Source organism: Zalophus californianus, chromosome 7 (assembly GCF_009762305.2).
Source record: "Zalophus californianus isolate mZalCal1 chromosome 7, mZalCal1.pri.v2, whole genome shotgun sequence".
Taxonomy (NCBI): domain Eukaryota; kingdom Metazoa; phylum Chordata; class Mammalia; order Carnivora; family Otariidae; genus Zalophus; species Zalophus californianus.
In genome coordinates this window covers 72933791-73222148 of record NC_045601.1, presented here as the reverse complement: position 1 = coordinate 73222148, position 288358 = coordinate 72933791, and the positions used below count along the sequence as shown (strand labels likewise).

General features: G+C 40.6%; 2 protein-coding genes across 6 annotated transcripts; one reads left to right on the top strand and one right to left on the bottom strand.

The window, feature by feature from the left end:
- The first annotated feature begins 141353 nt into the window (after positions 1-141353).
- On the top strand, positions 141354-188702 carry NT5E (5'-nucleotidase ecto). The gene is made up of 9 exons (XM_027603437.2): positions 141354-141746; positions 159610-159832; positions 164524-164712; positions 179464-179661; positions 180984-181138; positions 182553-182658; positions 183498-183647; positions 185266-185466; positions 188251-188702. The coding sequence occupies exons 1-9, from the start codon at positions 141408-141410 to the stop codon at positions 188412-188414; spliced, it is 1725 nt and encodes a 574-aa protein (XP_027459238.2). The 5' UTR covers positions 141354-141407; the 3' UTR covers positions 188415-188702.
- A 4927-nt stretch (positions 188703-193629) lies between these two features.
- On the bottom strand, positions 193630-285075 carry SNX14 (sorting nexin 14). 5 transcript variants are annotated; one of them, XM_027601413.2, is made up of 29 exons: positions 283084-285073; positions 266464-266584; positions 265876-265952; positions 265714-265792; positions 262353-262396; positions 261493-261580; positions 256832-256916; positions 248476-248632; positions 247178-247253; positions 245976-246020; positions 245805-245885; positions 245591-245705; positions 225871-226026; positions 225158-225282; positions 224747-224805; positions 222718-222744; positions 220250-220382; positions 214289-214490; positions 211278-211361; positions 208479-208579; positions 206100-206211; positions 203536-203576; positions 203273-203392; positions 200650-200773; positions 200209-200373; positions 199966-200061; positions 197424-197515; positions 196630-196686; positions 193630-196022 (listed from the first exon to the last, which is right to left on the bottom strand). In XM_027601413.2, exons 1-29 carry the CDS (start codon positions 283275-283277, stop codon positions 195984-195986), a joined length of 2895 nt encoding a protein of 964 aa, XP_027457214.1. In that variant the 5' UTR covers positions 283278-285073; the 3' UTR covers positions 193630-195983. The 5 variants fall into 5 exon arrangements, with proteins under 5 accessions (XP_027457214.1, XP_027457216.1, XP_027457215.1 ...); XM_027601415.2 differs by having other exon boundaries at positions 195811-196022; positions 248476-248629; positions 283084-285075; XM_027601414.2 differs by having other exon boundaries at positions 195811-196022; positions 265876-265949; positions 283084-285074.
- Positions 285076-288358: the final 3283 nt, after the last annotated feature.

The following is a 288358-nucleotide window of genomic DNA, read 5'->3' as shown; positions in this document are numbered from 1 at the left end:
AAATCATCTTGTTAAGAATTTAGAAGAGGGATGGAGATGACAAGGGCCATGGAGGGAAGGATAGAGCATCTGCTCTAGACCAACCTAGAGGCCCCATCGGACCTCTCAGCTGGGAGGACAGTCTCCCTTTCTCCAAGACAACTCTGGGGCTGGGCTGCAATGAAAAGTGGAGAGGCCAGTGACCCTTTGGGGTGGATGGAACCAGCAACATGGCAGGGACAAGTTCCCCCCCTCCAATTACCCTGTGAACAGTGGACACCAATAGAGATTCGGGGGGAGGGAGGGAATATGAAAAGCCTGAGTCCCAGGAACATAGAGAGAAACTCACCTAGAGCCTACTAAAGGGTTCATGGAAGACGTTGAAGTCCCTCATGAGGAGATATAAGAACTAGAAAATACATATTCTGCTGTTCCTTGACCTCAGTACCCTAGAATTAGTGAGGCCTGGGGACATTATTCTGAGTTGTAGTTACCCATTCACCCCAAGATTAAGATGCACTGTCATTATTTCTACCAATCTCTTGAAAAGCAGCATAGAAAGGCCTAGTACACACATTTTTTAAGAAAGGGCCCTAAATGAAGGGCCCTTTGGTGCAAATATACATGTAACATCTCTGTGGATGTTAGGAAAGAAATAGCAGAGCTGTCACGAGAATCTAATGATGTTCCCTCCAAATGGGCCTGTGCCTTTCCAGACATGAACTTGGAAAGAATGTTCCAGACAATGGAAATGCTTTGACTTGTTTGGACTTTTGTGTTAGGGATAACTTTTCCTCTCTATTTACACTAAACCTGTTTTCATTATTGCCCACCCCACCCCCACCCCCGCCACAGAAGGCTTTTTAAAGCCAGCTACCCACCCCAGTAAAATTTTAATGCCACAGATATAGTGTATATCTGTTTGTGTACTGTGTATATATGTGTGCTTCACATATTAAAAAATATTTTATGAGGGCACCTGGGTGGCTCAGTCAGTAAAGCGTCTGCCTTCAGCCCAGGTCATGATCCTGGAGGGCCAGGATTGAGCACTGCATCGGGCTCCCTGCTCAGCAAGGAATCTGCTTCTCCCTCTGCTCTTTCCCCTGGCTCATGTTCTCCCTCTCTTTCTCCGTCTTGCTCTCGCTCTCTCAAAAAACAAATTAATTAATCAAAATCTTAAAAAATAAATAAATAAAAATAAAAAATATTTCATGATATTATGATATTTTGCCCCCAAAGGCCAATATTTGTCCCCTGGAAGTTGATATTGCCCCCATTGGAAATGCAAGATTTAGACCCCTTTTGTTTTCACAGCAGGTGCACCTCAAGATCTAACCCTGCAAGACTTTGGCCCATCCCAGGCTCAGCTCATCTCCCATTGGAGCCAATAGCACATATACCCTCAAAGATCTAGAACCTTCCCTCTCACACACACACACACACACACACACACATACACACACACACACACACAGCTAAGATGGTATCCACATGTATTTCCCAGTGCTGTGGCTTATGTTTATTACATCCCCAAACTGGCCTGCTGCTGCTTTGCATATATCCAAATGATACTGGCTTTTGTTTGGCTGCTAAATCTATGTGCCTGCTCAAATGTAACCCATTACTACTTATTAATGTTGTTAAACATGTCCCAAGCTTCTCCAGAACACGGCAGTGTAAACACTTTGCCCTCCGTGAATTGGAAAATCAAATTTCCCTTTTTATACCAGACAAGTTTTTAAACAACATAGTCTCTCTCCATAAAGTTCTTGGAATTTCCCAGATCCCAAACTTTTTATTTTTCATAATCTATACCAACTGTCAAATCATTGGTGAAGTTGGCAAAAATGGGAGTTCACACCACTTTTTTTCAGCTCCCTGTTCACCACTCAAAGAACATAAAGTCAACATCTACTTTTCTTTGCTGTGGGCTCTAAAAGATCCTCAAAATATGAATTTTTAAATGAGAAGGTGTTTTCCAATTATATTAAGCAGAGGGAATCATTAAACAGGCACGTACCACTCTGGGGGAAAATCCACACATTCAACTCTAGTCATCATAAAATACAAGTATCCTAAACAGAGCCTTTATGCAATGCCATGGCACCTTCAGCCTTCATTTAGCGGTCTTGCCTTCTCTGTAAGTCTACTGCTGATAGCATCCAATTAATCACCCAGGTATTCGACTTTGTGATGCGGAACAATGAAGTGCTAACGAGGACCACGTGTGGTTTGTGAATGGCCTCCATGTGACTGGTCACACTTGCCAAATGGAGAGAAAACACTCAAGATGGAGCTATGAGGGATCTTGGAGGCAACGCCAAGCAGTAACACTGTGTGTGTCTGGGTGTGCCAAGGACTTCAGAAGGATTCCAAATGGTACATTAATGTTTTGTGTCAATTTAATTTCAAAACATGCTATTTTTCAAAATCTTTTGGGGGTTCCTAATTCCCTCATAATGGTAATTGCGGGTCCACTACCCTTCAACACATAACAATCTAATTTAATTCATTAGGAAAAATGAGTGCATCAGAAAAACAAACATACCGGAATTATGCCACACTTTAGCCTTCCTGCCTCAACCAGTCATGCAGAATTGGCAATTTGTTAACATATCTGAAATATGCTTTGAAAGACTTGAGTACAAGGCCAACTTCAACTTTTAATCAACCCTTAAGATTCACACATTTTCACATTTTCTGTTTTCATCAATAATTTACCAGCCTGACACCAACTGCCTGTTGATATTAATGGCTCATGTAGAATGTCTAAATCAATGTTTCTCAGCCAGGGGTGTGCCTCTGAGTAGCCTGGAGAGATTCTGAGCATTGACATGCTGATTCCCACACCTGGAGAGGCTGACCGAGCCTGGTCTGAGGTTGGGCTCTGGAATCCTTATTTTTATATAGCTAACCCAGAGTTGGGCCTGTACCTATATTTAGGAGTAAATGCACTAGTCCTTTAAAACATGATTCAATTAACATTTCTTATTTATATATAAGGTTATATTCATAACTTTAAAGATGCTGTATTTCTTTTCATTTACATACAACTTTAAATCTGTCTGTTCTGTGGAGGTAAACACGCTTAGAAGATGGGGCAGAACCTTCCTGAGGTGGACATTTATGGTTGCCTACAATTCTGGTTAATATTACTCAGTAACAAACCACCCCAAAATCAGTGGGGGTAAAGCAACCATTTGCTTATGACAGGAAATCAAACAGGGCACAGCAGGGATGTTTATCTTTTGGCCTCACTTGAGAAGACTCAGACACTGAAGATGACTCAATCACTGAGGATAGGAACCATCTGGAAGGTCTTTCACTCACATTCCTGGCACTGGGGCTACACTGACTCCAGCAGAACTCGGCTGGGGCTGTCAACAAGAGCACCTCACGTGGCCTCTCTCTGAGGCTTGGGCTTCCTCACAGCATGATGGCCTTGAGACAGCCGAATTTTATATTCACTCCAGTGTGAGTATTCCAGACGACAGTGTAGACACTACACTCCCTTTATGACCACCTTGGCACCACCTCTGTTTCATTGTTCACTGCCCAAATTAAGAAACAAACCTCATGGAAGAATTTCAGGCACTATCCAAAGCCTCAAAGGGAAGAGATTTGGGGATGAGGGGCACAGCTTTTAGGGTTCCTCCATCCCTACCCTGATTTGGCTTGAAGAAGAACCTAGGTATTCCTGATGCAAAGCAAAAAGGAAACATGGGCATACCCATAGAAACTTCTGGAACATCTATCAAATTATGGAGGTCCTGTGACCAGCTATCCCATGAGGGGGGAGGGGGAATGAGAAAGCAAAAAAGGATGCTCCTGTGAGGAGGAAAATGCCCTTTTTAGACCTGCAAACAATTTTCACCAGCCCGCATTGTGGTCTCTCAGCTCAGTGACTGAATGAAGACAGCACATTGCCATAGTGCTTCACCATTTTCAGAGAGCCTTCTCATTCACTCTCCCATGTAGAATTCAGAGGTAGGAATTCCTGCAGCAGGTACAGAGGAAAGGCAGTTTTAATGGCTCCATCTTTCAGATGTGAGAGTAGAGAGAGAGAGTCAAAGGTGTGGAGGAGGTTTTTCTGGCAGTCATACTGCTGCTATGTGGCAAAGCTAAGGCGTGCATGTACCGCCTCACACTTTATTCCATGGGGGTTCGTCCAGTTGTCTTCACTAATGATGCAACAGAAAATCTCACCATGCACACATCTCAACCGTACTCCTGAAAGTGTCTGAGCTAGCCAGTCAAAAAGGTCCATTTACATATCATTAGCTGACAACTATTGAGAGCTTACTATATTCTATGTCTGGGATGGCTGTACGCATGTTTCATGCACACTCTCTCAACTACAAAACCTGTTTGTTATATGTGTATTGATTCATACAAGGTGGATAAAGAGGGGTTACAGTCCCTAAGACACAAAATGGTGGTAGCTATTTAATTTTTCACAAGATGACTATTAATGATATCACCTAGAAACACCAAGTAAATTCAAAAATGCCAAACAGTTGCATGCAGTGACCATGGGGGAAACATAAACATAGCCCCCTCATCTGTTTCCCCACTTGACCTACATGATTTGCCCTACGAACATCTCTAGTTCCTCCCAAATTCGTGTAGTTGTCTTGCCAAAAGGATTTCCTGCAACATCCCAAACACAAATAAGCATCCTGAGTAGAGGAATCCAAGTAGCATGGGCAAAGGGAAAGCCCTGGATCTTGAGGAGCAGCTTAAAATGACAAAGCATAAAAAGAAACCAGAGGCCTTGTGACACCACAAGAGCAAGAGGCTAAGGAAATGGGCCTTGTGCACCACAGGGACGGTGCAGCAAACATCAGAGAAAGCTGTTCAGCAGGGGAAACTGTAGGGGCTGCAGAGTCTCTGGAACAAGCCTGAGAAGGCTGCCAGGAATGGTGCTGGGGCTGCCAGAGCACAGCTGACGATGAGGTCAGGTGGCTGCCCACCAGAGCTGAAAACGCCAAAACTGTTGACCACGGGAACTAGGCTGACAGGCACCTGCCGGGATGGATGGCAAGGTCAGGCAGAGCGGCCACCCATCGCGGCTTCCCGTCCCACTTAACAGGCTTATGAACCACAAATACTGGATTTCTGTTTTAGGTTAATACAGAAGGAAAATGGGGCAAAGCACTTTGGTGTCACAACCTCATGTCCTGTTTCCTTCCTTCCCTCTCTTCCTCCGGAACTCAGACACCCCCACAGTTCACGGTATGCGGCCACCAAGCAAACTTCACGCTTTCTGTAAGGTGAAGTGCTCTGTATACCCTGGTTTAAAAAAAAAATTATTAGGGATTTAAAATGTTTAAAACTTTTATTGGGCTTTTGGAAGGGTATTCCTTACTAGACTATACAGGTGTTGAATGTTCTACCCAATTCTATTTTTCCCATAAGCCCCGTCATTTTTACTGCATGAAATTCTATAATGCCTCGATTTTTAGGAAGACATATATTACACTGTAGCCAAAATAACCATATTATCTCATTTAATCCTCCTTTTATCCCTACTTTACAAGAGAAAACAGCGAACACTGAGTGTGGTTTCCATTTGACATTAAAATCCCACATCTTGAGCATCTTCTCCCAATCTGTATTCCCTTTCTTTTTTCTAATATAAATGTTTGCCAAGTACCTCCACCTTTCAAAAGCCTTTCCTAGGATGTCATACCAAGAAAAATCACAAATAGGGGAGTAGCTCCCAGCCCCACTGAAGGGAGGGAATTCACTCGGCATCCAAGTGCCGAAACTGATTTCTAGAATGCAGGTCAAGAGTTCACCCCTAAAAAAAATTCTCAAAAGAAAGAAACAGAAGGACTTCCAAGAAATGGATCCTAAGGAAAAAAAAAATCCAACCGGAAATCTGAAATAACAGGCAATTTTCCCAAAGTGACTGATAACTATTGCATTACTTTCCCCAAGGTCAGCAGCAGAATAAGAATTAGAAAGACCAACTTGGGACCTTCCCTACTCCTTTTAAATATTGTGTTTCTGTTGCTTGGAACGTTCATATTTCTGCATCAGACTGTTCTCCTTGCTATATTTCACACCATCTCTGGCTTCACATCACAAGAACAAGGTCAGTATTTGTTTATAATGGAATAGGGGTGCGATGGTGAATAATACAGCCGTATATTTTACTTGGAACAAATGCAGTTCACCTTTCTTCTCTGAGTAAATTCAAAGCTTGAGAGAGACTGCAGTGCACAAACCTTCAAAAGGAGGCCCTCCTTAGGTATTCCAAACATTTTATCACACCACAAGATCCTCCTGTTTCAAGCAAAAAGCACCAACAAAGAAAAAGACAGTTTCTGTAAGACACTTGTTGGGAGTTTTGGTTTGTTTGGGATGGTGGTTATTTCTTTTGGGACAAATTGTAAATGTTAACAGAAAAACCAAATTATGTTGATGGAATTGGGAATGAGAGGTTTAAATGAATGATTTCAAATAGGTATATCTGTAATATCCTAGGAGAGTACATTTTCTTAGGCCCGTTGCTTTCGGTTTTTTTAAGAAGGATTTGGAATAAATGTTTCTACATTAAAGCAGAATGCTAAGGTCAAGATGAATAGAATCAATTCTATTGAGCTTTTGAAACAGAGACAGGACAGGATCGATCTTGCAGCATACAATAGATTAGCTTCCGTTTGGAAACAGGGACTAAAGATACAGAACATAAAACTTTCCATTGGATTCCTATTTTATTTCTTTTGTGGCCACATGTGTCTGTCTAATCTTGACCACAGAATCAGAACCTTAAAAAGACTTTGAGGGTTCATCGAATCCACACCCAAGCTTATGGGAAGACCTCCCACTAAACCTCTAGACACATGGGGACTTACCCTGTTTTTAAAGACCTCCACGAAGTCTTTACAAAAAGTGTTCAAACACCCGTTCTCCTGCCAGCAGTCTCCTTGGCTTGTTGAATTTGCATTGGCCCCACCTCCATTAATCAATCCCACCCCGGCAAATAGGCCCAGCCCCCTTGCTTCTAAACATTCCAACATCTGCCAGCGCTTATGTGCACCGTGTCACCCAGATCTGGCCCCCGAGCCAGCAGTCTTGTTCTAATCTCCGTGGGGGCTAAGGCACAGGTGTGGGTCTCAGGCAGCCAGGGCCCCCCACCCTCCCCCACATGGCCACTGGCAGACCTCGGCTTCTGAGAGGCCAGCGTGAGGGGAGGCAAATTCCTAAGCACTCCAGAGCCTTTGAGAGTTTTATTCTTCACAAGGAAAAAAAGATTCATAGATCTTCTATTAAGGAAGCTGCATGTGACAGATGACATGAAATATTCACCCCTCCCCCCCTTTTCAACAGTAGATTGATAATTATTTAGCTTCCCCAAATCAAACTCCCAATCAAGTCTCAAGCTCTGCAACTTCGACCAGAATTCCCACTCTGCTGGCTTGAAGCAGCAGGGAAGTAAACTTTTCTTCCTCATTAATATGAAAGAATTGGAAGTGCTAGAAATAGCCCCGGGACTAAAAAAAATAGGTACTAACAGTGATGCTTCCCAGGAAATGCCAGAACCATGAATGAGGAACACTCAACAAGCTTGAGGGGAATGTCTGCTTTCCTTGCTGCTTCTATCATTCGGCCTCAGAGCGCCTCCTGAAACACCTTTCCTCTATTTCCTCCCTCAGTGAGTTCAGTTCACCCCTCTGTTAGGCCTGAGAGAAACACCTGGGGGTTATCAGCAGCATCCACCAAAGCAACCAGGATCATGGAACGAGAATGGGGCCATGGCCACATCCCACCAGCCCTCAGCAAACAGACCACCCTGGAGACGGGTGAAGGGCCATCCCCCCACTGCCAGAGGCTGATCCTGTTTGATCATCTGCCTCAATTTCAGCAAGAGAAGAGAGGAGGCCTGGAGTTACTGATGCGACCATCCATTCCAGTCTACAATGACATGCCCCTGAGAGAAACCCAAACCCAGCTGGAAATGGAGAGGCTTTCAGGGTCAGTCTCTTCTCAGGTGGCACAGATTTTCAAAAACCCAGGCCCCTCACACCAGGGCCATGTCCCAGGGAGTTAGAGACACCAGTTGCACTTCTGCAGATAAGGCCACTCTAACTTCCCTTTAACTTCTTGCTTGTTGTACTCGCTCTGAAGGCCTCAAGCTCAAATCAGATTCTGATAGTTAGTGTGAGAACTATGAAAAACTCCTCCTGCCTTCATTTATCAAAATCATCTTTCAACCTCCCTTACTTGTTTCCACACTGAGAAATCACATCCAAGTTCCTACGACCCCTTATAACTCAGATGACCTTAAACTGACGTGTGAATTTGGATCATGTTAAATCAATGTTCCCAAAGCTTGGGTCACCCTTTTCTTCACAAGGTGATTTTCTCAGACTAAATGAGGATATTTTTACGTGGCAAACAGATTGCTTACACAAACTCGGTTCATGTGACTTTTAAAGAAAGCATATAAATTACACCACCATAAACCTTTCTCTTTTCAGGTTTGTAACTGGAGTGTCATAAATATCAGACTTGATCATCTTTGGTTCATAATCCAGATGTCACTGTCTTAAAACGCAAGACAAAGGATTCTTAGAAAGGGTAGCAGCGCCCCCTGCTGGTTTCCTTTGCAGGCTGAGTTTTTACGAAGGTAGAAGTCTGGGTATGAAGTCCTTTGATGCTAAAATCCCTTATAGTTAAGAGAGGAAATGAGGTTTTGAATGCGATGTTCTTCATTTCCTCAGCAACGCACAGTGCAGCAAAGAGAGGTTCACATTTCTTCCATTATTATTTCTAGCATTTAATACGGCCAGCCACATTAGACCTGATGACATCTCAGTGGCATTGTTCCCTATTACTAATGGTATATGACAAAATTATGAGGGGGTTCAACCTGTCCCACTCTATGTAATACTCCCACTCCGGGCAACTGACCGGCACCCCTGGCGATCTTTGAGGTGTTCCCTCAGGAATGACAGTAGGACAAGGACAACCCACTTAAGATGACAGAACCTGGTTCCATGACATTCAGCTTGCTACTCTGGAGATCAACTACGAGCTTCAGCAGCAGTAAGAGAGCCCTGATCATCAGACACATTGTAGATGATCAGTCCTGATCTGAAAGCAGCTTCCAAGCCCAAACACCCCAACCACTTACTACCAAAGGAATCCCTATGGATTTAGAAAACCAAGAGACCCTTTTGGGTGGCTGGATATAGCAAGGTATCCATGCAGTCATTCATTACTCAACAAAAATATTGTACTCAACAAATATTTAGTGAGCACTTACATTGTCCTGGCAAAGCTGTAGGCATCAGGGATACCATGGTGAACAAAAAAACCAAACCTGCCCTTCATGGAGCTCGCTGTGTGGGAAAGAAAACAGGCAACATACAAAGAATCCCCAAAATGAACGTGTTACAAACTGTAACAAAGGACATGAAGGAAAGGCACACAGCACCATGGGGTCATATATCATCTAGGGAGGTAGAGAGAGTTTCCTTGTGTAAGTGACATTAAAACTGAGACCAAGAGGACAAATGAATGTTCCTGAGCCTTGGGGCAGAAGGGAAGGGAGGAGCATTTCAGGCAGAGCAATGAGCATGTGAAAAGTAACTAACTACCAGGCAGAGGGTCAAGTCGTTGGATATGAACTTGTCACGGGTATCCGTGTCTTTATGACATTATATCTATAAAATTGATCCCCCCTCCCAAAAAAAGATTATAGAAGCCAATAAACCCTTCTCAGCAATTGACCAAATTCCTACAGCAAACTGAGTCATCAGCTTGTATCTTGGGAAATGAGAGAACAGTGGCCAAGCCTTGTACCCAGCAGGACTTCTTCCAGTTTTAAAGCCTACCTACTGGGAGTTGGGGATCCCACTGAGCTCTTTGCTTTGTCTTTGCACACTTGTAGCTGCTTGCCCCATGTCCCCATGCCAGTTTCCCCTTGTATGGACATCTACTTACCTGGCTCTCTCAGCTTCCCAGACACCAGACATTCTTCCTGTACTTAATAGTGCTTCTATGTTTAAAAGCCCCAGAATTTTACCCTGGTCTTCTTTGACAATGCCTCAAAGGGTGATCTGCAACATTATTTTATTTCTGATATTTTAATACTCATTTAGAATGTCCTATGTGCCAGATGAGTTCTTTGTGCTTCACAATAGGAACTCATTTAATCCTCCCGATAATCCTCGGAGGTAGTTACTAACATTATCTGCATGTTACAAATGGAGAAACTGAGGCACCAAGAAGATGAGAAACTTCCCTGAAGTCACTTAGCTAGTAAGTGGCAGAACCACGATTTGGCTTCCAGAAACAGCTCAGAACCATCACTCCAGGTAGCTTCCTCTTAGCAAAAGTAGAGCCACTCAACCAACGGTGTTGTGTGTGTGTTTTTTTTTTTTAATCTGGTTGTAGAGTCTATGTCTCCGATGGGTGGAACCGCATCAATTCTACCTCCCACCTACATCTCAAATCCTTTTTCTCATCTCCCTCCCGTTGGTTTTTGCACCAAGCCAGTTCCATCATCTCCCACATGACCACTGCAGCCCCCACCCCCCTAACCGCTCTCCAGGCTCCAGGTCCTCCCTTCCCACCTACCCTCCATGTTGTCACCACACTCTAGAAATAAAGATCTGCTCTGTATAGAGCCTTCACTATCCCACCACTGCCTGCAGATTGAAGTTAACCCTCACGCCAGGTCCTCCATGGACTGGTCCCAGTCTACCTTTGCAAGCTCCTTTCCAAATCCACACCTCACTCTCATCCCCAGCTCAAACCTGCTCCTCCAGCAACACTGGCCCATCGCCTTTCTTCCTAGGGGGCAACACTCTATCTATCACACTACTGTGCTGTCCAGTGTGCTCGTCCTCCTACTGGGAATGTCCTCCTCCTTTAAGCTTCAGCTCAGGTAACATCTCCTCTGCCAGGTCCTCCTCTCTCCCCAACAGCATCTTTCTTTCCTTTGTGCTGCCTCTAGACCTCGTGCATCAGGCGCTGGTGCCAGGGTGGGGATTAGGATGATGGGAATGGGGCAAAGGTAAGGGGGTGCCAAAACCTCAGGAAGCAAGATCAATGAGACTTTTATTGTGGGAAAATGTACATAACATAAAATTTGCTATTTTGACCATTTTTAAGTGTACGATTCCATGGCATTAAGTGCATTCACAATGTTGTGCAACAATTACCTCTATTCATTTCCAGAATTTTTTATCTTCCCAAACAGAATCTCTGTACTCACTAAACAATAACTCCGCATTTCTCCTCCTTCCAGCCCTGGTAACCACTATTTTACTTTCTGTCTCTTGGAATTTACCTCGTCTAGATACCTGCCCCCAATGGAATCATACAGTATTTGTCTTTTTGTGACTGGCTTACTTCGCCTAACATAATGAAGTTAAATAATATTTTAATACCATGTTTTTAATAACCAAAATATATACAAAAAATTCACGATGAACAAAAAATCACAATTTTAGACAAAGATAGGATCAGTATTACTGATTTTTCCTTTTGCCTCTGGTTCCGAGGCAGCTTAGCACTGATCCAGTCTGATCATCATGGATTTTTTTGGCATTAATTTTTATTTTCAAAAAATATTGCATTAAGTGAGACAGAAATCCATCACAATCCTTGAGGAGAACACAGGCAGCAACCTCTTCGACCTCAGCCACAGCAACTTCTTCCTAGAAACATCGCCAAAGGCAAGGGAAGCAAGGGCAAAAATGAACTATTGGGACTTCATCAAGATAAAAAGTTTTTGCACAACAAAGCAAACAGTCAACAGAACCAAAAGACAACCGACAGAATGGGAGAAAACATTTCCAAATGACATATCAGATAAAGGGCTAGTATCTAAAATCTGTAAAGAACTTATCAAACTCAACACCCAAAGAACAAATAATCCAAACAAGAAATGGGCAGAAGACATGAACAGACATTTCTCCAAAGACATGCAAATGGCCAACAGAAACATGAAAAAGTGCTCCACATCACTGGGCATCAGGGAAATACAAATCAACACCTCAGTAAGATACCACCTCACACCAGTCAGAATGGCTAAAATTAACAAGTCAGGAAACGACAGATGTTGGCGAGGATGCAGAGAAAGGGGAACCCTCTTACACTGTTAGTGGGAATGCAAGCTGGTGCAGGCACTCTGGAAGACAGTATGGAGGTTCCTCAAAAGGTTGAAAATAGAGTTACCCTACGACCCAGCAATTGCACTACTGGGTATTTACCCCAAAGATACAAATGTAATGATCCAAAGGGGCACGTGCACCCCAATGTTTATAACAGCAATGTCCACAATAAAACTATGGAAAGAGCCCAGAAGTCCATCAGCAGATGAATGGACAAAGAAGATGTGGTGTGTGTGTGTGTGTGTATATATATATACACAATGGAATATTATGCAGCCATCCAAAAAATGAAATCTTGCCATTTGCAAGGACACGGTTGGAGCTTGAGGGTATTATGCTAAGCAAAATAAGCCAACCAGAGTAAGACAATTATCATATGATCTCACTGATATGAGGAATTTGAGAAACAAGACAGAGGATCATAGGGGAAGGGAGGGGGAAAATGAAACAAGATGAAAACAGAGAGGGAGACAAACCATAAAAGACTTAATCTCAGGAAACAAACTGAGGGTTGCTGGAGTGGAGGGGGGTGGGAGGGATGGGGTGGCTGGGTGATGGATATTGGGAAGGGTACGTGCTATGGTGAGAGCTGTGAATTGTGTAAGACTGATGAATCACAGATCTGTACCCCTGAAACAAATAATACATTATGTGTTAATAAAAAAATAATAAAAACTTTTTTAAAATATTACATTAAAATATTATTTAGCTTGATAACTGACTTTTTTTGGTGCAGTCAAGGCAAGGTAATTTCCTCCCAGGTCTTACCGTAGGCCCAGCTCTGGTGGTACCACACCCTATCTTTCTACCACCCCAAACAGTGTACAACCTGAGAAAGATACAACATGCTTGTATGCAAACACAGCTTCAAGACAAGCCTTCCCTTAGCCACCACCACCTCACAATAAGACTGCTGTCCTTCAGCCCCTCTTATACTCTTGAGCCACAACTGCACACGGCTCTAGTTTGCGCATCTAGCTGCACTGTGATTACTGTCTTCTATCTGCCTTTCTGGTCTGTGAGCTCTTTGAAGTGAGAGGATGAATCTCTTTCATCGTGGTAGGCACTTGGCCTTGTACGGTGTTGGGTTTATAGAAGACATTTAATAATTTTTTGTTGAATGAAAGGCCCATTGGCTCTCTTTCCCACAATGAATAGGTATTTCAAAATAGCAAAGTGAGATTTTGCCTTTATCTCGTTTAGTTCCAACAAACCACATAGGATTACTACATATTGCATAATATATGTAAAATATATATTATAGTATATAATTATGACATTAGTTCCATAATCCATATAGGTCCATGTTAAAGGGCAGGTGACCTAGAAAGCCCTAACTGTGGCAAGATTCAGAAAAGAATATTTTGGGGTTCCATGGTCTCCTACTTGTTCACAGTCCTCCAGGCCAAGGACAGCCCACTCTTGCCTCCTCCAGCTGCTTTTGCCCACTCACCATCTCCTTGGACTGCTATGTCACAGATGAGGGACATGCCCTGCGCATTGTTGGAACAGAAACCACTTCTGGTTTCCCAAAGCACTGATTCCACATCTGTTTCTGCTTGACCAAAATCCTGTCCACATGCTGGCCTGGCACTCTTGGTTGTCCCACTCCTGGCTTACAGACCCGACTGCACCTCCAGTAGGAATGCCTGCACCCCTGTTTGGTTTCCTATCTTACCTCCTGTCTTGTGGCCACAGTCCTGACATTGGCTTGAAGTCTCTAACCACAGCCTGTGGCCAGCATCCCTGTGTTCCAAGTCTTGGCATTGTGATTTATAGACTTTTCACATTTGAATTTAGTTTGGACCCCATCATCTCAATTGAGATTTCACTTCTTATTTGATGCCGGTAGAAAATGAGGTTTCCTAATTCTTAAGTGCCTAGAATTGTTCATCTGGCTCTACATCTAGGTCTTTAAAGCAAAACTAAACAACACACCATCCAAAATCTCAGCTTCTGAATTTATCATCCACCCCAGAGTCAAACATCCCCAACCTAATGAAGTTTGTTTCACCAATAACTAGTTTTACTTGGATTGATTTTGCTATAGCTGTTGGATAACTTAACTTTATAACTAGAAATTTTCTTCCTCTTTCAGGATGACCACTATTTCTGAAGTTCCTCCTTCCCTTCTGTCTCCATAGTCTTCAGTCAGTGTGCACAATTAATACCAACTGACCAAAGAGGTGTAATAAGCAAGTGCCCAGGTATGATGAGATAGCAACAACTGTCTCAGAGCTGTTGCATCAACTTTCACAATACTTAAGAGTAAAGTCTGAACTGAAACCAAACCAAATTAATCTTTCCAATTTGATGAATGCCAAAACTAATTTGCAAATACAGACCCAAACTGAAAGAAGAAAATGAAGAGTTCAAGGAAGATGTATCATCCAAATTCATCTTGAGACTCTGGGGGAACAGCCCAACTCATGAATTTTAGTCATGAAATAAATGCCCATAAGCATTCACAAAAGTACACAGGTAAAAATACCATAGGTCCTTCATGGCATAATTCAGGCATTTGAAGGTAAGTGTGTTTCATGACATTGATCCAAATCTCTTTCTTTTTATAGAGACTGATTATAAACAATAAAATTCATTTTCATTTGTACCCTAGAGAGTTAAGTTAGATTTCTTTAGATTACCCATCTTGGATAACTTGGATAAATATGCAATAAAAGAATTATTAGCATGTTATTATTTTTACATACGTATACTGTATTAGTTTGCTAGGGCTACTATAACAAAGTGCCACAGACAGGTGGTTTGAACAACAGAAATTTATTGTCTTGCAGTTCATGAGGCTGTAAGACCAAATTCAAGGTATCGGTAAAGTTGGTTCCTTTTCAAGACTATGAGGGAAGGATCTGTTCCAGGCCCTTCTCCTTGGCTAGTAGATAGTGTCTTCCTCTATGTCTCTTCATGTCATCTTCTCTCTATGCATGCCTATCTCTGTGTCCAAATTTCCCCTTTTTAAAACAACATCAGTCACATTGGATAAGAGCCACCATGATGACGTTGTTTACCTCTATAAAGACCCTGTCTCCAGATAAGGTCACATTCTGGGGTACTTGGGGATAGGACTCCAACATAACCTTTTTGTGGAGGTTGGAGGTCACAATTCAACCTATAACACATACCGTATTCACGTTTTAATACCTTACTTCACTTAAGGAAGGATTTAAGATAAACATGGGCAAATGTTAACAGGAAAAGTAAATTTACAAAATATGTTGGTCAGTTTTTCCCATGCTCATGGGCCTTCCAGAAGAGATGCCTCCCATGGTGACAAGGACCAGCCCCTTGAAGGAGAACAAAGAAACAGTACAATTTCCTTTGTTTCTTCTGGGTCATGATTTTCTGATGACTTTTATGTGATGGAGGACATGGTCGTGATTTTAAGATGACTTTTATGGGATGGAGGGCATGGAAAAGTTTTAACATGGATATTTTACTCTCAAGTTCATTAAGCCTTAGGATTAAATGGTGCATCTTGTCATTTATTGAAAGAGCAACCTACCCCACCTTCATCACAGCCGATACTCACTCCTAATCCCATTCTCATGTCACCAGTCAGAACTTGCCGCATAATTTGTGAGACCCAATGCAAAATGAAAATGTGGAGTGCTTTGGGGGAAAAATGGTTAAGGAGGAGTGAGAGATAACAGGCTTCTGTAATGCAATGAATAAGTCATGGAAATAAAAGGCACAGCATATGGGGAAAAAAAGAAAATGTTGGATCTTTTGTTCAAAAATTATTATGAATTTTAAGACAGCAACATCAGAGTGTGGGGCCCTTCCAAGCACAGAGCCGTGTGCAGTCACAGCTTGTACACACATGAAGCCAGCCCTGAATACAGTGTATTTGAAGCAAGCGTACCAAATACGCATTTTGCAAAGGTAAAAATATTGTTAAATTGTTTACTTTGGTGAAAGTTTTAGTGGAGGGTGCAGGGCACAAGTGACAGACCTCCACGGTGATCTATGAAGGGAAGAAACTATATTATTAGTCAAAGTTTTAGATTGGTGGGGAGGCTAGATCTCAGTGGCTTACCCAAGGTTGACTTCTTGCTCATTGCACTGTCAGAGGCTGGTCAGTCAACAATCCTGTGAGGCTTTCTCCAAGCAGCCCAGGGGCTTTCCATCTTGCAACTACACCATCTTGGAGTTCTTTGCTTCCAGTCACAGGGGATAGAGAGAGAATAGAGAAAGCTCACCCTCTCTTCACTGCTCCAAATCAGAAGTGACATACTATCTTTGCTCATGTTCTCATTGACAAGAACCCAGTCCAATGTTCCCAACCTAGCCTCAAACAGGCTGGGAAATACAGTTTTTTTGTATGCTCAGGAAAAGGCAATGAATTGGTGAACATCTAGCTTAATTCTGCCATGGAAACTATCAGCTTCCATGGAAATAAAATAAATCCATCAACTATATATTAATAAGTGTAAATTAAGTGCACAAGACTGTGCGGGTCTTTGAGAAGAGTTTAGAGAAGATATTTCAGTACTTTCCCTTAAAAGGTTCAGTGCTTTGTTGTGCAGATAAGACCCACAAACACCAGAAAGATCAATATCAAAAGAAGTAACTATATCATTGTGGATTGGGAAAACTTCACGCAGGAACTCGTACTTGAGAAAAAATGGAAATAAATGAAGATTACCCAAATGGGAGCAAGCAAAGGCTTTTTATTCCAAGCTTGCTATAGCTAGGGAGTCTGCCACCATCTCTTGCATTTGTCAGAGACTCAGAAGTGGGCAGAGGAATGGGAAAGCTATCCAATGAAGAAAAGAGAAGGCGCAGGGCCCTGACTAGAAGCAGTTGGCATGGGGAAGCTGTAGGTGAGCTAACTAAAAGTGACACATCCTGGATGATTGGTTAAGACTTTCTCCAATAGTTCCTAAGTTGGAAGTGGGGGCAAAATTAAGGAAATTATTAATCAAGTCTTAGATTTGCGGCCCGCTCTTCACAAGGTATTACTGTTTCGCTTCCTAGACTGGTTGCTGATGACAGTGGTCTGAGCTCTTACAAGTCTGAGTTGTGGGTAGTAGGTTAGCTTCCTGGACTGGCTGCTACAGATTGTGAGTCAGAGTTCTATTTTTATATATGGTCTAGCGATCGTCTGTATTTTTCAGTCTCTCAAGAGCTCTGGAAAGAAAATGGAAGGACAGTCCACAAATGAGAATGGCATGAGCAGAGATTGTTTTTTACAAAGAGGAGGAAAGAGCCAGATCGGCATAGTTAGAGTGGATGTTTCATGTTCACTCATTCACTTACTCATTCATTTAATTAACACTCATTGAATGTTTACTCCCTGCCAGGCATTGTTCTTGGTGCCTGGTAATAAGAGAGGGAGACATAATCCTCAAGCAGTTGATGGTCTATCTTACGTAACCAGGGTCCTGCTGGTGCCCTACAGAAAACAATTTGAGTGGCTATTTTCTCAATTTTCCCAAGACAAGATATAACTAGTACCATAGATGCATAGGAAGGACGTTAATTCATCACATACAATGGGTATCTTAGGGCATTCAGGATAAAATCTCACCTGGAGATTAATAAGGGATGGAAAGAAAAGATGGACATGTAAATAAGCAAGTGTAATAAAACATTGTTAAGGGGCTTTCCCGGGTGCCTGGGTGGCTCAGTCGATTAAGCGTCTGCCTTCGGCTCAGATCATGGTCCCAGGGTCCTGGGATGGAGTCCCGCATCAGGCTCCCTGCTGACAGGGAACCTGCTCCTCCCTCTCCCTCTGCCTGACTCTCTGCCTACTTGTGTTCTCTCTCTACCTCCCTGTCAAATAAATTAATAAAATCTTTTTTTAAAAAAAAAGAGGCTTTCCCTACTTGCTACTCAAGAATTCCATGTTGCCTACCAACCAATACCACCAAGATGCAGCCATAATGTCTAGCCAAAGGCAAAGAAGTCAGAGTCGGTCTCCCTTAACTTTTTGTGAGCCTGATGGTGGATTTGTTCATACTCTTCAATGTCATTGTATTCATATACAGTATTGACCCAGTAGTTTTCAAACTCTGATTCCCACAGCGGGATAACTATCCCTCCTTAAAGTTGCCAGGAGGATGACCGTATGAAATCAATTCCCTGTTCATCCCTCTAAGCTGACCACCCTAAGGAGGGCATTGCACACCAAATGATGGTTCCCAATCATGTCCTATAGATATCATGAAATTCATCTTTTTACCCCTCCAGTCATTTGGAGAACAGTCTAAGTTGGCAGGAATGTCAGAGAAGAATTTGGGATTTATGAAATTGAGCATGTTATTTTAAACATTTCTGTCCATTAAGTATATGGTCTCAGAAGACAGTACCAGCTGCTCCATCCTGTCTTATAGCTGAGCAGTTATGAGGCTCATACTGTGTTCAGTGAGGGACACAAAGAAATGAGGGGTAGATTGAACTGAAGCTTCAAGAATGATTCCCCAAAAGCAATAACCAAAGTAAGAAGAAATGGGAGAGATACATTCACTGGGACAGATCAGGTTGGAAAAGGCCTCCCAGGCAGACCAGCCTGGTAAGCAAACGCCCAGATGGATAAAATAGCATGGAAATTTCCAGAATGACATATGCTTCAGGTTGATCTTCTCCTAAATCTGCAACTCTGGATAAGACCCATCCTCTGGAGGCAAGATAACATGGTGGATAGTCTGCCCAATGTTTCCAGTCAGTTTCATCTGAGGGAAGAATTCATTAAAGGATGTGGCCAGAGAACACAGGAAGTTGCACATTCCCCCACAGCAAATACCCCTGGCCCTGGAAACATTCTCCCTACATCCCCAGCCCTGATGCACAGCCAAGGTCACAGGGGCCCCGCCAAGGATCCAAAATCACATACCATATTGCATGTGGTTTTATGCACTTACCCTTGGTTTCTCAGATTAATAATGAGATTATGACTGCATCTGCCCCCTGGCATCCACTGCTCTTACTCATAAATCTGGTTCCCTAACTTCTTTTGGGACAGAAAGCAGGGATGAGGGGTAAGGAGTTCAGGAGAGACTCTCAGGTAACCACACACATCCTCCCAGATGTTGCTCCATAGTTGCCTGGCTCCCTGCATCTCTGAGGCAGGAGACTTAATTGGAGTCTTCCCCTCTCTATATAATACATTCCTTTCTCTCCTTCTTGCCCACAAAACATGCCTGACAGCTCTGGTGACCAATGAACACATTGTAAAGAGGAAAACAGGTGACCTCCTTCCCCCCACCCCCAATTCAACAGTCCACAGACCCTGAGACCCACATCAGCACATGGCTGTTTTCCCTGTTGGAATCACAGTAGGGCCTCCATGTACAGCTATGCAGATTGTACCTTGCCCAAGGAAGATGTAGAGGGAAGAACAGGTGCTCACTATGTTCATAAGCCCTGATATGAGGCAATATCCACCAAGAGGACATTGAACCCCTTTGTTTTGCAGAAAGACACTGCATGAGTTATTATAGCTCTGAATGTCAAGTTATATGAACATCCAAATACACCCTATTTTGAAGGAGTTCCATGATGATAAGTTCCTACCTCCACCAGTAATGCCAACTTACTTCTACATCAGTCTGAACACCAATTCAGAATCCACCCACCTTGCCTTGTGAAATACACACTGAAGAAAAGGCCTGAAGTCAGCTGGAATGGTTTTGGCCCTTGGATCATTAACTTCATTTATTCATTCAACAACTATTTGTTGAGGATCTCTTCCATTCCAGGAATAGGTGTAAGCACTGTAGGGATACAACAATGAACAAAACAGACAAAAATCCCAACCTTCATGGGGCTTACATGGAGGAAGGGAGGGAGACTAGTGGAGGGAGACAGACAATAAATAAACAAATTTAATAAGTGAAATATATGGTGTGCTAGATGGTCAAAAGTGTTGTGGAAAAAGGAAAGCTGGGAAAGGGGGTAGAGCGGTCAGGGGGAAATGGCAATTATAAGCAAGGGGTCCGGCAGTAAGGGAGCAGGCCATGTAGCTAAATGGGGGAAAGTGTTCAGGCAGAAGGAATAGCAAGGACAAAGCACTAAGGCCGGAGCATCAGACAGGGGCCAGACAGGGGCCAGACAGGGGCCAGACGGGGGCCAGACGGGGGCCAGACAGGGGGTAGATGGGGGCCAGACGGGGGCCAGACGGGGGGCAGACGGGGGGCAGACGGGGGCCAGACGGGGGGCAGACGGGGGGTAGACAGGGGGCCAGACGGGGGGCCAGACAGGGGGTAGACAGGGGCCAGACGGGGGCCAGACAGGGGGCAGACGGCGGCCAGACGGGGGCCAGACGGGGGCCAGACGGGGGCCAGACGGGGGGCAGACAGGGGGCCAGACGGGGGCCAGACAGGGGGCAGACAGGGGGCAGACAGGGGCCAGACGGGGGCCAGACAGGGCCCAGACAGGGGGCCAGACGGGGGCCAGACAGGAGGCCAGTGTGGCTGGAGCGGAGCGAGCAAGGGTCAACAGATATCTAATCACAAGACCTTATATAGCCACTTAGCCCTTTAAAATCCTTAGTTTCCTCTTCTGTAAGAGAGGACCAGTAATACCATTTCATGGATAGCCGATAAAGTGCCAGAATATATTTGGGAGAACGTGGTAAGCAGTAAACATAGTAAGGTATTGCATAACTGAGACTTCTATCATTTCCCCCTCCCTTCCTACTGCCATCTTCATTCTTCTTTCTCTGTGTCCCTACCCAGCCATGGGTACTGCACAAAATGGCAGTGTACCCTCCCAAATTCTCCCAAAATGAGGTGTGAACACCACCCCCATCATATCCTGACTCAGCTCTATGTAGAGATCTTTCACACCCAATGGTGGGCCAGTTTTAGAGAAGGAAGGAAGGAAATGCCCACCAAACACACTTAACCACCCACCAGCTACCACAAGGAATCATCCATCTCTGTACAGGGCCTAGCACAGAGGATATGCTCAACAAATGCCAGGTGAATTGGATGGAAATGAAAAGGAATTTAACAGGGCTCCTGGGTGGCTCAGTTGGTTAAGCAACTGTCTTCGGCTCAGGTCTTGATCCTGGAGTCCCGGGAACGAGTCCCACATCGGGCTCCCTGCTCAGCAGGGAGTCTGCTTCTCCCTCTGATCCTCCCCCCTCTCATGCTCTCTCTCTCTCTCTCTCTCATTCTCTCTCAAATAAATAAATAAAATCTGAAGAGGAATTTAATGCAGAGGCAGGAAGAAGGAAAAACAATGCAAGTGACCACAAAACAGAAGCCAAGAACTAGGGAAGAGCTATACAGACACTCATAATTAAGATGAAATTCACAGGTAAACCTGTAAAATGTTGGTCTCTAAGGCACAACCTGCTTGCCTTTGTCTAGCATTTCAAGCCACACCTTCAGACCAGATGGCTGCCACGGGCATCTGTTCTCCATATGAGGACACAACTCTGCTGAGGTTGAATAGATTCACAAGGGAATTGGGAATAGGTGCAATGGAGAAATTCCCGGAAAAATCAAGGCTTACAGTCACATTGATCTACAGGCCCAATTTATGTTTAATGGCTTAGCCCACAAGCAGGCTGGTTCCAGCATTTGACACTCATACTGCCCAGTTTCCCCCTCACGGTGGGGCAATGGCTTGTCAGCCAAGAGGGCTCTGGCAACGTCCAGGGATAATCCATGCTAAATTCAACTAGAGAGAGTGAAGAGTCAAATCTCAGGGCAACCAAACACAAACACCAAGTTCAGAGGCAGAATCAGAGCAGGAGTGAGGAACCAAGAGCTCAAATCTGGTAGGGAGAAGAAGACCAAAGAAAGAGAAGCTGACTTCAGGTGGAGAGAGGCCTAAGCAGTCACCTCAGAGAGTTCTGGGGCATACCTGTAGTGAAGTCACCCTGGCTTAAAGGGCACAAAGGAGATTCCACAGCAATTTAGGAAACAGACATCCTGCAAGCCTTCCTTGCTGCTCGTTTAGTGATACTGAGTAAGTCTGTCTGAGCTCTCTCCCTTCCTTCCACCCACATTTCCCCCAAGCCCATGCTGTCACTTTTGATACAATAATAACATTATTAATTCCCTAACAAGTCCCTTATATTCACATGGGACTTCATATTTTACACCTATTTGACACACACACAACTATATGTTGTGAAGTGAGCCAGCAAACATCAGTATTCCCATTATACAGATGTGAAAACAGATCCCTGCCACACAAGTCAGAGGTAGAATTGTGACTAGAGACAGGCTCTCCCATACCACATCTAACTCAATGCAGGGCTGGGGCTTAGAAATCCTGGACAACTTCATGCTTAACATATTAACAGCAAAAAAAAAAAAAAAAAAAAAAAAACAGAAAACAAAGCAATGACTTCATTTCTCATGTATCAGCATTCAGACCGTGCTCTGGTAGATGCTGGGTTATGATGACACAAGACAGATTTCTGATGAGGGATCTGAAGTGCCAATATATCTATACAGACTAGTCAGAGTCACATATCTGCCATTCTCTACTCACTCCCATCCTCATCAAATAGACAAAAAAGGTGACATTGTGCTTTAAAGATAAGACGATCCTAATCTTTGTAGTAAGGCCCAAATCAAGCTTTTCTGACTCTTATGAAGGTAGGCTACAAGCGTTCCAATCAAAGGACCAAAACTTTCTCCCCAATGTCATATTAGCTTAGAAAGAAGAACCCTGTTCCTCCTTCCACTAAAGAGAAAAATATAAAAACAAAAACATAAGCAAAAGCACATATTCCATAAAATCCAGCCACCACCAATAAAACATTCTAATTCAAGTCATGCTCATGGTGCTTTTTCTCCATCAAGATTGTTTTATTGCTCGTTAGATTTCATTTCACCTCCACCAAGGTGCTAGGAATTTACAAAAGAAATAGTATGTTTTTCCCCCAGGTCCAACTCCCCCACCCCACCCCCGCCCCAGATGATTCTGGCACGTTCATCTGGCTCAGGAATTTGGGGTAAAATCACCTAAATGCATCTCTGTGGTTTCATCTGAAACATAGGTTCTTCCCACTGGCCTTTTTCCTGGGTCTGTTTTGAAGAAAATCCAAACAGTGTCCTTAAACACTGCAAGGCCCTGAAAAGGACAGCTCTGGTGGATCCAGCAAATTCTCGACTTGGAGAAGGCCAATAGAGAAGGCTGTACCATTTCAAAGAACACAGTCTCTGGACTACCACCAGATCTCTCTCTCTCCAGCAAGTGGTTTTTTACAAGCGCTTTGAATGTATACACTTAACACAAATTATTTGGTTCTTAATAAAGTACTGTCACATTTTGATTTCCACGGCACATTTTTGCCTTTATAAGGATTTTAATAACTTCTTCTCTGATACGAGTCCCCAAATCCTCTGGGTAAGCAGACTTGGCATGGGACTGTTACATGCTAGATGTCCGAAGTTAACAGCTATTGGAAATTTGTATTTACTTTCTTCTTCTGTTTGAGTGTACTTAATGCTATTAAAGTTCTGTCTGGCAGCAGAAAAGGGTATAAAAGTGGCCACTTAAGAAAAGCAATTTGGGCATTTGTGACAACAGCTGCCTGATATTGCATTTTATTTAATTGGAAAAGGATGCAGGAAGTCTGTGGCGCATTAAAGAAACTCGGGGTTTGGAGATCATAGGAATTTTCTCCTCTATTTTCTTCTAATAAAATTACCATTATTAAGTAATTTATTGAGTGTCAACAACATACTAGACACTTTTTAAGTTATTTGAAATGGACTGATTAAGGGAAAATCATTTAAACTCTTTTGGAGGGGCTCTCTGTGGACCTTCCCGAGCATATGTTCAGCTGACGGGGTGACACTGTCATTAAGACCATCCCCCAATAGCTGTAGAGTCAAAGCCAAGACCCCAAGCAGGCGTGTAAGGCCTTCTCTCCACCCTCTGGCCCCAGCTGTCTCCAAACCTTCTTCACCACTTAGTCTGCCAGCCACAGCACACCGTCTGCTGCTCCCCAGGCTCAGTACCCCCTCATTTCCCCAGCCCTGGCACCACTCTTCTCTCTGCCTGGCATACCCTTCCCAACTGGTCTGCTTAGGGACTTCTTATTCCCTCAAACACAAGCATCAGATCTAGCAATTCCACTTCTAGGTATATAACTAAAAGAACTGAAAGAAGGGACTCAAAGAGACATATGCACACCCGTGTCAATTGTGGTATCATTCACCAAAAAACAAAAGGTAGAGGCAACCCAAGTGTCCATCAACAAACAAATACACGAAGAAAATGTGGTATGTGTATACAATGGAATATTATTCAGCCTTAGGAAGGAAGGACATTCTGACACATGCTACAACATGGATAAGGCTTGAGGACGTTATGCTCACTGAAATAAGCCAATCACAAAAAGACAAATACTATATAATTCCACTCACATGAGGTACCTAGAGTCATCAGTATCATAGACACAGAAAGTGCAATGGTGGTAGCCAGGAGCTGGGGGAAGGAGAGAATGGGGAGTTATTGTTTAATGGTAGAGTTTCAGTTTGGCAAGATGAAAAGAGCTCTGTGGATGGATGGTAGTGATGGTAGCAGACTAATGTGAATGAACTTAGCGCCACTTTAAAAATGGTTAAGGTGGCAAATTTTATGTAATGTGTATCTTTACCACAACTTTTTAAATTTGAAGATTGGAAAATTAAAAATAAGAAAAACTTTTAAAATCTCAGCATCTCTATGAAAACTTTCCCCATTTCCCAGCACCAACAGAACTAGTCTTTTCTTCCTCTGAGCTCCTGCTCAGAAATTAATTCAAAATTAATCTAGTCTTTTCAAAAATAGATACGGGTGGCATTAATTTTTCAGATCTCAAAAACAAGGAAAACACTCTATGTCTGCATTTAAAAAGGTGAAAAATATATTAGATCATTCCTTTCTATTCTTCTCCTCATACAACTGATAATGAGTGACTGGCCCAACTTCTCTCTTGATACCGTCATGCTGAGTGCCCAGTATCAGATCAACTCTCTGACCATGAGATGCATAGTAAATTCAGTTGGACCCAGTACCCACTCTCTTCCACTTGCCTCAATTACTTAAACTAGATCGTACTCCCCTTTACTTTGGGTCTCCCAGATGAGGCCCTCAGGCCACTGACGGATAGCCCTCTTCTCTAGTCCCAAGAATATTGCAACTCCGGCTCCCCAAAGACCCACCCATACACATCAAGCATAGTGCAGGGTCCTGATGAAACTACTTTGTTTTTAAAGATGAAGCTTTAAGAAAGATTCCAAACTTTCAGTGGCTAGAAGGAAGGCAGGTAACAAATACATAAGTATTCTCTTAAAATGCTAATGGTCCTGGGTTGTAAGAAAGTCAAGCATTCATCCATTCATATAAATTCGAAGTAATCTGATTAACCAAATCCTACAAAAGATAGAGTGCACGGGGGGGGGGTGAATTTTGTTGGGGGGCTGGGGGGGTTTCTAGTAATAATTTTAGAGCATGTGGTCCTTTTCAGAGTGGGACAGGGTTAGGGAAAGGGTTAAGGCAAACGAGGAAACTATGTGCCAAGAAGACCAAGAAGAGGACAAGAGGGAGGAAGATGTTGAACAAATTTCACCTATTTCAAAAAATCATCATCATCATCATTAGGCCTAGTTTGTTCTATGTCTCAAAAAGGAGAGGAACTTCTTTTCTTTTCCTCCGTCCTGCACCAAAGAACTTGAATCCAGCACTTGGGCTCCTGCTGTGAGTTGTGCTATGTTGTCAGTTAAATATGCCCTTAGGAAAGTATGTCTTGACTCACAAACTTCAGGAATACTATATATGTGTATGTATTTTAAATGAATAAATAAGTGAACAAATACTATCTTAAGAATATAGTCACCATAATTTCATTAGTAATCTGTTGGAAAACATGGGCCAAACAAGGCTGGGAATGTAGTTTTTTCAATAGAAGGTCCCCTGTACCGAATGGAGCCAGTAAATTGCAAACTAAAGAATAATTTGGGAAGAAATACCAAGAATTGTCATCCTCCCCGTTAGGGGAGGGCTGCTCCAACAAATTACCACATACTCGGTGGCTTAAATGACAAAAACGTAAAATTCCCTCACAACTTTAGAGGCTAGAAGTCCGAAGTCCAAGTATCAGCGGGACCACCCTCCCTCTGAAGGCTTTAAGCAAGACCCTTTCTTGTCTCTTTCAGCTTCCGGGGGCCCCGGCTTACAGCTGTATCACTCCATCGTCTCCCCTTGTCTTCACATGGTGGTCTTCGCTGCCTCTGTCCTCTGTCTAAATCTCCCTCTTCTGGGCGCCCGGGTGGCTCAGTTGGTGAAGCGACCGCCTTCGGCTCAGGTCATGATCCTGGAGTCCCGGGATCGAGTCCCGCATCGGGCTCCCTGCTCAGCAGGGAGTCTGCTTCTCCCTCTGACCCTCGTCCCTCTCGTGCTCTCTATCTCTCATTCTCTCTCTCTCTCAGATGAATAAATAAAATCTTTAAAAAAATAAATAAATAAATAAATCTCCCTCTTCTTTCTTCTATGAAGACACTAATTATTGGATTTCGTAGATTAAGTGGATTGAGTGGATTGAGTCCAGGATGATTTCATCTCAAGATCCTTAACTAATTTCATCTGCCAAGACCCTATTTCCAAATAAGGTCGCATTCCGAGTTTCCAGGTGGACGTGAATTTTTGGAAGACACGATTTAACCCACTATACACTCCAAATGGGAAACCAGTAAATGTGAATATAAAAATGAGATGAGTTGTCTACAGGAGTCCCCCATTATTACCATCAAGAATGAGATACATCCCATATCTCATGTAAGGAAAGGAATATCTTCTAAAATCTCAACAAGGAAACCACAATGTAAGCTGCATAATATCAATTATTTATATCATTTAAATTTATGTTAACAGGATGTTGAAGAAGACCAGAGGAGGGGGATTCTGAAAAACCCATGGAATTTTTGGTACCATCCCAGAAAGCAAATGATTTGATTACGATTAACTGTTACTAGTTACCTAAACCAGAATTTTCTCAAACTGATTTTCACAGAAAACTAGTTCTATGGGATGTTCCTAGAAGTAACATTGTACACACACACACACACATACACACACACACAGTTTGGTGCTCAACACTCACAAAACCGCGCTTATGAGGAACAAAGCTAAGGACCTGCCCTCGTCCCATGGTGACCTCCCCACAAAGCAGTGGTTTGCATGGGTTGCCCTAAGCAGCCAGGTGTGCTTTCCCTCCCAACCCACCCTTTTTCTATAGCCTCTACTCCTGCATTTAAAATGTGCACACATTCCACATTTTGACAAACTCTTAACAAGGGATTGGAAATTTCTAAGTATTTATTTTCTCTTCATCAGTGAACTGAAGGAAGCAGTTGTTCTCCTAAGTACAAGAATATTATTCATCTTAAATATAATTAAATTGCAGAATATACTTCAAATCACACAACGACCTTCTTAACTTTAAAATCCTAAAAATGGTGTTTGAAAATGTGGATGTGCTCTGAAGCATCATTCTGGACTTCTACCTCTTTAAAGATTCACTAAAGGAAAAAGAGTTTTCCCTATGTACCTTACTTAAAAGTTGGAACTCTGGGCATCTTGCCCACAGATGCATACATACTCGCACACACACCATGAACTCCCGGCCCGCTTGCCACACTCACCTCTTCACTGCCAGGCCAGAAGACACAAATAGTGCATCAAAAAAGAAATCGGTGAAACCGAATAGTGAGAACAGAGCAATAGAAGTGGGACAGGAGTGAAAGATGACCAGAACACCCCAATACTGAATAAAATTCCATTACACTTGGGTGCACCTCTAAATTTCCAAAGACTGTTCTCAACTATCCTCACAATTCAGATCCATCCTCATCACTGACCCTAAAACAAGCCTCAGCATCTTGAAGTCCCCTTCTGCCAGAGTAACAGCAGAGACAAATTTATCACTGGTAGTTAGTTTGATCAAGCAAGCTGATCCTGGGGTGGGACGTGTTTCACAAAAAAAGATTGTCAGGGAGGGGTGCCTGGGTGGCTCAGATGGTTGAGCATCTGCCTTCGGCTCAGGCCATGATCTCAGGGTCCTGGGATGGAGCCCTGCATCAGGCTCCTGGCTCAGCAGGGAGCCTGCTTCTCTCTCTCCCTCTGCCTCTCCCCTGCTAATGCTCTCTCTCTCTCTCTCTCTCTCTGTATCTCTGTGTCTCAAATGAATAAATAAATTGAAAAAATCTAAAAAAAAGATTGTCAGGGCTGGAGACAGGAGGGAGATAGACATTCTAGGCTCTAAATAAATGTTTGTTGGATAGATGGATGGAGACACTTGTGAAAACAATCCCAGGAAGACAGAAGAAGGGTTGTTTAAATTTTCAATGACATAATAAAGTTGTTAATGAACTCGGCATTGGACCATGACTTGCACATGTCTACTTTTTATAAAATGAGAATAGGCTTAACTGTTAATTACCAAAATCATCAGCTAATTGGAACAATATGTCTTCAGTTTCAACAAGTCATTGTGTGTGTGGACTCAAAACCTGGATCTATTTGTATTTGTTATTCCTTACAACATGATTAAGATCCCAGATACTCCAAAATTTCAGAATATTACCTCTAACTTGATGCCCTCTGAAAAATACTTTGATAATCAAACCCCTTGTTATTAACTAAGCTAAGAATATTTTTTTAAGATTTATTTATTTATTTGAGAGAGAGAAAGAGAGAGCATGGGGAGGGGCAGAGGAAGAGAAGCAGACTCCGGTCTGAGGGTGGAGCCCTATGTGGGGCTTGATCCCAGGACCCTGAGATCCTGACCTCAGCTAAAATCAAGAGTCAGCCGCTTATCCGACTGAGCCAGCCAGGCGTCCCTAAGCTAAGAATATTTTTAATCTCACACTCACATAAATTCCAAAAGACACTGAGCACTACACTTTCTGTGCTTTGGGTAAACAACATAATAGATTTCAAGGTCATAAAGGCTGGCAATCCAGGTCTGTGGGTTCTGACTCTGGATGTGTGATTTGGGGCAGATGACTTTAGTCTATCTAGATTTTAGTCTCCTCACTTGTAGAGTACAATGTGTAGATTAGAATAACTGTTTAAATTATATTAAGGCATATTTCTATAAGTGAAAATAAAAAGTAGGGGCGCCTGGGTGGCTCAGTTGGTTAAGCGACTGCCTTTGGCTCAGGTCATGATCCTGGAGTCCCGGGATCGAGTCCCGCATCGGGCTCCCTGCTCAGCAGGGAGTCTGCTTCTCCCTCTGACCTTCTTCCCTCTCGTGCTCTCTCTCTACCATTCTCTCTCTCTCTCTCAATAAATAAAAATCTTTAAAAAAAAAAGAAAAGAAAAAGTAATATAACTGTCATGTACTTAAAAACCCAAGCTTCACAAATGTATTGATAGACCTTTGAATGAGGTTCATCAAAAAAGACCCAGACAAAAAAGGAGACCCAGGGGTAAAACCAGCCCTGAGGAGCAAAGATACCCATACCTATGGCTGGCAATTACAGATACAAGATTCTAGACAAAGATCTGCCATTTGGAGTTAGGTTTTTCCAGGGGTGCAGACAATTAGCCAGGCTATAAAAGAGAAGGCAAAGAGTCTTTAAGATTGGCAGAGAGGATCCCCTTGGAAAGAGTGGTCAAAGGTCTGAGCTTCCTCCTCCCTCCATGGGTGCTAGTCCTGCCCCCGCGACTCGCTCACTCCAAAAGTGAGCAGTTTCCGCTTCCACAGAAAGCTTGCCGCGAGCTCCTGAACTCCAGAGGACATAAGAGACTGGCGAAGGCAAGAGACTGGTAAAGGCATCAGGTGTCCCTGATGGCCAAGGGAGGAGAGGAAACCTCCATGAGAGCGTTGGGAGCTGACAAGAAGGAGATATGTCTCCTATAGCCGGGCGGGGGGGGGGGGGGGGCTCGTGGAAAACAACAAGCCTTGTGGCATCTGGAAACAACCCCATCCAGGAGGTCTACTTGCCCGGGCGAGATGACCCCAGCAGCAAGGCTCTGTATGGGGTGCACCATCAGAAGCATAAGCAGAAAATGGTGCCAGACAAAGATATGGTGGGTAGTTCTCTCATGGAGAAGTCTCCAAATAGCCCCAGATGTGCCCCATATCATATGGGCATCTGCCATAACCAGAGGGTACCAACCCAAACTGCAAACTGAGCCAGCCAAGTCAGATCCTTCTGCCCTGACCTCTCCTTCCTGCCACTGCTTCCTCTGTGTGTGTGTGTGTGTGTGTGTGTGTGTGTGTGTGTGTGTGTGTGTGTGTGTGGCGCTCTCCGCTGTGGACAGCACAGAGTAAGGAAAAGAAGAGGTTGAGCCTGTAAGTCCAGGCACCAAGCACAGCGAAGGATGCTTGAATGAGAGATGAAAGCTTCTGTTTAGACTGGGGCTTTTTAAAAACTTTTAACACAGACTATGAATTAATACCTAAAACTGACCACAAAAGCTCTGGAATCTGCCCAAAATACCATCCAGGAGTAGGGAAGAGAGATTTCCAGATGCACGTGTAAAAAAAAAAAAAAGTGGTGCGAACACATAAAATCATGTTGTGATATCTACCCCACCAAGTACAGTTGTTAAAAAATATTTTACCATATTGTCCTCAGACCCTTCTTTTTAATAGATAAAACTTTATAGATACAAAGTCCCCCTTCCCAGTTTACCTCCCTCTCTCCCCAGAAGCAACCTCCATCCTGAAATTGGCTTATGTCGTTCCTGCCTGTGTTTTTATAGTCTCACAATGTAACTATATATTTGAAAACAGCATATGGTATTTGAAATCTGGGGCATGCTGTCTAAGTTCCTTTGTAACTATAATTCAGTGGAATAGTTTGGCTTTTTTATTTTAATTGGATTAACAGAAGTGAAGGGACTTTTTAATTTCCCCTCTACACTTGGGCCTCATTGTTCATGAACAAAATACTGCAGCTCATGAAATAATAACGCAGAGAGAGGAGCCTGGACTGAGCAAGTGGCTGTGCGAGAGGAAAGAAATCACAGTGCAGATACAGGACGCGTCCAGAAGAGGGCGATATAATCAAATAAAAAGAATGCGCACGCCGGGGCGGTAATTACTTGGTGGATAATTAGGCACAGACCTCTAACAGAACCTTTAAGGGCTAGAAGGTAAAATTGGGAAACACAAGCCTGATCATGTGAATTATTCGCCCAAAGTCAGAAAGCTAGTTAATATTTACTACTTCTGCCTTCCAGTTCATCACTCTGGGAGGTCTATTGGCAGCCCGGCCAATGATTGATTCCGCAGCCAGGAGAAATCAGACTAGCCTAAATCAAGATGGTATTTGTACTTCTTACTGAATTTGCTATGATCCCTTTTGCTGGCTTTAAGCCCTCAACATGCTCAACGGGGCATCAGACTGTTCTTCATCATCAAGATATTAGTGCTTGAGGAGAGAACCAGAGATGAAGAATTTGGAAATGTAAAAATATAAAATTGTGCTGAAGCGGGGGTATTTTGAACCCCCCCCCAAAAAACATTAAGCTCTAATTCTTTACGTTTATTCTAAGCTATATGTTGATAATGTTTTGTGTGAAGTTTTTAGAATGATATCAAAGGTACATGCTATTGACTACCCAGTTGGGATAGGAGTATTAATCTAATTAGAACAGCTAATGCTGAAGTCACAAAGAATACCCAACATCAAAGTAGCTAACACTTTAAAGTAGGGGTCAGCAAATGGGTCCAGAGCCTAATTTTCAAATAGTTTTATTGGAATAGAGCCGTGCCCATTTGTGTACCCAGCATCTGGGGCTGCTTTTTGAGTAGTTGAATAGCTGCCACAGAAATACGGGATATCTTCAATTTGGCTTCTTGGTCTGCAAAGCCTAAAAATATATACTTCCTAGTCTTTTCCAAGAAAAATGTTTGCCAGCCCCTCTTACAAAACAATGCTGTCCAATCAAGCTCTCTATGATGATGAAAATGCTCTATTATCTACGCTGTGCAACACATTAGTCACTAGCCACATGTGGCGACTGAGCACTTGGAAGAGTGTGGCTGGTGGTTTCCATATTGGACAGCAACGGAAGAACAGAATTACTTTATTTTGTTTTCAATTAATTTAAACTGAAAGAGGCACACGTGGCCAGGAGCTTTGAGGAATTAAACGTCTCCTGGCATCTGTCCACTCTTGGCTTCCCACAGTGCTGAGGTTGTGTTATTTACAAAAACAGGCTGTGGGACAGATTTACCCAAGGGAGGCAGGATTTCACTGACCCCTGGCCTCATAGCGTTAACACACGGAGACGCTGGGCTCCCTTTGTGACCTCGGCACCAGCTCTCCTCTCCTTCCCGTGAAAGACCATCACTCAAAAACTCTCCTGAAGGGGGGGGGGGGGAATAGGGAAAGCACAACCCACTGCATAAAGCTGGATTGAATTTCTTTGTCTTATACTTAGCTTCTTTAATCGGTACCAGTGTATCGTGTTGGAATTTTCTGGCTGCAAGAAACAGGATACCTAACAGCGGCCTGAGCAACCAGGGTTTATTTACTCACACTACAACCTAGAGGCAGCAAGCTCTGGCATTGGCTCCGCCAATCAACAACATCAGAGCCAGTATTCTATAATTCTACAAAAAAACTTCCTCTCTTGGTTGTAAAAAGGCTGCTAAGGCATTTAAGTCAGAAAGAAAGGGGAACGGGTGTTGCACCCAATACATCTGTCCCTTTTATCAGTAAAGTACAGGACTTCCAGAAGATACTTTGGATGTAAACCCTTACCTTATTGGTCCCTGGGAATAACCAACACGGGGTCATAGGCCCTCCAGAGCTCTAAGAGAGGCTGAGAAAGTAGGAAAACAGCATTTCCTGATTGGATTAGCAAGTGATGGTTGTCACCTAGGGATGAGCACACCAGCCCCATGGAGGAGAGGATAGATACTGTATAAACAGCAGTGCCTCCCAATTATAAGAAGGCTTGGGTCCCAAGGGTGTCCTCCATGATAGCTTTCCAAGATTCCATGAACAGGTGTGTGTTCTTTGTACCCATCCCTTGGTTTGAGAACTCTTTACTGACTACCTATGGGACATCAGACATTGGGCCAGATGTCAGGAAGGGGCAGAAGATGGGGCTGGACATGCTGGCCCTGAGTATGTAGTGTCTGTATAAAAGCATGAATGAAAGGTTTTGTAAAATACTATAAAGATCTGGGCCATATAAATAAGCCACAGATTTACATGTCCACTTAAGCGTCTCAGTACATTTAACCTGCAAGTGTTTTCTGAGTGACTTGGCTTACTATGACATTTTACTGCACATTTGTAAACACAGTTCTGCTGCGTGATTATTTTGATTGTTTTAAAACCTCCTAGTAGATACAAATCTCGGTGACTCCATGTGCAAGAAAGGTGCCAGAGCTTTTGTTATTTTTCTATGTAAATCCTCCATTCTACTGGGGTGGGAGAAACTGTATCCATGAATTTGTAGCTCTCCAGGGTTGTGCCTAAGTCCAGGGAGAGGGGAGAAACCTTTTGAAGGAAAGGAACAGTCTGACCAATGATGGCATCCGAACGCCTCAGCAACAGTTAAGATCAGATCCCATCAGCCGCCTGCTTGTGAAAAATGCATCCCTCACTCTCAGCCTCGTGGTCCCTTCAGGGATGATGTGGTGCCTTGCTCTGCTTCTCTATCTAAGGAAGTCATTCTGCAATTATGCTCCACAGTGTGGTGCAGGTGATTCTGTGAGGTTGCTAGGGCCTTTTCAGGCTCAACAATCACTGTGGTCATCTCTACTCTGAAGTCCCACCGCCTCTACAGGCTCTAGTAAGAGAACAAGGTTCTGCCCCCAACCACGTTATTGAATCCTACAGCTCCAAGTAAGGGGCTGTGTGGCCTCCTGGGACTCAGGCGGGAGGGTGGGAAAGAGGGCCCCTCTCTATGAACCCACTTATTTCTGTATTCTCGAGGCTTCCTTGTTTCTTTTTCTCCCCTGGAAACTTCCAGCCAGTTATTCAAGTACTTCTACATATATTTATAGTAATATATTTTGTCCTCAAGTATTTTCCATCATAGGTCATTCACATGTCTCCAAATCAGAGCCATCTCCAAAGAGGCAAAAGAAACTGAGAGTGTGGGGAAATGTATCCAATAGGGAGGAAGACAAGAAGCTCACCTCATCAACCTGGCCCTCTCGTCCCCATGAGACCCACCGCATGGCCAACACAACGCTGTAGTTCTGCCCCTCCCTTCCACATCAGCTCCACCGTCCTGTCTGAGATTTTGCTTCCCCTTGAAATTATCCTTCAAATTCAGAGGCAAATAATTTATGTGAACATACACAATGGGTCGTGGGTGAAGCACACACTAAACAAGGGGACAAATGAATCCATGAATTATGTCTTGCAGGGTGAAAGGGGGCTGGCAGATTGAGGAGCTGGAGGAAAGCTGCCAGACACACAGATGAAAGAGGAGACAGGCACAGACACTAGTTGGAGTATTTAAATGCTTGGAGTATTTAAGGAATTGCAAGTACGGTAGTCCCCCTTATCCATGGGGGATACGTTCCAACACCCCCAGTGCATGCCTGAAACCACAGGTAGTACCGAACCCTGCATATACTTTTTTTTCCTATACATACACACCTGTGATAGAGTTCAATTCATAAATTAGGCACAGTAAGGGATTAACAACTAATAATAAAGTAGAACAAGTCATATGATAGAGTTCAATTCATAAATTAGGCACATAAGGGATTAACAACTAATAATAAAGTAGAACAATTATAACAACATACTATGATAAAAGTTATATGAATGCAGTCTCTCTCTCTCTCTCTCTCTCTAATATGTCATTGCACTCCTCTCATCATCCTTCTCCTTCTAGCGAGGGTGTGAGATGGTAAAATGCCCGCATGCTGAGATGAAGTGAGATGAGTGATGCTGGTGTTGTGACCTAGGTTTAGACCACTGTTGACCTCCTGGTGATACGTCAGGAAAATCACCTGCTTCCACAGCACAGTTAACCGAGGGAAACTGAATCCTTGCACAGCAAAACCGCAAATGGGCAGGGGGAGGGGGGGCCTGCTGTACCTCACCTGTGGCCATGTGTCTCGGTTCCATTCTATTAAGTCCCTGCAAACCCTGACTTAGCAAATACTGAACCATTGCTCCTAGGGGAAAACACAGAGTTAGGTGCCTACAAGCCTCCAGTCACAATACATTCATCAACCAATCAATACTTAACTTTGTTTTATCTGTGTTTCTGTTTAAAGACACATTATTTAAGATATATTGTTGATTCTTGAACACTGAACTCACAACCAACAGCACTATGCCTCATGCCTGGACAGAGCTTACCTAACACATATTTTCTTCATTAGGAACTTCTTGCACTTAGGAACACGAGGCAGCACTTGAACATTATGCTTGGGGACCACTGTAAACAGTGAAACCACCAACAAAAAGTACAAAAATAGAGAAAACGTGGCACCAAATAAACCACGAGAAGGACACCTATTCACAGAATGACAGCCGAAAGAAGAAAGCAGAGCATCATCCTGTTTGACCTCAGCTGGGAACGAGCACTTGGGCGACTCAAGTCTTTTACCACTCCACACCTGTGCACGCCCATGACAACCACCACCATGACAACCACCAAAGTGCCCCAACTACGATCTGGGTCACCAATATTTCATAGAGTAGGCAAATTTGGAAATATGGAATCCATACTCATAAGGAGGATTGACAGGCTGGAGCAAAGGGTAGGCGTTAGTGTGTACAGGTGCTTTGGGATATGAGGCCAGAGAAGCCAAAACAAGAGGTTACCAAGGGCCTGTGTGCCAAGCTGCTGAGCATGCCCCCTTTCAGGATGGGGTGTATGGGAAAAGCAGATTGGGGGCAAGACCGTGATGAAGGGAGTCACTGACCTCCAGGAAAGAATTCCCTGGTATGGGGAACCCAGACACTGCTGGTGCTCCATGGGGGGAATAGTATTTTGAGGTTACCCTAAGCAATGCCATTCAACAATGCTCAGACGTTATCAAGATCCTGAGAGAGAAAGCTAAAAGACGTATCAAGGTATCTTTATATGGAGCCATTAAAAATTGGCAAGTTCAAAAAGCAAAAGCATCAAGTTGGGCATGTATGAAGGAAATGTTGAACACAGCAGCACAATCAAAAGTAGGAGCAACAGACTTCTGGGGTGACACTCTTAAACAGTTCATGTGGGGGCAGTAGAACAGCCTGCTGCCCAGAGTGGGGCCACCATGGACACCTGCGGGAGGACTGGAGATGGACCCTGACCTCTCAGATTCCTGTAGGTTGGGGCTTAAGGAGTTTCTGATACCTTGTGACTATGAGCCCGTCCTTGATGCCCCTTCCTAGACTCAAGCGTGGTGAAGCAAGGGGTTACCCACTGTAAACCATCACACATCATTTAGCAACTTCTGTGACTTCTTTGGGAGTTTCCCTGTGATACCTGATGTCACAGTAAATACATTTTAAAGGCTTTTAATTCCCAAAGTTATCTTTCCTGGAAAATAACTGTTGAATGTGGATATTTTTCAGCAAGACTCATTATGTTTTCATTTTGAGCTAAAAAATAAAATGCTAATGAAAACCGTGCCATTTTTGGGAACTGCTTTCCATTTTCAAATCTTAGCTATGTTATTTTAAGAACTCTGGATTCCAACCCAGCCACCCCATCCCTCCCAAAAGAACTCTAGGTTCCAAATCGTTTAGCTGTAACATATTAAAAACAAAACAAAACAAAACAAAACACTTGGGCGCCTGGGTGGCTCAGTTGGTTAAGCGACTGCCTTCGGCTCAGGTCATGATCCTGGAGTCCCGGGATCGAGTCCCACATCGGGCTCCCTGCTCAGCAGGGAGTCTGCTTCTCCCTCTGACCCTATCCCCTCTCATGTGCTCTCTCTCTCTCAGTCTCTCTCGCAAATAAATAAAATCTTTAAAAAAACAAAACAAAACAAAAAACAAAACAAAACACTTAGGCCCAGTGCTGTTTTAGGTCCCTCCATTTCTGGGACTCTGGGATTCTGGCATTCCTACTCTTCAAGCTTGCAACTTTGGATCAAGTCCATACCACATGTAAACAGACACCCAGATTCTGAGTCTAAAATTGTCATTGACCAATAAGAACAGATTCTCAGATGAAGCTGCATAGAAATTAGCTCCACGTTTTCAAGGGCTAGAGGCTACTGAAAAGTGGATAGCTGAACCTCAGAAGAGGAAGGCGTTGAACAATGCCAAACTGCTTGAGGGGAATCTAACTAGGCAGAAAGTGATGACAGCCTAGGGCAAAACAGGAAAGAAGGAGGGAAACCCCTTCCGAAAGCATCCTCTCAAATAAAACGGGCTTTGGATGCAGAAGACTCAGAACTCCTGACCTGATTCAGTTTGGCTTCTCAAAATCAGAGGCCACCCCATCTCTCTGTCAGGAGAACAGATTCTCCAGGACACAGCAGAGGGGGTACCAAGCCCAGACTTTGCGTTTGGCTAAACTGGAAGACAGACACAGAGGGCTGACTCCTCTGCTATTCATTTAAGTGAAAGTGGTAACTAAGGGTGGTAGGAAAGAAGTCAAGGAAAATAAATTTGACAGAGATTTATGAAGGAATAAACCTCATTTTTTTAATCAGCAAAAGCAGAAGTTATACATGGTAGTTGGAGAACAGTATAAAAGTTTTGAAACTCGTATAGGAGGTTCTTATTACCTATTGTCCCCAAAGAAATGGACCAACAAAATGACCTTTGTGACTGACCACATGGCAGTATCACTGACTTGCCACACCCCAGGGAAGGGTCTAGAGGTGGCCTCTCCTCCATGGAAGGAGCAAGGATCACAGGCGCCTACCCTATGATTAAATGCACCTGACTGAAGCTATGCAAGTGAAGGAGCAGTTACAAATGTTACAGCCACAAAAGAAAAACAAATGACAGAAAGACTATCCAACACAGAATTGAAGACACAGCCTGGTTCAGATAAATGGGTCTTATATTCCTGCAGCTGGATTTACAAAGGATTTTAATGGGAATATTTTAAGTGAAAACCTGGAAATGGCCTGACAGAAATCCTGGTGACATAACCACATCCCTGAGACTATACCATCCTGAAGTGTGGAGGAAATTAGCAAATTGAATCATGTAATAAGGCAATTTCATTCTTTTTTTTATGTGGGCTTAACAAAAAAAAAATTAATTTCATGATCAATTTAAAATGAAGGTTTATAGTAAGTCCCTGAAATTTTATACAAATTATTGTAAGCACATGTATAGGCTTCCCAGCACCGCCCCCCATAGTGAGATTTCATAGTTTTCAACAGAGTCTACCAATATAGTTCATCCAAAAATGAGTGACAATCCCAGGTGGTAGTGGGACAGGAGCTGTTGAGCCACTATGGGCAAAAGATATTATTAAGGGGGTCGGCATTTTTGGCAGTGGAGATAACCAAAGAGAGGTAATCCTATGAATGTGAAGAAACTATGTTGGTGGCTACTCAGTTAATTTTAAATGTTTTTGTTTTTGTTTTAAGTAGACTCCGTGCCGGGCGGGGCTTGAACTCACAACCCTGAGACCAAGACCTGACCTGAGATCAACGTCAGACACTTAACCGACTTAGCCACCCAGGCACCCAATTTGGTTAATTTTATTAACTAGTCACCCAGCATCGAACTACCAGAGGAATGGGAGTTCAGCTAATCCAGAGAGGACTACTGACAGCAAAGAGATTTGGGTGAGGGGCAGGCCAGAAATACAGTTTATGATTCAGGAGGACATGATTTGTACAAATTAAAATGCTGATGAGTAGAATCTAGAAATGTCTCCCCATGGCGGAACAGAATGAAAGCCCTAACATTGATTTAAATCAATCTTTTCCCTGTAGCCACCTAGGATATCAATTAAAATACTTCTTATCCTCAAGACACCTCATAGGCAACCAATCAGTGATGATAATGGTGGAGGTCATGCCACTGATGTCATTCATGTAAAGAGGAGGTGGTCGATTATTTTCACCTATTGCAAGTCTTCCCACCCCAACCAAATCTTATCCATGACAAATACCTCTGTCATAGAGCCTCCTTGGACAGTCACGGAATTAAAGAGCATTAATATGGGAATGAATGTTACAAGTCATTGACTCCAATGTTCCTATTTTAATCAATGTGGAAAGAGATCCAGTGAATTTTCCCAAGGTTAAAGGCAGAGCTGGACTTTCACATCCCTGCTCCCTCTTCTGCCTCTCTCTGACAACCATGGTCTTTACAGTTCAGTTGGAAATCACCCATTCTGCTTTGTGCACCTTTTCCACTAAGCAGGTGTTTCAGTCTTTTGCTTTCATTCACCTTTCATCTCATCCTGCGTTAAGGTTAAGCCTTATTCTCAACTTTTAGATTAAATCGTCTGAGGGCTTTGCTCAGAGCGTTCAGTAACTGCATTAACTTGATTCATTCCCAGCTCCTGAGGGACACTGCCAAATTCACAGAATATCTGTGTTTATCAAGAACAGATTATTCAGACTTTCAGATCTCCAGGTACATTCCTGTTAGTATAAATTACTAAACTGCTTGTTTGCCAATAATGTTGCACTAGAAATGTAGATGTGAAAGCATAGTGTTTGATTCCAATAAGGTCAAACATGGGCAGCATGATTTTTCTCCTTAGCAAACAAACCAAAAAGGCCAAAACCTTTTTTAAAAATCTTCCCGGCACTATTCATAGCTGCTACAGTTACAAACTGTCCATGCCACCTCTGTGGCATACACATCTCTCCCCTTCTTCCAAGCAAAGCTCCTCACCACCCCCACCCCCTCACCAGCCCCCCCCGCCCCGTGTTTAACTAGAAAAAAATTACAAAAGATGCCAAGTGTTACAACCTTTTTTGTTTAAGATTCCTTTTTGTTTCCTTCCACTTTTTTTTAAGATTTTATTTATTTATTTGACAGAGAGAGACCCCTTCCATTATGAATGCAACTGCTATCTCCTAACAGCATGGCTTGCTGGACCAGACACCTAGACAGAGAGTACTCTGGCTCAGATGGGCACCATGTCCAGTGTTCCTAGACACCAAAAGTCTATCACCCAACACCTGGATATTTTTAATGAAAGCTCATGAACATTCATTCATTGTTTTTCAACAAATAATTACCAGGCAGATTATTTTTATTTTCTTTGAAGAGTTTAAAACTAGCATCAGTGGGTAGAAATGACAATTAAAGAGGGCACGTACTGCATGGAGCACTGGGTGTTAAACGCAAACGATGAATCGTGGATCACTACATCAAAAACTAATGATGTAATGTATGGTGATTAACATAATATAATAAAATAAAATAAATTTTTAGCTCAGTATAGGAAGGACTTCTCAGAATTCAGAGCTGTCAAAAAACTAAATAGTCCTGTTCATGCACAACCAAATTGAGGGATGTTCTGCAAAACTCCTGTCTGGTCTCTTTAAAAATGTCAATGTAGGAAAACAAAAAGGAAAATAAGCAGAGAAATTATTCTGGAGCAAAGGAAATTACATCAACTGAATTAACTACAGACTACATTAAAGGAAATATAAGGCAAAATATTTTATCAAATCCTGTTTTGACAAAAAACAGCTACAGAGAACATTGTTGGGAAAATTGGAGAAATCTGAGTGCAGACATACAGTCCACATTATATCTAATGATATAGAAATGAGTCACTGTTACATTTTCTAATGTCAGTAATGACTATTCTGGTTGCCCAAGGTTGTGAGACAAGGGAGGATTAGAACTTCACGGCTTGGCTCCGGAGGCATTTTAAGTTTCCTGTCACTAAAGGTGTTTAAACAAAGACTGAAGAAGACTGTCAATAGCCTGGTAGTGATTATTAGGTCAGTTTCTAGATATGAGTGAGGATGGAGGTAAGGGTCTGGGCTCTTCAAACACGTTAATCTGTGAAAAAAAAAAAAAAACTGGAAATTGTTCCAAGTTTAAGAAAACTAAGAGACCAGATGAGCCCTTAAGCAGGTGAATCAGATGAGCTTATGGCCCCGCAACAGGGGCTGCTCTAGAGGGAAGAGGTCACAAAGCTTTCGAGGGTCTGCTAGCACAAACTCCTACCTGGAGTGATTCAAATCTTTGGGTCTTGAGTCACAAGGCGAAAGAGTTGTTCTAGAAATCAAGAAGAACTGCTGATGCTAGAAATAATTCCCTAAACGTATAAATCCCTTTCCTTGACCAAAATGACTGATGAGTCCTTCATATGACCCCAGATTCTTCTGGTTAATTAAGAGTTACATGGACAGTGTCTGGCACCACTATAAAGCAATTATAGTCTAAGTCATCTCTCACCCCACTTAGGACACCACTCTCCCCCACTTTTTTTAAGAGAGAGAGAGAGCGCAAGTGCACATGAGCAGGAGGAGGACAGAGGCAGAGGGAGAGAAGCAGACATCCCTCTGGGCGCTAAGCGCAGAGCTCACTGATAGGGGGCTGGATCTCATGAAGCTGAGATCATGACCTGAGCCGAAACCAAGAGTCGGACACTTAACTGATTGCGCCACCCAGACGCCCCTAAACATGTTTGAAAATGCAAGTAAGATCCAACATCAAAGGAAAAATTAGAAAAGCAACATCCCCAGTATTTTTACTTGATTTTGAAATACCAGTAAGTAAATTCTTTACATTTAAGCCTCTATTTCTGACTTCACATACTGAGTCAACAGACTTGCTTAAAGATAAGGTTTTGTTTTAAGGTTTTGTTTTAACTGCCTCAAACCTCAACCACAAGCCTGTAGCCTGGAAGCATTCTGGCCTGCTTCCCACAGTGCCTCTGTGACTGGGTCTTAAGTTGACAGGAGTTTACTGATGTTCACCAGTTAGTTATATGCACGCTAGACTCACATGGTTCCCAGCTATTACTTTGCCCTCAACCCCACCACCTCTCCTTTCTGGGTTTCCAAACTCTCTCAGAGAGGTGTCTCCCTCGGCATCAATGTAGCTCACCTCCTGAGGAAAAGCCTTGCTATGGGCTATTGTAGTGACCACTTTTGAAAAAATGTGGCGAAAGAAGGTGTGAGAGATTAATATTTATTAAGGATATTATGTGCCAAGCATTAGGTCATGGACTTTTCTATATTAACTCATTTAATCTCTCAGTAGAGAATTCAAAGGAATGAAAACTACACTTCGCTTGGAAGGGACAATAAACTGAGTACTACACAACCTGGAAAAGAAAATGGTCTCTCATTTCAAGAGGGAAGGACTTCATGACTCCCAGAGAAGGTAATATCCCAAACTCCCTGGGCACACCATCTAAAACACTCAGTTCTGAGCCATGAGCAGCTTTGCTGCTGCTCTTGTTTTGTCTCCCTGTGTTTGTCATCCTAATATGGTATCTCTCCATTTTCCTAATACTGTGGCTTGTCTCCAGACTCCCTTATGACTCTGGGGACTGGAAGGGGGCTCTGTTTTCCCTGTCACTCCCATACACTAAGTAGATGTCATGCTCCCGATAGCTGTTCAATCAACACTTAAACTGCAGTCAGAGAAGGTCAGAGGAGGCTTTGGTGAAGAAGGTGAGAAGAGCAGTCTTGGAGGAGCACCCCTGTGATTACCTCAGCAATAATTGCTTAATTGGAGCACTGTACTTAACTTAATTAGACTATTCAGTATATTCTAGGAGGTGGTTGTAACATCTCTCCTTGCTACAAAGCTAAATAACTTTTCATGACTTAATTTAAAACATGTTCCTTAACTCAGAAGCTGCTTCTGTGCAGTCCTGAGTCTCAATGCAACACATGAATTCCACCAGGGACCTAGGCCTACTTTTAGAAAGGCTTGTGGAGTCCCGTAAGCATATTCTTAGACTTGTTCATGTTTTTACTTTGTGAGCCAGCTCTAGATGAATCCCTTTTCCCCCCTGCACTCCTTTACATTTCCTAGAGGGCACCTGGCTTCAACCTAGAATAGGTTAACCGCTCCTCAATCTCAGGATTGGGGAAACCAGAAGCTGTTAGGTAGGAATCACATGTAATCCTCCTAAGGACTATAATTAAACACACTTATAAAAATACATTGATAACAGTATGTCATGAATATTATATAGTTATTTGACAGTTGTCAAAGATTTCAAAACAAAATTGTAAATATGGGCTTGGATTTACTGACATCATATTTTATTCATTTATCTTAGCCCTTGAGATTTGGAATATTTCTTTTCCTAGGAACTATAAGTGGGGGCAGGAAGAACTATGACAAACTAGAACTGATTTGTTTTCTAATACACATTTTCTTTTTTTTCCTAAGATTTTATTTAAATTCCACTTAGTTAACATATAGTGTAGTATTGGTATCAGGAGTACAATTTAATGATAGACATACAACACCCAGTCCTCAGCACAACATGTGCCCATCACCCAATTACCCCATCCTCCCACCCCCATCCCCTCCAGCAACCCTCAGTGTGTTCTCTATAGTTAAGAGTCTCTTATGGTTTTGCCTCCCTCTCTGTTTTTATCTTATTTTATTTTTCTTCCCTTCCCCTATATTCATGTTTTGTTTAAATTCCACATGAGTGAAATCATATGGTTTATGTCTCTTTCTGACTTATTTTGCTTAGCATAATATCCTTTAGTTCCATCCATGTTGTTGCGAATGGCAAGATTTCATTCTTTTTTATTGTTATGTAAATCACCATACATTACATCATTAGTTTTTGATGTAGTGTTCCATGATTCATTCTTTGTGCATAACACCCAGTGCTCCACACAGAACGTGCCCTCTTTAATACCCATCACCAGGCTAACCCATCCCCCCAACCCTCCTCCCCTCTAGAACCCTCAGTTTGTTTTTCAGAGTCCATCCTCTCTCATGGTTCGTCTCCCCCTCCGATTTACTCCCCTTCATTCTTCCCCTCCCGCTATCTTCTTTTTCTTTTTTCTTAACATATGTTGCATTATTTGTTTCAGAAGTACAGATCTGTGATTCAACAGTCTTGCACAATTCACAGCGCTCACCATAGCACATACCCTCCCCAATGTCTATCACCCAGCCACCCCATCCCTCCCACCCCCCACCACTCCAGCAACCCTCAGTTTGTTTCCTGAGGTTAAAAATTCCTCATATCAGCGAGGTCATAGGATACAGGTCTTTCTCTGATTGACTTACTTCACTCAGCATAACACCCTCCAGTTCCATCCACGTCGTTGCAAATGGCAAGATCTCATTCCTTTTGATGGCTGCATAATATTCCATTGTGTATATATACCACCTCTTCTTTATCCATTCATCTGTCGATGGACATCTTGGCTCTTTCCACAGTTTGGCTATTGTGGACATTGCTGCTATAAACATTGGGGTGCACGTACCCCTTCGGGTCCCTACATTTGTATCTTTGTGGTAAATACCCAGTAGTGCAATTGCTGGATCATATGGTAGCTCTATTTTCAACTGTTTGAGGAACCTCCACACTGTTTTCCAGAGGGGTTGCACCAGCTTGCATTCCCACCAACAGTGTAGGAGGGTTCCCCTTTCTCCACATCCCCGCCAACATCTGTCATTTCCTGACTTGTTAATTTTAGCCATTCTGACTGGTGTGACGTGGTATCTCATTGAGGTTTTGATTTGGATTTCCCTGATGCCGAGCGATGTTGAGCACTTTTTCATGTGTCTGTTGGCCATTTGGATGTCTTCTTTGGAAAAATGTCTGTTCATGTCTTCTGCCCATTTCTTGATTGGATTATTTGTTCTTTGGGTGTTGAGTTTGATAAGTTCTTTATAGATTTTGGATACTAGCCCTTTATCTGATATGTCATTTGCAAATGTTTTCTCCCATTCTGTCGGTTCTCTTTTGGTTTTGTGGACTGTTTCTCTTGCTGTGCAAAAGCTTTTTATCTTGATGAAATCCCAATAGTTCATTTTTGCCCTGGCTTCCCTCGCCTTTGGCGATGTTTCTAGGAAGAAGTTGCTGCGGCTGAGGTCGAAGAGGCTGCTGCCTGAGTTCTCCTTTAGGATTTTGATGGACTCCTGTCTCACGTTTAGGTCTTTCAACCATTTGGAGTCTATTTTTGTGTGTGGTGTAAGGAAGTGGTCCAGTTTCATTCTTCTGCATGTGGCTGTCCAATTTTCCCAACACCATTTGTTGAAGAGACTGTCTTTTTTCCATTGGACAGTCTTTCCTGCTTTGTCAAAGATGAGTTGACCATAGAGTTGAGGGTCCATTTCTGGGCTCTCTATTCTGTTCCATTGCTCTATGTGTCTGTTTTTGTGCCAGTACCATACTGTCTTGATGATGACAGCTTTGTAATAGAGCTGGAGGTCCGGAATTGTGATGCCGCCAGCTTTGCTTTTCTTTTTCAATATTCCTCTGGCTATTCGGGGTCTCTTCTGGTTCCATACAAATTTTAGGATTATTTGTTCCAGTTCTTTGAAAAAAGTGGATGCTATTTTGATGGGGATTGCATTGAATGTGTAGATTGCTCTAGGTAGCATTGACATCCTCACAATGTTTGTTCTTCCAATCCATGAGCATGGAACGTTTTTCCATTTCTTTGTGTCTTCTTCAATTTCGTTCATGAGTATTTTATAGTTTTCTGAGTACAGATCCTTTGCCTCTTTGGTTAAATTTATTCCTAGGTATCTTATGGTTTTGGGTGCAATTGTAAATGGGATCGACTCCTTGATTTGTCTCTCTTCTGTCTTGTTGTTGGTGTATAGGAATGCCACTGATTTCTGTGCATTGATTTTATATCCTGCTACTTTACTGAATTCCTGTATGAGTTCTAGCAGTTTTGGGGTGGAGTCTTTTGGGTTTTCCACATACAGTATCATATCATCTGCAAAGAGTGAGAGTTTGACTTCCTCTTTGCCGATTTGGATGCCTTTGATTTCTTTTTGTTGTCTGATTGCTGTGGCTAGGACTTCTAATACTATGTTGAATAGCAGTGGTGATAGTGGACATCCCTGCCGCGTTCCTGACCTTTGGGGAAAAGCTGAGAGCTTTTCCCCACTGAGAATGATATTCGCTGTAGGTTTTTCATAGATGGCTTCTAGGATATTGAGGTAGGTACCCTCTATCCCTATACTCTGAAGCCTTTTGATCAAGAAAGGATGCTGTACTTTGTCAAATGCTTTTTCTGCATCTATTGAGAGGATCATATGATTCTTGTTCTTTCTTTTGTTAATGTATTGTATCACGCTGACTGATTTGCGGATGTTGAACCAACCTTGCAGCCCAGGGATAAATCCCACTTGGTCGTGGTGAATAATCCTTTTAATGTACTGTTGGATCCTATTGGCTAGTATTTTGGTGAGAATTTTTGCATCCATGTTCATCAAGGATATTGGTCTGTAATTCTCCTTTTTGATGGGGTCTTTGTCTCGTTTGGGGATCAAGGTAATGGTGGCCTCATAAAATGAGTTTGGAAGTTTTCCTTCCATTTCTATTTTTTGGAACAGTTTCAGGAGAATAGGTATTAATTCTTCTTTAAGTGTTTGACAGAATTCCCCTGGGAAGCCATCTGGCCCTGGGCTTTTGTTTGTTGGGAGATTTTTGATGACTGCTTCAATTTCCTTAGTGGTTATAGGTCTGTTCAGGTTTTCTATTTCTTCCTGGTTCAATTTTGGGAGTTGATACATCTCTAGGAATGCACCCATTTCTTCCAGGTTATCTAATTTGCTGGCATAGAGTTGCTCATAATTTGGTCTTACAATTGTTTGTATTTCTTTGGTGTTGGTTGTGATCTCTCCTCTTTCATTCATGATTTTGTTGATTTGGGTCATTTCTCTTTTCTTTTTGATAAGTCTGGCCAGGGGTTTATCAATCTTGTTAATTCTTTCAAAGAACCAGCTCCTAGTTTCGTTGATCTGTTCTACTGTTCTTTTGGTTTCTAGTTCATTGATTTCTGCTCTATGATCTTTATTATTTCTCTTCTCCTGCTGGGTTTAGGCTTTATTGGCCGTTCTTTCTCCAGCTCCTTTAGGTGTAGGGTTAGGGTGTGTATTTGAGACCTTTCTTGTTTCTTGAGAAAGGCTTGTATTGCTATATACTTTCCTCGCAGGACTGCCTTTGCTGTATCCCAAAGACTTTGAACAGTTGTGTTGTCATTTTCATTGGTTTCCATGAATTTTTTAAATTCTTCTTTAATTTCCTGGTTGACCCATTCGTTCTCTAGTAGGATGCTCTTTAGCCTCCATGTATTTGAGTTCTTTCCGACTTTCCTCTTGTGATTGAGTTCTAGTTTCAAAGCATTGTGGTCTGAAAATATGCAGGGAATAATCCCAATCTTTTGGTATTGGTTGAGACCTGATTTGTGACCTAGGATGTGATCAATTCTGGAGAATGTTCCATGGGCACTAGAGAAGAATATGTATTCCGTTGCTTTGGGATGGAATGTTCTGAATATGTCTGTGAAGTCCATTTGGTCCAGTGTGTCATTTAAAGTCTTTATTTCCTTGTTGATCTTTTGCTTAGATGATCTGGCCATTTCAGTCAGGGGGCTGTTAAAGTCCCCCGCTATGATTGTATGGTTGTCAATGTGTTTCTTTGCTTTTCTTCTTAATTGCCTTATATAATTGGATGCTCCCATGTTCGGGGCATAGATATTTACAATTGTTAGACCTTCTTGTTGGATAGACCCTTTAAGTAAGATATGGTGTCCTTCTTCATCTCTTATTACAGTCTGTGTTTTAAAATCTAATTTGTCTGATATAAGGATTGCCACCCCAGCTTTCTTTTGGTGTCCATTAGCATGGTAAATGGTTTTCCACCCCCTCACTTTCAATGTGGGGGTGTCTTTGGGTCTAAAATGAGTCTCTTGCAGACAGCATATTGATGGGTCTTGTTTTTTAATCCAATCTGATAGCCTGTGTCTTTTGATTGGGGCATTTAGCCCGTTTACATTCAGGGTAACTATTGAAAGATATGAATTTAGTGCCATTGTATTGCCTGTAAGGTGACTGTGACTGTATATTGTCTGTGTTCCTTTCTGATCTATGCTGCTTTTAGGCTCTCTCTTTGCTTAGAGGACCCCTTTCAATATTTCTTGGAGGGCTGGTTTCGTGTTTGCCAATTCCTTCAGTTTTTGTTTGTCCTGGAAGCTTTTTACCTCTCCTTCTATTTTCAATGACAGCCTAGCTGGATATAGTATTGTTGGCTGCATATTTTTCTCGTTTAGTGCTCTAAAGATATCATGCCAGTCCTTTCTGGCCTGCCAGGTCTCTGTGGATAGGTCTGTTGCCAATCTAACATTTCTACCATTGTAGGTTACATATCTCTTCTCCCGAGCTGCTTTCAGGATTTTCTCTTTGTCTCTGAGACTCGTAAGGTTTACTATCAGATGTCGGGGTGTTGACCTATTTTTATTGATTTTGAGAGGGGTTCTCTGTGCCTCCTGGATTTTGATGCCTGTTTCCTTCCTCACATTAGGGAAGTTCTCTGCTATAATTTGCTCCAATATACCTTCTGCCCCTCTCTCTCTTTCTTCTTCTTCTGGGATCCCAATTATTCTAATGTTGTTTCGTCTTATCGTATCGCTTATCTCTCGAATTCTGCCCTCGTGATCCTGTAGTTGTTTCTCTCTCTTTTTCTCAGCCTCTTTATTTTCCATCATTTGGTCTTCTATATCGCCGATTCTCTCTTCTGCCTCATTTATCCTAGCAGTTAGTGCCCCCATTTTTGATTGCACCTCATTAATAGCCTTTTTGATTTCGACTTGGTTAGATTTTAGTTCTTTTATTTCTCCACAAAGGGTTTCTCTAATAACTTCCACGCTTTTTTCAAGCCCAGCTAGTATCTTTAAAGTCATGATTCTGAACTCTAGGTCTGACATCGTACTAATGTCCGTTTTGAGTAGGTCCCTGGCAGACGGTACTACCTCTTGTTCTTTTTGCTGAGGTGATTTTTTTCGTCTTGTCATTTTGTCCAGAGGAGAACAGATGAATGAGAGAACAAAATGCTAACAGGTTAACAACGTCCCCAGCAAATATACTCTATACAAATCAGAAAAGACCTGAAACCAGGGGAAAAGAAAGGGAAAGAAAGAAAAAAGAAAGAGAAGAAAAAGAAAAAGAAAAAGATAAAAACAAACAAAAACAGAACAAAACAAAACAAAAAACAGAATATGATCAAATATGATCAGGCTAGTGCATAGATCAGTGCCACACACTAGATTTTGGGTGTATTTTGGTCTGTTAGAAGAAAGTGCCTCCTAAAATTTTAAAGGAAGAAAGACTTACGTATGTACAATATAAGGGTTGATACAATGAAGGGATGGAAGATGACTGTAAAGATGAAAATTATAAAAGGTTTTATAAAAGGAATTGATAAGATAAGAAGTTGTTTGAAAAAAGAAATAAGAAGATTTTAAAAAAAAAGAAAAAAAGGGGAGAGAATGTGATCAGGCAGGAGACTAGAACAAAGCCATACACTAGTGATTTAGGGTATATTTTGATCCGTTAGAAGAAAGTGTATCTCAAAATTTTAAAGAGAGAACAACTTATACATAGATATGCCAAAAATAAGGGTAACTACTATGAAGGGATAAAATATGACTCTAAAAATGAAAAATAAAAAATGTTTTTTTAAAAAAGGGATTGATAAGATGTTGGTTGAAAAAGGGAAAAAGAAAAATTAAAAAAAAAAACAGTAAAAAAAATTAACTTTGAAAAAGTAATGAATCATGGTAAAAAAAAGCCATGAATTTTATGTGCAGTATTCCCCTAGCATTGGAGTTGTGCCGTTCTTGATTGGTAAACTTGGTCTTGGCTTGCTGGCTGTTCGTGCTGATCTTCTGGGGGAGGGGCCTGTTGCCGTGGTTCCCAGATGTCTTTGCGGAGGCGGAATTTCCCCGCCCTTGTTGGTCCGGGCTAAGCAAGCTGCTCGCGTTTGCTCTCAGGAGCTTTTGTTCCCTGCAAGCTCTCAGTGCAGCTTTGGAGGACCAGAGTGAAAATGGTGGCCTCCCAATCTCCACCCAGAGGAGCCGAGAACTCGGGGCCCCGCTCCTCAGTGTGCCCCCAGAGAAAAGTAGTCAGGCCCTCCCGTCTCCCTGGTCTCCGGCCGCACTCCGTGCTCACCCCGCCTGTGACTGAGTGTTTCTTTCTCTGGCACCCGACTCGGTGTGGAGTCTCCAAACCCAGCAGATCCCTGCGGTGCGCTCCCGCACCGCTCCTCCCCGGGGAGGAAGGGGAGTCTTCCCAGCTCTGCCGCTTTTTGGGTCCCTGCTGGAGGAGCAGTGGCCCGACTGGGCCGCAGATCACAGTTTATGGCAACCCCCAGCTGAGAGCCCGCGCCTCGGCTCCGTCTCTGCAGCCGGCTTCCCTGCTCCGATACCTGGGAGCTCTGCCGCACTCAGGCTCCCCCAGTCTTTCTGTGACCCTGAGGGTCCTGAGACCAAACTGTTCCGCGAGGGTTCTACCCCTCGCTTAGCCACTGGAGCGACGTCCCTCAGCGGAACCGACTTCTAAAAGTTCCGATTTTGTGCTCCGCGGCTCTAGCACTTGCCAGAAGCGGCCGACGGAGGCCCCCTCCACCGCCGTCTATCCTCCCGAATATCGCCTCGGATTCACTTCTCCGCACGTCCTACCTTCCAGTAAGTGGTCGCTTCTCTGTTCAGAGAGTTGTTGCTACTCTCTTCTTCGATCTCCTGTTGAGTTCGTAGGTGTTCAGAATGGTTTGATCCCTATTCAGCTGATTTCCTGAGACCAGACGAAATCCAGGTCTCCTACTCCTCTGCCATCTTGCTCGGCCCGCTCCAAGATTTCATTCTTTTTGTTGGCTGAGTAAAATTCCATAGTACATATATAGTACCTCTTCTTTATCCATTTATCAGTTGAAGAACATTTGGGTTCTTTCCATATTTTAGTTATTGTTGATAATGCTGCTATAAACATCGGGGTTCATGTGCCCCTTCGAATCAGTATTTTTTGTATATATATTTTGTATCCTTTGGATAAATACCTATTAGTGCAATTGCTGGGTTGTAAGGTAGTTCTATTTTTAACTTTTTAAGGAACCTCCATACTGTTTTCCAGAGTGGCTACACCAGCTTGCATTCCCACCAACAGTCTAATATGCATTTTCTTCTGGTTACAAAAGTAAAATATTAATTCGTCCATTCATTTATTGAGCACCTACTGCGTGCCAGCCATTGTGTGAGTGGAGGATACTATGGTGAGCAATAATAGACATGTCCCTGATCTATGGAACTTGGAATCAGCTATATTTGAACTGAAATCAGGAGAGGAGGAAGTAACTGGGGGATGGAGAGTGAGTATATGAAAGGAACAAGAAGTACATTTCAGGGAAAGTAAACAATATGAACAAAAGCCTTGCAGCATTTCATCAAGATGGCAGTAGACTAGATGCAGAAATCTCCACTATTATTCAAAATACAACTGAAACATATATATTTTTCCATGTTAAAGACAGAGCTGAACTCAAAAGAAACAGATATCCTCATATGCCAGAAATGAAGAAGGAACATATATAACCATGAAGATATGCAGTTTTTAAAACCATGCAGTCCTTAGGAGAAACTGGACTACTTAAGGGTTGGTATGTTCATACCTTTGTGAGACAGGAATTTAAGCCTTAAGCCCCACATACATCAAGGAGGAGGAATGGGCATTCTATTCACCAGACTGTCCAAAAATGTGCTGAAAAGCTATATACATTGCCTAAAATCTTCTTCAGCATGAACAAGGTTGCAGGAAAAAGTGGACTTTCTCAGGTTCTCAGAAAGATTCTGACAGCCACTCCCACACCCACACTGTGAGGTTTGAATTTTGAGCCTGTACCATCCACCAGTGCAGAATCAACCACCTTTCCATTACCCGTGCAGTGTGGGAATCTGGAGGGGAGAAATTGGTGTCAAAGATGATTTGGAAGTAGTGAACTCAGTAGGACTTGTGCAAGGGAAGTGGTGAGCCTTGTCATCAAGAGACCTCTGTGGGCACCTGGGTGGCTCAGTTGGTTAAGCGACTGCCTTCGGCTCAGGTCATGATCCTGGAGTCCTGGGATCGAGTCCCACATCAGGCTCCCTGCTTGGTGGGGAGTCTGCTTCTCCCTCTGACCCTCTCCCCTCTCGTGCTCTCTATCTCATTTTCTCTCTCAAATAAATAAAATCTTTTTAAAAAAAAAAGAGACCTCTGCAACTCAGGGCATGGACAGGACTTCCTCTAAAGATAACTCCTCCTGGGGCGCCTGGGTAGCTCAGTTGGTTAAGCGTCTGACTCTTGAGTCCGTCGGCTCAGGTCATGATCTCAGGGTCATGAGATCGAGCCCCATGTCAGGCTCTGTACTGGATGTGAAGCCCTGCTTAGGATTCTTTCTTTCCCTCTGCCCCTCCCTGTACTCTTGCTCGTTCTCTTGTTCTCTCTCTTTCTCTCAAAAAATAAGTAAATAAATAAAGATAACTCCTCCTGAAGTTAAACTTGTAGACATAACTTATAAAACACAGGAAGAAATACAGAGCAAAAAGGGAAAGTCCAAAGACCCCAAAGTAGGAGAATTTATGCTTAATAGTGAGTATTGTTAAGTAGATTTTCAAGTGAATATTTTAACTGCACAAAGAGGAAGACGGAAATGTAAATAAAACTTTTCAAAAGGTACAGAATAAATAAGAATAGGCTGATCTGAAAATGAACCAACTAGAAAATTCCAAAAGGTATAGTAGGGGAAATAGAAAGACTCAACAAACAAGCTAAACAATAGACTAGACTCAGGTGAAGAAATCATGCATGAACTGGAACATGATCTGCATAAATCCCCCAGAACACAGCATGGACAGAAAAAGAAGTAGAAAATATGAAAAAGAATTTAGGAATATGATGGCTAGATTGAAAATCTCTAACATATGTTTAATAGATGCTTTAGAATGAAAGAGTTAAATTCCTCATATCAGTGAGATCATATGATAATTGTCTTTCTCTGATTGACTTATTTCCCTTAGCATAATACCCTTTAGTTCCATCCACATCATAGGGGAAGGGAGGGAAAAATGAAACAAGACAAAACCAGAGAGGGACACAAACCATATGAGACTCTTAATCTTGGGAAACAAACTGAGGGTTGCTGGAGTGGAGGCAGGTGGGAGGGATGGGGTGGCTGGGTGATGGACACTGGGGAGGGTATGTGCTATGGTGAGCGCTGTGAATTGTGTAAGACTGACGAATCACAGACCTCTACCTCTGAAACAAATAATACATTATGTGTTAATAAAAAAAAAAGAATGAAAGAGTTAAGAGACTAGGGAAGAGAAAACTTTAAGAATTTTCCAGATTTGAAGAAAGGGAATGTCAGAGGAAAATACATAAAAGTGAACAAAATAAATAAAATAGAAGCTTATCTACTGCCAAACATCACGAATAAACAGAAAATCTTGGAAGCTACAAGAGAGAAAAGATAGGTTTCCGGAAAAGAAGCAACAGTAAGACTGACAGAATACTTCTCTTCACCAACCAGGTGTGCCAGAGACAATGGCTGAATGTCTGAAAAATGATGAAGAAAAATAACTGTCAGTCTAGAATTCTATATCCAGCTTAACCATACTCCAAGAATTTGGAAGAAATGAAAGCATTTTCAGACATACAAAGATAAGAATATAACTTTCCAGAGACCTTCATTGATAAAACCTACTGAAGGATACGCTTCAACAAAAGGAAAATGAGTAGGCTACACAAAGCCCAGGTGAACGAAAAAAATGGCAAAGAAAGGAAGGAAGGAAGGAAGGCAGGCAGGAAGGAAGGAAGGAAGGAAGGAAGGTTAAAGAGTTATTGTCATAAGTTGGTAGGGAAATAAAAATTAAAACAAAATCTCCTCCCAAACTAGAAAACCTCTCCATAAAGATAGAAGGGAAAGAAAAAATTATTGAATAAACATTAAACAGGAATATGATGCTGAAGCTGTGCTGGGGGCGGAGCAAGATGGAGGAGGAGTAGGAGACCTGGATTTCGTCTGGTCTCAGGAAATCAGCTGAATAGGGATCAAACCATTCTGAACACCTACGAACTCAACAGGAGATCGAAGAAGAGAGTAGCAACAACTCTCTGAACAGAGAAGCGACCACTTACTGGAAGGTAGGACGTGCGGAGAAGTGAATCCGAGGCGATATTCGGGAGGATAGACGGCGGTGGAGGGGGCCTCCGTCGGCCGCTTCTGGCAAGTGCTAGAGCCGCGGAGCACAAAATCGGAACTTTTAGAAGTCGGTTCCGCTGAGGGACGTCGCTCCAGTGGCTAAGCGAGGGGTAGAACCCTCGCGGAACAGTTTGGTCTCAGGACCCTCAGGGTCACAGAAAGACTGGGGGAGCCTGAGTGCGGCAGAGCTCCCAGGTATCGGAGCAGGGAAGCCGGCTGCAGAGACGGAGCCGAGGCGCGGGCTCTCAGCTGGGGGTTGCCATAAACTGTGATCTGCGGCCCAGTCGGGCCACTGCTCCTCCAGCAGGGACCCAAAAAGCGGCAGAGCTGGGAAGACTCCCCTTCCTCCCCGGGGAGGAGCGGTGCGGGAGCGCACCGCAGGGATCTGCTGGGTTTGGAGACTCCACACCGAGTCGGGTGCCAGAGAAAGAAACACTCAGTCACAGGCGGGGTGAGCACGGAGTGCGGCCGGAGACCAGGGAGACGGGAGGGCCTGACTACTTTTCTCTGGGGGCACACTGAGGAGCGGGGCCCCGAGTTCTCGGCTCCTCTGGGTGGAGATTGGGAGGCCACCATTTTCACTCTGGTCCTCCAAAGCTGCACTGAGAGCTTGCAGGGAACAAAAGCTCCTGAGAGCAAACGCGAGCAGCTTGCTTAGCCCGGACCAACAAGGGCGGGGAAATTCCGCCTCCGCAAAGACATCTGGGAACCACGGCAACAGGCCCCTCCCCCAGAAGATCAGCACGAACAGCCAGCAAGCCAAGACCAAGTTTACCAATCAAGAACGGCACAACTCCAATGCTAGGGGAATACTGCACATAAAATTCATGGCTTTTTTTTACCATGATTCATTACTTTTTCAAAGTTAATTTTTTTTACTGTTTTTTTTTTTAATTTTTCTTTTTCCCTTTTTCAACCAACATCTTATCAATCCCTTTTTTAAAAAAACATTTTTTATTTTTCATTTTTAGAGTCATATTTTATCCCTTCATAGTAGTTACCCTTATTTTTGGCATATCTATGTATAAGTTGTTCTCTCTTTAAAATTTTGAGATACACTTTCTTCTAACGGATCAAAATATACCCTAAATCACTAGTGTATGGCTTTGTTCTAGTCTCCTGCCTGATCACATTCTCTCCCCTTTTTTTCTTTTTTTTTAAAATCTTCTTATTTCTTTTTTCAAACAACTTCTTATCTTATCAATTCCTTTTATAAAACCTTTTATAATTTTCATCTTTACAGTCATCTTCCATCCCTTCATTGTATCAACCCTTATATTGTACATACGTAAGTCTTTCTTCCTTTAAAATTTTAGGAGGCACTTTCTTCTAACAGACCAAAATACACCCAAAATCTAGTGTGTGGCACTGATCTATGCACTAGCCTGATCATATTTGATCATATTCTGTTTTTTGTTTTGTTTTGTTCTGTTTTTGTTTGTTTTTATCTTTTTCTTTTTCTTTTTCTTCTCTTTCTTTTTTCTTTCTTTCCCTTTCTTTTCCCCTGGTTTCAGGTCTTTTCTGATTTGTATAGAGTATATTTGCTGGGGACGTTGTTAACCTGTTAGCATTTTGTTCTCTCATTCATCTGTTCTCCTCTGGACAAAATGACAAGACGAAAAAAATCACCTCAGCAAAAAGAACAAGAGGTAGTACCGTCTGCCAGGGACCTACTCAAAACGGACATTAGTACGATGTCAGACCTAGAGTTCAGAATCATGACTTTAAAGATACTAGCTGGGCTTGAAAAAAGCGTGGAAGTTATTAGAGAAACCCTTTGTGGAGAAATAAAAGAACTAAAATCTAACCAAGTCGAAATCAAAAAGGCTATTAATGAGGTGCAATCAAAAATGGGGGCACTAACTGCTAGGATAAATGAGGCAGAAGAGAGAATCGGCGATATAGAAGACCAAATGATGGAAAATAAAGAGGCTGAGAAAAAGAGAGAGAAACAACTACAGGATCACGAGGGCAGAATTCGAGAGATAAGCGATACGATAAGACGAAACAACATTAGAATAATTGGGATCCCAGAAGAAGAAGAAAGAGAGAGAGGGGCAGAAGGTATATTGGAGCAAATTATAGCAGAGAACTTCCCTAATGTGAGGAAGGAAACAGGCATCAAAATCCAGGAGGCACAGAGAACCCCTCTCAAAATCAATAAAAATAGGTCAACACCCCGACATCTGATAGTAAACCTTACGAGTCTCAGAGACAAAGAGAAAATCCTGAAAGCAGCTCGGGAGAAGAGATATGTAACCTACAATGGTAGAAATGTTAGATTGGCAACAGACCTATCCACAGAGACCTGGCAGGCCAGAAAGGACTGGCATGATATCTTTAGAGCACTAAACGAGAAAAATATGCAGCCAACAATACTATATCCAGCTAGGCTGTCATTGAAAATAGAAGGAGAGGTAAAAAGCTTCCAGGACAAACAAAAACTGAAGGAATTGGCAAACACGAAACCAGCCCTCCAAGAAATATTGAAAGGGGTCCTCTAAGCAAAGAGAGAGCCTAAAAGCAGCATAGATCAGAAAGGAACACAGACAATATACAGTCACAGTCACCTTACAGGCAATACAATGGCACTAAATTCATATCTTTCAATAGTTACCCTGAATGTAAACGGGCTAAATGCCCCAATCAAAAGACACAGGCTATCAGATTGGATTAAAAAACAAGACCCATCAATATGCTGTCTGCAAGAGACTCATTTTAGACCCAAAGACACCCCCACATTGAAAGTGAGGGGGTGGAAAACCATTTACCATGCTAATGGACACCAAAAGAAAGCTGGGGTGGCAATCCTTATATCAGACAAATTAGATTTTAAAACACAGACTGTAATAAGAGATGAAGAAGGACACCATATCTTACTCAAAGGGTCTATCCAACAAGAAGATCTAACGATTGTAAATATCTATGCCCCGAACATGGGAGCATCCAATTATATAAGGCAATTAAGAAGAAAAGCAAAGAAACACATTGACAACCATACAATCATAGCGGGGGACTTTAACAGCCCCCTGACTGAAATGGCCAGATCATCTAAGCAAAAGATCAACAAGGAAATAAAGACTTTAAATGACACACTGGACCAAATGGACTTCACAGACATATTCAGAACGTTCCATCCCAAAGCAACGGAATACATATTCTTCTCTAGTGCCCATGGAACATTCTCCAGAATTGATCACATCCTAGGTCACAAATCAGGTCTCAACCAATACCAAAAGATTGGGATTATTCCCTGCATATTTTCAGACCACAATGCTTTGAAACTAGAACTCAATCACAAGAGGAAAGTCGGAAAGAACTCAAATACATGGAGGCTAAAGAGCATCCTACTAAAGAATGAATGGGTCAACCAGGAAATTAAAGAAGAATTAAAAAAATTCATGGAAACCAATGAAAATGACAACACAACTGTTCAAAGTCTTTGGGATACAGCAAAGGCAGTCCTGAGAGGAAAGTATATAGCAATACAAGCCTTTCTCAAGAAACAAGAAAGGTCTCAAATACACAGCCTAACCCTACACCTAAAGGAGCTGGAGAAAGAACAGCAAATAAAGCCTAAACCCAGCAGGAGAAGAGAAATAATAAAGATCATAGAGCAGAAATCAATGAACTAGAAACCAAAAGAACAGTAGAACAGATCAACGAAACTAGGAGCTGGTTCTTTGAAAGAATTAACAAGATTGATAAACCCCTGGCCAGACTTATCAAAAAGAAAAGAGAAATGACCCAAATCAACAAAATCATGAATGAAAGAGGAGAGATCACAACCAACACCAAAGAAATACAAACAATTGTAAGACCAAATTATGAGCAACTCTATGCCAGCAAATTAGATAACCTGGAAGAAATGGGTGCATTCCTAGAGATGTATCAACTCCCAAAATTGAACCAGGAAGAAATAGAAAACCTGAACAGACCTATAACCACTAAGGAAATTGAAGCAGTCATCAAAAATCTCCCAACAAACAAAAGCCCAGGGCCAGATGGCTTCCCAGGGGAATTCTGTCAAACACTTAAAGAAGAATTAATACCTATTCTCCTGAAACTGTTCCAAAAAATAGAAATGGAAGGAAAACTTCCAAACTCATTTTATGAGGCCACCATTACCTTGATCCCCAAACGAGACAAAGACCCCATCAAAAAGGAGAATTACAGACCAATATCCTTGATGAACATGGATGCAAAAATTCTCACCAAAATACTAGCCAATAGGATCCAACAGTACATTAAAAGGATTATTCACCACGACCAAGTGGGATATATCCCTGGGCTGCAAGGTTGGTTCAACATCCGCAAATCAATCAACGTGCTACAATACATTAACAAAAGAAAGAACAGGAACCATATGATCCTCTCAATAGATGCAGAAAAGGCATTTGACAAAGTACAGCATCCTTTCTTGATCAAAAGGCTTCAGAGTATAGGGATAGAGGGTACCTACCTCAATATCCTAAAAGCCATCTATGAAAAACCTACAGCGAATATCATTCTCAGTGGGGAAAAGCTCTCAGCTTTTCCCCTAAGGTCTGGAACGCGGCAGGGATGTCCACTATCACCACTGCTATTCAACATAGTATTAGAAGTCCTAGCCACAGCAATCAGACAACAAAAAGAAATCAAAGGCATCCAAATCGGCAAAGAGGAAGTCAAACTCTCACTCTTTGCAGATGATATGATACTGTATGTGGAAAACCCAAAAGACTCCACCCCAAAACTGCTAGAACTCATACAGGAATTCAGTAAAGTAGCAGGATATAAAATCAATGCACAGAAATCAGTGGCATTCCTATACACCAACAACAAGACAGAAGAGAGACAAATCAAGGAGTCGATCCCATTTACAATTGCACCCAAAACCATAAGATACCTAGGAATAAATTTAACCAAAGAGGCAAAGGATCTGTACTCAGAAAACTATAAAATACTCATGAACGAAATTGAAGAAGACACAAAGAAATGGAAAAACGTTCCATGCTCATGGATTGGAAGAACAAACATTGTGAGGATGTCAATGCTACCTAGAGCAATCTACACATTCAATGCAATCCCCATCAAAATAGCATCCACTTTTTTCAAAGAACTGGAACAAATAATCCTAAAATTTGTATGGAACCAGAAGAGACCCCGAATAGCCAGAGGAATATTGAAAAAGAAAAGCAAAGCTGGCGGCATCACAATTCCGGACCTCCAGCTCTATTACAAAGCTGTCATCATCAAGACAGTATGGTACTGGCACAAAAACAGACACATAGAGCAATGGAACAGAATAGAGAGCCCAGAAATGGACCCTCAACTCTATGGTCAACTCATCTTTGACAAAGCAGGAAAGACTGTCCAATGGAAAAAAGACAGTCTCTTCAACAAATGGTGTTGGGAAAATTGGACAGCCACATGCAGAAGAATGAAACTGGACCACTTCCTTACACCACACACAAAAATAGACTCCAAATGGTTGAAAGACCTAAACGTGAGACAGGAGTCCATCAAAATCCTAAAGGAGAACTCAGGCAGCAGCCTCTTCGACCTCAGCCGCAGCAACTTCTTCCTAGAAACATCGCCAAAGGCGAGGGAAGCCAGGGCAAAAATGAACTATTGGGATTTCATCAAGATAAAAAGCTTTTGCACAGCAAGAGAAACAGTCCACAAAACCAAAAGAGAACCGACAGAATGGGAGAAAACATTTGCAAATGACATATCAGATAAAGGGCTAGTATCCAAAATCTATAAAGAACTTATCAAACTCAACACCCAAAGAACAAATAATCCAATCAAGAAATGGGCAGAAGACATGAACAGACATTTTTCCAAAGAAGACATCCAAATGGCCAACAGACACATGAAAAAGTGCTCAACATCGCTCGGCATCAGGGAAATCCAAATCAAAACCTCAATGAGATACCACGTCACACCAGTCAGAATGGCTAAAATTAACAAGTCAGGAAATGACAGATGTTGGCGGGGATGTGGAGAAAGGGGAACCCTCCTACACTGTTGGTGGGAATGCAAGCTGGTGCAACCCCTCTGGAAAACAGTGTGGAGGTTCCTCAAACAGTTGAAAATAGAGCTACCATATGATCCAGCAATTGCACTACTGGGTATTTACCACAAAGATACAAATGTAGGGACCCGAAGGGGTACGTGCACCCCAATGTTTATAGCAGCAATGTCCACAATAGCCAAACTGTGGAAAGAGCCAAGATGTCCATCGACAGATGAATGGATAAAGAAGAGGTGGTATATATACACAATGGAATATTATGCAGCCATCAAAAGGAATGAGATCTTGCCATTTGCAACGACGTGGATGGAACTGGAGGGTGTTATGCTGAGTGAAGTAAGTCAATCAGAGAAAGACCTGTTTCCTATGACCTCGCTGATATGAGGAATTTTTAACCTCAGGAAACAAACTGAGGGTTGCTGGAGTGGTGGGGGGTGGGAGGGATGGGGTGGCTGGGTGATAGACATTGGGGAGGGTATGTGCTATGGTGAGCGCTGTGAATTGTGCAAGACTGTTGAATCACAGATCTGTACTTCTGAAACAAATAATGCAACATATGTTAAGAAAAAAGAAAAAGAAGATAGCGGGAGGGGAAGAATGAAGGGGAGTAAATCGGAGGGGGAGACGAACCATGAGAGAGGATGGACTCTGAAAAACAAACTGAGGGTTCTAGAGGGGAGGAGGGTTGGGGGGATGGGTTAGCCTGGTGATGGGTATTAAAGAGGGCACGTTCTGTGTGGAGCACTGGGTGTTATGCACAAAGAATGAATCATGGAACACTACATCAAAAACTAATGATGTAATGTATGGTGATTTACATAACAATAAAAAATTTTAAAAAAAGAATATGATGCTGATCACAGGCAATAAGCTAGAGGTTTCAAAGAAGAAAATCTTACCTTTTTATGTACCTAAATAGATATAGCCCATTGTATTCCTGTTTGCAAGATAAAATTGCTAAGTTTTTTTTGTCTTTATGATTGTAAATAGGGTTTGCCATTTGGATTCAGGGGATAGCTGAAGTCAGGCCCACCTTCTCCCCAGTTACCGGCACCTGGATTCCAGAGGCACTTTTGTCTTTGAAAGCTTTTCTGGTAATTCCAAAATCATACCTGGAAGTGATTAGCCTCTCCCCTTGCTCAAAAAGCCATTCAAGTTCAAAAGTTCCAATCTGAACTAATGTTCAAAGCAGTTAAGATTAGTAGTCAGGAGATGAGGGCCCTTGTCCTGATTGTGTGGGCTAATGAGCTCTGAGGACTCCAGCAAGTCATTTCATCTTGCTGGTGTGAATGCAAAATGAGGGAGTGAGGCTAAATGAGTTCACAGATCCCTTAACTCTGAGTCTGTGTGCCTCTATTTAGGACAAGCTCGATTTGGCTGTGTGTGATGGACTCCTTTTCCTGTTCTTGAAGAGCTTTGGAGTTAGTTCCGTCCTGGAGAACAGAGCTCCTTTCAGGCTTAATGCAAATAATAACCATGAGAGAGAATAAATGAGCAGCTGCCATCTATTCATCCCACTGGGCGGGGGCCAAGCACTGAGGAGGCAAGGTCACAGACTCTAGCCTGATGCCAGAAGAAGATGCTGAGGTTTGTGGGGAAAAATCACTAGTGCATCAAACCGCAAAAGTCAGTGTCTTAAAACAACAACCATTTTATTTGCCCCCAACCCTGTGGGTTTACGCTGGGCCCAGAGTTAGCTAAAAGGTTCATCTGCTGGTCTGCCTGGTGTCTCATGCAGTTGCAGCCATCGAAGAGCTCCCCTGGGCTGGGTGGCCCAAGACAGCACAAGTAGCATGTCTGAAATTTGGTATTGTCTGCTGGGGTGGTGTGTGTGTCCCCAACCAGCTAATCAAAGCTTTTTTGTTGGAAAGCAGTGTTCCTAGAGGGTAAGAGCACAAACCCCTCACAGGGCCTCTGGAGGCATTACCTTGAATGTTGAACTTCACACATCATCCCCTGCACTCTACCCATCAAGCAAGACACAGGCCTGCCCAGACTCAAGGGGGAGGAGAAACAGACTCCACCAATGGCCAGGAGTGGCAGAGTCACACTGCAAGGGGAAGTGAGTGAGAGCATGGGAAGGGTATTGTAACCATCCTTATAAACTAATATCCACACTAATCACAGGCAGCATCTCTAGCCCAGCATGAAGCAGGCATCCAGTAAACACTTGTTTAAAGGATGTATGTCCTTAGTTGCAAAGGCTATGGGTCCTTCTCTCTCCTAGGAGAAAGTAACAGTGATATAGATTAGATGTCTTCCTGGCGGAGAATCGGTTGAATCACTGCTGAGTACAAACTCTAGTGTATGTGACTGGCGGGAGTCGGTATATTTTTTCTTTGGCTTGCAATGGGATTGTTGTTTCCCTTTGTTCTGTGGATATAACACATACTGACATGGAATGTTGACCCCATAAGAAACCCTGTATAATGATAGTTACACTTCCGTAAGAAAAATACTAGGTCAGGTTTGATTACCAGATTCACCCACAGCAAATAAGATACGTATTGTTCTCTTCACTACCCTCTTAGCTTCATAAGTGAAAAAACTGTCCAATCAACTCAATCAAATTCAACCGATATGTATTTAATGCCTAATTATTGCCAGTAATATAGTCCCTAGAAATAAAGATGACATGGAAAGGTGTGTGCCTCCTCCCCCATGCTTGACTCGTCCCAGCCCAGGTTTCATTAGATCTGGAGGTATAGAATGTTCCTACTGTTCTTACTGTTTCAGCCTCAAGAATGACATCCAAGAGGATGGGCTGTCCCAGCTACCGAAATGAAAAGTTATGAGCATACTTGTAGTATGTTTTCATTTGCATATGCTATTCTTTCTGAATGAAATGCCTTTCTCCTCTTTTCTCTCATCCCAGGGGTTCCTCCTCTGACACAACACTCTACCCGAGCCAGGTGGTTGGTCATCCATCCACCAGGCTCTTCATTAACCTGGATATAGCTCATTTGTACACCCATCATACCTACTGTACTGTTGGTGTATGTGTCCATCTCTTCTAGAACTTTCAGCCTCCCGAGAACACATAGTTTCTTACTTATCTCTATAACTTTATGCAAATACTCAATAAATGTTAGATAAATGATTCCAGAAATGGGCAAAAGAAGGAACAAAGGAATACTAAGTTAAAGAGCAGTAGATAACTTGAGCTAACATTCCGGGGCCCACAGTGCAAGTTGACCTGTAACTCTCATTCAAGACAACAGAACTCATTCCCCTTTGTTTCTGCCTCCTTCATTCTTCTTCCTCTAACATGAAGTAAATTTAAAACTCTGTAGTCAGTTTTTGTATGTTACTCTCAAGGGATTCTAGATAATGACTTTTTATAAGAAGAAAGATCCTAGGGGGCACCTGGGTGGCTCAGTCGGTTAAGTGTCTCAGGTCATGATCTCAGGGTCCTGGGATCAAGTCCTACATCAGGCTCCCTGCTCAGTGGGGAGCCTGCTTCTCCTTCTGCCTTCTGCTCTCCCTGCTTGTGGTCTCTCTTTCTCTCTCTCTCTGTCAAATAAATAAATAAAATCTTTAAAAAAGAAGAAAGATCCCTGTTATTTACTTTCCATGATATTTTAACCAAAAGATTATATTTCATGTTTAAATGCCTAAATTATCTCTTCATATGCCACGTAACAATGTTATTTCTTATTTTGACAGGAGCTGTTGGGTTTACTTAATAAAAATGGGACATAACTGCACTGGAAACATAGTAAGCATTCTGGTGAGGTTGGTTTTAATCAGGTACAAAATAGCTAGGGAAGGTTGTGCTAAGTCATGGTTCTACCATCTTTGCTGTAGCTCTGCTGGATGAAAGGCAGCTGGAGAAATCATGTTTAGTCTCTCAAAGTGGCAGCCACAAGGCACAAAAGTTAAATAACTGACTCTGGTTTAGTCACAGCCTTACCACGAATGTGTGCCACCAGAGCTGGGGTAATCAAAGAATCCAGTCAAACAACCAAAATTATAATAAATCCCCAATGATATGATTATGTTTAAAGTAATAATATGGTAGCATTAGGAGATAATGTCTTTAATAGTCTAACGATGAAAGTCCCTGAAATTCTTGAAGGCAGATTTTACTATATCCCTGTTTATGACATCATCCTCAAACATGACTGATACACACAGAATAAATTAGATGCCTAACTGATACTCAGAGCTGAGATAGGAATGTATGAGTCAGAAACTATTTGGAACCTAAGTCCAACAGTTGTAGCTAATTAAATCATAAAACTTAGACCAGAATCTGTTGAATGCCCTAAGATCTTATATTACTGAGGACGTGCAAGAATGAAATGCAGTGAAAAAGACCCAAAAAAGTGGAACCAAATGAAAGGAAACAGCAAAGTTTCAAAGAATTACTCACCAAAGATAATTCTTCTGTGATTTTCCTAAGCAATTATTCTTCTTCATTCAACTTGATCTCTCCTGGTATGAAAATAAACATGCCAGGAATTAGTTAGAATGATGGTTCTCCAACCTCACTCATTATCTGAGTTACCTAGAGTGTTTTTTAAATATATGTATTCCCATTCCCATTTCAGACTCTCTGAATATGAATCTGGAATCTCCCAGGAGTCTGTATTTTTCAATCTCCCCAGGTAATTCTCTCTTTTTTTAAATTAATTTTTTAATTTAAATTCAATTAGCCAACATATAGTACATCATTAGTTTCAGATATAGATTTCAATAATTCATCAGTTGCATATAACACCCAAATTTTAGTTACTTAACATACAGTGCAATATTGGTTTCAGGAGTAGAATTCAGTGATTCATCACATACATACAACACCCAGTGCTCATCACAAGTGCCCTCTTTAATACCCATCACCCAACTGGCCCATTCCCCACCCACCTCCCTCCATCAACCCTAAGTTTATTCTCTATTGTTAAGAGTCTCTTATGGTTTGCTTCCCTCTCTTGCCCCCCCCATTCCATATGTTCATCTGTTTTCTTTCTTAAATTCCACATACGGGTGAGATCATATGGTATTTGTCTTTCTCTGACTTATTTCACTTAACATAATACATTCAAGTTCCCTGCATGTCATTGCAAAAGGCAAGATTTCATTCTTTTTGATGGTGGAGTAATACTTTATTATATATATATATATATATATGTATGTATATATATATATATATATATATATATATACAGTATTATATAAATACACACACACACACACACACACACACCCTGTATCTTCTTTAGCCATTCATCAGTCGATGGACATTTGGGCTCTTTCCATAGTTTGGCTACAGTTGATAATGCTTCTATAAACATCTGGGTGCATGTACCCTTTCAAATCTGTATTTTTGTATCCTTTGGGTAAATGCCTAGTAGTGCAATTGCTGGGTCATAGAGTAATTCTATTTTTAACTTTTTGAGGAACCTCCATACTGTTGTCCAGAGTGGCTGCACCAGTTTTCATTCCCACCAACAGTGCAAGAGTGTTCCCCTTTCTCTGCATCCTTGCCAAAACCTGTTGTTTCTTGTGTTGTTAATTTAGCCATCCTGACAGGTGTGAAGTGGTATCTCATCATGGTTTTGATTTGTATTTCCCTGATGATGAGTGATGTTGAACAACTTTTTATGTGTCTGTTAGCCATCTGTATGTCTTCTTTGGAAAAGTGTCTATTCATGTCTTCTGCCCATTTCTTAACTGGATTATTGTTTTTTGGGTGTTGAGTTTGAATAAGTTCTTTATAGATTGTGGATACTAACCCTTTATCAGATATGTCATTTGCAAATATCTTCTTCCATTCCACAGGCTGCCTTTTAGTTTTTTGTTGTTGTTGTTGTTTTTGTTTTAGTTTTTTTTTTTTTTTGGTTTGGTTTTTAAAGATTTTATTTATTTATTTAACAGAGACACAGCGAGAGAGGGAACACAAGTGGGGGGGTGGGAGAGGGAGAAGCAGGCTTCCTGCGCAGCAGGAGCCCAATGCGGGGCTCGATCCCAGGACCCTGGGATCATGACCTGAGCCGAAGGCAGACGCTTAACGACTGAGCCACCCAGGCACCCTGCCTTTTAGTTTTGTTGATTGTTTCCTTTGCTGTGCAGAAGCTTTTTATGTTGATGAGGTCCCAACAGTTCATTTTTACTTTTGTTTCCCTTGCCTCTGGCAACATGTCTAGTAAGAATTTGCTACAGCTGAGGTCAAACATGTTGCTGCCTATGTTCTCTTCTAGTATTTTGATGGTTTCCTGTCTCACCTATAGGTCTTTCATCCATGTGAATTTATTTTTGTGTGTGGTGTAAGAGAGTGGTCCAGTTTCTTCTGCATGTTGCTGTCCAGTTTCCCCAACACCATTTGTTGAAGACTGTCTTTTTTCCATTGGATATGCTTTCCTGCTTTGTCAAACATTAGTCAACCATGTAGTTGTGGGTCCATTTCTGGGTTTTCTGTTCTGTTCTACTGATCTATGTGTCTGTTTTTGTGCCAGTACCATACCATCTTGATGACTACAGTTTTGTAATATAGTTTGAAATCTGGAATTGTGATGCCTCCGGGTTTGTTTTTCTTTTTAGGATCACTTTGGCTATTCAGGGTCTTTTGTGGTTCCATCCAAATTTAAGATTGTTTGTTCTAGCTCTATGAAAAATGCTGGCGGTATTTTGATAGGAATTACACTGAGTGTGTAGATTGCTTTGGGTAGTATAGACATTTTAACAATGTCTGTTTTTCTAATTCATGAGCATAGAATGCTTTTCCATTTCTTTGTGCCCTGTCCAATTTCTTTCATAAGTGGTCTATAACTTTCAGAGTACAGGTCTTTTACCTCTTTAGTTAGGTTTATTCCTAGGTATCTTATTGGTTTTGGTGCAATTGCAAATGGGATCGATTCCTTGATTTCTTTTTCTGCTATTTCATTACTGGTGTATAGAAATGCAACAGATTTCTGCACATTGATTTTACATTCTGCAACTTTGCTGAATTCATGTATTAGTTCTAGTAATTATTTAGTGGAGTCTTTTGCGTTTTCCACATAGAGTATTATGTCATCTGCAAATAGTGAAAGTTTGACTTCTTCCTTGCCAATTTGAATGCCTTTTATTTCATTTTGTTGTCTGATTACTGAGGCCAAGATTTCCAGTAATATATTAAATAGTAATGGTGAGAGTAAGACAAGACAACCTTGTCTTATTCCTGACCATAGGGGAAAGGCTCTCAGTTTTTCCCCATTGAGGATGATATTATCTGTGTGTCCTTCATATATGGCCTTTATGATGTTGAGGTATGTTCCGTCTATCCCTTCTTTGTTGGGGGTTTTTATCAAGAATAGATGCTGTATTTTGTTAAATGCTTTTTCCACATCTATTGACATGATCATATGGCTCTTAACCTTTCTTTTAATGATATGGTGTATCACACTGATTGATTTGCAAATATTGAACCACCCCGGCAGCCCAGGAATAAATCCCACTTGATCACAGTGAATAATTCTTTTAATGTACTATTGAATTCAATTTGCTAATATTTTATTGAGAGTTTTTACAACCATGTTCATCGGGGATATTGGCCTGTAATCTTCCTTTTTAGTGGGGTCTTTGTCTGGTTTTGGAATCAAGGTAATGCTGGCCTCATAGAATGAGTTTGGAAGTTTTCCTTCCATTTCTATTTTTTGGAACAGTTTGAGAAGAATAGGTATTAACTCTAACTCCTTTAGATGTAAAGTTAGATTGTGTATTTGAGACTTTTCTTGCTTCTTGAGGTAGGCCTCCCAGGTAATTCTCATGATCAGCCACCCTTAGCAATCTTTGCTTTAAACTAGTAATTAAAAAACCAAAACAAAAAAACTTCACCAAACTTAAAGGCGTATGGTTATGGGCTGAACTGTGTTCTCCCAAAATTCATATGTTGAAGTCCTAACCCCAGTATCTCAGAATGTGACTGTATTTAGAGATGGGGTCTTTAAAGAGGTAATTAAGTTAAAACAAGGTCATTAGGGTGGGTCTTAATCCAATATGACCATTATGTTTGTAAGAAGAAATTAGGACACAGAGAGGTACAGAGGGAAGACCACGTGAAAACAGAGAGAAGACAGCCATCTACAAGCCAAGGAAAGAGGCCTCAGAAGAAACCAACCTTGCCAACACCTTGACCTCAGGATTCTAGCCTCCAGAACTATAAGAAAGTAAATTTCTGTTGGTTAAGCCACCTAGTCTTTAGTACTTTGTTACTGCAACCCTAGAAACTAATATGTGTACTAATATGTGTACTATTAATTTGTCAAGTGACAGACATGAATAAGAAGACATTGTAAAGGATGCCTTGCATAATGAAGAAACATTATATATCAAAGGAAAAATAGTTCCACTGAAATGGCTAATTAATTGTTAAGTTTCAGTTCTATTCAATTTCAATAGGAAGAAAAGTTGCTGAGGGAGAAGGGAAAGGAAAAGGAGAGAAAAGAGTCCAAGAGAGAACGGGAATGACAAAGAGCTAGTAAAATGGGAGAAATGGGGGACATTCAGGAAAATGCAAACAAAACCCTTAAGGGTGGCACTATAATACAATGGCATTATGACATTATTATGAAACACAGGAGAGGAACAGTGAAAATGCATACCCAACAAACACCTGTAAAGATCATAGTGAAATTTGTCTCTGAGTCTTTCCTGGCCAGAGGGAAAAGTTTAATTTCCTTCTTTCATGTAGTCAACAACCATTTATAGTCTACCTACTGCATGTCAGGCACTCAGATACAGTCTGGCTAAACAAAGATGATTAACACAGGAGCTGTGCCATATAAGAACATCAGTCTAGAAAAAAAGAGTTTCAGGCCTTCGCCAAGGTCTAATCCCAAGAAAACATGCTTAAACTTCCTTTAAGAGATCTTAGGTTCTTCAGCTCTTTATCTCTTTGTAGAGCTCCCAGATTCCCAAGAAGGGAAACTACAGCTAATTCTTGTCCCTAGGTACCCAGGGAGTGGGTATGCTTCTGATCCCTACCCCCCTTTGGGCTGTGATCAGGAAGAACTGTATTTCTCTGGCTTCCTGACTCTAGCACAGAGCCAGGCACAGAGTAGGTGCTCAATAAACACTGAATTAATTAATTCATTAATGGTTCAAACAATCAAACATCTCAATTCCAGGAATCCTTCTAGCAAGTCTGATACACACCCACCCTCCCCTGGGCCTTAGATCCTTTCCAGAAGTAGCTTTGCCTTAGCTTTGCAGAGTCTCCTAGAAGTGGCCACCCAGGGAATGTTGAGGAAATATAATTAAAAACAAAATCTCCTCCTGACGTAGAAAATTTCCCCACAAAGAGAAAAAAGAAAGAAAACAATTTCATTATTGAATTAGCATTCAACCAGAACGTGATGCTCATCACAGGCAATTCACTAAAGAGGTTGCAAAGACAGAATAAAATCTTTCATATAGCTAAATGGATACAATCCATTCCATCAGTTTTCAAGATAAAATTGCTAATTCTATCATATCTTTATGACTGAAGGATGGGTTTGCCATTTGAAGTGAGGGGACAGTTGTAATTAGGCCCATCTTGTCCCAGGAAACAAGGACATAAGGTTTTACCTTCTTTGATGATTACATTTCAAAGAGATGGGTTCCAGGGGGCCCATGAGGGAACATTCCTAAGCTAACAAGAGGTTTATTTAGCCTTTGAACTTACAGTAGCAAGGTGGCTCAGTCCCCCTGGAAGCCTGTGCTCATGGAAGTCTCCTTTGGACTGGCCTGCCCACCTAAACAAGCACACAGAGGCAGCCCCAGGGACCGCAAGTGTTCTGTTAACCAAGTCTCCTGGCCATGGTACTGCACTCTCAGCCTAGTTCTTAAAGCAGAAAGGTTAAACCTCTTTCTGAAAACCCATGTGGTAATAACATCTTTTGACCTTGAGCTGAAAGCAGCATCACACTTAAACCCCAGATTTTGAAATTACAAATTTATGCTAAAAGCCATGCTCCATCATCTACATTGTCTGATCTTGAGTTGATTAATTAATTTTTCCAAAACTCAATGTCCTTGTCTATAAAATGGAGATAATGCCTTCCCACAGAGAGCACACAAGAAGGGTTATTAATTACACTTACTACTCATATTGAAGCAAGAGAGTCCAGAGGCTTAGTGAGCAAACTCTGAACCCGATGTCTGGCTTTCATCCCAGATCGACTTTAGGCAAAATGAGGTGTTTCATTCTTTAGTGTCCTCACAGATGAAGTGCTTAGAAGAGTGGCAAGCCCATATAAGAATGTCATAAATGTCAGCCAATAGCTTTTACTTCCCATTAGTGTCACCAAGGTGCTGAAGAAGACCTTGCACCTCACTGCTCTCTGTCTTCTACTTGTCTCTTCACCTTCACCTCCCTCTGCCTTCAGGGAGTGGAGAAAGAGTATTAGTGTGACGCTCCACCACTCTTTCAAGTCATCTTTTACATTTGTAATTAGGCAAAACCCCTTGAATTGCAATGTCTCTAGACAAATTATTACCTAGATTAAACCTGTGTAAATGCAAATGGAAATAATTTGAAAACATCAAGAAAGCACAAAATTTCAAATTCCTATAAGAGAAGGTCTCTGACTTTCATCTTTTCTAACACCTGTTGCCTTCCCTCTTTATCTTTCTTTCCTAGGCAGTTTCTGAATTTAAAAAGAGAAGCTTATGGGATGCCTGGGTGGCTCAGTCAGTTAAGCGGCTGCCTTCGGCCCAGGTCATGATCCCAGGGTCCTGGGATCGAGTCCCACATTGGGCTCCTTGCTCAGCAGGAAGCCTGCTTCTCCCTCTCTCTCCCTCTGCTTGTGTTCTCTCTGTCAAATAAATAAAATCTTTAAAAAAAATAAAAAGAGAAGCTTAGCCTTTTATGCTTATTTGATACCTATTTAACAATTTACATCACTTTCTTTTAAAGATTTTATTTATTTAATTGTCAGAGAGAGAGAGTGCACAAGTTGGGGGGGGCGACAAGAAGAACAAGAAGCGGGCTCCCCACTGAGCAAGGAGCGCAATGCAGGACTTGATCCCAGGACCTTGGGATCATGACCTGAGCCAAAGGCAGAACTTAACCAACTGAGCCACTGAGGTGTCCCAATTTACCTCACTTTTAACAGAGCCAACTATATCCCAGCTGGAGAATTACTACTAATTTCTATCCACATATGTAACATTCTTCTTTCCTATTACTAAGTTGAGATCAGATCTGGGGGCACAGTTCAGGAAAATAAATAACCCTAATCAAATCCACTGATAAACAAGAATACTAGGTGAAGAATTTTTTTAAAAGATTTATTTATTTTAGAAAGAGCAAGAGAGAGCATGGAAGTAGGGGGAGGGACAGAGGGAGAGAATCTCAAGCAGACTCCCTGCTGAGCACAGAGTTCTATGAAGGGCTTGATCTCATGACCCATGAGCCCATGACCCATGAGCCCATGACCTATGAGATCATGAACTGAGCCAAAACCAAGAGTCAGATGCTTGAGTGACTGAGCCCCCCAGCGCCCCAAAGTGAAGAATATTTTTAATCATCTACTTTAACTGACCAGATGCAAGCCATTTATTCTAGTTGAAACTAAATATAAATCAGAGCCCTAAAGCCTTTTGCACTGTCTATTGAGATGGGAATTAACTGTCTCTCCATCTAAAAAATAATTTGGTGTCCTAGAACCAGTAATCTTACCTCCCAGGTCTTAGGCTCTTCATCTGTTGAGTAATGATTAAAACTGTCTGCCAAGTTTGATTTGAGCAAATAATAAGCCAGAACATGGGGGTGGAAGTAAATAATGAACATCATTTTTGGCACAATATTCCAATGGAATACTTTCACTTAATCTTTCACTTTTCAATCAGCTGTGTTTGCATCCACTTTCCAAGACTGGCCCCATGTAGATTTTTATCCTATAAATGCTATCTGTGTCCCCTTGAGCCAACCAATTAAACTCTTTGGACCTCAAATATCTGTATCTATAAACTATAGATAATGATATGGCAATGAACTGAATGTTTGTGTTACCCCAAAATAAATATGTTGAAACCCTAATCCTTGTGTGATGGTATGTATTTGGAGATGGGACCTTTGGGAGATAATTAGGTCATGAAGGTGGGTCCCTCATGAATGGGATTAGTGCCCTTATAAGAAGAGGTCAGAGAACTAGCTCTCTTTCTACCCTGTTAAAATACAGGTAGAAGTCAGCAGTCTGAAATCCAGAAAAGAACCTCACCAGAACGCTACCATGTTAAAACTCTGATCTCTTGCCTTCCAGCTTCCAGAACTGTAAGAATAGATTTCTGTTGTTTATAAGCCACTTGGTCTACAGTCTTTTATAGGAGCCTGAGTTGACCATGATGGGTACCTTCCTCCTATGGTTATTTGGGGGACTGAATGTGACAGTGTGTATAAAATCTGTGTTCCTAATCACCATGCCCCTTAGGCTGTGACCCGTGATCTACACTCCATAAATGTTGCTTCCCCTCCTTTTTCTTTCCCTTCCAGTCAAAAGGTCTATTTGTCAGACCACAGGTTCAATGCCATCTTCTCAAACCCAGAGGGAAATAACTCATGCCAACGCCTTCTTCAAACCCAGCTTTACCCTGCTCCCTCCATGGTTCTGTTCATTCCACATTGAAGCCATCTTCTTTTCTCGGAATCCCTCCATAGCAATTATTTTTGTACCATTCATAGTAGGTAGACACATTCTGCTGGTAATATATTTTTGCTCAGTTTTTTCCCTTCCTCCATTACTAGATCCTTGAGAGTTTATCTGGCCCAACATGATGCTTTAGTCACAATATGTACTTATCTGCCTCTGGGTTCTTCTGAAAGCAAACCCTGAGGCAATCTTGAGCTAGGCAGTTTATTGGAAAGATGATCGCAAGAAATATAAGTGGGGAAAGTGAAGTAGGGGAGGGAGGACTGCTAATAGAGTGTGCATCAGGGAGCTGGTTGTCACTGTCGGCACCTAGGGCTCAGTCCCACTGAGGACCCTCTGAGAAGCCTCCTTCAGAATTATCCCACCAAGGGACAGCAAAGCCAGAGTACAGATTCACTGACTCTCATCCTTTATTGGCTGACCCAGGAGCATTAATTTCCTGCAGTACTGCATGTGAGCTGAACAAAATGGTTGCAGGAAGAGAAGCAAAGAGATAGGGACCCTTAAGGTAAGAAGCTGCCAGTGTGCATAAGAGCTATCTGCTATGACTGCAGGTGAACTTGTGGATGGGGCATCTATACCATCTGCTATAGTGCTCAATAAAAATCTAGTCGGCATTGAATAAATGGAAAAACAAACATTATATAAACACTGTCGATATCTCAGTGCAAAATCACCTACCTAGAAAAGTTACACCTACCTTTTAATCCACTATTCTACCTAACCCACTTTATATATAATATTCTGAGGCCCAATTCCAGAGTGTTCTAGAATAGAGGTCATGGATATTTTGTTCTCTGATTGTGTTTGGGAGACTGTCAAAGTCTCCAGGCATTGTAAAAGACAAAGAGAAATATGGGAGCTAACGGCTTTCAAGAATCTTTCCCAACCATTTCTCAAATATCTTTACAAAATGTACAGTGACTTATCCAGATCCAAACAGTAAGTCAGCTCTTACTGACTAGAAAAACAACTTGGAATTTCCCAAGTTTTCCAAAAGCCCAGTCAAGTGAGACAAGCAATTAACCACTCATACAGCCCACATCCTTGACTCTACACCTAGTTAACCATTCTGTTCTTGCTTCTGTCATATTTTCTTTCCTCCTACAAATACCATGACTTTATGTTTCCACAGAGCCACTGTTCCAGGAAGCCCACAGGATAGTACAAACAACTCTGTGATTCTAAATAGCTTCTCTTTATCCCTCACTACTTTCCTCAAACACTGTGGGTGGTAAAAATAGAAGCCCGTAATTTTAGTGCCAACCTGTAATATTTTTAATCAGGCCACAAAATTTACACAGAAATTTCTTAGGGGAATGGCAACCTTTACATCTTACATTTTTCCACTTATTGATAAGGTTAGTCTAAGATCAACTAATCAATAAATGTAAAAGTGCTAATAAAAAGGTTGCTTATTAATTTTTATCAATTCCAGCCCTCTTGTTTTGTAATATCTCTATTTAACATCTTAAATTAGAGCAAAGATTCTCAGATCAAACTCAGAGTCTTAAAGTTGCATTAAAATTTGACCAGAGTTTAGCACAGTCCTCTGTTCAGAATGAGGCCTTGAATAAATAGGAAACTCTGGGAAAACTGTGTATACTCTCGAAACCTACTTTGAAACCAGAGATAACCATCTTCACTAGCTACTATACTGGGGCAAAATAAAAATGTAAATAGTCTGCTCAGGATTAAACTTAAATTATTCATGTTTGAACGGTTTCTTTGGCTTTGTTATTTTTTAACTTTATTCTGGTGCTAAGCTGAGAGGAGTTCATTTTATTTAGGTAAGCAGTGATTTTCTGCCAGTTTTAGTTACAAATATGAAACTGTCTGATTAATGCCAGAGATTCTCAGTACCCACGTTTTATGACTACCTTCAAAAAACAGAATTTTCAAAGTCGCATGAAAACCAAGAAGACTCTGGCAAAAAGCATACTAACTGCATCTTTTCCTTGGCTATGTTTTTAAGAAAGAGAAGGAAGAGAGAGGAGGATGGAAGAGCACAAAGGGGGAAAAATAAAAACAAACCCTCTGTCTGTACCAGCGGCAGACCCAGGTCACCCTGAGGGCTATTAACACAGGAGTGCAGAGTGGTCCTCGGCAACCAGCAGGATCTTTGGAGGTGCTTGAAACTAGAAGGCACAGCCACCAGCAAGAAATGGGTTTACAGCTGCTGTGGGGAGAAAACAGCAAATACTGCACTGAACATACTCAGACACTTAGACATACGGACTTTTACCTTGTGGAATCTTGGCTTCCTCCCAAACGTACCAACACCCAGGATGGTCCACTTAGAAACCAATAATCCAATCCCCCATTAAGTAAGTATTGACTCTTTTTAAGAGAGGTGTTTGGGGAGGCAAAGAAGTAGAAGTAGAAGTTTCTGTCCCTACTCTCAAAGCAATTACAGCCCAGCTGGGGAAATGACTGATGCATTCAGAAAGAGAAAATGAACACCTCCAAGCAATCCCATCTTGCCAGACTTCCAGACTGAACATGGCCTGGAGCAGAGGGGAGGAGTCCGTTGCTCAGGGAGACATTTTCCAACCTCTGGGGAAAGACTGGCTGCCTGTTTTTTATCCTTTACTTTCTCTGAGCTTCTATTTTCTTACCATGAGTCACCTAGTGTGTCATGCGAGTTTTATTGTATAGAGTTGATGGTACAGTGTAAGTACTAACTAAACAGTTACTTTTATCATGATTATTATTGTTATTATTAAGTAATATCTCCTAGAAGAATTTCCTGGAAGGCAGGGCAATGCTTTGTGAGTCCCATCCTGGAACTGAAAAATGCCTATTCCCTACTATTATCAGTAATACTTAGGGATAATAAATACTTCATGAATTAAACGGATGTTTATTATTTGCCACGGGGCTACAATTGCCATAACTTTCTTTGAGACACCGAAATCAAGTTGCCAAAGGTCAACATTACTCATGGTTGGCAGATGAACAAGCAGACATTTGGAAGCCATCCTGTTTATAACCAGTACCCCCCAGAGGATGACAGAAGCAGATTGATGAAGTAAGCAATGTGTGTTCAGATCAAAGTCAGCCAGTGGAGGCGGTTTGGATTTGCAGGCCCCACACCACTCCCAAAACAACACCCTGGTTCAGTGATTGCAACTTGCAGTCTTAATTTTCTTTGCATGAAGGAGCCTCTGGGAGAGAAGCCCCTTGTCCATGCAGCTATGCTGCTTACAGGAGGAAAGTTCTCTAATTTCTCTGCCCTGAGAAGGCACCTTCTCATAGGCTTCACAAAGAAGAGAAGTTCTTCCACTAGTTGGTCAGTGGTATTCAAGAAAAAAGTAAGAGGAAAGAATTTCAGTGATGAAGGTGCTCATAATTCTGCTAGTAAAATGTCAGTTATTTAGAGTGATAATGCATTTTTAATGTTTGAGGACATTTTAAATATGTGAATTACCTTCATGAAAAAGTTGTAAAAATAACGAAAGATAAATCGCTGCAGAAACCTCAAAAAAAAAATATTCTAATTCCTCTGCCCTGAGAAGGCACCTTCCTTTAATTAGTACAAAAAATATCAGCCAGGGGTGCCTGGGTGGCTCAGTCATTAAGCGTCTGCCTTCGGCTCAGGTCATGATCCCAGGGTCCTGGGATCGAGCCCCACATCAGGCTCCCTGCTCGGCGGGAAGCCTGCTTCTCCCTCTCCCACTCCCCTGCTTGTGTTCCCTCTCTCGCTGTGTCTCTCCCTGTAAAATAAATAAATAAAATCTTTAAAAAAATAAAAATTAATTAATTAATTAAAATATCAGCCATTTTGGTATGATGAAAAAGTACTCTGCGGTTCAGAGGAGGGAGAGATCCCAGAGGGGGCTGAGCCTCCGGGAAGGTGTCATAAAAGGCATAGGGTTTGAACTAAGCCCTGAGATATGGTTTGTACTCAGCAAGATGGAGAAGGGGAGGGGCCCACCCAAGAGAAGGAATGAGCAGAGTGGAAGTTCTGCAGCCTTCACCAAAGCTTTCCCCAAAATGCCTCAATTCTGTTGAGCATAAATTAAGCCATGTACCTTAGTAGTACAGCTCAGTCTTAATTATCTGATATACACTGGGCTGTGTGCGTCTGTCTCCAGCATTCATCCATCTCGAGATATACAGACTGAGAGGTTAGAGAACCTGTGTGACTATCCTTGATGAAAATCCAGAGCTATAAGACACTGGGAGCATATGGATAGTTACTAAAAACTTCTGTCCTCTCAGGGCAGAAAGACACACAACCAATGCGAGCCATTTGACCCAAATCTAAAAATGACTCACATGATCTTATTGTACCTCTCATAATTGAAATAAAAAGGCTCAGGCCTATCAGTTCCCCACTTTGTCTTCCACATCCTCGGCAGGATCTCCAGACCCGGGTTCTTTACACATTGAAGAATGATGGAGTTCTGGCTTCCTAAGTGCTGGAGTAACAAAGCCCTAAACTACCCAATACCCTAAGTTCTCTGTACACACCTCCTCCCACTTCTATTCTACTTCTTCCTCAAAAGCACCACCAGCCGCAAGAGTTGTGTCAATGCCATAACCCTCTCCTGACCCCCACCAAGAGCCCTCAGCAGGTGTCTAAGCCATGCGGGGATTTCCCAAGAGCCACTCCCAACATCTCTCTCCCTTCCTTCCTTTGAGTACAGGGCGTTGGCCACCCACCACCACCTTTAACACAATGGATCCCCCACATGCTTTCACTCAAAAGGTATGGATTCTGCAGCATTCCACCTCATTCCTCTTTACTCCTCCCACTACTAGCTCAATTTTATTTATTCACCTCTCAAACTCATTAAGCAATGACTGTGTGCAAGCTACTCTGCTTGGCATCCTGGGAAACATGAGGCAATCTAAGATTCCAAAACAGCTGCCTTAAGGAGTTAACACTCCAGTGGGATTTGAGAAAACATCTGAAGATGACAAGGGTCTAAAAGACAGAGTAGGGGCAGGTAGGGTAGTTTCACAGGCACAGGGACAGGAGGGCAGAGTGGATACACATGGAATAGCTAGCTACTTCACGAGCCCACTGGTAATGCTGAACTGGGGAGGCATCCCACCAAGTCGTGCTGTCCTTATGTTGAAGGAAAGCTTGAGAATGTCTAACCAGGAGGGTCTTAGGTGTAGATACTGACTGGAGACTAGCTTGAAGCTGCTGTATACACCACTGGACTTAGATTGTAACTTATTTCAGCTCACTTATGGGGGCTGATGGAGAAGTAAGGGACAGGCTGAGACCCTATGACAAGCCATCTTGTGAGGCCTCCACAAAGAAACTCCCCAAACAAAAAAATACCCTTTCACATTGCTGTTTCTCTAACTTTTCTTGGGAAAGAAGCATCAATTCCAAATAATTCTAAGTCCAAATACTTCCCTAATTCTGAGTTGGCAGACAGAATTTAGGTTTGGTAAAATTTGAGGCTTTCTTTAAATTGCAAAATTCAAACTGGCATTGGGGCTGATCTCTAAAGACCCTAAGCGACGATTACAATAGAAAATCATGTGGCCATTAAATACAAAAATTTTATTACATATACAGAAGAATGTTAAGTGAAAATCAACAACAAAACAGAAGGTAAAACAGAATGAACTTACCAACTAGAGTCCTTGAGGAAAAAAACATGCTCTGAGAGGGATCAGGAGCTTGTAATTAGCTGGCACTTTATGTTTATGGATTTTTTTACCCTATGAAGCTGTTAATAATAATATGGAGCTCATAATTCATAAGCCAAACTCTTTCCCCAATACACAGGAATACCAGCTTGAAGGAAAGCAGCCAGAGAACAGTGAGCCACCTTGAGAGAATGAACACCTCTAGAAACGTGGTTCCAAACAACCATACCAGACTTAAACTGAATTGACATTTGGTTAAGTTTTTCCCCACTAACTAGCGGATAGGGGATTGGGTGGAACAGAAGATCACTTACAGTCAAATAAAGAAATTAAGTCTCTGTGCATCCCTAGTTGTATTGTGAGTTGATAATTTCTGACCTCTTAGATCTTAATGGTGAAAAATGGAACCAAAAACTTGTGACATAATTCTGCCCTAAGTCCTGGTGCCAAACATTTTTGAGGACAGGTGTCCATTCATGGTTACAATGAATGCAACCACACCCCCTTGGCCAGACCTATGGTAACCATGGCCCCTTGGCTTCTGATGGTTAATTGCTGCCAAGGATCTCTCTTGCTTCAGGGCCCCAAGCAGCCTTCATGGAGAGCAACTACTGAACTTCTAGTGAAGCGGGTACCCCTCTCACCAGCACATACCCTGATGGTCTTTGCTAGTGGAGTGTCCTCTGGGTCCTCCCACAGAACCTTTATGGGTATTCAGGCCTCATATAATATATCCAGTTCAGCATGCCCACTTCCCTCTTCCCCTACCTTCTGCCATTGCAACTCGGGCATTTCAGCTTCTCTCATCATAGACCATTACTTCCCCAGGCTTCTCAAGGCTACTCTAGAAGTGAGTTTGCACCATCCTCCAGGGGCCTTGCAGGATGTTAAATCACTTGTCTTGAAAGAGTGCCCCCCCATGTAAATGAACCCACGCTTGCTGACCCAGTTTTATGTACCCACTCCTTGATCAAGCGCCCCTGAAATCCAATCCAATTGAGTACCTTCCTGGCACTTATTGGTGAACACTAACTCTTGAAGCTCCTCTAGAGTATAATCTCCTCCCTTGTAAGGACCTGAAATCCCAGCTGAGCTATGCTGGTATTATTCCTACTTATCGGCTTTGGAGCCAGGAGGGAGGCAGGGGGTAGCTCCTGAGGGAACACCTGTGTCTTTGCTGGGGAGAGGCCTCAGCAGTGCCTTCCATGTGGGATAAGTGCTTGGCCTTTATAAGAAGATACCTGGGTGGCTCAGTTGGTTAAGCGTCTGCCTTTGGCTCGGGGCATGATCTCAGGGTCCTAGGATTGAGCCCTGCGTTGGGCTCCCTGCTCAGTGGGGAGTCTGCTTCTCCCTCTCCCTCTGCCCCCTTTAGTGCCCCTCCTACTCATGCTCTCTCTCTCTCTCTCTCAAGTAAATAAAATCTTAAAAAAAAAAAAGTTACAAGTCACAATCTTCAAGGTTACCATTCAAATGTCTTCATCCATGACTCGGGGGTCTCAGGTTTTCCCATCTCAGGCTCTGACCTTAATAACAACCTGCCTTGGCTGAGCATTCAATGGTCTTTCTGAGTTTGCGCCACAACAATGTCAACTCTCTCCCCACAGGAGATAAGGACTTCTTTGTAAGCTACCAAGGAGGCCATCAGGTTCTCACACCTAGTTTTTTAACTACTCTTGGTTTCTTGGTTTCTTATTACCCCATGTAGGGCATCAATGCAACTTAGTAATAACAAGCCAATTTCATTGTCCTGTGTGCCTTGTTTTCCCCCATACCTATCAAATGCTGAATCATGGTATTTTAAGGGCACTTTTCTTTTCCAAGATGTTTTTCTAAGTCAGAACTGATAAAAAAAATGTTTAGCAATTGGGCCACCACCTTGTGCCAGAGATCACCTGTACCCCATAAACCACTTGGGATAGGGTCCTCCTGGTCAGTTGGGTGGTGAATGATTCAGTCCCTAAACTGCCACTTGATTTCTCAGACTGTTACTGGTGCCAAATGGGGAGCGGAGGCAAGACAATTAGAAATACAAGAGATTAATTGGGAGTGATGTCTGGAAACTATGAAGGAGAGCAGGAAGTGGAAAGGCTCAAGACCTTTGCAGGTCTGACACCATGGAAGGAGTAGAAGGCAGGAAGAATCATGTAAACAGAACCTGAGACTGAGGTGCAGCATTGGGAGAGTCTTGGCCAGTCCGATGTGGAGACTGGTTTGGAGCAAAGAGTGCCTGTGGGAGTCCCTGGTGGGCAGAGATTGCCAGGCCCTGGGATTTCCATTGTGTTAGTCATTGGTGGGAGCTGCTCAAGGACAGCATGGCTTCCAACAGTGGTGGACCTCACTTGCACTGCAATTGGAGATTGTCAGCTAAGTTCACTTCTGGCAGGCTCTCTTGAAGAGAGTTCTGAGTGGTGCATCTCTATGGCCACCACAGGGGAAATCCATAAAACTTACCTATGAGCTTCCTGCATGGATTCTCTTTTGACATTGAGTTTCACCACTGGTTTGGGCCTTTCTCCTTAAATTTGCATACATAGCCTTACTGAATTATATCAAAATGCTTTACTTTTGTATTTGTTATTACCTCCATCTGGAACAGCAGTTTCCCTCTCTTTACCACTTTTCAGGTGTCTTAGCAATTTATCTCCCAGTTCAGATGCCACCTTCTCCATGAGCCCTTCTCAGAGACCCATAGAGAGTTAGCTGCTTCTCCTTGGGAGTTACAGTATTTTCATAGCAAATAGTATAGGATATCATGCTTATTTTTTTATGTATCTGTCTGTCCAATTAGAGTTCACCATGGTCTGGAGCTATAACCTGAATAGGACTTATTGTTGAAACTCAGAAGATGCCACTTAAGGATTTCTTTGCCCTCAGAAAAATTAGATAAACCTGGCTCAAGCCTTCTCATTGCACTATCTTGGATGAATCTTGTGTCTTCACCATGACAGCTGTGGCGTCCAGCCCTATTTCCTGGAGACACCTTTGTTTCTGTTCCTGCCTCTGTTTAGCCAGTTCTACCCCTAGGCCAACCAAGAAGCAAAACCAACACTCTCTCTTTTTTCCCAAGAAGAAATTCAGTCACCCTGAGAATATCATGATTATGGTTGTGGGATTGACGATTAGAGGGACTCTGGTGGTCGGGGCACTTATCACAGTGTAACATAGGGCCCAACCCCACCTACTCCTCTTTCTCACAGAGCCAACCCACCCAAAGCCCCAGCTCCAGCCATCACCATGCACCCTGTACACTGAGTCTTTGGGAAGTCCAGTCCAGCCCTGTCCGTTTCTGACTGCTTCTTTCCTGGAGGCCAGTCATTCCTAGTCCCTCCCAAAATTCTAGTGAATAAGTTGTATACACATAAATGAATAACTGAGTGAGTATTTGGCACATAGCTGGTACTTAATAAATATTGGTGGAATATATAAGGGAATGAATGAAAAAGTGAATGAATAGAACCTAGTCACAAATCTCTCTACATCAAGCTGCATTCCAGATTGAGGTGGAATCAAGTGTTCTTACAAAATACACCAAAATGGACAAGTCAGCACAAGGCATCTGGATCCCATAAAACTTTGTGACCAGAGGAAATAAAAGCCTATATGGCAAAGAGGTTATCTGCAGGCTAGAATATTTTCTAAACAAAAGAATATAGACATTGTGCCTAAGAAGGAAAAGCAAAGCCGGAGCCAGGAGCCAGGGAAGATTCTTTGGTAAAGAAGGACTAGAGTGCTGTGCCTGTGACAAAAAGGGAAACAGTGAGAATACTGGATCCCTGTCACCAGAGCAGGCCCACTTCCACTTCACTAGGCCCCCACAGGCAGTCCCGGAGCAAGGCACAGAAATGTGGCATGAGCTGTGAATCTTCACAGGCAGGGAATATGTCCTCAACTCCAAAAAGGCCTGCTTGCTTGTCTTTCAGTGAACAGAAATCCCTCCCCTCGCAGAGCCTCAGGCTGAGCAGCAGCAAGCTGTTTTCATACCCCCATATGCAGCCGCAAGGGCATCATCTCCAACTCTTACCCCAGTGAGAAGTGCCAGAAACATCCACAGCGTATCATAAAAGTCAGGTTTGCCAGAAAGAATAGCGTGTTATCCACCCCTTCTTAAGTGTGCTTTCAAATGTTGTTCTTTCCCCCCTCTCCTGGGTATTATGAATCACATCCTCAGGAAATACAACCAGCTGAGTAAATCAGGACTCTGAAATGTCTTCAGAAATGAAGTCTCATTTGGTTGACTCATTGGATTGATGCAGCTATAACCAAACACTTGAAGCCATGAGACAGATATGTTCTGTTACTGATTCAAGATGGGTTACATTAGTGGCCAAGAGTTGTCCAGGCCAAAGGCTGGCTCAATTTAGAGCCCTTAATCGGGGCGTTCCTCATTTACCTGCATAAATGAAGAAAGCCAAAGCAGTCTGGGAATCCAGCTTTAGGAATAACATGACTAGTGTTATGTTAGAGCAACTTTTATCAGTGTACCAAAAAAAAAAAAAGAGAGAGAGAGATTTAGACTCTGAGTCCAGAGATAACTTTGAAAGAATGAACAATATAATCCTTTTATGTTCACACAATTTGCCCCTGTTGTTCCAGCCTTGATACAATAATTGGGCATTCCTGGGGGAGGTGGGTCAAGTTGGCCACAGTTCAGGAGACTGGGTGAGACCTGTCCATGCTGTGCAAATAAATAATAGGAGGCATTTTCATTTATCTTCCAAAATTGGAAGGAACCTAAAAATGATGAGCAGAGATGTATAGTCACAGGATGATCTGAGGCGGATGACTTAAACCCAGTTACTTCCTCCTGTCTTTTGTTTGTCAAAGAGAACTGATGGCTAACTTGGATGAAGGGGGTCTCAGGTATCAGAACACAAGTGAGCACTCCCTGGTGCCCCCTAGCTGAAAGGGAATCACACGTGTCTGTCCTTACTGTGCACAGAAAACACACTGAGTTGCAAAAGAAAATTCCATTTCTTTCTCTAAACTAAAACAATACATCTCTCCAGACCGCAATCCCTCAAATTGTATTCCAAACCATGTCCTTTTAGCCCAGATCACCCAGTCCATCTGTGGCTAGGAATTGAAAAGAAACAGTGCTGATTCTGAGAGCAGCAAAACTTTGCACAGAAAAAAAGAAAGCCAGTTATTACTGTTAAGGGAAAAACTACACACATCTCTGATTCAAACCAAAAGAAAGGTGGGGCTAAAAGCCAAGTGGCATAAAATGTGAAAACTTCCTCCTTCTAAGGGTGGGTGGATTTGTCTTAATACGTTTAATGCCTGATAAGCCTGTGCAAAGTCCAGGCTGGATGACTACCCCAGCTCTAGCCAGGCCAGCTTTGATTCTGACTTGGGGAAGTCTGTGATCTGGGTGGGCCCCACCCTTTAGAGACAACTCCTAACACTCCTCCTGTTTTCTGGCCTTTCTCCATTTGAGGCACCCACTGTAATGCTCCTTTATCCACCCGTTCTCTCTTCAGTGAGATGCTCCCTTAGAGGGGAACCACCAGCCTACTCAGTCCCTTTGTGTGAGATATGAAAGCATACCTCACAACTTGACTGACCCCTGGCACCGCTGAGGGGGCAGGAGGCAGCACTTGGAAAGCTAGCCAGTGCTCCCCTCTCCCTTGGAGGGGCACAGGCTGGTACAGACAAATGCCCCATGGCCCTATCTTCACTCTCCTCCCCAACTCTAACTCATAACCCCACATGGGAACCACCTTAAGCCACGTCCCAGATCATCTGGAGCTTTCTCACTTCCAAAGAGCCTCAGGTGACAATTTCTTAACTGAAATGCTAATTAAAAGTGGTTAAGAAGAAAGTCTTGGAATGCCTGGGTGGCTCAGTTAGTTAAGCATCTGACTCTTAATTTTGGCTCAGGTCGTGATCTTGGGGTTGTGAGATGAGCCCTGTGTTGGGCTCCATGCTCAGTTGGGAATCTGCTTGGGATTTTCTATCTCCCTCTACCCCTCCCCTCCCTTTTTAAGATAAATAAATAAATCTTTAAGAAAAGAAGAAGAGGATGTCTGGGTGGCTCGTCGGTTAAGCGGCTGCCTTCGGCTCAGGTCATGATCCTAGGGTCCTGGGATGAAGCCCCACGTCCGGCTCCCTGCTCAGCGGAGAGCCTGCTTCTCCCTCTCCCTCTGCCTGCCACTCTGCCTACTTGTGCTCTCTATCTCTCTGTCAAATAAATAAATACAATCTTTTAATTAAAAAATAAATAAATTATAAAAATAAAAAAAGAAGAAGAAGAAAGCCCTAACCTGGGCTCTCCTCTCTTGGTCATTGTCTTTTATGTTGTTTATGATTTTAAAGCAATACTTGTTTATCGTAGAAAGAACAAGAGCCTATTCCCTTTTTCTTTCTTTCTTTTTTTTTTTGGCAAATTATTGAATAGATATTTTGGACTTTTTTGCATCATGGATCATACTTATTTTCCTATGCCATTTAAAACTTTTTTGAAACAATCTAATGATGCATAGTATTCCTTTTCACGGAAGTAACTTTTTCTTTCAGGTTTACTGAGGTCTAAGTGACAAAATTTCAAGCTCTCCATTTTTACTCTCCCACACACATTTTATGTTTTTGGTGTCACGATTTACATCTTTTTACACTGTGCATCCATTAACAAATTATCGTAATTATAGTTACTTTTGTACTTTTGTCTTTTAATCTTCATACTAGAGTTATTTATAAGCAATTTACCCACCACTATTACAGCATTCGAGTATTCTGAATTTAACTATATATTTACTTTTATCAATAAGTTTTATATTTCCACATGTTTTTCTGTTACTAATTAGTATCCTTTCATTTCAGCTTGAAGAACACATTTTAAGGCTTTCTTGAAAGGCCAGCCTAGTGGTGATGAACTCCTTTGGCTTTGTCTGTCTGGAAAACTTATTTCTCCTTCAGTTATGAATGACAACTTTGCCAGGGAATTTTTGGTTGGCAGGTTTTGTTTTGTTTTGTTTTTCCTTTCAGCACTTCGAGTCTCACTTCCCTGGCCTGCAAAGTTTCTACTGAAAATTCTGATGACAGTCTTATGGGGGCTCCTTTGTATATAACAAGCTGTTTTTTTCTTGCTGTTTTTAAAATTCTCTCCTTGTCTTTAGCTCTTAACAGTTTAAATTATAATGTATCTCTGTGTAACTCTCTGTGGTTCCTCTTATTTGGAACTCGCTGGGATTCCTGGTGGATATTTTGTTTCCTTCCCCAGGTTACGGAAGTTTTCAGCCATTATTTCTCTGAATAAGCCTTCTTCCCCTTTCTCTCTCTCTCCCTCCTCCTATAGGTCCCCTATAGGGACCCCTATAATACATAAATTGGTCTGCTTACTAATATCCCATAAGTCTCTTGAGCTATCTTCATATTTTTTCATTAGTTTTTCTTTTGCTCCTCTGATGGGATGAATTCTATTGCCTGCCTTCAAGTTCATTTATCCTTACTTCCACTTGATCTAGTCTTCTATAGAACCCCTATATTAAATTTTTCAGTTCAACTATTATATTCTTCAGCTCTGTGATTTTTATTTGGTACTTTCTTATATTTTCCACCTCTTTGTTGAAATTCTCACTTTGTTCATGCATTGCTCTCCTGACCCTAGTGAGCATCTTTATGACTATTATTTTGAGCTCTCTATCAAGCAAATCATTTTTTCCTGTTTAATTAAGATCTGCTTCTGGAGGTTTATCTTGTTCTTTTGCTTGGAACATATTCCTGTGTTTCTTCATTTTCCTTAACTCTCTCTGTTGGCTTCTGTGCATGAGATCAAATAGTCACCTTTCCCAGTCTTCATAGAGTGCTCTTGTGTAGGAGATGAACCTCATCAATCAGTCCCACTTCAGCTCCTAATTGTCTCTCAAACCTCTGTGATTGTCCAAATCTCCTTCTTTATTCTTAATAACTCCCAGTAGCTGAAAGTGTACCAAGACCCATCAGTGTTCCAAAAAGGAGAATTGCATTCAGCAACTAGATGCAGGCTGATTGGAAGCTGGACCCTCAGGCAGCAGCTGGGACAATATGTAGTTAAGTTCCTTTCAGGGAGAAACTGGAAGGTGGATATTTTTGCCTGCTTCCTCTGTGCCAGACCCTAGTTTATAGCCACAGGGTAGGGTTGGGGTTGCTCTTTTGCCCATTAGAACTGTTTCTTTGTTTGCTACTGCCTTGTAGGACTTGTGAATACAAGCACCATTAGCCATCAGGGCCAGGCAACCCAGGGGACCCAGCCCTCAGGGAGCAATTACAAAAGCTGGGGTGCCAGATACATGCATAAGCTTCTTCCAGCGAGATACTGGAGATTTGGAGCAGGCTAGAGGGAGAAAGCCGAAAAGATGTCTGCCACTTTCCCAAGTTCCCAGGGAAGATTAGAGTCAGCCCTAGATGTGGGCTAAAAGACTGGGAGATGGGCATTTTTGCCTGTTTTCTCTGTGCTGAGTCCTGGAGGGATGGCTACAAGTGAGTGCTCTGTGTGCCCACCAGTGAGCAACTGCTTCTTTTTTTGTTATAACCTTATGGATCTCAGGGATGCAAGCTCTCTTGGCTTTCAGAGCTAGATGTTTTGAAGGTCCATCCCTCTGGTGGAAGTCTTAAAAGTTGGGTCAAACCCTTCACTCCTCAGGAAAAAGCTGGGAGTTGTGAATTTCCTCCCAATTGTCTGGTGCTGTGTTAGTGGTGTGGTTTATGCCAAGACTGTGTCTTGGCCTTTCCTACCTGTTTCAGTGTGGATATTTTCTCATGTATCTGATGTGTAGGAGTCACTCAGCTAGTTTCTAGATTTCTTTCAGAGGTAATTGCTCCACATATAGCTATATATTCAGTGAATCCATGGGAGGATGGGAGTTCAGGAGCCTACTATGTCACCATTTTGGTTGACCCTCTCTGAGTACCTTAGGTGTACCACTGTATTACCCACTATTGTCTATGGTCTGGGCTCTTAGCCATTGTGGGAAAGTCAAGGCATGCATAAACAAATTGGGCTCATCCCTTATCTACCCCTGGTTTACCATGGCTTACCATGGTTTACCATGTGTTTTGGAGATGACAATCTTCCAGGCAGGTTGGGAGAGTGTCACTTGCCCTGACAGGCCAACAAGGAAGACAGTTTGCTGAGAACAGCACCTGTCAGCACCTCTGAAATCCCCTCTCCTTTTCCCCTCTCCATCTCTGCTTTGGAGGCCAGAGATGGGCCACATCAAAGGACCCTCCTGCCCTCCAGCTACTGGTGGGCTTCATGAATGGATGGTAAGAGGTCAGAGAGAGGGGAACAGGAAAGTACAGATATTTATTCCCCTGGCTTCCTTCCTGCAGAGTGGCCTCCACCAAAGAGCAAACCTCCTCAGGTCCCAGGTTTTCTCAAGGCAGCCTCTCCATATGATTCTCTGTCTTGGTTATTCCTCTCCTTCCCCGGTCTCTTCAGGCCTGGGCTATTTCTAGCCCCATTCTGAATTCCCCAGTCATTCCCCCAAACCCTGCCCACACCTTTGTAAAGAGTCCCTTAACTAAAACCTTCTTAAGTTATCCTATTCTGTTTCCTTCTGGGGCTCTGACTGATGCTGCAGGGATGTTCAAGTACCCCTTTCCTTATAGCATGACCTTGTAATACACATCTAAGTGCAGCCAGCCCCAGGTCTCATGGACCATTTTACTTTTTCAGATCCTTTGAGTCACTACCATGAAAGAATAGAGAGCAAAGTGGCAAAACAAGTCATAAAATGTTTCAACCCACAATACGTGCTGTATAGATGGGGCAGACAATGTGCTCTACAAGCACACATGGGAAGGAACCGCTCAGGCCAAGTCCCTGAGGGTGACGAGGACTTTAGTGTGGTGAAACAGCCCTCACTTGGATCGGAGAACATCCTCACCTATCTTAAACTATGCCAGACACTGACAGCAACTTGAAGCTTGTTCTGGCATCAGTACAACCAGTGTAAGGGGAAGATATATAAGACCCAGTGCCTCATTCATTTATTTATTGAGTGTCTCTATGTGCCAGGCCATGTTCTAAGTGATGATCTCATCCCCAAGTAAGATTTTTACCCTTATACTCTCCAGTCATGAAATTAATGACAAGTCACACATCATCAACATCCTCAGCATCACTCTCACCATCTCTTACCAGCCATTAGACTTCGGTTTCTCACCTTCAGAGCCACATCTTCAGCAGTCGATCACCCAGGACTCTTCCTCATCTTAAGGTTTACATAAAGTACCCCAATATTCTACTCTCTAGCAAATCCCTAACTTTCAGCTGTCTTATGTTCTCATTCCCATAATACCTTCCTTTCTACCTCATAGAGATATCTAGGACTTTAATTTTTCATTTATTTCCATTCATCTTTTCCCTTTGGATCCCCTTCCTTCCTTACTATTGCCCAAAGTTCCTCCCCACTTTGAGTGTCTCCACCGTGCAAAACATTCCCCGCCCTGCCGTCAGGGGAATTTTTCTAAAATTACCTCTGCTCATGCCATTCCCCAAATCTTAGGAAGCCTTAACAATCCTGAACTATCTCCTCTTCTTTAAACTTGATATGATCCCTTGGCCTTGGAAACTTTGGCTCATGTTGTGTTGTCCCACCCAGGATATTCTTTCCTCTCCCTGCCTTAGTGAGCTATGTAACCATAGAATTCCAGCCTATCATCACCTCCTCACTCTGGTGCATGAGGCTGAGGAAGAATGTAAAAGAAACAAAATATTTAAAAGAGATTTTATGTCTCTGCGTTAGGGTGATCAATGAAACCCTCTCTTACAGTTCACGACATTGTCTAATACTGCTTTTGGAGGCCTACAGTCTTCTAGAAATAATTGTGATAGATGCAGGTTTCTGCCTCTGAACTGACACAGGGTGACATGGAATGTTCCCAGGATCAAAGGACAAGTGACCTCTGTTGTCTCTATTACATCCCTACTCCCACTGTTCTGGTTCTTAAGCCCACCATCACTTGCCATGTACTCTGGCAGCCCCTCTACCTGAACATGCTTCATGTATTTGTTTGCTTGTTTATTGTCTGCTTTCCCAAATAGAGCAGGGATTTAATCTACCATTTATTTATTTATAACACCTAGAACATTTCCAGGAATCAGTAGTTCAATAAATATTGTCTGAATGAAGTCAGGAAGAAAGTCTCCTAACCCTTCTTATAATCACTAACTCATGTATGCCTCCAGGTTGGAGGGACCAGGGAAATATGGGCTACCTTGCTAAAACTCACATTTGTCCATGTCACTTTGCTTTTCATAAGTTTCATATGCTTCCATCTTCTAACTGGCTATGGTATAAATGCTATAAAATTCAACCTAACATGGCAAGGGAAGTGTCTTTGATCTGGCCCCTCCTTGCATACTATCTCATCTGTCACCATTCCGGGTGTCATATTTTACCTTCCAGAAGCATACAGGAGTTTGTTGCTTCCCCGACACATCATGATGTCTCTCCCTTCATGCCTCTGCTCACATTATCCCCTCTGCACCTTCCCGCATTCTTTTTACCTCTCTCAGACCTACTTACCCTTTGAGGATTTACTCAGCTCTTATGTCTTCTATCAATTCTCCCTCTTATCCCAGCCCCCATCAGGTTAGGGAAATGCTCCAGGCCTTGGGACAAAATTTAGGGGAACTTGAATAACTAGGTGGGTTATAAGGGCAAAGATTCAGGTATGAGAAATAAAGCAGCCTTAATCACTAGGAAGAGGGAATCCCGGAGCAGGGGTCAAAGAGATCCCAGCAGCAGAGCTGGTTTCATTTCATGGTTAACATTCATGGTTAACATGCTATAAATATCTTAATTAATTTAACCTTTATGATGATGCTGTGAGGTGGGGACAATTACTGCTCTCATTTTATAGATGAAAAAGTTGAGCCACAGAGAAGCTTCAGGACCTGAAGTTCATAACCTTCCCTAGGTCCCTCAGTAAGTAAACGGTGAAACCACTGTCTGGTTCCAAAGTCAAGCACTTAGCCAAGCCTGCCCAGCTTGCTGCATATTGGTTCACAGTCATGGAACTGGTCATCTTGGACTTGACAGTGTCTAGACTCATCAGCTCAGCCAAGATAAGAGCTTACTCCTGAAGGGTCTCTATCCCATAAGACTATGAATATTTCTTTGCTCTGAGGTCCAAACTCATCAAGCAAACTTTTAATTAATGCTGATACCAGAAGGCACCAGGATTAGGGAGACGACTGGATCATAGATACACATATTCATGTAGAAGAAAATTATACTCTATTGTAAATAGCCTTTGTGACTTACAGTAATCTCTCTTGTACCTGATCAGGGGGATATAACTCAAGATCAAGTCTGAGTATACTAACTGCTTTTCATAAGTTTCATATGCTTCCATCTTCTAACTGGCTATGGTATAAATGCTATAAAATTCAACCTAACATGGCAAGGGAAGTGTCTTTGATCTGGCCCCTCCTTGCATACTATCTCATCTGTCACCATTCCGGGTGTCATATTTTACCTTCCAGAAGCATACAGGAGTTTGTTGCTTCCCCGACACATCATGATGTCTCTCCCTTCATGCCTCTGCTCACATTATCCCCTCTGCACCTTCCCGCATTCTTTTTACCTCTCTCAGACCTACTTACCCTTTGAGGATTTACTCAGCTCTTATGTCTTCTATCAATTCTCCCTCTTATCCCAGCCCCCATCAGGTTAGGGAAATGCTCCAGGCCTTGGGACAAAATTTAGGGGAACTTGAATAACTAGGTGGGTTATAAGGGCAAAGATTCAGGTATGAGAAATAAAGCAGCCTTAATCACTAGGAAGAGGGAATCCCGGAGCAGGGGTCAAAGAGATCCCAGCAGCAGAGCTGGTTTCATTTCATGGTTAACATTCATGGTTAACATGCTATAAATATCTTAATTAATTTAACCTTTATGATGATGCTGTGAGGTGGGGACAATTACTGCTCTCATTTTATAGATGAAAAAGTTGAGCCACAGAGAAGCTTCAGGACCTGAAGTTCATAACCTTCCCTAGGTCCCTCAGTAAGTAAACGGTGAAACCACTGTCTGGTTCCAAAGTCAAGCACTTAGCCAAGCCTGCCCAGCTTGCTGCATATTGGTTCACAGTCATGGAACTGGTCATCTTGGACTTGACAGTGTCTAGACTCATCAGCTCAGCCAAGATAAGAGCTTACTCCTGAAGGGTCTCTATCCCATAAGACTATGAATATTTCTTTGCTCTGAGGTCCAAACTCATCAAGCAAACTTTTAATTAATGCTGATACCAGAAGGCACCAGGATTAGGGAGACGACTGGATCATAGATACACATATTCATGTAGAAGAAAATTATACTCTATTGTAAATAGCCTTTGTGACTTACAGTAATCTCTCTTGTACCTGATCAGGGGGATATAACTCAAGATCAAGTCTGAGTATACTAACATTCACCAAGATAGACCATATTCTGGCCCATAAAATATAGTTTAACCAATTTAAAAGAATAGAAATCATACAATGTCTGCTCTCAAACCATAATGGTATTAAACTAAAAATCAGTAAAGAAGTCTGGAAACCAACCCCCAAAATATTTGAGTACCAAATAATATAAATAACACATAGGTCAAAGAAAAAAAAATCTCAAAAGAAATTTTAAAATATTTTGAACTATGTTAAAATGGAAACACAACTTACCAAAATTTGTGCAATGCACCCCTGTCTTGTCCTCCAGGGGCTCAGGTAGAACCAGGGCTTTCTCTGGGCAAGGCAGCAGGAATAAAGGCAGATCAAGCATGTTGAGGAAAAGGTGGCTAGGTCACTGAGGCACATGGGAGGCTGTGAGGTGGAGTCAAGCTCACCAGAAGTCTCTGAAGGCCAAGCAGGACATCAGAGGAGTTTGGATATTATTATGAGAGTTATAGAAAATATCCCTCCCCATCTCCCAATGCTCATGTCCTTTTCAGTTAGGGGACCATGTGATAAGAAATGAGTATCCAAAATCTGGAAATAGACAAGAGATTACTAGTGACAAAGACTCTTTCCTTGGCTAAACTTTAGATAGGTTTCTCTGAGTCCTCTTTTCAACTAGGACTCAACCTTAGGCTTCCATGTCCATCCTTACAGAATCTAATTTTAATATTCCTGCTAGGTCAATCTATCTAGAATCCGCCCACCCTTGATATCTGATCATACTTTAAATCTAAGCAGATTTTTCAACCCCCATCAACCTCTAGGTGATCTGATGACTGGCCTGCCTGCAATAGAAATCCTGTTAAGTCAGTATATCTCCTTACCCTTGATGTCTCTCCTCAGTCATCTTCCATCCACTGACCCTCACCCTGCTCCTTGAAAAATAAATCTTCACTTGTATTTGCTATATTTGGAATTGAGCCCAGTTCTGTATGAGTTCTCATATTTCCTATTGCAATAATTCCTGAATAAAATCTATTTTTATTGCTTTTACTGTCCAGCTCTTGTTCTTTTAGATGCTAGGTGTGTCCTTAGAGTGGAGTGCTTAGCATTGTTTAGCAGACCTTTTGGAGATCAACTGATTCCGTGTGTACCTTTGACTGACTTGGCTATTTTACAATTCTGTAGGAGTAGAGGTTAACTTGTAAAAAAACCGATATCAATGTAAGTAGTTTCTATCTGAGAACAAGGCCAGAGATTCCTGTTTAGAGCAATACAAATAAAATTTGTCAAGAGATCAAGAGATCCACCTGACCTCTCTCTGGTTAAAAAACAAAAACTCCAAAGTAGAAACCACATAACAGTTTATTACCTTTAGAATATTAACCTGTCTTCCATCTCTTAGTAACCTCTCTTCAACATTCCTTTGGTTGACTGATCATTTAAAAAATTTCTTCAAAATCTCCTCTGAATTGGTTACAACATCATACAATTCATTAATGAACTGAATAAAATCTTGACATGTGTGCAACATAAAACAAAGCTGTGGGATGCAGTGGAAGCAGTGTTTACAAGGAAATTTATAACATTAAATGCATATATTAGAAAAGAAATCTAAAATCACTTATCTAAACTTCCACCTTAGGAAGCTAGAAAAAGAAGAGCAATTAAATTCAAAGTAAACAACAGGGGCGCCTGGGTGGCCCAGTTGGTTAAGCGACTGCCTTCGGCTCAGGTCATGATCCTGGAGTCCCGGGATCGAGTCCCACATCGGGCTCCCTGCTCAGCGGGGAGTCTGCTTCTCCCTCTGACCCTCTTCCCTCTCGTGCTTTCTATCTCTCATTCTCTCTCTCTCTGAAATAAATAAATAAAATTAAAAAAACAAAGTAAACAACAGAAAATAAATAATAAAAATTATAGCAGAAATCAGTCTAATTGAAAATAGGAAATTAGTAGAAAAAAATTTAAGCTGGTTCTTTAAAAAAATCAGCAAAATCAATAAGCCTCTAGCCAAGCTAACTAAGAAAAAAAGAAAGGACACAAATTACTAACATCAGATCGCTAGAGATCTCATGAATGCTTTAAGAACAGTAAAGAAATACTGTGAACAACTCTATTTCTTGTCTGTTGTCTATTCTCCCTCTGCCTGCTGTTCCTCCTACTTGTGCTCTCTCTCTCTCAAATAAATAAATAAAATATTTTGAAAAAAGAAATAAGTCATACAGAGAAAGACAAATACCACATGATTTCCTTATATGTGGAATATAAAAAACAAAAAAAAATGAACAAAAAGTAAACAAAACAGTCTTGAATATAGAGAACAAACTGGTGGTTGACAGAAGGGAAGTGGAATAAACAGGATTAATAGACACAAATTTCCAGTTAGAAAATAATTTAGGGTAAAAAATAAGTAAGTCGTGGAGATGAAAATCACAGCACAGATCTTGGGGTTAATGTAGATCATGAAATCATCCATAATACTTGTCTTGCTAAAATGTAACACGAGGAGCGCCTGGGTGGCTCAGTTGTTAGGCATCTGCCTTCGGCTCGGGTCGTGGTCCTGGGGTCCTGGGATCAAGTCTCACATCGGGCTCCACATCGGGCTCTGCATCGGGCTCCCTGCTCGACAGAGAGTCTGCTTCTCCCTCTCCCACTCCCCCTGCTTGTGTTCCCTCTCTTGCTGTGTCTCTCTCTGTCAAATAGGTAAATCTTTAAAAAAAATTTTAAAAATTTAAAAAAATTTAAAAATAAAATGTAACACGAAGGCCACTGGGGACAGGGAAGGGTTCAGAGAAGGACGTAGGCCTTTGGAATGCCAAGGCCCGCGTGACCACTCTGACATAGGAATGCCACGGGGGAGTTGCCTTCCCTGAAGCTTTCTTAGCCCAAACAGCCGCCCTGGGATCTAAGAGAACTTGTAGAACATGCAGATTACCATATCATATCTTTCCCGTAAACAGATCCTCCTAGTTCCAGTAAGACCCCTTGTCATACATCACATGCTTGAGAAACAGTAATAAAGATTTATGATTATCCTGAAGGACCAACAAAAGCAGGAGCAAAGAAGAGCAAAGGGTCTTCATCTCTGAGCGTTGACCCCCTTGCCTTCTCCTCTCTTTCACAGCAAAGTTTGGAGTAATCTTCATCCGTCAGTACAGGGATTGCTGGCCATTCCTACACACAGAGAATACAGTCAATAATGACATTGTAAAAACATTGCATGGTGACAGATATTGACTACACTTATCATGGTGAGCACTGAGTAATGTACAGAATTGTTGAATCACTATTCCCACAGAAACTAATATAACAATGTATCTTAATTATACTTAAATTTTTTTAAAAAGTCAATTGCTTTCCAATATACCAACAATGAACAAGTGCAATTTGAAATTAAAAACAGAATATCATTTTCATTAGCACCTCCATAGATGAAATACTCAGGTATAAATCTAAAAAAAATATACAAAATCTATGAGGAAAATGACAAATGTCTTTTAAAAGAAATCAAATGACTAAATAAATGTTCATGGATAAGAAGATTCAGTATTGTCCAGATGTTCTTCCCAACTTGATCTATAGATGCTATGCAATTCCCAATCAAAATCCCAGCAAGTTATACTGTGCATATCAACAAATTAATTCTAGAGTATATAAAGAGAGGCAAAAGACTTTTAACAGCCAACACAATATTGAAGGAGAAGAAAATTAGAGGACTGATGCAAACCATCTTCAAGTCTTACTACAGTAATCAAAGCTAGAGTAATCATAAGAGTGGTATTATTAATGAAGGAATAGACACACAAATCAATGGAATAAAATAGGGAGCTCAGAAATAGATCCAGATATAGCCAACTGATCTTTGAGGAGAAAAACTCAATGATCTAAGGTTTGGTGATGACTTGGTAGATACAAAACCAAAGGCAAGATCCATGAAAATGATAACTTATAAGCCGGACATCATTAAAAATAAAACTTTCTGCTCTGTGTAAGATACTTTCAAGGAGAATAAAAAGAGGAGCCACAGACTGAAAGAAAATATTTGCAAAAAACATATCTGATAAAGCATTGTTATCCAAAATATACAAAGAACTCTTACAACTCAACAACAAGAAAACAACCTATTAAAAAATGAGTCCAAGACTTTAACAAACATCATACCAAAGTAGATATACAGATGGCAAATAAGCTTATGAAAAGATACTCCATATGATATGTCATTAGGGAAATTCAAATCAAAACAAGATACCACTACACACTGATTAGAATGGTCAAAATCCAGAACACTGACAGCAGCAAATTTTGGCGAGGATGTAGAGCAACAGAAATTCTCATCTTACTGGTGGAAGACACTGGTGATTTTTCAAAAAACTGAACATACTCTCATCATATGATCCAGCAATCACATTCTTTGGTATTTACCCAATGACTTGAAAACTTATGTCCACACAAAAACCTGCACATGGATGTTTATAGCAGCTTCATTCAGAATTGCCAAAACTTAAAAGCAACCAAAATGTCCTTTGATAGCTAAGTGGATAAACTGTGACACATCCAGACAAGGGAATATTATTCAGCGCTAAAAAGAAATGAGCTATCAAGTCATGAAAAGGCATGAAGGAAACTTAAATGTATATTACTAAGTGAAGAAGCCAATCTTAAAAGGCTACATGCTGTATGATTATAACTATATGACATTCTGGAAAAGGCAAAACTATAGAGACAGTAAAACAATCAGCGGTTGCCAGGGTTTGAGAGGAGGAAGGGAGCGATGAACAGAGGATTTTTAGGATAGTGAAACTACTCTATACAATGCTATAATGATGGATACATGACATTATACATTTGTCCAAACCCTAAGAATGTATCACATCAGGAGTGAACCCCAATATAAACTATGAATAACAAAGATGTGCTGACGTAGGTTCATCAATTGTAACAAATGAACCACTCTGGTGGGGGAAGGCTATACATGTGTGAGGACAAGGGGTATGTGGGAAATCTTGGCACTTTCTGCTTAATTTTGCTATGAACCTAAAACTGCTCTAAAAAAATAATGTACTTATAAAAATATCTAGGTTCTGGATCTGTTAAGCTGAGGAACATCTCTGAATCCCAGGGACTCTATAACTTTGACTCTCCTTGAGGTCAAACCATATTTTCTTTCCTTCTGATATTTCTATGACTCTTTAACTTTATCAGATTTACTGGGAATGAGTTTTACTTCACCTTAGCTACTGGCATTGAGATTCCTAAAATACCACACTTTATCCCCACCTTTGACCTGTCCATATGCCTGGGATAGAAGCAGCCCCAGCTGAGGAGACCAGAGGGCCACAGGGCAGAGTCCAAGTAGAGGAATTATATCTGCGTCTCTACAACTCTTCAGCCTGTCAGCATTTATCTAACATACTTCTGAGCATTTAATGGAATGTAAGAAGGGGCGCATGGGTGGCTCAATCGGTTAAGTGGCTGCCTTTGGCTTGGGTCATGATCCCAGGGTCCTGGTATCAAGCCCCGCATTGGGGTCCCTGCTCAGCGGAGAGCCTGCTTCTCCCTCTCCCTCTGTCTGCTGCTCTGCCTACTTGTGCTCTGTCTCTCTGTTAAATAAATAAAAATCTTTTAAAAATAAATAAATAAATAAAATAATGGAATGTAAGAAAATGGCAGGAACAGTTTATGTCTCAGTAAACTAATATAATTATCAAGGCAAGTCACTCTCTGGTAGCAATGTAAAAATACGTTTGCAAACCAGTGGCAAATAAACCAAGCAATAAAGCATGTGCAACAAATTTAGAAAGGGTCAGTCCCAGCACATGGAGAATATTGTTGCTTCTGAAGTGAAATTAGGCATATCCAGAATGTTCATGTTAATAAAGGGTGGGATAGATCAAGTTGTTTCCATATCTTGCAATCAGTTATGAAATGCTGAAATAGCAACAGAGAATTAAAAAACAAAAACACGGGCGCCTGGGTGGCTCAGTCGGTTAGGCGACTGCCTTCAGCTCAGGTCATGATCCCGGAGTCCTGGGATCGAGTCCCACATCGGGCTCCCTGCTCGGCGGGGAGTCTGCTTCTCCCTCTGACCCTCTCCCCTCTCATGCGCTCTCTCTATCTCATTCTCTCTCTCAAATAAATAAATAAAATCTTTAAAAACAAAAACAAAAACACTTCTGTCCATATGACTTCAGAGTGGAAAGTCTATTTCTTACATGGTGTTATTGCTTTAATATCTATGCTCCTCTAAAATTTGTATGTTGAAACCCTAATCTGCATGGTGATGATATTTAGAGATGGAGCCTTTGGGAGGTAATTAGGTCATGAGGGTGGAGTCCTCATGACGGAATCAGTACCTTTATAAAAATAGATCTTGCTTCCTCTCCTCCTTATCATATGAGGATAGAGCAATGAGGCACTGGAAACCAGAAAGAGAACTCTCACCAAAACCTGACCATGCTGACACCTAGATCTTGGACTTTCCATCCTCCAAAACCATAAGAAATAAATGTGTTGTTTAACCCATCCAGTCTATGGTATTCTGTTACAGCAGTCTAAACTGACAAAGACATATGGCATTTTTAAAATATCAAAGTTTTACATGCACCAAAATTAAAAAGTAAGAGCAAGACTAAGAACTGACTGCATGGTGTGGCCACATGCCCCACTTCAGTCCTCAGAGTCTGGCAAGCCATGAATGGGCCACAGCAGGGGCCATGACAACTTAAATCCAGGAGCAGTGCAATGAGCTGGAAACTCTGTGGTCCATCTACTCCTACTCCTTTACAGCTTGATTCTACGGTGATCCATCCCCTCTAACAACTAGCCTTCCAAAACATAAATGAACTATCCTGATTCCAAATTCTACTTCAATGGAGAAGATCTTGCTAAGTATTATCAGAAGATCCAAACACTTTCACCATTCTGTAACATGTAAGGCCGGAGAAAATGGCAAACCGCCTGGCAAGTCTCAAGTTTACAAAGAGTAAAGATTTTCCCACATATTAAGCATTATCGCAGAAAATATGAGATTTCTCAGACATTTTTAAATTATTAATGTTACAAGTAGAGGAAAATCTTGATATGATAATGATCTTTGCTTAAGTATTGACTATGCAAGAAAAAGTAAATGAAATAGAACAAATAAAAACTGTAAGAGTTGAAAAAAGAAAGGAAGGAAAACAAAGAAGCCAAAAATCAATTAATCCATTTAAGCTATAAGTGAGAACTTCTTAAGTTGGAAGCCAAAGTCTGGTACAGAACTCTTGAAAATTCAAAAGAAACAGATGATAAAAAAAAAAAAGAACAAGCAGGAAAATTAAATTGGGTGGTGGGGGGCTGCTATTCGAAGCAGATAATAATCTGGACCCAATTCTTGGAGGACAATAGAGACAACATGGAGGTATACGAATTTTTGCTCCAGGAAATGGATGGCTTAAAGCTGAGGATGAAAGGATGATCCAGATTAAGGAGTACACTTGTGATGAGCACCAGGTGTTGTATGGAAGTGTTGAATCTCTATATTGTATACCTGAAACTAATATTACACTGTATGGTAACTAACAGGAATTTAAATAAAACCTTTTCTTTAAAAAAAGGATGATCCAGAGGGGTGCCTGGGTGGCTCAGTCGTTAAGCGTCTGCTTTCTGCTCAGGTCATGATCCCAGGGTCCTGGGATCAAGCCCCACATCGGGCTCCCTGCTCCTCGGGAAGCCTGCTTCTCCCTCTCCCACTCCCCCTGCTTGTGTTCCCTCTCTTGCTGTCTCTCTCTCTCTGTGTCAAATAAATAAATAAAATCTTTAAAAAAAAAAAAAAGATGATCCAGAGACCCAGACAGCAACTTGACTGGTGGGGTCCTCAGGCTCCAGTCCCACCTACAGAGGCTTGAATACTTCAGCATCTGTGACTATGCTAAGACAAATCTGGTTTTCTTTTTGATAGTCCTAAGAAAAAACAATCTTCAGAAAAATATTCTTCTGAGAACTACCATCATTGAATTTAATAAAATTTTAAAAGTTAAAGAAAATGTCATAATAACAGCAATAAAAATAGTCCCCTATCCTTTCTTTCACTATCCCAAATAAGATTCAGGTTACCACCACCTCAACCAGGATACAGGACAATGTTATCATTTTATAGTCACACCCTCCCCCCATCTTTACCCTCTAACAATCACTGATCTATTCTCCATCACTACAGTTTTGTCTTTTCAAAAATGCCATATTAATGGAATCATCTGGCATGTAACCTTTTAAGACTGCCATCGTTAGCTCAGCATAATGCCTTTCAGATCCCTTCAAATTGTTGCATGTATCAATAATATGTTCATTATTTTTTTAAGTTTATTTATTTATTTATTTATTTATTTATTTTCATCATGGTAAGTGTACCCTTTAATCCCCATCACCTATTTCACCCATGCCTCCACCCACCACCCCTCTGGTAACCATCAATTTGTTCTCTATAATTAAGAGCCTCTTTCCCGGTTTGTCTCTCTCTCTCTCTCTTTTTCTCTTTTTTTTCCCTTTGCTCATTTGTTTTGTTTCTTAAATTCCACATATGAGTGAAATCATACAGTGTTTGTCGTTCTCTGACTGACTTCTTTCTCTTAGCATTATACTCTATAGCTCCATCCATATTGTTACAAATGGCAAGATTTTATTCTTTTTTATGGCTGGATAATATTCCATTGTGTGTTTGTGTATATATATACCACATATTCTTTATCCATTCATCTATCAGTGGACAGTTAGGTTATTTTCATAGTTTGGCTATTGTAAATAATGCTACAATAAACATAGGAGTGAATGTATCCCTTTGAATTAGAGATTTTGTGGGGTTTTTGTTTTTTGTTTGTTTGTTTTTGGTAAATACCTAGTAGTGCAATTCCTAGATCATAGGGTAGTTCTATTTTTAATTTTTGGAGGACCCTCCATACTGTTTTCCACAGTGGCTGCACCAATTTGCATTCCCACCAACAGTGCAAGAGAGTTATTTTTTCTCCACATCTTTGCCAACATTTATTTCTTGTGTTTTTTATTTCAGCCATTCTAAAGCTGTGAGGTGATATCTCACTATAGTTTTGATTTGCATTTCCCTGATGATGAGTGATACTGAGCATTTTTTCATGGGTCTTTTGGTCATCTATAGATCTTCTTTGGAAAAATATCTGTTCATGTTTTCTGCCCATTTTTTAATCAGGTTCTTTGTTTTTGGGGTGTTTAATTTTAAAAGTTCTTTATATATCTTGGATACTAACCCTTTATCAGATATGTCATTTGAAAATATCTTCTGCCATTCAGTAGGTTGCCTTTTAGTTTTTTTGTTTCCTTTGCTGTGCAGAAACTTTATTTTTATGTAGTCCCAATAGTTTTTTGCTTTTATTTCCCTTGCCTTAGGAAACATATCTAGAAAAAAAGTTGCTATGGCGAAGTCAGAGAGATTACTGCCTATCCTCTTTTCAAGGATTTTTATGGTTTCATGTCTCACACTTAAGTCTTTAATCCATTTTGAGTTTATTTTTGTGTGTGTTGAAAGAAAGTGGTCCAGTTTCATTTTTTTACAGGTGGCTGTCCAGTTTTCCCAACACCTTTTGTTGAAGGGACTTTTTCTCATTATATATTCATTCCTCCTCTGTCAAAGATTAATTGACCATATAATTGTGGGTTTATTTCTTGGTTTTCTGTTCTATTCCATTGATCTGTCTGTTTTGATGCCAGTATCACACTGTTTTAATTACTTCTGCTTTGTAATATAATTTGAAATCTGGAATTGTGATACCTCTAGTTTTGTTTTTCTTTTTCAAGATTGCTTTGACTACTTGGGATATTTTGTGGTTCCATACAAATTTTAGGATTGTTTATTCTAGTTCTGTGGAAAATGCTGTTGATATAGGGATTTCATTAAATGTGTGTACTACTTTGGGTAGTACAGACATGTGAACAATATTTGTTCTTCCAACCCATAAGTATGGAATGTCTTTCCATTTCTTTGTATCATCTTGAATTTCTTTCATCAGTGTTTTATAGTGTTCAGAGTACAGGTCTTTCACCTCTTTGGGTAAGTTTATTCCTAGATATTTTATTAGTTTTAGTGCAACTGTAAATGGGATTGTTTTCTTAATTTCACTTTCTGCTGCTTCGTTATTAGTGTATAGGAATGCAACAGATATCTGTACATTGATTTTGTATCCTGTGACTTTACTGAATTCATTTGTCAATTCTAATAGCTTTTTGGTGGGGTCTTTAGGGTTTTCTGTATATAGTATCATATCATCTGCATAATGTGAGAGTTTTACTTCTTCCAACAAATTTAAATGCCTCTTGTTTTTTTATGTTATGTAATTGCTGTGGCTAGGACTTCCAGTACCATGTTGAAGAAAAGTTGTGACAGTGGACATCCTTGTCTGGTTCCTGACCTTAGCGGAAAAGCTCTGCTTTTCACCATTAAATATGATGTTGGCTGTGGGTTTTTCATATAAGACCTTTATTATGTTGAGGTATATTTCCTCTATACCTACTTTACAGAGGGTTTTTATCATGAATGGATGTTGTACATTGTCAAATGCTTTTTTCTGCATCTATTGAAATGATCATATATGGTTTTTATCCTTTCTCTTACTGTGACATTTCACATTGATTTTTTTTGCAAATATTGAACCACCCTTGCATCCTGGGAATAAACTCCATGGTGTATGATTTTTTTAATGTATTGTTGGATTTGGTTTGCTACTATTTAGTTGGGGATTTTTGCACCTATATTCATGAGAGATACTGGCCTGTAGTTCTGTTTTTTTGTGGTGTCTTTATCTGTCTTTGGTATCAGGGTGATACTGGCCTCATAAAATGAATTTGGAACTTTTCCTTCCTCTTGTATTTTTTGGAATAGTTTGAGAGGAATAGGTGTTAACTCTTCTTTAAATGCTTGGTAGAGGGGTGCCTGGGTAGCTCAATCAGTTGGGCGGCTGCTTTCAGCTCAGGTCATGATCCCTGGGTCCTGGGATTGAGCCCCACATTGTGCTCCTTGTTCAGTGGGGAGCCTGCTTCTCCCCTGCCTGCCTTTCCCCCTGCTTGTGCTTGCTCTCTCCCTCTCTCTCCCTGTCAAATAAATTTTTAAAAATCTTTTAAAAAATAATAAAAATAAAACAAATGCTTGGTAGAGGGTTGCCTGGCTGGTTCAGTCAATATGGCATGTGACTCTTCCTCTTGCAGTTGTGAGTTCAGGCATAGAGCTTACTTAAAAAAAAAAAAAGTTTGGTATAATTTGTCTGTGGCCAGCAATTGTACTACTAGGTATTTATTCAAAAGATAAAAAAATACTGATTCAAAGGGGCACATGCACCCCAATGTTTATAGCAGCAATATCCACAATAGTCAAACTATGGAAAGAACCCAGATGTCCATCAACAGATGAATGGATAAAGATGTGGTACATATATATACAATGCAATATTACTCAGCCAACACAAAGAATGAAATCTTGCCATTTGCAGTGGTGATGGGAACTAGAGGGTATTATGCTAAGCAAAATAAGTCAGTCAGAGAAAGACAAATACCTTATGATTTCATTCATATGTGGAATTTAAGAAACAAAACAGATGAACGTAGAGAAAAGGAAAGAAAAATAAAAATAAGATAAAAACAGAGAGGGGGGCACACCATAAGAGACTCATCCATAGGAAACAAACTGAGGGTTGCTAGAGGGGAGGTGGGTGGGGAATGGGGTAACTGGGTGATGGGCATCAAGGAAGGCATTTGATATAATGAGCACTGGGTGTTATTTGCAACTGATGAATCACTAAATTCTACCCCTGACACTAACAATACAATATATGTTAACTAGTTTGAATTTAAATAAAATCTAAAAAACAAACAAACAAACAAAAAACCAAATGCTTACTTCTGTGACTGAGTCACATCTGCGGTCTAAATGACAAGAGGACAGAGAGAGGGTTTTAAAAAGGAAAAAAAAAAGGAAAGGAGAGGTATTTGGCCCCACTCTTGAAACTATTATTCCACCAAATGAAAACCCTCAGAATGTTGGCTCCTGCAGTTTTTCACATTGCTTTGCTGCTGCCATCACTGCCCCTACCACAAGATTTTCTGAGGCCTGGAGTGAAAGTGAATGGAGAAAAAGGAGAAGGGGAAAAAATGGGTGATTCCTTCAATCTCTGAGTTTTAAGAGTTCTGTTTTCTGCTCCTCAAACCAGAACAAAAGGGATTTTCTGGGGGGCGGGGAGGAGGGTGCCTATCTGTTCCTTAATGATTACTTTTGGATTTAGACTGTGCTGAGATCAGGCTGGGGATGACATAGGGAAAAAATATGGTAAACTCGCAACTAGTTTGGTGTTCTTCAAATTCGGATATTCTTGGGCGCCTGGGTGGCTCAGTTGGTTAAGCGACTGCCTTCGGCTCAGGTCATGATCCTGGAGTCCCAGGATCAAGTCCCGCATCGGGCTCCCTGCTCGGCAGGGAGTCTGCTTCTCCCTCTGACCCTATCCCCTCTGATGTGCTCTCTCTCTCTCATTCTCTCTCTCTCAAATAAATAAATAAAATCTTTAAAAAAAAAAATTCGGATATTCTTTCCTGATGTGCCTGCTACCGCGGGTGGACATGAGGGGCAGCAGAGCCATCCTTTGAAGAGACTAACCAGACAGTTGTTGGCAAGCTGGCATTATTCAACCTGTTCCACCCGCAAAGGGGCAGCAGGTCATCCCAACTGATAACCTTCCTTTTGTAAGTTCGAGGAACACAGCAGAATTCTGGAGGAGATTTTCCCAGAATATATTATACAGAAAGTGAATACAGAAGATTCAGTAGATGAAATGAAATGTATGCTGTGTTGTCTGCCTAGATCCCCCAACTTAAGGTCTGAAACATCCATTTCCCCAGCTGCTAGGAGTATTGGGTATGATGGACCTCAGCTGAGTCCCTCCCTAGGAGTTGCCCTGGAAAGGCAAGCCAAAAAAAGCCACTTTGCCCAAGGCCACACAATAATCTTGGAGTCGGCTCACATCCTGTGACTAGTCAAGGTGAAAGTATAAAGCTGGGCAGTCTTAATGCCAGGAAGGCCAACTATGAAGGGCAGCCTCAGCTCAAGAGTTCCCCATGGAACTGCTTGAGTTTGTCATTTAACTCCTTGCTTTGTCCAATCCTACTTCCTTCCCTCCTCAACAAGCATTGATTAGAGGGCACTCTTCTATAGACTTCCTGCACATAAACGGTCTCAGAGTCTGCCTCCTAGGGAACCCACCCTAACATACGAGGTCTAAGCATGATGCTCCCCTCATGACATGGATTGGTTCAAAAACAGGCACATGATGCAAATCAGGTCAATATGATACGAGGGCACTTGTTCTGGAATCTTCTGGGAAAATTCCCAGGCACTAGAGAGAACCACAGGAAAATATCTCTCTCTCTAACCAAAGCTGAACAAAGACTCTTAATGACTCCAATTGCTACTGACAAGCGTATTTTGATCCCAAGAACACCCAGCCTCAGAACAAGTTGATACTGTGATTAGCAGGATGGTAAGATGGAAAGAACCTGGGTCCTTAATGACATCGAGTCACAAGATCAACGCACCCTGAAGGCCAACGCATTTTTAGATTTCTTGGTATATGAACTAGTAAATTTTATTATTTAAAGCAGTCTGAAGTTTTATTTTTTGTTTGTTTCTGCTGCTTCAGCCAAAACATCTAACAGATACAGATATGCATCTTACTAACTCTCTCTCCCTTTACTATTTCTGGAGGAGATTTTCATAAACATTGAAAGGAGCTTGAAAAATCCACACCCTAGACAATTGATCGAAAAACCAAACTGTCACTAAGTGCAGGTGACTGATGGTAAGTTTTCTGTTGCCTTCTTTCCTTTCCTTCCTTCCTTTCTGTAAAGAACTGAAAATACATTTTAAATGAAAAAAAAAAAAGGAGACCTAGTTGAACAAATGTATTTTACATACAAAAAAATAAATAAATAAAACCACTGTGATATTTGCAACTTAGTTGAGAAAAATTACCTTAAATTCTATTTTTAAGATCAAAGTACAATCTAGGCCATGATCTGAAACTTGGTATATAATTGGAACTTCTGAAAACCCCCTCTATAATAGACAGGTGAAGACAGACACCTGGTAATTACAAAGGGTATTTATATGCTTGTGGAAGAAGAGGCAAGAGATTTTTGCAAAATTATTTCAGAAGGAAAATGCCTATTAAAAAGATAGTGATTCAGCTTGCAGTTTAAAAGACAAACAATCCATTATGACAACCCAAGAAAAAATTACTTACCCCCACATACACAGTGTCTTGACTCAAACTCTGAAGGTCAAAAAACTATGGTTTTGGCAGACCAGAAAGAAGAAGGAAAGCACTCTGCCCTTTCATAGAGAATGCCATATTTGCCATGTCTCAAGTTTCAAGGTTATGGCAGCAGAACACTGTGCTCTGATTTTTAACTACTTTGAGAGTCTCCTGTGCCTACTGAATTAATCATGTTCTCTTCTTCCCCGGTACTTGCCATTTCAAAACCATATCATCAGGCATCTAAATACAAAATCTAACGACGCCATCATTATGGCTAACAGAAAAGCATAGGACTAGATTTAGGAGACAGGTTTTAATCCCAGATCTGCCCGCAGCAAGCTGGGTGGCTTTGGGCAAATCACTTTGTCTCTCTGGGCCTCCATTTCCTCATCTGCAAAATGACCCCCTCTGTCTCCATGACTGCAGACCCCTGGAGAAAAGAGAGGCTCTGTAGAAATGCTGGAGTGGCTTGTGGTAGTGATAACGTGTTTTTCTGCCACTTCACTCACCTGCCATTTCACAACTCCAAGTCTTAGCCCAATTGACAGCCGACAGGATGTCAGTCTGTTATGGGCAATCTAGAGGGGGAGAAGATTTCTTCACAGATACCCAAGACAGAAACAACAAATCCTCTTCTTCCAAGTCTGCATTTAACCTCCACTTTATTTTGGGACCTTGAGGATGAGCCTACATCATCAACGCAAAGACACAATGAATCAACCCTGTTCCTTTACTGTGTTACACTTTAGAACTGATACCGGAGATCGTGGTGTATCAAGTATGACTGATTTTGTTGCAAACATAAGTTAAGGTGGTGGTGAGTAGGGAGTGAATGAACCTGGAAGACTTCAGATGCATATTAATGAGGTTGGGCCTTTAAATGTGTACAAAGATTTACTCTTAGTTCTCTAAGGGCTTACCCCAAACATCTAGCAAGATCCTCAAGCTACAACATCAAAGCGAACCCCATGACTCATAAGACCAGAACTAGAAAGACTGGCTCAGAAATACAAACCAACAAATAGTGACAGGAACCCATGGAAGGCTTTGCAGGACATATGGCCTAGACACTGGAAAGATTCAATAAGAAAGAGGGAGAAGGGGCTTTCCACAGTTTGGCTATTGTGGACATTGCTGATATAAACATTGGGGTAAACGTACCCCTTTGGATCCCTACATTTGTATCTTTGGGGTAAATACCCAGTAGTGAAATTGCTGGATTGTATGGTAGCTCTATTTTCAACTTTTTGAGGAACCTCCATACTTTTTTCCAGAGTGGTTACACCAGCTTGCATTCCCACCAACAGTGTAGGAGGGTTCCCCTTTCTCCTCATTGACAAATGAATGGATAAAGAAGATGTGGTATATATCCACAATGGAATATTATGCAGCCATCAAAAGGAATGAGATCTTGCCATTTGCAACGACATGGATGGAACTGGAGGGTGTTATGCTGAGTGAAATAAGTCAATCAGAGAAAGACATGTATCATATGACCTCATTGATATGAGGAATTCTTAATCTCAGGAAACAAACTGAGGGTTGCTGGAGTGGTGGGGGGGTGGGAGGGATGGGGTGGCTGGGTGATAGACATTGGGGAGGGTATGTGCTATGGTGAGCGCTGTGAATTGTGCAAGACTGTTGAATCACAGATCTGTACCTCTGAAACAAATAATGCAATATATGTTAAGAAGAAAAAGAAGAAGAAGAAGAAGATAGTAGGAGGGGAAGAATGAAGGGGAGTAAATTGGAGGGGAAGACAAACCATGAGAGACAATGGACTCTGAAAAACAAACTGAGAGTTCTAGAGGGGAGGGGGTGGGGGGATGTTTGCCTGGTGATGGGTATTAAAGAGGGCACATTCTGCGTGGAGCACTGGGTGTTATGCACAAAGAATGAATCATGGAACACTACATCAAAAACTAATGACGCAATGTATGGTGATTAACATAACAATAAAAAAATTTAAAGAAAAAAAAAAAGAAAGAGGGAGAAGGGGAGGCTGCTCCCTACTGAAGTCTACTAAAGAATGCAATGCATTAACCTTAACTCTAATGATATTCTGGAAACAATTTAGAAAACTTGATTTGGCTCTGTGTTGGATATTATTGAATTAAAGTTTCTTTAGCTATGGAATATTGAATAGAAAAGTGATAAGTGTCTTTGTTTATGGGACATGCGTTATTTAGAATCATATAAGAGTAAAGTGCTTGTGTGTGTACTACTTTCAGATGGCTTACAAAAGGAAAGCGTGTGTGTGTGTGTGTGTGTGTGTATGGCAAGATGCCAATAGCCAGTGAATCCAGGAGGGCAATATATGGGTGTTTATTATTCTTTCAATTTTCCTGGGATTTGGTTTTTTTGAAAAATTTAAGTTATGAAACCCAACCAGATTTGGTCAGAGAGCATGTGGGATTCAAGGTGACCTCACGACTGCAGCCCCCCCACCACAGGATGTTTCCTACCCAATAGCTACTTTGCTTCCTGGGCTCCTGGGAAAAAATCATTACTAACACTTATCATGACCAGCCATATAATTTACAATTGCTAAGAAAAGGTGCAGGGGGAAATACTATAATCCCCATTTTGCAGAGGAGAAAACTGAAGCACACTGAAGTTAATTCGAATGATGTTAACTTTCATTCAAGAAGTCGCTGAATTCCTAAGTCACTGAAATTGCTAACTTGCAAGAAGTTACTGCAGGAGCCACACTAATGTTCTGCCTGGAGTCTCTGTGACCAGTTCTTTGTGCCCCTCTCCCAGCCTCTGCTTCCTTCACTGCCACTGGCTCTCCCCTGCAACCATCTTCAGAGGACTAACCTTGGGCTACAGGAGCCACTGCACTTGGACTCCAAACTCCAAAGAGCTGGCAGAGCTAGAGGTTTATGTCTCTCCAGAGTGAGGCCCATAGCAACAGCTGCCTCATCAGTTTCAGGATGCTAGGAATTCGTTGCATTTCAGTTTTATCCCAGAAAATAAATCCTCCCTTCGTTGTTATCATTGTACTTATGAAACTTAACTGCTTATTCACAAAATCAAACCACTTCCCTCCCGAACATCCTGATACCCCACACACAGGCTTATCATTTCATCCCACGTTCCCTTGGTTGCCACGGATGAGCAGTGCTCCAGGATAAAATTCCAAAATTGCAGGCTTAGGCTACATGCAATTGTTTTCTGCAACCACATTGTCTAAACCCAAGACAGGCAGAGGCCTTAAGATAGCACCTGCTTGGCTCATATGATCTCACTGATATGAGGAATTCTTAATCTCAGGAAACAAACTGAGGGTTGCTGGGGTGGTGGGGGTGGGAGGGATGGGGTGGCTGGGTGATGGACATGGGGGAGGGTATGTGCTATGGTGAGCACTGTGAATTGTTTAAGACTGTTGAATCACAGACCTGTACCGCTGAAACAAATAATACATTATATGTTCAAAAAAAAAAGAAGAAGAAGAAGATAGTAGGAAGGGAAAAATGAAGGGCGGGGGAAATCAGAGGGGGAGATGAACCATGAGAGACTATGGACTCTGAGAAACAAACTGAGGGTTCTAGAGGGGAGGGAGGTGGGAGATGGGTTAGCCTGTGATGGGTATTAAAGAGGGCACGTATTGAACGGAGCACTGGGTGTTATACGCAAACAATGAATCATGGAACACTACATCAAAAACTAATGATGCAATGTATGCTGATTAACATAACATAATAAAATTTAAAAAATGTAAAAAAATAAAACAAAATAAAATGGTGAAGGTAGACATTCAAACTGAAAAAAAAAAGATAGCACTTGCTTACTTCTTTATCTCTCATCAATCTCCTGTAATGTACTAGGTATGCACTTTGTGGGAGAATTTGCAATGTTTCCTATTTCTTAAACACCATTTGCTTGGCAGGGACTTGGGAGGTCATTCAAGTCTGCTTCTAGTGACAGAAAGCCCACACTTCGGCAAGATATGCATGTCCATATTGTCACTAAGTTATCACTGAGTTCGTCCTCATGGGAAAAGTGTGTGATCATTAGTGCCTGGACTTTGTGGAATCTATTCTCACTCTTCAGGGATTCCTTGGGCTTCCTTCACAACTCTTAGCTGAATTCTAGAATGAAGATTGGCTGACTAGCCATGTAGCCTCTAGGTTAAGGTTGTTATTTTCAGAAAGTGATAACCAAAACATGTAAGAAGCACAGTGGATGCAGGCAGCGTGCACTGAAAGAGGACCCCAGAGGATTCTTCCCCCAGCTGTGCCAGGTCTGAGCCCTCTAGGAGCTGGACTGTGGGGAGGTCTGGGGGACTCCTTGGTAACACAGGAGTGCTCAGCTGGGGTTTGTGGCAACAGGTATTTGCCATCAAGTACAGAAGCATTTCCATATTTGGCCATTAACACAGCTGCACCCCTGTGCAGTGCTTGACCAACAGTGTTAATGGCAGGAGCAGTATGAAAAAATTATTTTGAAACCATGTGAAAAAGAGAAGGTGACAATGAATGAATGAATGAAGAATGAATGAACAAATGAATGCAAAAAAGAGCATAATAGACAGACACATACACACAAAATCAGAAAAACAACTGAAGCCCCACATCCATGGCAACAAGAATTTGTGGTCAACCTCTCTCTGCACTCAGCTTAAAAACCTCAGTCCCCCTCATGTTATGTTTTTAGGACTTTTGATGAAAAGGCTGTTTGGTGCTTTCTGCTGCTGAGGTTCCTGACCAGTCAGCCAGGCAATGACCTCAGGACAATGTGAAACATTATTCAGCAAGCAGGGAAGAAGCTGGTCAAAACAGGGAGGAGAGCACTAAAGACAAACAATATTATTCAGGAGAACACAAAACGGGAAAAAGCCACACTGAACAAGATAAGTAAGGAGAAACACAGAGGCCTATGGGAACAGCTCCTTCCCTTCTAGGCTATCTAGAAAATTTTCTGAGTCCTTGGGCCCTAAGATCATCCTAGGTCAGCAGAGCCCAGGCTGACCAACACTAAACTTTACCCCTTAGGCAACACTTGCCATGAACAAAGCAGCACTGAGGCACAAGAAGAAAGGACATTGACTTTGAGAGACAAATTTGATTATGTTTCCCAATTAAAATTGTTAAAGAGTTTTACTTTGTTCCTCACTTATGGGCAATTTAAAACCCTTACACAGTAAGAGATACGGTAAACTAAACACAGAATGATGGATCTGGTCTCAAGGTAGAAAATTGCTGCATATTCCAGGTAGGGATTTCCAAGCATCCAGTCAACACAGAATGCACACTCACACAAGTAGAGCCCAGAAAGTGCATGTGAGTGAGAAAGTTAACCCTTTTCTTTTGAGACTCTCCATCACACCATGCATTCACACTGATCTAAGATTTCTCTCTAACAGAACTTGTCACCAAGAAGGATTTCCCTGATTTAATTATGATGCTGGTGTGATTAAAAACAAAAAAAATGAAATGGCTGTTATAAGAGATTTGTGTTTTCCTGCTAACCTCAGGGACAGGATAATACCAAGTGCACATATCAAACTGGAAGTTAGGGTTTTCATATCAATAGAGATGAACCTAAACAAATTCAACTGCACCAGTAGTTGCATGTGTCAGGAAGCAGAGAGCCCGGAAAGGACAAGCATGGGGAAAAGGGGTATGAACCTATGACAAAAAGTGGAAGTGCTTGGCCCCTTCCTTTCAGGAATTGAAGTGAGGTTTATACATTAGGAAGCAAATCAATTATTAAAGAGGAAGCCATAGAGGCTAGGGTCAGAAGAAGAAAGGTCCAGGGGAAGAAAGGCTTTCAAACTTGACTCCAACCGCTAAGGAAACAGAGGCTGTGCCAAGACTTGGACAAAAAGGTGGCTGATCACTAACTTTGGGCAAAATGCTTCATGGCCCCTGCTGATAAAGAGATAATTGCACTGGAGCCTCCCCAGAATATTTACCCTTGTTTCTGGAGAGCACAATTGCCCTGATTTGACAGTAGGTCCAAGTCCTATTAGGAAGATACTGAGCTAATATATAGTCATTCCTAATATTTTAATTTAATATAACCAAGTACTCACAACTTCAGTACATTTTGTTTAGATAAGAGAGAATAGTAGGGGCAATTACACAACTAACTTGGACTTTAGAAAGGATGGTACCTAGAAGGAACAATATAAGAAGTTCAAGTGAATTAATTTATGCTTGGAATTTAAGTTAGATACTCAATTTGCCATGAAAATTACTCATACTTAGAGATAGCATTTTCATAAATATGTCTTTTATAAGATAGTATGTTGAAAAAAGTTCTAAACATAATCAAAACCTCTTCCAGAAATCAAGTACTTCACTTTGGACTAGAAAGAACTTTAAAAAAGTATAGGTCCAGCATAACTAGTCCAGGGCTCAGCAACACTTGTTTTTCTTTGAGAAACATCAATAAGACTGTCTTAGCTGGTGATTCCTGATTATTCTCCAAGTCCCACCTGCCCTGGAAAAGTCTTTGACCCTGACCATCCAATACAAAGGTGATCTCTCCCTGTTCTACAGTTATTCTACGGTACTTATATTTATAGCATAGCATGAGCTGTGGGAGGTCATCCTTATGTGTGTATATGCTTGTTTCTCTAGCTAAGGCTTAAGTTCCTCAGGGACAAATGTATGTTGTGTTCATCTTGGTATTCTCCAGGGTACCCAGCATCTTGCCTGGTGCATGGTACATGTAGACGTCTACAGGATAGTTGATTGATTAATGCTACTGCAGCTCCCAGACATAAGCCAAGGATGGAGATAAGTAGAAGACAGGAGAGGGAAAGAGGAAAGAGAAGGAGAGAGAGGAGGGAAGCTGTAAGTGGCAGGACCTGGTGTCGTATCTGGTACACTATTTCAGGGGTCCATTTAGTGACACTTTCCCTGATGCTGAGCGATGTTGAGCACTTTTTCATTTGTTTGTTGGCCATTTGGATGTCTTCTTTGGAAAAATGTCTGTTCATGCCTTCTGCCCATTTCTTGATTGATTATTTGTTCTTTTGGTGTTGAGTTTGATAAGTTCATTATAGATTTTGGATACTAGCCCTTTATCTGATATGTCATTTGCAAATAACTTCTCCCATTCGGTCCGTTGTCTTTTGGTTTGTTGACTGTTTCCTTTGCTGTGCAAAAGCTTTTTATTTTGATGAAGTCCCAATAGTTCATTTTTGCCCTTGCTTCCTTTGCCTTTGGCGATGTTTCTAGGAAGAAGTTGCTGTGGCTGAGGTTGAAGAGGTTGCTCCCTGTGTTCTCCTCTAGGATTTTGATGGACTCCTGTTTCACATTAGGTCTTTCATCCATTTTGAGTCTATTATTGTGTGTGGTGTAAGGAAATGGTCCAGTTTCATTCTTCCGCATGTGGCTGTCCAATTTTCCCAACAACATTTGTTGAAACACTGTCTTTTTTCCATTGGATATTCTTTCCTGCTTTGTCGAAGATTAGTTAACCATAGAGTTGAGAGTCCATTTCTGGGCTCTCAATTCTGTTCCATAGATCTATGTGTCTGTTTTTGTGCCAGTACCACACTGTCTTAATGATTACAGCTTTGTAATAGAGCTTGAAGTCCGACATTGTGATGCCACCAGCTTTGCTTTTCTTTTTCAACATTCCTCTGGCTATTTGGGGTCTTTTCTGGTTCCATGAAAAGCCATAATTCTTAATATGTCTACTACTATTGGCTTTACTTGTGCCTAGTCCTGACCCTATTAGCTCCTCATTGGCTACCAGGTTGCTGTTCCTTCCTTGCCCTCTACTTCCTAAGGTTTTCTGGGTTAGCTAGGCTGCAAGGAAGAAAGAATATCCTGCTCATTTCTTTCAGTTGTTACTCAGCACGAGGTCTGGCACCGCTGCCTGGTGGCCTGAGCTCAGGCCTGGGCTTCAAGAAAAACATACCAAAAAAATTGTTATTACATTTGATTTTGCAGTCCTGTAGGGGTATGAACATGTCCTGCAAGTGTGTACAGCTAAAATCCTTGGATCCTCATCAGTTTCCAAGCAGTAAGAGGGAGGATGAGGAAGGTGAGGGTAACAGAAGAAAGGATGACATCACAATGTGGTCAGGAGCCAGCCCCAGGTGTAATTATATCCTTGGAAAATTGGTGGTAATTTACACTGTATTCAGTGCCTTATAAAACTTACTTTTTGTTAGATTTTAAGAAGGGATTCAATTCATTTAAATAGGGCAACATCAATAAATAACATGATTGGGAGGACGTTTATAAACTAAATGTTATGATTTAAAGTATGAAATTCCCTAGAATTTTAATGTACACATATATGACCAGTGGATCTTGTTAAAATGTAGATTCTGATCCAGTGAGTCTGGGATGGGGTCTGAGATTCTGCATTTCTGACAAGCTCCCTGGGTAGGTTGGTGCTGCTAGTCTTGGGAATACTTTTAAGCAAGACACTAGACTACAATGTTTAGAAAAAGTGTGGACGTGAGGTGCCTGGGTGGCTCAGTAGGTTAAATGTCTGCCTTCAGCTCAGGTCATGACCCTAGGGTCCTGGGATCGAGCCCAGAATTGGGCTCCCTACTCAGCAGAGAGCCTGCTTTTCCCTCTTCCTCTGTCCCTACTCCCCCCTCCGCCCCCCCCCCCCCCCGCCATGCTCTCACTCTTGCTCTCGCTCTTGCGCGCTCTCTCTCTCTCTCAAATAAATAAACAAAATCGTTAAAAAAAAAAAAAAAGAAAAAGAGGAAGGGCAGACTTGAAAGAATGTGGCCTGCTTTCAAAAGCATTTAGCACTAATTTAATGACAAGAAGGAACATTGTACAGCAAAGAGTTTAAATCATTTGCCCCTGAAATAGTTAACAAAAATCAGTCCTATATTAGACACAGATAAAAAGTTCAATAAATTCCAAAAGGGGAAACAGTACAGATAGCATTCTCTAATATCGATGTGACAAAATTGAACATTCAGAGCACTAACACACAAAATTAAGAATGAAAAAGTGAAAATAGCTACCAAGAGTGAGGTAATTTAAAGTCCTTGTTAATAACTTTGAAAATCCAGGAGGAATCCATGACTTTTGAGAAAGATACAAATTACCAAAAAGAACTCAAGAAAAGACAGAGAATCTAAAGAAACTTATGACATTTTTAAATTTTATTTTATTATGTTACTTTAGTCACCATACAATACTTCATTAGTTTTTGATGTAGTGATCCATGATTCATTGTTTTCGTATAACACCCAGTGCTCCAGGCAGTATGTGCCCTCCTTAATACCCACCACGGGGCCAACCCATCCCCCCACCCATCTCTCCTCCAAAACCCTCAGTCTGTTTCTCGGAGCCCATAGTCTCTCATGGTTCATCTCCCCCTCCGATTTCTCCCCTTCATTTTTCCCTTCCTTCTCCTGATGTCCTACATGCTTTTCCTTATGTTCCACAAATAAGTGAAACCATACCATAATTGTGTTTCTCTGCTTGACTTATTTCACTTAGCATAATCTCCTCCAGTCCCATCCATGTTGATGTAAAAGTTGGGTATTCATCCTTTCTGATAGCTGAGAAATATTCCATTGTATATATGGACCACATCTTCTTTATCCATTCATCTGTTGAAGAGCATCTCAGCTCTTTCCACAGTTTGGCTATTGTGGACATTGCTTCTATGAACACTGGGGTGCATATGGCCCTTCTTTTCACTAGATCTGTGTCTTTGGGGTAAATATCCAGGAGTGCAATTGCTGGGTGAAAGGGCAGCTCTATTTTTAATTTTTTGAGGAACCTCCACACTGTTTTCCAAAGTGGCTGTACCAACTTGCATTCCCACCAACAGTGTAAGAGGGTTCCCCTTTCTCCACAACCTCTCCAACATTTGTTGTTTCTTGCCTTGTCAATTTTTGCCATTCTAACTGGTGTAAGGTGGTATCTCAATGTGGTTTTGATTTGAATTTCCCTAATGGCTAACGATGATGAACATTTTTTCATGTGTCTGTTGGCCATTTTTTTTTTTTTTCTGGCTTATGCTTTCTTTTTTTTTTTTTCATTTTTTTTTCATTTTTTATTGTTATGTTAATCACCATATATTACATCATTAGTTTTTGGTGCAGTGTTCCATGATTCATTGTTTGTTCATAACACCCAGTGCTCCATGCAGAACGTGCCCTCCTCAATACCCATCACCAGGCTAACCCATCCCCCTACCCCCCTCCCCTCTAGAACCCTCAGTTTGTTTTTCAGAGTCCATCATCTCTCATGGTTCGTCTCCCCCTCTGACATACTCCTCTTTTCTATGTCTTCTTTGGAGAAGTGTCTGTTCATGTCTTCTGCCCATTTTTTGACTTGCTTGTTTTTTGGGTGTTGAGTTTGAGAAGTTCTTTATAGATCTTGGAAATCAGCGCTTTGTAGTGTCATTTGCAAATATCTTCTCCCACTCTGTGGGTTGCCTCTTTGTTTTGTTAACTGTTTCCTTTGCTGTGCAGAAGCTTTTTATCTTGACGAAGTCCCAAAAGTTCATTTTTGCTTTTGTTTCACTAGCCTTTGGAGATGTATCTTGAAAGAACTTGCTGTGGCCGATGTCAAAGAGGTTACTGCCTATGTTCTCCTCTAGGATTTTGATGGATTCCTGTCTCACATTGAGGTCTTTCATCCATTTTGAGTTTATCTTTGTATGATGTCAGAGAATGGTTGAGTTTCATTCTACTGTATATAGCTGTCCAATTTTCCCAGCACCATTTATTGAAGAGACTGTCTTTTTTCCATTGCATAGTTTTTCCTGCTTTGTCGAAGATTATTTGACCATAGAGTTGAGGGTCCGTAGCTGGGCTCTCTCTTCTGCTCCATTGGTCTATATGTCTGTTTTTGTGCCAGTACCATGCTGTCTTGGTGATCACTGCTTCGTAATATAGCTTGAAACTGGGCAACGTGATGCCCCCAGTTTTCTTTTTCTTTTTCAACATTTCCTTGGTGATTTGGGGTCTTTTCTGATTCCATACAAAAACTTTTGATATTTTTTAAATTGCCTAAGCCTAAACATCCCCCAAAATGTGAAGACTAGAGAGTTTTACAAACAAAGTCATGCCAATCTTCAAGGAATAAATATTTATGTGTTTGTTAAATTTGCCAGATAAAATATAGAAAGCTTTCCAATTATTTGTACAAAGCTGTGTAACACCAATTCCAAAATTTAACAGAAAAATAACAGAAAACTCTATCCCAATTTCACTTACAAATATTTATAGAAAAATCATAAATAAAATACTACAAAATAAAATCAAACAATATTTTAAAAGACCACATTTGTAAAATCCAACATCAACTGTGGATTTTTTAATTGGAAAAGAATCAAAGGATACTTTCTTAACATGATCGAATACATTGTTCAAATAAAAAGCTAACATCAGTGCCGGAGACTAAAATTCTAGGAGGATTTACATTGAAGCAATGATGCCTGTTATCACCGTTATTACATAACATTCTTCAAGATATATTAACTAATTTAATTAAACAAAATGATTACTAATATTATTAAAAATGATTATTAATACTGGAAAGGAGGACATAAAATTTCATTAGTTTCACAGTACGGAGGTGCCTCAAAAAGCTAAAAATAGAACTATCTTACCACCCAGCAATTGCACTATAGGTATTCACCCAAAGAATACAAAAATACTAATTCAAAGGGATACATGGAACCCCAATGTTTATAGCAGCATTATCTACAGTAACCAAATTATGGAAAGAGCCCAAATGTCCATCGATTGATGTACGGATAAAGAAGGGGTGAGACAGAGAGATATATGGAATATTACTTATCCATAAAAGAGAATGAAATCTGCGACATGGATGCAGCTAGAGAATATTATTCTAAGCAAAATAAGTCAGGCAGAGAAAGACAAATGCCATATGATTTCACTCATGTGTAGAATTTAAGAAACAAAACAAATCATAGGGGAAAAAAAGAGAAGCAAACCAAGAAACAGACTCTTAACTATAGAGGACAAACTGATGGTTACCAGAGGGGAGGTGGGTGGGGGGATGGGTGAAATAGGGGGTGGGGATTAAGGAAGGCACCTCTCATGATAAGCTCCAGGTGTTGTATGGAAGTATTGAATCACTATATTGTATACTTGAAACTAGTATTACACTGCATGTTAACTAACTGGAATTTAAATAAAAACTAAAAAAAAAAAAAAAAAGACATCATCCAAAGCAAAAAAAAAGTCTTTTGACCATAATCTAACTGAAATTTTCCAGCAGGCCCATGGAACATTTCAAGAAAAAAAAAAATTCTGTTGTGAGGAAATTAAACTCATTAGGCTTATTTGGTATATTAAATTACACAGGAAGCATTGTCAAATAAGTGATAGGAAACCCTTTTAGATTATATTTATGTAGATATGTTATTAATATAAGCATCTTAAAATTCTATAAAGCTCCTAAAAATCTGGAAAAAATATTTCTTTAGTTTCAGATAATAAAATTTTATGTAATAGAAAACCAAGGGAATCAACTGGGGGAAAAAAACCCATTAGGAATACTAAGATAAACCATTAAGATTATCAGTGCAAAATTAAGATACAAAGATCAACGGCTTGAACAATAACCAAAAAAATATAATGGAAAAAAATTCCATTCCCAATAGTAACAATAGCAATGAAAATAATACTTGGGAAAATAAAAGTTAACAGCACTCATGTTTTTTAAACTATAAAAATCTACTAAGAAAAATCTTGAGTGAATGGAACACCACAGCTTTCTCTTAGATAAAAAATACAAGTTTTCCCTAATGAATGTATAAATCCAATATGTTACCAGTTGCGCCAGATAGAGATTAATTACCTCTCAGTTCCAAATTCTTTATTCATTGGCTGTTCTACAAAAATAGATCAGGGCCCTTTGAGTTTCTATTTCCTTTGCAAGCCATCACAATATTAAGGCTAACCAGTAGAGGGTACTTTGTCAAAGAGATACTATATGAGGAAAAGAGTTTTTGCCTCCTGGTTCCTATGTGCTTACTCTCCAGACTCCTGCAGTGTATAGAGCTTCTCCAAAACCTGGCTCTTTCGATGTACAGCAACCAGAAGATTCCCCAGTACCACTGTCCTCAGGAGATTTTGTTCACCTTCCAATGAACAGCTTGCCCTAGCAACTTGTAAGCATATTTCCAGCAAGTCCCACCAGCTCAATATCAAAGCAACCTCTCTGCAATCCAGTAAGCCAGTCTCTTACCAATGTCTGGATCTCAGCCTGGCCATCTACAACAGAATGTTGACTTTATAGAATTAGTTCAGGAAAGTCTTTATAGAATTAGTTTGGGAAATAAACAGCAACAACAATCACCACCACAACCACAAACAGCAACAACAAGCAACCCTGATTGGTGAGAGTGATGGTCTGATTTTCAGAGTTGCCACATTATATTATTTTAAATATCCAATATTTGTTTAAAAGATTACAAGCCATACAAAGAAATAGGAAAGGATGGTCCATACCAAGAAGATAAAAAACAGCTAGTGGAAGTTGTCCCTGATGGGACTCAAATGTTGGGACTTATTAGACAAAGACTTCAAATCAGCTACTAGAAATACATTTACAGAACTAAAGGAAATCATGTCTAAACAACTAAAGGAACATATGAGAACAACATCTCATCAGAATAATAATACCAATAAAGAGCAATTATTTAAAATAAATAAATAAAAGAACCAAATAGAAATTCTGGAGTTGAAAAGCACAAAACCTGAAATGAAAAATCAGTAGAGGGGATCAACAACAAATTTGAGTTGGTTGAACAAAGTATCAGCAAACTTGAAGATAGGTTATAGATATTATCCATACTGAGGAAAAGAAAGAAAACACAATGAAGAAATATGAGCAGTGTCTTAGAGACCTGTGAGACACAATTAAGTGTAACAACATTCACATGACGGGAGCCCCAGAGAATAGGGGACAGAAAGACTATTTGAAGAAATAAAGGACAATAACTTCCCAAATGTGATGAAAACCAAAAATCTACACATCCAAGAAGCTCAAGGAAGTCCAAGTAGATCCACATTTGATACATCATAGTCAAACACTAAAAGACAAAAACAAAGACAGAGTCAAAAAAACCCCAAAAAAACAAAAAAAAACAGAGTCTTTAAAGCAGCAAGAGGAGTGATGGTGCAGCTACTCTGGAAAACAGTATGGAGGTTCCTCGAGAAGTTGAAAATAGAGCTACCCTATGACCCAGCAATTGCACTACTGGGTATTTACCCCAAAGATACAAATGTAGTGATCCAAAGGGGCACCTGCACCCTAATGTTTATAGCAGCAATGTCCACAATAGCCAAACTATGGAAAGAGCCGAGATGTCCATCAACAGATGAATGGATAAAGAAGATGTGGTGTATATATACACAACAGAATATTATGCAGCCATCAAAAAAATGAAATCTTGCCATTTGCAATGACGGGGATGGAACTAGAGGGTATTATACTAAGTGAAGTAAGTCAGTCAGAGAGAGACAATTATATGATCTCATTCATATGTGGAATTTAAGAAACAAAATAGAGAAGCATAGGGGAAGGGGGAAAAATAAAATGACAAAATCAGAGAGGCAGACAAACCATTAAAGACTCTTAATCATAGGAAACAAACTGAGGGTTGCTCAAGAGGAGAGGGGTGGGGGGATGGGGTAACTGGGTGATGGACATTAAGAAGGGCACGTGATGTAATGAGCACTGGGTGTTATACAAGACTGATGAACCACTGACCTGTACTTCTGAAACATGTAATATATTATATGCTTATTAATTGAATTTAAATTAAAAAAAAAAAAGAATTGTCCCTCCAGCTCCAGTTATTACCTCCCACTTCCTCGTCAGCCATTATAGGGGTGAGATATAGACTGCCCAGCTCTCCCTCTGCCCTCAAGGAAGTCCTTGTTCCCAGGCTTGCCTCACCAACCACCATGTCACTATATGGCAATCTCTCAGGAACCTGTTTTGTAAGCTTTGGAGAGCGGATTATTTCATCTTTTCTTCTTACATAAAATGAGAAGTTAAACCACAGGAGAACCAAGAGTCTTGCCCAAGGTTTCAGATAGTGTGCTTTTTCCAATCCATGCTGCCTTTCATTCAAAATAGATAAAAATGTATACAATTTTGAGTCACTAAGGCTAGATAGCCAGACAGACCTGGCTAAGCTGAACTAGACAAAGTGTTTCATCTCTCTGTGACTTATTATCCTCAACTTAAAAAGGCTACCATGAGAATTCAATAAAATTCAGTAACGATAAATTGTCTACCACAGGGCCTGATTGTTTAGAGAAGACCCTCCTTAAACGCTTACCTCTCCTCATTTTCCCTAGTTTAAAAAAAAGTACGTATTTTTTAAAGTTTTTATTTAAACTCCAGTTAGCTAACATACAGTGTAATATTAGTTTCAGGTGTATAATATAGTGATTCAACACTTCCATACAACACCTGGTGCTCATCACAACAGGTGCTCTTAATCCCCATCACCTATTTCACCCATCCCCCCACCCACCTACCCTCTGGTAACCCTCAGTTTGTTCTCTATAGTTAAGAGTCTGTTCCTTGATTTGCCCCTCTCTCTTTTGTTTTGTTCGTCCTTTGCTCATTTGTTTTGTTTCTTAAATTCCACATGAGTGAAATCATATGGTATTTGTCTTTCTCTGCCTGACATATTTTGCTTAGCATAATACTCTCTACCTCCGTCCACATCGTTGCAAATGGGAAAATGTCATTTTTTATGACTGAGTAATATTCCATTGCATATATACAGCACCACTTCTTTATCCATTCATCAGTCAAAGGACACGTAGTCTGTTTCCCTAGTTTAGCTATTGTAGATAATGCTGCTACATCGGGGTTGCATGTATCCCTTTGAATTAGTATTTCTGTATTCTTTGTGTAAATACCTAGTATGCATTTGCTGAACCATAGGATAGTTCTATTTTTAACTTTTTGAGGAACCTCCATACTGTTTTCCTGAGTGGCAAGACTTCAACAAGATAAAACACTTCTGCAAAGCAAAGGAAACAATCAACAAAACTAAGAGACAACCTACAAAATGGGAGAAGATATTTGCAAATAACATATCTGATAAAGGGTTAGTGTCCAAAATATATAAAGAAGTTTATGTATTATTTGTATTTTTTTCTTTAAAACTTATATAGCTGTGTTTTAAGGAAAATCTATGTAGCTATGTTTTAAAACATATGTGGCTATGTTTTAAAGAAAAAAATACAAATAATGCACGTTATTTTCCCACAAATGGTTACTCTTTTCCAAATTTCTGGGTTTCTGATAGAAAAAAAAGTCATGACACAGTAAAAGGCAGTTCTGCTTAGAAATAATAATTAACACAATGATATGAGAAGAAACTTGAGAGACATTGTAAAGATAAGTTTCAGTCTGACAAAATCCCCAGAAAACTCATCCTTGTGTAAAGCAAGGGAGTGACCCAAAGGTATAAATAAAAATGGGGGAAAAAAAAAAGTGAACACTGGTATAGAAATCCAAAGGTAGAGGAGAGAGTGCTGATCCAGGATGGTGGCCTGGCCCATCCTTGGAGCCCTGGATTCCTACTGCTCATCTCCAGAACAAGTAGAATCCTCATTTTTCTATAATGATGGCCTTGGGACAGCCTACTCCGCAAACTTCTTTTAAATAATTATTGAGTCTCTGACAAAGAGTTTTAACTTTGCTAGGCTGCATGGCCCACAAGTGTTCTTAAGATAGCAAAGCACACTGTGGTTCTCTGGGCTCCACATCTCTTATGCAATGTCCGCAGCACAATGATACAAGGTTTCTGGAATCTCTGTTTCTACTGAGGCCAAAACTAGAAATCATTCTTTGTCAAATACATGATGTTTGAGAAACGACATTTCTTTTTCACGTACTTGAAAGTATGTCATTAAAGCATTGGCAACTTTGAAGTTCCTCCCCAGCACGTAAATGGTGGGAACAGGACATCGCCTTAAAATAGCCATCTCCTTGCTTTGTTCACTGTGTATTTGCTGGTGCCATCAGAAAAAAAAATTTTTTTTCTTTAAAATTTTTTATTCTTATGTTAATCTCCATACATTACATCATTAGGTTTTGATGTAGTGTTCCATGATTCATTGTTTGTGCATAACACCCAGTGCTGCATGCAGAACGTGCCCTCTTTAACACCCATCACCAGGCTAACCCATCCCCCCACACCCCCCCCCCTAGAACCTTCAGTTTGTTTTTCAGACCTCATCATCTCTCATGGTTCCTCTCCCCCTCCGATTTACTCCCCTTCATTCTTCCCCTCCTGCTATCTTCTTCTTCTTCTTTTTTTCCTAACATATATTGCATTATTTGTTTCAGAGGTACAGATCTGTGATTCAACAGTCTTGCACAATTCACAGCGCTCACCATAGCACATACCCTCCCCAGTGTCTATCACCCAGCCACCCCATCCCTCCCAAACCCCACCCCTCCAGCAACCCTCAGTTTGTTTCCTGAGATTAAGAATTCCTCATAACAGTGACGTCATATGATACATGTCTTTCTCTGATTGACTTATTTCACTCAGCATAACACCCTCCAGTTCCATCCACGTCATTGCAAATGGCAAGATCTCATTCCTTTTGATGGCTGCATAATATTCCATTGTGTATATATACCACCTCTTTATCCATTCATCTGTCGATGGACATCTTGGCTTTTTCCACAGTTTGGCTATTGTGGACATTACTGCTGTAAACATTGGGGTGCACGTACCCCTTCGGATCCCTACATTTGTATCTTTGGGGTAAATACCCAGTAGTGTAATTGCTGGATTGGATGGTAGCTCTATTTTCAACTGTTTGAGGAACCTCCATACTGTTTTCCAGAGTGGCTACACCAGCTTGCGTTCCCACCAACAGTGTAGGAGGGTTCCCCTTTCTCCGCATCCCTGCCAACATCTGTCGTTTCCTGACTTGTTAATTTTAGCCATTCTGACTGGTGCGAGGTGGTATCTCATGGAGGTTTTGATTTGGATTTCCCTGATGCCGAGCGATGTTGAGCACTTTTTCATGTGTCTGTTGGCCATTTGGATGTCTTCTTTGGAAAATGTCTGTTCATGTCTTCTGCCCATTTCTTGATTGGATTATTTGTTCTTTGGGTGTTGAGTTTGATAAGTTCTTTATAGATTTTGGACACTAGCCCTTTATCTGATATGTCATTTGCAAATATTTTCTCCAATTCTGTCGGTTGTCTTCTGGTTTTGCTGACTGTTTCTTTTGCTGTACAAAAGCTTTTTATCTTGATGAAATCCCAATAGTTCATTTTTGCCCTTGCTTCCCTTGCCTTTGGCGATGTCTCTAGGAAGAAGTTGCTGTGGCTGAGGTGGACGAGGTTGCTGCCTCTGTTCTCCTGTAGGATTTTGATGGACTCCTGTCTCACATTTAGGCCTTTCAACCATTTGGAATCTATTTTTGTGTGTGGTGTAAGGGAAATGGTCCAGTTTCATTCTTCTGCATGTGGCTGTCCAATTTTCCCAACACCATTTGTTGAAGAGACTGTCTTTTTTCCATTGGACAGTCTTTCCTGCTTTGTCAAAGATGAGTTGACCATAGAGTTGAGGGTCCATTTCTGGGCTCTCTATTCTGTTCCATTGATCTATGTGTCTGTTTTTGTGCCACTACCATACTGTCTTGATGATGACAGCTTTGTAATAGAGCTGGAAGTCCGGAATTGTGTTGCCGCCAGCTTTGCTTTTCTTTTTCAACATTCCTCTGGCTATTCGGGGTCTCTTCTGGTTGCATACAAATTTTAGGATTATTTGTTCCATTTCTTTGAAAAAAGTAGATGGTATTTTGATGGGGATTGCATTGAATGTGTAGATTGCTCTAGGTAGCATTGACATCCTCACAATGTTTGTTCTTCCAATCCATGAGCATGGAACGTTTTTCCATTTCTTTGTGTCTTCCTCAATTTTGTTCATGAGTATTTTATACTTTTCTGAGTACAGATCCTTTGCCTCTTTGGTTAGATTTATTCCTAGGTATCTTATGGTTTTGGGTGCAATTGTAAATGGGATCGACTCCTTGATTTGTCTCTCTTCTGTCTTGTTGTTGGTGTATAGGAATGCCACTGATTTCTGTGCATTGATTCTATACCCTGCCACTTTACTGAATTGCTGTATGAGTTCTAGCAGTTTTGGGGTGGAGTCTTTTGGGTTTTCCACATACAGTATCATATCATCTGCAAACAGTGAGAGTTTGACTTCCTCTTTGCCGATTTGGATGCCTTTGATTTTTTTTTGTTGTCTGATTGCTGTGGCTAGGGCTTCTAATACTATGTTGAATAGCAGTGGTGATAGTGGACATCCCTGCCGCATTCCTGACCTTAGAGGGAAAGCTCTCAGCTTTTCCCCACTGAGAATGATATTCACTGTAGGTTTTTCATAGATGGCTTTTACGATATTGAGGTATGTACCCTCTGTCCCTATACTCTGAAGAGTTTTGATCAAGAAAGGATGCTGTACTTTGTTAAATGCTTTTCTTGCATCTATTGAGAGGATCATATGACTCTTGTTCTTTCTTTTGTTAATGTATTGTATCATGTTGATTGATTTGTGGATGTTGAACCAACCTTGCAGCCCAGGGATAAATCCCACTTGGTCATGGTGAATAATCCTTTTAATGTACTGTTGGATCCTGTTGGCTAGTATTTTGGTGAGAATTTTTGCATCCATGTTCATCAAGGATATTGGTCTGTAATTCTCCTTTTAGATGGGGTCTTTGTCTGGTTTTGGGATCAAGGTAATGGTGGCCTCATAAAATGAGTTTGGAAGTTTTCCTTCCATTTCTGTTTTTTGGAACAGTTTCAGGAGAATAGGTATTAATTCTTCTTTAAATATTTGGTAGAATTCCCCTGGAAAGCCCTCTGGCCCTGAGCTTTTGTTTGTTGGGAGATTTTTGATGACTGCTTCAATTTCCTTAGTGGTTATAGGTCTGTTCAGGTTTTCTATTTCTTCCTGGTTCAATTTTGGGAGTTGATACATCTCTAGGAATGCATCCATTTCTTCCAGGTTATCTAATTTGCTGTCATAGAGTTGCTCATAATTTGGTCTTATAATTGTTTGTATTTCTTTGGTGTTGGTTGTGATCTCTCCTCTTTCATTCATGATTTTGTTGATTTGGGTCATTTCTCTTTTCTTTTTGATAAGTCTGGCCAGGGGTTAATCAATCTTGTTAATTCTTTCAAAGAACCAGCTCCTAGTTTCGTTGATCTGTTCTACTGTTCTTTTGGTTTCTAGTTCATTGATTTCTGCTCTGATCTTTACTATTTCTCTTCTCCTGCTGGGTTTAGGCTTTATTTGCTGTTCTTTCTCCAGCTCCTTTAGGTGTAGGGTTAGGCTGTGTATTTGAGACCTTTCTTGTTTCTTGAGAAAGGCTTGTATTGCTATATACTTTCCTCTCAGGACTGCCTTTGCTGTATCCCAAAGACTTTGAACAGTTGTGTTGTCATTTTCATTGGTTTCCATGAATTTTTTTAATTCTTCTTTAATTTCCTGGTTGACCCATTCATTCTTTAGTAGGATGCTCTTTAGCCTCCATGTATTTGAGTTCTTTCCGACTTTCCTCTTGTGATTGAGTTCTAGTTTCAAAGCATTGTGGTCTGAAAATATGCAGGGAATAATCCCAATCTTTTGGTACTGGTTGAGACCTGATTTGTGACCTACGATGTGATCAATTCTGGAGAATGTTCCATGGGCACTAGAGAAGAATGTGTATTCCATTGCTTTGGGATGGAATGTTCTGAATATGTCTGTGAAGTCCATTTGGTCCAGTGTGTCATTTAAAGTCTTTATTTCCTTGTTGATCTTTTGCTTAGATGATCTGTCCATTTCAGTCAGGGGGCTGTTAAAGTCCCCCGGTATTATTGTATTGTTGTCAATGTGTTTCTTTGCTTTTGTTATTAATTGCCTTATATAATTGGCTGCTCCCATGTTCGGGGCATAGATATTTACAATCGTTAGATCTTCTTGTTGGATAGACCCTTTAAGTAGGATATAGTGTCCTTCCTCATCTCTTATTACAGTCTGTGTTTTAAAATCTAATTTGTCTGATATAAGGATTGCCACCCCAGCTTTCTTTTGGTGTCCATTAGCATGGTAAATGGTTTTCCACCCCCTCACTTTCAATGTGGGGGTGTCTTTGGGTCTAAAATGAGTCTCTTGCAGACAGCATATTGATGGGTCTTGTTTTTTAATCCAATCTGATAGCCTGTGTCTTTTGATTGGGGCATTTAGCCCGTTTGCATTCAGGGTAACTATTGAAAGATATGAATTTAGTGCCATTGTATTGCCTGTAAGGTGACTGTGACTGTATATTGTCTGTGTTCCTTTCTGGTCTATGTTGCTTTTAGGCTCTCTCTTTGCTTAGAGGACCCCTTTCAATATTTCTTGGAGGGCTGGTTTCGTGTTTGCCAATTCCTTTAGTTTTTGTTTGTCCTGGAAGCTTTTTATCTCTCTTCTATTTTCAATGACAGCCTAGCTGGATATAGTATTCTTGGCTGCATATTTTTCTCGTTTAGTGCTCTGAAGATATCATGTCAGTCCTTTCTGGCCTGCCAGGTCTCTGTGGATAGGTCTGTTGCCAATATAATGTTTCTACCATTATAGGTTACATATCTCTTGTCCCGAGTTGCTTTCAAGATTTTCTCTTTGTCTCTGAGACTCGTAAGTGTTACTACTAGATGTCGGGGTGTTGACCTATTTTTATTGATTTTGAGAGGGGTTCTCTGTGCCTCCTGGATTTTGATGCCTGTTTCCTTCCCCACATTAGGGAAGTTCTCTGCTATAATTTGCTCCACTATACCTTCTGCCCCTCTCTCTCTTTCTTCTTCTTCTGGGATCCCAATTATTCTAATGTTGTTTCTTCTTATCGTATCGCTTATCTCTCAAATTCTGCCCTCATGATCCACTAGTTGTTTATCTCTCTTTTTCTCAGCTTCTTTATTTTCCATCATTTGTTGTTCTATATCGCTAATTCCCTCTTCTGCCTCATTTATCCTAGCAGTTAGTGCCCCCTTTTTTATTGCACCTCATGAATAGCCTTTTTTATTTCGACTTGGTTAGATTTTAGTTCTTTTATTTCTCCACAAAGGGTTTCTCTAATAACGTCCATGCTTTTTTCAAGCCCAGCTAGTATCCTTAAAATCATGATTCTGAACTCTAGGTCCGACACCGTACTAATGTCCGTATTGAGTAGGTCCCTGGCAGACGGTACTACCTCTTGTTCTTTTTGCTGAGGTGATTTTTTTCGTCTTGTCATTTTGTCCAGAGGAGAATAGATGAATGAGAGAACAAAATGCTAACAGGTTAACAACATCCCCAGAAAATATACTCTAAACAAATCAGAAAAGACCTGAAATCAGGGGAAAAGAAAGGGAATGAAAGAGAAAAAAAAGAAAAAGAAAAAGATAAAAACAAACAAAAACAGAACTAAACAAAAAAAACAGAATATGATCAAATATGATCAGGGAAGTGCATAGATCAGTGCCACACACTAGATTTTGGGTGTATTTTGGTCTGTTAGAAGAAAGTGCCTCCTAAAATTTTAAAGAAAGACTTATATATGTACAAAATAAGGGTTGATACAATGAAGGGATGGAATATGACTATAAAAATGAAAATTATAAAAGATTTTTATAAAAGGAATTGATAAGAAGTTGTTTGAAAAAAGAAAGAAGATTTAAAAAAAAAGGGAGAGAATGTGATCAGGCAGGAGACTAGAACAAAGCCATACACTAGTGATTTAGGGTATATTTTGATCTGTTAGAAGAAACTGTATCTCAAAATTTTAAGGAGAGAACAACTTATATATAGATATGCCAAAAATAAGGGTAACTACTATGAAGGGATAGAATATAACTCTAAAAATGAAAAATAAAAATGTTTTTTTTAAAAAAAGGATTGATAAGATGTTGGTTGAAAAAGGGAAAAAGAAACATTCAAAAAAAAAAACAGTTAAAAAATTAACTTTGAAAGACTAATGAATCATGGTAAAAAAAGCCATGAATTCTATGTGCAGTATTCCCCTAGCGCTAGAATTCTCCTGTTTTCCTTGATCGGTAAACTTGGTCTTGGCTTGCTGGCTGTTCGTGCTGATCATCTGGGGGAGGGGCCTGTTGCCATGGTTCCCAAATGTCTTTGCTGAGGCAGAATTGCCCCGCCCTTGTTGGTCTAGGCTAAGCAATCTGCTCAGGTTTGCTCTCGGGAGCTCTTGTTCCCTGCAAGCTTTTGGTACAGCTTTGGAGGACGAGAGTGAAAATGGCGGCCTCCCAATCTCCGCCCGGAGGAGCCGAGAACTCGGGGTCCCGCTCCTCAGTGCGCCCCCAGAGAAAAGCAGTCAGTCACTCTCGTCTCCCGGTCTCTGGCCGCACTCCGTGCTCACCCGGCCTGTGACCAAGCATTTCTATCTCTGGCACCTGACCCCGTGTGGAGTCTCCAAACCCAGCAGATCTCTGCAGTGCGCTCCCGCGCTGCTCCTCCCGGGGGGAGGAAGTGGAGTCTCCCCGGATCTGCCGCTTGTTGGGTCCCTGCTGGAGGAGCAGTGGCCCGACTGTGGCACGGATCACAGTTTATGGCAACCCCCAGCTGAGAGCCCGCGCCTCGGCTCCCTCTCTGCAGCTGGCTTCCCCGCTCCGATACCTGGGAGCTCTGCTGCACTCAGGCACCCCTGGTCTTTCTGTGACCCCGAGGGTCCTCAGACCACACTGTCCCGCGAGGGTTCCACCCCCGCTTAGCCTCTGGAGCGATGTCCCTCAGTGGAGCCGACTTCTAAAAGTTCCGATTTTGTGCTCCGCGGCTCTAGCACTTGCCAGAAGCGACCGACGGAGGCCCCCTCCCCCGCTGTCTATCCTCCCGAATATCGCCTCGGATTCGCTTCTCTGCAGGTCCTACCTTCCAGTAAGTGGTCGCTTTTCTGTTCAGAGAGTTGTTATTCTTTTCTTTGATCTCCGTTGAGTTCGTAGGTGTTCACAATGGTTTGATCTCTATTCAGCTGAATTCCTGAGACCAGACAAAATCCAGGTCTCCTACTCCTCTGCCATCTTGCTCCGCCCCCCCCAATTTTTTTTTGAAAATACAAAGCCTGCGAATTATTTGGAAATGATTTTCTTTTAAAGAAGAAGGAAAAGAAGAAGAAGAAAAATTGCCAAGCAAAACTTTGAAAAGAAACATTTTCTACTTGGGGCACCTGGGTGGCTTAGTCTTTAAGCGTCTGCCTTCAGCTCAGGTCATGATCCCAGGGTCCTGGGATCGAGCCCAGCATCTGGCTCCCTGCTCGGCGGGAAGCCTGCTTCTCCCTCTCACACTCCCCTCGCTTGTATTCCCTCTCTCGCTGTGTCTCTCTCTGCAAATAAATAAATAAAATCTTAAAAATAAAAAAAATTTAAAAATTAAAAAAAAAACACTTTCTACTCTTGTACAGACAGCACTCCTGTCACATTCATCATACTCGTGTTCTCCTTTCACGGAAAAGGAGCTCCCTAGGTCATCATCGCTCATCGGTTGCTACACAGAAAGACACTGGTAACAAGGACTCCTCCTGTTACCCCGAAGCAGTTTTTTTTTTCCCAGCCATACAGGCAACACCCTGATCAGAAGCAGATCTCTGAATCACGGCATGTTAAAGAGATTTTGTCAAGAAAGGGAACATCATGGAGAGCACTTCTCTACCACACAGAAAAGGGGAATCTTCAAAAGCACCCGGAACTATGAGCAGAAGTTTTACTTTTTCTAAGAAAAAAAGAAAATCCATTCTTGTTTCACTTTGGAAAGGAAATATACATCTTTTATCCATATTACCTTCCAGTTATTCATACTTAAAGGAATCGAATAAATCTTTCCATTAAAAACCTACAGTCATCATTACGGACACTATGGAAAAACAGCATGCTTTCTTGGTTAAGCTGCCAAGATGAAAAAAGAGAGCTGTGACTAATACCCTTTTAACTCTTTTTTTAAGAACAGATTTTAGGGAGGCCTGAGTGGCTCAGTTGGTTAAGTGTCTGCCTTCAGCTCAGGTCATGATCTCAGGGTCCTGGGATGGAGCCCCGCATAGGGCTCCCTGCTCAGTGGGGAGTCTGCTTCTCCCTCTCCCTCCGCTGCTCCCTCTGCTTGTGCTCTCTTGCTCACGCTCCCTCTCAAATAAATAAATAATATCTTTAAACCAATAAATAAATAAATAAAACAGACTTTATTTTTTAGAGCAATTTTAGGTTCACAGCAAAACTGAGAAAATACAGAGATTTCCCATATGCCCCCTGGCTCCCATGTACAATCTCCCCTATTATCAACATCCCATAAGCAGAGTGGTATAGTAGCTATAATCAAGGAACCTTCATTGACACATCATTATCACCCAAAGCCCATACTCTACATTAGAGTGAATGAACTCTACATTAGAGTTCATTCTTGGTCTTGTACATTCTGTGGATTTTGACAAAGGTATAACATCATATATGCCATTGGAGTATCTCAGAATAGGTTCACCGCCCTAAATATTCTTTGTACCCTAATTATTCCTCCCTCCCCCAACCCACCGATCCTTTTACTGTCTACTTAGTTCTGCCTTTTCCAGAAGGTCACAAATTTAGAATCATACAGTAGATAGTCTTTTCAGATTAGCTTCTTTCACTTAGTAATACACATTAAAATTTCCTCCATGAATTTTCATGGTTTCATAACTCATTTCTTTTTGGGGGGCTGAATAACATTCCATTGTATGAATGTACCACAGTTTATGTATCCATTCACCTACAGAAGGACATTTTGGTTGCTTCCAAGTTTTGACAGCTGTGAATAAAGCTGCTATAAACATCCATATGCAGGTTTATGTATGGACATGGGTTTTTGACTCATTTGGAAAAATATCACATAATCAGATTGCTGGGTTATATGATAAGAGTATATTTAGTTTTTAAAGAAATCGCCTAGCTGTTTCTAAAATGACTATACCAGTTTATAATCCTACCAGCAATGAATGAGAGTTCCTGTTGCTACATACTCCAGTCAACATTTGCTATTGTCAGGTTTCTGGATTTTAGCCATTCTAAAAGGTGTATAGTGGTATCCCACTGCTATTTTAATTTGCACTTCCTTAATGACATACAATGTGGAACATCTTTTCATACACTTCTTTCCTATCTGTATATATTCTTTAGTGAGGTATCTGTTCAGATCAATTGCCTATTTTTAAGTTAGGTTTTCTTATTATTCAGTTTTTAAGAGTTCTTTGTATCTTTTGGATAATAGTCCTTTATCAGATATGTCTTTTGCAAATGTTTTCTCTCAGTCTGGCACATCTACTTATTCTCTTGAGTGTTTCACAGAGCAGAAGTTTTGAACTTTAATGAAGCCAAGCTTATCAATTATTTCTTTCATGAATCATGCCTTTGGTGATGTACCCAAAATGGCATCACCATACCCAAAGTCATCTAAATTTTTTTCCTAGGTTATCTCCTAGGAGTTTTGTAATTTTGTGTTTTTTAAAGATTTATTTGAGAGAGAGAGAGCACACACACATGTGAGAGAGCATGTGTGAGGGCGGAGGGGCAGAGGAAGGGGAAGAGAATCTCAAGCAGACTCCCCACTGAGTGCAGAGCCTGACCTGGGGCTTGATCCCACAACCCCAAGATCATGACCTGAGCTGAAATCAAGATTGGAGGCTCAACTGACTGAGCCACCCAGGCGCCCCTGTAATTCTGTGTTTTACAGCTAGGTCTATGACTCATTTTGAGTTAATTTTTGTGAAGACTGTAAGGTCTGAGTCTAGATCTTTTTACATGTGGATATCTAGCTGTTCCAGTGCCATCTGTTGAAAACACTACCTTTTCCCCATTTTATTGTCTTTGCTCATAATCAGTATAATATTGATTATATTTATCTGGGTCTATTTCTGGGATCTCTATTCTGTTCTATTGGTCTATTTGTCTATTCTTACACCAATACCACACTCTCTTGATTACTGTAGCTTTAGAGTAAGTCTTGAAGACAGATAGTGTCAGTCCTTCAACTTCCCTCTTCTCCTTCAATACTGTGTTGGTGGCCCTAGGTCTTTTGCCTCTCCAGAAAAGCTTTAGAAGCAGTTTGTTAATATCTACAAAATAACTTGCTGGGATTTTGATTGGGACTGTACTGACTCTATAGGTCAAGTTGGGAAAAACTAACATCTGGACAATATTGAGTCTTCCATCCATGAACATGTAATATCTCTCCATTTATTTAGCTCTTTGATTTTTTTTGTCAGAGTTTTGTCATTTTCCTCATATAGATCTAAGGAATCTATATTTTGTTAGATTTATACCTGAGTATTTCATTTATGGAGGTGCTAATGTAACTTTTATTGTGTTTTTAATTTCAAAATCCCACTTGTTCATTTTGGTATATAGGAAAGCACTTGACTTTTGAATATTAACCTTGTATTGTATAACCTTATTATAACTGCTTATTAGTTCCAAGAGTGTTTTTGTCAGTTCTTTCAGATTTTCTAGACAATCAGATCATCTGTGAACAAAGTGAGTTTTATTTCTTCCTTTTCAATGTATACCTTTCATTTCCTTTTCTTTTCTTATTATAGTAGCTATGACTTCAAGTACAATGCTGAATAGCAGTGGTGAGAGATCTTGCCTTGTTAACCTGATCTTAGTGGGAAAGGTTGAAGTTTGTCACCATTAAGTATGATTATCAGCTGTAGGATTCTGCCAGTATTCTTTACCAAGTTGAGGACATTCCTCACTATTCCTATTCACTGAGAGATTCTGTCATGAATGATTGTTGGATTTTGTCAAATGCTTTTCCTGCATCTATTGATAGGACCGTGTGATTTTTTTCTTCTTTAGCCCATTTATGTGATGGACTACATTAATTGTTTTTCTAACGTTGAACCAGGCTTGCAAACCTGGAACAAATCCTTCTTGGTCACAGTGTACAATTTCTTTTTATATATTATTGGATTTGATCTATTAATATTTTATTGATCCTTTTAAATTTCAAATGCTAGAAGACACAGCTTATATCAGAGAGAAAAAAACTGTGGGGGTGCCTGGGTGGCTCTGTCGGTTAAGCGTCTGCCTTCGGCTCAGGTCATGACCCCAGGGTCCTGGGATCGAGCAACCCATCAGGCTCCCTGCACAGCGGGAAGCCTGCTTCTCCCTCTCCCTCTGTGTGCCACTCCCCCTGGTTGTGTTTTCTCTCTTTCTCTCTCTGTCAAATAAATAAATAAATCTTTTTAAAAAAAGAAAAAAATTATGAATCCATGGTTCAACTTTAATGTCATCTGGATAGATAGAACATTTGATAGATCTCCGAAGTAATCTGGGTGTTCTCAGATTTCTCTTTTCAAAGAAATCTACATGATCAACCCATCTCAGCAAACTGAAAAAAGAAGGAAACATCCTTAATATCAATATAAGTGCAAAAAAACCTTACTGGAAACATCATATTTATGGTGAAAATAGTGAATGCTTTCCACCTAAGTTTGGGAACAACATAAAGATGTCTACCATCATTATTTCTATTTATTATTGTGCTGGAGATCTGCTGAAGAAATATTTGCCTATCTCGGGGCACCTATAAGATGCAAGAAGTACTAAACATAAGTGAAAGATTAAGAAATTATGTTGATTATAAAACTCAACACCCCCAAAAATGAATACTCCCATTAAAAAGTGGACAAACAACATGATTAGACATTTTTCCAAAGAAGACATACAGATGGCCACCAGACACATGAAAAGATGTTCAACATCACTCATCATCAGGGAAATACAAATCAAAAATGAGATATCACCTCACACCTGTCAGAATGGCTAAAATCAACAACACAAGAAACAAGGGTTCACAAAGATGTAGAGAAAGGGGACTGTTGCACTGTTGGTAAGAATGCAAACTGGTGCAGCCACTCTAGAAAACAGTGTAGAGGTTCCTCAAAAGGTTAGAAGTAGAACTGGCCTACAATCAGCAACTGCACTACTAGGTATTTACCCAAACAATACAAAAATACTAATTCAAAGGGATACATGCACCCCAATGTTTATAGCAGCATTATCAACAATAGCCAAACTATGGAAACAGCGCAAGTGTCCATCAACTAACTGATGAAAGGATAAAGAAAGGGTGGTATATATAACACAATGGAATATTACTCATTCATAAAAAAGAATGACATCTTGCCATTTGCAATGGCATGGATGGAAGCTGGAGAGTATTATGTTAAGTGAAATAAGTCAATCAGAGAAAGACAAATACCATATTATTTCACTCATGTGGAATTTAAGAAACAAATGAGCAAAGTGAAAAAAGGAGAGAGAGGTAAAGCAACAAAAACTCTTAAGTATAGAGAACAAACTGATGGTTACCAGAGGTGGAGGTGGGAGGCATGGATTAAGTAGGTGATGGAGATTAAGGAGTGCACTTGTTGTGATGAGCACTGGGTGTTGTATGGAAGTGCTGAATCACTATATTGTACACCTGAAACTAATAATACACTGTATGTTAGCTAACTGGAATTTAAATAAAAACTTTAAAAAAAGGAACATGGAAAATAATGACCTAACCAAAGATGAACTCATGGATTGATATTTGGACAAAAACTTGACCACAACCAGTTTAACTAAAAAATTGTGGTGTTCTTTGAAAAAAGTCTGCCTATCTTGGTCTTGTAAAGTAAACTATCAAAGTTTTAATTACATTCACAACAATGTATTTTGAGAACTTAGATTTTCAACACTTGTGACCATCCAAACAAAAGATCAAAATCAACTGGATATTATAGGCATGATGCCTTATCAAAGGGCACCTCATGGTTTAATTCTCTTGCTCAAGCTAAGTAACAACAGCCTTTACACTGTGTTTAAAAAATAAAATGTAGCTTTAGCTTGTCAAGATTTTAAATGTGTTTTTTGTTGTTCAGTGTGTTAACAAAGAATATAGGTATTATTATATCACAAGTTAAAAACTATTTTGATAACTCTACTTCACTATAGTTTCCTTTGTAATCCAATTTATTTTACTTTATGCATTTAGAAACATTACTCTGAGACTCCATAGGCTTCACCAGACTAGCAAAAGATCCATTGCCCAGAAAGCTTAAAAAGTTCATGGTTTTTCTGGAAAGTTGCAATAGAAATATCTGATGAAGTGGCACCTGACCAGCTCAGTGGGTGGAGCAGGTAACTCTTGATCTCGGGATTGTAAATTCAAGCCCCATGTCGGGTGTAGAGATTACTTTAAAAAAACAAAGTCTTTATAAAAAAAAAAGTAACTGATGAAGACAGCAATATGTCCTCCAAGTATTGGAACCATCATGAGCAATCTCATGAGATGAATTATGATCTCAGCCTCTCATTATAGCAATTGGAAGACAGCCTTCTGCTTGATTTAATGATTATGACCTCAAAAACTACCAGTGATTTAGGCCAGGAGGCTCCTAGATTCCTGTTTTTGACCCTGATAGGAAGTCCAGAACCCTACTTAAAGTTATTGCAACAATGATTCCACACCTTTAAGAGGCAAATGCCTCCTCAGTGTGTGCGCACTCTCTCTCTCTCAAATAAATAAAATCCTTTTCAAAAACGGGGTGCCAGGATGTCTCCGTTGGTTATGCGTCTGACTCTTGGTTTTGGCTCAGGTCATGGTCTTGGGTTCACAGCCTGGGGGTCGTGGGATTGAGCCCTCCCCGCCCCCCCGCCCCGGTCAGGCTCTGTGCAGAGTCTGCTTGTACCTTTCCTTCCCCTCTGTCCCTTCCCCCTCTAATAAATAAATAAAATCTTCAAAAAATAAAAAAAGAGAAAAATGAGCATTTTGGCCATTTCTCCAGATTCATGTTTTTTTTTAAGATTCTATTTATTTATTTGACAGAGAGAGAGCCCGCGAGCACAAGCAGGGAGAGCTGCAGGCAGAGGGAGAGGGAGAAGCAGGCTCCCCGCTGAGGAGAGCTCAATGTGGGGCTCAATCCCAGACCCTGGGATCATGACCTGAGCCAAAGGCAGTTGCTCAACCAACTGAGCCACCCAGGTGCCCCAAACCCCAGATTCATGTTGTATACATTGCCTAAATCTTATGTTTACTTGTGCCTTTAGCCCCAGACATGGAATCAGCTATTTCTCCAAGGATCCTTGATGTTGCTTCTAGTGGAAATAGTATTAGAGATCATAGTACTGGACATTAAAGTGTGTCAGGGGGTCAAATTGTTTCTGGGCTATTTCAGTGGGACAGCAAAACAGGTTTTTCTTGTAAAAGAATATCATATTGTTACTTCAAAAGGTCAGAGTTCCTAATAAAATTCTTGATTTCCTCTAAACTGAATATCTTATACTAATCCTTTTCCTCATAAAATTAATATAATTATTTATTTAGTTTATCCCACAATTTACATTAAAAATAATGTAACATCAGGGTGCCAGGGTGGCTCAGTTACAGGCCCAACTCTTGATTTTGGCTCTGAGCCAGGGTTGTGAGATCGAGCCCCATGTCAGGCTCGGTTAGGCTCCTTTGGGCTCCACTGGGCTCTGGGGCTCAGGGGGCTATCCATTTGAGATTCTCTCTCTCTGTCTGCCCTTTCTCCCAGTGGCATGTGCACATGTGCATGCGCTCTCTCTCTCTCTCAAAAATACATAAATAAATCTTTAAAATAATACAGTATCAATACAATTATTAATTCTAAATATGGTTCAAAACTTTCTAGTGATTCCTTTTGGTTTTAGATGGTAGCTGTTCTTAGCTCCTAATAGAAAGATTTCCTCTGTCTTGAAATAATGAGAAAAGCCTAGGAGAGTTTCCATATAAGAGATCTGTTTCCATACAACAGTTTATTTGTCATCACCCTCGGGTCCATCAGCAATGACTTAGTTATAAATACAAGGCTCATATGATTTCCAGTTAAAAATCAATTTATCTCCTATTCTTTAATTTCTAGTGACATCAGAATCCTTATATTCAAGTATATATACTTTTAACTTTGTTAAATCCTGACCTCATCTTCAAAGATTTTAAAATTTTGCATCTTTTCATGCCTGTAAGCTCTTGTCATTTTAAATATGCAAAATTCTTTTATAAATTTAAAATATAATAAATTGTTATTCTTAAGTTTGCAACATATATATTGGAAAGACTCTCCCAATTAGTATTATATTGACCAGCACCAATCAAATTTTTAATTTTTCTTCAGGGAGATCAAGAAGGTAAGTAGTACTTACTTTATAAATCCACCAATTAGCAAAAAAAAAATAATAATAATAATACAGGCAATACTGGTATTGAGGTTTTGTTTGGAAGATTCTTGCTCCTAGGTGAAATTCATATTAGGATTCTTATTTTAATTGCTAAACATAGGGTAGAACAGCAAATTCTCAGAAGTCATTGGATAAACACAAATATATATTACTTTAATATAATAAAAATTCAAATTCCATCCAGTCAACTTAAAATATCATATTATATAACCAGAGCATATAAAAGGGAAAAAATAGCCACTGATTAGAAATTGAATCTTACCCAGAATATTCAAGAGGAAACTTTTTATACATTCATATAATTCCAAGATTAACTAAGTCCTGCCAGAACGATTTCCTAAAACACACCATCTTTTCCCATTACATTTTAATTGCAATTAAAATCCTATGTTTTGTCATATTTGCATAGGTTTTAGCTATTTGGGTTTTAATGCAGAAATCCAAATGCTTGCCATGCCCCAAATTCCCAATTTTGCACTCTGTAATAACTGCATGTATCAGTACGAATGAAACACAAAATCATGTTCTTTAAAATCAAGGTAAATCCATCGGCTCTCTAGCACTCAGGCCTTCAAACTACACTACCAGTTTTCATGAGTCTCCAGTGCAGGCAGCATATTGTGGGACTTCTCAGCATTCATAATCAAGTAAGCCAATGCCTTATGATAAATGTCTCTTTTTCCCTCTCCCTCTCCCTCCAACCTCTCTCTCCATGTATATATTATATATTGGATATAAAATGGATCAAAGACCTAGACCTAAAAACAAAAACTATAAAACTCTTAGAAAAAACATAGGAGAAAAGCTTCATGACATCAGCTATGGCAATGTTTTTTCAAATATGGCACTAAAAACACAGACAACAAAAGAAAACAGATAAATCAGACTTCATCAAAATATGTAAGTTTGTGCATCAAGAAGCACTCTCAACAAAATGAAAAGGCAACCCATGGAATGAGAGAAAATATGTGCAATATATATATATCTGATAAGGGATTAACATCCAGAATATATAGACTCCTACAACTCAGCAACGATAAGAAAAAAACAAATAATCCTATTAAAACATGGGTAAATCATAGGACTTGAATAGACATTTCTCCATAAGATATATACATATGGCCAATAAGCACATGAAAAGATGCTCAACATCATTAATCATTAGGGAAATGCAAATCAAATCACAGTGAGATACTACTTCAAACCTTCAGCATGGCTATTATCAAAAAGCAGAAAATAAGTGTTGTTAAGGATGTGGAAAAAATGGAACTCTTGTGCATTGCTGCTGGAAATATAAAATGGTGCAGCCATTATATTAGAAAGTATGGCATTTCCTCAAGAAATTGAACATCGAACTACCATATGATCCAGCAATGCCCAAAGAATGGAAAGCAGAGATCTAAGCAGATAATTTGTACACCGTCTAAGCAGATAATTTGTACACCGTTCTCATGTCAACATTATTCACAATAGCCAAAAGGTGGAAACAATTCAGTGTTCACTGATGGGTGAATAGATAAACAAAATGTGGTATGGACAGACATATAATGGAATATGAATCAGCCTTAAAAAGGAAGGAAATTCTGACACATGCCACAACATAGATGGATCTTTGAAAAGGACATTATGTTAAGTGAAACACAAGTCAGCCACAAAAGGACAAATATTGTCTGATTCACTTACATGAGGTACCTACAGTACTCAAATTCATAAAGACAGAGAAGAATGATGATTGCCAAGGGCTGGGGGGTAGAGGTGATAGAAGTTATTGTTTAATGGCTAGGGAGTTTCCTTTTGGGAAGATGAAAATGTTCTGCAGACGGATGGTGGTGATGGTTGCCCAACAATGTGAATGTGCTTAATGCTACTAAAGTGTACACTTAAAAATGGTTAAGATGGTAATTTTTAGGATATATATATCTTATCCAAAAAGCTAAAAAAAAAGTACTGACTTGACGCATTTTGGGAAGTGTGAGGAACGCATATGCTGTTCGGCAAAGTATAAATCAATGGACACCTAATAGGACCTCCAAACTAATTCCCTTCTCCTTCCCTTCCCAAAGCACTAGGTTGTTAATTGCACTCAGGAATCAGTTGGTTAGACAGAGGGAAATTCTGCAATTTTAAATTCTATGTAATGATGATTTATTGGATGCATTCCTATTATAGCTTTCCTTGCCCAAAGCTTTGTCTTAATGTACTACACACACACACACACACACACACACACACACACACACACACACACACACACCACATCCTTAAAACATTAACACCTAAAGAAAACGAAGGGAATGGACATTTTTTAAAAATGCCTTAAAAAGGCAACAGAAGGCAGCATCACGTCCACAGAGCTGCTGCTTTTACTCCCATGGTCCGTTTTAGCTTCCAAGAACTGTCCCCGCACCAATGCCGTTTCATCGCTAAGGCTTTCATTGTGAACAAATGCTGGACTGGATTGGAATGGTCTTAAATTCGGAGGTTCTACGTCTACACAACGGGGACTTGGTGCGTTCTCCAACTGGAAAGACAGCGGTCAGCCACGTTTCACAGTCCATTTCTGGCTTCCACAGCCCAAAAGGCAAAGCGCTCCTCTCTCCTGCCTCTCTTTACTCCTCTCTCTCTCCGCGTCATCTCGCGCATCTTTTCTTTCCCTTTTCCCGCTTTCACTCTTTCGAGTGATGAGCTTGCGCAAGCACAAGCCCAGCACAAACTGTGCCTTCCCCTCGGGGAAAAGCTCGCGCCTCAGCCGAGCCTAGAAACAGCTAGGGCCAAGACGCGGGGTGGTAACCCCCGCCCCCGCCCCCCGCATCCGGGAAAGCGCAGCCCACCAGCTGTGGGGTTGCGGGCTCCCCCGCATCTTGGCCAGCGCCCGCTCCCCGCCGGGAACAACCTCCCTACTGTTGCTGCCGGCAGCGGGTGCCAGCCGCCAGCCCGGGCGCGCCGCGGCCGCCCCGGGTGCCAGGGTCGGATCGGGTGACTGCGCGGGCGTGCGCCGGAGTGTGGGGCCGGCCTCCGGGCTGAAGGAGGCCCGCCCCCGCCGCGCCCCGCCCCGCCCCGCCCCGCCCCGGCGGCCCCGGCGCCTAGGTCCCGCGCCCGCCGCCGCTCGCCCGGCCCGCCTGTGCGCTCGCACTCTTCGCGCCGCAGCCATGGGTCGCGGAGCCGCACGAGCCCCGGCGCTGCGGCTCCTCGCGCTGGGCGCGCTGCTGTGGCCGGCGGCCGGCGCCTGGGAACTCACCATCCTGCACACCAACGACGTGCACAGCCGGCTGGAGCAGACGAGCGAGGACTCGAGCAAGTGCGTCAATGCCAGCCGCTGTGTGGGCGGCGTGGCGCGGCTCTTCACCAAGGTGCAGCAGATCCGCCGCACCGAGCCGCACGTGCTGCTGCTCGACGCCGGCGACCAGTACCAGGGCACCATCTGGTTCACCGTGTACAAGGGTGCCGAGGTGGCGCACTTCATGAACGCCCTGCGCTACGATGCCATGGTAAGTGCGGCTAGCCGGGGAGGCTGGCGAGCCCCGGGGTAGGAGCCCCGAACTGAGAGGGCAGCTGGCGCGGACGAGCAGCCAATGGCGTGGCACCGGGTGGCCGGCTTCGGACCGGGCTCAGGGCGATGTGGGGAGAAAGCGGGACTCTGGCCGGCGTGCCAGCTAGATGCAGACATAGAAGTCCCTTAGATGATTCGTCTTAAACGGATTGACGTGGTTGCGCGGGGTGTTTGGAGGAGAGGGACTCAGCCCTACCTCCGAGGGCGTCAGCTGGCTTAAGCGGGAGCCTTGGCAATTATCCAGGATCAGCGACCGAAGTAGAATGTTTTATTTCTGTTTTATTGGAGGGAAAACTCAGGGTCAAAGAGGTTGAGTACAATGTCCTGGTCACCAGCTCCAAAAGAGAGAGACACGATAAGAATGAATTCCAGATCCCTTACATGTCGCAGCTTGAGCCTGATTAAGCTCACAAGCTTGGGGTAGGGTCCTGGCTCCGCTGTCTTCTGTGTGCAAGTTATTTAGTCTCTTTGTGCCTCACTTCCAGCCTCTACAAGATGAGGATCTATCTCAGAGGGTTGCCTGGCTCATAGCATGGCCTCTGTAAATGTTAGTTCTTATTACTAGATACTTCTCTACAGACTTTTTAAAGAGGAAGAAAGAAACTTCCAGAAAGAACGAAAATACTGAAACACTGGGGGTTCAAAGGATTTCGGTAAAATCAGTTTGGCAGCACAGGTTTAGAGAGTCCAACTGAAGAGATGAGGCACTTGAAACATGTGCAAGAGTTTAAGTCCAAGCTCGCAAATGCTCTATGAAAGGCAATGCCTTATTTGTTGGACTAAACTCTAGAAAATGAGCAGAGAGGGACTATGCAGTAATAAATATGACCAAAACATATATATGGTGGGTTTTTTTTTTCATCAGACCGCCACCCAAGTTTAACCCAGTGTAAAACCCTAGAGTAAAGGGATTCTGTGGAGAAACCGGGGACAAGAAATCTTAAGAGCTTTAGAAGAGGAAGAAGAGAGCACGGGTGCAGGGGGAGGGGAAGGAGAGGTGTGGTCCAGGCTGGGGTACAGAGGGCTAACAAGATACTTAGTATGAAAACAGCCCAGAGGTTTTTTTTCCCCTGGAAACTCGGAGAAGGTAGGACAGGAAAAGATGATAAGGTAGAGTTGTTTTGGTTTTTTCCACCAACAAGAAAGCTCATCTTAGAGAGAGGAGAGATGGGCAGAGGGAGTTCCTCTCCATTCTGATGGCTGCTTGTAAGGTTACTGGAGACACTGAAAGCACAGGGATTCAAACAAATCCCTATGCATCTGAGTCCATGAGTGGGGGGGTCGGGCTCACCAGCAGCTGTCTGGACTCCGCAGAAGAATGGGGGGGGCGGGTCTCAAGAACCCTGTATGGTCTCTTATCATTGGTATCTCCATAGCCTAACCTGCCTGATGCTTTGTGTGGGATAATGACAGAATAAATATTTACTGAATTGAATTGTTACTAGCTTACATCTCCATTTCCTCCCAGAAGGGTAAAATAAACACCATATGAGTTTGTTTTTATTTCACATATAAATCACGACTCTTAAACTTTTCTCTTTGCGATACCCTTTTCTCCATAGCTATGTAAACTCCTTTTGGTGAGAAAAAAAAATGGAGAATTCCTAGTTTTTCCTAATACTAATGTTTTCCTCTTTAAGTCAAATCGAGCCCATGATGTTAATTATCCTATCAAGTGTTTATGATAGGACTCTGGGTGAGGCTGGAGCAATTTGCTGCAAGTTACAGCGTGTCACCACTGGAAAGTATTTAGAATACTTTTTGTTGGGTGGAGTAATTTTCTTTCAAGTTTCACTCAAAATAATTGGACTGGGGCCTGAGGAAAAATAGGCTACTCTATAATGTTGACAGGAGGTAAAGAGGGGGAGTCTGATGGCCACGTTCCTGATAGTATGTCATCATCTGTGCCGTTCTGGGGTTTGACAAACATGATTTGACCTGCGTAGAATTCTAGTCGTGTTATGCTTTAGCGTGTGATAAAGCTCTGCCGTATTCTTGTTTTACAGAGATTTTTTATTGTCATTTTGCTTATAGTGTTCTAAGCTCAGGGAAATTTATTGCTGTTCTGCTATAAATGTTGGCCCCCTCCATCCACTCGCTCACCGTCTCTTCAATTCCAGGGAGCTGGAGATTCTGGTTTGGATGGAAAACAGTTGTCGAGGGGCATCTCCAGTTCTCTAGAAACTGGACTTGGTTAAAGGAGCTACATCTAAGGCCTCAAAGTTATAAAGGGTAAAGAGGAAGCTACTAGAATCTAGCTTCACCCCAGGAGCCTTGGAGGAGGTGTAGACTTTCTAGACCTGCATGTCCCAGCGAGCGCTGCTGGAGCAGTTCTGATGCCTCCGGAGGCACCAGGGCCAGCCCAGAGATCCCCTAGACCCAGCTGCCAGGCAGGAAATTGTAGAGGGAGAATTTCAGAAGCCACTAGTTGGTGTAACTGTCTTGGTGGAAGGATGAGTGTCCCCTGAAGCTTGAGGAGGACAGCACAGAGGCACTCACAGAGTCAGTTGATCTGATTCTGACTGCCTGGCATACTCTACCCACCTCCTCTGCCCCCTCCAACATCTTTTCTAAGCCCCATTGTGTAAACAATTCTTTTTTTTTTTTTAAGATTTTATTTATTTATCTGACAGAGACACAGTGAGAGAGGGAACACAAGCAGGGGGAGCAGGAGAGGGAGAAGCAGGCCTCCCGCCGAGCGGGGAGCCCAATGTGGGGCTCGATCCCAGGACCCTGGGATCATGACCTGAGCCTAAAGGCAGACGCTTAATGACTGAGTCACCCAGGCGCCCCTGTGTAAACTATTCTTAATGTTTACTCGTGGAGTGGACTTGTGAAAACCCCTGAGAGCACACAGTTTGAGAGATTTGTCTAAAGAGGTGGGATTCCCACCATCGGGGTGCGCTGGGAGGAAGTCAGCCTCGGAAGGAAGGGCAGCCTCCTTTGTAATCTGCCCTTGCCCCTGAGCCCCCTTTCTGTCCAAAAGACTGCAGCCTTAGGCTTAGCAAACCGCTCCTTGGTGCTTGAGCCAGCAGGCAGGGTGCCAACTCTGGTCCCCGCCTTAACTCACCCTGGGGCGGGGGAGCAATCAAATCGCCTTTCATCAACGTTCCCCACCTCCTGCGTGAGCAACCACCCTGTTTGATGTTCCTGTTTGTTTCTGTGTGTACTTGCAGAACTTTTATCATAGTTAAGGGTCTTAATGTTTTTAAATTATGTAACTCGTTCTGTTGCTCAGATCATTCTGTTTCTTTTGTCCTCAACTGGTTGGGTTTTCTTTATTTTTTTTTTTAATATAGTTGACACAAAATGTTACATTAGTTTCACATGTACAACAATGTGGTTGCACAAGTTTATATGTTAGGCTTTGCCCACCACAAGTGTAGCTGCCGTGTGTCCCCTCACAGCCATGCAACAGTATCACTTACTCTACTCATCATCGGCCTTTTATTTCCGAGACTTCTTCCTTCCATAACTGGAAGCCTGTATTTCCCACTTCCCCCTCACCCATTTTGCCCAACCCCACACCTTTCCCTCTGGCCACAGTTAGCTTATTCTCTGTATTTATAGGTTTGATTCTGCTTTTTAAGCGTGTTGTTTTCACGCTTGTCCACGTCTGTGCTGGCTCTGTGGGTATACCCTGCATCATACCGCACAGAGACCTCCACAGATTTTACCCTCTCCCCCGGTGTTGGTTTAGGATGCACAAGTACACTGCTCTGAATGGCTTCCTGCTCTTCCAGCCTGGGAGGCTTTCTTTGGGATCCATAGCCAAGGGCGGAATTGCTGATCAGGGGGATGGGTATCCTTACTTTGACTAAGGACTGCCTGAGTGACCAGAGTGCCCTGTTCTCCCCAGGCTCCACACCCACACAGATGTGAAGCCCCCAGTCCTTACCCATAGCCTGCAGCATTATCCAGCTTTCCAGTAGGTATGAAATGTCCTCTCATTATGTGATCTTCTATTTTTCTAATAACTGGTGACTTTGGCATATTTACTTTTTGCATTTCCTCCTCCCTAATCGCATGTTCACATCCTTTCCTCTTTAAAAAAAAAAAAAATAGGTTTAGGGGCGCCTGGGTGGCTCAGTCGCTTGAGTGTCTGACTCTTGGTTTCTGCTCAGGTCATGATCTCAGGGTCCTGGGATGGAGGCCCACCCCCCCAGTGGGGCTCTGCACTCAGCGGGGAGTCTGCTGGAGAGTCTCTCTCTCCCTCTGCCCCTCCCCCCACTTGCACGCCAGTCCTCACTCTCTAAATAAATAAATAAATAAATAAATAAATGGGGGGACGCCTGGGTGGCTCAGTCAATTAGGCATCCGACTCTTGGTTTTGGCTCAGGTCATGATCTCCTGGTTGGGAGATGGAGTCCCATGTAGGGCTCCTCACTCTGCGGAGTCTTCTTCCCCCTGCCCCTCCCCCGACACGCACTTGCATGTGTGCGCGCACGCTCTCTCTAAAATAAATAAATACGTCTTTAAATAAATAATTAAGTTATTTTTCATGATTTTCTAGTTCTAGATATTGATCTGTGATCAATTTTAGACATTGCACATATCTTCTGAGTATGTTACATCTATTAACTCAATCCATAGTGTCTTTCATTGAATAGAAATCCTTCATTTGGTATAATCAAATTACTCTTTTTTTTTTTGCCTTGTGATTTGTGCTTTTGAAAATTTACATAAGAGTTTATTAATTTGAAGCTTATCATCCCCAGTACTCACCACCAGAAATTCAGAGATCAGTACTGTTCTCTCTGCCTTTTGAGAGATAATAAATTTATAATCTGGGGCTATGCCATTCACCTCTCTGGATCACCAGTTCCTCATCTATAAATAAGAGGTTTGAACCAGCTCATCTCTGAGGTGCCGTGCATTTCTAAACAAATCATCCTAAGAAATGTTTTGATCCAATTTCAGTTCAGTGAAATGTTTTGATTCAGTGAAGGGGCAGGAGGATGGGGCAGAGGTACAGAGGCAGGAATCTGCAAGATTCTGGACGAGCCTGGACCAGAGCTGAGGTGGCAGGAACCATGGGAGATGAGGTGGTACACGGCTTCAAGGCCACTCTGAAAACTTTGGGCTCTCCTCTGTTGTCACGATGGGGGGGTGGGAAACTGGAGGTTTCTGCATAGAAGGTGACTGTGGTATAATAAAAAATTGATATTTCATCTTTATTCTCAGTTCCTGACACACAGCTCCCCAAATCCTTGGAATCTCCTGAGTAATGAGAGTCTTTTGTATGCTCATGAGATGACTGATGGCTGGGGACCACTGGACAGCTTCAGAAGGGGGACTGGCAGTCAGAAAATCCAAGCCACAACTAGAGGATTGGAACTTTCCTCCTCCCCTCAACCTCCCAAGAGGGGAGAGTGGCTGGAGATTGAGTTAATCAGCAATTGCCAGTGATTTAATCAATCATGCCTATGTGATAAAAGCCCCCTAAATGACGCAGTTCAGAGAGTTTCTGGTTTGGTGCCGGGAGGGTGGTGTGCCCAGAGAGGGCACAGAAGCTCTACCAGACCCCAGCCCCCTGCATACCTTGCCCTATGCATGTCTTCTGCTTGGCTATCCCTGAGTTGTAGCCTTTGTAATACACCAATAATAGTAACTAAGGCACTTTCCTGGGTTCTGTGAGTTGTTCTAGCAAATTATCAAACCTGTGGAAGGGGTCATTGTTGTACACCCAGTTGGTAACCCCAGAGATCTGGAGAATTGGTTGATGTGAGAAAAGAACCTCTCGGTGACATGGGAAAATCACAGTTTTGGAGGATGAGCAGAAGTGGATGGGAGGCAGAAGACCCCCGAGAAGAGCGTGGAGAAGAGGCTGGGAAGCAGTCTAGGGTGACGTGATCCCTGAGCTCTGGTGATGGTTTGGAAAGAAAGGCTGAGTCCACGGGAAAGTTTCAGCAGGTAGGCAGTATGGCATGGGGCTAAGACTGCCTAGGATCAAGTCCCCTCCCTGCCACTTAAAATCTGTGGGCTGAGAGCAGCTTATTTAACCTCATGAAGCCTCCATCTCATGTGTGAGATGGGTGTGGTAACAGTCTTCACTGCAGAGGTTGTTGTGGAGTCAAAAGGACACTGTAGTTCATGGGAAGTGCTAAGCATAGTGCCAGCTCACAGTAAGGCATTAGGGAGTACTGGCCCTGCTCACCCTCTGGGGGCAGGGGTGACTCAGGAGAGGGTACAATCAAAAGATGACTAATAGGGCTCAAGCCAGGTGCACAGGGAGAGTCAGCAGGGTTCGACACTACCACCCAGGAGCACGGACTCTTCTAGTTCACCTTACCCCCTGACGGCTGAAGCCTGCTATTTGCAGCACAGAAACGTAGTCTAAAGGCTCCTCCTGAGCTTACTGGACAGGACTGAACCCCGTGGAACTGTGGCAGACAGGGGCAGTGGAAGGAGATCTGGACGGGACATCACGGCAGCTGGGTTTTCCTGCTTGCCTCTTCCTCCTCATCAGCTATGTGAGTTTGAGCAGGGGATTCCTCTTCTATAGGACGGAGGAATTGGGAGAGGGTGGCCCATGGCATGTCACTCAGCAGCTCAGGCCCTGTTCTGCCTTCTGTTTTGCTTCTAATCTACCAGTATGACTTGGTTTGTCCCAGAACTTAATTTTGTGTACAAGTCTAAGTTTGCTTGACAACTCTCTTATGTCTCCCCCATGGTTACTGTCATGACAGCTAATTCCTCGTGGAGAGATGGCCTGGGTCTTCTCCCAATGGTACCTTACATTGGACACTGTTTCCAGACGAAGAGGTTCTCAGGATGCGAATGGAGCGTTACTCTATTTGTAATAGAAAATGATGGCCTGAGGGATGATGGGATGATGAGCCCAGTTTCAAGCCTGTTGTCTTTATGGCCCTTTTATTCATTCAGTCCACAAATATTCACTAAGCACTATATGCGCCAGGCTCCCTGCTAAGTGCTGAGCAGAGCAAATCAGACCTGCTAGGGAGAAACCTGCTATTCGGTGGATAGAAGGCAGTGCCCAGTTGAGCCCTTCTTGACCACAGAGAGAGTCCGGGCAAGACCTGTGAAGGAGGGTGATAAGCAAAGGAAAGCATAAATGCCTGACATTCTAACACCTGACCATGGGAATTCAAGAACCAAAGATCTGGTCTGCAGAAGACACAACGTCAAGCCCTCAGATGTGTCATACATATCCAAATGCATAGTGGGCATGTTTCCTCTTTTCCCCAGAAAACTAATCCTGAGCCAAGAGAAGTCACCTTCCATTCAGGTGCTTTCCAAGTCTCTCACATTAAAGAAACTCTCAGAATTACTTTATCTTCCATAACAAGCCCAGGTTTGAGGAAGACAACTTAGCAATGCTAGTGTGTGAAGCTTGAAAGAGGTATATTGATGGCAATGGTTTTTGTTTTTGTTTTTGTTTTCAAGGCAAGTAAAGTCAGTAGCAAAGAAAATTAGACTCAGAGCTCGGAAATTTTGACCGTCTGGGTGTCTGTGGATCCCCGAGCCTCAGTGATGTCAATGGCCCCCACCCCCATCCTGTGGCTGTGGTTGTGGCCTTCCTACTTCCTGTCTTCCAGAGTGAGTCCCACGCCAGAGGTGGGCTGAGTGAGCACCAGAGAGGGAGGGAGCAAAGGCAGGTTCTTAGCTCATCTTGTTCTTGTTCTGGCATGTAAGTTTCCTTAACTAAAAATTGGCAAAAAAACAAACAAACCAACCACAAACAAATCACACATTGAGCCAGCAGCTCTCTGCAGTTCACCCACAAATACACCTGAGTACTGCGTGAGCTCTTTCCATGTCTATTTTCTTCAACCACGTAACTAGAATTTGAAAATTCTCTTGGCGCTTCTTTTCCCTCCCTTGAATAATTGATTCCATGTATAAACCGCAGGTTGGCTGGAGCCCTCTAGCCCCTCAGGGATATAGTTAAACCTGCATGGAAACCAGTGAGGCGAGCAGGTTACTCTATATGCAATATTGTTATGTGCATTTTGCACATAGAGAGTTTGTACGTTTTTCCATCGGATAGGGAAAACCTGAAATGCTGTCTGTTCAGTACTTGTTCATTCATTCTTTCAACAAACATTGAAGTGCTCGTGAGCTGGGTTGAGCCCCGGGATCTTTTCTGTCATTCAGTCAGAGGCCACATTCACCTGCCAGGACCCACATGCCCTAGCCCACAACTAGGGGGTCGGGGGGAGCACAACTCAACCCCAGAAATGGTCTACAACTCCAGAAATGTGTCAACTCAACAAAACCTAACTTGCAGTCGCCCCCTCTTAGGGTGGTTGTTGAGTCTCCCTGAATGATTGGCGACTAAGCCCCATTGTGGAATCGGTCAGGCTCTCCCCGTAAGCCTCCCATTATAGGGTGCACTGCAACCCCCAGTCCTTAGTGGGATGAGCTACTGTGTAAATGACTAGCTAAATACCTATGCTGTGGATTTCTGACAAAGGGCTTTTTGACACTGCAGTTGATTTCCGTGGCTTATAACAAATCATTTTCCTTTGCGTCAAGCATACTGCACTGCTCTTAAATCAATTATTTCCTTCCTTTTTCTTGTAAATTCATGTTTAAGCCTCTTGTCTTCACTTGGAACATTTGAGTGCCTCAGCCCTTGCGTTTTCATTGCCTCGTCTGTTTATACAGTTGATGTCATTTGCCTGTGAGCTTCTCCTGACTGGCACCAAGGAGATGAGGCTCACACTCTGAGCCCCTTTGGTCCTTAGCGAGCAGTGTTTGCCCATGTCTTCGGCAGGCTGTCTCACGCGTCCCTCCCTGTGGTCCCCACGTACTTTACGTGTGGGTGCATGGATGGACGGATGGACATGCTCATGTCTTGCCTTGTCCCTCTCTGCCCTGTCACCTTCCTGAGGACAAGCACTAGGGCCTTGTTACTTGGCACCCTGGAACCCTGTAGGAAACTAGTTGAGTGATACCCAACCCTTCCAGGTATTTCCGTTAGGTCACTTTGACAGAGTGGTTAAGACCCTGGATGTTTAAGCCTCATTTGTTTTGTTTAGACCTCAGCTCTGCCTCTTGCTAGTGGCAGGAGCACTGTGCCTCAGTTTCCCATCTATGAAAAGGACAAATAATAGCACCTACCGAATAGCTCTGTGAGGATTAAATGAGTCAATATGTGAACAGGGCCTGGCCATGTAGCATGAGAGTCTTAACGATCAATCTTTCTTTTTGTCATATGTTTTGTATTTAAAAAAACTCCTTCTTGAAATTCCCTTATGTCAAACTCCCTGGTAATTTTTACAGTCCTCTGTGAACAAAGCTGAGGCTCTGAAATGTCCCCTTTCAAATTCAGATACAGATATTCTTTGATAGACCAAATAGTTGGTCTCCTTAGCAGATTTCCAATAGGAAGAGATTCTAAAAAGTGCCATGGTCTCCTTAGCAGATTTCCAATAGGAAGAGATTCTAAAAAGTGCCATTTTCTCCCTAACTGCCATTATGAAATCTAAATAATGTTCTTGTGTATACACACAAGACACACAAAACCGTTCAACAAGCTCTTTTTAAAAATCCATTTCGTTCACAAACAGGCCAGTATGATATTAGTGGGAACGGTGATGCAGTTGGCTAAACTCTTCACCTGCTTCCGAGCAACTTGGTTTCTCTCATTTCACAAGATACTGCTCAACTGTTTACCAAGTTTTGTTGTTGTTTTTTTTTTTAATCCTGCCACCTTTGAAAAGTTTTAATGCCTCGCATACCAAATCAGAGTAAGGTGGAGCCTGTATAAAGGAGCAGGTGGAATGGTGGTTGTGTCATTCATTCAGTAAACAGCTGCTGGGCGCTGATGCCAGGTGTCCGTCGGGGTCACCAAGGACCCAGGGGAAGTCGCTGCCCCTCCTGCCTTTGGGAGAGAGACGTGTGAGCCAACAGCCACAAGGGCGAGTACTGTTGGAGACGTGCGTTTAAGGTGTGGCTGGTACGGGGGCGGGGGAGGGGGGGGGGTCTGCAGCCGAGGTGGCACGGAGGGCTCCACGGGGAAGTCGCTCACCTGAGGCACTTCACTGCCTGGGTAGTTTAGTGTTCCTGGACCTGAGGGCCCCTGAAGTTTGGCGGAAGAAGTGAGCCTGCTTAGGGAGGTCAGGAAGGGGCTGCTGTGGTGTCTGAGGAGTCGGGACTGTGATTTCAGTGGGAAGCGGGAGGCCCTGGAGGAACGCGAGGCAGGGGCTAGAAGCAGCCGCGGGCATGTTTTTGGAAGTGCATTCTCTCGGCCTATGGTGAATGGGCAGGAGGTTTGTGAGCTTGGGGGCCAGGAGACCGACTCGAAGACTCCAGAAAGGTCTGGGTGAGAAGTGAGGAAGCGGGGGCGGGGCAGTGGGTGTGTGGTAGAGAAGAGCCCCTGAGAGACGATGGTGTAGCAGCAGGACTTCGTGGCTGGTTTGGCCATGATGTGGGGGGGGGGGGGGGCGGGGGGACAGGGGACGGCTGCCCAGGTGTTTCACTGCTTCTTGGGTGTTTCTTGGTAGAAGCTCTTGTCCAACACATGGGATCACATGCATCCTCACAGGTGTCTCGTCCACAAGCTTACTGGGGGTAAGTGTCCTTCCCTGCTGGTCGTTGGTCTGGCAGGGGACTCCTCAGTGGCCGGCAGATAGGGGGGAGTGGGTACCATGGGGAGGGAACCACCAAACCACCCCCAGGTAGCTCCCTAGCATGTGCCCTGAAACAAGAGACAAGAAAGGGGTCCAGGCATCTGCCCCACGGGCCCCGTCCCGCTGGGCACATTGTCAGCGTCTGGCTTCAAGCTGGACAGGCCTGGGATGGAGAGGGGGAGGGGTCATCCAAATCTTGGGGAAAATCTGAATTTTCTGGTAATACTTGGAATAAAAATTCTGCTGCAAGTAGAGTCTGACCCAGGATGCTCCACCGGGAGCTCACCAGAGCTGGGCCACTGTGGCCTCTTCACAGCTTTATTTATTTTGGGACACAAGGCCCAGTTGAGAAGGTAGGCTCTGTGCGAGGTGACGCCGAACAGGTTCTTGGCCTGTGATGCTTGCTCAGGTCTCAGGGCTTTGCAGCTTCCTTGCCTTTTATGGCCAAGTTTCTTGCTTAAATTATTACTCTGTCTGCCGTGACCATTCATCAGAGGCTTTCGAAACAGAACTCTTTACCAGTTTGAAACTAGAGGTCGGGGCGACTGTGTCTTGTAACCCCTGTTTCCACCGCAGCACACAGAGACGTGATGACGCTGGGACAGGGTTCTGGGGGACGTGGAGGAGGCCGCCGGTAGCAACTAGCCCAGGGGGCGGAGAACCAGTGCCTCCAGCCTTGGGAATTAATTCTCTGCCTCTTTCCTCCCCTCCGTTATTTATTTATTTGTTCATTTATTCAGCAAATATTTAGCAAATGTTTCCCCTGTGTCGGAGATACTTTAAATGAATGATGGGGGTCAGTTAATACATATTGTTTAATAATACATGTTGTGTACTGCTTTGATCGATCAGCTGTAGCTGGAGAGATCAGAAAGGGACGATTTCTCCGTAAAAGCAAAACATTCCAGAATAATGAAAGACCTTCATAGATGGCTGTCAGACAGCCACGGACTTCTGTGTCCCCTCCTGCAGACTGTGCCTAAATCCCAGCGTCAGGGCTCAGGTGGACCCACTCCAACAACGGAGCGTTCTCTTACTCTCAGCCGGAGGCGTGTTCTCATTATTTCTTCTGTCCGTGCACTTATTCAGGACCAGGCCTCAAGACCAAAGGGCACATTTGTTTACAGGTGAAAGGAGGAAATGAATAAATGGCAGCTAGGAAGAGCCTTGGGAAAGGAAAAACCTGGGAGTTGGTGCACAGGCTCGGAGGACAGGGTGGTCGGGCACCCTCTCATCAGTGTGGCTGCTGAATTCACTAGCGGGTTCCAGCCACACGACAGGTGCAACGAACACTGCAAAGAGAGACCAGTCAGACAGAATCCTTCCCTCTTTCTTTGAAAGCGTGGCCTCTAACATTTGTTACTCACCAAAGGTCTATTTTATTGTTGTTAGAACTCAATAAATAGATGCCGCACATAATTATTCTCTTAGGGCAAGCATGAAAAATTAATTTCATCTCCAGCGCCAGCCCTAGTTGATTGACAGTAACTCCCTGTGGGGCTAAGGTAGGAAGGATTCTGAGGCTCAGTCCAAACACAGTGGGAAAGATTAATTCAGTCAATTAATTGGCATCTTTCATGGAAGAGGAAGAAGTAGAGGAGAACGACACTATGACATCATGTATTTGTTTGCACTGTAACCAAGAGACAATAATTGAATGGTAGCTTAAATTCTGTTTAGCATGCAGTATATTTGGAAATAAAATGATTATAGAGATGTAGTCACCTCCTAATCACCTGAAAATGTGTCTAAGTAAGGAAATTGCTTATCCACAAAGGGCAGGTTGACTTTGGCCTGTGTCCAGAATTCATGAGAATGATAACTGACGTTCAGACACAAGCTTTCCCCCACTCCTCCCTGCAGGGTGTTGTTAATAATCCAACAAGAAACTTGGAGCCAGAAGTCTTGGAATATCTTCATTCTTCCATTGCTACTTCAAATGACCTGAAAAACCTCTGGGCTTTATCTTTAGTCAACAGAGACTTTCTCCAAAGCCACCGCTAGACTTTGACAAATTATCCACATCAAGTGTAAATATTAACAGAAACCTGCAGAAGGTGTTAAACAAATCAGACTCTATTCCTCGGAGTTGATTTAACAAGAGTTTATTTAATAAGAATCACAGAAGAATCAGATGTCCTCCTGTCCTTACAGTTGTGTTTAGCTTTAAATGGCAGCAACATTTCAGGGGTTTCGGTGGTTGAACATGCTGGGCTGGGCTAGATGGAAAGTGAGGAAAGTTCTTTTCATGTAAGAGCACCAGGTTTTTGGGTTTTTTTTCTTTTTTGTCTTTTTAAATAGTGTTTTAGGCTTCTGCCTGAAGAAAGCAGTGAGGGTGAGGAGCCAGGGCTAGACCAGAGGCTCACATTAAATCTCTATGATTTTGATGTTGGAGACACTGAAGAAGGTCATTTTGCTACACTCAGCTGTCTTAAATTACAGAACAGTGCAGTTGGTATGAACTTTAGGGTTTATAGTGAAAAGACACAAGATTGTCATAGCTCTCGAATCAGTGAATGAATAGCGTTAGTAAGTGAATGAGCCCAATATTAGAAATGAAACTTTTGGAAAGCAAAAAAAAACAACAACAACAAAGAGGGAGAAAGCATAAGAGTATGATTTAGGTCAGAAAAAATACTTGCCTGATGTGAGGGTTATAACATTAGTGACAAGTAACAGTTTAGCTCAGATCAGGATGGGTTATTAAAGTCATGGGGGAAGCTTTGGGCAGAGCAGCAAAAAATTTACAAGCACACATAAGGAAAGGTACTGGAATTTTCAGAGAGGACCAAAACAGGTGGAATGATATTAGAGTATGAATTTGCATAAATTTTCTTATGTTGGTGCTACAAATGCTCCTTAAGATGTAAAGGAACGGGGCGCCTGGGTGGCTCAGTCGGTTAAGCGACTGCCTTCGGCTCAGGTCATGATCCTGGAGTCCCAGGATCGAGTCCCGCATCGGGCTCCTTGCTCGGCAGGGAGTCTGCTTCTCCCTCTGACCCTCTCCCCTCTCGTGCTCTCTATCTCTCATTCTCTCTCTCTCAAATAAATAAATAAAATCTTTAAAAAAAAAAAAAAAAGATGTAAAGGAACGTGGAAAGATGACCTGCCCTGATGATATGTTCTATCTTTCATTGCTCTGAGTGCTCTTGGACAGACTCTTTCTGAGGTATTGTCATGTTAATACAAATAATAGAAATGAGTAAGAATCCATGTGTTTCTATATTGTATACCTGAAACTAATATAACACTGTATGTTAACTAACTGGAGTGAAAGTAAAAACTTTAAAAAATTGTATTTAACGCATTTCTTGAGCTCCTCCTGAAAGCCAGCAGGGAACATGGTATACTCAAGTGGGGGGGTATGCTCCTCCTTCCAAAGAGCTCTTGAATAATGAAGTTGTAATAAATGCAATGGAGGAGAAACAGGTTGGAAAACGTCAAGGTGGGGAAATGAAAATATGAGTTTATAAAGAAAATAAGAATTTACCAAGGCATTTTTCTGCAAAGGAATTTTTGTAGGAAAAGTTAGCTGTGTATAGAAGAAAGAAATTTGTCAGAGACTCTTCTGCTCATTCAAGTATTCATTCAGGGGCGCCTGGGTGGCTCAGTCAGTTAAGCGGCTGCCTTTGGCTCAGGTCATGATCCCGGGGTCCTGGGATCGAGCCCCGCATCGGGCTCCCTGTTCAGTGGGGAGCCTGCTTCTCCTCCTTCTCCCTCTGCCTGCAGCTCTGCCTACTTGTGCAGTTCTATTCATCTACCTGTCTGGATTTCAATCAACCAGTCATCATTTATCTGTTATATACAAAGGCACAAAGATGAGTGAGAGCATGAAAACTGCAGGTACTTAGGATTTTATCTGCTAGGCTTTATGCAAAGCTCTTTATATCCAAGCATAGAGGTTAAGAAGGTTAGAGTCAAACAGAAGTGGTTCTAGTCCCAGCTCTACCACTTATTACTTGCGTGACCTTGAACTATTCATTCAGTGTCTCTAGATCTGTTTTCATCTGTAAAATGATAATAGTAATAATACCAATTTCACAGCACAAAACCAGGTTTTCTTAACAAAACCACTTTGCATGATGCTGGCGTGCGGCAAGTGCTTAGTCAATGCTGTTCCATTTTTATTACAACCTTTCTTTTATTCACTGCCCTTCCAGAGGAAGCTGTGGTTTACAAGTGTGCTCTGGTTGACCTCATGAGTGGTGGAGCCAGCCCTGCCTGGTTGTCTCATACTTTAGCCGATGGTGGGTGTCAGAAATAAGGCTGGAGGGGAAGGCAAGACCAGATGGCTCAAGGAGCTCAGGATGTTGAATTTTATCACACGAGCAGTGGAGAGCCACCATAGGACCTTACAGTTGAGCTTGACAAGATAAACTTTGCATTTTGTTTTTTTTTAATGTTTTAAAAGACTTTATTTATCTGAGAGAGAGAGAGAGACAGACAGATAGTGATAGAGATACTGAGAGAGAGCACAAGTGGGGAGGAGAGGGAGAGGCCGGCTCCCGCTGAGCAGGGAGCCCAACGAGGGGCTCAATCCCAGGACCCTGGGATCATGGCCTGAGCTGAAGGCAGCCTGAGCCACCCAGGTGCCCCAAACTTTGCATTTTAGAATGTTTTTTTCTGGCAGCACTATGTTGAATGGTTCAGAGGAAGGAATGGCACTAGCTGAAAGCCAGTGAGGAGGCTGTGGCAGTGGTCCAGGAGGGAACGGGCGAGGAATGCATGCGGGGGGATGGATGGAATTGAGCGTTTAGGCAAAGGTGGGATGCTGGTGGGGGGTGAGGAAGAGCTAGCGAGTGGGGGGCATTCAGCTGCGCCGGGGTATCTGGCTTCCTTGACTGGGTAGATGGAGGCAGCTTGGGCCAACATGGCGGATCCCAGAGGAAGGGGCTTTGAGCAAGGGTAAACATGGGTGCTTGTGAGTCCTTGGAGGGAAGCGTCTGCGTGGCAGTTGGACACAGGGAACTAAAGGTCAGGGGGAAAGTCAGGACTGCAGATGTTCACTTCTGAGTGGAAGATGGGGATGTGAAGGAGCTCATTCAGCTGGTCTCTGCTCAGCCCTGAGCACCCAGATCAGGGCTCCTCTCCCCACAGAGATAGGAAAAGATAGCCACCATCACCGCTTTCAGGGTGTTACACTCAGGGGAGGAGACATCAAAAAAGTCACAAGTAAATGAATAAGGTCACTCCAACGGTCGCCGAACGCTAGCAACATAATGCTGTGGATAAACAGCAAGGTGGCTGACACATTGGATAATCGGCCATGAAGAATGAGAGAAATACTCACTTTTTAAGACTTCGCAGTTAGGGTGGCGCCTGGGTGGCTCAGTCGTTGAGTGTCTGCCTTTGGCTCAGGTCATGATCCCAGGGTCCTGGGATCGAGTCCCACATCGGGCTCCCTGCTCCGCGGGAAGCCTGCTTCTCCCTCTCCCACTCCCCCTACTTGTGTTCCCTCTCTCGCTGTGTCTCTCTCTGTCAAATAAATAAATGAAATCTTAAAAAAAAAAAAAAAGACTTCACAGTTAGGCAAGACAGTTCATTGTAATCCCATGAGGGAGACTGATTTTGCCACAGGACGAAATCATGATGTTCTAAAGAGAAGACAGACAATTACCCAAGACTGGGAGACCCTTTTAAGACTTAGGTCAGCCTCTAAGGTTGAAGCAATTAGTTAAGAGGAAGAAGTAGAAATGAGTGGGTACTCAGAGCGTCGGGGACGAGGCAGATTCACACATTCTGAGTTTCATCAGGGAGACAGGTATGTGGGAATATGAAGACACTGTGTTGCTTTGTGTGTATAAAGGTACGCGTGAGGATATCATGTGCACGGTTCTTTGAGCCCCAGATGCTCACAGGGTGCCTGGGTGGCGGGTGAGGGGCCACAGTGCTGAGCAGGGTGGGGGCGGGCAGCAGGACACGGCGGCTCAGAGAGCACGCAGTCCGGCGAGGCCCCCACGAACATGCTGAACATGGCTTCAGAGTGCGGAATGTGCTAGTAAAGGAGTGGGGCCCGTGAGAGAATCCAGGGGGGCCCTAATCTCAGTTACGGGTCACCAACCTGCATTTCCAGGTCTGCTCCCAGATGACAACAAAGTGAAGCAAAATCAGGCGTGGTATTTGGAAAGTTTGAGACTCACTGGCGTAAGTACTAAGTTAGCAAACCGCCTGCCAGAGCAAGTAAGCAGGTGCCTGGGGGAGATAAGCTTATGCGAGGAGGCCAAGAGAGAAAGGGAGGGCAGGTGTTTCAGAGGAGGTGGCCGGAATGCCCGGGTTTGTCAGGATTACTCTGGGGGAAGCTGCCAGATGTCAAAGCATTGTTTTGGGCCCAGTGGCCACTCCCAGAACAGTGAGGACTGGGAGAGAGCAAAGAAGATGGGAGGCAAGGGCACCTTTCAGCCATGCCAGCTCCTCACCAACTCCCGTGCTCAGAGCGGGCCAACAGCACTGCACCATCCCGATCTTCCTCGGATGTGAAACTGCTGGGAATGAAACGCAGGGCGGGCCAGAGCTGCCCAAAGGAGGACACCCGTGCCATCCTGTACGATGTAGAGAAAGCCATCTCCTGTTGGCCTTCAGGGATCTTCATTTTCCCCAAAGAATTAGAGGACCACACGGTCGTTGGGAAGAAAGAGTTGTGGGAGCATAAGGGAGGAATGATCCGAGGAGATGCGGCGATGGGACGAGGAGAGGCTCTGGCCTCTCTATCAACAGTACGTTTCCAGTCGCCTTTTGCTACAGTCCTGTTGATTTCAGTGGTTCTCCCAGCAGATGGGCGGTCACAACGGTTGGGTGGGCAAATTGCAACGTGGGTTTATGAGAGAAAACAGAACCTGGAAAGGCTGGGGAAAGCTTAGGAAAGGTAGATCCTCGAACTTGCCCCAGACCTGGGGATGGCAGGACGGTGGACGTGTGGCCAGCTTCCCAGGCGACTCCTTCATGCATCAGTGCCACCTCCAGTAGGTGGTGCGGGACCTGGGAAGCAATTCCCAACTGAGCCTGATGATCTGTGTGCCCCCGGGCCCAACCCCAGGGGCAATGAGTCAAATCTCTGGGCGTGAGGATGACAGAGGTCATGCGGTCAGCTCCTGGAGCCCCATAAGGTTTGGGAGCCACTGGGCTCATGTGTCATATTCTTTACAGTATGTTTCTGTTAGAAATTCCGGAGTACCTAATTCTTGTTCTCTTTTCCCTTTCTACCAGGCACTGGGAAATCATGAATTTGATAATGGTGTAGAAGGACTGATTGATCCACTCCTCAAAGAGGCCAAATTTCCAATTCTGAGTGCAAATATTAAAGCAAAGGGGCCGCTAGCATCTCAAATATCAGGACTTTATTTGCCATATAAAATTCTTTCTGTTGGTGATGAAGTTGTGGGAATTGTTGGATATACTTCAAAAGAAACCCCTGTTCTCTCAAATCCAGGTATTTTCTACTTTTATAGCACTCATTGGTTGCAAATAGATGTGTTAAATCAGAGCTTGGCATGATTTTTATGGACTGTGGGTAAAAGCAGGAACAACGTGTGGTGTTGGGCAGGTAGTCTACTTAGTCATTGATGAAACCAGTCTGGTGGCCTCCACGTTGTTCCAAATTACCTCTTAAAGACATTGCTCTTTTTTCAGTGAACTTCTTTGTTGACATACACAGTATCTTTGTTTAATTCAATGGATTCATAATTGGGCAAGAAAGCTGTTTACGTCCAGGGTTAACATTACAGAGTCATTCACTGGAGAATGAAACATACGGCACTGCCCCTTTTCCTGTGGAGTCAGAGGGCCCAGAGCTAGGGTTTTACCTCAAATTACCTTACCTTTCCTTTTCTAGTATGATCATTATATGTCTAGTTAACTCTCCTTTTTCTTCTGTTTAATGACTTTGTTCAGTATCTGGCTTTCTGAGGAATACATATCCTTGAAAAGTCCTGTGGTATATATATCCTAATATAAATGTCTTATATATGCTATATTTCATACAGCGTGAACATATACGTGCATGCATGTATAATCCTAAAGTTATTCAAGAAACATTTTTGAAATGTTTTTCAAAATGTTTTTCAAAACTTTTTCAAAAAACAGTTTTGAAACTTTCACAGGAACGCTTTGACCGAAACACTTTGGCAGCGAAAATGAAAGTGACATTTTTTCTAAATCATCCAAATCCGTTTTCTTCCCATATTTGAAGGAAAAAAAAAAGGGCAACTGACAGGAATAAAAGGCGCAGCACAGGGGATTCAGTCAGTGGCACTGTAGTCGCGTTGTGTGGGGACAGGTGATAACAGCCCTTGTGGAGAGCAGAGTGTAAAGAAGAAAAAGAAACAGGAGCAGGAAAACCAGGAGCTGGCATTACCCAGAAGCAGGGGTTTTCATGAAGCATTAACTGGTAAAGGCCCTGCAGTCATTTAGCAATTAGAAAAGTGATCTAATGTCGAGGCTAGAGTTGGTCCAGGCCACCGGGAACGACGGGAAGGCCGGCATGCTGGGTCCTGAGCCGCTGTGAGGGCAGAGGGTCCTGCTGCCAGCCCGGGGGCAGGGCCCACACGGGGCTTCCCTGGGGACCGAGCCTCTGCATGCTGTGTGACACCTGGTCACCAAGGAGCTGTTGAGGTCCTTGTGGAGCTAGGAGCTGGCTGTGACTAGGATGAGCCACCGGCTTTCCCCGTGTTTCAGAAGCACTCTTCTAAGAAGCGTGTGGTCCCATCTGCGGCCCCAGCTGACAGTCTCAGGCTGCTCCCCCCCCCCACACACACACAGCCTAACCGCTGCTCCCCGCCCCGGGGATCTAACCTCCCCTGGGGTCTACGGGGGCTGTGCCTCCGGCTTCCCGGGGCTTTTCTGCAAAGAGGACCATGCGGGGTTGGCAGAGTGAACCGGGCTGCCTGACAGCAGACAAGCCAGTTACCAGTGTCGGGCAGGCTGGGATGACATGGCCCGGTTGCTGCCGCCCTTGCCCCTGCTCCCCTTGAACGCTCTTGCTCTGTGTCCCCAGCTCCCACAGAAAATCCCTCCCCCTGAGCAGCTCCCCCGGATAACATTTTTCCCTTACTGTCAGCTTCCTGTGCTGGCCTGAGCAGCCTGAGGACAGAGCCTAGGGCTCCTCTCAGTGAACGTCCAGAACCTACTATAGAGGCCAGAGGGGGAGCTTTAGATAAAGATGTGGACTTGTTGAATAATTGAGTAATTCTGTGTCTCTCTAATTTCTATTGTACCCACTGTTTTTTGAAATTGTTCAAGACAGAATGTAATTAAATGCCCTAAGAGAGTCACAGAGTCAGGGAATGGGGGAAGGTCTTTTAGGAGCAGGGGGTAAGTGAAAGGAGTGATGGCCAGCTTGGAGGTCCTGCGGACTTGAAGAAGCTCCTTGGCCCCCTCCAGGGCACGCAGGACATCCTGGGGCAAAGGGCATTCCAGCGGTGAGGTCAGAGTCACATGCTGGGAGGCAAGCCCTGTGAGGTCAGGGACCTTCTCTGTCTCCTCCACTGCTCTCTGCTCTATACCGTGCCCGGCATATGGGAAGTTCTCAATAAATGTTGCTGGAATGAACACATAAGAGCAGGGAAGCATGGGGGCCACCATGTCCGAAGAGCGAATAGTTCAGTTTCTTGGAACACAGGTTCCAAGCAGGGAAGGCAAAAAGTGGGGTGAGGAGTAGATTGCAGGGCCTCCTGAATGACTGACCAAGGAGTTCAGGCATGATGGGGAGAAAAGCGTCATCCCTTCTGAAATAGTCACCAGTTAGAAAGGAGGGGTTGTCGGTGAAGAGACACAGGGGCTCCAGAAATCAGCCCCCCTTTGCTGGGACTCTGGTAGCACCTCGTATTAGTCCTTGACTGGGCTAATGTATCTGAAGGAGTGATGCCCTCCCAGCAGCTCCCAGAAGAGGAAGGCTGGATGGTGTAGCCATCCAGCCTTCCTGGACTGATGCCAATGCTGGGGAGGGGTGGAGCAGTGTTTCTGGGACACCTGCTTCTACCAAGACCGCAGGCCCAGTGCACATGTTCTTCCTGCAGCTCTTGGGCCCCTGGTCCAGCCCCATCCCTCCAGTCCTCATGGCCTGGGTGCCCACAGGTATATAGCACACACAGTTCATTCATTTTAGCCTGACAATGAAACTCCTGTAACCCCTCAGGAGATCCTGAAACAGATCCCATACTTTCTTATGTGTGTGATGACGGATCCCGAGAGGCTCCTAATGTGTTAGGAGAATACATATCTTTGTCCTCAGAAGCATTTCTCTGAACCATTCTTCCTTGTTGCCAGCCACACGAAAGCAGATGGTAGCCTTCTCTGAAGGGCTCAATATTCATTCATTCGTTGGTTCTTTCCTCTGAGTGCCTACGTGTAGGCATAGTTCTAGGCACCAGGGATGCTGACCAAAACAAAAAACAAAAAACAAAAAACCCTGCCTACTGCAGTTTACAGGAGTGAGCAAATAAATGAGTTAGAATATTTGGTGCGTCAGGAGGTGGTAAGTGCTAAGCGGTAGGGAGAATGGTAAGTGGGGCGGGGGGCGGGTGCAACTTGTTAACTTAAAGGGAGGCTCGGGGAGCTCTCAGAGAAAGTGACATGGCACTGTGGGGTGACCGGGGAGCCCCGGGCTTCTTGGAGTGAGTGGTAAGCAAGAAGCGGATTATTCTTGATGTTTTCATGGCAGACAATGGTGGCCAAGCTGTTACCCCTGCTGTTTAAGTGTCACCTGTGAGCTGGGGACAGCACGACCAGTCCAGCGTGGCGCCCCTGTGAGTTGCTGGGTTTCTGGGCCGTGGGTCCACACAGTCACAGCCACACCCCGCAGCCTGGTCCCTGGGGCGTTCTTCTGTTAGCGCTGCAAGGGGGAGTAAGCGGGGAAGAAAGTGCACACTCCCGTGCCAACAGGAGCTGGGTGAGACCCTGTCTAAGGCGGAGCTCGAGAACGCACCAGAGTCGGCTTTACCGAATGAACAAGGCGCAGCACCAACGGGTGTGTTAGGATTGACGTTCAAGGACTAGTTGCCGACAAAGTTTTAAGTTTGAAGACTGATTATCCTGAACTGGCAAACGAAGCCTTAGATGTACTAATCTGGGCGCCCCCCACCCCGGTTTTATCGAGATATAACCAAACCACCGCACTAAGTGTAAGGTGTATAAGCAACATGATGACTTGACATACAGATCCTACAACACGCTCGTGTGCTCAGGCACTTTCTGCCTTGGCACAATGGAAGTCTGAATATAAAAACACACTTTTTACAGCAGAGAGAATCATTATAATTTAATTTACAACACCAAATCAAGTAACTTAAAAGAGATCACTTTTAACAAAAATACCAGAACTAAGACATAAAAGTGAATGTTTTCTTACAAAGTACTTTGCTTGGGAAACTGTACATTTCTAAAGTAGCCACTGGTCAAAGAAAGCTAGGACTAATCTTGCAGAGTTGCTCTTAGGTCCTGTGACACAAGTCTTAGGAGTATTTTCAATAATGAGAAGTCTTTGTCTTTTGTGAATGAATTTGCTCGTTGGAAATAAATGCCATTCTGAGCCATGCCTTCTGAACTGGATCAAGTCAAGATGGGTACAGCCATGTCTTGCTCAAAAAATAATATGACTGAGAAACATCTGATATTAAAAACACGTTTTTAGAAACTAGGGCGCCTGGGTGGCTCAGTTGGTTGGGCGACTGCCTTCGGCTCAGGTCATGATCCTGGAGTCCTGGGATCGAGTCCCGCATCGGGCTCCCCGCTCAGCGGGGAGTCTGCTTCTCCCTCTGACCCTCTTCCCTCTCGTGCTTTCTGTCTCTCATTCTCTCTCTCAAATAAATAGGTGAAATCTTTAAAAAAAAATAAAAAATAGGGTTGCAGGTCTGAAGCCTCCTCATAGCTTGAGATTACATTAGAGCAACATAATATTCACAACCTTAACCTAAAGCAACGTTAAGTGAATGTAACTAAGGATATTGATGCGAATTTTTATTGGCTTTTTAGGGATTTTATATTTAATTTACAAATATGTTTTGGTTTTAGTAATTTAAGAGCTTTAGTAGATAAAGGTGTTTTTACTCTATGTGTTAGTATGCGTAATAAGCAATATAATAAAAATTATTAATAAATGTCCATTTTACTTATTTTGTTCCTTAGGAAGGAATTTAGTATTTGAAGATGAAATCACTGCATTGCAGCCTGAAGTTGATAAGCTAAAAACTCTAAATGTGAACAAAATTATTGCACTGGGACACTCTGGTTTTGAAATGGATAAACTCATCGCTCAGAAAGTGAAGGGCGTGGACATCGTGGTGGGAGGACACTCCAACACATTTCTTTATACAGGTAATTATTTCAAAAGGATTATACTGGCCAGGATGTCTAGATAACTTACTTTGTCTCTTTGTAACTGTTATCATTTTTACTCCTATTTAACACATAATATATATTACATATATTTTGTAATGTGTAATATATATGTAATACACATATATAGTAACATGTAAATCATATTCAGAGACATTAAGAGTTAATATATTGGTTTCATGATTATGTCAATTCTATTTATTTATGTATATTATAAATATATATAAAATATGTATAAAATACACTTTTATAGTGTATAAAAAGATTACTGAGCCCCAGTCAAAAATCAGCTTACATCAAAAAGCAACATATCATATAAAAATTTTTAAGTATAGGATCACCTGGGTGACTCAGTCGGTTAAGCATCTGCCTAAGCATTCAGCTCAGGTCATGATCCCAGGGTCCTAGGATCGAGCCCCGCGTAGGGCTCTCTGCTCAGTGAGGAGCCTGCTTCTCCCTCTCCCACTCCACCTGCTTGTGCTCTCTCGCTTGCACTATCTTTCAAATAAATAAATAAAATCTTTAAAAAAAATTTAAGTGGGGCACCTGGGTGGCTCAGTCATTAAGCTTCTGCCTTCGGCTCAGCTCATGATCCCAGGGTCCTGGAATCGAGTCCCGCATCGGGCTCCCTGCTCGGCGGGAGGCCTGCTTCTCCCCCTGCCGCTCCCCCTGCTTGTACGCTCTCTCTCCCTCTCTGATAAATAAATTAAATAAAATCTTTAAAAATAATAAATAAAATAATTTTAAGTATAAACAAAATAATGTAAATAAGGCCTTCACGTGTCAGGGTGACAGATTTGATTTTGTAGGTTCGCAGGTAGCAGGGGCTGAACTCTGGGCTCAAGTCTTAATTCTTCTTCATACTAGGACCGTGCATTGGAAGTCATAGGCCCCGATGCTCCTGAAAGCATGTCCATTCCCCTCCCTCCCTCTCCCTCTCTTCCTCCCCTACCACTTTCCCTCCCACCCTCCCTCCCTCTTTCTCTCTCTCTTTGATGTTTGGTAGTTTTAGTTAGAAAACCTCTTTGTTTCCCTTCTATGTTGAACTTATAATGTCCCAAAACTTTTGAGTCTGGCTGGCTTCGTGAGTCTTTCCTACCATGCCACCCCCCGCCCCCGTACCCCCCCCCCCCGACTACTGCATGGAGATTTGAAGGACTTTTAAGAGAAGGAAGAGGAGGAGGAAGGTTTCCTGGTAACTGACTGTTACCGGCTAGTGGGAAGGAAGGCTTTGGCAGGGAACACCCCTGTCCTTGAAGAGGTTGCTGCTTCACCCACCTCCGTATGGCCTAAGGTGATCCTATTTTTATAAAAGCAAAAAAAAAAAAGAAATACCCAAAAATGTTAAAAGGGGGCACCCTGGTTGCTCAGTCAGTTGAGTGTCTGCCTTCAGCTCAGGGGTCCTGGGATCGAGTCCCTCCCCGGGCTCACTGCTCAGTGCGGAGCCTGCTTCTCCCTCTGCCCCTACCTCCACTCGTGTGTGCTCTCTCTCTCCGCTCCCCAATACATAAAATTTTTTAAAAAATGTTAAAAGGGGTTATCACAAAAAAAAGCATACAGGTAATTTTCACTCTCTTCTTAGCACTTTTGAGTATTTTCAAATGAACGCATGTTGCTTTTGCAATCAGAAAGAGAGACACAAATTATAAAAAGAAAGGAAAGAAACAATATTGGGTCCAAAGTCTTCCTTCCTGATTCACGTCAGAGACCATGAGCAGGTCACTCACCCTCTCTGAACCTGTTAGCTTTGCTTCAAAATTGGGGTGATAACGCTCCAAGTGCCCCATTGTTGTGAGAATGACGTGAGGTGGTATATGTATGTGCGGGAGAACACTGTATAAACTGTAGAGGGCCATGTCCTGGCGGGCAGCGATGTGGAGGCTGCCCACCCGTCCAGACAGACCAGTCTGACTGCGGACGCTGGTGAACTCCTTCACAAGGTGGGGCTGGCCTTCTCTTTAGAAAAGAAAACCATGTTCACATGGTTTTGACTCCTTCCTCACGCAGTTCCCTCGTATGTGTTTTACCTCTTGGTAGACACAGGCTAGAGAATCATTTCACACTGGGTGATTCGCATTAGTGGTTGTGAAATCAATGTAGTGGGTCAAAAGCTTTTAATGGACTAGACTACAGTAGGTGAGGCACTTACGTCACTCACAGGAGTAAGTATTTGTCTCGTGGAAAAAGCTGTCTGTGAGTGATGAGGACAGTGCCCATGCCTAGCAGGCGGTAGGTCTGTGTGTCAGGACAGTGGCAGGTGCTGACAGTGAGGGGACTTGCTTAGCGTGAGCAGTGTCGCAGTCAGACGTCTGAGAGCCACTTAGGTAACTCCAGGGCAGCTAGAGGGGAGAGAGCGCCAGAGCGGGGAGAGCCTCACGGGGTAAGTTATGGGGCAGCGTGGGGCGAGCTGGAGACTCGGCCGTCGGGCTGGCTGGGTCACTGCTGGGGGCTCCTGTCTCCGCCTGATCTCCTCAGCAGCAGAATGAGGATGGAAACAACCTGATGAGAAAGGTCACGATGACTTCACGTCTGGAATGGACGGCTGGAGGTGAGGCGCCGCAGGACAGGGCCTCGTATCCGAGCGTCCTTACTCCAGTCTGTCCCAGCTCTGTGGATGAGACCTGTGAACAACCCTTCCCTGGAGCCTCTGCTTAGCTTCTGTCTGAGGTGGTGTCAGAAACCGGGGGCACACGGTGCGAGCTAGATGTGTGCCTCCAGCCCCTTCGTCCTGGGGAGCGGTGGCCTCACACTGTACTGAATTCGATCCCGAGTGAGAAAAGCATTGTAGATGAAGACCCAGCACACACCCACAAACACACAGAGTCACACACACACAGTCTCACACACACAGAGTCACACGCATACCACACACACAGTCACACACACACACAGTGACACACAGACACACAGACACAGTCACAAACACAGAGTCACACACACACACACACACACACACACACACACACACACTGAACTTTCACAAAGAACCTGGAGTGCACCCTGGTTCTGTACTGTTTCATTTTTTTTTAAGTGTCAGTTACCACCCATTAAATTAATTTTCTCATATTGTAGCTGGCCCACATTTTGAAAAACTCAGCTCTGAATGAAGCAGGACCAAAACAGCACATAAACAATCAAAGAAATCCACCCCCTCCATTCACATGCTAAAGTCATTCCCCTGTTCTTCACGATGTGCCTTTACACCATCTTAACCACTGCCTCTTCCAGCACCCATTGGCCGTCCATGGCCTTGCCGTGTGACCAACAATTAGTGTGCCCTGCTGGGCCTGAGAAGTTTCGGCGACCATGCCCGGCTTCCCATTAATGCTGCAGCGTGACCTTTTGTCCCTGTCACTTTGTTGCAGCCAGTGAGGTCCTGCAAAACACTGTGTGCCTCTTGCCAAGTAACTGAGTTTTGTTAATGATGAATGACTGGATGAAAGAAAGATTTGGCGATAAAAATTGGGATTTTTTTTATACATAAATCTTGAAGTAGATCATTACAGTCTCTGAAAGAACTGCCTCTAAAGTTTTAGTCACTTATTTCACATTTCATGGTTGCTTAGCAAGACTGCTGTTCCCACAAACTGGTTCTCATGAGAATATTCAATTTTGATACTCATCATTTTGAGGGATGAAGTTAACAATTAAAGGTAATTCCAAGACAAAGGAGGAGATGAGGCATATTTGCTTGTTTAAATAAGTTTTCACAACCTTAAACTCCTCTGAATTGTTTTTGGAATTAGCATAACCTAACTTGAGGTTAAATATGATTTGTTAATAAAAGTGTAGTTAAAATAATTCATCCCGGGCACCTGGGTGGGTCAGTCAGTTAAGCAATCTGCCTTCAGCTCAGGTCATGAGCCCGGGATCCTGGGATCGAGCCCCACGTCAGGCTCCCTGCTCAGTGGGGAGCCTGCTTCTCCCTCTGCCTGCCACTCCCCCTGCTTGTGCTCTCTTTCTCTCTCAAAAATAAATAAAATCTTTAAAAAAAAATAATAATACATCCTCTGGAATTTTATGTCTTGCCATGCACAGAACCCAACACACACACACACACACACACACACACACACACACACACACACACACACACACACACACACACACACACCTGAAAGAAAATTTCACGAAGCATCCAGATTGCACCTGATATTTTCTGTTCCATTATTTAATTTGTTTAATGCTGGTTTTCATCTATTAAATTAACTTCATTGTACTATAACTAGCCCATATTTTTTTAAAAAAAACTCAGCTTTCAGTGAGGCATGACTGAAACAGTACATTAACTGCACCCCCAGCCTGCCCGCCTCCCTCCCCGACAAATGTTGAACGTTATTCCAGGTTCTTCTGAGTGCAGCCATTGTGTACATGCAGCTAACCTAGTATTGCCTGACCATGCTCATGTTGGAATGAAGGGGGGAAGAGGTCCACCCGACTATGCTTACAGAATCTTAAAGTTGCAAGGGGTGAGAGCTAGTTCCCACATGTTTTCTCTATAGGAATGAAATCCTAGTCACGAACTGGTCTGTGTTGTTGCCTTTGGAGAAGAACGTATGTACTAAAGGGAGAGCAGATTGAAAGCTGAAGCAGGTGGGCCGGGGGACCCTACGCCCCGTGCGGCCCTCGAAGGCACACTCAGTGTGCTGTTTGCCTCCCGCTGTGTGAACTGAATTTTGGATCGTGCTGGTCAAGCTCCCTGTGGCCTTGGGTGAATGGAGACATCAGTTTCTGTATCTGCAGAATAGCAGGGTTAGAACTGCCAAGTCTACGACCCCCTGCATTCTAACATAGACTGTTCCCCAGAAAGTCATCCATGCAAAGAGCCTGATTGCTTACTTTCCAGACTTTGGGGAAATAAAACTTTTTTTTGTAGAACAACTTATGACTTCCTTAGGTTACTGCCGGGGACTTCATTATACCTCTAACTTCTTGGAGGCTCCTACCTCCAGGCTCTACCACCCTGGCCCCTCCTTCTTGCTGTCATCGAATGGTCTCTAAGCCACTCCCCAGCATCGCCCAGCCTGTGGTCTTCCTCTCCGCCCCAGCTCCTGCCTTCACCTCGGTGGGGGGTTCCATGTGGATGGCTGACCCCATACCCAAGGTTCAGAGTCCCCTGATCCCCTCAACATGCGACTGTCAGCTCCACGCCATTTCAGCAGCTTTACATGAGGCTGAAACTGGGTCATCATCCGGGATGGCTCCATCCCCAGAGCCCCATTATCCACCTCCCTCGCCCTAGCCTCCTAGCCTTAACTTAGAGCCTCCCACCCCTTATTCCTTGGAGAGCTGGCCGTCAGCCTTACCGAAACCTCAGTCTCCTGGGCTCTTCTCTCCATCCCAGGCCAGCAGGCTTCACGTCTCTCTCCTTGTTAGCTTGGACGTGTCTGTTAGGGACGCTTGGCCATGTCTGTGGCTGACACCTGGAAGGCAGGTGCCCGGGACTGTTGAGTGAATATTAACACACGCAGCACCTTTCAAAGTAAGAGTTCGTTATTTGACCAGTTTTCACTAAACACCTTATTTTCATTGCTTCTAGACATAGGCACACATTTATGGAATATGAAATTCAAACCACTTCGTTTATTAGAGAACATAGATGATTTTAAGGGCCACAAGATTTCATTGTCAAAACAAATGGGGTTTACCATGTAATTACAAATGGGACAGAGCGAAAAAAGCTAATGCTTGTTCTTCGTGCTGTAGCCAGAGGCCAGACGCAGTGTGAAGGGATGGACCTGCCCTGCATCACTAGAGTAAGTGAGGGAGGCTGAAAGGCTTTGTGGTTGCTTGCAGTCATTGTTCATCTCCATTAATTTTCATTCTTGAAGTTCAGATAATCCTGCCTTTTCAAACAAGAAAATGGTCTTGTTATTTACCACATCCACAGGACAGGGAAACCCTATCCAACAAAGAACCATTTCCTTTGGGCTTCAGTGAGGACGGCTGACACGTGTGGTTTATTAAGTGAGTTGGGAGAACCAACCAGAGGGCAGAGGTGTAGGCATTCGCTTCAGAGATCACGTCCTTGGTGGCACAGGGACTTAACTTATTCCAGTGGTCACTCGCTCAGGACTATTTCAGTCAACTTCTAGCCATACCCCCCAGCCTCAGCACCAGCCCCCTTCAGGGAACAAAGTCAGAGCCTTCTGGTTAATTTTTGCAGCCACATAACACTTACCTGTCTTAACTGCGTCTCATGAGACTGCTTTCCAAGATGAAGTCGGACTGCGGGGCGCCTGGGTGGCTCAGTCGCTGGACATCTGCCTTCGGCTCGGGTCGTCATTCCAGGGTTCTGAGATAGAACCCCACGTCGGGCTCCCTGCTCAGCGGGAGGTCTGCTTCTCCCTCTCCCACTCCTCCTGCTTGTGTCCCCCCTCTCTCTAAAATAAATAAGATCTTCAAAAAAAAAGAAAAAAAGATGAAGTGGGACTGTCCAAACCCCAAAATATAAAAAGGAAGAGCATAAAACATGGTCAAGGTCATTTGGCAGGGTTGAGTTATAGGGAAAGCTAATGGCCAACGATTGTGAAATCATAAACCCTTTCCATCATAAAGTACAAGTCTCCTCCTGGGATTACAATTACGACCTCCAGGTTGCCTTAACTTTGCGTCTTCATGGTCTTCTGAGAGGATCTCCTTTTTCCCACCCTGACTGGGAAGCAGCCTGGGGTGTAGAAAGGTCTTTGGACTCCAACAGACCCCTTCATAAAAATTATACCAGCTGTAATCCCCTGAGAGTCACAAATCCCAAGCTAATTTAGGAGGTCACTCCTCCCTTTAATAAGAAAAAGGCTCTTTATCATACAAAACTTGGAAAATTTGGGGGCTTTTCTTACCCCCCATCTGATAATTCCTTGGGAATCTTGTATTTGTCCTTAGCCCCTTAAGCCTGATTTTTACTTCTGCTGAATTCTCAGGCACCTCTGGCCTTGCCTCTCCCAAACCATCCCTTCCTATCCGTGCGGTGTAGTGCCAGATACGGGAAATTTACTTTTCTTCTGCATCTCCCCAGACTCCATCCGCACAAGGCACTTCCCCTTCAAGCCTGCCAGTCGCCACAAGGGAGTGGGCCACGCAGCACAGCACAACCCATTACCTGCACTGAACCCTCTTCGAGGCCCCCCACTGCCGCCTCCAGAGGGCATGGCTTGCTGGTTATCTTCTTCCTTAGGCCTCCCCACCTCCCAGGCTCCACCCGTCTCCCACGCTGGCGTTCTCCTTTTCATTACTCCAGTCTCCAACCCCTTTATCCCCAGCTACCCCGAAACTCGGAATGCTCCCACCATTTTTAAGCACATAATGGAGCGCTCTCTGTTTGCACTCCCACCCCCATCCACGTCGGTGTCTGGGAGCCGGTTGTCCCAGACGGAGGAGAAGAGGTGAACGGGGAGACTGACGTACCCACACGGGGGTGTGCCTGTTCTCCCAGTCATCCTGTTGGAGCCTTGATCTGTCACAAGTATTTTACTAAACAGAAAATTCTTTCTCCCTAAAATGGATTCTGCCACCCATTCCCCCCTCATTGCTATCCATCCATATATATATGTTTTTTCATTCACACAAACTATATTGGTTATTACCATAGGGTGATGGGAGTATGAGTAATTTTTTCTTCTCCATTGGCCAAATATTCTGTCATGCTAATTTTACCCTTACTAAAAAAGTTTTTGAAACCTCTCTAAACCCTATAACCTTAACTATCCAACGTGTGGTTTATTAAGTATTAATATTAAGTATTAAGTATTAAGCTATTCTTAACTTTGTTAAAAGAAACTCTTCCACAGACAGTTTACTGACCTAGTAGGCCTTTATTCAGTGATTCATGAATTGGGCAGGATCCCACCTAGCAGAGAGAAAGGAGCTCCAAAGAGCCGTACGAGGCCAGAGAGACTTCTAGACCAAAATAAGCAGGAACAAGGAAGTTACACGGGGCATTTGCTGATTGGCAAAAGCAGTGTTACTTTCCTTCCGGGGAACAAAGGGAAGTTTGGGAGCAGGCTGGGTGACTTGTGCTGAGCTGGCAAACACTGGCTCGTTGACCTCAGCCTGCCTTTTCTGGGACAGCTGAGCACAGTTAAGTGTCAGTGTGCTGACGTGGGGCTCAACCCGAGCGACTCCATCTTGGCCTAAACTTGTTACTTTAACAACTTGAGCTGTCATAAATAGTTCTGTTAAATAATTTTTATTTTTTTTCTTTTTTTTTTAAAGATTTTATTTATTTATTTGAGAGAGAGAGAGAATGAGAGCCAGAGAGCACGAGAGGGAAGAGGGTCAGAGGGAGAAGCAGACTCCCCGCCGAGCAGGGAGCCCGATGCGGGACTCGACTCGATCCTGGGACTCCAGGATCATAACCTGAGCCGAAGGCAGTCGCTTAACCAACTGAGCCACCCAGTCGCCCCTGTTAAATAATTTTTTAAAAGGAGGTATATACTCAGTTCAAGAATCTGAGCTACGTACATAAATGACCAAATGTATCTTCCTACCTTTAAAAAATAAGAAACCAGGGATGTGGTGCTTTATCCCAAGCAGGCTGGCTGTGTCTTACTCAGTTCTCTTATCCTCAGTCTGTACATTTCGCCCAGACCTAGAAACACCTGCGGTTTTGAATGCGTGACTGCTGATCCAGAAGAGAATTTCCAAATACTCTGTCATGATTTGGAAGCAGACATTTGGTCATGCCAGATGATCTCCCAGTCCTCAGAGATAAACTTGTTTGACTTGTGTCCTCCATGCTTGATTGCCCACCAGTGTGACTGAAATGAATGATTTGTGAGAATCAGCTATTAAGAGCCCTCACTAACCACAAAGACACAGCATTTCACATTGTATATAACTGCTCTGGGAATGCCTTCTCCAGCTAAATGCTGACTTTCCCCCAAAAAATATATCCGGTATACATCAATTTATGGTCATATGTACCTCCTTTTTAATCTCAAGAAATAAAGTTATTACTCCTGAAAAGAGCACTGAGTAAATGGAACTACAAGAAGGTCATGTTAAGATGAAAACCAGTCTCTCTCTCTCTCCCCATCCCATTCCTTTGGACTCGGCATTTTAACAGGCTATAGTGATAGAACAGTGTTATGATTTTTTTTAATTTGTCATATGAAACCCTGTCCTATAATGTGAAAAGTAAATGGGAAGCCTGGTGCCTGGGAAGCTCCTGGGCCCTAGGGATGGCTAGATCCTATGGTGAAGAGAGGAAGACGGCGGACAGCTGGGGCACCTCTCCTTCCCCAGCTCTGTCTCCATCAGGCAGCTGCTGCTGACCTCAGGAAGAGAAAGCCCAGATCTTGGGCCTGGCCCTGCGGAGCAGGGGAGATCCAGAGCACTGGGCACCTGTCGGAGCTTGGTAAATGTTTGTTGAATGAGTGAGTGAATTTGTGGTGATCCCTTGCGTACCCTGCAGGACTCCCTTATTTGCTCCAACCCCTCAGGATTGGGTAAAGCCAACGGCCTGGATTTCACGAGGGTTTTGTGCCCACTCTGGGTCCTTCTCCAAGACCCATCATCTCCTTCAGACCTCCCAGTCCTCACGGCATGTCCAAGAGCAAGAATTTGAGCAGTCAGTCGAAGCATGTGCAAAACAGAGGGACAGAGTCCAGATACAGAGAATGTCAGGCGGCCCGTCAAGCTCCTAAGGAAACAGGACAGCTAGCATGTCATGGTTGGGTGCGGAGATGGCTGAGGACACTGCGACTCGCCCCTCCGGTTGTGGAAGACCTCTTGGCCGGGAAGACGGGAGAGAGCCCTGGGTCCTGGACACTTGAAGCTGCTCTTACAACAGGCAGGACACAGAGCCTCAGCTGACTGGCTGGGCACCGAGGGCCCGTCGGCCAGTGGTGTCTGCCCTGTGACCTGAAGAGCACTCACGGCAGGGAGCCCGGAGCCGGACTCTGGCCCCAGGGCCGCTGAAGCCTGCATGACCTGAGCAGTCTGCTTTACGGCTGGCATTGCCACAAGATTTCCTGCAGGCGGAAGATCTCCTTGCTTAATTTAAAAAAAAAAAAAAAGTTAAGCAACTTTTGGGTTAAACCACTAATCAAATCTCTTGTTTTACAAATTTAGGAAATAAATGTAGGCCCCAGGAGCTAAATGTCTCTCTCGAGGTCATGAAACCACATTGAAACTGAGCTAGCCCCAAAACCCATTCTCTTGACTCCCAGCCCCGGTTCTGCTTTACAAGCCCCCACTCAGCTCATTAGTTTAAAAAACTGAATTGGGAGGGAATTGGGGGGTGGGGAGGGCACACAGACATTGCTCCCTTTACATAGGGATTTCACTACAGGGAGAGCGCAGAAGTCTTGTTTGGTCCCTGGGAAAGCGCTGGCTAAACTACTCAAGCTTAGTCATTCAACAAACATTTATTGAGTGCCTTCTATGTGCTGGGCAAACCCTGGAGACACAGCAGCCTCTGAGCTCCTGGAACTTGTCTTAAAACGGATATTGACCCTGATCAGACTTTTTTTTCAGCATGCAAATAAATCAATCCTCTTATATATAATTACAAAGCACGCTGTGAATGGAGAGGTGCCAGATGCTGTAAGAGCATATATAGGAAGACCTGACCAGGACTGGGGGATCAGCACACAGCATTCTCCTGAAAGGCTGACATTTGGGCTAAGATCAGAAAGACATCCAGGAGCTGACTCGTCAACAATGATCACTCATCTTTATTGAGCATGTACCTGAGTCCGGCTCCCTTAGCTGCGTTAACTTCTGCAGTCCGCCCCGCAAGCCTATAGGCCAGTATTTTCTCCATTTTAGAGATGACTGAGCTGAAGCTGAATGACTTAACAAGCGCGCGTGTTGGCCTTTGGTTCCAGGTCGCACCCCATACTCGAAGGCTTCGGTGGGTGTGGCCTGGGAAGGGGAGAAGCTAGGTTCGCTGACATGCCGGGCAGATGGTCTAGGTGAAGCTGGCAAGGCAAGAAAGGGCCATGTCATGTAGGTTATGATCCTCATGTCAAAAACTGCCATGTTTTTCCGAAGACAGTAGGAGATCTTTTAAATCAGGGAGTACATGATCATACTTATGTTTTAGAAAGACCACTCAGGCCCGCTGTGTGGACACTGGATTAGAAAGAGGCAAAGAAGAGCATACAGACCAGTTAGGAGGCCGTTGCAGTAACCCAGGCACGAGATAATGCTGACCACGAGTGTGGCTGGCCTGAGGAAATGTAGAGAAGTAGACAGACCAAGTACTTCCAAATAAGTTAAAAAAGAGACCCAAGTCCCTTAGAAGCAATCACGTGAAATATACAAATTACTATTTTTATCCAGTCCTTTCATAGGAAGTATGGAAGTTTTTTTTTTTTTTTTTTTGAGTATAGTTGACACACAGTGTTACATTAGTTTTAGGTGTACAACAGTGTGATTCGGCATCTGCATTATGCCGGGCTCACCACCGCTGTAGCTGCCACCTGCCACCATACAGCGCCACTACAGTATCACTGACTGTACTCCTTACGCTGTGCCTTTCATTTCCGTGACTTATTCATCCCATAACTGGAAGCCTGTGTCTCCCCCTCCCTTTCACCCATTTTGCCCATCCCCCCCACTCCCCTCCCCTCTAGCAACCACCAGTTTGTTCTCCGTATTTATAGGTCTGGTTCTGCTTTTTGTTTCATTCGTTTTGTGTTTTAGATTCCACATAAGACCGAAATCATGTGGTATTTGTCTTTCTCGGTCTGACTTATTTCACTTAGCACAATACCCTCCAGGTCCATCCATGTTGTCAGAAATGGCAAGATCTCATTCTTTCTTAGGGCTGACTCATATTTCATTGCGTAGAGGTACCACATGGGAAATATGGAAGTTCTTAAACCAGTTCCCACAGACATTAAAATTGTAGCGAAGACTGCCTTGAAATATTCTATAATTCATTCAGCCAACTGAAAACCATGTCAAAGACCTACTCCCTGGCATCTCTGCCACCACGTGATCCACTGTCTTGGCCCCTTCTGGCTACTGGCCGGGCAGTTGTCCAGGCCTGTACTTGGAACTGTCACATTCCTGAGGAGCTGCTGTGGCCAAGGCTCCCAGGGCAGAGTCCTGATGGTTCTATCAGGCATTTGCACTGTGCTGGGAAGTGACCCATTTACCAAGTCTAAATGTCAGCCCTCAATCCCACGGTTTCTCCACATTTGGTTCCCAGATTATTTATTTGCTTAGATGGCTGAAATAGAGTTCTGGTGACTTTCCTTCCTGCCAAGATGAAAAGTTGGGTTTCTAAAGACAGATGTGTGGCTCTGTGTGGAAATATTTTGGGCATGAGCATCTTTGGCTGAATTGGATGGTACGGAAAATGTGAAGCCTTGGATTGCTTTCCCTGCCAGTGGTTTTCTGAGCTTGCCAAGAGAGCACTCAGCTGTGGAGAAAGCAGAGATGAGCCAAAATGGACCAGCTACTGCCTCAGCCACTGGGAAGCATCCTCCTTGTTCCTGATTAAGTCCCCTCAAGAAGCAGATGACATGTCTTATGGTCTAACAAAAGGAACATCAAGGCCTTTTGGAACTGAGAATGTCCCCTGTCAGACGGGAGCTGGGTTAGTAGCTCCTATTTGTAGAATGCGTGCTGATTTGATGAGGCACTTGACCCGATCGTCGAAATTCCTGTTACATTCATTTTAAGTTTGGTTATGTCTGTATGAGGTAGAATAACAAAGGCTAAAAAAAGGTCAGGCTTGCCCTTCTCTAAGGTTTCCAGGAAACTGCCAGTCCTTTCGAAACTGATTTAGTGCCTTTTCCTCCCGGAGCGGGGTGTTCTCCGCCACCTTGTGGACATATTGGGAACTGCACCTCCCAATTGGCATCTGCATCTCTGGGCTCAGAGGAGGAACCACTGTCCCTAACCTTCCCCAGGTGAGAAGGTGAGAGGGGGCTGCCACGCCCCCTGGTCCAGGCTCCAGGTTTGCCCCAATAAGAACCGGCACAGAACAGAATGAGGATGATGACAGTGTTAACTTTCCCTGCTCCCCTGCCGTGCATGAGATCATCTACAGCTGCTAGAGCCAGTGTTTGACAGTCACCCAGGGGGTTGGACTCTACAAGTAGAGATGGGACAGGCCCCGCACTGGGTCTCAAGTCAGGTGCCTTCGGAAAAGTAGAGTTCCACAACTTCTTTTTTTTTTTCCAGAGGGAGTGAGAAAATGAGAAATTAAGGTTGGCAACAGCTGTTTCCTGCTTGGGAGGCGCTGGTATTTGCTGCACTTCTGCTCTCTGGTTCTGGAGCTGGATGGGTACTGCTCCTGGCATAAGAGCAGGGAAGGAGCAGGATTTTCACCATATCCACCCCAGTTCGTCTTAGGTGAAAGGAGAAACCCAGAAGCAGCTTGGGGTACAAAGGTGCAGCCTCTGGGCTTGCATTGGATTTAGGAAGTGGCCCTGGGCAGCCAGCTCTTGTGGGCATTACGAGACTAGCAGTTGTAGGCTGTGTTGGGTAGTGGAGAGAACAGAAGCTCCTGTGCCTCACAGGCCTGCTTTTCTGTCCGCTCTCCTTCACATACCAGACATACTGCACATAACACACATACCAGTGTGACCTTGGGCACGTTGCCTATGACAACCAATGTTCTCAGCTGTAAAGTGGGGACAGTAATAGAACCTGCCTCATGGAATGCTTAGAAGATGAAATGAGATCTAGGGGCCAACTCTCATAACTGGTCCTTGTGAGTAGCTAACATGTGCTGAAGATTCCTGGGCCCTCTGTAAACATCTAATAGGAAGGACTGGTCCAGGGTGTGGTGGGTGGGGGGCTGATAGAAACAGTAGTGGGTTCAAGGGTATCCGTTCTATAGTCTGATTCAGAACAGCCAAACCAGGTTCTTATCTCTGTGGTAAGGTGTTTCTGAAGGAGGGTCGCAGGTACAGACCTGAAACATGCCAAGAGATGAGGGGCCAGGGCCCATGCTCCATGCAGCCGGGCTCCCTCCCCACCCTCAAGCAAGCGCACATCCAGGAGGCAGTGGTGGGGTGAGCCCTTCAGCCTCTGGGTGAGGCATTAGCTCCCAGGCCGTCCCCTGGGGACCCTCTGACACAGAAGGCAGCAGAACCTGGCCGATGTGAGGTCTGGCTGGGTGAGGAGTGTGCATGCTAGTTGACTACCAGTCAACGCAGCTCTTCTGAAAGGCACCTAAAGGGACGCAGATTTTAGCAGCAAAACCTGAGGACAGGCTTTGTCACTTCTGCCCATCTTCCATTAAGGATTCCGAGCTCTAGATCATGTGTCTAGGATTTCTAGAGCTTGCCATCCCCTCATAAGGGAAAGAAATATGCATTTATTTCCTACTCTGTGCCAGGCACTATGCTAGGAAGTTTAGACATTTAATCCTCTCAACAGCCCTGTGAAATCAGAATTGTTATTTCACCCATTTTACAGGTGAGGAAACAAATGCAGGGAAATGAAGTGGCTTGGCTAGTCTACCCGGCTCCTGGGAATGGAGCTTGGATCAGGATGGAGGTAGGAAAGTCTGGGCAGTACTGCCTCTTTGTGTCCCCCGCTGCTCCAGGCACCGGACCATGGACCTGGGAAGAGCTTCCTGCTGAGGTGAAAGTGGAAGGATTCATTTACCACAGGGCCTTTGGAAACAGGGAGAGATGCGCAAGGATGGCTCTAAAAGACCAGCTGTGGAGGGCAGCAGCTAGCTCAGCCATTCAGAAGGCCTTGTCCTCTGCAGCCAGCTGTGTGCGAGGGCGGACGTGATCAGCTTTGGCTCTTCTATTTTAGGCACTCCGCCTTCCAGAGAGGTGCCGGCTGGGAAGTACCCGTTCATAGTCACGTCTGATGATGGGCGGAAGGTTCCTGTGGTCCAGGCCTATGCTTTCGGCAAATACCTAGGCTGTTTGAAGGTTGAGTTTGATGAGAAAGGAAACGTCATCGCTTCACATGGAAACCCCATTCTTCTCAACAGCAGCATTCTCGAAGGTACGTGAAACTCAAGAGAGGGTTCCACCAATCCGAAAATTAGATGGCTGGACTTGCTGGGTTGTTAATGTTTCAGGACAAGACTGTAATACCCTTGAAGAATTCAGTTCTCCCTTAAGTTTGCCCTCTTCATGGACAAGAGGATTGAAAACACACCCAGATGCCCCAAATCCCATTTGCTTCCCCAAGTCCTCTCAGCATCAGACACGGTGTCACTGCTTCTTGTGCCTTTTCAAGCTTCAGCCAGGTATGGGAAAGCCGCTCTCAGCTCGTGTCCAGAGGAGAGCTGCTCACTGAAGCAAAGGGGGTCACACTGAGTGGAGCAGGTCTCCAGCCCCAGCCCCACCACCAGGAGCAGCATGCCTATGGCAAGTTCCTTTCTTTATCAGATGAGGGAGGGTCTTTCTTTCTTCTTTGTCTGGGACTCAGAGCAAAGTACATACTACGTCACCCATTTGCACGTAGGATACATGACCACACTCCTCTGCTCCTCTCACCTGCCTTCTACTGCTTTCCGTGATCAGATCAGGGAAGGATGGGCAGTGGGGTGCCTTGCAGAGCCAGCGGTCACAACGCAGACCTCTCAGTAGCCAGAGGGAGAGGCCGGGACCACAAAGACCTCAGCAGGCCCTTTATACCTGCACTGAACGAGTCTCATCACCCCCCGCCTCCACCAGTAGTGCTAGCCCAGGTGGGCCCACAGGTGCTCATTCAGCTGTGATGAGTTGATGTTAGGCTATTCAGTGCATCTGGAGCACCTGGCTAGCTCACTTGGCTGAGCATCTGACTCTTGGTTTCGGCTCAGGTCATGATCCCACAGTCCTGAGGTTGAGCCCCACACTGAGCCCTGAGTGGGGCTCTGTGCTCAGCGGGGAGTCTGCTTGAGATTCTCCCCCACCCTTCCCCCCACCACTTCCCAAGTTGGCAATTTCAGAGGCAGAGAGACAGCAGCCTGAAATGGCAGAATCCATTTCACTCTTTTCTTTTACAAAACAGATGTTTAGTTACAAGAAATAAGTAATGCGTGCATGTACTTGCTCTCTCTCTCCCTCCCTCCCTAAAATAAATAAATAAATAAATCTTTCTTTAAAAAAAAAAAAGGATACTCAGTGCATCTTTAAATTAAGACCCATTCCTGGTCTTATTACCAAGAAACAATTTTCTGAGGAAATTTCACAAACTAAAATGTTGAAAAATTATGATAAAGAAATGTATGGTCATAACAGGTAAGCTAAATGATCTTTGATTCCTTCTCCAAAATGTAGGCCAGTGTGAGTCCTGCCTTAACTATAGGCTGATTTTTCTTCTTTGCATGCTTCCAGATCCAAGCATAAAAGCAGACATTAACAAATGGAGGATAAAATTAGATAATTATTCTACTCAGGAATTGGGGAAAACAGTTGTCTATCTGGATGGCTCCACTCAATCATGCCGCTTTAAGGAATGCAACATGGGCAACCTGATTTGTGATGCTATGGTGAGTGGTCCCCTGGAGTGTGGGCCCTGTGCCTAGGGACGGAGGAGGGAGCGGGGAAGGATGCAAGGAGGGACAACCTGATAATTACGGAATTGAGGATTTTTTAAAAATTAGTGCCCAAACTAAAGCTTGAGGTGGATTCATACTGAGTACCTTGGGAAGATACCTGATCTAGACCAGCTGACCATCACTTTATTGCTTTACGAGTACTGAAGCCTTTATTGGAAGTTGTTCATTTTGGATGTTGCTTTCCTTTTGTAAGATGGTCTCAATACACAAAAGTTCGCTACCCTGAAGATGCAGACACAGTAGGTAAGACACATCTGCTTGGGCCTAACTTGGCCAGCGTGTCTCCCTGATCTGTCCTCTTGGCTCCAGAGAACCAGGCCTTGTGTCACTAGGAGCCTCCTTCAGAAGCAGAGAATGACAACATGCAATTATATAATAAGTCCTGTGGCTGAACATATCATGCATGAAAACACCCCCTCTAACTCGCTGCAGGCAGACTGGCTGTGGCAGCCCCTTGGGGGCTATGCTGAGCCAGGGTCCCCAGGTCAGACTCAGCACTCCCACCGAAGCCTGCACGCAGGGGGCTGTCTCTTGTGCCTGGCGCGGTGCCTGGCATGGTGCCTGGCATATACACACTCAGTAACTGACTGCCAAGGAAATAACAGTGTTCACACTTTGCAAGGTGAGACCAGTGTGGGCTCCCCAGCACTAGGCAATCATGCAGAAGAAGTAGCTAAAGAGAAGTCAGTGTGGGAAGGCTTAGAGAAAGGTCTGGAAGGAAACAAGCTGTTAGCAGTGCTTACCACTCTGTTAAGAGGCAGACGCAAGTATGAGAAAACTTTTGCTTTTGCACATTTTTTTTTTCAAATCAGAATGTATTCATCTTATTTCTTGTAACTAAACATCTGTTTTGTAAAAGAAAAGAGTGAAATGGATTCTGCCATTTCAGGCTGCTGTCTCTCTGCCTCTGAAATTGCCAACTTGGGAATTGGCTGGGGACCTGACATGGGGTCCAGGGATCATGTTGATAGGAGGTCCTGCCTTCAGGAGCAAGTGCAGGGCCTGCAGGAGGCAGGGGTGGGGGGTACAGCATGGCAGGCCAGTCTGCATGAGGCCCTGTCCTAACACAAGAGCCAGTCTTGCTGAGGCCCACTGGCCTGCAAGGACAGGGGTCTTAGGAAAGTGGGCTCGGAGCTACTTGCTTCTAAAAGTCTGACATGGGACTTGTCTTATTTTTGCTTCTCAGAGCATAAAACTAGTTCTAATTATACTTGAGAAGTCTCTGGGAACGCAGGAGCAGGGAAGAAGCAGCTTTATTTCCCTGGTGGAGCAAACCAGATTCCTAGAACTGATCCTAAGGAGGAAGATCTAGAATAGCTAATGTAAATTCATGCTACCGTTGCAGATTAACAACAATATTAGACACCCGGATGAAGTGTCCTGGAACCATGTGTCCATGTGCATTTTAAATGGAGGTGCCATTCGGTCGCCCATTGACAAAAGGAACAACGGTAAGCTTCCCGGGCTCAGGGCCATTAACCCAGCGTGTTCTGTCTCTGGCCACGCCCACGGGGACCCTCGGCTCATCTCTGCTGTCAGCCACGTACCACAGTGTCAGTCTCTTCAGTTCGGGTCCACTGCTACTCAAGTCAGTGCCTAACGAGAAGGACACACACATGCTTGTGTGTTCTCGTATGTATTCACATGCTGAGGTAGCAGCTGGGGTTAATGGAACCCAGTCTTGATCTAAGCTTCTGACTCACAAAGCTAAATACTAATTATTGCTGACCAATTCAAAATACCGACAGTCTCTTCCTTGATATCAGGAAAGAGAAGGGGCAAATTGCCAGTCTTCTGTACTGGATTAAATGTTTTTAGTGCAATTACAGATAGCCAAGATAATCATATGGGAAAAGAAACCAACTAGACAGATATTCGGGACACTCTTGCAATCGTCCCTCACATGCTATCAAAACCAGGTAGTCTCCGTGTGAAGCCCCAAGCTCGGCTCATTGTCAGACAGGGACAGGGGCAGGGACGGACGCATTGCCTGTCTGGAGGAACGGAGCAACACTTAACGCCCACTGAAGATCCAGCCGCAAGCCGAGGATCCAGGGCAGAGCACCGGTGACTTTGGAGCCACCGATGTCTAAGCTCCTGCCCTCTTGCCCAGGGGAAGAGAGCACGGCCAGAGGCCTCTTGAATCTGCTCCCTCCCTGTCAGGAACCTGACACAGCTGGCGTTGTCCTGAGAGCGTTCCTCATCCCCACCAGGCTTAACGGAAACTGGGCTTGGGATGAGCTTATTCTCCAGCTGTTTTTCTTCTTGCCTCATCTACAACTACCCTCAGGCACAATTACCTGGGAGAACCTGGCTGCTGTGTTGCCCTTTGGGGAAACCTTTGACCTGATCCAGTTAAAAGGCTCGACGCTGAAGAAGGCCTTTGAGCACAGTGTGCACCGCTATGGCCAATCTACTGGAGAGTTCCTGCAGGTGGGCGGTAAGTCACCCTTCAGCGTGAGCCAGGAGGTCCTGCCGGTTGCCTTAGCTCCCCCCACACAGGACCACCATGGCCAGATTTGTTTCGGTCTTCCCCCACGCAACAAGAATGCGTGGTCTTTCAGTGGCCGTGGACTCCCAGACTACTGAGATTAGGTCAGGGTCAAAGCCCGAGGCCCTGGCAGTGAGCAGTATTTGCTCCCTCTGAGTTGGACATCAGATGGACCCTCTACAGGAACTGGCCCTCCAAATTTTAAGCAGGTCAGCTGCCTTGAGGTCTAGTTTTGTTTCTTTTTAAAGATTTTATTTATTTATTTACTTATTTGACAGAGAGAGGCAGTGAGAGAGGGAACACAAGCAGGGGGCGTGGGAGAGGGAGAAGCAGGCTTCCCACCAAGCAGGGAGCCCGATGCGGGGCTCGATCCCAGGACCCTGGGATCATGACCTGAGCCGAAGGCAGACGCTTAACGACTGAGCCACCCAGGCGCCCCTGAGATCTAGTTTCTGTTAAAATCTTAGTTGTTTAGACATTCACTGTTCTTTGCTAAAAACAAAACAAACAAACAAAAAACAAAAACACAGCCCTTCTCTGTTCTATTCATAATTGCCTGGAACCATGCAGAGATTCAGAGGAATGCAGAGTCCAATCCGTTTTAACAGGGATGATTTCTGGGAGGGGAAGGCACCTACGTAGACACATTGGGACACCTGGTTCTGGTTCCACTGTGACCTGGGGCAGATTTTCAACCTCTCTGAATGCAGTGAGAAAATGTGCCCTGCTCATCTCACAGATCACAGTGAAAGTGGAATTGAAACAAATGCTTCCCAAATTGACAAGGACTTCTGAAACACTTTGGTCAATAATGATTTCCACAGTTCAATGAGTTATTTTTTAAAATAATATTAATAGCTTTATTAACTTTGTGACACCATATTTTGGCCTCTTTTTTTTTTTTTAACTATAGATGGTAGGCCTCACTTGATGGTGTGATTGCTTTGTCATGTCCTCCCTCTGTAGAACCCCCCATTCTTGGGATTGAGGGGTTGCAGAGGGTGCTGGAGGCCCACCTGCTCCCTGTCAGGTACCCCAAACATTCAGCATTTTTCCAGGAGAGAGCTGGGGGGCAGCAGGATTTTGATGCTCCAGCACAGTGCTGGGTAGTTACCTGTTTTGTGAAAGTCATCCAAGCCCAAATTATTACCATTTAGTAAGTCTTCAAAAAAAATTTTTTTGTTTTTGGAGTCTTCAAAATTCTAACAAATGTTATGCACCTCTCATCTGTTTCTCATTTTCCAAAGCCATTGAACCAAGTTGCTGACCAATTCATTTAGAATTTTAAAAAGATGTGATTTCTCCCTGCATTGCTAACCCTGGCCCATTGTGAGCCAGAGCCAGTTTCCCTCCCAGTGGGTCTTAGACCTCCCGGGACTTGAGTATAAACCTAACCAAATGCTGCAGTGTCCTTTCAACTCCCCCGCTGAAACTTCACTCAAGCTCACACCCCATGAAAACCAAGCCCAATGCCCTAATTCCAGATTTTGGCCAAAATCTCTTTCTTAGCAATCTCTTTCTTAGATCGCTTGGATCCAGTGAGAAAACAGACTCATTTCTTTTCTAGGAATTCAAGTGGTGTATGATCTTTCCCGAAAACCTGGGAACAGAGTGGTCAAATTAGATGTTCTTTGTACCCAATGTCAAGTGCCGAGTTATGAGCCTCTCCAAATGGATAAGACATATAAGGTAGTCCTCCCAAGCTTCCTCGCCAATGGTGGAGATGGATTCCAGATGATAAAAGATGAAGCATTAAGACACGACTCTGGTAAGCACAAGTGTCTCTCCCTCTCCCTACTCCAAAAGTACTTATAGACAACAGTACTGGTCCAAGGAGGGGAGTTACTCAGCATGCCAGGACTGCAAAGCCAGGACCAGATCCTGCCCCTCTGTTGCCAACTCCCTCCAGCTTTGTTGGAAAACAGCAACACAGCAACTGGGGAGGATGTGCCCTGCCCCTCCCCAGCACACAGACCCACCCATCTAAGCCCAAAGTGTTTTAAAACTCTTTTAAGTACATATAAACAGCTATCCAAATTGTGAAATGTAAATGAGTTTTACACTTACAGGAAAACCTATTTCTAGAACTTTAGATTGGATCTGGAAAATCCTGTAAACTTTCTTGAAGCATTTAGTGTGAATAGGACAAGTAGAAGTGGATGGGACATGCTCCCCCCCCGTTTTCAGGAGTGGGTCAGTGGAGCAAACTGTAACTATATTTAACCTCAGTCAGTATTTTTCACAGCATTTAGGGTCATTTTACCCCAGCCTCACTTTTAAAAATCAGTTCTAAGAACCACTTCATGTGGAAGTCCACTGATGGGAGATACCTGGGAGATCTGAGTCCCACAGAAGCCCAGAGGATGCCACCAGCACAGGGCCATTAAAAAAAACTTAAAAAAAAGAACCACTTCACATGCATAAAGTCCACTGACAGAAGATACTACCCCTTCCTCTTCTCCAGGGCAGGAGCCAGTGTGCTTACAAGACACGTGCAAAGCTTCTCTACATTTCCAGGAAGGAGCTCAGCTAGGTTCCTCCTCAGCTCTACCCGTGGTGGGCCTGCTATTTTAACTGCTTGTTCCAAGGAGGGTGGCGAGCAGAGCCAGGGCAAAGGAGGCAGCCCTTCCTGCCAGGAAAGGCACTGGCTACTTCTGTCCATTCCATAATAGAAGATGGAAGGGCAGGCTTAAAAAGCTTTCCTCTTGAGTCCCACATGAGACAGAGGCTGGTGGCTGTGTATCGCCCAAGCCCAGACCTATAGGTGTTGGAGAGAAGGAACTCATATAGAAGATTGAGGAAGCCTTGGCCCTAAGGGTTCTCAACCCCAGCTATACACCAGAATCACTTGGGGAGCATTTTAAATTAAATACCAGTATCTTGGCCCCAACTTTGAAGAGATTCTAATTTAATTGGGTTGGGGCAAAAGTCTCTTCCAGTGAGTCTAATGCAGGACTGAGAACTATAGCAGAGAGTTCTTTTGTAAATATTAGTGATAAATTTTTTTATTGAGGTATAATTGACATATAACATTATATTAGTGTTAGACATATAACATAATGATTCAATATATGTAGATATTGTGAGATGATCGATACAATGTCTAGTTAACATCATACAGTTACAAAAATTTTCTTGTGATGGGGACTTTTAAGATCTGCTCTCATAGCAACTTTCTAATACGCACAGTATTAACTCTAGTCACCATGCTGTACACTATATCCTTACGACTGGAACCCTGGACTTTTGATCCCCTTCACCCATCTTGCCCACCCCCCCCATCACTTCTGGCAACCACCAGTCTGTTCTTTGTATCTACAAGCTTGGTGTTTAATTCCATGTATAAGTGAGATCATATGGTATTGTCTTTCTCTGACTTATCTCACTTAGCATAATGCCCTCAAGGTCCATCCATGTTATTGCAAAAGACAAGATTTCATTTTTTATGGCCGAATAGTATTCCATTGTGCATGCATTCCTGTGTGTGTATGTTTATCACATTTTATCCATTCATCCACCAATGGACACTTTTTTCCACATCTTGGCTATTGTAAATAATGCTGCATTGAACACAGGGGTGCATATTTCTTTTTGAATTGGTGTTTTTGTTTTTGTTTTTTTCAAATACTCAAAGTGGAATTGCTGGGTCATACAGTGCTTCCATTTTTGATGTTTTGAGGAACCTCCACACTGTTTTCCACAGTGGCTGCACCAGTTTACATTCCCACCAAGAGTGCAAGAGGGTTCCCCTTTCTCCATATCCTTGCCAACCCTTGTTATTTCTTGCCTTTTTTGATAATAGCCATTCTAACCGGTGAGGTGGTATCATTGTGGTTTTGATTTGCATTTCTATGATGAGGGATCTTGAGCATCTTTTCATGTTGTTTGTTGGCCATCCATATGTCTTCTTTGGAAAAATGTCTATTCAGATCCTCTGCCCATTTTTTAATCAGATTTTTGTTTTGTTTTACTTTTGAGTTGTAGTTCTTTGTGTATTTTGGGTGTTAACCCCCCATCAGATATAGGATTTGTCAAGTGGTATTAAAACAAAATTTTTGTCAGGTGCATATGAGTTTGTTGTAGTTACAGGCAATTGCTGTTTATCAGGCCTCCTCTCTTTTGGAAATGATGTCTCCATTGTCTCAATGTCAATATGCTAAAATGATTTCTGATCAGGCAAGCAGAAGAAAGCCACTTTTATGTCTCAACTAATTGTTCTCGACCAGTTCCCTAATGCCCTTGTTTTGGAATGGTTCAAAAGCAATAATGTCAATCGCTTTCTTGAGTCATCTCAGAGTAGACTGAGTTATCTAATTATCTAGTGGTGAACAATGGGCACATTTGACATCTGGGACATGAAAAAGCAATCACATTCTTTGCACATTTGATTACCACTCTTCTTTTGTGACATTTTATCCCTGCTTATGAAAGAAGTATCTTCCCTCTTATAATTACAGAGGACTTAAGAGAAATACATTGGTTTTTCCTGCTTCTTACTCTTAATTGATAATTACTTACTCTGTAACTAAAATAATGTATATATATTTTCTAGGGGACCAAGATATCAGTGTGGTTTCTGGATACATCTTAAAAATGAAAGTAGTTTATCCAGCGGTGGAAGGTCGGATCAAGTTTTCTGCAGGAAGTCATCGTCATGGAAGCTTTTCTCTAATATTTCTTTCATTTTTGGCAGTGATCATTGTTTTATACCAATAGCCAAAAATTCTTCTTCCCATTAATGTGTGGAACTGCATTTTTTTTCCAAGTGAGATTCAAGTCTGCCTTTTAGGAACTGGCTTGGTGATGGCAAAGACCATCTTTGCAGGCCCCTATTAGTTGAGCTTAGAAGACTGTTGAATGAAGACACTGACATCATCACACAGGGCCAGCAAGTTAATGAATACACAGGAAAAAAAAAAATGAAAATGAGCCCTCTGACAGGAAGGCCAACCATCTTTAGTTTACATGTGCAAATTTTAATAAAATTTTATTAACAATTTTAAACCATAGAAATTATTCTCTTTTATATCCACTTTAATCTACCAGACAACTATGTTTACATTTTATCATTTACAAGGGAGTTTTAAGCACATTATCTTATTTGATGCCTGTAACTTTGGTGGACAAGGCAGGAATTTCCTGTTTGACAGATGGGAAACTGAAGCTCAGCAAGAGCAGACTTGTTCAAAGCCATACAGCTGAAAGTGAGAGATCTGAGACCTGCACCCAGGTTTTCTGACCTCAAGTCCAGCACTCTTTCAACTACATCCAGTTACTGTTCGGAATGATACTTAATGGCTTCCTCTCTTCATAACTATCAATAGCATCAAGCTCCTGGATGATAAGTATCTGCTTTATTTCAGGTCTCTATTTTTCCTTTTTAGATCCTGTTGTTATAGTGAATTTAATGGACCAACACAGGGTAGCATTCTCTCTTGTACCACCCATGTGCCTTTAATGAGTCAGGAAACAAACAGTGCAGCAGGTGATGGGAAAGGTAAAAAACAGTCCAGGGTCAGGAAGAAAGGGAAGGGAAGAACAGGACCCCCAGGATGTATTTACATTACAGAAGAAAAAGAGCTAAAGGGCACTCAGATACGTTAAGGAGGTATTTGTTAAGGAGTAGCAGCATAGTGCCTGACATGTGGTATTAGCTGTTAATAATTTTATGGGATTCCATCAATTCTGCCTCTGTGCTCTTTCCTTCCTTCTTTCTAATATAAAGGTATCATTAAAGAGCCTTCTAAGAGAAGATGTAATCCTAAACCTGCACCTGTCCCTCCCCAGCAAGATGCCAGCACTGTACTCTAGTCACACTACACACACACACACACACACACACACACACACACACACACACACACACACTCTCTCTCTCTCTCTCTCTCTCTCTCTCTCTCTCTCTCTCCTCTCTCTCTCTCTCTCTCCCCCTCCCCACCCCCACCCCAGTCACGGAAAATCCAGAGGGAAGATGAGACAAGGATTGATCTTTAAAAGTGGTATTATATAAGGATCATTCTCAAATATAGATATGAGAACTCCTGCCTGGGAGTGAGTCCCTCTGAGTGGAAGCTCAAGAAACACCCAGACCGATGAAATGATTTATGCCCAAAAGAACAAATACTTGCTTAAGGTGGTCATGAGGCCATGCGAGCCTGCTCAGCACTGCATAAATTATTCAACGAGAAATGGGAGCCTTCATCTTAAAAAATGGTGAGCAAATAGCAGTAGAGGTTTGGAGAAGCAGTGTGTGTTTCTTAATGTTTAAAAATATTAAGTACACGTGATACAAAAATATACTTTTAAACTCTACAACTTCTTTAAAAAGACTACCACAGTAAACTAATGCCCTCAGTTTTGTGCATATACAGATTAGCTATAAATAAATGTCGGTTAGATTGTGAGAGGAAAATTAGAGAAAGGTGCATTTGGAGTATATTTTTTATGCTTGGCCAGTAAAATAGAATAAATTCTATTGGACACAAATTTTTAAAAAACATTTTTGTAAGTTTTCTAACTATATGTGCGTGTATCGTGCGGTGGTTTAAGAAATGACCTCAGACACTTTGCAATTGTAGATTCAATTGTGCAATTCAGTTGTACAGTAAAACTGAAGATATGCTCCTTGTCTTTGGTAGTTATTTCTTTTCTCAAGCAAACACTATAATCTGAGACGATATGACTGAAGGAAAACTTTGACAGCTCATCACTGGTATCATTTCCCTTGATCGTAAGTCCCTTGCCATCTGATAACCCTCCCTATCCCCTTTCTCAACCAAAAAATGAGAAAAATGCACACAATTTTTAGGTAAGAGAACACAGTAAATAAAGGATATTTTAAGTAATACTATTACATTTTCTGGTTTTCATGTACAGAATCTAATGTAGAAACTGTTTTGAGGTCTGTAGTTGTTTACTAAAAATAAAAATGATCAAGCTAGATAATGTTGGGAATTTTAATTTATCTGAACTGGTTATACATCTAAGAATCTTCAAGCATACTGATAACACAATAAACCAATTGTTATACATTGATCAATTGAATACATTAAATCCATTTGATGGCAGAGCTGCCTTCAGCTGTTTGCAATGAAGAGTAAGCTGGGTTTCTTAGAAGAGAGTTGAGGCTGCCAATAGTTGTCCATTAGAAAAAGTTGCTCTCTCAAGGACTACAGAGTCCCATGGGTATATGGCTAACTTGTCAAAATTAGGGAAGGTTCCTGATTAGTTGCCTGGGACTGCTGTAATAAACTGACCCAATCTGGATGGCTTAAACAACAGAAATTTATCATCTCACCGTAAGTGTGAGACCAAGTTGGCAGGGTTGTTTCCTTCTGAAGACGGTGGTTAAGAATCTATTCCAAGACTCTCCCGCAGCTTCTTGTGGCCTCAGGCATTCCTTGCCTTATAGCTGCTATTTTCACCATGTTTTTACATCCCTTTCCTTCAGTATGTCTGCCTCCATGCCCCCCCCCATTTTTTTCCCAGGATTTATTTCATCTGAGAGAGAGAGAGAGCAGGAGCAGGAGGGGCAGAGAGAGAGGAATACAGAATCTCAAGCAGACTCCCTGATGAGCACAGGACCTGACACAGGGCTCAATCTCATGACCCTGAGATCATGACCGGAGCTGAAGCCAAGAGTTGGATGCTTAACCAACTGTGCCACCCCGGTGCCCCTCTATGTCCCCTTTTATTAGGACAAAGTCATACTGGATTAGGCCCACCGTAATGACTTCATTTTAGTCACCTGCAAAAACACTATTTCCAAATAAGGTCACATTCATAAGTACTGGGCATTAGGACAGAAGCCCCACCATCTTTTCAGGGGACACAGTTCGTCCCTTTAACAGTCCCCTGGCACGATACATACAATCAACTGGGGCAACCCTGCAGCAACCACCAGCTTCTGTGACTCATACATTTTGCAAATGAAAGATTATAATGAATGTTATTTTTGTACTGGTAAAATAGGATACATTTCGGAAGTCGATTTGGCTCAAGTACAGCAAATCAAAAGGCACCAGTTTTCTTATCTGATGCAGTCAAAAGGAGGTGCTTTCCCCAAAAAACAATACAGTCAAGAAATGGGCAGAAGACATGAACAGACATTTCTCCAAAGAAGACATACAAATGGCCAACAGACACATAAAAAAATGCTCAACATCACATGGCATCAGGGAAATACAGGTCAAAACCTCAATGAGATAACCCCTCGCACCGGTCAGAATGGCTAAAATTAAGTCAGGAAAGAACAGATGTTGGTGAGGATGTGGAGAAAGGGGAACCCTCCTACACTGTTGGTGGGAATGCAAGCTGGTGCAGCCACTCTGGAAAACAGTATGGAGGTTCCTCAAAAAGTTAAATATAGAACTACCCTATGACCCAGCAATTGCACTACTAGGGATTTATCCAAAGGATACAAATATAGTAATCTGAAGGGGCACCTGCACCCCAATGTTTACAGCAACAATGTCCACAATAGCTGAACTATGAAAAGAGCCCAGGTCTCCATCAACTGATGAATGGATAAAAAAATGGGGTGTATATATACATATACACACACATATATACTCTCTCTCTCTACACACACACACACACACACACACACACACACACACACACACACACACACACAATGGAATATCACTCAGCCATCAAAAGGAATGAAATCTTGCCATTTGCGATGATGTGGATGGAACTAGAAGGTATTATGCTAAGCAAAGTCAGAGAAAGACAAATATCTTATGATTTCACTCATGTGGAATTTAAGAAACAAAACAGATGAACAGTGGAAGGGAAGGAAAAATAAAACAAAATCAGAGAGGGAGACAAACCACAAGAAGACTCTTAACTATAGGAAACAAATAGGGTTGCTGGAAGGGAGGTAGATGGGGGGATGGGATAACTAGATGATGGACATTAAGGAGGGCACTTGATGGAATGCGCACTGGGTGTTCTATGCAACTGATTAATCACTAAATTCTACCTCTGAAACTAATAATACACTCTGTTAGTTAAACTGAATTTAAATTAAAAAAAAATAGGAGCACCTGGGTGGCTCAGTTGGTTAAGCGACTGCCTTCGGCTCAGGTCAGGATCCTGGAGTCCCGGGATCGAGTCCCACATGGGGCTCCCTGCTCAGCAGGGCATCTGCTTCTGCCTTCGACCCTCCCCCCTCTCATGCTCTCTCTCTCTCTCTCATTCTTGCTCTCAAATAAAATCTTTAAAAAAAAAATAGTTGCCTTTCTCCAAAGATTCAATTCCCCCGTTCCTAATATGAAGGTAATTATAACTTTTCTAACAGTATTCTTTTTCCTCCCCTCTTTTGTTCTTCTACATCAGGGATCAGCAAACTACAGCCTGAGGGCCAAATCCTGCCTGCCACTGCTTTAAGTAAACAGGGTGTCATTGAAATACACATCCATTACCTGGAGTGTTTGACAGAAAAAAAAACCATAAATATCAAATTAGCAAAATATCAAATTAACAAAAAAAAGTGAAATAAAAAAACTATTTTTCTCTGGAGTTCATAGGCCTCAGGTTAAAGATTTCTCCTCTGTGTATCTAGCACTGTCATAGAGATAACTGGATACATTACAGAAAGCAGAGTTGAAATGGAATATAGTGAACTGGCAAGACCTATTCACTTGTTCATTCATTCAATCATTATGCTAATGTTGGCTATATCTGGAAATTACAACTTGTGTATACATCATTACACAGTCTGCTAAGAAGAATGGTAAATTAGACTCTATTGTAAAATCAAATGGTTTTTAGTAAGTCAATAAATGATCATTTAAATGCTTGCTTTCAATCATTTCTCAGAATCTTGATACCTATAAATGATTATACATAAAACACAATTTTATAATGTCCCTTTAAATCTGAAAACATCTTTCCATCTATTTAATTTCATTTTATCCCCTCAACCAGAAACACTGATAGTTGTTTCTATAAACACATTTCCAAAATGTGAAGCTCTTGTACTAGAGGACACACATAAAGATGGATAGAAAGTAATGAACAAAGTAAAATATTTCAAATGACTGGGGAACATACTTTTAAAAAGGATCCAAAGAATGCCTACTTTTGGAAATAAAAGCTTCTTTTATGGGGCAACACTGACAAGCACATCAAGTGAGAGACAAATCTAAGTTTGAATTCTAACTTCACTATTCTCTCTGGCTTCAATATCCTTACCTATAACATAGAAATAATATCATCTCACAATTACTGTGATGGATGATAAAATGTGATAATGTATATAAAATGCCTGGTTGACAGAGACTGCATCTAGCTCCTTTTCCTTTTATAATGTCAACGGTTACTTTTGTATGTGTCGATTTTTATACATCACATTTTCTTTAAATAGAGCTCACCCACTATTAATTGAAGTATATCCTCCTAAAATTCTTATGTTGGGGGCACCTGGGTGGCTCAATGAGTTAAGTGTCTGCCTTCAGCTTAGGTAATGACCCTGGAGTCCTGGGATTGAGTCACTTGTTGGGCTCCCTGCTCCTCGGGGAGTCTGCTTCTCCCTCTTCCCTCTGCTTCTCTCCCCACTCGTGCTCTCTAATAAAAAAATAAAATCTTAAAAAAAAAAATTCTCATGTTGAAACCCAAAACCGCTTTAACACAAAAATTCTCCATATTTGGAGATGGGGCCTTTATGAGGTAATTAAGGTTAAATAAAGTTGTAAGAGTAGAACCCTAATCCAACAGGACTGGTGGCCTTATAAGAAGGAGAGAGAGAGATCTCTTTCTCTCTTCCCACACACCTACACAAAGAGGTCAGGGGCACATGTTAGATGGTGGCCAACTGCAAACCAAAAGAAGAGGCCTCAGAATGAAACCTACCTTGTCGGCACCTCATCTTGGACTTCTAGCCTCTAGAACTGTGAAAAATAAATTTGTTGTTTAAGCCACCCAGTCTGTGGTATTTTGTTATGGCAGCCCAAGCAGAATGATGCACTCCTAACATTTTTCTCATCTAAATAAAGAGAATATCACAATTTATAGGAAAGTAGGTAAGAATGGCATATAAAGGGCTGTAAAATATTTTATTTTTTCAGTTTACTGTGACATTTTAAATAACAGTGTTTAAAATGCTATGGATTTAAATGTGAAGAGTTAACCTGATTACTCTTCCACCTGTCCCTGAGAAATCAGTAAATGCTTAAGGCTTGGTATTAAAGCACTGATTCACAGAAACTCATATATATTCTAGAAGTTTCAAGCAATTGAAAATATAATAAAACTACTGACAAAACCTTTTCAAAAATTACAATACCTAATAACCATTTTTTAAAACCTTGGGAAAAAAATAAGTGAATAGTATTAAATAGGTTAGATTTCCAAATTATATTTAGTTTCATATTACTCAACTTAGTATCTAATACATAGCTGAAACTCAGTAAGTATATTCTGAATGAATGCTACAACCAATTAGCAAACACAAAACTCTCAATCTTGAAAGACAAATTTGTTTCAAGGAGAAAAGTAGAGCATGGGAGGGAACTCTGAGTAGAATTCTCAACACTGGCTCTTAATATTTTAAATTAACTTTCCTCAAGAAATAAAATTAATTCCGTATTTTCCATTTGGAGAGACAACAGACATAAACCGAAAATCTCCTTGACTCAATTGTTTACATAAGATTTTGGAATATAGCTACTACATCCATTCCGTGAAATGTAGTTGCAACCCCACAATCACAAATATCTGTAAGTAGTCAGTTTTCACACCTAAAGAGGGCTATAATCTGTCAATCCAGGAAGAGTAAGGAGAAGTCCTTTGTTTCTTATGAAAAACTCATAAAGAATGTCTTCTTTATAGACATGTAGTTAACTAATAGAAAATGAAAGTAAAAAGAAAAAAATCTACTAAAATGTATTAACTCTAAATAAGAAAGCAAATCAGATCTTACTCCTGTTTCCCCATACTAAACATAATTATTTTCAAAATGATACAATACAAAGACTATTGGTTTTATCTCTTTGCCCTAAGAGGATTATGAATTACCTCTTTTAAAATGGCAGTAACAAATGACAGATGTTCTAACAAAATTTGGATAACAGGTTAAAAAAAATTAAAGACTATGAAACCCAATCACTTGTGACCATTAAGTTTGTGTTAGTCTTTATTAAAACAAAAAAAAAAATCAAAATTTCAGACACTGGATTACATGATATATACAAGAATATACAAAGTAAAAGAAAGAAAATACTACACTAATACAGCAGAAATTTGTTATCTATCTGGTTATTCTTTCCCAAATCCAAATGTTTACATCCAGGATGTCACAGAGGTAACTTCTTTTTGTACCTAAAGTAAAAATAAATCTATTTAATACAAGAGAATAAAACAGGGTTCATTTGTGAAGTGCCTAACAATTAATTCCATTGTATAAAAATTCTAACCTGAGATGGATGGATGGACGGATATATATATATATATATATATCTCCGCCAAGTTCAATACAATAATAATATTACCATTCTCCAATTCCAATTCATTTTGTACTACTGGGTTAATATAAGCTCAACTGCCCCAAAACACTCAAGTCTAACTTATATGGCATTCAGTGTTACAGATAGAGGACAGCCTGAAGAGCTTGGCCCATTCTAGTGCTAGGATTGAAACACACCTTCCTCTGGAAAGACTCTGCAGGGTATATATACATGTTCCTATCTGCTTATAATTAGGAAGGGACAAAGTCAAAACACAGGCTATTCCTTTCCTGCCCCCCCCCCAAAAAAGATCCTATGTTTAAGCATGTTGAAAAAAGAAAATATAGAGTCATTTATTAAGGTTGTTCATTTTTAAAAGGATCATAGCCCCAAGGGTTTCCTTAATTTTTGTGTCCCTAATTAAAACAGATGTCAGCATACCATCAAAAACATAAAGAATAAAACTGTTGCTTCTCAGTTACCTTATTGAGCTCTGGAAATAGTTCTTGTATCACAATGTCCAATAAAACATAAGTCAGCTAAAGCACCAAAAAAAAAAATTTTTTTTAAGGCATTAGACAAAAGCCATAAAAATAATAAAAACAAAAATCAGGACTGTAGTTACCTCTAAATGAGAAGGCATGTGTACAGCTTGTTATTATGCTTCATAAATGTTAAAGACACAATGAGGACACAAAATTTTAGTTATATTAAGATCTCAACAAAATATGTGCAGACTGAACTATATACATAATGTTAACTGTGGTTATTCTATGTAATCTGAATGATGGAATTCTTAATTTTTAAATATTTACTTTATTTCATGAATTTTGTATATGTTCCAAATTTTCTACAATGAATCTGTTTAAGTCAAAACAACTCATGTTATAAAGAAAAAAAAAAGTAACTCTTAACTAGAGACAACAAACTGATGGTTACCAGAGGGGAGGTGATGGGGATTAAGGAGGGCACTTATTATGAGGAGTACCGAGTAATGTATAAAATTGTTGAACCACTACAATGTACACTTGAAACTAATACAACACTGTATGTCAACTATACTGAAATTAAAATAGAAAATTTAATTTAAAAATAATCAGCAAAAAAGAATAACAGATAAAATACTTTTTCTTTTTTTTTCCTACCTGAACGTCTGATGTGCACTGCCTTGATTTAACATAGTGTCACTTCACAAGTAATAATATACCAGACACCCTACTATGTGTCGTTCACAAAACCTAGCCTACACTAGTTAACCTGCTTTAATGAATTTTACCTGCTTATTGAGAACTGGCTGTTGTAAGCCATCAAACAGAAGTCTGATGCTTTCATACTTGGCTTCTTCACCAATACACTTGACTATCAGATCTAAAAGAGAAAGCCAAAGGTGAAAACACTTCATATTATAAAGTGACTCATCATTAACTGGACCATGAATCAAAATCTTCACCCTGCTTCCCAGGTATTACACAAAAACTATAAATCCGCATTTCCTAAACCAGTGTTCTGCAAGGGGCTCCTGGAAAAAAGGCTTCTATAGTCAAGAAACTCCTCCTTTTGGAGATTCACACTGCATAGAAGTATACTACAAGCTCTGAAGAATGCTGCAGTAAAGAAATCTACTTATATTATTAAGTGATAAAAGACAGTTGGAAAATAACACATATTGTGTTATCCCATTCAGGTAAAACAAATAAAATCAAATCCTAAAATTATGTGTATACATTTGTACACACATGTATAGAAATGGACAGAAAAAATGTGAGGATTAACACCAAACTGATTAGGGAGAAGATGGCTTCTACTTTTTACTCTATATATTTTCACAATGTTTGAATATCTTAATATCAGGAAAAAAAGTTTAATTTTTTAACACAGACTTTCCTCAATGAATATAACCTCTTTAATTTACTTTTGTACTTTTTTCATAATTATTACTAACCATCTTACAGAACAGTCTTTTTGGGAAATGTTTAAACACTAATTTAGGATCCAAAACGTTCTGATACATGTTTGCACAGCTGTCATTTTTCACTTCTATTACCAAAGAGTTGGTCCAAAATCTAAAAAATCTCTGAACGTTTTCCCCAAAACAGGAAAATAAAATTATTCTTAAGTAAACAAAGTGCTCAAATATTTGTCCTCCCCCCCATCATAATAAAACTCTTAATGATGTCCTTGAAAAGTTCTCCCCTTATGTTTGCTTCTAGGAGATAAATCTAACCCTACAAGGCAAAGGCCAAATTCAATTTATAATAAGCATAGTAGATCCTTGATATTTTCAAGATATGTGGCCCAATATGGATCTTTATGAATCCCCTAATTCACCAATACTACATAGAATTTTCCAATTAAGATGCATGATGCATAATGGACAAAAATAAGTGATCCTTTCAGATCCTTCATGAGTTCCTGAGAAATGAAGGGTAGAGGACAACAAAAAGACATGCTTAGTTTACTCACTAAATTACTCCTCCCCAAAGAGAAGTTTTGAAGTAGATGTGATTCAAATTTGTGCCTTAGCAAAATAACAAATTACTACATTCACTGGCTTTCCATGTTGTCTCTAATATCAAAACTAAGACTGTTAAAGCCATGAACACTAAGGGCTGCTATTACAAACAGGTAAGAAATTACTTCATCATTTACCTACAGAAGACTTAGCCCCAAATAGTTTTATTCACTTTTATATTCAGGCCAGGGATTTAACTTAATTGTCTTCACACAGAGCAGCAGGACTATTCTGAGACTAGTTATTCAATGATGAGAATTCTCTAAGATTCAGTCCAAAGGCCTCTTCAGTTCTTATTCTATATTTTCTCTCTGGGCATTATTATCCACTACACATAACTCCCATATCTCCATCCTTTACCATTCATTTCTCCAATTTCAAAACCTGAATATCTAACTACTTATTAGACATTTCCTCCTGAATAATGTATAGGCACTTCAACTCAAAATATTCTAAACTTAGTATCCTCTGTTTTGACCCCTTAACATTTTTTCCTTTTATTTCTCACTCTATAAAAGGTTACTACCATTCATTTACCTTATGGCTCAAGGCTACCTCCTTTACAGAAGAAGTGATCATTCTCCTCCTCTGAGATACTCTGTGAGTTGAACATGCCTATCACATGTATGTTTTGTCTGTATACCTGTCTTCCTGCTAGACCGAATTACTCAAGTATACTTTTTATATCCCTTGCTCTCTGCATAGTGCCTGACATGTGGAAAGTGCTCAGTAAATTTAGAATGAATTAATTCTGATCTTTTACTCATAAACACTACTGTAGTTCTTCTCATAGTATAATGGGCAGCAGGATTCCAATTGTCCCACAAACATATCATTTGATCAGTCTGATTATAAGTTGCTATTGAAAGAATCTGGCTACTGCATAAGTAGAAAAAGCCTGTATTAAAGTTCATAGTGCTTATATCATAAAAACCAAATTTTATTTAACTAATGAGTTAATTTTAGTTGGTCTTTATAACTATTTCTAAAATGATAACTCAAAATAAAAATTAGTTTCAATAATTACTATATCGTGAGGGGTGCCTGGGTGGTTCAGCTGGTTAGGCATCTAACTCTTGATTTCAGCTCAGATCATGATCTGGGGGTTGTGGGATTGAGCCCCGTATCAGGCTCGGCACTCGGTGTAGAGTTTGCTTAAGATTCTCTCTCTCCCTCCTCCTCTGCCCCTCCCCCCCACTTACGTGCTTGCTCTCTCTCTCCAAATAAATAAAATCTTTAAAAAAATTACTATACATTGTGATCTCAAAGAAATGCTAATCTATATTAAACTACTTAAATATTATACCTGGAATATAATTCATCATTTCTTCAAAAGTCTGTTTTGCTCGTTTTTGCTTATCTTGGAGAGAGCGAGGTTCAGTGTTTTCACAGAACACAGCATCTAAAAAGACACAAAAAGAAGTAGTTGCTGGAATTTTTACCTATTATACACAAAGTACTTTTTCATTGCAGAAATACTAATAAACCAATGAAAAACAGGACACAAAAGTACATAAAACATGAAACAAACACATGACAAAATACAAACCTCTGAGAAGTGTTATGAGTGAGACCAAACGGTGCTCCTGAAACAGCTGTTCTAGTTTACAATGAAGATAGTAGTCAGTATACATTTCCAGGGTGTTTTTAAACAGGATTCGAGTTCCCATTAAGAGATGATGAAGCCAGTCAGGAACTTGGAAAACCACCCGTCCTGAGAAGGATCATATGGAATATTTTGTTAAGATAAACAGATATTTCAAACATTTTCCAGTATAAAAAAAACACAAATGGTCAATATCTTATTTGTAAACACTAAGAACTTTAATATGTTCGAAACCAATTATATCAAATTCTTATAAAAGAATTATCTTCAATTTAAAAAGAAGTTACAATGGGGCAATAGTGAAGAGCATTAATTTGCATCACAGAAGAAATGATACATGAATGAAAAATAGGTTTTCACAGTAACCTCACAGACCTTACCTACCTACATACATCAGGTAATCATAGACTCCTTCTACAGTCATCATCTCCATAAAATAATTCTGATTTTGCTTTCTTTCTGTATTCTCAGCACGGTTTGCATTATTCTTAAACAGATCACTGAAAAGCTAAAGTAAAAATTGAAATAATAAAGAGATATGTAGTTTATTACCCCTGATAACAATCACTAAAGCTAAAGTGTCTACACAGAGCACAGGCACTTAAACTTTTCCAATCAAAACAGAATTATCAGATAGGTTAAGCTCTGCCTCTGAAGTTTCATATTTATGCCCAAACTTGAATAAAAAATACATATTCCTCCCAAAATAGTACACAAAAGTCTGCATTAGACACAAAAGAAAATTCGTTATTCATGAAGAAACCTTTGTTTTTTTAATACCAAAAGGAGCAAATAAACATGTAAAGATGTATATATATTAATGATAGCTAATTTAAAAACTACATGACTTACAGATTATAATTCACAATTAAAGGGTGTTTAGATGTGAACATTGAGCTTTAACCAAAATTTATTTGGACAATAACAGTCACAGACCAGAAATGCCTAATCAGTGTGAAAAAAAACAAGATACAGAAAATTACTTATAGTAAAAAATTATGAAGTGCAACTAAACCTCAGTCCTACCTACCCCCAGGATATGCAAAAAAGTCTATTGTTGGTAATAATAATAAAACAGCAGAAATCAAGGAACTAAAACTCTGACAGTAAAGATCAACAAAGCCAAAAGATGAAAAGGACAAAATCTTTGGCAAGATTGATCAAAAGAAAAAAAAAAAGAGAAAGACACAAATAATGTTAAAAATAAAAAGGGACATAGCTACAGATGTCAGAAAAAACAACAACTTTAGGCCAAAAAGATTTCAAATTTAGATAGAATACAAATGTGTTGAAAAATATAACTTATCGGGTTGCCTAAGTGCCTCAGCTGGTTAAGCATCTGACTCTTGATTTTGGCTCAGGTCATGATCTCAGGGTTTAAGATGGAGCCCTGGATTTGGCTCCACACTGGGTGTAGAAGCTGCTTAAGATTCTCTCTTTCCCTCTCCTTCTGCCCCTCCCCCCCTTAAAAAATATATATATATAAAACCTATGAAAACTGACTCATGTTGGGGCACCTGGGTGGCTCAGTTGATTGGGCATCTGACTCTTGGTTTCAGCTCAGGTCATGATCTTGGGGTCATGGGATCAAGCCCTTCATCAGGCTCCACACTCAGCTCAGAGTCTGCTTGTGCCTCTCCCCCTGCTCCTCCCCCAGCTCACGCACACTCTCTCTCTCTGTGAATAAATAAAATCTTTGAAAAAAAACAGACTCATGCAACAAATCTGAATAATACTATATAATCATTAAATTAAGTTGTTTTTTAAAAAAAGGCCTTCCTACCAACAAAACTCAAGGCTTAGGTGACTTTAACAACCAGTTCTACCAATTATTTAAAGAACTAGAAGAATTCCAATTATAACTTTACCAGCAAATAGAAAAAGGTTAATATAACTCTGATACCAGAACTTGACAAGGATAGAACGAGAAAGAAAAATTATAGGCCAAGTCCACCTATAAACATGAATATAAACTTCCTTAACCTTATTTATAAACAATATCTATGAAAAAAGCTACACTACATGATTTAATGGTGAAACATCAAAATCATGCCCTTTGTACAATAGTTCATAGCCATGAATGAAACAAAGCCATCATTTGCATATAAGTATGTAAATCTAAAAGAATTAATAGATATGTTACTAAAGTTAAGACAAGTCTAGCAAGGTTATTGAATTTATAAAATCAACACACAAAAATTAACTATTTGTTTACCAAAAAGAAAGTTATAAAGTGAAAAAAATATAAAAGATACCTTTTATACTAATAACAAAAAAGTGAAGTTTTTGGGAGGCGGGGGAGGGCTATCCTTTGAGCTCACATTGCTCCCCATGCTGAGCACTATTCTGGAACTAAAGTGAGCTTCCTTTTTTTTTTTGTTTTAAAGATTTCACTGATTTATTTGTCAGAGAGAGAGTGTGCCAGAGAGAGCACAAGCAGGGGGAAGCGGCAAGCAGAGGGAGAAGCAGGCTGCCCGCTGGGCAAGGAGCCCGATGCAGGAGTTGATTCCAGGACCCTGGGATCACGACCTGAGCCGAAGGCAGACGCTTAACCGACTGAACCACCCGGGAATCCCTAAAGTGAGCTTCCCGCGAACTGGAAATATATCTTTATATTCCAGAGCCTAGCACTCTCAACAGTAGGCACAGGATAATATACCTGCTTAATGAATGGATTAAATATTATATAAGCCATTGAAATGAGACAAAACAAACATCAAAGCAATTGGAAGTTGGTGATTTACTACCTAAGAAAACCACCTTAAAAAAAAATCCCCCAAATACAGAAATGGCAGAAGTTTACAAATACAATTATCTAAAGAAACATTTACCTGTTAATGTAAAGAGGCAAGAAACTACATAAAATACCCTCCTTATACTGTACAACTGATTTCCACATAAAGGATATAAGTCCTATTCATTTCATTAACACATGATGCTCCCTATAATGGAAAAGTCTCAAGTAGGACAACTTCAAACTTTATGACTCTACGGCAATACGCAGTACCTTCTTGTTGTTTTCTGAAGTAGGGCTGAGAATGGTCAGTTCCGGTTTACTTGGTTTAGGCTTTGGAGATTCACAAGAATTAATGAAATTCATGATGAAAGGTTCCAAATGCTGACCTTTCTGTTGTAACACAGAAATCATGGTATGAAAATCAAAAATCAAGATTATGATTTTTAATAATCATATAACCCATTAAAATTCACTGATATTTAAATATGCTTACAACTATCATGTTACAGAATATACATAAATCACTTATTCACCTCTTTCATTAGTTTTCCAGGAACAGACTTTATAATTTTCCCTGCAATTAAAAGTAAAATATTAATTTTATGAAGGCATAATATATCTCATAATTGCTTACATGTATACTTCACTTGGTAATTTTATTTTTTTTTTAGATTTTATTTATTTGACAGAGAGAGAGAGAGCACAAGCAGGGAGAGCGGCAGGTAGAGGGAGAGGGAGAAGCAGACTCCCTGCTGAGCAGGGAGCCCGAAGATGGGGCTCGATCCCAGGACCCTGGGATCATACCTGAGCCGAAGGCAGATGCTTAACCAACTGAGCCACCCAGGTACCCCTTCACTAGGTAATTTTAAATACTAATCAGCCAAGTAAAAAGTAAAACAGTAAAAAATTTATACTTTGCCATTTCACATTCAATAGAAATTTACAATAAATATGGTATTCTTAACTATTTATAGATACAACATTTAGGATTTACTTAAAATAATACAGTGGGATTGGGGAGGGTGGGTAAGGGACTGAACAAGCCAAGTGTTGGTAACTGCTGAAATAGAGTGAGAAGTTTATTATACAAAATTCTCTACTTTTGTGTATATTTGAAATTGCCCATAAGAAATGTTTTCAAAAGATTTTAAATAATGAATATATAAAGATATCTAAAAGCATGTAAAAGTCAGTCAAAAAAGTTTTAAGAACTGCTACAACATTTAAATTGGCTATTTAGGGGCACCTGGGTGGTTCAGTCGGTCAAGTGTCCAACTCTTGATTTTGGCTCAGGTCATGATCTCAGGGTCATGAGACTGAGCCCTATGTCAGGCTCCATACTCAGAGTGGAACCCACTTAAGATTCTCTCTCTCTCTCTCTCTCTCCCCCTCTCCCTCCCCTCCACTCACACGCTCTCTCACTCTAAAATTTACAAAAAAAAAAAAAAAAAACATACACACACACTATTTAAATAGCTTATATTCTGAGTTTTAGATTAAGAATACATATTCTAATCCTGTTTGCCAAAATTTCTTCTTGATCTCATCTCTAGGTTCCCTTATTTTAAAATACCAACAAGCATCTTGAGATTTTCTCAAACATTAGAAATGCCTATAAAAATTAGTCAAAATTGATAAATGCAACCTAAAATTTCTTGCAGTTCAATTTAGAAAAAAGTAGACTTACAGTAAAGCAAGAGACATAATAACAAATTAAAATGGGAGATTGTTTTACAACATGAAAACCACCCAACGCTCTCCTATCAGACTATTTCTCCTTTGCTACCCCCGTAAGCTATGCCTCCCTCCTTAGAATTCCCCAAGTGCCTGGGGCACCTGGGTGGCTCAGTCAGTTAAGCATCTGACTCTTGATTTTGGCTCAGGTCATGATCTTAGGGTCCTGGGATCGAGCCCTCCATCAAGCTCCACACTCAGCAGGAGCCTGCTTAAGGATTCTTTCTCTCCCCCTCCCTCTGCTCGCTCTCTCTCTCTCTCAAATAAATAAATCTTAAAAAAAAAAAAAAAGGATTCCCCAAGTTCCTTAAACTACAGAGCTTCATCCTGTTCTTTTCCGTCTCTTCTACATGCTCTTCTTGAGACAAATTATTTGTTCAATCTGATTTCAAATAACACTCACATCTCTACTCCTTGCCTACCTCCTGGCCTCTCCTGCCTTACAAGGCTTCTTTAACTGGATTCTATAAACCCAACAAGTTCAGAACTGCTATTAATTTATTCATTATCTCAGCAAGTAACAGCATCCCACCAATTGTTTAAACAGAAACCTGGGTCATCTTTGATCATTTCTTCTCCTTCAGTCAAACCTAGTCAGCAACCAGGTCTACCCAATTCTGTCTCCTAGACATCATATATAACCAAGTATATAATGTCCTCACATTTTCCCCTAATAAGAAAACCTCCATGCACAAACATCAAGTATTTTGGCTCAACTAAATGTATTAATTTGAAGAGATACAAATAATAGCCAAATGCCTATTTGTAATATTTAATTCATTTGTTTAGTTCTATATGTACTTAAGATTATATAAAATATATTTAGAAATATTGTTTTACTTCCATTATTATCTTTAACAATTTTATTCAAACCTTGCCTGCTTATATTACTGTGGTCTATACTGAACTTTATATAAAAGAAATCATGCTGTATATATTCTTCTGTGTCTTGCTTCTTTCATTCAACATCACGCTTTTAAGATTATCAATGTTGTTGCAAATAGCTACATGCTATAGGTATTCATTTTATGAATCTACCACAATTTATCTGTCAATCTATTGGTAATGACATTTGTATTATTTCCAGTTTTGGCTATAAAAACAATGATGCTATGAACATTCTTCAATATGAATAAAAGATTCTCTAGAGTATATATTTCAGAGAGGGACTGCTGAGTCATTCACTTTCATACCAAACTGTTTTTCCAAGTAGTTTCCAATTTATATTCCTCTAACAGCATATAAGAAGTCTGTTAGAATTTGACTCGTGGCTTCACTATATAAACTATTCCTCTAAATTAATCTGAAAATGCTGATTATTTTCAGTTTATCCTCATATACATGATTCTTTAAATTGACTTACCAAGATTTACATCTGGTAGTATCTTATCAAGAAACTGTGTTTCTCCACCATTGGGGGAGAGAAAATCTGCCAGAAGTTGACTATTACTCAGTTCTGGATGCTGCAGAAGTTTCTTGAATGAAAGAAGAAAAAAAAGGGGGGGTAGCTTAAAAGGGTCATCAAAACTATACTAAAATGGTAAGAACATCAATGAAAATTTTTTTAACCCTCAAAAGCTATTTTATATTCAGAATAACAAAACTACATTTGTAGAAAGAACAGTATCGCACAGCAGCTAAGACCTTAGCCTCTATAGTCAGACATGAAAGGGTTTGAAATCCAGCTCTTCTACTTACCAGTGAGGTGTCCCTAGAAACTAAATTCCTAAATTACATAAGTTTCCTCAAATGTAAGATGAAGATAATACTACTTACTTCACAGCATTGTTATATAAAGCATTTAGTACAGTACCTGATACACAGGAAGGAAGATTAAACACTAGCTAATATCGTTTCTGTTTCTCAACAATTAAACAAGTACTACAATATATTAACTTTCTTGATAATTAAAAGAAGTTGGCACAAAGGGTTTTGCAGAAAACTAAATGTGGAAATGTGAAATAACTTGGAAAATCTGTTGTCTGTTCTTGCAACACTATTTTCTTACAAGTAAACTGACTTTTTAAAGCCAAAATTAACCCAGTCTTACCTAATATTGTTTTGTAACTTGAAACAGTTACAAAACTTTATGAGCAGAAATCTGTATAAATGAAATACCAGTGAAATGAAATCTTTACCTCCCTATCACCAGAAAATACTCTTCTAGAATGTGGTGCTCTAGTTCTTAGAAAGATTTAGTTCATTCAAATAATGGTTTAATGGTACAAACAAAGGCAAAGGCTAACACTACTATATACTACATTCAAATATCCTTGCAGTAGTTGATAGTTATTTCAATTTTCACACTACCAAAAAAATTATATAATAAGTATTTTCTGGGTTGAAGTATTCAACCGTTCAAATACAAGATATAAAATATAAATATCCCTTTACACTGATGAATATTTTTAATTTAAAAAGTACTTATTGTGGGCAAGGAGGCATCCAAATTTAACTGAATTAACACTTACTTAATAAAATCTACAAAATTCCATGCCCAAATAAAGATTTTTTTTTAACAACAACAATAAAAAAAAACCTATCCACTTTTTGGTCTTATGTACTTTATTAAAGAAAGATGGTCATTAATTTTAGAGAAGTCTAAATCAATTTTAGTTAAGCATCCGACTCTTGATTTCGGCTAACTGTACTAACAATGGAAATAACATACCAATTACATTGTTTACATAACACTGTGCACACACTGAAAAAAAAATAAAATTCACTTCCAAGTGGTGACTAGTAGAGAATCAGGAGATCCCAAGAAACTGGAAAAACATCTACAAATTGCAAAAGAAAAAAACTGAGGAATAAAACGGGAGGGAAGATTCACAAGTTCAGAAGTGCTAAACACAAAATCAAACAGAAAACAAGACAAAAAGGGTACCTGGCTGGTTTAGTCAGTAGAGTACGCTTCTCTTGATCTTGGGGTTTTGAGTTCAAGACCCACGTTGTGGGTAGAAATTACTTTAAAAAAATAATAAATTTTTTTTTAAAAAGACAAGAGGGACACCTGGGTGGCTCAGACGGTTGAGCGTCTGCCTTCAGCTCAGGTCATGATCCCAGGTTCCTGGGATCGAGCCCCGCATCGGGCTCCCTGCTCAGCCAGAAGCCTGCTTCTCTCTCTCCTACTCCCCCTGCTTGTGTTCCCTCTTTCTCTGTCTCTACGTCAAATAAATAAAATTAAAAATAAAAAATCTTTAAATAAAAAAGACAAGAACAAAAAAAACCACCCAGTATACTTAGAATGCATTTCATCTTTACACAAGTTTTTCTTTATCTTCTCACACCAAAAGTTTTAAACTAAACTCAACATACAATTTTTCTTCTTCTAAGAAAATATCTGCTATTTCATTGGTTATGAACTTTTTTAAAAAGTATATTTTTTTTTGAGAAAGACAGTGCATGAGTGGAAGGAAGGGGGAGAGGGAGAGAGAATCTTAAGCAGGTTCCATGCTGAGTCTGTAGAGCCCAACACAAGGCTCCATTCTCATGACCCTGAGATCATGACCCGAGCTGAAATCAAGAGTTGGATGTTTAACCAACTAAGCCACCCAGGAGCCCCTAAAAAGTACACTTTTCACAATAATTCATTTTCACATGGAAAAAGTATCTTAAAAGAATTTTAGAAATCCACACTGACAGGTATCTGTAAAACAAAATATATATACACAAGAGGAAAAAAAAGACCAATTAGACAATGCTATGATTAGCAACGTTTTAAACTGAGTTGGTACTGTACCTGTAAATATTCCTGAAACTCTTCTCTCTTTGACTTTAAGAATTCATAATTTTTGGGGCCAATGATCCTCTTGGAAGGAAGCTGGGCATCAGGAAATGTGCCTGAAATTAATATACATGAAAGTAATTAGTATGTTCTGCTACTATTTTAAAAACCTAATTTATAATTTACTATGGCAAATTCAGATTCACAGTGCTCCCTTATAGAGATGCAGCATTATCTTTTCAATAATCTGGACAAGGGGCACCTGAGTGGCTCAGTCAGTTAAGCATTTGCCTTCAGCTCAGGTCATGATCCCGGGGTCCTGGGATCGAGCCCTGCATCGGGCTCCCTGCTCAGTGGGGAGCCTGTTTCTCCCTCTCCCTCTGCTGCTCCCCCTGCTTGTGCCCTGTCAGGTAAATAAATAAAATCTTTTTTAAAAAGATTAATTACATACATACATAAATAATCTTGACAAAATCCATAAGCTTCAAGTCAGAAGTCCAGACCAAAGAACCTGAGTCTACTGATAACCAAAATGATCACCAACTCTTTGTTGACACAGATTTATTTAAGCCTTCTATACTAGTAAAAAAGCCTCAGAAAAATACCATGAGATTATTTTGAAGTTTGTGGGATTCTCTCAGACAAAATCTTACAAAGAAAAATACCTACTCTCTCATGGGGAAAAAAGGTAGCATGTTGCCAATACTATACAAGATTAAAAACAAAATTTAAAAACCATGGACATGGGGTACCTGAGTGGCTCAGCTGGTTGAGCATCCAACTCTTGGTTTTGGCTCAGGTCATGATCTCAGGGTGGTGAGACCAAGCCCAGTATCGGGCTCCATTATTGGGCATGGAGCCTGCTTCAGATTCTCTCTCTCCCTCTGCCCCTCCCCCACTCCCCCTCCATTCCCTTTCAAATAAATAAATAAATCTTTAAAAAACAAACTATGGACATGCTTTCTCAAACAGGGCTGACTTTAGAAATTTAAATACCAAAAAGGAAAATATTGTTGGGAATACAACCAACCTAGGTTGATCCAGGGCTTTAAAGTATGGATTATATGTCTTCTCTCAACCCCAAATCCAAAGGAAAAGTTCTCAGAGAAAGGAGACAAGGATGGTACTGCACAAGATTGGCAGAGACAAAGAGAAAACCATTTTCTTTTTTAGATTTTATTCATTTACTTGTGTGAAAGAGCGAGAGCACGCACAAGCAGGGAGAGAGCGCATAAGCGGCAGGCAGAGGGAGAAGCAGGCTCCCTACTGAGCAAGGAGCCTGATGCAGGACTTGATCCCAGGACCCTGGGATCATGACCTAAGCCAAAGGCAGAGGCTTAACTGACTGAGCCACCCAGGCATCCCAAAGAGAAAACCATTTAAAGACAAGTACAAATTCAAAATCTAAGCAAAGAGTTTGGAGTGAGACCTTGTATTTTTTATCATCCTATAATCTCCTTATCATGGGCTTTGCTCTTAGTAAAGAAGGGTAAAAAAGGTTCCTGTCCTTCTCAATTCAGAACCAACCTGAATTTGGATCAGGGACACTCCACAAAGCTTCTCTAAAATAAAGATTCATGGGCACCTGGGTGCCTCAGTCGGCTAAGTGTCTGACTCTTGACTTTGGCTCAGGTCATGATCTCAGGGTTGTGAGATCGAGCACCACGTCGGGTTCCATGCTGGGCATGGAGCCTGCTGAAGATTCTCTCTCTCCCCTTCTGCCCCTTTCACCCCACCTACGTGCCTGCTTGCACTCTCTCATAAATAAATGAATAAATAAATAAAATAAAAAGATTCAGAATACACAAATCAAACTCACGAATCTACATACAAAATGACTATAAATACTTCATAACGACATCCCTGACATTAACTAAAATAAATGGATGATAAAAGAGACTGAAAGGTGAGGGGAAGAACTAAAAAGGAAAAGTGTTCCCCTTTTCTGACTAATCTATCCTTAAAAGAAATATTACACTACAAGTTTTGTTTCCATATCTAAGAGCTAAATCAAAACATGCAGAGCAAACATGTTTATCTAGAAAGATGGCAAAAGAACAGAGCAACTCTGAAATGCCTGTTTTAAATTCTCTGCCACATCGAGATAAACAAAAATTCAACTGGAAAGAGAATCTTTTCTAAAATACAGTTAAAGAATAGCTATCTTTTAATTTTTAACATTATTATTTTAAAAAGCAATAAATGCGCACTGTAAAAACTTTAAAAATATAAGCCAGAAGTGGTGGGGGGTGAGAGGGATGGGTGGCTGGGTGACAGACATTGGGGAGGGTATGTGCTATGTGAATTGTGTAAGACTGTTGAATCACAGACCTGTACCTCTGAAACAAATAATACATTATATGTTAAAAAAAAAAAAAAGAAGAAGATAGCAGGAAGGGAAAAATGCAGGGGGGGAAATCGGAGGGGGAGACAAACCATGAGAGACTATGGACTCTGAGAAACAAACTGAGGGTTCTAGAGGGGAGGGGGTGGGGGGATGGGTTAGCCTGGTGATGGGTATTAAAGAGGGCACGTATTGAATGGAGCACTGGGTGTTATACGCAAACAATGAATCATGGAACACTACATCAAAAACTAATGATGTAATGTATGGTGATTACCATAACATAAATAAAAATATATATATAAGCAATAAGATAAAAAGTTCATTCCTATTATGAACAGCAGTGTGCACAAGTGTTACTGTCACATTTTCTTGGTATAATTACTTAAAATCAAAAAATTAATCCAGTTCAATAGCTTCTTCAAGAAAGCTAATGCGAAAATGGAACATTTTACACAAAAACAACATACCATGAAATTCTGTTAGTTTTGATTCAAGTACATAGAATTCTAGATATCTTCTATAGACAGACCAATGTTCAGGCTCATGCCCAACTGTAAATTGAATGAATACACAATAAGTAATAAATAATTTTATAAACTACTATAAGAAATTATTCCAGTCTTAATAATCATTTCTTAACATCACTATTAACATATTTTATCCCATATTTTAATTTTAAATTCCTTAAGAGATGGATAAATTTTACCTATTTATGAAGTTATCTAATAAATAATTTTTCTACAACAGAATCACAGAGCTGACAAATTTCAAAAAATAATGCAGTTATTTTTAAAATGTCACAGAAATAATGTATTTCATAAAACTTATAATCAATTTTAGGTCTCTCAAATATTTACCAATTGTCCTGATCTAAAACAATACAGACAGCACTATCCAACAGAACTTTCTGCAATTCTGAAAATGTTTTATATTATCTGCATTAATAGAGAAGCTATTAACCACATGTAGTTACTGATCATTTGAAATGTGGCTATTGTAAGGAACTAAAATTTTAATATAATTTAATTTTCATTGATACATGTGGCCACCAAATTGAATAGTACAAAGTAATGGTTTACAGAATGACTTGGGTCAGACTGCCTATTCCAATCCCAGTTCCCCCATTTACTAAGTGAACGTGAGCAAATAACCTCACTGTGCCTTAATAAAAATAACTGTACCCATAACATAAAATAATCCACTTAAATCACTTCTGTAGAGTGTACAGCACAGAGTGAGCACCCCAAAAATGTTAACTGCTATTATTAGCACCTCATTTCATTCTCGCATAGATTTGGAAATGCAATGAACAAAGTCAACTAAAACCACAATAACCCAGGGGCACCTGGGTGGCTCAGCCTGTTGAGCATCTACCTTCAGCTCAGGTCATGATCCCAGGGTCCTGGAATCGAGCCCCGCATCGGGCTCCCTGCTCAGCGGGAGGCCTGCTTCTCCCTCTCCCACTCCCCCTGCTTGTGTTCCCTCTCTCACTGTGCCTCTCTCTGTCAAATAAATAAAATCTTTAAAAAAAACCACACACACAATAACCCAAAAACAACACCTGTATTTAGAAAAAAACATGATAGGGGCACCTGGGTGGCTCAGTCAGCTAAGCGTCTGCCTTCAACTCAGGTCATGCCTGGGATCGAGCCCCACATCAGGAGCCCGCTTCTCCCTTTCTCTCCCCCTCTGCCTCTCCCCCTGCTTGTGCTCACTCTCTCTCTCTCTCAAATAAATAAATAAAAGCTTTAAAAAAAAAAAGAAAAAGAAAAAACATGATGTAGTCACAATCTATAAAGGAAATTAAATTTTTCTTCCTCAACACAGGTCTTAAAAGATCTATATCATACTTAGTTTTGGTTTTTAAAATCCTAAAATTGCTGTTTTGCTACCCATATAAAATCAATGCAGTATTTAAATGATGCACTTCTTTCCCCTCATGGGCCATGGCTTCCTAAAAGCACATTACATTGACAAAGTCTGTAGCACTACTGAGAAAAATAATCCTTAGTTTTAAGATTTTTTGGTTTAAATTTTATGGTTAAATTATTAAGGCAAACTTCTAAAAATAAAGCACAAAAATTAATGTCTGTCCAAAAGGCAAAAACATAGTAATTTAAAAGTGTATCATATATAAATCTTTGAAAAGGACATAAGTTACATGTTCACATAAATTTACTTATAATGATAGGAATTTATATCTGAAGAGTCAGAAGTTTAAAATAATTTTCTGAGAAAGAAGAACAGTGTGGGAAGAGCCAGACTTTAAGTACTAAGCACAGAAGTAGTTGAATCCAGAAACTAACTACAATATTTCTTTTCAATTCTTTCCAATGCTTAAAACACCAATCAGTAGAAACAGCAGACGAAGATGCATACCAAACTATGTTTGAAACTGAAATCAGACTACAATATCACCAATGGTTTCTCTCTACACCTATTAGAATGCTGAGCTAGAAAAGCAACCGGCAAGACTAAATGGCAACAACAGCAAAATCAAGTGGCACTGACTCTGAACTGGACAGAGCAAGACCATGCCTGGTACTTAGTTATAAAAGGAAAAATCATAGATAGCTACTCCGAGCATTCTTCCTTTCCCATTCCTATGTTTTATTTCTTGAAATAGGATTAGCTTCTAAGAAAAATTTTAAAAACCTATTATTTTTTAAAAAACAAGGGGAATTATTAGCACTGACCTTCATGCTAACATTTAGTCACTCCTCTCTCAAAACCTTTTTTTTAAATTTAATTTTATTATGTTAGTCACCATACATTATATCATTAGTTCAAAACCATTTCCTAATACCGCCACTTTTTTTTCCTTCTTTCACCACAGACAGTTCCCTCTGCCCAAGCTCAACTTCATTTTTCTGTTTATCATTCCCAAAATGTGCACAACTTTGATGTGCTTTTGCTCACACTGAATGTCCCACTTCTTGCACAAAACCCAGGGTGGTGACTGTTATCTTGCTATGGATGCTATTTACCCCCTTCTCTATTAGTTCACATCTGAAACTACCAAAAGAAAAAATATAGCAAAACAAGAGGAAAATTTGTCACATTGTGTTTTATCATATTTTTATAAATTCTAATTAGCCCACAACAATGGAAGAGAAATGTTATCTTAATGAAATTGGTATAATACCTGATACACTGCTATATGCGTTACTCATAGTCAATTAAGCATAATGGCTAATGATGATGGCAACAAAACCATTAAAAGAACATTACATAAAATGCCTTGGAGCATTGTCAACATGTCTCACACACATCTACTCAATATGTATTGGTTGAACAAATTAGTTAAATGGTACTAGAGATAACCTAGAAAAGCCTAAGCTTTCACTCAACTTTCTGTTCACTTATCTTTCAGATGTGCAGTCATACTCAAAAGTTAGAAATGGAAAAATGTTTATCATTCCTGATAAATACAGACTAATCAGCATCTTTTAAGAAAGGTATTCATAAACCTTCCTACCTGCTCTTCTATCATTTCTTTCGACATCAATACAAAACACAGGTATTCTCTCCTTTTTCTCTTTCCTTTCAGAGGAAGGATCTTCAAAAAAGTCTACATATGGAATGCTAATTTTCCATGCAGCAAGGTTTCGGGGAGTATTAGGTGTGCTCACAGCTTCCACTGGAGAATCATCTTCCATTACAACAATACCTTCTTCAATCTGGAAAAACATCAACAGGAAAAATTTAGTGTTTCCAGGTCCTTTAGACCTATAAGGTACAACTATAAAGAATATGTCCAGGGGCGCCTGGGTGGCTCAGTTGGTTAAGCGACTGCCTCTGGCTCAGGTCATGATCCTGGAGCCCCGGGATTGAGTCCCGCATCGGGCTCCCTGCTCGGCAGGGAGTCTGCTTCTCCCTCTGACCCTCTTCCCTCTCGTGCTCTCTATCTTTCTCTCTCTCTCAAATAAATAAATAAAATCTTTTAAAAAAAAAGAATATGTCCATATAAATTCCATAATTTTCTAATACAAAACTTTTGAAATTTGGTGATACCAAATTTTCTACTAAATATATAAAGATAAAAAATTAAAAACAAGTTACTAGCATCAACTCCAGGATTTATTACATCACCTATATATAAAAATTCCATAGAAAAGAGAAAATAGGCACTTCAGAGATTAAAGATATTGAAAATATACAAATGCAGAAAATTATTTAACTATGGTAATAAGTAAAAATCAATGTACTGATATTTTTCATTCTGACAATATGTATTGAGAGTCATAAAACAGTTTTAACTGCAAAGATGGCTACTGACTTATGATAGTTCAACTTATGATTTTTCAACTTTACTATGATACAAAAGTGATATGCATTCAGTAGAAACTGTACTTTGAATTTTTAGTTTTTATCTTTTCCCAGGCTCACAGTGTGCAGTGTGATAATCTCTTATGATACTGGGTGGTGGTACAAGCCACAGCTCCTGGGCAGCCACTCAATCACGAAGGTAAACAACCAATACACCTACAACCATTCTGTACCCAAAAAGCCATTCTTTTTCACTTTCAATATAGTATTCAATAAATTACATGGGATATTCAATACCTTATTATAAAATAGGCCTTGTGTTAGAGGATTGTGCCCAACTGTAGGCTAATGTAAGCATTCTGAGCTTGCTTAAGGTAGGCTAGGCTAGGCTAAGCTATGATGTCCAGTAGGCTAGGTGTATTAAATGCATTTTTAGCGTCACGTTGGACTCCCTGCTCAGCGGGGAATCTGCTTCTCCCTCTGCCTCTACCCCTCACTTGTGCATATGCACTCGCTCTCTCTCAAATAAATAAAAAAAGTCTTTTAAAATTTAAAAAAAATTATAAAAAGTTAAATGCATTTTCAATTTTCTAAAAGAAAATGTCCCCCACTGTAAGCTAGGGAAGATCTATAATTCCCTTTCTGGGAATGTAGTCTAATGAAAGTACTTATTCCAAGTAAATTTTTTTTAAACTGTGGAAAAGGCACAAGTATAAATATATTCACTGCAGTTAAGTAATATAAAAAATGAAAAACTACCTGAAAGGGACACACCTCCATAGAATTAAGTTTCTTTTTTCATTTCTTGGCTTCTAAAATTTTAATAATATAAATGTTTAAAATAGTAGTTTAAAATATTACTTGAAGAACAATTGTTTTTAAAAAGAAATTTTAAATATGTTCTAGAAATATACATATAGAAAGAAGGAAAAACTGTCTCTACTTCATTAAATTAAAAGAACCTCTGAATTAACACCTGATCACCTAGACATCTCAAATTCATGTTAAAGAAGGCAAAATATTACAGATAAAATACATCCATCTTGAACACACTTTTTTTATTTTTATTTATTTTTTTTTTGAACACACTTTTTTTTAAAGATTTTATTTATTTGACAGAGAGAGAGAGAGAGAGAGAAAACAACCAAGGGGAGTGGGAGAAGCAGGCCTCCCGCTGAGCAGGGAGCCTGATGTGGGGGGCTCAATCCCAGGACCTTAGGATCATGACCTGAGCCTAAGGCAGACGCTTAACGACAGAGCCACCCAGGTGCCCCTTGAACATACTTCTTTAAGACAATGAGTCAAAGGCTGTGCACACTTAAGAAAATTCTGAATAGTCTATTCAGAACAAATGGGTAGTAGAGAGAGATTTCTTTCCAGAATTTTAGCACCCTACCTTCACTCTCAGTTTTACTTTTTTCCCACACCTGGCAGTCACCTCTCTTCTAAGTGAATTCTTTCCCTCCCTCACAAAGTCCCTTAGCAATTATCCTTTTCTGTTCTTGTCCTAAAATGGCTTTCCATAATCCCTAATAAGACTGTCAGTGACCTTAGGAGGACCTCTTAATACTCTATTAAAAAGAAAAAGTCTTCAAGTCCTAACAAGAAAAAAAAAACTATAAAAACATGATATGTATTGGTTTTTGCCTTTTTTGGGACAAGGCTATCTTCTTATATACCTGAAAGAAAAACAGAGGGAAGAATTTGTGAGGGAAATGCCCACTCCACTACTTGGAACCTGAGGTACAGAGTAGCATCTTCTATGGCTATTACAACTGTATTTTTGTTAATAATTCAGCTTCTTAGATATCAGAAAGGTAATTGATCATAAAATGACAGATAATTTGTTTAACAAGCTGACTAAATGCCAAAAAACAGACATTCTTGGGGCATCCAGCTGGCTTAGTCAGTGAAGCACATGACTCTTGACCTCAACATTATGAGCTCAAGCCCCATGTTGGGTGTAGAGTTTATTTAAAAAAAAAAAATAGACATTCTTAAATAAAAAGTTCCCTAAAATCAATCTAAGAAACAAAACGAGAGAACAAAATTCTTAGCAACATAAAAATATCCATGAAACAAAGGACAAATTTTTAAAATGAATTACTATTACTGTTACCATTTAAATGGTATTTACATCAAAATAGTTTTATGAATAATCTCTAGGGCAGTATTTCTCTAAAGAATTTTCAGGGCTTCCTTTAATGTTATTTGAAAGTAAGTAAATATTATAAACCAAAATTTAATGAAAAGGAAAACAAAGTACTTTTTTGTTTTCATATAGATCTTCCCTCTACAAAAAGGATGGAGAATAAAGGTGGCAGAGGATAAGAGGCAAAAAGATGTCCCCCTATTTCCTTAAGAAATACGAATGTTCCTAATTATTATCTTTTCCTATATGGAAATAACTGCCAACATACCAATGGGCATATTACATTCCAAAAGTTTATTTGCAAATCAATTCTGAACTTGGGACAGATAAACATTTTCAAATAGACTCAATCTTATGCAGTGGACTTTGGTTCCCAGGCCAGCATACATATGTCAATCTAATTCATAATTTACATTCATACATTTATGAGAGAATTGATACTATTATAATACTGTATAATGCTTATTGCCCTTACCATATGCTAGGTACTGTCCTAAGTGCTTCGTGCATATTACTTGTTCAATCCTCACAACACCCTTATGTAAGCTAGATACTATCATCCCCATTCACATGTGAGGAAACCAAGTCACAATAAAATTAAGCAATTTATCCAAGGTCACATAGCAAAGAGGCACTGCCACCAAATGATCACATCAAGATTTCTAAAAGAAAATGTCTTCTAGGTCCCAAATGCGAATCACACACAACTTTAGCCTGGTAGTGAGACTGGCAATTTCCCTTTCCCCTAAACGTCCTCAACAAGACAAAGAAGATTCCTCAAGGTCCCAAAGCTTAGAACTAGCACCGTGCTGGGGTGCCTGGCTCAGTTGGAAGAACATGCAACTCTTGATCTTGGGGTCGTGAGTTCAAGCCCCACGTTGGGGGTAAAGATTACTTAAATAAATAAATTAAAAAAAAAAAAAAAACTAGCACAGTGCCCTCTAAATCCTAACTGACGCCATCTTAGTCTGGGTCACCTATTCACCCATACCTTTTCTTTCAGAGTATCAGAGATTAGTTTGCGCTCTTCTTATACTTTTGCTTATCACTATCTTTGCTTCCAAATCAAGAATTTTCTTCTTCCTTGAGCCACTATAAAACAGAACTCTCTCACCTTTTTAAAGACTATCCTTCTATTCCTGAAGCAAAAACAAAAAAAAAGCAAAAACAAAAAAAACAGCTTATATTTCAAGTAATCAGGCAGAACAAAAAATAAAAAGTACGTCTTTCCAAACAAAAACTATGTTTTGGAAAGTTCACAATAACATGGGTAAATGCTTTCACTGTAATATTAAGTGGAAAGAAAGTGGGATGTGGATGAGAAAGGAAAGGTTTTTTTTTTGTTTTTGTTTTTGTTTTTTAATCACCAAAATGTTAACAGAAGTGGTTACTGAGTGGTAGGATTATGGGTGGTATTTTAAATTTGTTGCCACTTTTCCATATTAAAAAATTGAGATAATATGCTTAAAATTTTAAAAATACATAAATAAACATTATTTTGAAAAAAGACTACCTCTTCTGGTCTACTGTCTTTCTTCTACCCACACTTTTAAGAAAAGACCAGGGCATAACCAGAAAAAAGAATGTTATATTTGGATTACCTAAGAAGGAAAAAAAAAAGAATTAAGATTTTCTTCCACTTAAATTATGAAGCAATGAATCTCCTTAAAATGTAATATATTTAATATGTACTTAATATATATATAATCATATACATTTATAAGTATATATAAATATATATAAAATATAATAAATTAAAAAATAATATAAAAATATAAAACTATGACCTTCTCAGTCCCTCATTTTTAGACAGACCTTAACAAAAAATTTGTCCTCTGTGACTGAAAATTTTTAAGCAAATTTCAACTTTATAATCATATACTCAAAAGAGGAATGAAGTATAAAATGCATCTTACTTAACTTCAAAGTAACAAAAAAAAAAAGATAAAATGCCAAAGGGAATGGTTACCAATAAACATTCATCATGCAACGGGACAGAGGTCAAAAGGAAGGAGTAAGAGAAAAAAAATGGGTTTATATACTCTTCTCTCCCCCATTCCTTCTTCCTGGTCATTGACAATCCAATCACTTCTATTCATGCCTTTTGATATCCAGGTTAGTAAATATCTTAAGGGCAAAGTCTCTCTTAATCATCATTTTATCCCCACTGCTCAGTCATTAAAGAGCAAAATAAGGACCCAAGAACTCTGTTTAATAAGGATTTGTTTAACAAATAAAAAGTACAGATGAGACAATATCTGTCTTTATGGAACTAACTGGTAGAGAAAACAATCATAAACATATCATTTCAAATATAATTTTTGGTGCATGCTTTAACATATGCTCTAACAAGGGGCACAAAGGAGATGGAATGTTCAGTTCTACTTGGGGACCCAGGTAAGGGTTTAAGGGAAGCAGCTGGATTCTGAAAGATAAATAAGAATTTTCTATGTAAATAAAGGGTATTCCAAGGACAGCATGTGCAAAGATCAAGGAGATAAAATAGCATGGTGGGTGTAATGTGCATATAAATCAACCAGAAATCTTGTTAAAGTACAAACTGATTCAGTAGGTCTAGGATGGAACCAGAGATTCTGCACTTATACTAAGCTCCCAGGTAATACTGATGCTGTTGATGTACCAATCACAGTTTGAGTATCAAGGAGTAAGGGCATTTATCAACAATTCTGTTTGCCTGGACCATATGGTTGGAAAGAGAGAAGATCAGGACACAAAGTAAGAGCCTAACCACACGATGGTAAATTGTTTGACTATTAGAACTACCTCAGCTCAACAGAAACCATTCTGGCCTTAACAAGCAGTTAACTTAGTGCACAGGATCTTTACAAATTAGATTAGCACCATGAAACTATAATAACTAATGAAAAAATAAGGGCTAGAAAAGAAGTCTGATATAAGTAAAATAAAGGAGAGAGAAAACAAAATAAGCATGTCCAATTTTTATGCCACTGCAGGTCTGAATTTATACATATATCAAATTGAAGAATTTTTACTTACAAAGTCATCTTCACCTTCAGCTAACCCATAATTAGGCAACATAGCTCCTTCCATTGTTGTACTTTTAAATACTCCTTTAATTTTGCTACCTATTCTGCTGATTCCAAATGATTCTCCTCTTTTCTGTGTGCTCCTAAATATTAAACAAAAATGTATCAAGTACATAGCGAATTATCACAACAGTCTAGTTTACTCTAAACAATAAAAATAGCTGTGAAAAGGGTAATCTGAAGATAGAGCTAACATAACTTTTATGAGTTCTTAGTCACAGATTGAGTCCCAACATCTTAGAAGACAAAAGTGACAAAACATTTAAAGTTTAAATTTGGGGGTATGAATAAATGGGACAATATTTACTAATAAATGTTTGGAATTTACCTACTATTTAAAACATTAACTGAACTAAAATGTTTAAAAGATGAGAGCCCCCTAGTGGTACACAGTTCTTACTGCCATACATATTTTGAAATAAAAAATGTGGTAAGACCAACATTCAAAACAATGTAACCATTTAGAACTGCACTGCTAAAATAACATAGTGTAACAGACAAAAAATATAAAACTATGACCTTCTCAGTCCTTCATTTTTAGACAGACCTTAACAAAAAACTTATGTCCTCTGTGAATGAAAATTTTTAAGCAAATTTCAACTTTATAAACATATACTCAAAAGAGGAATGAAGTATAAAATGTATCTTACTTAACTTCAAAGTAACAAAAAAAAAAAGATAAAATGCCAAAGGGAATGGTTAGCAATAAACATAAATACAAAAGCAAATGTAGCCTAAGGAAGCAGCCTGGTCTGACATACATATTAAATACTGGTTTTATAATTTTTTTCAAAAGTAAATTTCTAAAAGCAGAAATAGCTGGAAAGCAACAAAAAATAACCCCAAAAGCAGCAAAAATTTCCTCCACTACAGCCTACTGTCCCATGTTTCAACAAAGAAAAGCAGAACTTTTACCCAATTTAAAACTCATGCTCACTATGTAATGCTGCCATACAACAGATACCCAAATAAAAATGACTATTTTAAAATCCAAAAAATTGGCTTTGGATGCTTAACTTAATGGACAGCTATTATTCCCAAAAGCAAAATTTATTTACTGAAATAACGCAACAATTACAGAAATAAAAATAAATTGATCAAGTTTCAAATATACCTGGTATATTAATGACGTGCATTTTATACAAGTCTAAGGAGCAAATCAAACTTATTTTAAAACTGGAAAAACTCTAATAAGCAGTTAGTAGTAAAAAGGGTACTTAAACCAGAAGATTATTTTATTTAAACAAGCATTCAATCTGTTTTTTTTTAATCCAGAATTGTAAACACAATTCTGATAGAGTGTTTCCAAAACCAATTATGAAAATGTTAACAAAATATTACTAAAATCTCTAGGATTTAGATAGATTATAAAAAATTGGGCTTTTTGAAATCTGACATTTTTTTAAATATCTCACTTCTGATTATCCCCAGAAATACACAAATACTGTACTTCTTGCTTTAAAAAAAGTTCTTTAAACACAAGTAATTCTAAGTAATTTAGCAAAAACAATAACAAAAAAATAAATAAATCAATAGCTTTGAACAGGTGGATACTAGCTTTTTATTTTATTTTAAACTGACATTTTTATTTTATGACATATATCATGCTATTTCAAAAAGGAGATATCCTGGGGGGCCTGGTTGGCTCAGCTGGTACAGCCTGAGACTCTTGATCATAGGGTTGTGAGTTCAATCTCCACACTGGGCATGGAGTCTACCTCAAAAAATAGATAAAATCTTAAAAAAAGAAAAAGAAAACAAAAAGGAGATATCTAGAATCAAATTAGAGGTTAATTTTAAAAGGATATCCCAGGGACACCTGGTGGCTCAGTGGGTTAAGCCTCTGCCTTCGGCTCAGGTCATGATCCCAGGGTCCTGGGGTAGAGTCCCGCATCGGGCTCCTTGCTTTACAGGGCGCCTGCCTGCCCCTTCTCCTGCTTCTGCTCCTTCTCTCTCTTACCCTCTCTCAAATAAATAAATAAAATCTTAAAAAAAAAAAAAGGATATCCCAAAAATACAGTAAGATGAAAACAGAGAGGGAGGCAAAGCATAAGAGACTCTTAACTATAGGAAACAAACTGAGAGTTGCCAGAGGGGAGGTGGGTGGGCGGATGGGGTAACTGGGTGATGGGCATCAAGGAGGGCACATGATGAGCACTGGGTGTTATACGCAACTGATGAATCACTAAATTTTACCCCTAAAACTAATAATACAGTATATGTTAACTAAATTGAATTTAAAATATTTTTTAAAAATAAATAAATAAAAGGATATCCCAAATAGTTGATATAAAGGCAGTAGTAATAGCAGTATTTCCTTTTTCCCTTTTTGTTGTACTTAGGTTGTTTTGGACATATTTTCTGAACTTAAAAAGATAATTTATATAGAAAAAAATCACATGCTGTCTCAAGACTTACCGAAAATCATCCAAACTTAGGCTACCTCTGCAGTAACAGATAAGTGAAATTTTATAAGGAAAGGAAAGAGAGAAAGCCCAGATATTAAACAAGTTTCATTTTAGAAAACAAAACAAAATTTAAAAGCTTTAACAGTTACACAACTGGATAGCATTTATCTTTGCAAAGGGAAAGAATATGTATAACATAATAAAGGAAAGAGAAAGTACCATGGCTGTGGGGGGGTGGGAATTGGGGGTATGAATTCTAGATCATTAAAAAAAAGTTCTTAAACTACTATGTCAGGAAATAACTGTATTTTTTGCCCTCATTTAGGCACACCATTTGTTTGATATGGTGGAAAGTATGCAGAGACTAAGCCACTAGAAACTTAGCACAGAAAACAAACTCAGTGTTTTCCAACATGAAATTCAAGTCTGTATTAAATATAATTATGTATGCTTCACACATTTTGAAATATATGTTTTAAGCTAAGAAACAAAGTGAACAAAGGAACGTCCCTAAATATATTTTTTAAGTTATCCTTCGAGTATGGAAGAAACAGAACAGGTTAATATTAATATGCATTAAAATTTTTACTTTTAAAATACAATTAAACAGAATATAGACATAAAATATATGAATAAATATTTTACATATTTTAAGTCACTTAGCAAATTAGCAATGCTACTCTAAATTTTCAATGAAAGAACGTTAAGTAAGTCTTTTACTTATTTTATATAGGTAAATGAATAAGTATCACAGAAGCAGAGTCCTGACAAGACTGATAGTTAATATTAAAGTCAGGTCAATATAAAGAAAAACATACTTTTAAAGACCATAATCAGTACCCACAATGTAAAGAGTCCATATTTTCTTCCTGTTTATCTTATATTTTAAAGAGAGCAAAATTAGTATAGTATGTTGGAAGACAACCAGGTGTTCTCAAAGTGGCAAAGAAAGGTTTCCAGCTCTGAAGTTATGACCCTGATTTAGTTCCTCGGCAGGCTTATAAGATCAAAGAACCACTTCCCCCTAAATGGTCCTATACAGGAGACTGATTAAGCTTAATATTCTACTATGGCACTCCAAACATCCTGTCTATAAACAGAAATAAATTCCACCTGCTTCTCAAATGATGCTGGAAAATTTGATAAAAGTCTTAAAAAAGTATTCAAATAAAAGAAGAGGTATTTGGATTGGATAAAGTATGCTCTTTTAAATAACAAGGATAGAATTTTTGTTTGACTGTAATATATAAATTCAACAATCAAAAAATTCAAATCTGTTTCTACATCCCTTGGTTATGTCAAAAAATACAATATATCCTCCTCATGGCTAAGGTTTTTCACATTTTTCCTTGTTCTATCTAAAAACACTCCAGTTTCTGACCTACTTCTGTCTTTGTACCACATCTCCAACTTATTTATATATTAGATTCTTGCTCAAACAAACGGGAAAGTGTTGAGAGCAATGTGAGTATCTATTCTGTGGACTGATAGATTTGATATCTGTGTCAATTTTGTACATACAACAATGTATGGGCAAATCAAGACATTACTTATCCAGTTTATAAATGGATAAAGCTCTCTTTTCTGTTATTTCTCTGAGTTACATAACTATGCACATATATTTCCAGAAAGCGAAAAGGGAAAGGGAGAAAAATCTCTCCACATTTGTAACCAGCAAGTACTCTAATAAAAAGTATTCTCCAGAGGGGAAAAAGTCTGTCTAAAATTGAGTTATTTGTAGATTTCATTTATGCATGTAGTCCATAGGATCCAATAAAGCAGGTGATCAAGCACTAATATGTATTAATTATGATATTAGGAAGGCAATGGTGTGTATCTTGTTAAGTTTTTCTAAAAGAATTTCAGGCATTTTCAGGTTACTATATATAGTACAACTCTATAACAACTTAATAAAATGTCTACTTATGTAGCAATGGCACCACATAATCAAAAAAGAACTAATAAAGACAATGCTATCACAAGAATAATTAGCATCAGCAAGTACAAAACAAACCATACAGATGACTTACCATACCTACCTGTTCAATTTTGAATTGCGTGTTGGTGATTCTGCACCTCTTAAAAGTTGCCTGAAATACTTTAAAAAAATTATGATTAAACTATTTTATATTAAAACATGCTATTTTACCCTACTACTTTCCAGTTTAAAGAAAACAAAATTTAAATCAAGTGAAAACAACCATAGGCAAATAGACCAATTTGGTCACAATCTACCTAATCAGATATATACAAATATGGTTTTGGTATGAGAATTTTTACAGTAAATTTCTAATCTCCGTTAATTTCTGTAGTGAAAGAGTATTCACTTTTTAAATTAATCATGTTTTATTTCTGTTTATTTTGTTATTTGAATCACTCATCTATTGATATCAAAGCCACTATGAAATTCTGAAGAAAAATCCTTAAATAAGATTAATATTTTGACTTACCTCATCACTGTGGCAGAACATAGGAGTAAACACATTCTCCAAAAGAGACAGTACATGTTCGTATGCTTCAAAAAGACATCTCATAGTCTGAAGTTTAACAACATCTATATATGGGCCTTCAGCAACTATTAAAAAAAATTACATTGTAGAAACTGTTTATGAACACCACACCATACATTATATATTAGTTTAAAATAACAGTGAGAGAGCGTACAAACAGTCCTAAAACATTGTTTTGCAGAAAAGCCACTTGTTTTTTTTTTTAAAGATTTTATTTATTTATTTGAGAGAGAGAATGAGATAGAGAGAGAGCATGAGAGGGGAGAGGGTCAGAGGGAGAAGCAGACTCCCCGCTGAGAAGGGAGCCTGATGCGGGACTCAATCCCGGGACTCCAGGATCATGACCTGAGCCGAAGGCAGTCGCTTAACCAATTGAGCCACCCAGGCGCCCACAGAAAAGCCACTTGTAAGGTATAAAAATCAAACTAGGATGAGGAATCAGAACCACCAAGCTCCAATTCTGGAAAGTATTAGTTATGTGAATTGTGAGTCAATTTCTTCATCAAAGCTTTCATCTCGTTAGTTAAACAGGAAAATGGCTACCTGTGCACCTCACACAGCTGTTGTAATAATAAACACTGACTATAGGAGAAAATTCTGAAAATGTTAAAATTTGTAAAAGGGCTATATTCTCATCAAAATCTTTGACTTACTTTTTTGAATCTCTTCTACAATAAAGGGATCAAATCGAATTTTGTCTATACTTTCATCCAAACAATATGTTTTATAAATCTTCTGCAATTCTTCATGAAGAGAAAGCATTTCATCATTTGATAACTCTGGTCGTAAAATTCTATCATTGAATTCCTCTAGCAAATTAGGGAAAAGTAAGAAAAAATGAATTATTTCAATATAAAATAATATAATATATAACATACTCTTCCCAGTCTTATTGTAATCAATATTAAAAGCAACAATTACAATATATTCATCATTTTAAGCTTTCTAAAAAAATTTAATTGGAAATAAAATTATTACCCAGATGAATGAGAAATTCAGTTAACCAAATATTTTATATGATAATATAAAATATGTAATACTTGCACAGCAATACAAATTTCTAAAATTTAGAATAGGATATTTAAAGAACGTATTCGATTAATTGTTTATACCAAGGGTCTTTAATATTTTGAAATCCAATTCACTAAATAACAGTGAAACCTAAGGTTTTTTAAGTTCCAGTCAATGTTTTTATTTATTTTTTTTAAAGATTTTATTTATTTATTTGACAGAGACAGAGACAGCAAGAGCAGGAACACAAGCAGGGGGAGTTGGAGAGGGAGAAACAGGCTTCCCGCCAAGCAGGGAGCCCGATGTGGGGTTCAATCCCAGCACCCTGGGATCATGACCTGAGCCGAAGGCAGACGCTTAACAAATGAGCCACCCAGGCGCCCCACAGTCAATGTTTTTAAACAATATTTCCTTCTATCATGGAGACTATAGACTACTAATGGAGCTGGGTGTGTAAACAAATTAATCTGTTTTTCTAAAATCACAGATGACAGCAGAACAGACAAAATATTAACTGCCTTTCCTTATTACAAGAGGTATTAACATGGAGTTCACCCCTTAATTTTTAATTATCCAACTGAAACATAAAGAGGAAAGGAAATAGTTTTTAAAAAAGGAACAGAACATATATGATCTTGGGATAATAGCCAATTCATATAATTGGAGCCTTGAAGGGAAAGGAGAAAAAAAAACAAGGCAAAGTATCTAAAGAGATAACAGACATGAATTTTCTTTCTTTCCTTCTTTCTTTTTTAGATTTTTAGAGAGGGAGAAAGAGTGTGAGTGGTGAGGGTGTGGGGGAGGATAGGGGGAGGGAAGAGAGAGAATCCCAAACAGGCTCCATGCTCAGAGTGGAGCCCAACACAGGGCTCAATCTCACAACCAAGAGATCTTAACCTGAGCCAAAACCAAGAGTCAGACGCTTAACCAACCGAGCCACCCAAGTGCCCCAACAGCCAAGAGTTTTCAAAAGTGATGAAAGATATCAACCTACATATTCAAGAATCTCAGTAAAATCCAAGCAGAACATATAAAAAGAAAACTACACTGTATAGTCAAATTTCTGAGAACCAAAAATTAAGAGAAAACCGTAAAACTAGCCAGGGAGAAAGGGGATATTATAAAAAGAGGTACATACATAAGAATGGCAAGCAATTTCTCCTTAGGAGGAATAGTTATTGGGGCACCTGGGTGGCCCAGTCGGTTAAGTGTCCAAATCTTGATTTCAGCTCAGGTCATTATTTCAGGGTGTTAAAAGAAAAACCTGTCAACCTAAAATTCCATATTTGGTAAAAATAGCCTTCAAAATGAAGACAAAATAAACATCTTTTCAAAAAGACAAAAATTGATAGTCCAAGATGGCAGAGGAGTAGGGGACCTAAGTTTCATCTCCTCCCAGGAATTCAGCTAGGTTGCTATCAAATCATTCTGAACACCTGCGAACTCAACCTGAAATGTAAGAAAAGAATAACTGCAACTCTACATAAAGGTGACCACTTTCTGCAAGAATGACAAGACAGAAAAACACCTCAAGAAAGAGAACAAGAGGCAGTACTAACTGCCAGGGACCTAATGAGTATGGATATAAGTAAGATGTTGGAACTAGAGTTCAGGATAATGATTAAAAAGATAATAGCTGGGCTTGAAAAAAGCATAGAAAACACAACAGAATCCCTTTCTGGAGAAATAAAGGAACTAAAATCTAATCAGGTAGAAATCAAAAAGGCTATTTATGAGATACAATAAAAAATGGAGGCTCTAACTGCTAGGATAAAAGAGGAGGCAGAGAGAGTTAGTGATATAAAAGACCAAATGATGGAGAATAAAGAAGCTGAGAAAAAGAGAGAAACAACTACTACATCATGAGCAGAGAACTCGAGAGATAAGTGACGCCATAAAGCAAAACAATATTAGAATAATTGTGACCCCAGAGGAAGAGGAAAGAGAGAGAGGGGGGCAGAAGGTATTTGGAGCAAATTATAGCAGAGAATTTCCCTGATCTGGGAAAGGAAGCAGGCATTCAAGTCCAGGAGACACAGAAAAACCTCCTCAAAATCAATAAAAATAGGTCAACACTTCAACATAAAATAGTGAAGCTTGCAAATCTCAGAGACAAAGAGAAAATCCTCAAATCAGCTCAGGGGGAAAAGAGGTCTGTAACCTATAGGTATAGAAACATTAGACTGGCAACAGACCTATCCACAGAGACCAACATACCAGAGAGGACTGGTATGACATATTCAGGTTGCTAAGTGAGAAAAATATGCAGCCAAGAATACTTTATCCAGCAAGGATGTCATTCAAACTAAAAGAAGAGATAAAAAGCTTCCAGGACAAATAGAAACTAAAAAAACTTGTGATCACTAAACCAGCCCTATAAGAAATATTAAAGGGGATCCTTTAAGTGAAGAGAGAGCCCAAAAGTAACACAGACCAGAAAGGAACAGAGACAATATAGAGAAAGTGACTTTACAGGTAATACAATGGCACTAAATTCGTATCTTTCAATAGTTACTCTGAATGTATATGAGCTCAATGCTCCAAAGACACAGGGTATCAGACTGGATAAAAAAGCAAGACCCGTCAAAATGCCATCTGCAAGAGACTCATTTTAGACCCACAGATGCCTCCAGATTGAAGGTGAAGGGGTGGAAAACCATTTATCATGGTAATGGACATCAAAAGAAAGCTAGGGTAGCAATCCTTATATCAGACAAACTTGATTTTAAACCAAAGACTGTAATAAAAGCTGATGAAGGGCACTATTAACACAATTAAAGGGTCTATCCAACAAGAATATCTAACAATTGTAAATATTTATACCCCTAACATGGGGCATAAATTATATAAAACCATTAATAACAAAATTAGTACATTCATAATAATATAGTAAGTAGGGGACTTTAACATCCCCCTCACTGCAATGGACAGATCATCTAAGCAGATCAACAAGGAAACAAGGGCTTTAAAGGACATACTGGACCAAATGGAGTTCATAGATACATTCAGAACATTCTATCATAAAGCAACAGAATACAGCGGAGCAAGATGGCGGAGGAGTAGGAGACCTAGATTTTGTCTGGTCTCAGGAATTCAGCTGAATAGGGATCAAACCATTCTGAACATCTACGAACTCAACAGGAGATCGAACAGGAGAGTAGCAACAACTCTCTGAACAGAGAAGCGACCACTTACTGGAAGGTAGGGCGTGCGGAGAAGTGAATCCGAGGCGATATTCGGGAGGATAGACGGCGGGGGAGGGGCCTCCGCCGGCCGCTTCTGGCAAGTGCTAGAGCCGCGGAGCACAAAATCGGACCTTTTAAAAGTTGGCTCGGCGGAGGGACGTCGCTGCAGTGGCTAAGCGGGGGGTGGAATCCTCCCGGGACAGTGTGGTCTCAGGACCCTTGGGGTCACAGAGAGACCGGGGGTGCCTGAGTGCGGCAGAGCTCCCAGGTATCAGAGCAGGGAAGCCGGCTGCAGAGACGGAGCAGAGTCGCGGGCTCTCAGCTCTGGGTTGCCACAAACTGTGATCTGCGGCCCAGTCGGGGCACGGCTCCCCCAGCAGGGACCCAACAAGCAGCAGATCCGGGGAGACTCCCCTTCCTTCCTGGGGAGGAGCGGTGCGGGAACGCACTGCAGGGATCTGATGGGTTTGGAGACTCCGAGCGGGGTCGGGTGCCATAGATAGCAACGCTTGATCACAGGCCGGGTGAGCATGGAGTGCCGCCAGAGACCGGGGACACGGGAGTGACTGCTTTTCTCTGGGGGCGCACTGAGGAGTGGGGCCCCGAGTTCTCGGCTCCTCCGGGCGGAGACTGGGAGGCCGCCATTTTCGCCCTGGTCCTCCAAAGCTGTACCGAGAGCTTGCAGGGAACAAAAGCTCCTGAGAGCAAACTGGAGCAGCTTCCTTAGCCCGGACCGACAAGGGCGGGGCAATTCCGCCTCCGGCAAAGACATTTGGAAACCACAGCAACAGGCCCCTCCCCCAGAAGATCAGCACAAACAGCCAGCAAGCCAAGACCAAGTTGATCGATCAAGGAGAATAGGAGAACTCCAGCGCTAGGGGAATACTGCACATAGATTCATGGCTTCTTTTTTTTTTTTTTTTTTTACCATGATTCATTATTTCATCAAAGTTAATTTTTGTTGACTTTTTTTATTTTTCTTTTTCCCTTTTTCAACCAACATCTTATAAATCCCTTTTTTTTAAAAAAAAAACATTTTTTATTTTTTTTTCATTTTTAGAGTCATATTTTATCCCTTCATACTAGTTATCCTTGTTTTTGGCATATATATATAAGTTGTTCTCTCTTTAAAATTTTGAGGTACAGTTTCTTCTAACAGATCAAAATATACCCTAAACCACTAGTGTATGGCTTTGTTCTAGTCTCCTGCCTGATCACATTCTCTCCCTTTTTCCTTTTTTTTTTTTTCCTTAAATCTTCTTTCTTTTTTCAAACAACTTATCTTACCAAGTCCTTTTATAAAATCTTTTATAATTTTCATCTTTACAGTCATCTTCCATCCCTTCATTGTATCAACCCTTATTTTGTACATATATGTCTTTCTTCCTTTAAAATTTTAGGAGGCACTTTTTTCTAACAGACCAAAATACGCCCAAAATCTAGTGTGTGGCACTGATCTATGCACTAGCCTGATCATATTTGATCATATTCTGCCTTTTTTGAATTGTTTTGTTTTTGTTTTTATCTTTTTTTCTTTTTTTTTCTTTTTCTCTTTCTTTTTTCTTTCTTTCCCTTTCCTTTCCCCTGGTTTCAGGTCTTTTCTGATTTGTATACAGTATATTTGCTGGGGACGTTGTAAACCTGTTAGCCTTTTGTTCTCTCATTCATCTATTCTCCTCTGGACAAAATGACAAGACGAAAGAAATCACCTCAGCAAAAAGAACAAGAGGTAGTACCGTCTGCCAGGGACCTACTCAATACGGACATTAGTACGATGTCAGACCTAGAGTTCAGAATCATGACTTTAAAGATACTAGCTGGGCTTGAAAAAAGCGTGGAAGTTATTAGAGAAACCCTTTCTGGAGAAATAAAAGAACTAAAATCTAACCAAATCGAAATCAAAAAGGCTATTGATGAGGTGCAATCAAAAATGGGGGCACTGAATGCTAGGATAAATGAGGCAGAAGAGAGAATCAGCGATATAGAAGACCAAATGATGGAAAATAAAGAGGCTGAGAAAAAGAGAGAGAAACAACTACAGGATCACGAGGGCAGAATTCGAGAGATAAGTGATACGATAAGACGAAACAACATTAGAATAATTGGGATCCCAGAAGAAGAAGAGAGAGAGAGAGGGGCAGAAGGTATATTGGAGCAAATTATAGCAGAGAACTTCCCTAATGTGAGGAAGGAAACAGGCATCAAAATCCAGGAGGCACAGAGAACCCCTCTCAAAATCAATAAAAATAGGTCAACACCCCGACATCTAATAGTAAAACTTACGAGTCTCAGAGACAAAGAGAAAATCCTGAAAGCAGCTCGGGAGAAGAGATATGTAACCTACAATGGTAGAAACATTAGATTGGCAACAGACCTATCCACAGAGACCTGGCAGGCCAGAAAGGACTGGCAAGATATCTTCAGAGCACTAAACGAGAAAAATATGCAGCCAAGAATACTATATCCAGCTAGGCTATCATTGAAAATAGAAGGAGAGATAAAAAGCTTCCAGAACAAACAAAAACTAAAGGAATTTGCAAACACGAAACCAGCCCTCCAAGAAATATTGAGAGGGGTCCTCTAAGCAAAGAGAGAACCTAAAAGCAGCAAAGAGCAGAAACGAACACAGACAACAGACAGTTAACAGTCACCTTACAGGTAATACAATGGCACTAAATTCATACCTTTCAATAGTTACCCTGAATGTAAATGGGCTCAATGCCCCAATCAAAAGACACAGGCTATCAGATTGGATTAAAAAACAAGACCCATCCATATGCTGTCTGCAAGAGACTCATTTTACACCCAAAGACACCCCCAGATTGAAAGTGAGGGGGTGGAAAACCATTTACCATGCTAATGGACACCAAAAGAAAGCTGGGGTGGCAATCCTTATATCAGACAAACTAGATTTTAAAACAAAGACTGTAATAAGAGATGAGGAAGGACACTATATCCTACTTAAAGGGTCTATCCAACAAGAAGATCTAACAATTGTAAATATCTATGCCCCGAACATGGGAGCAGCCAATTATATAAGGCAATTAATAACAAAAGCAAAGAAACACATTGACAACAATACAATAATAGTGGGGGACTTTAACACCCCCCTCACTGAAATGGACAGATCATCTAAGCAAAAGATCAACAAGGAAATAAAGACTTTAAATGACACACTGGACCAAATGGACTTCACAGACATATTCAGAACATTCCATCCCAAAGCAACGGAATACACATTCTTCTCTAGTGCCCATGGAACATTCTCCAGAATTGATCACATCCTAGGTCACAAATCAGGTCTCAATCGGTACCAAAAGATTGGGATCATTCCCTGCATATTTTCAGACCACAATGCTTTGAAACTAGAACTCAACCACAAGAGGAAAGTCGGAAAGAACTCAAATACATGGAGGCTAAAGAGCATCCTACTAAAGAATGAATGGGTCAACCAAGAAATTAAAGAAGAATTAAAAAAATTCATGGAAACCAATGAAAATGAAAACACAACTGTTCAAAATCTTTGGGATACAGCAAAGGCAGTCCTGAGAGGAAAGTATGTAGCAATACAAGCCTTTCTCAAGAAACAAGAAAGGTCTCAAATACACAACCTAACCCTACACCTAAAGGAGCTGGAGAAAGAACAACAAAGAAAGCCTAAACCCAGCAGGAGAAGAGAAATCATAAAGATCAGAGCAGAAATCAATGAACTAGAAACCAAAAGAACAGTAGAACAGATCAACGAAACTAGGAGCTGGTTCTTTGAAAGAATTAACAAGATTGATAAACCCCTGGCCAGACTGATCAAAAAGAAAAGAGAAATGACCCAAATCAACAAAATCATGAATGAAAGAGGAGAGATCACAAGCAACACCAAAGAAATACAAACAATTATAAGAACATATTATGAGCAACTCTATGCCAGCAAATTAGATAACCTGGAAGAAATGGGTGCATTCCTAGAGAAGTATCAACTACCAAAATTGAACCAGGAAGAAATAGAAAACCTGAACAGACCTATAACCACTAAGGAAATTGAAACAGTCATAAAAAATCTCCCAAGAAACAAAAGCCCAGGGCCAGATGGCTTCCCAGGGGAATTCTATCAGACATTTCAAGAAGAATTAATACCTATTCTCCTGAAACTGTTCCAAAAAATAGAAATGGAAGGGAAACTTCCAAACTCATTTTATGAGGCCAGCATTACCTTGATCCCAAAACCAGACAAAGACCCCATCAAAAAAGAGAATTACAGACCAATATCCTTGATGAACATGGATGCAAAAATTCTCACCAAAATACTAGCCAATAGGATCCAACAGTACATTAAAAGGATTATTCACCACGACCAAGTGGGATTTATCCCTGGGCTGCAAGGCTGGTTCAACATCCGCAAATCAATCAACGTGATACAATACATTAACAAAAGAAAGAACAAGAATCATATGATCCTCTCAATAGATGCAGAAAAAGCATTTGACAAAGTACAACATCCTTTCTTGATCAAAACTCTTCAGAGTATAGGGATAGAGGGTACATACCTCAATATCATAAAAGCCATCTACGAAAAACCTACAGCGAATATCATTCTCAATGGGGAAAGGCTGAGAGCTTTTCCCCTAAGGTCAGGAACGCGGCAGGGATGTCCACTCTCACCACTGCTATTCAACATAGTATTAGAAGTCCTAGCCACAGCAATCAGACAACAAAAAGAAATCCAAGGCATCCAAATCGGCAAAGAGGAAGTCAAACTCTCACTCTTTGCAGATGATATGATACTGTATGTGGAAAACCCAAAAGACTCCACCCCAAAACTGCTAGAACTCATACAGGAATTCAGTAAAGTAGCAGGATATAAAATCAATGCACAGAAATCAGTGGCATTCCTATACACCAACAACAAGACAGAAGAGAAACAAATCAAGGAGTCGATCCCATTTACAATTGCACCCAAAACCATTAGATACCTAGGAATAAATCTAACCAAAGAGGCAAAGGATCTGTACTCAGAAAACTATAAAATACTCAGGAAAGAAATTGAAGAAGACACAAAGAAATGGAAAAACGTTCCATGCTCATGGATTGGGAGAATCAACATTGTGAAGATGTCAATGCTACCTAGAGCAATCTACACATTCAATGCAATCCCCATCAAAATACCATCCACTTTTTTCAAAGAAATGGAACAAATAATCCTAAAATTTGTATGGAACCAGAAGAGACCCAGAATAGCCAGAGGAATACTGAAAAAGAAAAGCAAAGCTGGCGGCATCACAATTCCGGACTTCCAGCTCTATTACAAAGCTGTCATCATCAAGACAGTATGGTACTGGCACAAAAACAGACACATAGATCAATGGAACAGAATTGAGAGCCCAGAAATGGACCCTCAACTCTATGGTCAACTTATTTTTGACAAAGCAGGAAAGAATGTCCAATGGCAAAAAGACAGTCTCTTCAACAAATGGTGTTGGGAAAATTGGACAGCCACATGCAGAAGAATGAAACTGGACCATTTCCTTACACCACACACAAAAATAGACTCAAAATGGTTGAAAGACCTAAACGTGAGACAGGAGTCCATCCAAATCCTAAAGGAGAACACAGGTAGCAACCTTTTCGACCTTAGCCGCAGCAACTTCTTCCTAGAAACATCGCCAAAGGCACGGGAAGCCAGGGCAAAAATGAACTATTGGGATTTCATCAAGATAAAAAGCTTCTGCACAGCAAAAGAAACAGTCCACAAAACCAAAAGACAACCGACAGAATGGGAGAAAATATTTGCAAATGACATATCAGATAAAGGGCTAGTATCCAAAATCTATAAAGAACTTATCAAACTCAACACCCAAAGAACAAATAATCCAATCAAGAAATGGGCAGAAGACATGAACAGACATTTCTCCAAAGAAGACATCCAAATGGCCAACAGGCACATGAAAAAGTGCTCAACATCGCTTGGCATCAGGGAAATCCAAATCAAAACCTCCATGAGATACCACCTCACACCCGTCAGAATGGCTAAAATTAACAAGTCAGGGAACGACAGATGTTGGCGGGGATGTGGAGAAAGGGGAACCCTCCTACACTGTTGGTGGGAATGCAAGCTGGTGCAACCCCTCTGGAAAACAGTATGGAGGTTCCTCAAACAGTTGAAATTAGAGCTACCGTTCGATCCAGCAATAGCACTACTGGGTATTTACCACAAAGATACAAATGTAGGGACCCGAAGGGGTACGTGTACCCCAATGTTTATAGCAGCAATGTCCACCATAGCCAAACTGTGGAAAGAGCCAAGATGCCCATCGACAGATGAATGGATAAAGAAGATGTGGTATATATACACAATGGAATATTATGCAGCCATCAAAAGGAATGAGATCTTGCCATTTGCAACGACGTGGATGGAACTGGAGGGTGTTATGCTGAGTGAAATAAGTCAATCAGAGAAAGACATGTATCACATGACCTCACTGATATGAGGAATTCTTAATCTCAGGAAACAAACTGAGTGTTACTGGAGTGGTCGGGGGTGGGAGGGATGGGGTGGCTGGGTGATAGATATTGGGGAGGGTATGTGCTACGGTGAGCGCTGTGAATTGTGCAAGACTGTTGAATCACAGATCTGTACTTCTGAAACAAATAACGCAACATATTTTAAGAAAAAAGAAAAAGAAGAAGATAACAGAAGAGGAAGAAAAGGGGAGTATGTCAGAGGGGGAGACGAACCATGAGAGATGATGGACTCTGAAAAAGAAACTGAGGGTTCTAGAGGGGAGGGGGGTAGGGGGATGGGTTAGCCTGGTGATGGGTATTGAGGAGGGCACGTTCTGCATGGAGCACTGGGTGTTATGAACAAACAATGAATCATGGAACACTGCACCAAAAACTAATGATGTAATATATGGTGATTAACATAACAATAAAAATTAAAAAAAAAAAAAAGCAACAGAATACACATTCTTCCCTAGTGCGCATGGAACATTCTCCCAAATAGATCACATACTGGGTCACAAATCAAGTCTCAACTGGTACCAAAAGACTGGGATCATTCCCTGCATATTTTCAGACCACAATGCTTTGAAACTTGAACTCAATCACAAGAGGAAATTTGGAAAGAACTCAAATACATGGAGACTAAAGAGCATCCTACTAAAGAATGAATGGGTCGGGGCAACTGGGTGGCTCAGACAGTTAAGTGTCTGCCTTTGCCTGGGGTCGTGATCCTGGGATCAAGCCCCACATCGGGTTCCCTGCTGAACAGGGAGCCTGCTTCTCCTTCTCCCTGTGCCTGACGCTCCCCCTCCTTGTACTCTATCTGTCAAAATAAATAAAATCTTAAAAAAAAAAAAAAATGAACGGGTCAACCAGAAAATTAAAGAAGAATTTAAAAAATTCATGGAGGGACACCTGTGTGGCTCAGTCAGATAAGCGTCTGCTTTCAGCTCAGGTCATGATACCAGAGTCCTGGGATTGAGCCCCGGGTTGGGCTTCCCTGCTCAGCAGGGAGCCTGTTTTCCCGTCTCCCTCTGCCCCTCCCCCTGCTTGTGCACATGCATGCTCTCTCTCCCAAATAAATAAATATTTTTTAAAAACTCACTGAAACAAATGAAAATGACAAACAACTGGTCAAAACTTTTGGGATTCAGCAAAGGCGGTCCTAAGAGGGAAGTATATAGCAATACAAGCCTTTCTCAAGAAACAAGAAAGGTCTCAAATACACAACCTAACCCTACACCTAAAGGAGCTGGAGAAAGAACAGCAAATAAAGCCTAAACCCAGCAGAAGAGAATTAATAAAGATTAGAGCAGAAATCAATGAAATAGAAACCAAAAGAACAGTAGAACAGATCAACAAACCAGGAGCTGGTTCATTGAAAGAATTAATAAGACTGACAAATCCATGGCCAAACTTACCAAAAAGAAAACAGAAATGACCCAAATAAATAAATTCATGAATGAAAGAGGAGAGATCACAACCAACACCAAAGAAATAAACAATTATATGAACATATTATGAACAACGATATGTCAACAAATTAGGCAATCAGGAAGAAATAGATGCATTCCTAGAGACATATAAACTAAGAAAACTGAAACAGGAAGAAATAGAAAACATGAACAGACTCATAACCAGCAAGGAAATTGAAGCAATAATCAAAAATCTCTCAAAAAAAAAAAAATCTCTCAACAAACAAGAGTCCAGGACCGGATGGTTTTCCAGGAGAAATCTACCAAAAATTTAAAGAAGAATTAATACCTATTCTTCTGAAGCTGTTTCAAAAAATAGAAATGGAAGGAAAACTTCCAAACTCTATGAGGCCAGCATTACCTTAATCCCAAAACCAGACAAAGATCCCACAGAAAAGGAGAATTACAGACCAATATCCTGATCAATATGGATGCAATAATTCCTACCAAGATAATAGCCAATAGAATCCAACAGTACAATAAAAGGATTATTCACCATAACTAAGTGGGATTTATTCCTGGTCTGCAAGGTTGGTTCAACATCCACAAGTCAATCAACGTGATACGCTACTTTAATAAAAGAAAGAACAAGAACCATATGATCTTCTCAACAGATGCAGAAAAAGCATCTGACAAAGTACAGCGTCCTTTCTTGATTAAAACTCTTCACAGTGTAGGGATAGAGGGAACATACCTCAATATCATAAAAACGATCTACCAAAAGCCCACAGCGAGTATCATTCTCAAGGGGGAAAAACTGAGAGCTTTTCCCCTAAGGTCAGGAACACAGCAGGGATGTCTACTCTCACAACTGCTATTCAACATAGTACTAGAGGTCCTGGCCTCAGCAATCAGACAACAAAAAGAAAAGGAATCCAAATCAGCAAAGAAGTCAAACTCTCACTCTTAGCAGATGACATGATACTCTATGTGGAAAACCCAAAAGACTCCACCCCAAAATTGCTAGAACTCATACAGGAATTCAGTAAAGTGGCAGGATATAAAATCAATGCACAGAGGGGTGCCTGGGTGGCTCAGTCATTAAACGTCATGATCCCAGGGTCCTGGGATCGAGCCCCACATCAGGCTCCCTGCTCTGCAGGAAACCTGTTCTCCCTCTCCCACTCCCCCTGTTTGTGTTCCCTCTCTTGCTGTGTCTCTCTCTGTCAAAAAATAAATAAAATCTTAAAAAAAAAAATCAATGCACAGAAATCAGCTGCATTTCCATACACAAACAATGAAACAGAAAAAAGAGAAATTAAAGAGTAGATCCCACCTACAATTGCACCCAAAACCATAAGATACCTAGGAATAAACATAACCAAAGAGGTAAAGGATCTATACTCTAAAAACAACAGAATATTTATGAAAGAAATTGAGGAAGACACAAAATGGAAAAACGTTCCATGCTCATGGATTGGAAGAATACTGTGAAAATGTCTATGCTACCTAGAACAATCTACACATTTATGCAATCCCTATCAAAATGCCATCAACTTTTTTCAAAGAAATGGAACAAATAATCCTAAGATTTGTATGGAACCAGAAAAGACCCCAAATAGCCAAAGGAATATTGAAAAAGAAAACCAAAGCTGGTAGCATCACAATCCCGGACTTCAAGCTCTATTACAAAGCTGCAATCATCAAGACACTATGGTACTGGCATAAAAACAGATACATAGATCAATGGAACAGAACAGAGAACCCAGAAATGGACCCTAAACTCTATGGTCAACTAATCTTTGACAAAGCAGGAAAGAATGTCCAATGGAAAAAAGTCTCTTCAACAAATGGTGGTGGAGGACAGCCACATGGAAGAACGAAACTGGACCGTTTCCTTACACCACACACAAAAATAGACTCAAAATGAACGATGAAAGCCCTAAATGTGAGACGTGAATTCATCAAAATTCTAGAAGAGAACACAGGCAGCAACCTCTGTGAGCTCAGCTGCAGCAACTTCTTGCTAGACACGTCTCCAAAGGCAAGGGATATAAAGGCAGAAATGAACTACTGGGACTTTATCAAGATAAAAAGCTTCTGCACAGCAAAGGAAATAGGTGACAAAACCAAAAGACAACTGACACAATGAGAGTAGATATTTGCAAATGTCTTAACAGATAAAGGGCTAGTATCTTAAATCTATAAAGAACATATCAAACTCAATACCCAAAGAACAAATAATCCAATCAAGAAATGGGCATGAAAGACATTTTTCCAATGAAGACATACAAATGCTGCCAACAGACAACATGAAAAAGTGCTCAACATCACTTGGCAAACCACAATGAGATACCACCTCACATCAGTCAGAATGGTGAAAATTAAAAGTCAGGAAATGACAGATGATGGGGAGGATGCCGAGAAGGGGGAACCCTCTTACACTGTTGGTGGGAATGCAAGCTGGTGCAGCCACTCTGGAAAACAGTATGGAGGTCCTTCAGAAAGTTAAATGGAACTACCCTATGACCCAGCAATTGCAGTACTAGGGATTTACCCCAAATATACAAATGTAGTGATCTGAAGGGGCACCTGCACCCCAATGATTATAGCAGCAATGTCCACAATAGCCAAACTATGGAAAGAGCCCAGATGTCCATTGACAGATGAATGGATAAAGAAGATGTGCTACATATATATATAATGGAATACTACTCAGCCATCAAAAAAATGAAATCTTGCCATTTGCAACGACGTGGATGGAACTAGAATGTATTATGCTAAGCAAAATACGTCAATCAGAGAAAGACAATTATCATATGATCTCACTCACATGTGGAATTTAAGAAACAAAACAGAGGATCATAGGCGAAGAGAGGGAAAAACGAAACAAGACGAAATCAGAGAGGGCGACAAACCGTAAGAGACTTTTTTTTTTTTTAGATTTTATTTGTTTGACAGAGAGAGACACAGCAAGAGAGGGAACACAAGCAGGGGGAGTGGGAGAGGGAGAAGCAGGCTTCCCGCCGAGCAGGAAGCCTGATGCGGGGCTCGATCCCAGGACCCTGGGATCATGACCTGAGCTGAAGGCAGACGCTTAATGACTGAGCCACCCAGGCGCTCCCATAAGAGACTCTTAACTATAGGAAACAAACTGAGGGTTGCTGGAGGGGAGGTGGGTAGGGAGATGGGGTACTGAGTGAAAGACATTAAGGAGGGCATGTGATGTAATGAGCACTGGGTATTATGTAAGACTGATGAATCACTGACCTCTACCTCTGAAACCAATAATACATTATACGTTAATTAATTAAATTTAACAAAAAAAGACGAAAACTAAGAGAATTTACCTCCATCAGATTGGTACTATAATAAATGTAAAAAAAAATATTTCTTTCAGCACAAGGGAAATGATAACAGAAAGCTGGTTCTTCAGAATGAAATAAAAAGTCCCAGGAAGGTAAATATACCAATAACTTAAGGGCCGGAAAAGGGGGGGTGTGGAGGGTTTGAAGAAGAAATACTAAAGTATTGTAGAGTTTATATCCTACACAGAATTAAAATATGTAACAGCACATCAGGCAGAAGGGGGTAATTGGAAGTACACTGAATTTCTTACAGTGTTCCTGAAGCAGTTAAATACTTTTAAATGAAGACCATGATAAAAACTGACAGTGTAATCTCAGAGCAACCACTAAAACAAGAAAAGTAAACAGAAGAGACATAAATAAAAAGTCAATAGAAGAGACAAAATGGAATACTAAAGAATCCTCAAGTAACCAAAGAAAGGCAGGAAAGGAGTAAAAGAATAAAAAATATATGGAACAAATACCAAGATCAAAGACCTAACAATAAACATACAAAAATTACATTAAGTGTAAAGGTACACTACCTGCCCCAACTAGAAAGCAAAGATTACCAAACTAGATTTTTTATTAAAAAGATTCAACTCTAGGTGCGTCTGGGTGGCTCAGATGGTTAAGCATCTGCCTTCAGCTCAGGTCATGATCTTAGGGTCTTGGGATTGCGCCCTGCGTCAGGCTCCCTGCTCAGCAGTAAGCCTACTTCTCCCTCTCCCTCTACTGCTCCCCCTGCTTGTACTCTCTCACTCTCTCTGTTGAATAAATAAATAAAATATTTTTAAAAAAGACAGTGTAACTATATTAATCTCAAACCAAGCAGACTTAAAGACAGAGAATTACCAGAGATAAAGAGCATTTTAAAATGATAAAAGGACAAATTCATCATGAACACATGACAATCCTAAATGTGTCTGCACCTAATAAAGTTCAAAATACATGGAAAAAATACAAAAGATAAAAACAGCAAACCCTTTAAGAAACCAGAAAGAATACAGAATATTTTTAGACAATCCATCAACTTAACCTAACTGACATTTATAGAACACAACACAACACAACAAAACAGAAGTTCTTCTCACATGCACAGGGAACATTCATTAAGACACACCATATGTATGAGCCATAAATATGGTTCAATAAATTTCAAAAGACTGAAATCACACAGAGTATGTTGTCTGATCAGAACAGTATTTTTTAAAAGATTTACTTATTTGTTTGAGAGAGAGAGAGAAAGAGAGCACATGCATGCTTAAGTCAGGGGACGGGGGAGGCAGAGGGCAAGGGAGAGAGACTCCCCGCTGAGCGCGGAGCCCCATGCAGGGCTCAATCCCTGGGCCCTGAGATCATGACCAGAGCCAAAATTAAGAGTCAGATGCTTAACCGACTGAGCCACCCAGGTGCATTGATGAAAACAGTATTAGATTAGAAAACCATCACAGTAAGAGATCTTAAAAATCCCCAAATGTTGGTAAATTTAAGTCAAAAAATAAACCAGAGGGAAATTTAAAAATATTTAAAGCTTAACTACAATAAAAACACCACATATTTGGGGCACCTGGCTGGCTTAGTCAGTAGAGCATACAACTCTTGATCTCAGGGTCATGAGTTGAAGTCCCACGATGGGTGTAGAGTTTACTTAAAAAAACAAAACACCACAGGGGTGCCTGGGTGGCTCAGTCAGTTATGTACCTGACTCTTGATTTCAACTCAGGTCTTGATCTCAGGGTCATGAGATCAAGCCCCGCATCAGGCTCCCTGCTCAGCGGGGAACCTGCTTCTCCCTCTCCCTCTGCCCGCCACCCCTCCTGCTTGTGCTCTCTCTCTCTCTGTGTCAAATAAATAGGTAAAATCTTAAAAAAAAAAACAAAAACAAAAACAAAAATCCGGAAAGTTTAGAATTTAGCTATAGCAATTCATACAGAAAAATTTATAGTTTTAAAAAAGCCTCTATCCAAAAAGAAGTCAGGAATAAAATTAAGAAACCAGAAAAGGAAGTACAAACTAAACTCAAGGTAAGGAGAAGTAATAAAAATAAAAGTGGAACATTAGCATATCAAAAACATTAATAGATTTGATAAAACCCCTAGCAATACAGATTAGAAAAAAGAAAATACAAATTACCAATCAAGAGAGGACATCACTACAGCTCCACAATAAGGGACCAATGGAAATAACTTGGTGACAATAACATAGGTTACTGAGATGCATTAAAAGCATTCAAAAAAGTTTAATATTAATGATAAAAAAAAAACTCCCAGCAAACCAGGAAGAGAAGGATACTTTCTCAATCTGATCAAGGATATCTACCAAAAAAAAACAAAAACAAAAACAAAAAAAACAAACCAGACTAGTACCATACTTAATGGTACAACACTAAGTAATATCCCCCTAAGAACAGGAACGAAGCAAGGATGTCAACTTTTACTACTTCAATTCAACATAATAGTAAAGGTCCTAGCTGTTGCAATAGGCAATAAAAAGAAATAAAAGGCATAAACACTATAAAGGAAAAAGTAAAACTGTATTTGCAAATGACATAATTATATACGTAGAAAGTCTTAAGGAAATGTACAAAAAAGCTACCAGAACTAATAAGTGAATGTAGCAATGGCACAGGATACAAAGTCAATATGCAAAAAATCAATTCTATTTCTGTTTATTAGCCACAATTTAAAAATTATTTTAAATACCACATGCTAATACCTCCGAAAACATAAAGACTTACAGTGGAAACTATGAAATGCTATAGAAATGAATGGAAAAATATTCCATTTTCAAACACCAGAAACCAAAATACTGTTGAGATGGCATTACTCCCTGAGTTGATCTATACTATAGATTTAATGCAATTCTAGTCAAAAAACTCCAAAGTAGGCTAGGCTTTGTGCATGTGTGTGCGTGTGTGTGTGTATGTGTATCCATGAGCATGTGTGCGCATGTGTGTGTGGAAATAGACAATCTGATTCTAAAATATATACATATACAAGCAAAGGACCTAGAATAGCCAAAACAATTTGAAAAAACAAAGAAATAGGAGGCCTTATGCCACCTGATTTCAAGACATACTTATAGTCATAATAATCAAGACTACGGTATTAGGCAAAAAATTAGACATGAATCAGTGGAAATAAAGAGAATCCAGAACACATATATATGGTCAAATCATTTAACAAAGACGCCAAAGCAACTTAAGATGGGGGGAAAAAATGTCTCCTCAAAAAATGGGTATCAGAAAAACCAGATATCCATATCCAATGGAGGGAAAAAAAATGAACCTCCACCCCTAACTAATACCAATACAAAATATTTCAAGATCACAAACCTACATGTAAAATATAAAACTTTAATGCATCCAGAGAAAAACAATCAAATATCACCTTGACTTAGGGTAACAAAGACTCCCTACTCTGAAAGAGACTAACCATAAAATAGAAATACTGAGTATCATCAAAATTTCAAAATTCTACTCATCAAAAGATACTATTCAGAAAATGAAAAGACAAGCCAGTTTGGAAGAAAACATTCTTAACACTTATTTCTGACAAAAAACTTGCATCTAAAATATATAAAGAACTCCTATAATTTAATGAAAAAAGAAAAACAATTCAGTAAAAAATGGGTAGATTAAACACTTCCATGTACAAAGATATTTGAATGGCCAATAAGCATATTATAAAATGTTCAACACCGATCATTAAAGAAATGCTAATTAAAAGCACAATAACATACCACCACACACCCACTAAAATGGCTAAAATTAAAAAGATAAATAAACAACACCAAATTTTGGTAAAGGTGTGGAGCAACCAAAATTCTCACACATTTGCTGGGGAGAGTAAAATAGTACAACCACTTTGGAAAACAATTTAGCAGTTTCTCATGAAACAAAATATGCACCTACCCTGTGACCCAGTAATTCTACTTCCAGTTATTAAACATATGCCCAACAGGGGGCCTGCGTGGCTCAGTTGGTTAAGCGACTGCCTTCGGCTCAGGTCATGATCCTGGAGTCCCGGGATCGAGTCCCACATCGGGCTCCCTGCTCAGCAGGCAGTCTGCTTCTCCCTCTGACCCTCTTCCCTCTCGTGCTATCTCTCATTCTCTCTCTCTCTCAAATAAATAAACAAAATCTTTAAAAAAAAGTTAAAAAAAAAAAACGTATGCCCAACAGAAAAAGCCTTATACAAGAATGTGCATAGCAATTTTATTTATAATAGCCCAAAAGTGAAAGCAGTCCAGATATATCCATCCACAAGGAGAATGAATTAAAGAAAAAAAACAAAAAACAGTACACTCATACAAAAGAATACTACTTAACAAAAAAAAGAGCAAACTTCCTCTACACAGTACAAGCCAATCTTAAAAAGCATTATCCTGAATCAATGAAGCCAGGAACAAAAGAGTACATACCATATATTCCATTTATATAAGAAAACTATACAGGCAAAACTAATCTGTGGTGAGAGAAACGAGACCTGTGATTGCTTTGGCAGGAGTGGGAGTGTTTGGGAAGGGCCCTAACTTTCTGGGGTGATGGAAATGTTCTATATCTTGATAAAAGTGTAAGTTACACAGATGTCTAGATTTGTCAAACCTGATCAAACTGTGCATTTAAGTTCTGTGAATTTCACTGTGTAAATTACATCTCATTTTTTTTAAGTTATATTTTAAAAAGAAGTTGGTTGAAGTCAATTATAAATTATGTTCCAATCTGGAAAGAAGTGCATACTTAAGAGACAACTCAAAGGTGATATTAAAGTATCTAATAAAATGAAATTTAGTACAATGACATATGACAACTACAAAATCAGATCTGATCTAAACATTCAAATGTATTTAGAACACAAAATAAATAAATTAAAAAGTGTAAAAATGACTTTGGTAAAGTGCACAAGTAAGCCTCACCCACAGTCAGACATATTTGCAATACATGCACCGCTCCTTCTTGTTTCAGAAAGTTCATAAAACGAAATAAGAGATCTTGCTGCTCTCTGATTTGTTTCAATTCTAACTTCAGCACCTTAACACAATACGGGAGAAGAGTAAGTTAAGGCCATATAAACACATGATAAAATTGTTTATATCAAAAATAATATACATTATTGCTAAAAATACTTACAGACGGCTTTTTATTTCTAGGTTCTGCAAATTTCTGCAAGAATGGAACCAAGGGGGAAGGCAGTTCAGTTGCTTTTTCAGGCTTTAAGAAAGAGAATTTATTAATTCAATAAAAGTGCCATGTGCTTTGACAGATATGAATCAAAATTCATACTTAATACTCAATACTCACTGGACTGTCATCTATGAAGATGATAAGCAAATGATTCACAGTATCCTAATGGAAAATAATACACATGGGTCAAAATAATCCCATTACTATATCCTTTTTTTTTTTTAAGATTTTATTTATTTATTTGACAGAGAGAGAGACAGAGAGAGAGGGAACACAAGCAGGCGGAGTAGGAGAGGAAGCAGGCCTCCCATGGACTAGGGAGCCCGATGCGGGGCTCGATCCCAGGACCCTGGGATCATGACCTGAGATGAAGGCAGATCCTTAACGACTGAGCCACCCAGGCGCCCCCCATTACTAATATTCTGCCTAAAATTCTCAAAGCATTTTTCATATTGTGAAAGTTTCTAGAAAAATGAAAAAGCAAATGGAACAGTGGCAAAGCATTTGCACATATGTAACATAGAGGGACTTTAAAAAATCTGCAATGCAGGGGGTGCCTGGGTACCTCAGTCAGTTGAGCATCTGACTCTTGGTTTTGGCTCAGGTCATGATCTCAGGGTTGTGGTATTGAGCCCCATGTTGGGCTCCACACTCAGCAGGGAGTCTGCCTGGGATTCTCTCTCCCTCTCCCTCCGCCCCTGCCCCAGCTCATGCTCACACATTCTCTCTCTCAAATAAATAAATACTTTTTTAAAAAATGTGATGCAGGGTCTCACTTTTTGGAAAGTGGGCAAAGAAAAGTTATTCTGACTTCAGCATTTAAAGTGTTTATAAATTATTCCTGTTGCTTCAAAATCTTATTGGTTCAAAAGTAAAAGTAATTCAAGTGTATATCAATGGATGCATAAATAGCAAAATGTGGTATATAACTACAATGGAATATTATACAGCCTTGATAAGGAACAAAATTCTAATATATGCTACAATGTGGATGAATCTTGGGGACATTATGCTAAGGGAAATAAGGCAGTCACAAAAAGACAATGCATGGACTTATAGGAGGTACCAGAGTAGTCAAATTCATAGAGATAGAAGTATGTTGGTGGTTGCCAGGGGACTGGGGGAAAGAAGAATGGAGAATTATTAATGGGTATAGAATTTCAGTTTTGTAAGATGAAAGAGTTCTAGAGATGCGTAGTAGTGATGGTTGCTCAACAATGAATGTACTTAATACCACTGAACTGTACACATAAAAACATTTAAGATGATAAACTTTATATGTATTTTACCACAAATTAAAACCACTTTTTAAGCCTTACTGGATCAGCTAGGAAATCCAAAGAAGGAAGGAATACCGAACCGGAAAGGATCTCTCTTAAAAGTAAGGTCAGGGATCTGGAAAAACAAACAATATTGCACATATTTAGTGATTTACATCAGTTCTTACCTGGAGATCTTGTTAAAATGCAGACTATGATTCAGTAGGTATGCCCCAAGATTCCTCATTTCTAAAAAGCTCCCAAGTAATGCTCATGCTAGTGGTTCACAGACCATACCTGGATTCCTGAACTGGCTAAAAGAAAGTATTGCTTAAGAGGAAAAAGCATTTCCTTAACAGGAGGGATTTGGGTGAACATTAGAAAACACTCCCCACCTCAGAAAATTTAAAATATTTAATATATTTTAAAATTAATGTTTAAAACTAGTAATACAATTTGTAATTATAATAAATTAACATTATACATTAATCTGTTTAAAATATTTTCATTAAAATATTTTAAATTTTTAAAATTTTTAATAAAAACTTTATGTTATGGGGTGCCTGGGTGGCTCACTAGGTTAAGCATCTGCCTTTGGCTCGTGTAGTGATCCCAAGTTACTGGGATCGAGCCCTAAGTCGGGCTTCCTGCTCAGCGGGGAGCCTGCTCCCTTAGATTATTAGAATAATCTAAACAAATTCCTGCCAGAACAAGGAACAATGGTCTAGATGAATTCTAATTATTCTTGCCAGGTATAACCTTAAAACACAACTTTGGTTTGGTCTGTTTAGTTTTTTGTTTTGTTTTATTTTTAAGATTTTATTTCTCTGACAGAGAGAGACACAGCAACAGAGGGAACACAAGCAGGGAGAGCGGGAGAGGGAGAAGCAGGCTTCCCGCTGAGCAAAGAGCCCAATGCAGCGCTCGATCCCACAGCCCTGGGATAACAACGCGAGCCAAAGGTAGATGCCCAAAGACTGAGCCACCCAGGCGCTCCAGGTCTATTTAGTTTATTCAAAGTGTTTCTGTCAATGAGTCACAATGTTTATGTCTTTAAAATGGAACACCAAGAAATTAACAAAGTATAACGATCTCAAATAAAAAAGCTGATTTATTCATATTTATCTTGATTTCCCAAGATCACCTCCCCCCCCAGCAAAAAAATTCTAAGCAACACAACATATGTTGTGTGTATCACCTAAAATGGCATTTTAATACCTGACAAATTATATTTCTTAAATGAAAATCATCATAGGTTAATCTCAAGTTTTAGTGTACTCCTATCATGATCAAGAATAGCAATATACATATGTCATGGTATGCAAATACTGCTATGACATTTTCTGGACTATTTATACCTGCAGTCTGTTGCTTTAGGAGGCAAAATATAAGGAAAAAGTAGTTCAGTAAGTTTCCTTAAATAGTGTAATTCATCTCTTCGACTCCTCAAAGCCACATGAAGCTCTGGACCATATTCTTCTAAAGCAGCTTGCTGTAAAAACTCTGTATTTTCTACTATAAATAGAGATAAAAAAATAAATATTGAAAGAAGTTAAGTAACATTAAATAACTTCAGTCATTTCCACTAACAAACAGAAAACCATTTATACAGTCATTCCTTTCCTAGCCCTCCCTTCTTTCCAACATGTATTCTACTGGGAAATTTTTCAAAAAGGATATAAAAGAACAATTTTCCTCCTTCCCATAAGTTTTTTAATTTTGCAAAAAATTGATAAAAAGACCTTTTCCCATGGCAAACAAGAATTTTAACTCATATCACTACTTTACAAATGATATTAAACAAAAGCAAATATTTATTTTAAAAAGAGGAGAAAACTACAGAAAACTTCTAGCACATCCCAAGCCATTGTTATCAAATGTTATACCTTGTTCATCCTCTGCAAATACACACACACACACACACACACACACACACACACACACACACACACACACACAAATTGTGTTAAAACTCTTTGTTGTCTGCCAGCAAATTAGACAATCTGGAAGAAATGGATGCATTCTTACAGATGCATAAACTACCAAAACTGAACCAGGAAGAAATGGAAAACCTGAACAGACCCATAACTACTAAGGAAATTGAAGCGGTAATCAAAAATCTCCCAACAAACAAGAGCCCAGGGCCAGATGGCTTCCCAGGGGAATTCTACCAAACATTTAAAGAAGAATTAATACCTACTCTTCTGAAACTGTTCGAAAAAATAGAAATGGAAGGAAAACTTCCAAACTCATTTTATGAGGTCAGAATTACCTTGATCCCAAAACCAAAGAGCCCATCAAAAAGGAGAATTACAGACCAATATCCCTGATGAACACAGATGCAAAAATTCTCACCAAAATACTAGCCCAGAGGATCCAACAGTACATTAAAAGGATTATTCACCACGACCAAGTGGGATTTATTCCTGGGCTGCAAGGTTGGTTCAACGTCCGCAAATCAATCAATGTGATACAATACATTAATAAAAGAAAGAACAAGAACCATATGATACTCTCAATGATGCAGAAAAAGCATCTGAGGGGCGCCTGGGTGGCTCAGTTGTTAAGCGTCTGCATTTGGCCCAGGTCACGATCTCAGGTTCCTGGGGTCAAGCCCCACATTGGGCTCCCTGCTCAGCGGGAAGCCTGCTTCTCCCTCTCCCACTCCCCATGCTTGTGTTCCCCTCTCGCTGTGTTTCTGTCAAATAAATAAGTAAAATTATAAAAAAAAAGAAAACTCCTCACAGTGTAGGGATAGAGGGTACATACCTCAGTATCATAAACGCCATCCATGAAAAACCCACAGTGAGTATCATTCTCAACGGGGAAAAACTGACAGCTTTCCCCCTACGGTCAGGAACACGGCAGGGATATCCACTATCACCACTGCTATTCAACATAGTATTAGAAGTCCTAGTCTCAGCAATCAGACAACAAAAAGAAATAAAAGGCATCGGAATTGGCAAAGAAGAAGTCAAACTCTCATTCTTTGCAGATGATATGATTCTTTACATGGAAAACCTAAAAACTCCACCCCAAACTGCTAGAACTCATACAGGAATTCAGTAAAGTGGCAGGATATAAAATCAATGCACAGAAATCAGTGGCATTCCTATACACCAACAACAAGACAGAAGAGAGAGAAATTAAGGAGTCGATCCCATTTACAATTGCACCCAAAACCGTAAGATACCTAGGAATAAATCTAACAAAAGAGGCAAAGAATCTGTACTCAGAAAACTATAGAATACTCATGAAAGAAACTGAGGAAGACACAAAGAAATGAAAAACTGTTCCATGCTCATGGATTGGAAGAACAAATATTGTGAAAAAGTCTATGAGACCTAGAGCAATCTACACATTTGATGCAATCCCTATCAAAATGCCATCAACTTTTTTCAAAGAAATGGAACAAATAATCCTAAAATTTGTATGGAACCAGAAAAGACCCTGAATAGCCTGAGGAATGTTGAAAAAGAAAAGCAAAGCTGGTGGTATCAAAATTCCAGACTTCAAGCTCTATTACAAAGCTGTCATCATCAAGACAGTATGGTACTGGCACAAAAACAGACACATAGATCAATGGAACAGAATAGAGAGCCCAGAAATGGACCCTCAACTCTATGGTCAACTAATCTTCGACAAAGCAGGAAAGAAGATCCAGTGGAAAAACAACAGTCTCTTCAACAAATGGTGTTGAGAAAACTGGACAGCCACATGCAGAAGAATGAAACTGGACCATTTCCTTACACCACACACAAAAATAGACTCAAAATCGATGAAAGACCTAAATGTGAGACAGGAATCCATCAAAATCATAGAGGAGAACACAGGCAGCAACCTCTTCGACCTCAGCCACAGCAACTTCTTCCTAGAAACACTGCCAAAGGCAAGGGAAGCAAGGGCAAAAATGAACTATTGGGATTTCATCAAGATAAAAAGCTTTTGCACAGCAAAGGAAACAGTCAACAAAACCAAAAGACAACTGACAGAATGGGAGAAGATATTTGCAAATGACATATCAGATAAAGGGCTAGTATCCAAAATCTATAAAGAACTTATCAAACTCAACACCCAGAGAACAAATAATCCAATCAAGAAATGGGCAGAAGACATGAACAGACATTTTCTACAAAGAAGACATCCAAATGGCCAACAGACACATGAAAAAGTGTTCAACGTTACTCGGCATCAGGGAAATCCAAATCAAAACTTCAATGAGATACCCCCTCGCACCAGTCAGAATGGCTAAAATTAACAAGTCAGGAAACAACAGATGTTGGTAAGGATGTAGAGAAAGGGGAACCCTCCTACACTATGAGTGGGAATGCAAGCTGGTGCAGCCACTCTGGAAAACAGTACGGAGGTACCTAAAAAGTTGAAAACAGAGCTACCCTACAACCCAGCAATTGCACTACTGGGTATTTACCCCAAGGATACAAATGTAGTGATCCGAAGGGGCACATGTACCCCAATGGTTATAGCAGCAATGTCCACAATAACCAAACTATGGAAAGAGCCTAGATGTCCATCAACAGATGAATGGATAAAGAAGATGTGGTATACATATACACACACACACACACACACACACACACACACACACCTTGGAATATTATGCGGCCATCAAAAAATTGAATCTTGCCATTTGCAACAACGTGGATGGAACTAGATGGTATTGTGCTAAGCGAAATAAGTCAATCAGAGAAAGACAATTATCATATGATCTCACTGATATGAGGAATTGAGAAACAAGACAGAAGTTCATAGGGAAAGGGAGGGAAAAATGAAAAAGGATGAAATCAGAAAGGGAGACAAACAATAAGAGAGACTTTTAATCTCAGGAAACAAACTGAGGGTTGCTGGAGTGGAGGGTGGGGAGGGATGGGGTGGCTGGGTGATGGACATTGGGGAGGGTATGTGCTATGGTGGGTGCTGTGAATTGTGTAAGACTGATGAATCAGACCTGTACCCCTGAAACAAATAATACATTATATGTTAATATAAATAAATAAATAAATAAAACTCTTTGTTGTCTCTACTTCCACATCTAAATCATTCAGGTAACCTTTTAAAGCTTTGGCTTCCTTGGTTAAGTTCTGTGTCTTCTGCTCAAGAGTATAGGATATAATAGGTACAGAACTGTGTAAAATAGAAGTCCATGAACAGATAAATTACTTAATGAATATTAAGTCGTGATAAAACTTATATTAACAGAAAGTTTTCTTAAAAGTCCAAGTACTAAACTAATATTTTAGAGAAAGAGAGCAAGTGCAGGGAGGGGGGAAGTGGGGGGCAGAGGGGAAGCATCTTTTTTTTTATGATTTTATTTATTTATTTGAGAGACAGAGAATGAGAGATAGAGAGCATGAGAGGGAAGAGGGTCAGAGGGAGCAGCAGACTCCCTGCCAGGCGCCCAGAGGGGAAGCATCTTAAGCAGACTCTGTGCTGAGTGTGGAGCCTGACACCAGGCTGGATCTCATGACCCCAAGATCATGACCTAAGCCAAAATCAAAGAGTCGGAGGCTTAACTGACTGAGTCACCCAGGCATCCCAAACTAATATTTTAACTTAAAGGTAATAATATTGTCACTTCTTTTTACAGACCTCAAACGACAAGGAGGAAAACAAGTTATGCTTTCCCTTATTTGCACTCTGTGCCAGGTTTTAAAATCATGGAGTCTATGAAAGGAATCTAAACTCTAATTCAGTGGCATTTATTTTTAACTATTTTCTTCTATTTTTATTCAAAAAGAATGCAAGCACATTTACCCAAAAAAGCCAATATATGCATTCTAATAGTGTTAGTACTAAGAAGGTAAATGAAGGCTATCTGTGCCTGAGGTACAAAAGACGGATGTAGTTATTACAAGAAATGCATTTTATTTCATAATTATGCAATTATTTACTAAGCATTTTTCTCCAAGAATTTGGGGCACAGATTATTTAAAAATGTATGTCATAAAGCCAGAATTTAAAATGAGACTAAGCCATGCTAAATTCCAGCTCTACTTAACAAACTGATCTTGAACAAATGATATAATGCCTATGAGCCTCAGTTCCCACATTACAGTTAAGCAATTATAAACACTGAAAAGTCATAATGCAAAATGTATAAGTAATTATAACATTCAACGTGATTAAGCATTCACACATAATATATAAATTAAAACACAAGATTGGAATCTATTCAACATCTGTCAGACATGAGAGTTTTTTGTAGTTCTAGATAATGAGAAAATAAAGAAATCAGGCAAAAGATAAAAGAATATAGGGAGAAAAATCTTAATTGGGAATATAAGCAAAAAAAATGCTGGAAAACACAGCATGGATTAATCCCCACTAATCATCAGTCCATCTACTGCCTTATCAGTTAGCAGTTTTCAGACCAAAACAGGAAAGGTCTCCGGAATCCATGACAAAGAGATACCTTCAGGATGAAAGACTGGAGAGTAAGGTCCTTCTGCACAATTTATTACTGAATTTAAATTAAGCCAATGCTTCTAATGTATATACATTCAGTATTTCTAAAGGGCCATGAGAGTACACACATAGACAGAAAACATCTATATAATCCCTATTCTCAAGAGACAGATTACAGAGAAAACCCTGAGAGAGTAAAAGGAATCTGAATGAAGAGATGAACCTTTAATTACTTTCTGAGTTATGCACAATTGTGGGGCCAAAGAATTTTGAAAACAAATTTATGCATTAAAGAAATGAAAATTCAAAAATCTGATAACCTTTTTTACAAGTCTATCTAATTCATTGTCGTAATACTTAGAATACCAGGACCTTTAAATAAAAGTCCTTCTAAACTCAGGCCTTTTAATTCTATAAATCTCATTAACTACAATGTTATTAATTAATCGAATCTAGCATTTTACGGTGATTTTATAATTGGGAATCGTTTTTTGCATTAATAGTAGCAAATTAGCAAACCCTCCCTTGTAAAGACTCAACAATAAATTTCAAACTGGTTTGTGTGTGGGTGTGCATATATATATAATACCACTCTCTTAGAAATAAAGTAATTTGGGAATTTTATTAAACTGATTAATTCAACTAAAAATAAAAAGATGTCTACTTTACTCATAGCCTGCAAAGTGTTTGTCTTTAGAACAAAGACTATATTAAAAATACTTCTCCCACATAAAAACCTGCACACAAATGTTTATAGCAGCTTTATTCATAACTGCCAAAACTTGGAAGCAAGATGTACTTCAATAGGTGAATGGATAAATAAACTGTGGCACATTCATACACTGGAATATAACTGAGCAGTAAAAAGAAATGAGCTATTGAGCCATGAAAAGACATGGAGGAGACTTAAATCCATATTTTTAAATAAAAGAAGCCAGTCTGAAAAGGTTACAGTATGATTCCAACTATATCACATTCTGGAAAAGGCAAAACTGTGCAAACAATAAAAAGATCAATGGTTACCAGAGGTTCATGAAGAAAAGAGGGAGAGATGTCTGTGTGAAACCAAGGGTTTTTTTTTTTATTTAAGATTTTATTTATTTATTTGACGGAGAGAGAGAGAGCACAAGTAGGCAGAGCAGCAGGGAGAGGGAGAGGGAGAAGCAGGCTCCCCACTGAGCAAGGAGCCCCATGTGGAACTCAATCCCAGAACCTCGGGATCATGACCTGAGGCAAAGGCAGATACTTAACCGACTGAGCCACCCAGGCCTCTGGAAATACAGGGGATTTTTAAGACAGTGAAACTATTCAGTAATGGTGGATACATGGCATTAAGCATTTGTCAAAACCCACATAATGTACAATACAAAGAGTAAACCCTAATGAAAACTGTGGACTTTAGTTAATAATAATGTATCAATATTGGTATATCAATAGTAACAAATGTACCAACTAATACAAGATGTTAACAGGGGAAAAGAGAGAGAGCTATGGGCACTCTCTATACTTTCTCAATTTTTGTATAAACTTAAAACTGCTGTAAAAAATAAAATTTACTGGGGCACCTGGCTGGCTCAGCCAGTGAATCATGTGACTTGATTTCCAGGTTGTGAGTTTGAACCCTATGTTGTGTGTAGAGATTATTTAAAAATAAAATCTTTAAAAATAGTAATAATAATAATAGGGTGCCTCGGTAGCTCAATCGGTTAAGTGTCTGCCTTCAACTCAGGTCATGATCCCAGGGCCCAGGGATCAAGTCCCGCATCGGGCTCCCTGCTCATCTGGGAGTCTGCTTCTCCTTCTACTCCTCACCCCTGCTCGTGATCTCTCTCTCTCTCACTGTCTCTCTCAAATAAATAAAATCTTTAAAAATAATAATATAAATAAATTTACTAATAAAAAAACCCACTTTTCCTATGTTGTTTTTTTTTCTGATAGTAAAGTAGCCTTGACAAAATAGCTACAAGATAATTACTATCTTCTGATTTGTTTTTGCCAGTGACAGGACACTGATTTTTAAGTTAATTTTTTTATTCAACAATTAAATTACACATATTCAAACTCTTCTACTTTAGTACTATGTTGAAAGTAACTATTTTTAGTTGTTGTAATATTATAAGATGAACACAGAAAAAGATTTTAAATATATATATAATTTGAAATGCTTCTCAAAACTGAGGAATTATTCATACCAAGAAACAAATAAAGTAATAATTTGATTTTTACTTCAACTCTGCCTAGAACATAATTTCCCCAAATGTACTGCTTATATTAACTGATATCATGAGGGAGGGAAAATTGGTTCTGTACTCAAATGAATTTGGGATGTAGGAAGTTAAAAAACTATTTAAATAGTTAAAGCCATTTCTTTGCTGTAGGACTACTCAGAGATTTTGGTATGGTGGTATTTGCTGGGAATTTCCATAAGGGGAATATAATGTGTAGTAATTACCAGAAAATATGACCATGAAACCTCTTCTACACAGTTACTACATGGAGTAGTATGCAGCATTGAAAAGAATACCAAAAGCATTTGGGAAAGCACTCACAAAGAATACCAAATGCAAACACAAGGAAAATCAGTTTTGCAAAGAACCAAGTATAGAGCACAGAAGTAATTTTGTTAAAAAAAAAAATTCAGTTTGATCTAAGAGCAAGAAAAATCCCAAATGAAGATTTCATTCATTCGATCATAAAACATTTACTGAATGTATGCTATGTGCAAATCATGACAGTATAAAGGCCAGGACATTCACAAAAAACTGCAAAGAGGTGATCCCAGCCAACACATAATACATAGTGAAAGACAAGAATAAATCAAAATATTTGACTAGAGAGTATTTAAATATACAATTTAGACTCTAAGTCACTAAATTTTTTTTAGTAGAGAGATAACATGAGAATTGTGGTAGTGTGAAATTAACACGGTAGCAATATATAGGATGGGCTGGAATAGGTCAAAACTATTGAAATCATTAAGAAGAGAAAGGGGGAAGAGATGTGAGAGATACCTCAGAGGGAGTAATAAAGGCAACAGACTGTCATCCAAAAGAAGATGAAAGTCATCAATAGTATATCTAAAAGTTAACTATCTTTTAATTTTCATAGATTCCTGAGTTTTCACAATCACTTATACAATAAACAAAGTATTAAAAAAGGATTTTGGTTTAAAGGAATACTTTCACAGCATTTGTGAATATCAGTTAATGCATCAGTAATCATACATAGGTATTTAAGGTGAAAGCTGGTATATAAAAATCACTCAAACTTTGTAGTAGAAAACTGTATTACCTTTCTGACTGGCTTTAACTATCACCTCTATATGCTTCATTGCTGCTTTTAATAATTTCTTGGTTATAATAGATGGAATATCCACCTAGAAAAATTCAACATTAGAATAAAACTTTTAAAACAATTATCAATGAGTTACAATGGCAGGAGCACTATATTTAAGATACTGGAACACATGATCTTAAAAATTAGAGATATTTAGAATCTTTCAAAAATATAATTTAAAAGCGCTTTATATTCTTGGATCATACTAACTACAACTTTATAGACAGTTTCTCTAACACACTGAAGAAAATATATCTTAATATGCATGCACTATGTATACTAAATTTTCCCACAAAATATTGTCTTTATTCTTGATTTCTTTAATGTTTCTTTTAAACATATTGAAAGAAAAATCTCAAGTAATTTAACACTTTGGGGCCATAAATTTCTGTTTATTAAGGTTACTTAAAGATTAAGTATTTTTATTCACCTTACAAGATAAATCTTGGTTTTAAGCTATACAGAAGCATTCTACTTTGGAATGATATTCAATTTCATGATTCTCCACAGACATTTTTCAGCTTAAAGGCTAGAAACTGTAGTGACTGTGGTAGGTTAGTGATGGAGGACTGAAGGCTTATATGTACACACATAAGAGAGACAAAAAATAACTAAAACTAAATTGGAAATAAAATGAATCACCAAAAAGCATGTTTACTGGACTTCAACAGGCTTATCTCCTTCCACAAAACTCAACACATTTTCCCTTTATCAAAGGCATGAAAAAACTGCATCACAGCTAAGTTTTGTATTAATGTTTCAATTATTTTTAAATTCCATATTAAGGAAGGGGGGAATCACAGGCTAATGAATCTAATAAGTATGGTGGATCATAAACCCCCAATATTTAGTGATTTACCAGTAAAACCCAGAGCAGTTCACAGGTATCTTTTAGCTATGTAAGATCAAACATATTCAGTAAGTGGGAATATTTCTGTTAGTAGTATACCTTGTTGCAAATAACATTACTCTTCATTTCTCTCTGGCTTCTTGTCCTCAATGACTATAGGCTGCTGTAATATTTATCAAATAAACAGGATGTTTTCATTTTCAAACATTTTATAAAATCTTGTCTTGTGAGAATACTCATGAAAATTTTCCTTTTTAAGTTCCATTTTAGAGACTTCGGGTCAGAATCAAAATGGTAAAATAATGGGCTCATCACTAAACTTCAATTTAAAAAAAAAAAACACACTGTGGATGATTCTTTGTTTTCATTATCCCCAAAGTGCCAATTTATATTATTTAGGCAATGGTATCAGGGACAGAACATCGTACTAGGAATAAGATGACCAGGCATAATCGTTGGCCCATTAACTACTACTCGGACACTTTGACAAAGGTACTTTCTATAAAATGGGTATGATAATGATCCACTTATCTGCTGGGACAGTGATGCAGATAAAATGAGAAGAAAGGATAGAAAGTTTAACCAACCAGAAAACAGAAGAAAATATTTGCAAATCATATGTATGAACTCTTACAACTCAATAATACATAGACAACCCAGTTAAAAAATAGGCAAAGAATCTGAATAGACATCACTCCAAAAAAAAGATATACAAATGGCCAATAAGCAAATGAAAAGATGTTCAATGTCATAAGTCATCAGGGAAATGCAAATCAAAGCCACAATGATACCACTTCATACCCATTAGGCATGGTTGGAATAAAAAAATGAGATAATAACTAGTTCTGGCAAGGATATAGAGAAATCAGAACCCTCATATACTACTGATGGGAATGTAAAATGGTGCAGCCACTTTGAAGAGTCTGGCAGTTAATCAAAAACTGAAATAGAGTTACCATTCAACAATAATACTCCTAAGTATATACACAAGAAAAATGAAAACATATATCCCTACAACCATCAAAAACACTTGTACACAAATGCTATGGCAGCATTATCCATAATAGCAAAAAAGTGGAAATAATCCAAATGTCCATCAACTGATGGATGAATAAACAAAATATGGCATATCCACACAATGGAATATTATTTAGACATAAAAAAAGAAAGAAGTACTGATACATGCTACATCATAACATGGATGAACTTTGGAAACATTATTCCAAGTCAAAATAACCAATCAGAACAGGCCACATATTACATGATTCCATTTATATGAAATGTCCAGAATAAACAAATCTATAGAGACAGAAAGTAGACTGGCTATTGGCTAGATCTAAAAGGATGAGAGAACAAGGGTTTATGGCTAAGAGGTATGAGGTCTCTTTTTGGGTGATAAAAATGTTATAAAATTGTGGTGATGGCTGTGTAAATCCAGAAATATGCTAAAAACCATTGAATTATACACTTTAAATAGGTGAACTGTCTGGTATACAAAGTAGACCTCGATAAAGCTGTTACCAAAAAATACATATAATGCAATCCAAGTATGAAGTACTTTGATTTTAAAATCACTAAGCTATTGCAAAGCCTAACAGAGCAGAGCTATTCTACTAAGTAATACCTACAAATTTACTGTAATGAGTCAGCTTTTTGATCATTTTATTTGACTTACTCTAAGTTGTAATTTAAGTGGCTTATCATCAACCAATTGATATTTTTACCAAATCTTTTATTCCAGTTAAATAGTCTATACAGCTGCCTTAGACCTTTATTAAACAAGATGATTAATTTTTTCAACTTGTTTCTATTTATAAAATGGTAAAAAAAACTCATACCAAAAAAAAAAGGTGAACAGAAAGAAATGCACAAAAAGAACCAAAAATCAGCATCAACCCACCATGAAAGAGTTAACAGTGATAAGGATATATATGTGTCCTTAATATACATATTAACAAGCTTTAATATGTGAGCTTTGTTTTCAATGTGGAAAAATACCACATATGTTATTTTCCAGCCTCTTCTACCTGATTATGTAAGAAAAATAATTTCTCATGTAAATAAGTACTATTCTATAAAATGATTTTTCATGGCTGCACAGAATTCTGTAATTGGCATGTACTATATATATATATATATATTTTTTTTTTAAGATTTTATTTACTTGAGAGAGAGAATGAGAGAGAGAGAAAGAGAGCACATGAGAGGGGGAGGGTCAGAGGGAGAAGAAGACTCCCCGCTCAATAGGGAGCCCGATGCGGGACTCAATCCCGGGACTCCAGGATCATGACCTGAGCTGAAGGCAGTCACTTAACCAACTGAGCCACCCAGGCGCCCTGGCATGTACTATATTTTAATCAACAATCTTATCATTAGACGTCAGCTTTTCTTTTCAGTTTTCCTTATTATAAATTATACTACAATGAATCTTTGGGCATACATTTTTACATACATCTGTGATTATTTCTTTAAAATATATTAACAAAAACAGAATTAAATTTGGGAGTATAGACATTTTTAAGTCTTTTAATAAAGATTACCAAACTGCCTTCCAGTATAAGAATTATAGCAATTTGAGATTAAGAATTCCTCATATCCGTGAGATCATATGATACATGTCTTTCTCAGATTGATGGGAGGGATGGGGTGGCTGGGTGATAGACATTGGGGAGGGTATGTGCTATGGTGAGCACTATGAATTGTGTAAGACTGATGAATCACAGACCTGTACCTCTGAAACAAATAACACATTATATGTTAAAAAAAAAAGAAGAAGAAGAAGAAGAAGATAGCAGGAAAGGAAAAATGAGGGGGGCGGAATCGGAGGGAGAGACGAACCATGAGAGACTATGGACTCTGAGAAACAAACTGAGGGTTCTAGAGGGGAGAGGGTGGGAGGATGGGTTAGCCTGGTGATGGGTATTAAAGAGGGCACGTACTGAATGGAGCACTGGGTGTTATACACAAGCAATGAATCATGGAACACTACATCAGAAACTAATGATGTAATGTATGGTGATTAACATAATAAAATAAAATTTAATTTAAAAAATTTAAAAAAAAGAATTATACCAATTTGGATTTGTACTTGCTTTGCCTGTTTCCCCACAATCACCATTACTAGACATTATCATTCTTTATCGTTCCCAATCTGACAGGCAACAGAATAGCACCTCATCAAAAAACGATATTTATTTGATGTGAGACAACATATTTTCAAGAATTTATTGGCCATTTTTCTATTTTTCTTTGGTGAACTGCTTATTCATATTTTTTGCATATCTTTTCTATAGTGGTTGACTATATTGTTAATTTCTTAAGTATAGAAACATTTAACAAGATTTATATTTACTAATTGCAGATATATACCAATTCTATCAAATGGACAAGGCAGTATACAGTGTCTACAGCCAACACACTGTAACTATATATAGGCAAAGACCCAAACATAAAGATAATATGGCTTAAAAAAATTTTTTTAAAAGTAGATCATAATCATCACCATTTACCCAGTAAATTCATCTAACAGGAACATGACTTTTTTTTTATAGCTGTCTTTTTATTTTTAATTACCACAAACCAGGATAAAGCATTAAAGAAAGCACAATTTATCAATTAATTAAAAGTGACCCATTTATCTTTTAATCTAAAAAAATTAAAAGTGAAAAAAAATACAGTATAGGATAAAGTAAAACTAAGATTTTTAAAAATCTCTTCAGTAATAATAAAACCCCAAATTCCCAAATTTCTCATTATAAATATATACCTTGTGAATCCTTCGAATTAAGACAGATGCAAAAAACCGTAACGTAATTCTCAATTCATCAACAAAGGACTCATCATCTGTTACATCCCTTCAATTAAGGAGAAAAGCAAGCATTTAAAAGCTCAGAGAAATACACAGCTACTCCTTCTAGAAACCAAGGAAAGTTTAGAACTTCCTCTTTTTTTTATTTATTTATGCTATTTTTCTTTGCTTTTTTAACAAATAATGCATTACATTACAGAATAAAAAATAAAAATGTACAAAGAAAAAATAGACATCTCCCATAATTCTAGTACCAAGACAAAATCATTATTAACTAAATTGTAGTATATACTTCCCTGTAGACAACCACATGTACAAAGTCATATTTTTACAATACTCCAATCATTTTCTAAGCATTATCAAAGAAATTTTTAAGAAATAAAGAATAATTTCGGAGGAGTAACAATTAAATTAATACAAAATTTTAAGTTAGTTTAATATATTTATAGTTAATAATATAAACTAATTCTAAAAGGTAAAAAAAATATGTGTTCTATTTGAGAAAGAAAATAAGCTGAAACTCAAACATTTTTAAACAGAAATTTTGACAACCTTCTTCTGAGGAGCTACTTTTCATTTTCCTGAAATCTTGAGGTCCCTAGAAGAATGAGGGGGTGCTACTAGTATCTCATGTGAAAAGGCCAGGGGTTCTGCTAAATATCCCATAATGCACAGGACAGCCCCCCACAACAAAAAATTACTTGGCCTAAAACGTCAATAGTGTCAAAGCTGAGAAATCCTGGCCACTGTTGGTAACACTTCATTAGCACACTTAATTGTATTCACTAAAGAAAAAAGGTCTTATAGAGAGAACATACCTGTACCACGGATAAACAAAGTTTTCCAACACTAATTCAAGAACCTGCATAAAAATTAGTTTTTAAAGAAAAAGCAAATTAATTAACTAATTCTAGGAAAATAAGCCATACTACCAAGTAATATATATTACCAAGAACCAATTTTATTATCCCAAATATTGACATCTAATATATCTTCACATGACATACATTGTCAACCTTACATGTTTGTTGTGATGATCAAAAGGAACATATGAGAAAACACTTTGAAAACCATAAAACTCCATAAAAAGAAACAATACTGTTAGAATGACATACACACATTTATAAACATTCCCACAATTAAAAAAAACAAACTTAAATTGTTCCTGACTCTGAAGTTTCACTGAACTAAAAGTTCTACGGAAAGAAGGAAAATAATAGATTAGTCTTTGAATTCCTAACTCTCTCTACAAATCAGTATTCCCAGAATAAAACGAAGAAACAAGTAGGTCAGACTTACATAAGGGGTCAAAATTAGCTATCAGTGATTGCTTTTGAAGGGAGAATAGTGACTAAAAGGGAGTAATGAGGGGGGACTTCTGGGGTGCTAATAATGCTTTGTTTCCTGATCTGGGTGCTGGTTATACAGATATGTTCACTTTGTGAAAATTTTAGCTGTAAATTAAAAATCAGTATATAAGTGAAAAAGTAACAAAACAAAAGAAACGCTGGGTGTTAAACTTTCCATTTCTTAACTCTGGGTGCAGCATTATGTTAATTTTTAAAAAGACTCGCAACAGTGGGCAATAACTTTCAAAAGCAGTAGGGAGAGAATGAACAAAGATATCTAATCTGACTATATGCCTATATTCCTTCTCTGGCAGCAGCAAGGAAGGTTGTAGATTCTCTAAATATTAAGGCAAGATATGGTTTTTTATTAGAAAAACCAAGCACTAGTGATACAAGCTGGGAAAGTAAGATACATAGAAACAGGGATATGACACAGAAAGGAGACTAGAAAATTTGCCATTAAATAATATTTGATCTTACTTTAATCCCCACATCCAATCACCAAATATTACTAATTTGACATCCTAAGTAGCTCTTTTCTATAGCTCCACTGCTCAGTCCTTATCTTCTCACCCCTATATTGTAGCAAGAACATCTAAACTAGAATCCCTCCTTCCAAACTAGCTCCCGTCCATCCTCCACAGAGCTGCCAAATTAATCTAAAACATATATTCGAACACATCACTCCCCTGCATAAAATCCTCAATTTATCAAACCACAATATATCAAAGTAAGAAAAGTGGAGCTACACTGGTTTTGAAGGGGTGGAAGAAAGCTGCCTGTTAGCAGCTGTGACCATTTACTTCCTTTTCACTTCCCATTGTATCCTGTGAGTCACATCTGAGAACTCCAGTTACACACTTCAAAAATCAAATCAGTGACTTCTATGATCAATTAAACTCCTTCAGCAAGGCCCTTTAAGTCTTTTGATGATCAGATTTCTAAAGAGCCATATAAAAACTGGTTAAGAACTAAGTCAGACCCAAGTTTTAGAGAAAGTTCTGCTACCAGCCAGCAATGAACTTAAGAAAATTAAAACCCTCTAAAGCCCAGTTTTGGTAAAATCAATAAGAGCACCTACTTTATAGGTTGTATGATTCCAGAAAATAACGTACAGTAATTAGTACAGTGCTTAATACAGCAAGTAACCAATAAATATTAGCTACTAGAATACAGTCTCTTCAATGTCCACATCCTTCCTCACATTTTGCTTCTAGCTTACTGAACACCTTATTCAAAGCCTCCCTTTCCTTTCAAAAGCTCTTCCCAAACCCTGAAATATCCTCTCTCACACTATCAGTCTGGCAAGCTTGTAGTCATACTTTGATTGCCCCTCTCAACAGTCATGCATTTCTTCCTTGTACTAATAATATACATCGTACATTTCTTCCATTATTGCCTGTATTCACACCATATTGTATTTACCTATTTATATGTCTACCTCCCCTCCTAGACTCAAGTTCCTAGAAGAAAGGAACCATATCTTATTTCTTCTTTTATTCCTGGGGCTTAGTCCAGTTCCTGACTATAGTAAGATCTCAAAAAATGTTTTTAAATGTTGGAGCTAATATTTACTGAAAACCAATATGAGCCAGGCAGTAGGCCAAGAGCTTCATGTAAGTTCTTTCTTTTTTTTTTTTTTTAAGAAATGGATTAAGTGTCAAAGACCCACAAATAGAACTCTTGCTAGAGGTCTTATCTTCAGCAGACCTCAAATCAGCACTATCTAATAGAAATGTAATGTGAGCCACACACCTAATCTTACATTTTCTAGTAGCTACATTTTTAAAAAGTAAAAAGGAAACAGATGAAATTAATTTTATGATATATTTTCTTTAAGCCAATATATCCAAAATATTATCATTTCAACATGTAATCAATAAAATATGTAGTAAGATATTTTACATTCCTTTTATCTTACTAAATCCTCAAAATCACATCTCAATTTGGACTGACACATTTCCAAATGTTTATGAACAGCCACATGCAGATAGTGGCTACCATACTGGATAGCATAGTCTTAAATCGAGGAATCTTGAAGATGAAAATGAAGAAGAAAGAAGAAATGAAAAAAAAAAAAGTGCCAAGAGTTTGACATTTATGCAGCATACTTTTAGCCAAAGGATACAAATTGGGAAAAAAAAGATAATGAGGCAAGATTCAGATGCCTAATGCTTTCTTCAATTAATTAGTATTCAATTTAATTCAGTATATGTCTACCAACTACCAACAATGTATCTGGCACCATACTTGGTGCTGGGAACAAATTAGACCCCATTTACTGCCTTCAAGGACTTGACTCCTTTCTCAGATCAATGGGGAAAACAAGTCTCTAAGAGAAATAACTAAAATTAATATAATGTTACCAAAAAAGTACATATAAAATGTGACTGTAACAAAGATAAGGGAGCATGCTTTCTATTCTTACCTTACAGGGAAACAGTGAAAAGTATCCCATTCTCTGCTCTACCCTTCAGCAAGTGTCAAAACTGGGATAATTCAGCAGGACATACTTGCTCCTTCTAGCTCAGGGCTCCTTTTGGAACTACAAAATGGTATTACCCTACCATAAAGATGACTATTTGTTATAAGAACTAAGCAATATCTAGGTAAAACAGTGCTGTCTTTGGCTTAAAATGTTCATTTAAATTAGACATGGGATCCAAAAACATTTCTATCTTACCATTTGAGTCACATATTTCATAATAATCAACTACTTAGTTAAGAACTGATTAGATGGCATATATTAAGATGTTCCACAATTAAATTTCCATTGGTATTTAATATTTTCCACTTGAGTATATTTGGCAATGTTAATTAAACCAATTACCTCTGAGAGAGATGCATCAACCTTGGAAGAAATTTTCAGATCTAGCCACGGCTGGTAGTTTTCAAGTAGTAAGGAAGGCCTAAATAGAAAATCATACAATTAAACTGCCTGAAATCCAAAATGTAATTGGAAGGATCAACAAATAAAAAATGTTTAACTTACCTATGTCGTTTACATTTCACTTTACCACAAACAGCACAGCTACGACCTTGAGGAAATAATTCTTGAAGTCCTAACTGCTAAAAAAGGGAAATGGGGAAGGGGAGAGATTTGTCTTAGTTTACACATCATCTGTACCGAAGATAATCAACTTTTCAAAAGTTTATTAATCAATGTATAAATTCAGAGAATATTTTTTAAATTATTATTTGTCTGCAGTAACACTGAAACCATGCTTTGTAATAACTACTACTGGCTAAACTGCCAAATAAGAGAGAAAAAATACCCAACTTTGGGAACGTCTGTTTTAATTTATTGTATTCATAGTTAATATGCAGTTAAATTTAAAATTATGGATCCCAACTTTTTGAGAAGTTTGTATTTTCTTTTTATAGCTCCTTGTAGAGCTGTATACCTTAAAAATATACACGTATGTAAATTTCACTCCAAATCATGTTCTAATGTCTTCCATTATTAAATGATAACAGATGGGTTTTTTTGAAATCACTGCATTAATATGCTTTCAGTAATATCAAACAGCATAGGTAATATATACTGACTCTTTTCAAAATAAGAACACATAAATTTTACCTTGGGTTTGTATTTTATTGTGAAGAATATATTTGGTAAGAGAGAATCCGGTCCCAATGAGCAATAGAATGTAACAACTCCAGCAACAAATGACCAGAAGATCATTAAAACATGAAGATACCTTAGAAATAAATGAAAATAATTATTACAACCAAAAAAAAGTATAAAACTAAAGTTGTCCCTTCATTTATTTGACAAGTATTTATTAAGCATCTACCATATCAGACTGAAGACAGATCTCCAATCATGATGTCTGTGATGTATTTATTTAACGATAAGGATCACAGAAAGCATGCTATCAAATGTATATTTCATTTAAAGTGTAAGGAGGTATAAATTCTCAATATTTTACAATTTGGTACCTAGGTTGTTATGTTTGACTAGCTATACTATATTCTTCCAAAATACCTTCCAATGATATTGTAGTATTCATACCCCATCAAAATTCTGATTATCTTTCATTAAATCAAAAAAAAACTTTACTGAGTACCTATTATTTTGTGCCACCCAGTACTAGGCTCTGGGGATACAGTCAGGAACAGCACTGCCATGTTCTCTATATGCATGGAAAACATGGTCTGGTAGGTAAGAAATGAGTACAATACAGTGTGATCATGTGTCTACATTATGACAGAGTCAGCATACATGATATCGGAACACCTCAGGCAGAATATACAATCCAAATTTAAAGGACAGAAAAGCTTTTTTCAAAGAAAGCAGCTCTGTAGAAAAACTTTAAAGAGTAAGTAGGAGAAACCCAACAGAAGAGAATGAGGTAGACTAATGAGGGACTAGGGAAGAGGCAAGGGAATTCAAACTTGGGAAAACTACATGAACTAAGATCTGAGCATAGCTCCAAGGAAGAAGTGGCTTTAAGATGAATCTTTAAAAAAAACAGGCAGAAGCCAGATAATATGGTGTCATAAAATAATTCATGTTAACAGGTCTCAATACAGGCAGTCCTCATATTGCACAGTCCTGATATGCACAAATTTCCATTACCACGATTTTGTGAAACACCAGTCCCCCAACAACACAGTTCAAATTCCAATTACCACATTGTGTTTATTAACTGGTAACTATATAAAGCACAAACTTTAGTGCTAGTTCTTCCATCCACAAATCACTACGTAATGAGAAGAGAATGAAGCCAGTCCACAGAAAGAAAAAGGAAATGAAGAAAGTATCAGTTGTATTTTAAATCTAGGTTCTATGTGCCTCTGAGGCCTACCTACACTCCAGTTCCTTCTACACTTAAGTAACCTTCCACTGATTCCACTCTTTGCCAAACCTAGTGTGGGTTTAGTTTCTGTCATCTACCACTAAGAGTCTTAAGTAATACCCTGGAGGCAATGAAGAATTTTTTTTTTTTTTTAAGATTTTAAGAATTTTAGGGACGCCTGGGTGGCTCAGTTGATTAAGTGTCTGCCTTCGGCTCAGGTCATGATCCCAGGGTCCTGGGATCGAGTCCTGCATCAGGCTCCCTGCTCCGGGGAGCCTGCTTCTCCCTCTGCCTCTGCATTTCTCTCTCATGAATAAATAAATAAAATCTTAAAAAAAAGATTTTAGGAATTTTAGAAGGTTTTTAAGATTTTATTTATTTATTTGACAGAGAGAGAGGGAACACAAGCAGGGGGTGTGGGAGAGGGAGAAGCAGGCTTCCTGCTGAGCAGGGAGCCCAGTGTGGGGCTCAACCCCAGGACCCTGGGATCATGACCTGAGCCAAAGGCAGATGCTTAACAACTGAGCCACCCAGGCTCCCAGGAATTTTAGAAGTTTTAAGGACAGTAATATTGCTAGACTTTATAATCAAAAGACCACTCTGGCTGCAATATGGAGAAGAGCCTAAACTAGAAACATGCAGACTAATTAGAAAGCTGAAATAATCTACCAGAGTCAAAGGATAGCCTATACAAGGGAAGAGACTTAGAGGTAAAAAGCTGATTGTCTTGAAACATTTAGGAGGAAGAATTAAGAGGACTAAGTTGTTGATTAATGTGAGCAGAAGCGATAGGTAAGAAATCAGTTCTCTTTGGGCACACTATAAATTTCAAGTATCTTAAAACATGGCATGCAATTGGGGAGCCTGGGTAGCTCAGTTGGTTGAGAATCTGCCTCTTTTAGCTCAGATCATGATCTCAGGGTCCTGGGCGGGACAGAGCCTGGAGTCAGGCTCTTCACTCAGTGTCTGCTGAAGATTCTCTCTCTCTCCCTCCCGCTCTACCCCTTCTCACGCTCGCTCGCTCTCCCTCTCTCTCTCTCTAAAATAAATAAATCTTAAAAAAATGGCAAACAGAAATGTTTCATGAGCAATTAAATACTGGGTAGTTTAAATCTCTGCAGAGAATATGAACTAAGGAAAAAAGTTTGGGGATTATCACACAAAGATCACTGAAGTCACGGGAATAAATGAAATGACCAGGGAGGAGCTGCAGAATGCAAAAAGAAGAGGCGTTTAAGAAATAAGCAGAGCAAGAGAAATTTATAAAGGAATCTATTAATTAGAAGAGCTGTGAGAAAAAAAAAAGAATCAAGTCATAGGGGCGCCTGGGTGGCTTGGTCAGTTAAACATGTGCCTTCAGCTCAGGTCATGATCCCAGGGTCCTGGGATGGAGGCCCGCATCAGACTCCCTGCTCAATGAAGAGCCTGCTTCTCCCTCTCCCTCTGTCTCTCCACACCCCCCCCCCAGTTATGCCCTCTCTTTCTCTCTCCGTATCTCAAATAAATAAATAAAATATTTTTTTAAGATTTTATTTATTTCTTTGAAAAAGATTTTATTTATTTGACAGAGAGAGAGAGAGACAGCAAGAGAGGGAACACAAGCGGGGGAGTGGGAGAGGGAGAAGCAGGCTTCCCGCTGAGCAGGGAGCCAGACGCAGGGCTTGATCCCAGGACTGTGACCTGAGCCAAAGGCAGATGTTTAACAACTGAGCCACCCACGTGCCCCAAATAAATAAAATATTTAAAAAAAAAATCAAGTCATAAAGGTTGTCAAGGTAAAAAAAAAAATTTCAACAGGGATGAAGTAGTTAACATGATCAAATATTTTAAAATTTAAGTAAGAGAATGAGAAGTTTTAGCAACAAAAAAAGGCACTAATGAACCGGCAAAAGCAGTTAGTAGAATGCCAAAGGAATGCAGTGTATTAAAGAGTGAAATGAAAATAAAAAAGTGAAATTGGGGGATGCCTAGGTGGCTCAGTCAGTTAAGCATCAGACTCGGTTTTGGCTCAGGTCATGATCTCAGGGTCATGAAATCGAGTGTCAGGCTTTGCACTCAGCAGGGAGTCTGCTTGAGATTCTCTTTTTCCCTCTCTCTGCCCCTCCCCCACTAAAAGAAGTGAATTGGTAAATGTGGATAATTCTCTTTTTAAAGGAACAGCAGGCTAAGGTTGTGCCTGGAGAGAGATAATGACTGAAAATGTTTAGTAAAACCTAATCATATTCAAAGGTTGACAGGATAGAAGGAGATAAGAGAAAGAGACATAGGAGAAGAGCTAATTGAGTTAATAATGTCCTAGAGAAGACAGCAGTAGTTGGGATTCAGAGCCTAAACAGAAGAAATAGTTATGAGAGGGAGAGATAACTCTTTCCAAATACCAGAGAGTAACCATAAATGGATGAGAATGCACTTAACCTGTAGATTCAGTAGTGAGGATTAAAAGCAGTATGATGTCCTTTAAGTGAAACGGGAAATGCTGAGAAAGGCAAACGTGGCAATATCAGAAGTTCTAGCAGACTGGGGAAGTTTTGAAAGAGCTGCTGGGCAGAAGTAAAGAAAAGAGTATTCTGAGGAACTGCTGGGGAGTTAGATTTACAGGTTTGGGATTTTCTCTAGCATCATTCAGTAACCAGGATATAAACACTAAAAAAGCAAGCAGCATCACTGATCCAAGATTTGAATTTTGTCAGGTGAGTGCAATAGAAGGGAGTTAAGGATACTGGCAATAGAGTAGTTGAAGTGATGGACCATGGATTCTAAGCTAGACCAACTCTAAACTGCATAGGAAAGTAAAAACAAAAGAGAAGAAATAGAAAGAAAAGGAGTCAGGAGGCTGAGAAGTCAAGGAGCAGGTACAGTGTGACTGACTGAGAGAAGCAGCCGGTCAGCAAGTGGGATACTTGCTTTTTAAGATTTCAGAGGTAGAGCTCTTTCTAGTGATAACAAGAGGTACCATATGTTGATCCAAGTGGGAAGCTAAAGAGGAATCACCTCACAATAGAATATTTATTTGGTGGGTTATTCACACAAGCACTGAAGTCACCTAGAATGATGACAGGATTTAAAATGGAGAGAAAGTCTGTAAGCCACAAAACAAAATCATCTATAGATGAGCACAAATGACCTGGAGATTGATATCAATGAGAAAACAGACAAATGGCATATGTTTCAAAGGAGTAAAGGACTTCTGCTTCCTTGACAGAATGACTGGTACCAGACTTGCCCTCCCACCATAAACAACTATAAAACAGGATGGCTCAGCCAGTTAAGTGGCTGCCTTCAGCTCAGGTCATGATCCCAGCGTCCTGGGATTGGGCCCCACATTGGGCTCCCTGCTCAGCCGGAACCCTGCCCTGCTTGTGCTCTCACACACACTCTCTCTCTCTCTGATTGAAAACAAACAAACAAAAAAACAAATGCAGTAACTATCTCCAGGCACCGGACAATAGGGAATACAGGACTATAATCTTTAAGAGAAAGGAAGCACACAATTGAGTTCCACATCCATCCCAGTTCTCTGACTGATGACAATTTACCAAGTGCAGTATGGAATAGAAAGGATTACAGAAGACCTGGGAGTTCAGAATTGGGAAATATACAGCACCAAGTAGTAAGAAGAGGTGAAGATGGATTAGAGGTGCTTACCTATTACAGACAGTGACCAAGTAAATATAAAAGCTGTGAGGCAAAGGCTGAGGCACCAAACCAGATGAATTGCCTGGTCTTATTGTTGCGTGCAGAACAAAATAAAAACCCCTTAAACCTTTACGGTCCCTTTTGATCTGTCCGGTTCACTTTTCTACCCTTATTTCTTCCCATTCCTTTTTTTTTTTTTTTTTTTTTAATAATCTCTACACCAAGCATGGGGCTTGAACTCACAACTCGCATGCTCTAATAACTAAGCCAGCCAGGCACCTCTCTTCTCATTCCTGTATACAAAACTTCACTCCAACCAAAATAGCATACTTGACATCAAGCTTTTAAAAAAAACTTTATACTTAGAAACTAACTCAAATTACAGAGGTATTTCAGAGAGGAAATTATCAAATTCCTATTCACAGCTGCTTACCAAAATTCATTTTGACCCAGACAGACATGACTCAGAATTCAGAATTTTTAGGATTTTTGAACAGTTATATAGCACATATTTCATACATAATTTAACACTCCCAATGAGATCTAATGCAGCACTCCATAATTAGATATTAACATTTCTGCAGCAAAACATAAAAGCAATAAGAAATAAACAAATCAGAAATAAAGACTATAAACAGGGGCACCTGGGTGGCTCAGTTAAACATCTGCCTTCAGCTCGGGTCATGATCTCAGCGTCCTGGGATTGAGCCCCACATCAGGCTCTCTGCTCAGTGGGGAACCTGCTTCTCCCTCTCCCTCTGCCTGCCACTCCCCCTGCTTGTGCTCTCTCTTTCTCTCTGTCAAATAAATAAATAAAATCCTAAAAAAGAAAGACTATAAATAGTCTTATGTCTATTCAGGTCAGGTTTTGTCATCAAATATAATCGGTACAAACTTAGCGGAAAAGTTACTTCTTCAGAGCTTTTGGTTTCAGAATTGCACATTAGGAATTATAGACCTATAGATCAAATAACAGACCTTAGACTGAATGACAATAAATACTACATGCAATACATGTGGGCTTTAACTAAGGCAAGCAATAACTAAGGTATTATTTAAGAAGAAAATCTATATCCTTAAATGCATTAATCCAGTGGTTCTCAACCAAGGGTGTTTTGCCCCACAGGTGGTATTTGGCAGTATATGCAGACATTTTTGATTGTCACTGTGGAGGGGGGAAAGGGAAAGTGCACTATTGACATCAAGTGGCTTGAGACCAAGACTGCTGCTGCTAAATATCCTACAATGCACAGGCCAGCACCTCACAACAAAAAATTATCTAACCCAAATTATCAATAGTGCTGAGGATGAGAAACCCTGCATCAATCAGAGACAAATACTAAAACCAGGAAGCTAAGCATTCAGCAAGTTGGAGGAAAAAACAGGATCCAAACACATAAAAAGGAAGGAAACAATAAAGAATAGAAATCAATAAAGCAAACAACAATAACAAATATAAGCTTGGTTTTTGAAAAATTAATAAAATAAGCAAAGCTCTAATTGGATTTATCCTTCTTTTCCAATTTGAGCTGTACTTTACTGTAGCTAAATAGACCTAACAGGCGAAGTAAAGCAATTCTAGAAGAAAAAAAAAGAGAGAAAGAATTCAAATTTTAAAATATACAAGGAATGAAAAAATGAGAAAATCATCATGTTGCAACCTATAATGAAGTAACTCTTTCAGGGAATAAATAAATGGTAAAAAAAAGAAGTTTGTTGGGCAAAGTATTAGCTGTCAGTACCCAAATCCACAAAAAGTAAGGCAACTCCATCTTATGTGGAATTATCCTCTCATGTGATACAATAAGATGAACAGAGCATCTTCAAAGTATTCTTGCATACACACAAAAATTTAAATCTAATCAAATTTATAAATCGAACACCCTGTCTACAAAAAATATGCAGGTAAGGATAAAAAAATCAAGACACCATGAGGAAACTAACAGCTAAAGTGTGAACAAATGACCCAGTTTCTTCAAGTCAATGGTGGGGAGAGGGGAGAGAAGCAGGTAAGGAGGAATGTTCTAGATCCAGCTAAACAAACTATGGCTTGTGGGCCAAATGCCACCTGCTTTGGTATGGCTCTCAAGCTAAGAGAGGTTTTTACATTTCTTAAGGGTTCTTTGAAAAGAAAAAAAAAAAAAAGAATATGGGACAGAGCCTGATGCAGCCCAAAAGTCTAAAATACTTACTATCTGACACTTTATAGAAAAATTTTTGCAAACTCTTACTCTAAATTATAAGAGATTTACAAAAGCTTAAGAGATGTAGCTCCCACATACAATGAGCGGACCTATTTTAGATCCTGATTAGTATAGATATACTACAAATTTTTACACAATTAGGAAAATTTGATTATGGACTTGTTATTAGATGATATTAACCAACTACTGTTAATTTTTTAAGGTTATGGCTTTGTGTAGAAGTGATTTTTAAAATGGAGGAAGATTAGATATTTTTCAAACATGCAAAATATTGATGGTTGTTGAGGCTGAGTGATGGGTGCTTGGAAGTTCCTTGTACTCTCTTTTTTCTATGCATGCTTGGAAATTTTCATAATCAAAAGCTAATAAAAAAGACAAGGTTTTAGCAAGACAGATCAAGGAATAAAAGAAAAAGAGAATACAAATATACAAAATACAGAATGAAGAAGAAATAATGACAGCTAAAACTGAAATGAAAAATTAAACTATGAACAACTAGATCATAAACTGGATAACCTACAGAACATAAATTTTTGGAAAAAGACAAAAATGCTACAAATTAGTAAGTGAAGAACTAGATAACTTATATAGACCAATTATCATTACAGGAATTAAAATAGTAATCAGAGACATGGCTGAAGGAAAAAAAAAAAAGACCCTGGCCCAAATGGTTTTACCAAACTGTAATGAGATAGATAATCCCTATCCTATATAGATGACTTCAGGAAAAAAAAAAAAAGAGAGAGAGAGAGAAAGCTGCTAATTTAAAAGGACTAATATAATTTTAATTCTGAAATCAGATAAAGACAATATAAGAAAATCATTAGGTCTATTTTACTTATGAAATACTAAGTAAAATATTAGTTAACTAAAACCAGCAGCATATCATAAAATAAAAAATAATACATCATAAGAAAGGCATGTTTTTAAATAGTTCATTATCTTTAAATCTACACCACCATAGACTAAAGGAGAAAAAAAAAATCAAAACAATGATACCTCTTGATCTAACAATGAGTTCACAGGGAACCAGAGAGGGAAAAGAACATACCCACAACACTACAGACTATAAAAACTCCACAGAGGCGCCTGGGTGGCTCAGTCGTTAAGCGTCTGCCTTCAGCTCAGGTCATGATCTCAGGGTCCTGGGATCCAGCCCCGCACGGGGGCTCCCTGCTCAGCTGGAAGCCTGCTCCTCCCTCTCCCACTCTGCCTGCTTGTGTTCCCTCTCTCAATGTCTCTCTCTCTCTCAAATAAATAATATCTTAAAAAAATAAAATAAAATAAAAAACTCCACAGAACATATGGCCCACTTTCTTCAACAAATAAATTGCAAGGTTAAAACAAAGTGGGATGTATGGGGAGGGGAGGGAACTTTCAAATTAAAAGACCATATTTGGATCTTAATTTGATTAACTGTAAAAAGCCGTTTACAAATGATTCATTATGGATAGAGAATAGAAACATCATAAAGCATGTGAAAATATAGTAAAATGTTAATGGTAAAATCTAGGCAGTACATAACTGGTCATTTATTGTAAATTCATACACTGATGTATGCTTAAAAATTTTTTTATCATAAAATGATGGGGGGAATTCTAGCAAATTCAGGGAAATCTGACCATTGAATGGATATTTGATGATGTTAAGAAATTACCTTTTTTTGATGTGAAGTGGTATTATGGCTATGGAAGAAAAAAAGGACTTATCTGTTAAGAGACACATACTGGAATTTTTAATGTTTATAGATAAAATATGTCATGCGGGATTTGCTTCAAAATAATTGAGGGGGGGTGATATTTGACCTGAGCTGATAGTTTTTTAAGCTTGGTGACAGATACTTAACAGGTTTCATTATACAATTCTATTTTTATTTTATGTATGTTTACAATATTCCATAATAAACTCTTTTTAAATGAATAAAAAGCGATTAAAGACAAAAGAACAGATCTGAATGAATGGAGAGTTTATGTTCATGGATGAAACCTTTAAAAATAGTAAAGATATAAATTCTACCCAGATTAATTCACAAATTAATAATACTGTGGTGGTATTAAATATGACTGCAAATTCTTTGACACTCTTCACATCAAAAACAGGAATGTTATTTCCTCCCCCTTGAATAGGGGTAGCCCTAATAACACTACAACTAAGAGAATGTAGCAGAAGTGAAGCTATCTAACCTCCAAAACTAGGTCATAAAATGGATATGGTTTCCGGCAGGCTCCCTTTCTCAGGATGCTCACCTTTGTAAGCCAGCACCATGTTGGGGAAAAAAGCCACACATAAAGGCCATATGTACAGGTTCTGGCCTATAGTCCTTCTGAGATCACAGCCAACAACCAGCATCAACTGTCACATACATGAATGAAGAAGCCAACAATTACTATTCTAGCCCCCTGCCTCATGGTGCCCAGCTGATGATGCACAGTGAATAGAAATTAGCTGTACCTACCAACTCCTGCCCAAATTACAGTTCTGTGAGCAAATAAGATGTTGTTGTTGACTTAAACCACAAATTTTGGGGATGGTTTGTTATGTGACAATACATAAACAACCAGAAACTACAATCAAAATTCCAGCTCAATCTTTTGAGAAATTTAATATGTTCATTCTAAAATGTATAGGGAAAATAAAGGTTTATTTACTTATTTATTTTTAGATTTATTTACTTAGTTGAGAGAGAGAGTGCACACACAAGCACACAGAGGGAGAAGCAGACTCCCCACTGAGCAGGAAGCCTGACGCGGGATTGATCCCAGGACGCTGGGATCATGACCTGAGCTGAAGGCAGACACTTAACCTACTGAGCCACCCCGGTGTCCCGAAAATAAAGGTTTAAAAAGAGCTACACCAACTTTGGATAAGAAGGGCCAAGAGTGAGAATTTGTCCTAGCAGATATAAAACCACACTGTGAAACACAACACTACTGTAAAAAAAAAAAAAAATCTGGTACTGTTATAGGAAGAGAAAAATAAAGAGAAGAAACAGAACTTAGAAGTTTGGGAACAAAATATATGATATCCTAGAGTCTGTCTGTCTGGGTTCAAATTCTGGCTATGACACAATGCAAATCACCTGCTCTGAGTCTTGTTTGGTCCTCTATAAAATGAGGTAATAATAATACCTAACTCAAAGTTGTTACAATGATTAAATAAGATCACAAATGTGCTTAGAATAGCTTGTCACATACTAAGTTATAAGTGTATGTAAGCAAGTTGTGGTACTTTAAAAAATAAAGAATCATCAGTGAAGTAAAAAGACAACCTATGGATGAAATGCAAAAAAAATATTTGCAAACCATATATGTGATAAGGAGTTCATATCCAAAATACATAAAGAATTCACACAACTCGGGACAACCTTGCACTTCAACAGGAAGAAGCCTACTTTAGTACTCCAGCAAGGGGAAGAAATTTTTCTTGCACAGCAACAAGCCCAGCCAATAAGAATATACCACAACTCAGGCAATGAGAAACCACCACCACCCTGCATTGTCCCTTTCTTCCAATGGACTTTTATTCAAAACAGACCCTCCCATCTTCCTCCTTTTCTCTATTAAATTACATTCCTCTCCTTTGATCTTCAGGCTTATCTCTGGCTTCCCATAGCAATTGCCCATTGCTCTACTATTCCTGAATAAACCCATTTTGCTGGTTAAAAAAGGGAAAAAAAAAAAGTGTGCAGAGGGCCTAAATACACATTTCTCCAAAGAAGTTATATGAAATACCAACAGGTACATGAAAAGATGTTCAACATCATCACAGTCATTCGGAAGATGCAAATTAAAACCATAATGAGATATCACCTCACACCTGTTAGAATGGCCACCATCAAAAAGACAAGAGATTGGGGTGCCTGTGTGGCTCAGTTGATTAAGCATATGCCTTTGGCTCAGGTCATGATCCCAGGATCAAGTCCCGCATCCGGCTCTCTGCTCAGCAGAGAGCCTGCTTCTCCCTCTCCCTGCTGCTCCCCCTGTTTGTGAGCGCTCTCTCTCTCTCTCTCTCTGTCAAATAAATAAATAAAATCTTTTTTAAAAAAATTAAAAATATTTTTAAAAAAGACAGGAAATAACAAATGCTGGTATGGATGTGGAGAAAAGAGAACCCTTTTGTGCTATTGGTGGAATGTGAACTGATACAGCCACTATGGAAAACAGTTTGGAGGATTTCAAAAAAGTTAAAAATAAAACTACTATATAATTCAGCAATTCCAGAAGCTGTGGTGTGTGTGTATATATATACACACACAAAAGAATATTATTCAGCCATAAAAAATGAGGAAATCCTACCATTTGGGACAACATGGACGGACCTTAAAGGCATTATGCTAAGTGAAATAAGTCAAATAGAGAAAATAAAAATAGTGCATGATCTCACTTATATGTAAAATCTTAAGGAAAAAAACTCACAGAAAAAGAGATCAGATTTGTCGTTACAAGAGGTGGAGCATAGGGGAGAGGAAATTGCAGGAAGGTGGTCAAGGTACAAACTTCCAAGAAGATTAAGTACTAGGGATGTAATGTACAACATGATGACTATAGCTAACAATTAAGTTACAATCAACTAATTAAAACTACAATGAGCTACCTCTACTCACTAAAACGACTAAATTAAACCTACAGACAATATCAGACTTAACAGTCAAATGTTTTGGCAGGAGTGTAAATTAGTACAACCACTTTGGAAAACTATCTGGCAGTATCTACTTCAGTTAAACAAACACATACACTATGACTAAGCATTTCTATCCAGGGGCATCTACCCAAAAGAAAGAAATCTATCAAAAGAAATATATATAACAATATTCATAGCAGCATTATTCATAATAGCTAAAAACTGTAAACAAGTCAAATGCCCTTCAACAGAAGAATGGATAAACAAAGTATGTCATATTCCCAGTGGAATACTGCACAATAACAAAAGAGACTGAAGTCCTGACATACACAACAATATGGACAAATCTCAAAAGAGTTGAGAGAAAAAAAAAAGAAAAGAAAAAGAAACTAGATACAAGAGGACCATATAATTCCATTTATATGAAATTCAAAAACAAGCAAAACTGATCAATGGTAACTGAGGTTACTGACAAGGGAGTCTACCGGGGTGCTAGAATAAATGAGACAAAAATAACTGCTAACATTTAATAAGAGTATGTTCTACGTCCTGAGCACCATTCAAAACACTTTCGATGTATTAACCCTTTAATCATCAAAATAATCATATAATATGGGTACTAGTATTATCCCCCATTTTACAGATAACAGCACCATGACAGATAAAAGTTAGATTGCTTATCCAAAGCCACATAACTGATTAATGGGGGAGGCAGAATAAAATCCTTACATTGAAGTTCAGATTCAAAACTTTCAACCACAACAATAAATTGCCTCAATAATCAAAGAAAACTCTTAATACTACACCTGGGCCAAACAAAACACTCACAAAGTGTTAGCTATTATTACTATTACCATTATTATTACTAGCATGTAACTTAAAACATTCCTTATTATAACACTGAAATATTCAACACTACCATTAGTAAATGTATCTATGCTCCTTGCTTTCCCTAACAATACTGTAACAGTGATTTCACAAATAATTTGAAATATATAAAGCATGTTACTCTATTCATCCCACAAATCATTTATAATAACCAAAGCTTATAGCTATTTATCTTTCCACAGATAAGATTCATAATCTTGGGGCACCTGGGTGGCTCAGTCAGTTAAGAGTCTGCCTTAGGCTCAGGACACAATCCCAGAGTCCTGGGATCGAGCCCCGCATCAGGCTCCCTACTCAGTGGGGAGCCTACTTCTCCCTCTTCTCCCTGCTCTTGCTCTCTCTATCTCTGTTGCTATCTCTGTCTCTCTCAAATAAATAAAAAAAATCTTTAAAAAAAAATTCATGATCTTTTTTTTTTAAAGATTTTATTTATTTATTTTACAGAGAGAGACACAGCGAGAGAGGGAACACAAGTAGGGGAGTGGGAGAGGGAGAAGCAGGCTCCCCACCGAGCAGGGAGCCCGATGTGGGGCTCGATCCCAGGACCCTGGGATCATGACCCGAGCCGAAGGCAGACGCCCAACGACTGAGCCACCCAGGCGCCTGAAAAGATTCATGATCTTAATTCATTTTGAAAGAAAAATTTATATACTAAATAATACCTTGAAAGAGCTTTATGATTTAAAGTTTCAAGACTATAAGAGAAAAAATTAATCTCAGGGGTGCCTGGCTGGCTCAGTCGATAGAGCATGTGACTCTTGACCTCAGGATCATGAGTTCAAGCCCCACAATGGATGTAGAGCCTACTTAAAATAAAATTAAAAAAAATTTTTTTTAATAATTTTGAAAAAGACTATTATTCTAAGTTTAACCATATAGAAGGAAAGCTCCAAATCTCCATACTAACCAGGAAGGATTTTAAATTGAAAATTTCTTTTAAAGTTATTTCTAAAAACTGTTGAAATGCCTGTGTAGAAGTCATTTAGTTTTTTTTTAAGATTTTATTTATTTATTTGACAGAGAGAGACAGCGAGGGAGGGAACACAAGCAGGGAGAGTGGGAGACGGAAAAGCAGGTTTCCCACCAAGCAGGGAGCCTGATGCGGGGCTCGATTCCAGGTCCCCCGGGATCATGACCTGAGCTGAAGGCAGACACTTAATGACTGAGCCACCCAGGCGCTCCAAAATCATTTAAGATTTTTTTTTTAAGTAATCTCTACATCCAACGTGGGGTTCAAACTCACAACCTCAAGATCACGAGTCGCATGTTCTTCTGACTTGAGTCAGCCAGGTGCCCCAAGAAATCACTTATTGATGGTATACATTAAGCCTATCTTCTCATTTCAAATTTCATCATTATACCCCTAATATTATTATATATATACATGTTTTTCTTAAATTTCTGAATAAATGTGCCTCATATTCCCCACTCCCAGAAGGGACCACATTTTCTTATATAACAATCTTCCAGAGATAGACAAAGCATACATAAACATACGTCTTTGTATGTACATATGAATGTACACACATATTCTAAAGAAAATCACACAATACACTGAAAAACACACTATATATACTCTGTCGATAGCGACAGCAAGAGCAATAGCAAGAGCAGAAACACAAGTAGGGAGAGTGGGAGAGGGAGAAGCAGGCTTCCCGCCAAGCAGGGAGCCCAAGTGGGACTCGATCCCAGCACCCTGGGATCATGACCTGAGCCAAAGGCAGACGCCTAACAACTAAGCCACCCAGGTGCCCCTAACCATTCTTTTCATCAAGACAGTTCTATCATGGTTAAGGTCACTTTTGCTGCTTTCAACAGTAACAAAAAAAATACCAAAAAATGTATGCAAAAACAATTTCACTCATAAACCCAACCACTCAGAGATAACATTTATGTATTACATCCTTCTTTCTTTGCATAATACAAATAAAGATACAGGGTAGAGATCAGATGGCATCCTATGACTTCTTAACAACAAAGAACACTATATGCTATAATTAAGTAGGCGACCTCAGAAATCTAGTTCAACCTGATCTTGCATGTCCTACCTTGGACGCCTAAACTGACCCATCTACCAAAGGAGATAGGTTAAGAATTCCTGGACAAAACTTACTAATCCCAGAACGTTTACCTATCTTTCATACTAAAGTTATTCATCTAGCTTAGAATACCTTTCAGATGACAGAAAGCAAGTATTTAATAACTCATTTCCACTCTGTTAAGGATTCCCCTTCCTCCATATTCCTAAAATCAAACACCTTACTATCACAATCAAAGCACATTTTCCAGTAAAATATCAATTGCTACTTAAACCTAATACATTAACCCAGAGTCAACTAACAAGAAAGCAAAATGGGTAGGGAAAAAATTCAACTCCAACAGTCACAGGAAATGGTTACCTTAGAGCAAAATTAAATCACCAAATTCCTGGCGAATGCTTTCCCATTCCTATCCTCAGGGATCAACTACCCCAAAATTAAGAGTAGAGATGGTTTCATGTTCAAAACATTATCATGCAGATGCCGTTGCTGACAAGTGTCTCAGACTCCTTTCCACCAAGAGCAATTTGGAAATAATCTTAAGGAAAAGTTCTCCTCTGCTACCTATTTCATCGTTACCATTTCTGGAAATAGCTAATTGAAGGAAATCAAATTTATTTCAGGGACAGAACCTTCCCATTTCAAAATGTCAACTGAATTTATCAATTTCAACTTTCAATCTTTCCTTTTGGAATATTCTAGAGATATTGAGACAGGTACTATTTTGCTTTCTGACTTCCAACAAATCTTTACGATCATCCATTTTAACCAACCACCCTCTGGGAAAAGCTTCGGCAACAAGACTGTGTGTGAGGGCACCTGGGTGGCTCAGTCAGTTAAGGTCGGCCTTCAGCTCAGGTCACGATCCCAGAGTTCTGGGATGGAGCCCCGTATGGGGCTCCCTGCTCAGTGGGGAGTTTGCTCTCCCTCTTCCTCCACCCCTCCCCCTGCTCCTGCGCGCTAATAAAATCTTTAGTAATAAAAAATAAGACTGTGAGTCCTTCAGCTGAAGACTGTGTGCGTGTGTGTACTTCAGTTGTAAAAGTGTGCTTGGGCTGCGAGATCGTGTGCATGTGTGCACACACGTGTGCATGCTTCGACTGCATGATTGTGCTTGCGCGCGCTTCAGCTCTAAGACTGTGAGCATGTATGTGCTTCAGTTGTAAGATTGTACGTGTGTGTGCACGCACTCTTCAGCTGTAAGCGCGTATGCACCCTGCGGCTGTTAAGATTGTGTGTCCGTGTGCGCCCTTCAGCTGTGAGTGTGGGTGTGCATGTGTGCGTGCTTCAGCTCTAAAACTGTGTGTGTGAGCTTCCGCTGTAAGACTATGCGTGCTGTGTGTGTGCGCGCGCCCCTGGGCTTGAGACCGTGTGTGTGCGTGTGTGCACTTCAACTCTAAGACTGAGCGTGCGTGTGCGTCCTTTGGCTGTAAGACTGTGCGTGCGTGTGCGTGCGCGCCCTTCGGCTGAGACCGTGTGTGTGGGTGTGTGCACTTCAGCTGTAAGACCGTGAGCGTGCGTGTGCGCCCTTTGGCTGTAAGACTGTGTGCCTGTGCGTGCAGTGTGTGCGCATGCGTGTGTTGAAAACGAGGGGAGTCCGCCTAAAACCGGGGCCGCTACAAGACCTGGAACCCTCCTTCGTCAGCTGACCGGACCGCCCCTGCAAGGTCTCAAATTGGGATGCACATACAGATTTCACTCCTCTGAAAAACAGCGATGATGGAGCCCCAGGTTTAAGGAACAGGTAAAAAGTAGGTAAGAATCGGGGCCAGGTGTCTCAGGAGACCCGGCCTCAGGAAAGGGGGCACTGGAACGCACTCCACCCCCGCTCGCACTTCCGGGCCCGGACGCTCCGCCCAGCTCCCCAAGGCCGCTGTTCCCAAGGCCTCGCAGCCGGCCGCACACGCCACAGCGGCGCAGCCCCGGGCGGTCTCCACACGGTGAAGTAACACGGGCCCCCGTCCGCAGCCTCGCAGAGCAGCCGCTCGCCAGCTCCGCGCTGCGGCGTTACCTGTTGAGGAGCAGGGAGGCGACGCTGAGGCAGAGCAGCAGGAAGCAGAACAGCGGGTACTGGCGGCAGATCTCGCGTCCCACGTCCAGCCGCAGCCGCTGCTTCAGCTTCTCCCCCATCGTCCTCACCCAGGACACCATCTCCGTTGGTGTGACTGAAGCTCTGCTACAGACTGAGGTCGAGGCCACCCCCATCAACCTCTCGCGTCTCAGCCCCGCCGGCCGGGCAGCTACCCACACAGCCGCGGACCGGCGGACTGTCCGCAGGCTGCTGTCGCCCAAGGCCCCGCCCAAGGCCCCGCCGCGCGTGCGCGGCCCCCGCCCCCTCCCCCTCCCCTCTCGCTCTCCTCCCGCGGCCGGCTGAGGGGACTGCAGCACGACGTGCCGGAGGTCACTACCCCCTGCGAGGCCTAGCGCGTCGCCCCGCTCCGCCCTCTTGGCCAGGGTCGCGCGCCGTCCCCTACGAGGGGCCGGACTCCACTGGCGAGTAGCCTTTTTCGGAAATCAGGGGGAAGCTGCAGCAGCCAGTAACCGCCTGTATCGCGGAGGAGAAAAGAAAGGCTGTGCCCGAGCACGGGAGAAACTACAGCCCCGCGCAGCCGCCGGGCCCTCCCTGCGGGACATCCAGAGCTCGCGGGGCCCGCTGGGGACTGTAGTCTTTGTGACGCGAGCCGGCGGAGGGATGGAGTGCGTGGTCGCGGCCCCCGCCACTCTCCACGCCTCCTGCTCTGCTCCGGATGGGGACAGGTCGAGCTTTACGCGACGCCCAAGGGAGAGAACAGGGGGACGACTCTGAGTCCTTAATTGGCGGGGGGGGGGGGGGGCGGCGGGTGAGTAAAACATCCCTGGAATACGGGAGTCAAACCCACCGGGCCGCCACCCCTGCGAGAGCGTATTCTGCGCGCTCAGGGGAAAGGTAGAGCTCAGGTCACCACGGCCTCGCGTGGCCTAATCAAAATCCCAAGCGTTTGGACAAGGCAAGTTGGCAAGTTAGGTTAAATCCCTTTTGCCTCGCGGAGCTTTCGCTTAAGTCATCCCATTTCTGAATATTAATTTCCTATTTTCCGCTACTCTCAGAAATGCAGGAAGACATCGTAACATTTATTTAGGCGGCGCGCTAAACACTTTCATTTAACCTCCACACCTCATGATGGAGGTACTCTTGATTTTCCCAATTCACAGCTAGATTACTGAGACGTAAAGGAACTTGCTCAGAATCCTACAGCTAGCAAAACCGGGATTTGAAGTAGTTCTAACCCCAGAGCCGGCACGTCATTTTTATTTCCTTAAGATCTTACCCTCCAAAGTGCAGAACAGATATGTTCAGAAATTAGGGTTTTTTTTAAATGGTGCATGTACGCTTTCATGAATATTTTCCCATGTTATTATGAATACACAGATCTTCAGTGATGCATTATTTTCCTTCAGAATGTACCGTCTTTAAACTATTCTATTAATGCTATTTAATTTCACTGACATTATAATGATTATTAACATTTTCTATCATAAATTTAGACACATTTCTAATCATTTTTTTAGGATCAACATCAATACAGTTACTTGATCAAAGGGTAAGAACAAGATACTGTCAAATTTCTTCCTACAATGGTTTAACAATTCCACAGTGGTATATAACATTTCACTGGTCCTCATCATTAGGTATTGTCTAAACTAACATCACAAATACACTCATGCTGTACCATTTCTGATTAAACCATTTAAAATACTGTGTAACATCACTGGAAAACTTAGTGATTTTTTTTAATGTTTTAAGGTACACAATTAAATATTTAGTATACTGATTTAACTTTTGCAGCCTTTTTTAAATCGTCTTTAAATTAATCTAGAACCCCTTGTTTATATGAACATTCTAGAGCACACTAAAGTATAAAAGGTCATATGTTGAACTAATCTACATGTATCAAGGGCCTACTATGTACTTGAGTAATACTAGGGCAAGTTACTGTATTAAACTTTTCTGTGAAGTTATACTGCCAATCCATTTTGTTTAAATATTTTATTTCCTTAAAGGCTTGTTCTGAAATTACTGTTCAACTTTGCACTGAGAACCAGTACATTTCAAAGATAAAACGTTTCCTGTTCAAATTAGACATCTTTAGACATCCAACTTAGACTTTTTCCCATATGAGTTTCTCAGTAGGGGCAATTAGAATAATTTAAATTTTCATATTATTATTATGCTTAGAAATGGGAAAAACAAAAATAAATTTCTTCTATGAAAAGCTATTTAAAATCCACACCTAAAACAAGAAAAAAAATTTACTGTTGATACAGACCTCGTCAAATAAAATAACTTTTTACTTTACTAGATGTTTTCTCCTTAACCTTATGGTCTAGTATCTACTTTAACACATACACAGAGCTTGAAGTTTTTTTTCAAAAACTTGTATAAAGTTTTGAACTTCAAGCAGGGATAGTGCCTGTTAAATGGAAAGTGCCTGCTAAATGTCTTTATACAATGCTTAATACAAAACTTTTCTTAAATTATTGTTATGAATCTATGAATGTGATAAAAGCAGCCAAACCAATTACCTTTGTTTGGATAATAACCCAAAATGACAGGGATAAGGGATATCCACAATCAATCCTGATTCTGAAACCAGCTCCACCTTCTACTAGCAGTATTTCATTGAGCAAAGTTAACTTGATCTACCTCAACCCCGGCATCCTCAACCCTAAAACAGAGATCTCTCTTCAGAAGTTTGAGAGATTAAGTTGGGTGGAAAGTGCCTATTAAATGTCTTCATACAATGCTTAATACAAAATTTTTCTTAAATTATTGTATGAATCTATAAATGTGATAAAAGCAGACAAACCGATTACCTTTATTTGGATAATAACCTAAAATGACAATGACCTGAAATCACAGCTGATACCTAGTAAGAGATAGGTCCAAAGAGGTTCACTGCCTGCCCTTAAAGTTCTAGACCTGCAGTGTCCCATACAGTAGCCACTGACCATTATCTGGCTACTGAGCATTTAGAATGTGGCTAGTTTGAATAGACATGGGCTGTAAATGTAAAATACACAGCGGACTTCACACGGAAAGAATGTAAATTGTCTCAATTTTTAAAACAAAAAATGTTAGTGATTTTTCGAAATGAGCTAAAAAATATTAATCTTGTTTCTTATTTCTATAATGTGGCTACATTAATGTAATTTTACTATTAATATTTTTAAATTACTTAAGTGGTTTACATTATATTTCTACTGCACAGTGCTACTCCAGACTAATGTTAGCTGTGGAGAGCCAGTACAATTAAATGTGTAAATTTTAGATAAATGCCACAATTACTGTGTATGCCAGGGATACATTTTTCAAACTATAAAAAGTAAAAGATAGTTGATAATGCATTCATCTAAAGCGCTCAAACATCATACTACCATCCAATAAAAGCTCCATTATTTTAATGAATATTTATTGATTTAGCAAATATAAGGCACTGTACTAGATGTGGTGGCAGATACAATGATTTAGATGCATTTTTCTGACCTCCAAAGGCGTACAATCTAGTGGAGACATGTGACACATGAAAATGTATAATACAGGTCATGTTTATATATAAAGGCTGTAATAGTAATAGTTTTTTTTTTAATGATAAAAGATGGGAAAGAAAAATTTTCAACTAGTGGGGAACTGGGAAGACAGTAATTTAAGCAAAGACTAGGATTTATCTCTGCTTTCACTTAATTTTCACAAGTCACGCAGCAGTAGGCAATGTTAAGTATTTAAAATGCTTCTAATTAAACCTGATTCTCCCAACCCCACCAGCAAACTGCACAAATTGCTTCTATTGGTACAGGAGTTTGAAAAGATGGTGTTGAATACCTGAATCCCAGTAATTAGGCCTACTTAACTCTGATGACCCAGAATATACACGAAATTTTAACTGTTGAGGGCCATGATCTGCATGGCATAGTGGATCAGGAAAAGGATAGATGAATACATACACATTACCCTTAGGACCCATTTCATCTCCCTCTCAGATGCCTCCCATAATTTGGAACATTCTTTCCTGGAACAGGATTGGCATACCCAAACCTGCTTCCCCCCACTGTGTCCAAAACATCAAGGTTCACATTTTACCTTTTTGTGGCACTTGTAATGTTATTTTTAGTCTTTTTTAACGTTTATTTTAGAGACCAAGCATGAGTGGGAGGGACAGAGGGAAGGAAAATCTCAAGCAGACTCTGCACTGAGCATGGAGCCCAACATGGGGCTCGATCTCATGACCCTGAGATCATGACCTGAGCCAAAACCAAGAGTTAGATGCTTAACCACCTGCCACCCAAGCACCCCAGTCTTAACTTTACATTTCATAATGCCCTCTTCCCCCCACAACCTACCCTTATGTATCAACCTCCGGATATAACATCTGTTAAAGGAGCGGCTGAACTGTCTTAAGAAACATTACTTTCCTTGATTTTCAAAAAAGGAACTACAATGGAGAGTAATTCAAGGAAGAGCATTATGGGATTTTTACAGGTAGGATTTTGAGAAGTTAAAAATGCAGGAAGGCCTGAATGGCTCAGTTGAGCATTTGCCTCTGATTCAGGTCATGATCCCAGGGTCCTGGGAACGAGTCCCGCATCAGGCTCTTTGCTCAGCGGGGAGCCTGCTTCTCCGTCTGCCTGCTGCTTCCCCTGCTTGTGCGCTCGCTCTCTGATAAATTTTTTTTTTAAAAAGGCAGTTATTACTTTCATATTTACCCCCCCCTTTTTTTGTGTGGCCATGATGTAAAACCTCCAATGGGAAGATATGAAGGACTACAACTTTATAGAACCAGTGGCTCAAATAGATCCTGTCTGGGTAAAAGAGCTGTTTTGACCATAGAATTCTGGGAAGTCTCATTACACCTTAGCACCAAAAAATTGAAGCATTTTAATGTTTGTCATCTTATTTCTAAGACACGATGGAATAACCATCCTCTCAAACGTCACTTTCATGGAACTAGGTAGTTGGTCATAACTTCAGAAAATGTCAATTATTTCGTAACTGATTACAAACTGAAAATACACTCACCTGCCTGTTGATAAATATTAAAGACTGGAAAAGGCATTTTAATTCTAACACCAGCATTATATTGGATAAGATGGCCAATGTTTCTCTTGCCTACTTTTAAACTTACCCTTTAAACAAGTAAAACATTCCGCCTTATGTCTCGTATTTACAGAGACACTGGTTTCCTTTCATAAAAAGAAAAATGCTAACTGTATTCAGGTGTTTAAATAGAGCTTTCAATTGACTTCACTAA

What these genes read in the sequence shown, in the direction of transcription:
- SNX14 (XM_027601413.2), bottom strand. Translation starts at nt 283,277, where the DNA reads ATGGGGGTGGCCTCGACCTCAGTCTGTAGCAGAGCTTCAGTCACACCA. An exon ending in TTGATGCATCTCTCTCAGAG is followed by an intron (nt 262,397 to 265,713) that starts GTAATTGGTTTA and finishes ATTTTTATGCAG; the next exon opens with GTTCTTGAATTAGTGTTGGA. An exon ending in CGCAATTCAAAATTGAACAG is followed by an intron (nt 222,745 to 224,746) that starts GTAGGTATGGTA and finishes CTGTTACTGCAG; the next exon opens with AGGTAGCCTAAGTTTGGATG.
- NT5E (XM_027603437.2), top strand. Translation starts at nt 141,408, where the DNA reads ATGGGTCGCGGAGCCGCACGAGCCCCGGCGCTGCGGCTCCTCGCGCTG. An exon ending in CAACACATTTCTTTATACAG is followed by an intron (nt 164,713 to 179,463) that starts GTAATTATTTCA and finishes CTTCTATTTTAG; the next exon opens with GCACTCCGCCTTCCAGAGAG. An exon ending in ACCTGATTTGTGATGCTATG is followed by an intron (nt 181,139 to 182,552) that starts GTGAGTGGTCCC and finishes CTACCGTTGCAG; the next exon opens with ATTAACAACAATATTAGACA.